The 288,358-nt window shown below is 37.0% G+C and overlaps 5 protein-coding genes, 1 long non-coding RNA gene and 4 pseudogenes across 23 annotated transcripts; 5 read left to right on the top strand and 5 right to left on the bottom strand.

The window, feature by feature from the left end:
- Nucleotides 1–19,574: 19,574 nt before the first annotated feature.
- LOC309612821 (glycerophosphodiester phosphodiesterase 1 pseudogene) lies at nt 19,575–22,475 on the bottom strand (annotated as a pseudogene). Its single transcript has one exon. The product of its transcript is annotated as a glycerophosphodiester phosphodiesterase 1 pseudogene (transcript).
- A 100-nt stretch (nt 22,476–22,575) lies between these two features.
- EFCAB7 (EF-hand calcium binding domain 7) lies at nt 22,576–81,376 on the bottom strand. 6 transcript variants are annotated; one of them, XM_082357401.1, is made up of 14 exons: nt 81,230–81,376; nt 78,967–79,154; nt 71,527–71,738; nt 70,804–70,890; nt 70,026–70,221; nt 69,484–69,605; nt 59,509–59,650; nt 55,644–55,753; nt 51,982–52,139; nt 50,974–51,107; nt 40,506–40,654; nt 25,242–25,451; nt 23,865–23,972; nt 22,576–22,842 (listed from the first exon to the last, which is right to left on the bottom strand). In XM_082357401.1, the coding sequence occupies exons 2-14, from the start codon at nt 79,151–79,153 to the stop codon at nt 22,768–22,770; spliced, it is 1,890 nt and encodes a 629-aa protein (XP_082213527.1). In that variant the 5' UTR covers nt 79,154; nt 81,230–81,376; the 3' UTR covers nt 22,576–22,767. The 6 variants fall into 6 exon arrangements, with proteins under 6 accessions (XP_082213527.1, XP_082213526.1, XP_082213528.1 ...); XM_082357400.1 differs by lacking the exon at nt 81,230–81,376 and adding an exon at nt 81,080–81,219; XM_082357402.1 differs by lacking the exon at nt 81,230–81,376 and adding an exon at nt 81,085–81,214.
- Nucleotides 81,377–81,448: 72 nt separating this feature from the next.
- ITGB3BP (integrin subunit beta 3 binding protein) lies at nt 81,449–169,366 on the top strand. 6 transcript variants are annotated; one of them, XM_082359438.1, is made up of 9 exons: nt 81,458–81,593; nt 102,721–102,763; nt 116,549–116,684; nt 133,164–133,233; nt 153,520–153,598; nt 154,006–154,099; nt 154,432–154,491; nt 166,466–168,497; nt 168,919–169,366. In XM_082359438.1, exons 1-8 carry the CDS (start codon nt 81,589–81,591, stop codon nt 166,471–166,473), a joined length of 495 nt encoding a protein of 164 aa, XP_082215564.1. In that variant the 5' UTR covers nt 81,458–81,588; the 3' UTR covers nt 166,474–168,497; nt 168,919–169,366. The 6 variants fall into 6 exon arrangements, with proteins under 6 accessions (XP_082215565.1, XP_082215563.1, XP_082215562.1 ...); XM_082359440.1 differs by lacking the exon at nt 166,466–168,497 and adding an exon at nt 114,211–114,356 and having other exon boundaries at nt 81,577–81,593; XM_082359437.1 differs by lacking the exon at nt 166,466–168,497 and having other exon boundaries at nt 81,452–81,593; nt 153,520–153,583.
- LOC309613005 (peroxiredoxin-1 pseudogene) lies at nt 117,375–118,270 on the top strand (annotated as a pseudogene). The gene has a single exon. The product of its transcript is annotated as a peroxiredoxin-1 pseudogene (transcript).
- Nucleotides 118,494–123,000, top strand: LOC309613308 (heat shock factor-binding protein 1 pseudogene; annotated as a pseudogene). The gene has a single exon. The product of its transcript is annotated as a heat shock factor-binding protein 1 pseudogene (transcript).
- Nucleotides 130,522–132,254, bottom strand: LOC309610506 (keratin, type II cytoskeletal 8 pseudogene; annotated as a pseudogene). The gene has a single exon. The product of its transcript is annotated as a keratin, type II cytoskeletal 8 pseudogene (transcript).
- Nucleotides 169,367–169,370: 4 nt separating the features above from the next.
- ALG6 (ALG6 alpha-1,3-glucosyltransferase) lies at nt 169,371–225,559 on the bottom strand. The gene is made up of 15 exons (XM_082360048.1): nt 225,420–225,559; nt 221,157–221,428; nt 208,135–208,219; nt 202,597–202,686; nt 201,337–201,425; nt 199,471–199,553; nt 198,020–198,084; nt 194,586–194,777; nt 193,879–194,014; nt 191,052–191,137; nt 189,552–189,636; nt 186,308–186,378; nt 177,158–177,226; nt 176,827–177,025; nt 169,371–170,550 (listed from the first exon to the last, which is right to left on the bottom strand). Exons 2-15 carry the CDS (start codon nt 221,236–221,238, stop codon nt 170,353–170,355), a joined length of 1,530 nt encoding a protein of 509 aa, XP_082216174.1. The 5' UTR covers nt 221,239–221,428; nt 225,420–225,559; the 3' UTR covers nt 169,371–170,352.
- Nucleotides 225,560–225,664: 105 nt separating this feature from the next.
- LOC309613532 lies at nt 225,665–230,235 on the top strand. Its single transcript, XR_014235776.1, has 2 exons — nt 225,665–226,071; nt 229,963–230,235. It is a non-coding gene; the product is annotated as an uncharacterized lncRNA (long non-coding RNA).
- Nucleotides 230,236–250,253: 20,018 nt separating this feature from the next.
- Nucleotides 250,254–257,295, bottom strand: FOXD3 (forkhead box D3). The gene has a single exon (XM_082358334.1). It carries the CDS (start codon nt 257,201–257,203, stop codon nt 255,758–255,760), a length of 1,446 nt encoding a protein of 481 aa, XP_082214460.1. The 5' UTR covers nt 257,204–257,295; the 3' UTR covers nt 250,254–255,757.
- A 375-nt stretch (nt 257,296–257,670) lies between these two features.
- Nucleotides 257,671–262,941, top strand: LOC309613168 (uncharacterized protein). Of its 4 annotated transcripts, none has more exons than XM_082359720.1 (3): nt 257,671–257,955; nt 258,808–258,927; nt 262,580–262,941. In XM_082359720.1, exons 1-3 carry the CDS (start codon nt 257,952–257,954, stop codon nt 262,918–262,920), a joined length of 465 nt encoding a protein of 154 aa, XP_082215846.1. In that variant the 5' UTR covers nt 257,671–257,951; the 3' UTR covers nt 262,921–262,941. The 4 variants fall into 4 exon arrangements, 2 of the variants coding, with proteins under 2 accessions (XP_082215846.1, XP_082215847.1); XM_082359721.1 differs by lacking the exon at nt 262,580–262,941 and adding an exon at nt 259,578–260,211 and having other exon boundaries at nt 257,675–257,955; XR_014235544.1 differs by lacking the exons at nt 257,671–257,955; nt 262,580–262,941 and adding exons at nt 257,980–258,603; nt 259,578–260,211.
- The last annotated feature ends 25,417 nt before the right edge of the window (nt 262,942–288,358 follow it).

Below are 288,358 nucleotides of genomic sequence, written 5' to 3' on the forward strand. Positions count from 1 at the left end.
GAATATAATGTTTATTGAGTATAATGTTTCTAAAGTACAGGTTTAATTTTTTCCCCTATTTCATGCTCACAAAACTGAGATTCAAAAAATAAAATGACTAGTCAAGGCCACAGAGATAAGTATATGCAGGAGGCCAACTCAGGTGGATGTGGCTCCCAAGCCAGGGCTCTTGCCATGATTTGCCTGCATGTCACCAGGTTTGAGAACTAGGAAATGTACGGGGAAGGCTTGATAAACGTACGTACAAATACACTGTAAAGCTGAGTGTTACTACCACCAGTTATTCATGTACTACAAAATTGGTGAAGAGATCAAAAAGAACTGAGGTGGCCACAAAGCGTTGGAGGATACAGAGTCAATGAAAGAGGCTCGATTGTTAAGTAAGAATCTTCTGTCTTTTAGGTTCAGCATCTCCCTTGATTTGGTGAGAGTGGTTGTCTCCTCTGCTTGAGAAATGTGTCATTTACAAGATGTGTTAACCAGGGAAAGCTAGTTAATATCTGTGGGCATATGTTTCTTTACTATAAAATGGACACAAACTTATCTTAGAGAATTTCTGCAAGAATTAATGGGGTTTTGTATGTCCCTAGTTCTCAATCATGCATACACAGTAGACTCACCTGAGAACCTTTAGAAACTAGCCATGTTCTGATCCAAACAGATTCAATCATAATCAGCTGATGTAAGTAAAGCAGAATGATGCTTATAGAGTAGTATCATCTTGTGAATTAAGTAGTATAATCAAACTCATTTTATAGACTAGAGGATTGAGAATAGAATGGTGAATGTAATCAAGGTTACCTGACTCCACAAAATGAAAATATAGCATAGAATCACTGAGTCTTAGAAATACGAACCTCTCAGAGTTGTATGGATTAAATGACATACTGAATATAGAGCTCCTCGCACAGTACTGATAGCTACTCAGTAAATGGTAACTCATTATTATAAAGTGGTGGGCTCAACTTCAGATCTCATGCTCTTTCTCTATTCTTCCCTATCTTTGGAACTAGGATGGGGCTTTTCATTTAAGAGGACTTGTTGCATACTTCTCTCACCTCAGAAGTTGTAACAATTAGCTTTAGCTATATAACGAACCACTCTTAAACTTAGACAATCACCATTTATTATAATTGCCCATGATTTTATGAGTTAACTGGGTGGATCTGCGGATCTTGACTGGGCTCCTGTAGATGGTGGTCCCCACGATCCTCTCCTCCTGGTAATCATGCCTTTATGTAATCCCCTTATATTATTTTTTTTGCTGTGTAACACATTACCAAAGAGTAAGCAACTTAACGCCCATTTATTATAACAGTTCTACAGGTCAGATGTCTGGGCGGGTTTGGCTGGGTTGAATGTTCATAGTACATATGCAACAAGGCTGAAATCGAGGTATTGGCTAGGCTGGGCTCTTACCTGGAGGCTCTGGGAAGAATCTGCTTCCAAGTTCATTCAAATTGTTGCAGGATCCATTCCCCTGCAGTTGTATGTCTGAGGTCCTTGTTTCTTTGGTGGCTGTCAGCCAGGCTCCACTCTCTGCTCCTAGAGGCCACCTACAGTGAGTCCTTCTCATGGCTGCAATCTCTGACTCCCTCTTCCACCGTCAGCCAGAGAAAACTACTGCTTTGTAAAGGGCTTGTGTGATTAGATCAGACATACCTGGATAACCTCCATTTTGCCACATAATGTAACAGTCATGGAAGTTATATCCCATCATATTCGAATATTCTACCTGCACTCAAAAACTGACTTACAGATTTCCAAGTTGTAGTATTGAGAAAAGCAGCAGAATTATTCCTGTTCCCTCCTGGGTGGCAAGTGAAGTGGAAGAAGAAGCCATTGGACATGAAGTGCCCATACAAATAGAAATGAGAATTCTTGGCAGTGTGGACCAATGGTCAAGAATTCCGGGGGCTTCCCTGGTGGCGCAGTGGTTGAGAATCTGCCTTCCAATGCAGAGGACACGGGTTCGAGCCCTGGTCTGGGAAGATCCCACATGCTGCGGAGCGACTAGGCCGGTGAGCCACAATTGCTGAGCCTGCGTGTCTGGAGCCTGTGCTCCGCAACAAGAGAGGCCGCGACAGTGAGAGGCCCGCGCACCGCGATGAAGAGTGGTCCCTGCTTGCCGCAACTGGAGAAAGCCCTCGCACAGAAACGAAGACCCAACACAGCCATAAATAAATAAATAAATAGATAGATAGATAGATAGATAAATAAATAAAATTTAAGAATTCGACAGGATGATGTGTGCCTCCAAAGACATTTGGTATCAGAGGCCAGGTATTCTTCCCCAATGTTTGGTGCTATATAAGCTAATTGTACCTAATGATAGTCCCAGATGGATTATCTCAGGCAAATGAAATAGAAATCAAGATGAATTCTAGAGAAGTAAATATTATTTCCTGAACACCTAACTCTGTGGACTGAGATTTGTATCTACTCATAGAAATCTAAGTCTCTGCCACCTGAGCAGAATGGAGTTTAGAAAACATTAAGTTGTTATAGAAAAAGTAAGTTGTCTTCCTTGCAGTTAGATTATAGTGAGATATGTGCCCCTTTCATCTTTTTTTCTGATTCATATTTTTTTCATGTTCATACAATATATCTACTTTCACTAATTAATCCTAATAAAAATCCAAGATGCTGTCAAAGATTTATCAAAAGATATTCTAACTCAGCATTACTTATATTATGGGCTTAAGTAAATAGTGTAACGTAAAAAACACAAAATTGTGTATATAGTATCATCCTACTTGAGTGTTTTAATTTCTTTCTTTTAGAAACACATACATGCAAAGGACTAAAAGGAAATAGATAAACATATATAACAATGATTACCTCTGGGTTGTGAGATAGGGTAATTCTTATATATTCCTTTATGCTTTATCTGGATCTTCCATGCTTTCTATAGAGAATTTGTATTGTTTTTATAATAATAAAAACACATTTTTTTCCTTTTATTACCTCTTTTAAGTGGTAATTCTCATGTTATTTCATTAATGAGTTATCCTTTATCTTTTAGATGGCATTCATTCATTCATGTATTGATTCATTCATTCTACAAATACGTTTTGAACTGCTACTAAGCACCAGCTCTTGAAAAGGTGTTAGGTGAACAAGTCAGAATGGTACCTGATCCCACAGAGTCTTCCATATGTTAGAGGAGACAAATACTGAATAACAAATCATACTTGTGATAAGTGCTACAAATACATAGTGGTGCTTTAAAATGTAAATAGGAGGATCTATCATTGGAGCGAGTCAGGGAAGATATCCTGGAGGAGCTGATGCACGAGCTGAGGACGGGAAGGATGAGCAGTCGTTGGCCAGGTGAAAAGGGAGGAAAGAGCATTTCATTCCATGAGAGGGAATGTTAAGGGGGCAGGTTGGAAGTAAGAAGGAAAATTTGTGCCATCGAGGATTTAAAGAGCAATCAGTGTCACTGTAGCATAGAAACTGAGGGGTAGAGGGCCTAATCATGTCAGGCCTTCTAGATGGTGTCAAACATTAGGATCTTTATCATAATAGCAATGAGCAACCAAAAGGTTTTTTTTTTAATTGTGGTAGAATATACATAATATAAAAATGACCACTTTAACCATTTTTAAGTACATTCAGTGGCATTAAATACATTCATTGTGCAACCATTACCACTATCTCCAGAACCTTTTCATCACCCCAAACTGAACCACTGTACCCATTAAATAATAGCCTCTCATTCCTCCCTCTCTCAGCACTTGGGAACCACCATTCTACTTTGTCTCTATGAATTTAACTATTCTATTCTCATATAAGTGGAATCACACAACACTTGCCCTTTTGTGTCTGGCTTATTTCACTTAGCATAATGTCTTCAAGGTTCATCCTGTTGTAGCATGCCAAAAGGGTTTTATGTAGAGGAATACTATGATCATAATAGCATTTTTAAGAGATCACTCTGGCTCCTGTGTGTATGAATGAAAGTGGATGAAGTGAAACCAAATAGGCAAGTGGAAAACTATAGTGGATTGTACTAGGTTGAAGTCAATGGAGATATATAGGAGTGAATAGACTCAAGATATTTTCAGGAAGTAGAGTCAACAGAACTTGCTGATAGACTGTATGCATAGGGTAAGTGAAAAGGAGTGGTATCTCCTGGCAACCTGGGACTGGGACCATTATGAGGAATGTGGGGTTGGAGGGTAGTGCAGTATAATCATGAATTCTGTTTTAGATATGTAAGGTCTGAGGTGACCGCCATGCATCCAAGAGGAGTTATAGAATAATGTGTTAGATATAGAGGTCTAGAGCTTAGAAAAGAGACTTGGCCGAGTGATATGAACTTATAACCCATTAGCATATAGATGGCATTTGAAAACATGAGAGTGAATGAGATCACCCAGGGAGAGAATATAGAGTACAGAAAAAAAAAAGAGAGTCCAATACCAAGCTCTGAGAAACCCCAACATTTAAAGGCCAAGAGCTGCAGTGTGAAAAAGTTAGGCATTTCTACCTTTGAAAAACAACTTCTTTAGGAACATCGACCTAGCAGGAAGATTTAGATGTGTTTCTTCTGTATGTTATCCAGCCTTCCATAAACCTGAGTTCAAACCTATTAGGTTACGTTCAAAGGCAAGGAAGATTTGCTTCTTAAGTAAGTTATTAATATGCCATTTAGGAGCCTTCCTATAAACCAAATTATCCAGAATTTTGTTAAGTTTGATCTAGGTCAAGGAACAAGCAGTTGGCGATTTTGTGAAAGAGTTGAATGATTTCTCTGTCTACATATACAAGTGTGTATAAATGGAAGGTAGGTTAAATCGTTGCTAGATAAGTATACAATACTTGGTCAAATCCCATTTCCAAATACAGTGCTCATTAAGGCAGCTTTACCTTCACCTTTCACAAATCATCATTTGCATTCCAACTATAATGATTTAAAGAAATGTGTTTACCATAGGATATCAATTTTTGATGACTTCAACAAATTGCAAATGGTACGCATTTTATAATGAAAAAGACATGTATGGAATTTATAGCGGAAACACTGGGTGGTGAAGTGGGTGATCTAGTGGCATTAGCCATTTAACACTGGTTATATGGCTTATACAGAAACTGATTATCAAAATAAAAAACACTGAAAAGTCATTAACAACATGTAGACAAGGCCTTAGAAAGACCCTATATGGCATACAATAAAAATGTGTATCATATTGTAGTTAAAAACAAAACACAACTCATTATTTGTGTACACTCAACTTCCTATCTGGTGGCGTCAAGTGATAGCAGAACAGTATATATTGAGGAATATCGGAATGGTCTCCAGTTTAGGCCTAGAATGGTCACCCAAATCTCTCTCCTACCCAAGTGTTCTACTAGGCCTGTAAGGAGGTCTCTCAATTATGAGAAATCTGATGGAATATGTAAGTAAGTTGTAGATAATCTTCTACAACTGAATTTTCAATTATTTGTAGCTGTCAAATAACTAATTGATGATTCCATATCCCCATACAAATTAATACTGAACAACACTGCAAATGTCATTTTTGTTCTTTTGTTAAACCTAAATCATAGGTTCTTTGTGGCTGTAGATTTAGTTCATTATGTTAAATTTTGACCTATTTATAATTTGCTGAAATGACTTGTTCCTACATGTGTAAGTAATATAAAACCATTCAATATCTATTCTATCTGCACCTGTAAGTTATTCAGGTGCTTAAAACTTATTTGAATAAAACTTAATGGATATCTGTAGTCAGCAATTCTGAAATTGCTTGTTCCTTGCTAAAATAATAATAGTTTCTGCGCTCATGTTTCAGTGTCAAATGGTTATTCATGAAGTTTTATGTGAAAAAGATGGATATATGATAAATTGGACTTTTCCCTTAGAATTCATTTTTGGAATCTACTATAAAGGATATCAGTCTGAATTAATTTATATTAATATTTGATACACAAATATTAATATAAATGACAAAAAGATAAGCTTTTTAAAATACAGATTATGAAAGACATTTTTTAAGAGATAATGAATGCCTTCTGTTATCCCATTTCATCAGTGTTCTTGATTAAGAAATCAAGATGCTATGGTAGGCTAAATAATGCCCCCCAAAAAGATACCCATGAATGTTATCTTTTTTGGCAAAAAAAGGACTTTGCAGATATAATTAAGAATCTTGAGATGGGAAATTATCTTGGATTAATCAGGTAGGCTTTAAATGCAATCACAAGTGTCCTTACAAGTGGGAGAAGGAGGGAGATTTTGACTACAGAAGAGGAGAAACAATATGACCATAAAGGCAGAACTTGGAGTGATGCAGCCACACACCAAGGAATGCCAGCAGCCACCAAAAGCTGGAAAAGGCAAGAAATGCTTTCTCCTCTAGAACCTCTGGAAAGAGCACAGCCTGATGATAACTTGATTTTGCTCAGTGTTACTGATTTTGGACTTCTGGCCTCCAAAACTGTGGGAAAAAATTTATGTTGTATTAAGCCACCAAATTTGTGGTAATTTGTTACAGCAACCATAGGAAACTAACACAAGATGCTTTAACTTTATGGAGAAGTCTAGACAAGAGACTCATGGCCTGATTCTCTAGAGGCCTAAAGTGTGACTTCAGGTGGTCAGCAAGAGACAGAATAAGAGGGGCTTCCCTGCTGGCACAGTGGTTGAGAATCTGCCTGCCACTGCAGGGGACACGGGTTCAAGCCCTGGTCTGGGAGGATCCCACATGCCGCGGAGCAGCTGGGCCCATGAGCCACAATTACTGAGCCTGCGCGTCTGGAGCCTGTGCTCCGCAACAAGAGAGGCCGCGATAATGAGAGGCCCGCGCACCGCGATAATGAGAGGCCCGCGCACCGCAATGAAGAGTGGCCCCCACTTGCCACAACTAGAGAAAGCCCTCACATAGAAACGAAGACCCAACACAGCCATAAATAAATAAATAAATAAATAAAATCCAAAGTTAAAAAAAAAAAAAAAAAAAAAGAGACAGAATAAGAAAAGAAGGCTATCCTGAGGTTCTACCAATGAATTAACAACAGAGGAAAGTATCTCAGGTATATCACAAATAAAAAAGGAATTGAGAAAATCATGGATGTAATTATTTCCAAATTATTGTTTTGCTTAAATTATCTAACAAATTAAAAATTTTTTGTTGAATTGTCTAGGAAACAGAGTCTCTGTTTCATCTACTATGTAGAATTGAACATAACGTACTGTGAGTGTTCTGTATACCACACTGAGATTCTGAATACTCCCTATCAGAAGTAGCTTAGATTGGCTTTAGCAATTTTTCCTCAGAGTGAATTGTTTTGTTTCCTTCCCTTGACACTCCTGACTCCTGTAGCTCCTGCTGTATATTTTCTTAATATCAAAGATATCTTTGAAATAATTTATATTCATTGTCTTCACTAACTCTCCTTTCATACATCCATCCTTCCATTCAAGCCTTCTATGAAATACTTACTAAACATATAGTACAAGATACTTAGGTAGACCCAGATTTGTCACATAAGATAAGATCCTTGTACTCAAGGAATTTAAAATAGGAGAGTACAGACATGTATACAAATTAATAAAATACAAGAAACAAGCATAAGCCACAAAAAAACAGTATTGATTTTTAAAGCTAGTATTAGAATAAAAAGGTCCCAAATCAATAACCTAAGCTTTTACCTTAACAAACTAGAAAAAGAACAAATAAACCCAAGGCAAGCAGAAAGAAGAAAATGATAAAGATAAGAGCAGATTTCAATGAAATTGAAAACATAAAAATAGGGAAAAATTAATGAAACTAAAAGTTGGCTCTTTGAAAAGATCAATAAAATCAATAAACCTGCAGCCAGTGGCAAAGAAAAGAAGACACATTTTACTAATATTAGGAATTAAAAAGAGGATATCACCACAGACCCCATAAACAATTTTTAAAAACTCTATGTGCATAAATTTGACAACTTAGATAAAATGGACCAATTCCTCAAAACCCACAAACTACCAACTACCCCCCACCCAAGATGAAATAGATAAACAGAATGGTCCCATAACTGTTAAAAAAAATTGAATTAATACTTAAAAACCTCCAAAAATCTCCACACCCAGATGGTTTTAATGGCAAATTCAAATATTTAAAGAAGAAATAACACCAGTTCCATACAATCTCTCCCAGAAAATAAGAGGAGTGAACATTCCAGACTCATTTTATGAAGCCAGCATAGCTCTGATACCCAAACCAGACAAAGACATTACAAATCGAGAAAACTACAGACCAATATCCCTTATATACATAGTCACAAAAATGCTCAATAATATACTAGTCAATTGAATCCACAATATATAAAAAGAATAATGTATCACAACCAAGTGGAGTTTATCCTGAGAATGAAAGGGTGATTCAATATTTGAAAATCAATCAATGTAATCCACTATATTAACAGTCTAAAGAAGAAAAACCATAGGATGATGAAGAAAAAATATTTCACAGAATTCAGGATCCTGATAAAAACTCTCAGCAAACTAGGAATAGAAGGAAACTTCCCAAACCTAATAAAGGGCTTCTACAAAAACATTTTCAGCTAACATCACATTAATGGTGAAGGAATAAATGCTTCATTCCCTAAGACTGGGAGCAAGGTAAGGATATCCACTTTCATCATACTTATTCAACATAATTATGGAAGTCTTAGCCAATGCAATAAAGAAAGAAAAAAGAAAAGGCATACAGATTGAAAAGAAAGAAATCAAACTGTCCTTATTGCAGATGACATGTTTTTCTATGTAGAAAATCCTAAGAAATCTACAAACAAAAAACTCCTAGGACTAATATATTAGTTTAGCAAGAGTCTCAGGATATAGGACCAACACACAAAAATCAATCATATTTTTATATACTAGCAATGTACAACTGTTTAGACTGAAATTTTAAAAAATAGATTTACAATAGCTCATAAAAATAAAATACTTAGATACAAATCTAATAAAGAATGTATAGGATTTGTATGCTAAAAACTATAAAATGCTTATGAAATAAATAAAAGAAAGCCTAAATAAATGAAGAGCTAAACCATGTTCATGGATTGGAAGCATCAACATAATAAACATGTCAATTGCCCCCAAATGATCAATACATTTAACACAATATCAATCAAAATTCCAGCAAAACTTTTTGTAGATATAAACAGACTAGTCCTAAAATTTCCTTAGAAAGGGAAAGAAACTAGATGACTTTGGAAAAGCACAATAAAATTGGAGGAATCACATTATCTGATTAAAAGGCTTACTATATATAAAGCTACAGTAACAAGACAGTGTAGTATTGGTTAGGGGAACTACAGACAGATCAATGGAACAGAACAGAGTCCAGAAATAAAAGAGCGATTTAACAGAGAAAGAATAATCTTTTCAGCAAATGGTGCCAGGATAATTGACATCCATATGGAAAAAATAATAATAATAAACCTCAACCTAAACCTCACAGCTCACACAAAAATTAATTCAAAATAGATCACAGTGTTAAAAAATACAAAATAAAGAGCTAAGTCAAATATTTAATTAAAATGGAAAAAAAATAGATCATAGATATAAATGTACAAAGTAAAACTATAATATTTTTAGAAGAAAACAGGAGGAAATCTTTTTGACCTGGGGTTAGGCAACAACTTCTTAGATTTGACACCAAATGCATGATCCATTAAAGGAAAAACTGATGAGTTGGAGTTCATCAAAGTTAAACACTTGCTCTCCTATGACACAATTGAGAGAATGAAAAGACAAACTATAGACTAGGAGACAATATTTGCAAGTCACATCTCCAACAAAGATGTACCAGAATTTATAAAGAATCCCAAAACTCGGCCTACCCGGGCTCCTTGGTAGGGCTAATGGCAGACCCTGGGAGGGCTCACACCAAGGAGTACTTCCCAGAACTTCTGCTGCCGGTGTCCTTGTCCTCACAGTGAGACACAGACACCCCCCGCCTCTGCAGGAGACCCTCCAACACTAGCAGACCATAGGGAAGACAGAAGAAACAAGAAGAACTACAATCCTGCAGCCTGTGGAACAAAAACCACATTCACAGAAAGATAGACAAGATGAAAAGGCAGGGGGCTATGTACCAGATGAAGGAACAAGATAAAACCCCAGAAAAACAACTAAATGAAGTGGAGATAGGCAACCTTCCAGAAAAAGATTTCAGAATAATGATAGTGAAGATGTTCCAGGACCTCAGAAAAAGAATGGAGGCAAAGATTGAGAAGATGCAAGAAATGTTTAAAAAAGATCTAGAAGAATTAAAGAACAAACAAACAGAGATGAACAACACAATAACTGAAATGAAAACTATACTAGAAGGAATCAATAGCAGAATAACTGAGGCAGAAGAACGGATAAGTGACCTGGAAGACAGAATGGTGGAATTCACTGCTGTGGAACAGAATAAAGAAAAAAGAATGAAAAGAAATGAAGACAGTCTAAGAGACCTCTGAGGCAACATTAAATGCAACAACATTCGCAATATAGGGGTCCCAGAAGGAGAAGAGAGAGAGAAAGGACCTGAGAAAATATTTGAACAGATTATAGTTGAAAACCTCCCTAACATGGGGAAGGGAATAGCAACACAAGTCCAGGAAGCGCAGAGAGTCCCATACGGGATAAACCCAAGGACAAACACACCGAGACACATAGTAATCAAATTGGCAAAAATTAGAGACAAAGAAAAATTATTGAAAGCAGCAAGGGAAAAACGACAAATAACATACAAGGGAACTCCCATAAGGTTAACAGCTGATTTCTCAGCAGAAACTCTACAAGCCAGAAGGGAGTGACATGGTATACTTAAAGTGATGAAAGGGAAGAACCTACAACCAAGATTACCCTACCTGGCAAGGATCTCATTCAGATTCGATGGAGAAATCAAAAGCTTTACAGACAAGCAAAAGTTAAGAGAATTCAGCACCACCAAACAAGCTCTACAACAAATGCTAAAGGAACTTCTCTAAGTGAGAAAAACAAGAGAAGAAAAGGACCTACAAAAACAAACCCAAAACAATTAAGAAAATGGTCATAGGAACATACATATCAATAATTACCTTAAACGTGAATGGATTAAATGCTCCAACCAAAAGACACAGGCTTGCTGAATGGATACAAAAACAAGACCCATATATATGCTGTCTACAAGAGACCCACTTCAGACCTAGGGGCACATACAGACTGAAAGTGAGGGAATGGAAAAAAATATTCCATGCAAATGGAAATCAAAAGAAAACTGGAGTAGCAATTCTCATATCAGACAAAATAGACTTTAAAATAAAGACTATTACCAGAGACAAAGAAGGACACTACATAATGATCAAGGGATCAATCCAAGAAGAAGATATAACAATTGTAAATATTTATGCACACAACATAGGAGCACCTCAAAACACAAGGCAAATGCTAACAGCCATAGAAGGGGAAATCGACAGTAACACAATAATAGTGGGAGACTTTAACACCTCACTTACACCAATGGACAGCTCATCCAAACAGAAAATTAATAAGGAACACAAACTTTAAATGACACAATAGACCAGATAGATTTCATTGATATTTATAGGGCATTCCATCCAAAAACAGCAGATTACACTTTCTTCTCAAGTGCACATGGAACATCCTCCAGGATAGATCACATCTTGGGTCACAAATCAAGCCCCAGTAAATTTAAGAAAACTGAAATCATATCACGCATCTTTTCTGACCACAACGCTATGAGATTAGAAATCAATTACAGGGAAAAAAGCGTAAAAAGCACAAACACATGGAGGCTAAACAATACGTTACTAAATAACCAAGAGATCACTGAAGAAATCAAAGAGGAAATCAAAAAATACCTAGAGACAAATGACAATGAAAACACGACGACCCAAAACCTATGGGATGCAGCAAAAGCAGTTCTAAGAGGGAAATTTATAGCTATACAAGCCTACCTCACGAAACAAGAAAAATCTCAAATAAACAATCTAACCTTACACCTAAAGGAACTAGAGAAAGAAGAACAAACAAAACCCAAAGAAGGAAAGAAATGATAAAGATCAGAGCTGAAATAAATGAAATAGAAACAAAGAAAACAATAGCAAAGATCAATAAAACTAAAAGCTGGTTCTTTGAGAAGATAAACAAAATTGATAAACCATTAGCCAGACTCATCAAGAAAAAGAGGGAGAAGACTCAAATCAATAAAATTAGAAATGAAAAAGGAGAAATCACAACTGACACTGCAGAAATACAAAGAATTATAAGAGATTACTACAAACAACTATATGCCAATAAAATGGACAACCTGGAAGAAATGGACAAATTCTTAGAAAGGTATATAACCTTCCAAGACTGAAACAGGAAAAAATAGAAAATATGAACAGACCAATCACAAGTAATGAAATTGAAACTGTGATTAAAAATCTTCCAACAAACAAAAGTCCAGGACCAAATGGCTTCACAGGTGAATTCTATCAAACATTTAGAGAAGAGCTAACACCCATCCTTCTCAAACTCTTCCAAAAAATTGCAGAGGAAGGAACACTCCCAAACTCATTCTTTGAGGCCACCATCACCCTGATACCAAAACCAAAGATACTACAAAAAAGAAAATTACAGACCAATATCACTGATGAATATAGATGTAAAAATCCTCAACAAAATACTAGCAAACAGAATCCAACAACACATTAAAAGGATCATACACCATGATCAAGTGGGATTTATCCCAGGGATGCAAGGATTCTTCAATATATGCAAATCAGTCAATGTGATACACCATATTAACAAATTGAAGAAGAAAAACCGTATGATCATCTCAATAGATGCAGAAAAAGCTTTTGACAAAATTCAACACCCATTTATGATAAAAACTCTCCAGAAAGTGGGCATAGAGGGAACCTACCTCAACATAATAAAGGCCATATACGACAAACATCATTCTCAATGGTGAAAAACTGAAAGCATTTCCTCTAAGATCAGGAACAAGACAAGGATGTCCATTCTCACCACTATTATTCAACATAGTTTTGGAAGTCCTAGCCACGGCAATCAGAGAAGAAAAAGAAATAAAAGGAATACAAATTGGAAAAGAAGAAGTAAAACTGTCACTGTTTGCAGATGACATGATACTATACATAGAGAATCCTAAAGATGCCACCAGAAAACTACTAGAGCTAATCAATGAATTTGGTAAAGTTGCAGGATACAAAATTAATGCACAGAAATCTCTTGCATGCCTATACACTAATGATGAAAAATCTGAAAGAGAAATTAAGGACACACTCCCATTTACCATTGCAACAAAAAGAATAAAATACCTAGGAATAAAGCTACCTAGGGAGACAAAAGACCTGTATGCAGAAAACTATAAGACACTGTTGAAAGAAATTAAAGATGATACCAACAGATGGAGAGATATTCCATGTTCTTGGACTGGAAGAATCAACATTGTGAAAATGACTATACTACCCAAAGCGATCTACAGATACAATGCAATCCCTTTCAAATTACTAATGGCATTTTTTACAGAACTAGAACAAAAAATCTTAAAATTTGTATGGAGACACAAAAGACCCTGAATAGCCAAAGCAGTCTTGAGGGAAAAAAACGGAGCTGGAGGAATCAGACTCCCTGACTTCAGACTATACTACAAAGCTACAGTAATCAAGACAATATGGTACTGGCACAAAAACAGAAATATAGATCAATGGAACAGGATAGAAAGCCCAGAGATAAACCCACGCACCTATGGTCAACTTATCTATGACAAAGGAGGCAAGGATATACAATGGAGAAAAGACAGTCTCTTCAATAAGTGGTGCTGGGAAAACTGGACAGCTACATGTAAAAGAATGAAATTAGAGCACTCCCTAACACCATACACAAAAATAAACTCAAAAATGGATTCAAGACCTAAATGTAAGACTGGACACTATAAAACTCTTAGAGGAAAACATAGGAAGAACACTCTTTGACCTAAATCACAGCAAGATCTTTTTTGATCCACCTCCTAGAGTAATGGAAATAAAAACAAAAATAAACAAATGGGACCTAATGAAACTTAAAAGCTTTTGCAAAGCAAAGGAAACTACAAACAAGACGAAAAGACAACCCTCAGAATGGGAAAAATTATCTGCAAAAGAATCAATGGACAAAGGATTAATCTCCAAAATATATAAACAGCTCATGCAGCTCAATATTAAAAAAACAAACAACCCAATCAAAAAATGGGCAGAAGACCTAAATAGACATTTCTCCAAAGAGGACATACAGATGGCCAAGAAGCACATGAAAACATCACAAATTATTAAAGAACTGCAAATCAAAACTACAATGAAGTATCACCTCACACCAGTTAGAATGGGCATCATCAGAAAATCTACAAACAACAAATGCTGGAGAGGGTATGGAGCAAAGGGAACCCTCTTGCACTGTTGGTGGGAATGTAAATTGATACAGCCACTATGGAGAACAGTATGGAGGTTCCTTAAAAAACTAAAATTAGAATTACCATATGACCCAGCAATCCCACTACTAGGCATATATCCAGAGAAAACCATAATTCAAAAAGACACATGCACCCCAATGTTCATTGCAGCACTATTTACAATAGCCAAGTCATGGAAGCAACCTAAATGCCCATCGACAGATGAATGGATTAAGAAGATGTGGTACATATATACCATGGAATATTACTCAGTCATAAAAAGGAACGAAATTGTGTCATTTGTAGAGACGTGAATGGATCTAGAGACTGTCATACAGAGTGAAGTAAGTCAGAAAGAGAAAAACAAATACCGTACATTAATGCATGTATGTGGAACCTAGAAAAATGGTGCAGATGAACCGGTTTTCAGGGCAGAAATTGAGACACAGATGTAGAGAACAAACGTATGGACATCAAGGGGGGAAAGCCGCGGGGCGGGTGGGGATGGTGGTGTGATGAATTGGGAGATTGGGATTGACATGTATACACTGATGTGCATAAAATTGATGACTAATAAGAACCTGCTGTATAAAAAAATAAATAAAATTCAAAAAAAGTTACATAATTAAAAAAAGAATCCCAAAACTCAACAGTAAGAAAACAACCCAATTTAAAATAGGCAAAAGACTTAAAGAGATACCTCACTGAAGAGAATGTATACAGATAGTAAAGAAGCATATGAAAAGTTGCTCAATATCATTGGCCATTAGGGGAATGCAAATTAAAACCACTCTGAGATAACACTTCATAGCTATTAGAATGACTAAAATAAAAAATACTGACAAACTAAGTGCTAACAAGGATGCAGAACAACTGGAACTCTCATATATTGCAGGTAGAAATGCAAACTGGTACAGCCACTCTGGAAAACACTGAAACAGTTTCTTAAAAAGTCAAACATACACTTAAACATATGATCCAGTAAGCTCACGTTCGGGTATCTACCCTACAGAAATGAAAACTTATGTTCATGTAGGAACCTATACTTGAATGTTTACAGCAGCTCTATTAATATTGCCAAAAACTGGAAACAACCTAGCAGATGAATGAATAAACAAATTGTGTAAATCTTTATGACGAGAAGCTACCCAGCAGTAAAAGGAACAAACTATTGATACACCAATTTGGATAATTCTCAAAGGCATTATGCTGAGTGAAAAAATTCAGTCTCAAAGGGTTAATACATGATCCCATTTATATGACATTCTCAAAAAGAGAAAACCATAGTGAGGGAAAACAGATCAGTGATTGCCAGGAGCTGGGAGTATGGAGCTAGGAGGAGAGGAGGATGTGACAAGGGAGTTTATTGGTGATGGAACTGCTCTGGATCCTGATTGCGGTGATGGTCAAATGAATCTATACATGTGTTAAGTTAATAGAAATACATAACCTCACTTCCTCCCCTCAAAAGGTCAAATTTATTGTATAATAATTATTTTAATATGGAATTAAAACCACACAGAGGGATTCCCTGGTGGCGCACTGGTTAAGAATCTGCCTGCCAATGCAGGGCACACGGGTTTGAGCCCTGGTCCGGGAAGATCCCACATGCCGCGGAGCTACTAAGCCCGTGCGCCACAACTACTGAGCCTGTGCTCTAGAGACCTCGAGCCACAACTACTGAAGCCTGCACGCCACAACTACTGAAGCCCGCGTGCCTAGAGCCTGTGCTCCGCAACAAGAGAAGCCACCGCAATGAGAAGCCCGCGCACTGCAATGAAGAGTAGCCCCTGCTTGCCGAAACTAGAGGAAGCCCGCGTGCAGCAATGAAGACCCGATGCAGCCAAAAATAAATAAATAAAATAAATTTATTAAAAAAAAAAAACTCACAGAAAAAAAGTATTAGATGTAAAATAGAAGCTCAAGAAGCAGAATAGTTTCTTCTGCATTGAGGAAAGGTTTAAAGGCTTCATGAAGAATGAAGCATTTAAAAAATATATGTTAAAGGCCCAGTGTGTAATACTTGTTCACAATCTATCTTCTCTGATAGACTATATATAATGAGAGCAGGAACAATGTCTAGTTTGATCACCTCTGTACATGCAGTAAATAAAGCAGTGCTCTATATGTATTAGGCAATCAATAAGTATATGATTATTGACTTATTGCCTATGATATTAATAGGCAGAGATATAATACAGGAAATTGTAGGAAAAGTGAAAAACATGAGAAAATGCCTGAAATTTCCTCCTCCCCCTTCTAAATCCCTTTTATCCCTTCAAGTTCAGTTAAAGTTCTAGCTCATCTCCCTGATTCTTCCAGCCACACTAATATTTCCAACTTGTCCAAACTGGTTCTACCAAACATGGTCTAATATTTTAGTGTAGTACTTCTCAATATTTCAAAGCCTATGACTCATTTCCTTAATAGTTATTAAAATGTGCCTTTTTCCATTATTTAAATTTTAAAATACATTGTATTGCATGACTAAAAACAAATCAAAGCACTTGTCGGCTTCAAACCACACTTCTTTCATTCCTTGAGTCCTCCAAGAGAATCTTATCACCCCTCTCTCCCCTCAAATTGGGCAAGTCTTCCCTTCCTCTTCGGTTCCCGTACCCTAACTCATCCCTAGTTTATGCTTAATGATCAGTGTTTACTACTGTAATTTAAGACTTAATATCATTCCTTAGAAGGATAACATGTAACTCATTTCCTCAGCTCTTTCTTCTCCTGAGGACAGAGATCATGTCTACTACTTCGGTCTTGTAACTAATGCCATGTGTGCTAGATACTTGCTAATTTTATGTCCTTGTATACCATTCACCAGTCTATTTGTCTTCCAAAATTGTTACTGCTCTGCAAGGAAGAAAACAAGTCTTTTTGAAGAAGCTAAATCCAAACAATTTTTACAACAGATGTTTAGAAATGGCACAGAGAAATGTACTTTTTAGTAATGCTGCATATTCATATCTATAATTGCCAGAAAAGTTACAATGCTGGTATTCTGTAACTGGCACTATTGCATTGATATTATATGTTGACATTAGCCTCAGACAGATGATTGAATGTAAGCTGGCCTTGAATTTAATTTAGATGATCTTGTGTTAAATTGTAGAGGAAAGAATAAAGTTAAGAATATGTATAAAATGTTGGATGTTTACCAACTGTATGTAAAAGAAATTTTAAAATATTGTTTTTAAATTTGGGGGGAATGGAACCATACTTCTAACCACTTTAATATGTTGGTCTTCTTTTTAACATTCGTGTATATCTTTAAATCAACTGTGGTCAAATATCGCAAATATATGCAGCTTGTGAATTATTCATAAGAATTGAGAATGCCTATTCTTCATCTTCCTTAGACAAGAATTAACCATAGCTAATAAGTACAGACGCTTCAATCAAAATCCTTTACCTCTTAGATTTTCAGCAACAATTCCTAGTCCCTGGCCCCTAAATTGTGTCTCCACATGAATTGCATCTACTTTCCCTAAATCAATTCCATTATTTGCCTTATTTTCCCTCAAATCTTTATGCAGTTCTTATTTTTTCCAGAAATTAAGCAAGGCTGAGTAGCAAAGATAGGCTTTATAATCCTATGTAAAGCTAGCAGGGCTATCTCTATATGTCCTTATATAATACTTGTAACTTCATGAATAAGTGAAGAGCCTTTTAAGAGCTGAAGATTTAGTATTCACTTTACACGTTAGAAATAATTTTTATATATTCTCTAATAAGAATGGGTGTATATGCCTGTATATGGATGTATCCACAATATACAATATATTTCCCCAAAGCAGTCTTAGAAGTCATAAAGGACTTAATCCACTGCTGAGAAATATTATCAGTCTCTCTCTCTCTGGGGCATATGTGTGCACTAATGAATAATGAAATAATATGCTCACCCTCTGGTGGTCAAAACCAGAAATACATTTCCATTTTCCTGGATTATATCCCAAATATGATCACTGTGGTATATTAAGTTTCTGCTTCCTATTTAACCTACACCAAAAATAGATCTAAAAGAAGGCCACTGGCTTAAAAAAAAAACCCACAGGTCTACTACAGTATGTAATGGAAAAATCAACAAAATTATTAAATATAGTAATTTAAGAATTACTTATGACAGCATTTGATAATTAACACTAATTTGGCTTTAAAATATCGGAACTGTAGAATTTTAGAGTAGGAAGGAATTACAGCGATCATTTAGCCATTTCCCCTCCCATTTAAAACTTAATGAAAAAAGATTTCATTTTGTTTTAGTTGTTTAATCTGTTTCATGTAATTAATTACATGAAAAACAAAGTCTGTATAAGTGGAATTGGATAGTAATGAGACCCTGTGTTTCTTTTCTTATGTTTCTATTTTTAACTTACAAATAGCCCAAGAACTAGGAAAAAAGTATACCACATGTAAGTTTAAATTTTCTGCCCACTTTATTCAATCATCCAAAAAATATTTATTGTATATTATGGTTCCAATGGTATATGCTGGAATTGTAACTATCCCTGCTTTCAGCCTAGTGAAGGGTACAGATAAAACAGTAATTCCAGTATAGGATGCTGAGTGTGACCACAAAGAGTGAGCACAAAGTAATAGGGCCATCAAAGTGGTCTTGGTGGGGGCAGTAATCAAGAAAGGATTCTTGGGAAAACTGGCATATTTGGTGAGACCTGAAGGAAGAAGAGGAAAAGGGGAAGGAAGACTTATTCTATGGGCAAGAAGGAAATATTACATCCAAAGGGCCTGAGGTGAGAGAGAATGAAGAAACTGAGAGAAGGTACAGAAGTATGGTTGGAAGAAGCCTGAAAAGGAATGGTCAGAGGTTGGAAGAAAATCTGGAGAATATGGTGTCAGAGAGATCAACAATATCTAACACTGGAGAGAAGACTTCAAAACATCCACTGTGTTTAATGATAAGGAAGTTATTGATGTCCTTGGAAAAACAACCACTAGTTGAATTAACTGGAAAGAATGAATGGGAGTCAAAAAAGTAGGTACAGCAAACAATTCTTTCATGTCTTTTTGGTGTGAAGGGGAGGACAGAATAATGATAGAGATAGATGGGGAATGAGAGGTTTCTTAAAGATGAAAAGTCTAGAACACATATAAATAATGATGAAAAAAAAGCCAATTTCAAGGAAGTGTTTGTAGATAAAATTTATTCATGGGGAGCTTTAATGTAGATACCATGAAGATAGGAAGGGCACAGGAGAGACTTGGGGCATTTAGATGTCTTTTTCGTAAGTTGACTCCTTGTGCTTTTAAAATTAAACAACATGAAAAGTTACCTTTGAAAATGTAATAGTCAATCTGCACAAAACTACCCTGAAAAAGGGTAGCACCTCCTGAATTTAAAGAAAACATTCTTACATGTTAATCAACTTTATTTTAGTTGAATAAAGAATCGTTATCAACCTATGAGTCTGGTATTTCAGGGCTTGAATTAATTTTTTCTGGATATTCTAGTACCACAGTACTGAAGTAATCCTTAGAAAATCATTTACTTAAAGGTCAAAAAATGGAACCCAGCTTATTATAATCATTAACTAGCTGATTCCCTTGGATTTTCATTTGCTTGGAAGAAAGTTTAACTTGAAACAAAATATCTTTCTTTTCTACTGAGTAATTGAAAATGGGACCATAAGATAGCTGGGTTTTTTTCCCCCTCTAATAAGTGAGTAATGGGAAGAAGAAAAAAGCCTTGGTATGTCTAAGTGGTGACAGTGGTGGAAGATTAGGCTTAAGTGCTCACTATTCTTTCTTGAGTCTCCATGTTCCAACGATACCACTTTATGTCACCTATCATCCTATTATAAAAAGCCTTTTTACAACTTGCTGCAAAGATAGCAACTTTGTCATAGGCTTTTGGTAACAGAGCCAGATAATTTATTTCCTGCAACTCAATACTTGGTGAAATAGAATATAGGGCCACATTTATTTGACTTACAAAGCATCTGGCAATTAATAAAATGCTTTCACATTGCATTTCTTTTTAAGACATCATCTGAAGAATTCAAACTGCTAGATAATGACAACCCATTTTACAGACATCTAATCAAGGGCCAAAAATCCAAGTGACATTTAAACTATGTGCTAGCGTGTGCTGGGTAAAAATAATATACTGCTATACTGGTATTCATATTTCAAAAGCTGACATTTACTAGCCAAGTATTCTGTTACTAATATGGTTACACAGTTCTAAATTGCTTAATATAATTTTTCATGCACTGTACTACTTCATTAATTGCTATTTGATTTAATTTCTATTATTTCAAAATACATTTAATTAAAAATACTCCACAAGTAAATCCATTAATCAATTCACTGTCAGAACAAAATATTCCTACTGTTGTGATTAGATTTTGGCTTCTTTAATACAAAAATTAATTTCTCCAAATTTTGCTTTAATTATATTTTCTCATGGGAAAACTAAATACAGTATATAATTAAATGGCTGTTTCTGCATTCACTTTTTTATTCCTTTTAATGATTTTTAGTGTGGTCACAAGTTTGACAGCCACAATACATTGATAACATAGCTGAATACAGTATTTGAAATAAATGTTACAGAAGCGTGGCAAGTTTTAAAATGTAAACTCTGAGTGATGGTGCATTTCCCATGTATTTGCATCTGTACCCCCAAATTTCACAACTCAGTCTGTGCTTATCCTCACCAGGTTAAGGTGTATGCCTCACTTAGGTCGTGGCAGGAGCTGTTGTGCCTTTTTGCAGACCCAGATTTTCAAGAGCAAGTGTTGAACTCAGGCATTCCATGGAGCATGTTGGCAACACCAGACTTTGCTTTGGTTCAGGTAAAAATGCAATTACTATTACTTGTGTGAGCTACCTGATCTCCCAGGGTTTGGGCTAGCACAAGGGGTATTTTGATATCCCTGCATGAGACCAGCAGGCAGATTCTGTACATGTTTCCTTGGGGAGGGGGTTGGGGGAGAGTCTAGAACTGATGTGCAGTCTTCCAACACACTGTCAGTGACAGAGCTGGAACCAAGATGGGATTCATAGTAACTTTTTTTCATCAAAGGTATTAACCGTCCAAGCAACAACCTGAATGCCTTTAGTTGACCACTTCTTCAAGTAGTTTGGGGATACAAAATCCTTTTGCATGAGGAAATCTGAAATTCCACACAGGTACCATAAGATATTACGTATGCTCCAAGCAAACGAAACATCTATTACCACAAACATGGATTGTATCCAGAGAGTATCATAGTCCCATCTGCTGTATGGCTAAGGTTCCAAGGTCTGTGAGTTAAAGCCATTACTACACTGTGATCTGTTTGTCTCATAGATAACTTCTGGCAAGAAAGAGCAAATAATACTACTATTGTATAGTTGAGGAAATTCCATACACATTTTCTTTAGAACATCAGTAGCCATATTTGCATGGCCTTTGACATCAAAGAAGACTGTGACATTATGTTTCAGGCACTCTGCTCCAGCTTCCCTCAGGGCAGGGATCTTCTCATCAGGGAAATTATTCCTGAATCTGTGATCTGCTGCAGGATTAAACTTTCTAATTTGTTCAAGTGTCAAATCACACATCGATCAGTCCCATCAGTTGTTGTATCTACTTGTGCTACTGTGCATTAAGATAGCAGTCTCATCAGAAGTAAACGCAACATCCAACTGTTCTCTGACTCATTGTGACTGCCACTGCCAATGGCAGAAACTCGGGCCTGGGGCTTGAGCACCAGCAGAGCCCTGTGGGAGGGCACATGCTCAAGGCTGAAGAGGCGCAGCAGGAGATCGAGGTTGCCGGTGAAGAAGCAAGCGGTGAAGGGGCTGCACGCCACCAGCCACAGCAGCAGCAGCAGGAAGGAGGACTCCTGGTCCTCTCACAGCCACATGCCTGTGACTATACCGGTGAGGACAGGAGTCCTGGATCCACTGGGCTCCTTGGACAGGCCAGAGTACAGGGATAAAGCACAAGGCACTCACTGCAGCTTGCCCATTTACATTTTATTCCAGGATTTTTTGATAAATAAATCAAAAGTGTATAGGATTTTATAGAATTCATTGAGTATTACTTTTTAAAAGCTTACCTGTACTTTGATTTCAATTTACTAGTCATAAATGAAATATGCCCAGATTTCCCATTAAATTAATAAGGCCACACGTTAAAAAAATTATTTCTATTTTAATAATAAAGTATATAATATGGACATGAAATGTAAATGCATACAAATGAAATAGATTATTATGTACATCAGTTAAATTCATTAGCATTTTGTTGATCAACAAATAACAGACTAAACTTGAAATAATTCTTCTTAGTTTGATAGTCTCAAGCAAAATTATTTCCTAAAAACAGTGTTTAAGATATAAGGGAATACACACAATAATATATCCATTCTTGTCGTTCATTCAGAGGCATTACATGTTGACAAACCTGCATATAAAAATAGAAAGCCTTTACCTTCCTTTTATATACTGTAATTTTGGGCTAATTTTTCAATAGGACAACATTTCTAGAACCTATGTAAAAAATATATCTGTGCAGATAAAATTCTTTAATATTTGTCCTTAGCAGGGACCTGCAATCTACGATCTGATGTCTAACAGGATAATCCAGCCTAAATTTTACGTAATGTAGTATTTGGTAGTTGGTATTTGTGAATGTGGGTAAAGAGGAGTGGTAGAAAGGGAAGTAAATATTCTTTCCTCTCTAAGCCTAGAACATATAAAAAAAACCATGATTGGGATAACAGAAAAGATAAACTCTTCTTATCCTGTTTTAGCATGTTTTAGGATTTCACTGACAGTATGGAGAAAAAAAGGGAAAGAATAGAAAGTTTTTTCCTTTTTCCCTTGACTAAACTAGTTTCAGGGTCTACTGATCTCTCCCTGCCTTTGAACTCCTGGCTAAATCAGAAACCCAGAGTTCTGCTAACACCAGAACTTCAGCTATTCCTAGCTCTTGACTTAGTTGGTTATATAAAACTCACAGGCATTTTCTCTTTTAGGTTACCTCAGAAAATCTTAATAATGTAGATAAAAATATTTTGAGTTGTCAAAAGTCCTACTACTATTAACACTACTTTGTATTTCTATATAATATTCAATAGTGCTTTCACATATATCATTTTATTTTTATCTTTACATTAATTTTGTGAAGTACCTAAAACTGGTGACATTACATTAAGTTTACACTTAAAGAGACTGAAACAAACAAAAAAGAGACTGAAACAGAGAAGTTAAGTGAATGTCCCATAATCACTGAACCAAATAGTGAGAACTGGATTAGAACCAGTCTCCTATCTCATAGTACAGGATGGTACTAATACAAATATCATACTTAAAATAATTTTCTACTTTATTTCATATCTACATATTTATCCATAACATTAATAGCAAAAATGTTTTTTTCAAATTGATAAAACAAAAGGCTTTAATAAGAAAACAATGCATTACCATTGTAGATTTTGGTGCCACTTCTACTGCAAATATGTCAAGTCCTCTGTTGTTTACACAGTTTTTACTCAGCTCGTTGTTGATGTGAATAATCACTTTATTATCTGACTATAAAAGAAAGATTTTATAAGTTGCTAGTCCTTTCTTTACTAAATACATACAAACAAAACGATAATTGCAAAACACTTTGCAAGTCTTGTGATAGAGATATTCACAGGGTTCTACAGAAACAAAGAAGACATCATAGAAACACAGAAACATTAGCTCAGACTAAATCTAAATCCTAGTTATCCTTCAAATCCTATACACATGTTTAAATCCCACATCACAGTTCCCTTCCCCCTAATCACAAACTCTTCCCCAACTTCTATAGTCCAAACTAACATCAAGTACAAGAGATGCAAATACAGTTGAATTCCTATTGCACACACAAACAGTACTATGTAATTTAACATTTAACTGTTGTTTCGAGAGTATTAATTTTGCCTTTACAACTAGCCCATAAACTCCTTGACAGCAGAGACCATGTTATACTTTCTAGTGGCCCCTATTGTGACTATGAGAGTTACATAATATATATTCACATTGACTCAATACTCAGTCAAATCTTAAGCACTTTAAGAAATTTATGGCAGGCATAAAAATAATGTAAATCTCACCCAGGAACTAAAAGAAATAAGCCAACAGTTCTAAAAACCTAGCCATCTTGAGTAAGATTTTATAAAAATTTATAATTTCTAGCAAACTCAGTATATCTGACTTTAAGAATTTATGTGTGTATTCTCTTGACCTGCAATATCAATAGTAGCAGAGAAGATGGCCAAAGTCAGAAATAATTGGCTTGATAAAAACAGGTCCTGGACAGTAGAATATATTTAATTGGATAAAATGATGATAATCTGTAGGATTTCTGATACTGCATAGTTTGTATAAAACAGTTGGGCTACATTCTTTTCTTTACTTTGTTTATATTTCTTTAAAACATGATGTCCATTGTTTAAAATAGCTATGTTATGTGTGAAGACTTTTAGTAACAAACTAAATAAAATATTTTGTACCCAGATTATGCTCTATCTTCATAGATCTCCAAATATTTAATTTTCATAATATTTTAAGAGAAAAACAATTGTCTCATAAAGAAACACAAAAAATAAATATCTAATAAATAAAGTAAATATTATATACCTTAAAAATATATAAAAATTATCATGCCCAGTTTGAGTTAGAAACTCAAAAAGAAAAAAGAATAAATTGACTATTATAGATATTATTAATGTAATGGGGTATTTAATTACTATGCAAGAATAGGGTGAGAAGGAAGATGGAACATAGTAGCAAACATTGCTGTTATGAGGAGAACCACCTCATAACTGATACCTTGTTTTCAATAACTGACGTTATCCAGGTGTCACACTTATAAGTATGTACAATTATATTTTCATAGCCATCCATTACTTTGGCATCGCCTTTGTTAAGAACAGATTTACAAATGGCCTTCTCAAGTTGCCCACTGCATGCCTCCATATGGACAGTTTTAATTCTTGGCTTGCATTTGTCTGCATAGATATCGATGACAAATGGGCATGCCTGAAATGAAAAATAAATCAAACCTTGTTTTAGCCTTTTGATAGAATTTAAATTATTTATTATTAATATGTTTATCATATGACTTAAGAAGATACTTTCTAGCTTGTCCTTCTGATACACATTTATGAGGAAAATTTTAGTACTATGAATTGATTAATAAAAAAGCATGAAATTCTGATTTTTTGGTTGCACATTAACTGATAATGTTCATAGAAAAGGAAAGAAACCTCCTTTACGCCAACCCCTCCATTTGCTCTAAAGCTAACTCATGTCATGTTAGTTACTTAATTTCCTTTCCTAACTACAGAAAGACTACAGAAAGAATTCAACAGGCTCTAAAGAAATTATGTGAAACTCAATACACGAATATACAGCACCAAAAATAACTAAGTGTAGAAAAATTAATTCACACAGTTTATAGTTGGTGTAAAAGCATCTTTAAAAATCTGAGATCTAAAGAGATTTTCTGCATTTGGAAATAGATTTTTCTAATGTCTACTCTTTAGTCTCTACCGTAGCCTACAAGATACTGCACACGGTAGCCTCTCTATACAGCCCAGTCTCCTGCCTTGCAGGAGATGTTCCAGTTACTCTGCTCTTTCATATCCTAGAACAAATAAAGCTCCTTCCTGTGTCAGGGATTTCGTATGTAGTATTCTCCCTGCTTAGAAGATTCATACCTTTTCACATATATGTCTCATCCTCCTCTTTCAGGTTTAAGCTTAAGTGTCACTTCTGCAGAGAGAGTGGCTCTGGTCCCCCAATCTCCTTCACTCCCCCACTGTTCTCTACTTTGGCCACTGGCTTGTTTCCTTTAAAACACTTTTGAAATGATTTTATTAATTTTGCATTTAATTAGTCATCCTCCTTCATGGAATGTCCATGAGGGCAGAATTTTTGACTATTTTATTCATCACTGTGCCTCTTTATTACAAGCTTACTTTATGTAGGCATTAAAGTGTATTTGTTGAGTAAATGAATGAATTCACACACATTGATGTTCAACTTTTTATTATGGGGACAAAAGATAAAAGTCTGAACTTAGTAGAACAATATACATTTTTTTTTAAAAAAGTTTAAAAATATTTAATGACTCCAACCTTTGGCAATAATAAAGTCACCTTTTTAAGAGATAGTAGACTGAAAAATCGTTGGAAAAGAAAGCAGAAGATCTGAGTTTGTAATTGGGTTTTGCCATTTACTAGCTTCGTGATCTGGGGAAGTTACTTCACTTCTATGAGGCTCGGTTTCTTCATTGAGAAGGTGGGGATAAACAGTATATATCCTGCCAAGAGTTGCTAGAAATATCTAATAGGTAATATGTGTCAAAATATTTCACAATATAGAATTCTAAAAAAAACTGTAATAATTATGATTATGGCATTTTAAAGGTTTAATTTATTTTTTCAGTACTGAATAGATTCTGGTATTATTTTACCATTTTTCAAGTCTTGCTTATTTGTTTTATTCAACGAAAGAGTATCAATATTACATTCAGATGTCACTGACCGCAAACATCTTAAAGTCTTTGTTAAAGACGTATTCCCTAAAATTTTTAAATAAAATCTTATCTACTCTAAAAATGGTGCCCTTTAACCGTATTATTTTTTTCTGTTCATGGACTTGATCTTTTATTTACTTATCTTTTTTATCCTACTAAGTTAATATAGGAAGCATACAATAAGGAAGAAAACAATTCATTGTAAATTGGTAATTGTAAAAATATTAACAATATATAATAAGGAAGACGGGGAAGACGGTAATAAAAAAACCTAGATTAAGGCATGCTACTAAAATTTTGCACAAAGTGTGGCTCTTAGCTACCTGTTAGCCAAGATAAAAGTGAAATAGAGTGTATTACATAGCTCTCAATATCTAAAAAAACGAAGGAAATTTTTCCCATTCCAGAAGGAATTTATACCATGAAATTCTTTTTTAAAAAAGAAGAGAAGGAGGGGCTTCCCTGGTGGCGCAGTGGTGGAGAATCCGCCTGCCAATGCAGGGGACACGGGTTCGAGCCGTGGTCTGGGAAGATCCCACGTGCCGCGGAGCAACTGGGCCCGTGAGCCACAACTACTGAGCCTGCGCGTCTGGAGCCTGTGCTCCGCAACAAGAGAGGCCGCGATAGTGAGAGGCCCGCGCACCGCGATGAAGAGTGGCCCCCGCTCGCCGCAACTGGAGAAAGCCCTCGCACAGAAACGAAGACCCAACACAGCCAAAAAATTAATTTTAAAAAAAATAAGTAAAAAGAAGAGAAGGAATAAAAGGAAAAAAACTAGGCATACGTTTTGCTTATCAACGTCCCATAAAGAACAAATCATTGTTATGGTGACATAGGGGCAATGCTCTTGCAGGAGGAACAATAAAGAAGTTATGCTGCTCTTTGAAAGAGGATCTGCCTTTATAAGTTGATAGAGAGAGTGGATAACCTATAATTCTAAAATTGAATTGGGGGTTTAATAAGAAAAAATAAAGTAAAAGTGACTGGCTGTACCTGATTGTAGAGGAAAAAAATAAGACAAACTGAGAGTATATAGTAACTTATAGAATGCTTAAAATAAACTAAACTTTGGTTTACTAAAACCAATTAATGAGATTTCAAACAAACCTAAGCCCTTTCCTAAATCCTAACCTGTAGCTGATACTTTGGTTAGTCTTTGTGACACAATACCTACTAATTTAATAGGTGGGATCAAAATATAGCTCATTTAGACATTAGATTACTTACATAATATATGACTCAAGAAATTGCCAAAAAAATAGCTATGGTTCCTGAATCCTTATGGGCAAAAGACTCTACAGACATATTCAAACCAATTAGAACACAGCTCATAAGATTTTAAATGGATTCTTCCTAAATTATCATAAAACTTTCTTCTTTTCTTTTTTTTTTTTTTTTACAAACATGAAAATGTTAGGTCATGCTCTAGGTATATTAACTCAGTAACATAGCACACATCAAAGAACCATTGCCTATCAAAGCCAATACCTTAATTGAACAAGCTCATTGTCTCAGAGCACTTACAGGTATCAGTCAAAACTAAATCAGTCCAAATACCTTCAGATTTTGTATGAATCCTTTAAATAATATGTTATCACATGTGTATATCCCTATCATTAATGGAAGCATTCAATATTTTTATACCAATTAATTAATTATGAATTATTACTTTCTCCCTATATTACCATCTGCTGATTAAATACTTTCAATCCAACAACTCTATAACCCTTACTGAATGAGGAGAATCTCCTCATTATGATTCTGTAAATCAAGAAGTATCCATGCCCAGAAAAAAATTTTGGATGCTTCAATACCAAATCCTGACTTAATATTGTTTGTTGATGGGGTTATATTAAAAAAATAAAAAGGACAATACCAGGCTTGACATACAATAAGTAGCTTAGTCTCTTTTGTAAAATCTATTTCCTTACCATGAAATAGCTTAGCTCAAATGATTAAATTATGGCTCTCTATAAGGCATACCAAATCACTAGAAGAAGAGAGTAAAATACATATAAGCTAACAGCTAGTATGCTTTTAGAATAATTGACTTTTAAAAAATGTTATAGAAAAAAACAAGGTTTTTTTTGTGCTTTCTCAAGTACTCTTTAAAAATGAACAACAAATACATTTTTTGATACCTAAAATAATTGCTATCATAAAGGAAGAGACAGTAAAAGAAGTTCTATAGAAGCTAATATCTATACTATAGATACCACAGAAATACTTTAGAAGTACTATACAAATACTTTTAACACACCATTATATTAAACAGACTACTCTGACTAAAGTCCTTATGTAAAAGCATTGTAAGAATAACAAAATAAAATCCATGGAAAAAAAAAATCCATGGAAAAGTTCAAGGATTCCATTGTAGATATACAAATTTTGGCCTCCCAAATTCTGAAAAGAAACAATGGGTACAATCAGGTTATAAGAACCACGAGGATTAAGATCTGACAAAACCAAAATAGCCACCTGGACTATAAAAATAAAGGATTAAATCCTCTGTGAAACAATTCATTCCAATAGGGACAAACTGGCTATAATATCAAACACTAAGGAAAAAACCTTCATAGGATGATGAAGGATAAAGTCAGTCCATGCTTTATTTGTAACTAAATTAACCTAGAAAAATTGAGGGACATGAACTGAGACTATGCTCTAAAAGACTCTGGGCATTTCCAAATTGAATTTCTACAGTTGCCTCTCCTGCTATGGTTTCTGAATATGTCGTACTAATAATAGCACATTTCTTTTCAGAATGGATCAAAATATTTCCCTGTTGAAAGGTCACAACCATCATGACTGCCTAGGACATTCCAATTTACTGATCCCATGACAAGGGACACATTTAACTGGAACAATTAGTCATAAATTTGGATTATGTAAGGCTTTGCTCCTTACTCAAAACATTTTTGTCTTTATCATTCCCAAATCTCTGGGAAAACGATAAGGGCCTTAACAGAATTAGAAAGATACATCCTTTAAAGATCCTAAAGTGAGGTTTTCCAGAGAACCTCCAGAAGCCAGCAGTACACAGAATTAACTGCTAACCCAAAAACCTTTCAATAAGCACATGACCATATGAAGTAAGAAGCTTCCTCTCGAGACCACTGGAGCAAGATTCTTCTATAGGTTACAGTCTTCTTTGAACACTCTTGTTTATTCATAGCTTTCCTCTTTACTGATTTAAGGGTATATATGTCTGACTTAGCCTATCATGTTCTCCTTATTAGTAATACTGACTTTCCTAAGTCTAGGCTTTAAGGAAAATATGTTTGAACTATGAGAAATAGAGATGCAATATTTATTATTTGTCACAGCGCCAAGAAACAATATACCTACAATCCCACAAAGGATGATTACATGACTTGTGCAGCTTCTGTGTGGAAATCAGACTATTTAATGCCAACCCAGAACCAAGGTAAATTATTTTGTACAGCTATTAGTTAGGCCATTCCAAGGGCATGACCCTCCAATACCCTCAGTGGGTTATATTTCCTTACATACACCCCAAAAGAATAAAACCCTTTCTGCAAAAGACTCCTGAAGATAGTAAGCCAATGCACAGCAGTTATGCCACTCCACATGATCACCAAAAAATTGCTCCTTCATTTTGGTTGACACAGTAATTAATATAGCCTAAGCCCTGGGGGCACAACAATCCAGTTGAGTTAAATTCTTTAACTCGAACAGGTATAGATAATAAAAAAGCCTGACTTTCTTTTGAACAATCAGGGAGGCGTCTGAACTAATGCTAATACTTCAGGTTGTACCTGGATTAACACTAGAAGTAAAACTAACTAAAACTACAAAAGGCTATAAAAAATAGACTTAGGGAGTCCTTGGGACTTTTCTCGGCCAAGTCTGGAAAATCTGGGGTCATGATTCTGGAGTGCCCTTCAGTCCTTTCTTATAATACTTCTAGTTGTACTTGTCTCAGAGTTTAATGTTGTCCAGAATCTTAAAATGCTTCAGTAACTTAAAAAGTTACTTTCCCAACAGATGACTTAAAGGCAAAAACAGGATGAAATCATGATACACGCACAAACTGAAAATCAGATCTCCACAGAGGAAACCTCTTCAAAGAGAATCAACATCAGTGGTTGAGTGAATCTTTGATGGTTTTTTCTGCAGCCTTAGCTGGATGAAAATCAAAAGGAAAGACTGGGAATAAAAAAGTGCCCATAAACTTATGAAAAAACTGATTATTCTGTTGTCATGGTAATGAGTAGTCATCAGAACTTGTTTTTTTCTTTAATATATATTTAATTTTTATAAGTAAAATAGTTAATTTACAATGTTGTGTTAGTTTCTGGTGTACAGCAAAGTGATTCAGTTATATACATATATATATCTATAAACACACAGATATGTACGTATATATTATATACATATATTTTTCATATTCTTTTCTGTTATAGTTTATTACAAGATATTGAATAGAGTTCTTTGTTCCATACAGTTGGATCTTGTTGTTTATCTATTTTATATGCAGTGGTTTATCTATTTTATATATATAGTAGTTTGCTAATCCCAAACTCCTAATAATTTACCCCTACCCCCCTTTCCCCTTTGGTAACCATAAGTTTTTGTTCTATGTCTGTGAGTCTGTTTCTGTTTTGTAAATAAGTTCATCTGCATCATATTTTAGATTCCACATATAAGTGATATCATATAATATTTGTCTTTCTCTGTCTGACTTACTACACTTACTATGATAATCTATAGGTCCATTCACGTTGCTGCAAATGGCATTATTTCATTCTTTTTTATGGCTGAGTAGTATTCCATTGTGTGTGTGTGTGTGTGTGTGTGTGTGTGTGTGTGTGTGTATACTCCATTGTGTGTATGTATTTATATACCACATCTTCTTCATTCATTCCTCTGTTGATGGATTTTTAGGTTTGCTTCCATGCCTTGGCTATTATAAACAGCACTGCTATGAACACTGGGGTGCATGTATCTTTTTGAATTAGAGTTTTCTCTGGATATGTGCCCAGGAGCAGGATTGCTGGATCATATGGTAACTCTATTTTTAGTTTTTTAAGGAACCTCCACACTGTTCTCCATAGTGTATGCACCAATTTACATTCCCATCAACAGTGTAGGAGGGTCCCTTTTCTCCACATGCTCTCCAGCATTTATTATTTGTAGACTTTTTGATGATGGCCATTCTGACCAGTGTGAGGTGGTACCTCATTGTAGTTTTGATTTGCATTTCTCTAGTAATTAGTGATGCATCCTTTCAGGTGCCTGTTGGCCATCTATATGTCTTCTTTGGAGAAATGTCTATTTAGGTCTCCTGACTGTTTTTTGATTGCATTGCTTGTTTTGGGGGTTTTTTTTTGATATTGAGCTATATGAGCTGTTTGATATTTTGGAGATTAATCCCTTGTTGGTCACATCATTTGCAAATGTTTTATCCCAGTCCATAGGTTGTCTTTTCACTTTGTTTATGGCTTCCTTTGCTGTGCAAAGCTTTTAAGTTTAATTATGTCTCATTTATTAATTTTTTAAAAATTTATTTATTTATTTTTGGCTGTGTTGGGTCTTCGTTTCTGTGCGCGGGCTTTCTCTAGTTGTGGCGAGCGGGGGCCACTCTTCATCGCGGTGTGCGGGCCTCTCACTGTCACGGCCTCTCTTGTTGCGGAGCACAGGCTCCAGACGCGCAAGCTCAGTAGTTGTGGCTCACGGGCCTAGTTGCTCCACGGCATGTGGGATCTTCCCAGACCACGGCTCGAACCCGTGTCCCCTGCATTGGCAGGCGGATTCTCAACCGCTGCACCACCAGGGAAGCCCCCCATTTATTAATTTTTGCTTTTGTCTCCATTACTCTAAGAGACAAATCAAAAAAAAATATTGCTGCAATTTATGTCAAAGACTGTTCTGCCTATGTTTTCCTCTAGGAGTTTTATGGTGTCATGTCTTATATTTAAGTCTTTAAGCCATTTTGAGTTTATTTTTGTGTATGGTATGAGGGAGTGTTCTAACTTCATTGATTTACATGCAGCTGTCCAGCTTTCCCAACACCACTTGCTGAAGAGACTGTCTTTTCTCCATTCTCCATTGTATATTCTTGCCTCCTTTGTCAAAGATTAATAGTCCGTAGGTGTGTTTGTTTATTTCTGGGCTTTCTATTCTGTTCCATTGATCCACATGTCTGTTTCTGTGCCAACACCATACTCTTTTGATTACTGTAGCTTTGTAGTATTGTCAGAAGTCTGGGAGGATTATGCCTCCAGCTTTGTTCTTTTTCCTCAGGATTGCTTTGGCAATTCTGGGTCTTTTGTGATTCCATATAAATTTTAGGGTTATTTGTTCTATTTCTGTGAAAAATGTCATGAAAGGGATCTCATTAAGTCTACAGATTGCTTTGGGAAGTATGGCCATTTAAACAATATTAATTCTTCCAATCCAAGAGCATGGAATATCTTTCCATTTCTTTGAATCATCTTCAGTTTCCTTTACCAATGTTTTATAGTTCTCAGCATATAAGTCTTTTACCTCCTTGGTCAGGTTTATTTCTAAGTATTTAATTTTTTGATGTGATTTTAAAAGAGATTTTTTTTTCACTTTCCTTTCTTATATTTCATTGTCAGTGTAAAGAAATGCAACAGATTTCTGTACATTAATCTTGTATCCTGATACCTTGCTGAATTTGTTTATCAGTTCTAGTAGTTTTTGCGTGGAGTCTTTAGGATTTTCTATGTATAGTATCATGTCATCTGCATATAATGACAATTTTACCTCTTCCCTTCCAATTTGGATACATTTTATTTCATTTTCTTGTCTGATTGCTGTGGCTAGGACTTCCAATACTATGCTGAAGAGAAGTGGTGAGAGTGGGCATCCTTGTCTTGTTCCAGATTTTAGTGGGAAGGTTTTCAGCTTTTATCATTGAATATTATGTTGGCTGTGGGTTTGTCATAAATAGCTTTTATTATGTTGAGATATGTTCCCTCTAACCACATTTTGGTAAGAGTGTTTATCATGAATGGATGTTGAATTTTATCAAATGCTTTTTCTGCATCTATTGTAATGATCATGTGCTTTGTCTTTGCTTTTGTTGATGTGGTGTACCACATTGATTGATTTGCGTATGTTGAACCATCCCTGTCACCTTGGGATGAATACATTTGATCACAGTATATGATCTTTTTTATGTGTTGTTAGAATTTTTGCCTCTATATTCATCAAAGATATTGGCCTGTAATTTTCTTTCTTGGTAGTGTCTTTGGTTTTGGTATCAGGGTGATGGTGGCTTCACAGAATGACTTTGGGAGTGTCCCCTCCTCTTCAACTCTTTGGAAGAGTTTGAGAAGGTTTGGTATAAGTTCTTCTTTGTATGTTTGGTAGAATTTCCCAGTGATGCCATTGATTCTGGACTTTCGTTTGCAGGGAGTTTTTTTTTTTTTTATATATAGATTCTATTTCACTTCTAGTGATTGGTCTGTTCAAATTACCTATTTCTTCTTGATTCAGTTTTGGTGGGCTTCATGCTTCTAAAAACTTGTCCATTTCTTCTTGGTTGTCCAATTTGTTGGCAAATAATTGTTCATAGTATACTCTTATGGTTTTTTGTATTTCTGCAGTATCAGCTGTTATTTCTCCGTTTTCATTTCTTATTTTGTTTATTTGGGTCCTCTCTCTTTTCTTCTTGGTTAGCCTGGCCAGAGGTTTGTTGATTTTGCTTACCCTTTCAAAAAGCCAGCTCTTTGTTTTATTGATTTTTCCTAATGTGTTTTATCTCTATTTTATTTATTTACTCTCTGATCTTTGTTATTTCCTTCCTTGTGCTGACCTTAATTTTTGTTTGTTCTTCTTTTTCTAAGAAGGTGGTGGGTGGTAGGTTAAGTTGTTGATTTAATTCATTGTTGACCCATTGGTTTTTTAGTAGCATGTTGTTTAGTCTCCATGTAATCATTTTTTTCTCATTTCTCTTTCTGTGGTTTATTTCTAGTTTCATGCCATTGTGGTCAGAATAGATGCTTGAAATAATTTCTGTCCTCTTAAATTTGTTGAGGCTTATTTTGTGTCCTAGTATGTGGTCTATCCTAAAGAATGTTCCATGTGCACTTGAAAAGAATGTGTATTCTGTTTTTTGGATGTAATGTCCTGAAAATAGCAATTAAGTCTAACTGGTCTGTTATATCATTTAGGATCTCTGTTGCCTTCTTGATTTTCTGTCTGGATGATCTGTCCATTGATGTCAGTGAGGTGTTAAAGTCTCCTACAATTATTGTATTCCCATCAATTTCTCCCTTTATGTCTGTTAGTATTTGTTTTATGTATTTAGGTGCTCCTATATTGGGTGCATATATGTTAATGGGTGTTATGTCCTCTTCTTGTATTGATCCTTTTATCATTATATAGTGTCCTTCTTTATCTTTCTTTATGGCCTTTATTTTACAGTCTATTTCATCTGAGTATTGCTATCTACCCCTGCTTTCTTGTCATTTCAGTTTGCATGAAATATCTTTTTCCATCCCCTCACTTTCAATCTGTGTGCGTACTTCACCCTTAAGTGGGTCTCTTGTAGGCAGCATATTGTAGGCTCTTGTTTTATTATCCACCTTGCCACTCTATGTCTTTTGACTGGTGCATTTAGTGCATTGACATTTAAGGTAATTATTGATAGATATGCATTTACTGCCATTTTAAACCTTGTTTTCCAGTAGATTTTCAATTTCTTCTTTGTTCCTTTCTTTCTCTTTTTGTTTTTCCTTTGGTGGTCTGATGGTTTTCTTTTGTGTTATGCTTGAGTTCTTTTGTTCTTGTTTTTTGTGAATCTATTATATGTTTTTTTGAGTTGTGGTTACCCTGTTTTTCAAGTATGTTAACCCATTAGTATATCTACTTGCTTTAGACTGGTAGTCATATAGGCTCAAACACATTCTTAAAAAAAACCCCTACATTTTCTTACTCCTCTCCTCCACATTTTATTTTGATGTCCTCTTTTACATCTTCATGTTTATGCTTTTGCTGTTCATTGTAGTTATCATTGCTTTCACAAAGAAATTGTTTTTCTGTGTAATGCCTGATTTGACTGTGATTTTCTCTTTCCTATAGATTCTTGTTTCTTTTCTATTTAATTTTTATTTATATATTTATTTATCTATTTATTTATTTATTTATGGCTGTGTTGGGTCTTCGTTTCTGTGTGAGGGCTTTCTCTAGTTGCGGCAAGTGGGGGCCACTCTTCATTGCGGTGCGTGGGCCTCTCACTATCGCGGCCTCTCTTGTTGCGGAGCACAGGCTCCAGATGCGCAGGCTCAGTAGTTGTGGCTTACAGGCCCAGCCGCTCCACGGCATGTGTGATCTTCCCAGACCAGGGCTCGAACCCATTTCCCCTGCATTGGCAGGCGGATTCTCAACCACTGCGCCACCAGGGAAGCCCTCTTTTCTCTTTAGAGAAGACCATTCAATATTTCTTTTAGGATAGGTTTAGTATTGCTGTATTCTTTTAGTTTTTGCTTATCTGAAAAATTCATTATCTTATCTCTCCTTCTATTCTAAATGATAATTTTTCTGGGTAGAGTATCCTAGGTTGCAGGTTTTTCCCTTTCAGAACTTGGAATATGTCTTGCCACTCCCTTCTGGCCTGCAATGTTTCTGTAGAGAAATCAGCCTTATGGGGCTTCCCTTGTAACTAACTCTTTGTTTTTATCTTGCTGTCTTTAGAATCCACTCTTTATCTTTGATGTTTGCCATTTTAATTATATAATATATCTTGATATAGTTCTGTTTGGGTTCATCCTGTTTGGGACCCTCTGTGCTTCCTGTACCTGGATATGTTGCTTTCTTTAGGTTTGGGAAGTTTTCAGCCAAAATTTCCTCAAATACATTTTCAATCTCTTTTTCTCTTTCTTTTTCTCCTGGGATCCCTATTATGCATAGATTGGCTTGCTTTATATTATCCTATAGGTCTCATATATTGCTTTCTTTTTTTTTTTTTTTTTGCTGTTTATCTTTCTATCTGCTGTTCTGATTGGGTGATTTCCATTATTCTATCTTCCAGATAACTTATTCATTTTTCTGCATTACTTAGTTTGCTATTTACTGCCTTTACCTTGGCTTTCATCTCAGCAAATAAGTTTTCTAATTTTAATTGGCTCCTCTTTTATAGTTTCTAGTTCCTTGTTACAGTTCCTTGATCTGCATTTCTATCAATAGGCTTTCTTAATTCCTTCAGTGTTCTGTTGTTGTTTTGTTCGTTTATTTTGGCTGCACCGTGAAGCTTGCAGGATCTCAGTTCCCCAACCAGGGATTGAACCCAGGCCGTGGCAGTGAAAGTGCCAAATCCTAACCGCTAGACCACCAGGGAACTCCTCCTTCAGTGCTGTTATTACCTCCTCTTTGAACTTGGGATCTAGCAGACTGGAGAGGTCCGTTTCATTGTTTGTCCTTTCAGGGACTTTCTCTTGTTCTTTTCATTGGGAGTGGTTCCTCTGATTCTTCATTCTACTTATATTTCTCTGACTCTGAATTTAGGAGAAACAGGTATCTACTGTGGTCATGAAGGGCTGTTTTTATGTGGGAGTATCCCTGTGTAGCCTGCATGAGTCTGATAGTTTTGGTGCGAGGGCTGTTTTTAGTATGGATGCCTGCCACATTTTTCCTCAGTGTGTGCTGGCTGTTATCCCCTTGATAGGGGGTGTGATTGGACTTGTGGTGACCAGAGCCTTCACTGGATGTTGAGCAGGGCCTCCTCTTTGCTCTGTGGCTGTCATAGCCTTGTCAGGGTCAAGGTCTGCTCTTCATTTGTTGAAGTAGAAGTCCCCAGATCCATTTCTGAGCTGTGGTGTGGGGTAGGTGGGGTTGAAGTACCTCTGCTGGGAGAGCCACTGAGTATTCCTCTGTGGGAGCTGTCCACAAGGTAGTGTGCTCCGGTGTCGCGTGTCACCCGTCGTGTGCTCACGAAGTACACTGTTGTTGGCACTGCCCTCCGCCCCACCTCAGCCATGGGATTGCAGGCAATCAACCCAGATGTCCCTCAGGCACTGTGTTCACAGGCACCAGGACCCACAGTAGTCACATATAGTTGTGCCTCTGAACCCGCTGTGGGCACTAGGGAATCAGCGCAGACCCTGGCCCTGCCTTCGCATGTACATGCCTGCAAAGCCCACAGCTGCTAACTCCAGGCCTGCCCCAGCCATGGGAGCACCAGTAATCCATGCAGATGTCCCACAGGTGCTGAGCTTACAAAGGTGCTGGCAGCATACATCCATCAAAGTTGCAAAGCCTCTGGACAAGGCTCAGATTTCAGCCCGGCTTCTGAAGTCAAGCGGCCCCTGGGGATTGGCTCAGATTTCAGCTCTGCCTCTGTATGTGGGCAACTGCAGCTTGGTGCTCCCAGAGCTCATGGAGGTGGAGCTGCGCCTGCTGTGAGGTCACTGGGAATGAGGCTGCTAGTGTAGGGCCCTGCCCCTCCCTTTGCATGCATTAACAACGGGGCTTCTATGGCAGACCTAGGCTTCATCCCGTGCACACCCCCATTTGTGGCCCAGGCCACACTCTAGCCCCTTTGGGCCGTCTCCATGCAGCCAACCCCAGTCCCCTCCCCAGGTCTGTCCGCTGAAACCCAAGTTTCAGCACCCAGCCACTGTGCACACCAACAGATGCGCATCTCAGGCTGAAGTGTGCAGCAAGTGGCCAGGACCATCTGTGCTGGTCTCTTTCTGCTCTGCCTGCTGCAAGCCTATGCTGCACTCTCCTCTGAGCCTCTGAATCTCCCTTTCTGTCCTGGCTGATCTCCCAGCTGGTGAGGGGGGTTCCCAGGGTGAGGGAACCTTTCCTCTTTCACAGCTCCCTCCCAGGGGTACAGGTCCCATCCTGATTCCTTTTTTTTTTTCTTTCGTCCTACCCAGTTACGTGGTGATCTTTCTTGTAGTTTTGGTTGTATGAGATCTGCCAGTGTCCAGTAAGTATTCTGTGAGAATTGTCCCACATGTAAATGTATTTTTGATGTATTTGTGGGAGGAGGTGAGATCCACATCCTTCTATTCTGCCATCTTGATCTCTCTCCCCAGAACTTGTTTTAAAACTGTTCAGTTGATCTGCAACAACTCACTTCAATAAACACACTTTTGTTTAAGTCAGCCAGTGTTGGCTCCTCACTTTTGAAAGTCAAGCAATCACAGACAGACTCATGTAAATAAATATACCACTGAGTGCCAACCAGTCAACAGTCTCACCTGAGTAACCATGCTTCCCCAAAACACTTTATAAATAAGATGAACATTCTGCTTTGCATAGAGAGACTACACCTGACCAGATAGCTCTCCCTTGTAGTAAGCAATCAATTCATTTTTGTCTTTTTATTTCAGCTACTGAGTGGTGGTCTCATCATCCTTTGACATTTTCACTGTATAATTTTTTTTTTTTTTACCTTTGGAACGTTCAATGATATGAATATATTACCTATTCAATAAAAAAATAAAATTTAAATAAAAAGATATTTGTCTCAGAAATCCTTCTTGCCTGTGACTTCAGAAGTCAATGACATCAGCAAATGTTATAAAATGTCTTAATTTGCTCTTAACTAATTCCTTTGTTAAGTGAAAGCATGTGTAGCAGACACAATATTATTCACAGATTAGATGCTGATTTTGCACCATGCTTAAAAATGTGAGATTCACTAAATGTTAGGTTAAAGTAGGATGTAAAAAGTTACTGGAACTATTCACCTCTTATTAATAAAAATGGCAAAAAAAATTATAGAGAACTTCTCAGAAAAAAAATTTATGAGGAATGTTAAATGATGTCAAAACTAGGAACTAAACCAAAGACTCAATACACCCAAAACTTAAAATTTGTTGGTGGTAGTGTTACCCTCTGAGGTTGATTTATTTATAGAAAGGACAGATACTATTTTTAATTTATAAACAAATGTATTGTTATCTAATTGTGTGGTCTAAAACTATTAAATCCTTTATTCTAAACTTTATTAAAGGACACAAAAATATAAAATTTAAGAAATAGGCCTAATTTTTATTATTCCTCTGGTTTATTGGGAGTCTTATTCAACTTTTATACCTTATCATGTTAATAAATAATAATAATGATAGCTAATACATACACAGTGCTTTCTATGAGCCAAGTGCTGTTCCAAGTGTTTTACAAATATTAACCCAAGGAGTACCTCTGTAAAAAGATCAGAATTCCAGTTCTCATCCAGACATATTCTCCTTATTATGAGAGCCTTTATTCTATTAGGACAAAGAGTCTCTGAATAGAAATGAAATTTTAGCAACTCAAATAGCCATCGCCAATTAAGAAAAATAATTTTTTATATTACCAATCTTTTCCCTGAATATCATATGCTCAAACTCCTTTTGTTCCTGAATTACTTAAATGTTGGCAGTAACTAAATTTCAGGTAAGAACTTGTATAAACTAGCAGAAACATACTGTTGTGCCCAGGATTCATTCACGTATTTAAGTTCAAGGATTTTAGAGCCCAATTCAAAAGTCCTGTGTCAGGAAAATGCTCATGGGGTAAAATATTATGTACATTAAACCCACTGCAAAAATTCAAGATTGTTTTACCTCTGTCAGTTCCAGAGCTTTATTGTAGCCCATTGAGTGTAGAGTTACCCAAAGGTCACGAGGATCTCCTTCTCCATCATTGGCTTCCATTAGATTCAGATCCATAAAGCCCTGTCTTGTTAGTTCATTCTTCTTTGTATCGAAATTCTCTGTCAAAACAACCAAAAGTTTCTTTCTTACATAATTTTAAAATTCATACACTTACTAAAATGTCTATTATTTATTAGTATTCACAAATGTTTATTTTAAAGGAGGCCTTAGGAATCTGTGAGCACTACAAAAGTGAAATAAGAATGACTCAAAACATGTTTGAGAGATACTGTTCTAATTTTCCACAACTCAGCATAAGCACTGTCACAGTGCATGATTTAGTTTTTCAACAAGATCTGAAGTCAAAAATAGTGCAAATATATTCCAAAATCAGAGGAAATTTTAATTTTTCTGGAGAAATTCCAACCTGCCTGCTTATCTAAAGTATATACTGACATATATTTCAAAAATTAGTATATGAGCTGCCAAAGCCAGTGCTGTATTTCAAAAATTAAAATGCTTCTTATATATTTGCCATTTAAACCCAAATGAATTTGATGTAATACCCCCCAAACTACTGGTGTTTCAAAAGGGAAATGTGGATGGTGCCAGGTTTAAGGAGACTGCTATATTCTTTTTTTTTTTTTAATTTTTATTTATTTATTTATTTATTTATTTATTTATTTATGGCTGTGTTGGGTCTTTGTTTCTGTGCGAGGGCTTTCTCTAGTTGTGGCAAGCGGGGGCCACTCCTCATCGCGCTGCACGGGCCTCCCACCACCGCGGCCTCTCTTGCCGCGGAGCACAGGCTCCAGACGTGCAAGCTCAGTAATTGTGGCTCACGGGCCCAGCCGCTCCACGGCATGTGGGATCTTCCCAGACCAGGGCTCGAACCCGCGTCCCCCGCATCAGCAGGCGGACTCTCAACCACTGCGCCACCAGGGAAGCCCGAGACTGCTATATTCTTTTTTTTTTTTTTTTTTTAAACTTCTTTATTGAAGTATAATTGCCTTACAATGGTGTGTTAGCTTCTGCTTTATAACAAAGTTAATCAGTTATACATATACAATATGTTCCCATATCTCTTCCCTCTTGCATCTCCCTCCCTCCCACCCTCCCCATCCCACCCCTCTAGGTGGTCACAAAGCACCGAGCTGATCTCCCTGTGCTATGCGGCTGCTTCCCACTAGCTATCTATTTTACATTTGGTAGTGTATATATGTCCATGACACTCTCTCACCCTGTCACATCTCACCCCACTCCCTCCCCATATCCTCAAGTCCATTCTCTAGTAGGTCTGTGTCTTTATTCCCGTCTTGCCACTAGGTTCTTCATGGCCTTTTTTTTTTTTTTTTTCCTTAGATTCCGTATATATGTGTTAGCATACTGTATTTGTTTTTCTCTTTCTGACTTACTTCACTCTGTATGACAGACTCTAACTCCATCCACCTCATTACAAATACCTCCATTTCATTTCTTTTTATGGCTGAATAATATTCCATTGTATATATGTGCCACATCTTCTTTATCCATTCATCTGTCGATGGACATTTAGGTTGCTTCCAGGTCCTGGCTATTGTAAATAGAGCTGCAATGAACATTTTGGTACATGACTCTTTTTGAACTATGGTTTTCTCAGGGTATATGCCCAGTAGTGGGATTGCTGGATCGTATGGTAGTTCTATTTGTAGTTTTTTAAGGAACCTCCATACTGTTCTCCATAGTGGCTGTATCAATTTACATTCCCACCAACAGTGCAAGAGAGTTCCCTTTCCTCCACACCCTCTCCAGCATTTATTGTTTCTAGATTTTTTGATGATGGCCATTCTGACCGGTGTGAGATGATACCTCATTGTAGTTTTGATTTGCATTTCTCTAATGATTAATGATGTTGAGCATTCTTTCATGTGTCTGTAGGCCATCTGTATATCTTCTTTGGAGAAATGTCTATTTAGGTCTTCTGCCCATTTTTGGATTGGGTTGTTCGTTTTTTTTTTATTGAGCTGCATGAGCTGCTTGTAAATCTTGGAGATTAATCCTTTGTCAGCTGCTTCATTTGCAAATATTTTCTCCCATTCTGATCGTTGTCTTTTGGTCTTGTTTATGGTTTCCTTTGCTGTGCAAAAGCTTTTAAGTTTCATTAGGTCCCATTTGTTTATTTGTGTTCTTATTTCCACTTCTCTGGGAGCTGGGTCAAAAAGAATCTTGCTGTGATGTATGTCATAGAGTGTTCTGCCTATGTTTTCCTCTAAGAGTTTGATAGTGTCTGGTCTTACACTTAGGTCTTTAATCCATTTTGAGTTTATTTTTGTGCATGGTGTCAGGGAGTGTTCTGATTTCATACTTTTACATGTACCTGTCCAATTTTCCCAGCACCACTTATTGAAGAGGCTGTCTTTTCTCCACTGTATATGCTTGCCTCCTTTATCAAAGATAAGGTGACCATATGTGCGTGGGTTTATCTCTGGGCTTTCTATCCTGTTCCATTGATCTATATTTCTGTTTTTGTGCCAGTACCATACTGTCTTGATTACTGTAGCTTTGTAATATAGTCTGAAGTCAGGGAGCCTGATTCCCCCAGCTCCATTTTTCGTTCTCAAGATTGCTTTGGCTATTCGGGGTCTTTTGTGTTTCCATACAAATTGTGAAATTTTTTGTTCTAGTTCTGTGAAAAATGCCAGTGGTAGTTTGATAGGGATTGCATTGAATCTGTAGATTGCTTTGGGTAGTAGAGTCATTTTCACAATGTTGATTCTTCCAATCCAGGAACATGGTATATCTTTCCATCTATTTGTATCATCTTTAATTTCTTTCATCAGTGTCTTATAATTTTCTGCATACAGGTCTTTTGTCTCCTTAGGTAGGTTTATTCCTAGATATTTTATTCTTTTTGTTGCAATGGTAAACGGGAGTGTTTTCTTAATTTCACTTTCAGATTTTTCGTCATTAGTGTATAGAAATGCAAGAGATTTCTGTGCATTAATTTTGTATCCTGCTACTTTACCAAATTCATTGATTAGCTCTAGGAGTTTTCTGGTAGCATCTTTAGGATTCTTTATGTATAGTATCATGTCATCTGCAAACAGTGACAGCTTTACTTCTTCTTTTCCGATTTGGATTCCTTTTATTTCTTTGTCTTCTCTGATTGCTGTGGCTAACACTTCCAAAACTATGTTGAATAATAGTGGTGAGAGTGGGCAACCTTCTCTTGTTCCTGATCTTAGTGGAAATGGTTTCAGTTTTTCACCATTGAGGACAATGTTGGCTGTGGGTTTGTCATATATGGCCTTTATTATGTTGAGGAAAGTTCCCTCTATGCCTACTTTCTGCAGGGCTTTTATCATAAATGGGTGTTGAATTTTGTCGAAAGCTTTCTCTGCATCTATTGAGATGATCATATGGTTTTTCTCCTTCAATTTGTTAATATGGTGTATCACATTGATTGATTTACGTATATTGAAGAATCCTTGCATTCCTGGGATAAACCCCACTTGATCATGGTGTATGATCCTTTTAATGTGCTGTTGGATTCTGTTTGCGAGTATTTTGTTGAGGATTTTTGCATCTATGTTCATCAGTGATATTGGCCTGTAGTTTTCTTTCTTTGTGACATCTTTGTCTGGTTTTGGTATCAGGGTGATGGTGGCCTCGTAGAATGAGTTTGGGAGTGTTCCTCCCTCTGCAATATTTTGGAAGAGTTTGAGAAGGATAGGTGTTAGCTCTTCTCTAAATGTTTGATAGAATTCACCTGTGAAGCCATCTGGTCCTGGGCTTTTGTTTGTTGGAAGGTTTTTAATCACAGTTTCAATTTCAGTGCTTGTGATTGGTCTGTTCATATTTTCTATTTCTTCCTGGTTCAGTCTCGGCAGTTTGTGCATTTCTAAGAATCTGTCCATTTCTTCCAGGTTGTCCATTTTATTGGCGTAGAGTTGCTTGTAGTAATCTCTCATGATCTTTTGTATTTCTGCAGTGTCAGTGGTTACTTCTCCTTTTTCATTTCTAATTCTATTGATTTGAGTCTTCTCCCTTTTTCTCTTGATGAGTCTGGCTAATGGTTTATCAATTTTGTTTATCTTCTCAAAGAACCAACTTTTAGTTTTATTGATTTTTGCTATTGTTTCCTTCATTTCTTTTTCATTTATTTCTGACCTGATCTTTATGATTTCTTTCCTTCTGCTAGCTTTGGGGTTTTTTTGTTCTTCTTTCTCTAATTGCTTTAGGTGCAAGGTTAGGTTGTTTATTCGAGATGTTTCCTGTTTCTTGAGGTAGGCTTGTATTGCTATAAACTTCCCTCTTAGCACTGCTTTTGCTGTGTCCCATAGGTTTTGGGTCGTCGTATCTCCATTGTCATTTGTTTCTAGGTATTTTTTGATTTCCCCTTTGATTTCTTCAGTGATCACTTTGTTATTAAGTAGTGTATTGTGTAGCCTCCATGTGTTTGTATTTTTTACACATCTTTTCCTGTAATTGATATCTAGTCTCATAGCGTTGTGGTCGGAAAAGATACTTGATACGATTTCAATTTTCTTAAATTTACCAAGGCTTGATTTGTGACCCAAGATATGATCTATCCTGGAGAATGTTCCATGCGCACTTGAGAAAAATGTGTATTCTGTTGTTTTTGGGTGGAATGTCCTATGAATATCAATTAAGTCCATCTTGTTTACTGTATCATTTAAAGCTTGTGTTTCCTTATTTATTTTCATTTTGGATGATCTGTCCATTGGTGAAAGTGGGGTGTTAAAGTCCCCTACTATGATTGTGTTGCTGTCAATTTCCCCTTTTATGGCTGTTAGTATTTGCCTTATGTATTGAGGTGCTCCTATGTTGGGTGCATAAATATTTACAATTGTTATACCTTCCTCTTGGATCGATCCCTTGATCATTATATAGTGTCCTTCTTTGTCTCTTATAATATTCTTTATTTTAAAGTCTATTTTGTCTGATATGAGAATTGCTACTCCAGCTTTCTTTTGATTTCCATTTGCATGGAATATCTTTTTCCATCCCCTCACTTTCAGTCTGTATGTGTCTCTAGGTCTGAAGTGGGTCTCTTGTAGACAGCATATATATGGGTCTTGTTTTTGTATCCATTCAGCCAGTTTGTGTCTTTTGGTGGGAGCATTTAATCCATTTACATTCAAGGTAATTATCGATATGTATGTTCCTATTCCCATTTTCTTAAATGTTTTGGGTTTGTTATTGTAGGTGTTTTCCTTCTCTTGTGTTTCTTGCCTAGAGAAGCTCCTTTAGCATTTGTTGTAAAGCTGGTTTGGTGGTGCTGAACTCTCTCAGCTTTTGCTTGTCTGTAAAGGTTTTAATTTCTCCATCACATCTGAATGAGATCCTTGCTGGGTAGAGTAATCTTGGTTGTAGGTTTTTCTCCTTCATCACTTTAAGTATATCCTGCCACTCCCTCTGGCTTGCAGAGTTTCTGCTGAAAGATCAGATGTTAACCTTATGGGGATTCCCTTGTGTGTTATTTGTTGTTTTTCCCTTGCTGCTTTTAATATGTTTTCTTTATATTTAATTTTTGACAGTTTGATTAATATGTGTCTTGGCGTGTTTCTCCTTGGGTTTATCCTGTATGGGACTCTCTGTGCTTCCTGGACTTGATTAACTATTTCCTTTCCCATATTAGGGCAGTTTTCAACTATAATCTCTTCAAATATTTTCTCAGTCCCTTTCTTTTTCTCTTCTTCTTCTGGGACCCCTATAATTCGAATGTTGGTGCGTTTAATGTTGTCCCAGAGGTCTCTGAGACTGTCCTCAGTTCTTTTCATTCTTTTTTCTTTATCCTGCTCTACAGTAGTTATTTCCACCATTTTATCTTCCAGGTCACTTATCCTTTCTTCTGCCTCAGTTATTCTGCTATTGATCCCATCTAGAGTATTTTTAATTTCATTTATTGTGTTTTTCATCGTTGCTTGGTTCCTCTTTAGTTCTTCTACGTCCTTGTTAAATGTTTCTTGCATTTTGTCTATTTTATTTCCAAGATTTTGGATCATCCTTACTATCATTATTCTGAATTCTTTTTCAGGTAGACTACCTATTTCCTCTTCATTTGTTAGGTCTGGTGTGTTTTGACCCTGCTCCTTCATCTGCTGTGTGTTTTTCTGTCGTCTCATTTTGCTTATCTTACTGTGTTTGGGGTCTCCTTTTCACAGGCTGCAGGTTCGTAGTTCCCGTTGTTTTTGGTATCTGTCCCCAGTGGGTAAGGTTGGTTCAGTGGGTTGTGTAGGCTTCCTGGTGGAGGGGACTATTGCCTGTGTTCTGGTGGATGAGGTTGAATCTTGTCTTTCTGGTGGGCACGTCCACGTCTGGTGGTGTGTTTTGGGGTGTCTGTGGCCTTATGATTTTAGGCAGCCTCTCTGCTAATGGATGGGGCTGTGTTCCTGTCTTGCTAGTTGTTTGGCATAGGGTGTCCAGCACTGTAGCTTGCTGGTCGTTGAGTGAAGCTGGGTCTTGATGTTGAGATGGAGATCTCTGAGAGATTTTTGCCGTTTGGTATTACGTGGAGCTGGTAGGTCTCTTGTGGACCAGTGTCCTGAAGTTGGCTCTCCCACCTCAGAGGCACAGCCCTGATACCTGGCTGGAGCACCAAGAGCCTTTCATCCACATGGCTCAGAATATAAGGGAGAAAAAAATAGAAAGAAAAAAAGAGGATAAAATAAAATAAAATAAAGCTATTATAATAAAAAATAAGAAAAAAATTATTAAGAGTAAATGTATTCAGAAAAATTTTTTTTTAATTTTTTAAAAATAGATTTATTAATTTTTTATAGTAAAAAATAAGAAAAAAATTTTTAAGAAAAAAATTTATTTAAAAAAATTTTTAATTTTTTAAAATAAAAAATATGAAAATACTTATTAAAAAATTTTTAAATTCTAAAAATAGAAAATACAGAAAAAATTATTAAGAAAACATATATTAGGAAAAAAAAATTTTTTTAAGTAAAAAAAAAAAAAAATGGACGGACCTAACCCTAGGACTGATGGTGAAAGCAAAGCTATACAGACAAAATCTCACCCAGAAGCATACACATATACACTCACAAAAAAAGGAAAAGGGGAAATTAATATATCCTGCTCCTAAAGTCCACCTTTTGAATTTGGGATGATTCGTTGTCTATTCAGGTATTCAACAGATGCAGGCACATCAAGTTGTTTGTGGAGCTTTAATCCGCTGCTTCTGAGGCTGCTGGGGGAGATTTCCCTTTCTCTTCTTTGTTCCTACAGCTCCCAGCGTTCAGCTTTGGATTTGGACCCGCCTCTGCATGTACGTCGCCTGAGGGCGTCCGTTCCCCGCCCAGACAGAACGGGGTTAAAGGAGCAGCTGCTTCGGGGGCTCTGACTCACTCAGGCTGGGGGAGGGAGCGGTACGGAGGAGGCGGGCGAGCCTGCGGCGTCAGAGGCTTTGTGACGTTGCAGCAGCCCGAGGTGTGCCGTGTGTTCTCCCGGGGAAGTTGTCCCCGGATCACGGGAGCCTGGCAGTGGTGAGCTGCACCGGCTCCCGTGAGGGGCAGTGTGGAGAGTGACCTGTGCTCGCACACAGGCTTCTTGGTGGCAGCAGCAGCAGCCTCAGCGTTTCCTACCAGTCTCTGGGGTCTGCGCTGATGGCCGTGGCTCGCACCCGTCTCTGGAGTTCGTTTAGGCGGCGCTCTGAATCCCCTCTCCTTGCGCGCCGCGAAACAAAGAGGCAAGAAAAAGTCTCTTGCCTCCTCGGCGGCTGCAGACCTCCTCTCCGGCTCCCTCCCGGCTTGCCGCGGCACGCCAACCCCTTCAGGCTGTGTTCACACTGCCAACCCCAGTCCTCTCCCTGCGATCCGACCGAAGCCCGCGCCTCAGCTCCCAGCCCCGCCCGCCCCAGCGGGTGAGCAGACAAGCCTCTCGGGCTGGTAAGCGCTGCTCGGCGCTGAGCCTCTGTGCGGGAATCTCTCCGTTTTTCCCTCTGCGCCCCTGTTGCTGTGGGATCCGCGCTGATAGCCGCAGCTCGCACCCGTCTCTGGATTTCGTTTAGGCAGCACTCTGAATCCCCTCTCCTTGCGCGCCGCGAAACAAAGAGGCAAGAAAAATTTCTTGCCTCTTCGGCAGCTGCAGACTTTTTCCCGGACTCCCTCCCGGCTAGCACCAAAGCCCGAGCCTCAGCTCCCAGCCCCCGCCCGCCCCGGCGGGTGAGCAGACAAGCCTCTCGGGCTGGTGAGTGCTGGTTGGCGCCGAGCCTCTGTGCGGGAGTCTCTCCGCTTTGCCCTCCGCACCCCTGTGGCTGCGCTCTCCTCCGCGGCTCCGAAGCTTCCCCCCTCTGCCACCCGCAGTCTCTGCCCAAAAAGGGGCTTCCTAGTGTCTGGAAACCTTTCCTCCTTCACGGCTCCCTCCCACTGGCGCAGGTCCCGTCCCTATTTTTTTGTCTCTGTTATTTCTTTTTTCTTTTACCCTACCCAAGTACGTGGGGATTTTCTTGCCTTTTGGGAGGTCTGACGTCTTCTGCCAGCGTTCAGTGGGTGTTCTGTAGGAGCAGTTCCACGTGTAGATGTATTTCTACTGTATCTGTGGGAAGGAAGGTGATCTCCGCGTCTTACTCTTCCGCCATCTTGCCCCTACTCCTGCTATATTCTTAATTGCTTTAATTTTAACTGAATTGTCCACTGGTCCCTAAAAAACTGTTAGATAATGGGGAACACTTTGGAGTCCATGAATGTCCCAGACAAATCTAAGTACATCCATTTTAACATTGTTTATAAGCATAAATTCATGAAGAAATATCTAGATATATATAATTCCTGAATGTTTCTATAATATAGGTAATAAACAGCTACTCATTTTGGATTACATTCTGTTAATTGTCCTACAAAAAAGAAAGATCTTATTTTCCAACTCCCATCTGTAATATACCAAAGGAAAATGGGTACTCTTATTTGAGATATCTCTTTTGTACACATTATTGTGAGAAAAGAGGCAGAGACATAACTGTTTAAAACTGGTTGACTGATGAATAGTTTAAAAAGTTTAGAGTTTGAAAAGTGACTCACAACTTTTGTAAGGAAAAAAAGTAAATGTAGATTAAATAGATCATAGAAAGACATGGTAGCCACTAAAATGGAAGCTGGAGCTACCAAGTAGAAAAGCAAGATGAAAAAAATTAATATTTGATACATAATAAAAAGAAATTATTACTTTCAAGAAAAATGTATCTAGATACTATGCTATAGAGACTATCAATAAATAATCTACTTTTAAAACTTAAAATGATCAATTCTCCATTAAGTTTTTAAAGTTTATTAATATCCAACTTCAAGACTTACTTTAAAGCTACAGTAATCAAGACAGTGTGGTACTGGTGACAGATGAGACAAACAGATCAGTGGAACAGAACAGAGAACTCAGAAAGTACTCATACAAATATATTCAACTGATATATGACAGGGGAACAAAGAGAATCAAAATATTATATCATTAAAGTTACAGGATGATTACATCCTCCTAAAAATAATACTCTATTATGTGTGTTATCAATCTTATTAATTGAAGTTTACTATTATAAATCAATATACATTTCTTCTTACTGATTACAGTATATAAACTTTCAGTTAAAAAGAGATGTATTTTTAAAAACCTTTATATTAATAATATTTCTACCTTACTTGCTGTTTAGATAAACAGACTTATCAGACTCCTCTCTGGCTCACTGACTGCCAAGCTTAGACCATTTCAAGAACCAGAGGATTAGGACACATTACTACCCCAGTGACAGCAACATGTGAGTTAATCTCTCTCCTGACTGCATTCTAACCTCCTCAACTTCTTGTTCTGTGATCTATAGTTGGCTATGGCTTTCTGGCTTTCCCCTTTGACCTTTCAGCCCTTGGCTTAAATATACAAGCTCTACCCTCTTCCCAGACTCCTCGCAAGTGACAACTGACTTTGCCTCGCTCTCAGTATTTTTCTTTGCCTATCTTAGCATTTTTGGCTTTTATACATCCATCGATGGACTTTCTTAATTCAACTCAAATACAAAAAACAAAGAATTCTTAACATATATAAACAACTTCCTGGAAACCTCTTAATTTTTAGTAAAACTCTAGCCTATTAGCTCTTTGCTGCCCTCTCCTGGGCGCAGTTTGGGTCTCTCAACCACTTCAGTCCCTTTGCTAAAAGAGCTAAGACAAAGTTTTTTACATTCTAAGCTCCAAAGAACATAGAAATTATGATTAAGTAATTCACATTTTCTTTTAACTTGAGTACTACACCAACTACCAATTTAAGGAAAATAAATGTTTAATCTTTTATGGTCTACAAACAATGCTACTACTTTTAAACTGTCCTAATTGCTATAATATTCCACGGAGAAATTTGACATTTCACTTCTTAAGGATGAAAGGGTGTGTGTATGTATATATATATATTTTACATATCCATTAAGAAAAAGAAAAGTGCTTACCTCTGCAGACAGCCCAAGCATCTTCATCACATTTCTCACCACTTGTTCTCAGTTCAAAAAAATTATATTCTTCAAGGCTAAGAAGACCATTTCCATCTAAATCAATTACTTCAAATATATCTGATAAAGTTGACCTAAAATTACAAAAAAATAGCTAATTATTTGTCTCTAAGGCAACTAGATTGAAAAAGGTTTCTATGAGGATAACTTTCAAAAGGAAGTAATATAAAGGCATTAAACAATATTTGTAATGATGTTATCTACGAAACAGAAACAGATTCACAGACACAGAGAACAGACTTATGGTTGTCAAGGGGGAGGGAGAGTGGGGGAGGGTTGGATTGGGAGTTTGGGACTAGCAGATGCAAACTATTATATACAAAATGGATAAACAACAAGGTCCTATTGTATAGCACAGGGAACTATATTCAATATCCTATAATAAACCATAATGGAAAAGAATAAAATAAAAAACAATATTTGTGAATAATAAAATTAATGTATCCAAATATATATTTTACTCAGTCTAGTATTACATGACATAAACAAGTTTCCAAAGCAACCACAGCATGTCAACATGTAGTAGGAACACAAAGAGAAGTTCCCTTCTTCTTTTCTCCTTTCTCCATCTACTTTCTTCTTCCTCTCTACCTGCAGCCAGATCTTACTGTGTACATGTAGGGTATGGGAGGACTACCCTATTTGGATTTCATATTTGATAGCTATCTAAGTCAATAGTGCAACTAGCAGGACCTGTTTCTAGTGGAGGAGAAATCAGTAGATACGCAACTAAAGTTGACTTGCCAAATGTATGGAACCCAGAAATGAATGGCAATCCCAGACCTATGAGCAGAAGGTCACTTTCAGATGCCTAGTGGATGAGTTGAGCTATTGATTAGAATCTGGGTTTGGGATTTGCAGCTAGCCAAAGGAAAGGATGGAAGACAGGCTACTGATATATATCCAGTCTAGATGTTATAGCTCTTAACTTTAATAAACAAAACTTACCTAAACTCCTTTGTGAGAAATAATTCCCCTGTTTCATCTCTATATACAAGCTGGGCTTCTTCTGTTATTGGTTTTCTTTCTTTCTTTAGCCTGCAGCCAGTTGTGGAAGGAATTAACCAGTAAATTCCAGGTCCTAGTTCACCAGTCCACCCAAACATCTTTTCTCAAAAGAATTTTAAAAACAAACAAACAAACAAACAACCACCATGAGTCTTAATGACTTTTAATCTTTCTTATGAAAGGGAAGCATTAGAAATAGTTTCTTTTTTTACCAATATTCACCAATTCTATTATGGTTCTATCAATGTTTTATAGGCTTCAAAATATTTTTGTTAATGGTAAGGCTAATAATATTAGATGTAGTTCTTTATATATTTTAAAAACAAATGCCTAAAACTGTAACAGGTTAGAAGTTATATAACTTCTAAATCTTCCCAATAATCTTCAAAAATGTTTGTTATGCAAATATTTCAACAGGAAGCAAAGAGAAAAATCTTAGAGTAATTTTTCTGGGTTATAGTTGCCTAATTTGATTCAAATATAAATATATGATTTGTAATTCAGACTTCTATGCCACAAAATAAAAATTAAATATATTTTAAAAGAGTTCCCTATTTGTATGAATTAGCCATATTTGTAAAAATACAATTATGTGGACAAAAGCACTGGAATTTTACTACTATTTATGTAATATGGACTATAAAACAAGAAGGCAGAGTCCCAGATAAACCTACCTTATACAAAATTCTTTTCCATCACAGCATATTTATAATGAGTGCCAAGACATTTGTATAGGAAAACATTTTATTCTCCTGTTCTATAAGAAAAAGCAAAATGGCATCCCTCTATGAACCTTCTAGGTGCTTTCTGGAGCCCAATGGCTTCCTATAAAACCTAGGGATTGTCTCTGTCAAATATATTAAACCTAAGCATTTCCTAGTCGTGTATAATATCTAAGCAAGTAGCCATTTGCCCTTCAGCACAGTATAACCCTAAGGAATTCTGTCTGGTATTGTGTCTAAAACTCCTTTCAAATCCCAGGTTTATTTTAGGTCATCCTGGGGACTCATATACAAAACAAAGTTGCTCATCCAAATTCTGGGTTCAGCCCTATTTCTACCCTCACAAGTCAGAGGAACCATAATCATCCTAAAGTGACCATGTCCTATTTTGATAAAAGAAGCAATCCAATAAAAGTGAGGGTCATTTTGAAAACTAAAGGTTGACCAAACCCATCTTTTGGAAATCATAATCTTTTAGATTGGCCAGATGTAGACTGATATCCAGGAGTGAACAGCAGTTCTTGCTGTTTCCTAATATATGTTATCCCTTGAATCTCCCTTATCTCTACATATAAACTTGAACTGCCACAGTGGTTGGCAAATAGAAAGTCTTTCATGGGCACAAAACTCTTCTTAAAGAAAATAATTATGAAACTAAAACTGAAATTCCTATTTTACTTGTCTTATTCTAGTGTATTATTCTAGCTTTTCCCTTTTTTCTCAGACTCACAGAGAGGGAGGAAAGATTTGCAAAAGAGAAAGTGCTGACTAGCACTTTTGATCCCAGACGATCCCAATCTTGAGGGATCGTCTGGGATGAACCCAGCAGAAGGAAACTAGACTGATTTGACTTTGGTAGGTTAAATGGAGCCAGAACAAATTAGGGTGAGCGGCTTTGGGCTCTGCTGCAGTTAGTAGGGGCTGGAGTGCTTCTGCGAGGCAGCTGTGGTGTGGCAGGGAGGCTCAACAGCCATCAGCTGGTGCTGAAATGACCGGGGGTGTGTAGCCACCCAATCGACTCATCAGCAACCTTCTCCTCCCCCAGGACTCCAAAGCCAGAGCGGGGATGACCTTAGGGTACCTTCCTGCCCCTCCCCCAAGTCAAAACTGCCTTGGACATTTCATTTTTACCTCATTTACTTGTATAACATTTTTAGTGAACGGGCATAGGATATTCACTTTTCTGATTTCTACACCCTCACAGGGGCAGCTTGGCTTTAAAACAAAACACCTGGGGTGAATGGGCCCCTTGATATTTTCTCTACTAGCCACTAGGGTATAAAAAACTAAAAAAAAAAGAAAATCGTGCTACTATATTAGTGAAATAAGTCAGACATAGAAGGCCAAATACTATACTATATGGATTCACTTATATTGATGCATCTAAAAAAGTCAAATCCATAGAAGCAGAGAGTGGAAAGGAGGTTGCCAGGGCCTGGAGAAGGGGAAACAGGGCGGTATTATTCCAAGGGTACAAAGTTGATGTTACGCAAGATGAGTAAGTCCTAGAGCTCTACTTACAGCACAGTGCCTATAGTTCACAATACTGCATTGTATACTTAAAACTTTGCTAAGAGGGCAGATCTTACGTCATAAGTGTTTATAATAATAATAACTAAGAGGGTGGGAGGGAACTTCTGGAGGTGATGGATGGTTTTATGGCATAGATTGCCATGATGGTTGCATGGTGTATATTTATCTTCAAACTCATCAAGTTGCATACATTAATTATTACAGCTTTTTGTATGTAACTTTTTTTTAAAAACTAAGAAAATCCAAACTACTGTATTTAGACATATTTAAAAGCAAATCTTAAGAAAAAAAAAAAAAAAAAACTAAAATTCCTTTGTAAATAAGACATATTACAGATAAACAGAGGCCTATAGTAAAGAGGTAAATAGAAATTCATTCAAATTTTATTATAGGCTTCCTATGTACTAACATTTTTATACATGTAATCTCGTAAGAAAGTAATTTTAACCAAAACAAAGTGGGAAAGCTATTGTTTTAGACAATGCTTTATCTTCAATTTAACTTTGTAGTCAGTTTTGAAGAAGAGTTTAATCAAAACATTAACTGCTGTCATTTTATTTGTTTCTTGCCTATAACTATTCTTGTCTGTTAGGAAGCCAACAATAAAGACTTCTATATAACATTCCATCAGGGAAATGTTTGTCTGTCGTTGGGCCTATATAAAGATTAAATATGATATTGCAGTAAGCCCTTGAATAGTATTATTCCTGTTGTTGTGTAGCAGATGTATTTTGTAGTCCTCATAAAACAAATAGCCACATTTATGTATCTGCCTCACATATTTGGCCTCTGAGTAAATGTATAATTAGAAAAGATCAGAACAACCCCATGGGCAACATATAAAATCATTTGAAAGCATTTTTTCAGATCAATCTATTTTTGGACCCTATGAGTCAAGCCTGAGGATAGTCATCTTGAAGTTTTTCTTTTTTGCAATAGTAGTACAAGTAAGACAAACATCTAGAGGAACATTTTCAAAGCCTTGAATTGCTTGTATTAGGGGGAAAAAATCCACTGGCATCAATCATTTTTATTGAGTATAACAAAAAAATGTTCACATGTGGGGTATCAGGGCATTAGAAAAGAGGAAAGTGAAGTACAATGTCACACAACTTATAAGTTATGAAGCCAAAATGGCCAATCAATCCTCAATTTTTAAATCTCAGCAAATAAGAAAAAGTCCTTCACAATTAATAAAACATATGTAATATGAATAGTGATTACTGTATATACCTTAACTGGAAGGGAAGATAAAAAGTTTTAAAATATATAGAAAAACTATTATTTTCCTCAAACTTGAGGTCATACTATATTTTTAACTAAACATTAGAAAATAAATATGTATACTTCTCTATTTCGTAGTTCAGTAAAACACATGAGCTGTAGATTTGCTTGACTCTCATTTTCCTTAAGAATATACAAGGCAGTATCAACTGATAACCAAGGGGATGGTTTTCCTATAAATAAAAAAAACCAAACATCTTAAAATAAGCAATCACTACTTACTCTTTCCTATTTAAAAAAGTAGTGGTTTCTTTCCCCTTTGGATTTTTTTTTTAGAAATACATATCCATTTTTATAAACATCATAGCATTTGCAATAAGGCATATACCTATACACAATGAAATTGTTAGAAACATTCTCTATATACACACTTTCTAAAAATCATAACTTTTCTTAAACTCATCAGAAAGCTAAGGTTGCCAGGCAACCAAGTAGGCTGAAATCCAAGGACAAACAAACCCTTTCAAGAAGACAGAAGATGCAAGCACTGGCTTACCTGTAAAGGAGCATAGGAGGAAGAGATGTTAGACATCATCTATGTGCTGTTAACTCCAAAATTTGTATCTCCTGCTAGGACCTTTCCTCTGAACATTAGACCCATATATCCAACTGCCTATTTGACATTTCCACTTGGATTTCTATGTCTAAAACTGGCTTTCCCAAACATCTGAAAAAAAAACCTGTCCATCTATACTCTTTTCTATCTCAGATAAGAGTAACTCATTCCTTCCAGTTGATAAAACCCAAAATCCTGGAATCATCTTTAACTTTTCCCTTCTCTCACGTATCATAACAAAGCCTCAGGAAATGCTATGGTTTGACCTTCAAAATATATCCAGAATCTCTACTTCTTATCCCCTCTACACCCCAGTTCAAAGCAACACCAGTCCCCTCTTAGAATTCTGCAATAGAGTCCTAGCTGGACCCCTTGCTTTCTGTACCTTCAATCTGTTTTCAATACAGCATCCTGACTGTTCTTGTTAAAATATGTCAGATTATGTTCCAACTCTACTTAAAAATCCTCTAATGCAGTTGAAAGTTGGAAGAATGTTGCTTCCACCCTAACAATGAGAAAAAATGCATGAAATACAAAATCATAGCATTTCTTGAACCTGTCAGAGCTGAGGTCACAGGACAACCAAGCAGCCTGAAATCCAAGGAAAGACAGACCTTTCCAAGGAGAGATGAGATGCAAGCACTGGCTTATCGGTGGTGGCGCACAGGAGAACAAGATGTCAGGTGTATAAGTGGAAGAAAAGAGAGAGCAGAAGAGATAAAGATGGAAAATGTTCTAAAAATAATGAGACAACAAGCCATAAATCTAAGAAACTCAGAGAGCCCTTAGTAGGATAAATACCAAAAAGATAAACACAAACAAACAACCAAAAAAAAAAAAACCTCCCCAAAACTCAAAAACAGCATCAACAACAACAAAAAAAACCCAGAAAACACCAAGACACATATTCAAACTATTGAAAATCAAAGATGAAGAGAAAATCTTGATGGCAGCCTCCTAAGGGTTCCTCTTTTCTCTCAGAGTAAAAGTCCAAGTTCTCATTATGGCAAAAAACAAAACAAAACTCTACCTGATTTTTGTCCTTGTTTCTCTCTGTCTTCATCCCCTACACTCTCTCCTTACTTACTTCAATATACCCACTCTAGCCACCTTGTTGTTCTTCTAACACCAAGCACACTCTCACCTCAGAGCCTCTGAACAGAGGATTCCCTCTACCTGTCACTTCCTCCACTCTTCACCCATCCCCTTCCACCAGCCCTACATCCACAGAGCTTACTCCCTTGCCTCCTGTGGAAGACAGCAAAAATGGCCATCCCTCTCTGAATCCACAACCCCTTGCAATGTGACTTCGTAGCTCTTCCATCAAGATGTCAAATCTATTTCTCCACCCTGTACCCTGTACTTGCCTTTTGACTTGCTGTGCACAACAGAATGTAACAGAAGTAATGTGCTGGTTCTGAGCCCAGGCCTATGGTGCTTCTGCTTTCTCTCTTAGATTCCTGTTATACCATAAGAAAAGTCCAGTCTAACTTACTAGAGGGTAAGAGACTATAAAAGGCTGAATCAAGTTGTCTCAGCTGAAACGCATACAAAGGAAAGAGCCCAGCCAAGATCAGTTAAAGCCAGCCACCAGCTAACCTGCAGCTGATCACAGATGCACGAGTAAGCCCTACAGAGAAAAGCCAAGCCCAGCTCAGACCAAAAGAACTGCTCATAAGCAAACAAACGTTTAATTGTTTTAAGCCACTGAGTTTTGGGGTAGTTTGTTACACAGCAGTTGATAATTAACACACCTCTTTCAAAGTCTGCTCAAATGTCAACCTCTAATGAAGCATACACTAATAATCCCTTTCAATGGCAACTCATATTCCTTTGTATTCACAATGCCCCTTTTCCTCTATGTTTTTCCCATAGCACTTATCACCTTCTAACACACCATGTCATTTACTATTTATTATGTTTATTATTTATTGTTTATTTCCTCCACTAGAATGTAAGTTCATAAGGGCAGGGATTTTGTATTTTTTGTACTCTGATGTATCTGTATCTTAAGCACCTAAAATGATACTTGGTTTATAAGGTCTTCAATAAATATTTGACAAATAAATGAAAAAAAAATCTTCTTCATAAGAATACAGAGAATAAACAACTACATTGAATTTGCAGACCTATCTTGATACTTTTATCTGAAAAATGACTATTGTAATTGTCATTTAAAAGTATCAATTACCAGGGCTTCCCTGGTGGAACAGTGGTTAAGAATCCGCCTGCCAATGCAGGGGACATGAGTTACAGCCCTGGTCTGGGAAGATCCCACATGCAGCAGAGCGATTAAGCCTGGGCGCCACAACTACTGAGCCTGCACTCTAGAGCCCATGAGCCACAACTACTGAGCCCATGTGCCACATCTACTGAAGCCCGCACGCCTAGAGCCCATGCTCTGCAACAAGAGAAGCCACCGCAATGAGAAGCCCACGCACCTCAACGAGGAGTAGCTCCCGCTCGCCACAACTAGAGAAAGCCCGCACGCAGCAACAAAGACCCAATGCAGCCAAAAATAAATAAATAAATAAATTTATTAAAAAAAAAAAATTAAAAGTATCATTTACCAAATGTTGTAAGTGTCCTACAAGATATACAGTGAAAACTTTCACAATCTGTACTTTAGGAGGGAAAAGTAATGTAAGTGGGGAAGAATCCTCTAGTAAGTAGATGTTTATATGTAAACATAATAAAAGAAAAATAAAGATTGATACTTAGAACAATAACATTAAAAGAATATCTAGGGAAAGCACCCATATAGCCATTTTTCACTAATTAAAAATTATGTAATAACCACTGTAGACACTAGGAAATTATTAATTTTTATCTAGCATTGGTGTATAGAAAAAGAATATTACCATGGATATGAAAATTATTAATAAGGATTGTCTAAGTCATATGACATAGCACTTTGAAGGTATTCAAAAATACTTGCAGTTCATATTTGTCCCAAATTATCCTCCTATAGAAGTTGTCTCATGCATATTAATTTAAAAAATTGATAAATGGAAAAAGCTAAGGATTAATTAGCAGATAAAAAGTTAATTCTATGTCAAAAGGAAACCAGGTAACATCTTATTCTCATTTTTAAATAAATTAAAAGAAAAATACTTTAAACATGTACAAAAACAATTTACTTTCTTTGCATAATATGACAACACAGTCAATGTGTTGTCAACGACTTGTTGTCAACGACTTTGTTGTCAAAGAAAGTCAATGACTTTCTTTAAGTGTATTGCAATATGTAACCACATGTTTCTTAGGCAGATCATTTTCTTCACTAACTAGAACCATCAAATACTTACATAAGTATTTTCAAAGTGGGCATAAATTGATATTTTTTTAAAAATACAGAAAATTTAAACTTGCCTTCAGCTTGACTCAGGTTTAATGGCTTAATTGTTAGATAAACCAGGGATCTCTGAGCTATTTGCATCCTATATTGATGACTAATGATTTCACCATCTTCTTCTAAGAAAAAGCAACCTTTTGATTGTACACATTGCCACTCCTGAAATGAAGGAAAAATATTTTCAAACAATATTTATTACAAGTTTCCAGCATGCAGAGCAATGAGAAGAAACCTAGGGAACATATAAAAGAAATGTCAACTAGAGCCAGTGCCCTCCAGGAATTTGCAACATCATTAAGAGGCAGCATTTAGATAACAAAAAGTTAGGAAAAGATATAATGGAGAGGAGAAATATGAAAAATATAGTCCATGAGAGCTGGAGAAGTACTGAAACAAAGTAATAAATGAACATGCTGCTGCAATAATCAGGGTGAGATTAGTGCTTAGAGCACACTAAGAAAGAAGTAAGGATTGTTAAAACTGATACGTTGAAAGAAAAAGTGAAAAGACTTTATATTTAAAAGATAAAGTATAATAAACCAAAAAAATTGTTTCAAGTCTAGGTAACTAAAAGACTGAATTCATTTCACAGCTATAGCAAAATGCTGATAAATACCAGTTTTGAGAAAGACCTCTCTATAAAATTAGCTCTACTATCTCTTGGTCTCAAATTCCTTCTCCTAGTTCCAAACCAACATGCTTATATGTGATCTCATAACTAGAACTTCCTAACAGGTTTTACTTGAAGATGGCACTTTATGCAGAAAGTAAAGGATTCTTTGTTGAAGGTATGAGAAATTGTTCCATTACCATAGATGTGAGCAAAAATGCTTTCCACTTTATCATTAGTAGGCTTGCCTACCTATAAGACATATTTCTGTTCCACTCCTAATGGCTTCCAAAAATAGAATATTAATGAGGTTTTGAAGTAACTTTATAAAGGATGATTTTGAAAAATTATCTGTTAGTATATTTAGATAATAAGCTCAAGGCTTTAATAATATTAAGATAACAACTGAAAAGGCATGCATTAGCTATGTAACAATAATATCAAAAATATTATTAATCCTGGGACTTCCCTGGTGGCTCAGTGATTAAGACTCCATGCTCCCAATGCAGGGCGCCTGGGTTCGATCCCTGGCCAGGGAACTGGATCCCACATGCATGCCGCAACTAAGAGTTCACATGCCACAGTGAAGGAGCCCACGTGCTGCAACTAAGGAGCCGGTGAGCTGCAACTAAAAGGAGCCCACCTGCTGCAACTAAGACCTGACACGACCAAATAAATAAATATTTAAAAAAATATATTATTAATCCATTTTAGAAGGATTTACTATGGCACTGAAGAGTCAAGAACAAACATTATTTACATTGATATTGATATCTTACATTTTTAAAGGCTAAACTATCTTAACATATACTTACACACCATTTTTCTATTATGTAAATTATAATTACATTTATATTTTATATTATTTCCTTGGTACCAAAATACATTTAAAATTAGAAATTTAAAAATAAGGAAAAATAGTCCCCATAGTTCTACCACCCTAGTTTGATTCTTATGTAATCATTCCTAATACTGACCTTACATAAAAACCTATTTTTTTACATTCTAATTAATATTATTTTATGTCCTGCCTTTTTCATTTAATGTTATATCTGAAACATTGTGCTATTGAAAAGGAACAAAGTTGAAGAACTCACATTTCCTGATTTTACTGCAAAGCTACATTAATCAACACAGTGTGATACTGGCATAAAGACAAACATATAGACCAATGGAACAGAAAAGATAAACCAGAAATAAACTCTCACAAATATGGTCAAATGATATTCAACAAGGGTGCCAAGACAATTCAAATTTCAACAAACGGGGCTGGGAAAACTGGATATCCCTGTGCAAAATAATCAATTTGAACCCTTACCTTATACCATATACTAAAATTAACACAAAATGGATCTAAGACTTAAATGTAAGTACTAAAATTACAAAACTCTGAGAAGAAAACATAGGGGGAAAGCTTCATGACATGAGATTTGGCAATGATTTCTTGGATATGACACTCCAAAAGCATAGGCAATAACAAAAAAATATAGATAAACTGAATTCATCAAAATTAAAAACCCTTTGTGCATCAAAGGACACTAACAACACAGTGAAAAGGCAACCCACATAGTGGGAGAAAATATCTGCAAATCATATATCTGAAATGGAGTATTATCCAGATTATACTAAAAACTCCTACAACTCAACAACAAAAAACCAAAAAAAAAAAAAAAAACCAATTAAAAAGTGGCCATAGGGCTTGAATAGATATTTCTCTGAAGAAGATACACAGATGGCCAATAAGCATATGAAAAGATGCTCAGCATTATCATTAGAGAAATGCAAATCAGAACCACAATGAGTTACCACCTCATACCCACTAGGATGGCTATTAAAAAAAAAAAACAGACAATAACAAGTGCTGACAAGGACGTGGAGAAATTGGAACACTTGTGCATTGCTCATAGGAACGTAAAGTGAAGAAGCCACTGTGGAAAAGGTTTGACAGTTCCTCCCCAAAAATTAAACATAGAATTACCATATGATCCAGCAATTCTACTTCTGGGTACATATCCAAAAGAACTGAAAGCAAAGACTCAAATATATAAAATGTCCATTGACAAATGAATGGATAAACAAAATATGGTATATACCTACAATGGGATATCATTCAGCTTTAAAAAGGAATGAAATTCTGACACATTGCTACACATGGATGAACATTGAGGACATATGCTAAGTGAAGTAAGCCAGAACAAAAGCAAAAGGACAAATATTGTATGCTTTCACTGATATGAGGTAGCTAGCTTGGTTAAATTCAGAGACAGAAAGTAGAACAGCAGTTGCCAGGAGCTGAGGGCAGGAGGAAATGAGGAGTTACTGTTTAATGGGTACAGAGTTTCAAGTGGAGATGATGAAAAAGTTCTGGAGATGGATGGTGGTAGTGGTCTTACAACAACACAAATGTATCTGAGGCCACAGACTCATACATTTAAAAATGGTTAAAATGGTAAATTTTATGTTATGTGTATTTTAGCACGACAAAAAAAAATTTTGCTAAGCAATATTCAAATTTTCAATTTAACTGGTTCTTTTATTACCCATTGAGTTTGTATACCATTACTTACTTAACTATTTCTAAAGTGTTGGACATGTAGGTTATCAGTATAGATAATGCTAAAATGAATACTATTTTGTCTAAATGTTTTTCTTCTGATGAATATCCTTTAGAAGAATTTCTAAGCAAAAAGTATGTGGGGACTTCCCTGGTGGTGCAGTGGTTGGGCATCCGCCTGCCAATGCAGGGGACATGGGTTCAAGCCCTGGTCCGGCAAGATCCCACATGCTGTGGAGCAACTAAGCCCATGCGCCACAACTACTGAGCCTGCGCTCTGGAGCCCATGAGCCACAGCTGCTGAGCCCATGTGCCACAACTACTGAGGCCCATATGCCTAGAGCCTGTGCTCCACAACGGGAGATACCACTGCAATGAGAGGCCTGCGTACTGCAGGGAAGAGTAGCCCCCACTCGCCACAACTAGAGAAAGTCCGTGTGCAGCAACGAAGACCCAATGCAGCCAAAAATAAATAAAGTAAAAAATAAACAAATTTTTAAAAAAAGTATGTGTATTTTTAAGGCTAATGACATATGTTCATAGCGCTTTATAAAACAGTGGTGCAACTTTACAGTACCACCAATGGTGTCTAATGTGATAATTTGTTATTACCATAACTTGATCAGTAGTGTTACCATTAAAAAATTGGTTAGTGGTTGGGGATACTTTCTTAAGCTAGGTGTGAGTACATAAAATATTCATTATAGTAGTCCATATATTTTTGTATATGGTATTGTTAATGATTTTTTACCATAATTTATATTAATGTAATAAAATATAATAAATTAAAATGGTATTGCAATGATTTTTGCATTAATTTCCCTAATTACTAGCAAGGTTGAACATTTCCCCATGTGTTTATAATTTTGTCTCCTTCTGTGTGAACTGCCTATTTATCCCCTATTGTCATAGATCTATTGTGGACTTGGTATTTTTCTTACATATTTTAATAAGTTATTTTGACTATTTTAGATATTAATCACCTTTGTAAACTTTGATGCATGTATTTTCTCTATTTCCTTTAATTTTAGTTTTGGTTATTTTTCAATTATGTAAGTTTTCCATTTTTATATTCATCTTTTCTTTGGAGATTTCTTCTTAAACTGAATTTTAAGAAATTATCATTATTTCTAAACTATTACTCAAGCTTTTAGTCAGTCATTAGTCACATGCACTGTCACACCTTTGGGGTATAAAAGATATGTGTACTTTTAATTCTGAGAAATTAAAATGTGACCTTAAATTACTGGAATTCATCTTCACAAGTATACTTGCCCATGACAGAAACAAGTCATTATACATGATATTTCAACAACATCCCTATAAGACAATATGGGGTAGATATAAATTAGTCATTTTAATAAACAGACAAATTGAGATACCCATAGATTATATGGGTTCAGAGTTACACAAGGAGTTTGTAGAAATATTAGGTGTAGAGTCTAAGACTTCTGGATCAAAGCTTTACCATTAAATCATGTTTCTAAAAGAAAATATACTCAGGGTACTAAATTCAAAATTTTTATAACACAATGAGGTTCAAAGCTGGGCTTGAGTCAAAAGTTCAAGTTCAACTGTTAATGATGAGTAAGAGTATGTACAGACTTTCATTTAGCCTCCCTGTAAATCTCTTGGATGGGAATATATTATTGACTAACAACAGATGCTGACGTTATTTCAAAGCCCATTGTCCTGAACATAATCAACATGACCTTGGACGATGATGACTGCCACAGATAAGAAAGGAAAGATATAATCATATAGAATTTTGAGACAGTTTGAACTAAGATTCTGACATCAAATGGAAAACACTTAAACTGTTTTCCTTTCAATCAATTTTTTAAAAATATTTATTTATTTGGTTGCACCAGGTCTCAGTTGTAGCAGGCGGGCTCCTTAGTTGCAGCACGCGTGGAATTTAATCTAATATAATTTATGAATATATTTTTTACATTTACCCAACTGGAATGGTAAAGGATACTAGTTTAGAATTACAGAATATTAAAGGTAGAGGTCTAAAAAGCAATTCAGTCAGACTTCTCTTTTGACTGATGAAACTCTGAAAAATAAAGTGATATGCTTAATTCACAATTCTCGTCGATTGCAGAACCAGACCTGAACCTAAGTATCCTTACTTTCTCTCCAAACTACCAGCTATATTCAAAATTCTTTTTTTCCCCACATTTAAATATCTGCCATGATTTTTCTAAAGCTAATATTTTTAAAACTTCATGTTTATGAAATTATCATAAGTATGATAACTTATTATCATTCAGAATTATACATATACTGAAGTGTTAAGATAAACATAATTATTTGGTTTTCTTACTAAAAAAATGTAGATTTTAGTAGCTAAAAAATTTCTTAAATTTGTATTGGAATCATGGGTATAGCAGCCTCTTACTCCCTGGTTAAAAAATGTTTAAATGAAACTAAAAAACAATGCACTTTGCCTGGTACACACAGTGAAAAGTACTTGTGGCATTTGGGAAACTCAAAAATGGAAGAGCTTCTCCATGTGCTTATGGTATCTCTGGCTGATAGGAGATGCTTTATAAAATTTAGCTGGGAAGCGAATTAAGTATTTTTATTAGACGTCTTTCCTAAGTTCCAATTTTAGAAAAGGTACAGGTAGAAGGGAATTTACAAGTTTCTTTGAAAGACGATCAATCTGAATACAACACATGGTTAATAAGGCTGGAAAATGGTAAGAAAACAGATATTATTAAATAGAAGAAAGCCTATATATTATATATATCAACCAAACTTCAAAGTGATAATCAGTTTACTTTGAATACTAAATAACACCACTAGGAGAATTTGTAGCTCTCTTGTTTGAAAGGAAGAATTCAAATTCTTAAGATCTGTCAGAGTTATTAAACACACAATGCTTATTCAACCCCGAATTTCCTTTAAAACAAATAGACTTTCAATCACACAGAGCTTTTTCTCTAGGACCTAGACTAAAATGTTATGAATTAAAAGGAAAAAAGTACTGACAAATTGGCTGGTTCATTCAAATAAATCAACTTGAAAGGATTATAGATTAAGTTGACAGTTTGAGTATTATGAGAAAAATGGAAGAAGGTTGAGTTTTTAAAAAATTCTTAGAATGATAGAGTAAGAAATTCCATGTATGATATAATTTTTGACAATATAAAGCAGAAATAAAATAGTAGCTTGTAATTCTTATATAGGGCATAAGGTGGTGCTATATTCTACCAATTCAAGTAAATTCATATAAAAGGAAAAAGAACTGTTAATTCATTTGTCATATACAAATATTATTTATTTTCATTCACAATGCATAAGGAAATGCTTAAAAGCATAAATTAAAAATAGTAAAGTTGAAAATTCTAGCTCTCAAAAACTTAAATATATCAGTAAAGTTACATTTTTCTTGGAACACTGTAGAGAACATGATTTGTTTTGACATACAATTCTGTATTATTAATTAAAGTTTTAAGTGAGATAGAATTATTAAGCAGTAGATCTGCCATAGACTTAGTCAAAGGAGGAACTTATATGTCATCATTACCATCATCATCATCACTGTTGCTTTCTATAAAGATACCCTATGTCACACTATTTGAAGGCTATTTACTTTTTGTTAAGTAGGTAAACAGACTGCTATTGAACTTTTTGTTATTAAAGAATTATAAACTGTACATACTTAAAAACTGTACATACTTAAAAACAAGAGGTTAAACAGATGATTTATAAGGGGAAAATTTGATATAGATTGCTCACCTAATTGACAAGTTGAATTGATTAACATTTTGAAAATGAGAGACTTTTATAAGAAAATTATTATTTGGAGCCTTCACAAAAATTAAGTTAGACAACCATTTCAAGTCTAAAATGTTTATATTTGTATTGTTTTACATATATAGACATATATAACCTACATGTTACACAACATATTCACATACAACACATATGTTGTATTATATATATGTTACACAACACATATATATGTAAAATATATGTAGACATAGTCTAACTAGGAATCTGGATATAGTATTGCATCTCTGGAGCTTACAACTCATGGCTTTCTCTAATTTTAGTCATGACTGGCAACTGAAGCTATACTTCTCTCAAAGAAAAATTTCTAACACTCCTTGTACATTATGAAACCTAAGTAAATGGATAGAATTCAGGATTAAAAAAAGAATAGTGATACAGTACCTACATATGGTATACAGAAAGTAACACATGTATAGACCCTGTGAAGGTGGTACTTTCCTCCCATAATTCAGGTCTTTTACCATTTGTGTAGATATATGATTTAAAATCTGGCTTACGTGTACCCCATTACAATAATTTTCTAATTTCTGAAAAGACCTTTCTTTTCTGTCCCAATTCCATACTTCTCCACTCCACATGAAACTGAGGTACCCAAACTTGTTTAAAATAGATTTAAAGTATTTGAAGAAAATTAATTTAATAATTCTTTTAGTAACTTATTCTATCACTCTCAATTAAAACAAATTATACAATAACTGTATTCCTAACCAAGTACTTCTTAGAGTTGTTGTGAAACTTAAGAAATATATAAAATTTAAGAAATTAAAAAAAATAACTTCAAGGTAAAATGCAAACAAAGAACTGAATCCTGCTGAATAGCAAAAGGATCACAGATTAAAAAAAAAAAATCATTTCAGCTCATCTAAGAAATATCAGAGAGTACAAACAGTGGGCAATATCAAAATCAGAAAAAGGACATAAAAAGTCAGGTAAGTAATATGAAAGCTATGAAGTATTTCTAAAAGACATTAAATTTTATATGGAAGTCACAGAATTTATGAGTTGACAGTACACCATCTTCTTTTAATCATTAAATTCTCCTACTATCTTTTACCTAATTCCTAATTATCATCAGTACCTTTCCTTGCTCTTGATGTCTTAGATGCAAAACTTTAGTCTTTTGTTATACAATCACTATGGCCTACAGATTAATTTTGGTGTTGTCTATTAGAGTTGTCCCTTCCTTACTATGTTCAGGTACTACCCTTGGCCTAGCTGTACTTACTCTATACCTGGATAACTCTATCAGCCTCTCTATAGTCTCCCTAATTTGAAGTCTCCATACACAATATACAACAGTATAATAACTTTTCTTAAACTATACTTTCATCATGTTATTCCCACATAAAGACCTACAGTAATTTCTTAGTTCCGTAATATTAATAACAATATTATTTATTAAAGTAAAACTATGTCCCTGGCATTGTGCTAAATTATTTATATATGTTAGATGATTTAAATCTTTCAAAAACACACTAAATATAATTATTCCCAATTTATAGATAAGGAAACTAAAACTCAGAGGGGCTGCTGACTAACTTACCAGAGGTCACACAGTTATTAAGTGACAAAGCTAAAAGTTAAACACAGGTCTGTCTATTCAAAGGTTTTAATCAGCACCTTAGAACAGTGCTTTGCACAAAGTAGTCATTCAATAAATATTTGTTGTTGTGGGAATTCCCTGTTGGTCCAGTGGTTAGGACTTCATGTTTTCACTGCTGAGGGCCCGAGTTCAATCCCTGGTCAGGGAACTAAGATCCCACAAGCCACGCTGCTTGGTGCAGCCTAAATAAATATTTGTTGAATAAATGAAATGCTATACTAACTTGGTATATTGTTAATAATGAAATGAAAATCTTTATTTTTTTAATTCAGGGCCCATTACACTAAGCAAAATAGCTCGCATACATTACCTTTTTAATGAATATTTGTTGAGCTGAACTAAATTAAAGGAACTGTATTGGTATGTACCCAAATAATAAGAGCATGAAAAAGAGAAAAAGTTTTATTATGGCTTTAATATAACCCATATTAATATTCATTTATATTTTATAAAATTATATTTATTTACACTTTTGAATCAGGTAAGCAACAATTATTTAAGTTGATTTTATTAGTTAGCATTTAATTTAGTTGCAAAATACAGAAAGTTCCCACTGGTGGAAAATAATATTGTTGGAACACTAAATATTGTGTGTGAACATGTTGGACATGCACACCAAATTGCTTAGGGTGTATAGATTCCTAAACAGTCTGAAAAAAGTTCCTTGGAGATAATGTTTTAAAATTTTAATATAGAACAAATGTCACTGTCTAGCAATTTAAAGATATAAGGGACTTCAGAGTTCAATAACAAATACAGAGTTGTTATTTGAAACAAAAATGTAGCTCTTGAGAACAATCAGTTCAGTTTTCTAACAGCAGTTATAGTATGTGGTCATAACCATTTTTCCCCCTTTTACAGAGGTCCCTAGGTACACATTTTTAATGTATCCTAGCAGTTTCCAGTTAATGTTTTATATTTCTGTAGCTATTATTTTCTGTTGAAAGAAAACTAGTAAAGGTTGAGTCTAGAAAGGGAAAGCAAAGGAAGAAGATCAATATTAACACTCTACAAATATTGACTTAGCGAAGTGACTTTGTTGTCTTTCTCTCAAAGGAACTGATATTGAATGAATGATTTATTTATAAGAAACACCTATGAAAAGTATTTGTTAAACAAAACCAAAAAATTGCTTGGCAAAGTATATAATTGCATAATCTATTCATCAAGTTCAAAAATTGAAGAGTCATCATTTTTAAACTGAAGACCATTTAATAATATTCTTGTCCATCATTTTCACTTTAAATTTATTAAAACTGGCTTATAGGTAGAAATGCTACAATCCACAAAAAACCTCAAAGAATTACTTCATAAACTTTACTTGTTCTCTGTAAACACCAAAAAGTTATTAATAAACTTAATGTCAAATTTGTTTTCAGAAAAAGTCATACCATACCTATTCATTTAAAATACTATACCTTTATTGAGTTTGGCTCAGTTAACCTTGAGTTTCGGTTACTATTAGCACCCATGGTAATTGTGAAAGAAACAGATGTTCTGAACTCTCTAGTTGTTGTCAGTAAAGAACTCCTGGTGTCTCCTGTAACAAGTAATAGTTATTCAGTGTCACATTATGAAAAGCTGTCAATAAGAAGTCTGTTTCTAAACACAGTGTAGTATGAAAGGACTATGTATTAATTTCATCTCTTTGTTCTTCCTATTGAAATAAACTCAAAAGTTTTATATTTATCAGACTTTAAAGGCTCCTAATTTCTGATCTACTAATAAGATTCTTTATTTCAATCTGTCATCTTTTAGCCTGAAATTTTAGTTTTAATAAAATATAATGAGCAAAGCCAAGTCAAGTTCCAAAATAAAATATTACTTCAATAGATTTTTATAGCTAAGTGAGTCTAGAAACAGTAGCTAACAAAAGTTTGTTTTATCACTGATAAGCTAAGATGGAAAGAAAAATTTATCTGAATATGATCCTTAATTCTTGAACAAGAAAAGTAAATACCTTTATTTGAGAATGACTCCTGATCAGTTTTTCTTATGATTCTGGGTGATGGTTTTGGTACTGGTGATGGGTCCCTTTCAGGGGACCCTTCCATGTGGCTTCCAAACTGTTGACGCCTCAGTTTACCGTCAACCTCCAATTTTTCTAGCGTAGTTTTGAGACATTGTTCATTGGTTGTCATATATAATTTACAAAACTACAGGAAGCAAGTACTCCAGTGAGTAAAACATTCAATCATACGTTTGGGAGGAGAAAGAAAATGCACATTAGTAGGCAAGGGATAGACTGATAGATGGAATATATTTCCTATTGAACTAGGTTACTCATTTTATTTTCTTGAATCAGATTGACCACCCTCAAGTGACCTAGTGAAATGCAGCCATGATTCAATAAGGAGGCCATAGCCTGAGTGAAAATAAAATGTTACACAAAGAAAGGTGATTTATTATTATTTTTTTATGACATGTGCAGACTTGCATTTGTTCTAAATAATTTTTATGATTCTTCCACTCCCAAAGAGGCATATTTCAAAGAAGAGTGTGTGTGTGTGTGTGTGTGTGTGTGTGTGTGTGTGTAAGCACATGCATGTATTTTAACTTCGTTACATTATTTTTAAGGTAGTCATCAGATTACAATTGTGGGACTGGAGAGATTAAATTTCAAGTACAATTAGTACATAATATATAAATATATCATTGTCAATATTTAAAAGATGTGTGCCTTTAAAAATACTTCTCCTATACAGTAAGCAAATTTACATCAGTATGAGCTTATGTACCTTGACGTAGTCAAATCTGCCATCAGCATTTACGTCAGCCAAATTTATTACGGCATTTACTTCTTCTCGAGTCATCTTCTCACCTCTCTGGGAAAAAAAGATTTATTTTAAAGCAACATGACTATCACTTTGTTATGCATGGGGAAAGTAAAAATTAATTTTAATCTTTTCTACAAGTAAATTTGAATATATGGTTTCATTAAAAATCTCAGAATGAGTATTATGTCAAGCAAAAATGAACCTATTATATGAAAGAAAATTTTACAATTTTATTAAATTGTGTAAAAGTTTGCTGAATTTCAGTTTACTAAATTTCAACAATATATATCATAGATTCAGTAATAACTACTATTAAATTCAGAGTAACAATACTTTCTCATGCTGTACCAAGAAACAGAATGGTTTCTGAATCTCATTTATACTTTAGTTCTCTTTTACTTATCACATATGAACCTATCACTGATTTACAAAGAGTTCTGGCAGGAAAGAATTGCAAAGGAGCACAAGAGGATTACAACACAGGCTCAATTTTATGCTTTATCTTTTATTTATAAAGCACCTTTCATCCAGAAGGATCTTTAAGTACTTTACAAACAACATATATGTGATTCATTTCACCTGCCAGTGAAATAGTTATTTCTGATGTGGACTTTGGTAGCCAAAGCTAGATTCCAAGTTGTTCTGCAAAACATGCATATTACAAAACTGTTTTACAGATCTTACCTTTGTTAGAAGTTTATAAAGATCAGTGTGTAAAATAGAGCCATCATCATTTACATCTAATTGCTTAAATGATTTTAGTAATTCTGCTTTTGAAGTAGGTTTTTCCTTTCTTAAAATCAAACAAAAATCATCAAAATTCAGTTTGGCAGTTTGAGGAGTCCAATACTTATTAATGGTCTTTTGGGATGGATTTCTTCCTGCATGCTGAAGAGCTGCCCAATAAAACAAGTATTATTTGTTACAGTAACATTTGGAATTGGTATTTAAGTACATTTTAAAAAAATCATTATATACTACAATATTATACAAAAGTACACACATACCAATACATTACCTTTGATGTTGATAATCTAGTGCTATCAATGTATGCCTGACTTTCAAAAATGACAATATACATATATGTTACCAGCTAAAGATTCTCAAATATATTAAAATGCCAGAATTAAATAGATTTTTCCTATTCTGATAGTTGGTTCTCATCTTACATAGTTTAATTAACTGACAATATCTGAGTTACCTCATAAGAGTGCCTGGAGAAAAGAAAAATATTTAAAAACAACCATTCACTTAATTGTTTTGAGGACATAGGAATAAAAAAAAGCATAAATTATTACTTTTTCTGGCTCAACAAATATTTTAATGAAATGAGTAAATCATTAGTTTGAGAATATCGCTGACAACAAGTCATTATATCTAAAATGTTCATCACTGCCAGCTATTAGTTTCAAGAACATGAATCACGTCCCAAATGTCAAATACATGCACAAAATGTATCCTACTTGCAGTTACAGCCCTGCTAAAAATCAAGAATGTCAACAAACTTTGAGAGAACTCTATTATAGAGATACAATGGTCAAATTACTTTTCATTTTAAACCAGAACATTTAAAAATAGTCCTATTACCAGTTATTCATAAGACATTCCTATTTTAAAAGCTATGCCCTTATAACTATGAGATGCAAAGAATTACAATGTGAGAAAGGCTTTGTATATTTGCATGTCATATCACACTAAAATATAATGGTTTTAAACAATTGTAGATATTTTGTACAGTTGAATAGGAGTAACTTGGTAATTTGCAAATAGACTAATCTCTTCATATTAAGACTTTAATATCTTAACACTATCTAAAATGATCCAATAGTAAGTTTCCTAAGCACCACAGACAAAATTAACAGAATTTTAAAAGGTGTAACTGTCCTGAATTATACTACAAACTTCTATCATAAAACCTTATATTGGATATTTCCCACTATCTTAGGTGAGATTTCACAAGATCTATGCATTGTCAATCACCATTAAAAATTGATAACCTAGATATTCTACAATTTAATGTAATAAGGAATAATATATAAAAAACAATTTAACTAAAGAAATATCCTCAAGGAAATAGAAACTAGATCAAGGCAATAAAATGCAGACATTTGTGAGTCCATTATATTGAACATTCATTGTACACAAGAATAATATGAGGTGATTTTTTATTTTTAAAGATATAAGCTTCTTGGTTCCTAAGAAGTTTTATAATCTAAATAGTAAGTCCACACCTTAAGTGTAAAGTTGCTACTTGTGGTCAAGATTTATGGTTAATAACATATTAGAAGTTAATGGACTAAGATAAATTTTCCCATCTTCCAGATTATGCCAGTGCATTGTACCTAGATAACATAAACTTTGGCAAAGAAACAGAAACAAGATCATCAACTAGAGGTGACTCTCAGAGTTACCAAAAATTACAGCCATAGCAATTGCCATCTTCCATTCACCTAGAAAGCCTTTGTGGAAATTTGTAACAGTGGAAATAACATGTTTTTTTAAATTTCCACAAGTTTATTTTGGAAGTAGACAAAAGCCCTAATTACCATGTTGCCCAGGAATAAAAGATAAGTAGTCTGCCTAGTGTATAAGTGGACAATTCCTTAATTCATCTATCAAGATAATCACAAAAAGGGCACATGTGTTTTAGGATTCCATCCCCAGTCAGCCTCCTCCCTTTAAAATCTGGGAATACAAGTAGGACCTAAATGAAGTTGTGATTTAAAGTCAAAAGTCCATGTGAAAAAAATGGTATTTTCTGTCCAGCTCTGGAAAAATAGATGTGTAACTCTTTCCCACAAGTGGCAGCTCAAATGCTTGTTGCTATCTTCAATAACAAAATATTTTTAAAATATTTTTAAAATTACTGTTGTCTAAAAGAACAACTTTCTCAGAATAAAATTATTTTTGCCAAAACATGTATTAACTAAACATTCCCATATCTAAGAAATAGGTACTATACTAACCTAACTTTAATCTTTAGTTTTAGAATTAGTTGGAGCTCATTATGAAGTCCAATAACAGTGAAAACACAATGTAATTGTAGATGTTTAAAGGTTTACACCAAAATACTGATCTTCTGCCAGGGTTTACTTTAAGCTTTGACATGAGTTTATAATACCTGTATTATTTGTAAGCTGGGGAAAAAAAGGAACTCTAAAGTTCTCTTTGACTTTCCATTTCCAAATAAGATAAAGTACTGCTTTATCCTATTTCAAAATGGAATGTCAAAGCACATGTATGTGCATAAGTGGCAGAAGGTTATAGACGAAAGGCATAAAAGTTTAAGAAAGAGACATCACTGGTTCACACAACCAGTTTTTTAAAATCTAGATTATCTGAAATCAATCATTACAATTTTACAAAGAATATTCCACCATAAAATCAAAAGTTGAAGAGATGAACACTACATTATTATCCTCCCAGATAATTCTATACGACTGATAACACCTTAGTAATACATACTCATTGATTTAAACTAAATGCCATAGTAGCAGAAAGCATGTTAAACTTTTAAACTTTGTAGATTCATGATCTCAGCCAATGTTCAAAAGAATAGAGAGAAAAAACTAAAATTATAGTTTATAATAAAATATAAATTTTAATCTTTTCAATTTTTATATTTCCCAAAATGGGTTTCCTCAAATAGATATCTTATTGCATATAAATCCAAGACACTGTTGCAAGAATATGTCAGATTTTTTATTTCAGGAAACTGTTTCTAAAGTTGGCAAAAAAACTCAGTTTTTCTACTCATAAAGTTATTAGCCTTGATGAAACCGACATGAGTATAGTATTATCTGGTATTGTTGTTTCCCACTTTCTTAAGACTAAAGACCTCCAAGTCATTTGACACACCTAGTAAGGACCAAATTCACTGGTTTGGGGGATATCTGCACCAGAAGATTTAAAATATAATGGAAAACACAACCATACAAAATCTATGGGATGCAGAAAAAGCAGTTATTAGAGGAAAGTTCATAGCAATACAAGTCTTCCTCAAAAAACAAGAAAAATCTCAAATAAACAACATAAACTACCACTTAAAATAATTAGAAAAAGAACAAACAAAACCTAAAGTCAGCAGAAGAAAGGAAGGAAGAAAGATCAGACAGGAAATAAATAAAACAGAGCTTAAAAAAAAAACAATAGGAAAAGTCAATAAAACCAAAAGCTGGTTCTTTGAAAGAATAAACAAGACTGACAAACCTCTGGCCAGGCTCACCAAGAAGAAGAGAGAACACAAATAAACAAAATAAGAAATGAAAAAGGAGACATAAGAACTGATACCGCAGAAATACAAAAAAACCACATGGGAATAGTATGAACAATCATATACCAACAAATTTGACAACCTAGAAGAAATTGACAAGTTTCTAGAAACATACAGCCCACCAAAATTAAATCAAGAAGAAATAGATAATTTGAACAGATGGATCACTAGAACTGAAATAGAATCTGTAATTTAAAAACTCCCTACAAACAAAAGTCCAGGAGCAGATGGCTTCACAGGCAAATTCTACCAAACATACAAAGAAGAACTTATACCGATCCTTCTCAAACTCTTTCAAAAAGTTGAAGAAGAGGGAACACTCCCAAGGTCATTCAATGAAGCCACCATCACCCTGATACCAAAACCAGACAAAGACACCACCAAAAAAGAAAATTGCAGGCCAATATCTTTGATGAATATAGATGCAAAAATTCTCAACAAAATATTAGCAAACCAAATCCAACAATGCATAAAAAAGATCATACACCACGACCAAGTGGGATTCATCCCAAGTTCACAAGGATGGCTCAACATATGCAAATCAATCAGTTTTGTTTATGATACACCACATAAACAAAAGAAAAGTCAAAAACCACATCATCATCTCAATAGATGCAAAAAAAGCACTTGACAAAATCCAACATCCATTCATGATAAAAACTCTTACCAAAGTGGGTATAGAGGGAACATATCTCAAAATAGTAAAAGCTATTTATGACAAACCCACAGCCAATATAATACTCAATGGTGAAAAATTAAAAGCCTTTCTGCTAAAATCTGGAACAAGACAAGGATGCCCACTCTCACCACTTCTCTTCAACATAGTATTGGGAGTCCTAGCCACAGCAATCACACAAGAAAAAGAAACAAAAGGTATCTAAGTTGGAAGGGAAGAGGTAAAATTGTCACTATACGCAGATGATATGATACTATAGACAGAAAACCCTAAAGACTCCACACAAAAACTACTAGAACTGATAAATTCAGCAAGATAGCAGGATACAAGTTTAACATACAGAAACTGGTTGCATTTCTTTACACCAACAATGAAATATCAGAAAGGGAATGTAAAAAACAATACCTTTTAAAATCACAACCCAAAAAATAAAATATTAGGAATAAACCTCACCAAGGAGGTGAAAGATTTATATGTTGATAACTATAAAGCATTAATGAAGGAAACTGAAGATGATTCAAAGAAATGGAAGATATCCCATGCTCTCGGACTGGAAGAATTAATATTGTTAAAATGGCTATACTACCCAAAGCAATCTACAGATTTAATGTGATCCCTATCAAATTCCCATGACCTTTTCCACAGATCTAGAACAAATAATCCTAAAATTCATATGGAACCATAAAAGACCCAGAATTGCCAAAGCAATGCTGAAGAAAAAAAACAAAGCAGGAGACATAGCCATCCCAGACCTCAGACAGTACTACAAAGCTACAGTAATCAAAACAGTGTGGTACTGGTACAGAAACAGACATATGGACCAATGGAACAGAATGGAGAGCCCAGAAATAAACCCACACACCTACGGTCAATGAATCTTCGACAAAGGAGGTAAGAATACACAATGGGAAAAAGACAGTCTCTTCAGCAAGTGGTGTTGGGAAAGTTGGACAGCTGCATGTAAATCAATGAAGTTAACACACCGTCTCACCATACACAAAAATAAACTCAAAATGGCTTAAAGACTTAAACATAAGACATGACTCCATAAAACTCCTAGAAGAGAACACAGGCAAAATATTCTCTGACATAAATTGTACCAATGTTTTTTTAGGTCAGTCTCCCAAGGCAATAGAAATAAAACCAAAAATAAACAAATGGGACCTAATCAAATTTACAAGCTTTTGCACAGCAAAGGAAACCACCAACAAAATGAAAAGACAACCCACAGAATAGGAGAAAATATTCGCAAATGATGCAACTGACAAGGGCTTAATTTCCAAAATATACAAACAGCTCATACAACTCAACAATGAAAAAACAAACCACCCAATTGAAAAACGGGAAGAAGACCTAAAGAGACATTTCTCCAAAGAAGAAATACAAATGGCCAATAGGCACATGAAAAGATGCTCCACATCGCTAATTATTAGAGAACTTCAAATCAAAACTACAATGAAGTACCACCTCACGCTGGTCAGAATGGCCAACATTAAACAAATAATAAATGCTGAAGAGGGTGTGGAGAAAAGGGAACCCTCCTACACTGTTGGTGGGAATGTAAAGTTTGTGCAGACACTGTGGAAAATAGTATGGAGGTTCCTCAGAGAACTAAAAATAGGGCTTCCCTGGTGGTGCAGTGGTTAAGAATCAACCTGCCAATGCAGGGGACATGGGTTCAAGCCCTGGTCCGGGAAGATCCCACATGGCGCAGAGCAACTAAGCCCGTGTGCCTAACTACTGGGCCTGCGCTCTAGAGCCTGCAAGCCACAACTACTGAGCACACGTGCCACAGCTACTGAAGCCTGTGCACCTAGAGCCCATACTCCGCAACAAGAGAAGCCACCACAATGAGATGCACGTACACTGCAACAAAGATTAGCACCCACTCACTGCAACCAGACAAAGCCTGTGCGCAGCAACAAAGACCCAATGCAGCCTAAAATAAATAAATTTATTTAAAAAAAAGAAAACTAAAAATGGAATTACCATATGATCCAGTAATCCCACTTCTGGGCATATATCTAGACAAAAACTATAATTCAAAAAGATACATGCACCCCTATGTTCATAGCAGCACTATTCACAGCAGCCAAGATATGAAACAATCTAAATGTCCATCGAAAGATGAATGGATAAAGAAAATGTGGTACATATAAACAATGGAATACTTAACCATAAAAAGAACAAAATAATGCCATTTGCAGCAACACGGATGCAACTAGAGATTATCATACTAAATGAGAAAGAGAAAGACAAATACCATATTATATTACTTATATGTGGAATCTAAAATATGATACAAATGAACCTACTTACGAAACAGAAACAGAATCACAGACATAGAGAATAGACTGGTGCTTGCTAAGGGGGAGGAGGGTGGGAGAGGGTTGGACTGGGAGTTTGAGATTAGCAGTTGCAAACTGGTATATATAGAATAGATAGACAACAAGGTCCTACTGTATAGGACAGGGAACTATATTCAATATCCTGTGATAAACCATAATGGAAAAGAATATGAAAAAGAATGTATATATATAGCTGAGTCACTTAGCTGTACAGCAGTAATGAACACAACATTGTAATTCAACTCTACTTCAATAAAAAATAAACTAAAAAAATATAATGGAAAGAAGCAAAAAAAGATCAACTCTGTCTAACTCTCACCCCTAAAGAGCAGGACAAAACCCAGAATTCTTAATTTTCTTTTAAAATTTCACTTATTTCTTAATACTACTCTTTCACAATCATTCAACCATATATATATATATATATATATATATATTCCCTTAACATTTTCCCCAGTGTAGGTCAAATTCAGACTAGTGATTCAGTTGCCAGAAGTGTTTTAATTCTATCATTATAAATCTTAAAGTACCAACATAAGAATTTATGAATCTTAAAGTATGAAGATAAGAATTTAAAAAATGTTTTTAAGCAAGTAATTAATGGAAGCTTTAAAAATACTAATCTAGTCTATTTGAACACTGAAAGTTTTATTTTGAACCTCTTAGATGATGTAGCTATATAAAATGGCACAATAGCATAAGGTAGTTCCATTGCTCAAGCTTAACTAAGAAACTGGAATGATTCAACAATGTAATTCTAATTGCAGTCTTTCTGATCTATTAGCTTTCAACAAATAAGGCAAGCTACTTAAGTTAAAAAAAATTACCTAAGCAAAGTTGATCTTTAGAAATAATGTTATCTAAGCTGCTTTTGAAAACAGTTAAGTAGGCAGCTCTACAATTCATATAAAATATCTCCTCTTCAGTTAGTGGAAATTTCTTTGATCGAGGACTCTCTGAAAGCGTTGATTTCTGACTGGAGAAAGCTGCATCACTTCCTGGACTGATGGCCATTCTATTAGAAAATAATTTAAAATTTTATTTTAGTCAATGTTAATCCTAAAATGCAAGTGTCACTTTGCCTTTCAAACTGGGGTGGGGGGGGAATCAAGACATCAAGGTTTTTATATGTGGAAAAAAGCTGTACATTATAATATGCATACAGTTATATTATCATATGTTAAGCTAGAATAAGCCTTTGGCAGTTGCTTTCTAAATATATATATATAAGAGAGCCAAAAGAACAAAGCCAAAACAAAGGTGTAACATAAATACAAAAGAAGAATCACAGGGCAAAGGAAAAGCATGCATCTATTCTCTCAAAATTAGAAGACAGTCAGTTGAGACTCTTCATAGGGTTGTAATGAGGATTAAGTAAATTAACACATGTGAAGCATATAGAACAGTGCCTGGCACATAATAAGTGCTAAATAAACTGTAGATAGAGTGAATCGCCACCATAATGAGAATTTGACTATAATGTGATTGGCAGTTGGCATCCATCTCCACAGCAGCATCAACCAGGTCATTTCACTAACATCTCAGTAATTCAGCCCCACATTTTAAATGACTGAATTTTAAAATCCAGTCATTTATAGCATTATCCTGGGGTTTTACTGTGTTCCACTACTACCAATAATAATGTTAATAATAATAATAATAATTTGGGGGGTTTATATAGCACCTCTGCTCATAAGAGCTTAAAGAACTGTCATACATCTTGATTTATACCTACTACAGTGGTCAGGTATTTTTTGCCCGTTTTACAGATAAGGAAATTGAGAGACAGAGATGTCATCCAGCTAATAGTAAGTAGCAAAAGGCAGTAAATTTCAATTAACAGTTTCTTCTTTTTTTAATGTGAACGAAGGCTTCTTGTACAACAGTTACTATGAGGCCCTAAATTGTGCTGGAGGTCTAACAGCTTGCAACATTATTTTACCCAGCTCTGACTTCTAAAAATACATTCCAACCTAATAAATTGAATATTTCAAGTTTAACAATAAGACGACACAGGTAGGGTCCCCTTCAGGACTCATTGGATTCTTACTCAGGAGGCCTAAATCACTTGCACCTTCTTGAATTATATAGGTCTTTTACACTTGGGAAAGAAAGATAATAATCGCTTATCATGGATGAAGTACCCTATTTATAATACACAGACCGCCTGCCTGACACTTTCATCTTACACCAGATTTAGAAGGACCCCACAGGGATGCGGTGTCACAGTCTGGTTACTGCAAATTGGTATCACTATAATTAAGCATCACAGTTCTAAACACATACGCATGCACGCATCTCCTCACAAATGTGAAAGAAAACTGTTCCAATAAGGAAGGGAGAATGAACGTTCGTTTTGCAGCCAGCAACTTAAAAATGTAAATATTTTTTTAAGATTGTCCTCAAATGCTCTTTCCAAATAAGGTGACTCCCTCACGTGGAAATTCCATGTGTGATATGTTCCAGAATGCTATTTTTTCCCTCTCTGTAACGAGAGACTAAACTGAAGCTTAAATATATAATTAAATATATAATTGCGCCCCTCAGGCTTGGAAACCTCCTGCATCTAAAACTCCAGCCCAAGACCAAGACAAGGGCCTAGAGAGTACTTTGCAGCGAACCGCTCCATAAATAAGCAGCCACACAATAGCAAGAAAAATAAACTGTGAACAAGCGCCTAAGGCTTCTAAAGGGCCAAGGGAAAACAGCCATCCAGTCGCCGTCCCTACACAGTAACATACGTTCACAGCTGATATCCGGCAACATCTCTCTATTTTTGTATTCCTCTGGGAATAAAACTGCATTTATATGTACATTTTTAAGTACAGACACGGAGCAAGTGTACTTATGACAGAGAGGTAAAAGATGCAGGTGGAGAAAGAGAAGCCGAACAGTGACGAACGGAGCGGGCGAAGAGACAGATAGCGAGCTGCTTGCTACCTAACTGCAGGTCACAAACGAGGAAGCGCAGCCAATTCTCCTTACGGATTCCGCAATCCTCTCACAGCGGCCGGAAGGTCCTTGGCCTTCTTTTAATTACCATGGCAACTGCACCTCTCCGCTACCGGAAACAAGATACGGAGTACCTACCCAAATGGTCCGGCTAGAAATCTAGGGATAGTTACTCCAGAGCCAACGGAGATGGCTCTGCCTCTCTTCTACCGGGGGCCTTCTGGTCAGAGTCGTGAGAGAGGGTCCTGCGTTGCCCTGGCAGTGACTGAAAGCTGTCCTAGGCGTAGACTCTCCTCCCCCCCTTCCCGGCATACACTGGGATCCCTTGTCGCTGGGGGAGTGTTTCCGGCGGGCCGCGTGGAGTGTGGCACAGCGTCGAGGCACCGTTCGCCCGCGCTTTTCAGGCTTCAGTGTTTCCCTCCGAAGGTTCTCTGTTTTCGTAAGAGGTTGCTCAGTGGTTTTTATCCAGCGACAGGGGTGCGTCCCTGAATGTCGAAATGCCGTAAGTATCTCCTCCCCGGGTGTAGCTGTGTTTGGGCCCCTCTGTGAGCAAGAAGAATAGATATTATGTAGCCCAATAACCTTTTCTGTTTTCCTACTTTTCCTACTTTTACTTTATCTTTTCCTCCGACAGTTCCTAGTGCTTGGTTCCCTCAACCTACGTCTGCTTCCCTTCCAACCTTACTTATCCGGTAGTATTTGTCCACTTTAATTCTGATTCCACAAGGCTTCTGACAGATTTTATAGGCTGTGGGTTATACTTAGTGATGTATTGCTTGAAATAATTTCAAATATGGTTAACATACCGAGAATAGGACAGGGTAGATTGCATCACGCCGTATAATTTGATTAAGCCATTTAATGCCTAGATTAGTGTCACGAGCTCATATAAACTTGTGGCAGAACTCATGGACCGGGTCCCAAGAGACCTGAACTCCAGCTCTCAAATGAGGAAGCATAGCCAATTCTGTAAAGAGCTGTCCAACGTTGAGCGAGTCACTTAATCACCTCCGGGCTTCAGTTTTCTTGCTTATCACTGCCCAATAGAGACTTTTTTTTTTAAGCTCCGTAAAGAACTTTTTTTGGGGGGTGGGGGTGGGGATAATATATAACACATGAAATTCTCTGGCTGCCTCTTGTCCCCAGGCTGATTTAGGTACCCTCTCTTGCGTGCTTCTAGAGTAACTTATTTCTCCGTCACATTCAGGTTTGAGCAAATGCAAAGTAACACAGGGTGGGAGGAGGGACATCTGTATCAAATAGGAATTGACATGAAAGTGGAAAGATTTGCAGAAATAATAACCTACATTTGTTGAATGTTTAATTATGATTTGGGTACTGTGTTTAGCAATTTCCCTACATTTTCTCATTGAATCTTAAAAAGGACCTTGGGAGGTAGGCGCTGCTGTTCTCTCTACTTTCCAGATTAGGGAACTCAGCACCTAATAAGGTGTCCTACACACAGGTATCAATAAATACATGTTTCACTTATACCCTTAAAAGGTATGGATTATTAAAGAGGTTTTCCTTTCCCCAAAATGAAGCAAAAAGACTTGCCTCACTACTCTTGCACTAGAAAAATAACCCAGTTAGCACTTATACAAAGCTGTGAGGAAAGTGTAACAAAGTCCCTGCCAAATAAGAATACCATGGAAACTCGTGTGTGTTTGCTTAACAAGTAGTGATACTTTCTGAACTATGCTCCTGTTCTGCTGTAGATAGTAGGGAACCCAAAAAAAACTGTTAAATGGGGACCTTTTGGACAACTGTTTTCTTAACATATTAACAGGTACATGTTATATTAGGAGTGTCTGCAGTAATTATATTTTGGAAATAAATACATAACCTTAAAGTTGAGGTTGACATCTTAAATATATAGCAACTTCACTGAGTTTATTTTGGCAAAGTGATTTAAGACCAAATTAATGGTTAAATAATGCAAAAGTATTTTAGTAGAGGATCTCCACAATTGTTAGTAAACTTTTATTTTTCAATGTGGTTAAACTGCAGGGTCACAAATGGTGGTGCCAAAAGTCATCTTGGCAAGTTACATGTGAAAGTGGTATGGTTTTTAAGTGATGTTGATATGTTGACTTTTTGGTACTTGGTATTTTGGGTATTGGATTGTGTGATCTGTCTCTTTTCTAATTTCTTTAAATCTTGACAGGAAAAAAATATAATGAGTAACTGTGGAAATATACATGGCCTAAATTAATCTAAAATGAATAATAAACAATAAATATCCAATAACAATAGAGTGGATGGATGAATCTTAAAAATATACTGAGTGAAAGAACCAATTTGTAGAAAACTACATATAGCATATTATCTTTATAAAGCTTAAGAACAAGCAAAAAAACTTTAATTTGGGATTCTATATGTATATGATAAGATTATTAAGGGAAGAAAAACAGGGAATTGATAAATACAAAATTTAGTTTAATGGTTGCCTTCTCGGGAAAGCAGACGTAATAGAGAAGGAGCATACAGGTGTACCCATCCATATTGGTAATGATCTAGTTCTTAAATTGTGTGGTGAGTTTATGGGTGTTTATTTTCTTATTATGCTTCGTAACTTGATCACTATACATGTATTCTTTAGTATGCATCAAACACTACTTAAAATGTTTTTAAAGGATTTAGAGATTACTTATCTTGAATTAAATTCTCAATAAGTATAGTTTTCTCTGCCTTCTCTTTGTTTCTATAAGACAGATGCTATCTTGGAACTGGGAAAACAAATGACTTGGATAAATGTCTTTCCTGGTTTCATTAGGCTAATCATCATCCCTTTCAAATTTGCTCCTCCTCTGTGTACATTATAAAATTAGTGGCATCATCATTTCTCTATCTAGGTTGAAACCTTAATTTAAAATTTTATTTTATTTTTATTTTTTGGATTTGAAGACTTTGAAATGAGACAAACCAGGGTTTGAATCTTGGTTCTGCTACTTTACCAGCTGTGTGACCCTTAGATTGTTACTCAGTGAGTTCATGGATTAGTATAGTTACTCATTAAATAGTAATTGAATTATAAAGTTGCTGCTTGTAAGAGATTTCATCTTTATAGACAAATTTCACACCATGTTTATATTTGCATAATACTAAAGTCAAACATACTTTTGTAATAGCTCTTTCTGTAAATAATCAAATCCCCTTCTAGTGCTTTTTCCCCCCTTATATTTTTTCCTTTATAAAGATTCCTAGTATCACTTGCTTAATCTTTCTAATTAGTGTGAATTATCATGCTAATTCAGCCAAAGACATTCCATCTATTCCTGTAAGAGTTAATTTTATTCTGTTCCAAGCTATAGACTGAATTAAGATTATAAAGTTGGAATAGCTTTAGTGTTGGAGGAAACGGTTAACAGTATTTCTAGGGGGTCCATTCTGATGATGTATTCATAAAAATCTGAGAGTTTTCTGAGAGAACTTTAAAATATGCTTTATTTTCCTTGATAAAAGAAAATGAATATAAGAATATTCTGGGTCTGATAAGCTATTTTATTGCACCTATTTGGGTTTGTAGTCATGCTGGTGATAGCGCCAAGTACAATGAATTTTATTGTTGTGGGGGGTGAAATGATGTGCCAGGTTAAGTAAAAGTTAACCATTTAATAAACACCCATTGAATCATAGTAGATATTCAAAGTTCTATTATTCTTTTACTTTAAAAGTATAGTACATTTTAAAAGAAGATTGAAGTTGTTAGTACTTGCTTTAAGTATGAAAAACATGAATTTTAAATACAATTCTTTCCTGCTTGTGAAAGTCAGCAAAAAAAGTAAGGACAGAAATGAGAAAGCTATAGTACAGCCTTGTAATAGTAACATGAGGGACTCCCCTCATATGGCAGACAAGAATCTCTCAGACTCTTATCAGTCAAAAGCAACTTGACCCTGCATAAATCATATTTTTTATTGCATCCTTGGACTTGGAGGAAGTTAAATCTCAAGGGGTGAAACAAAAATAGCCAAAACCAGATCTGTAATCAGTAAGCACAGATGAAAGGCAGATTGCCCTGAATATAAATACTGATATCCATGTTGTGCTTGATAGACTAAGCCTTGGGCTATAGGCAAGGTAAGGAAGTTAAACTTGAGACTACATTTAAGCTGGGAAGGGAGCTAAAATGATCCCTAGTTGGTATGGATCCCTTGGCTAGTAATGAAATTAAATGTACATCTTTGGAGGAAGCATCCTCAATTTAGGCCCCTACTTTTTTCACAGGTTAAGATCAACCAAATATCCAAAATCTAGATAAACAAACATAAAAGGAAACAAACTATCATGAGTGAAAGTTAAAACACATAGTAATCAACGGATTTAGATCCCAAAGACTTTACAAAATGGAATTATCGGAGATACAATATGAAATAATTGAACAGAATACTTAAATAAAAAGTTGAATCACAAAAATTAGCAAGTAATGAGACTACCCAAAATGACCAGGCAAATTTTAAACTAGGATGATTAAAATGTTTAGAAACAAAAAATATATAATTGTTGAAATAAAAGCTCAGTAGATGGACTTCAGTGTTACAGTAGATTGTGTTGAACTGAACCTTCCGTAGATAACAATTTTAAACTCTGGGCAAAATATTAAAAGTAACTTCTTGAAGGCACTGGAAAGCAACCATACTAGGTAGAAATTGGAGGGGAGTTGACCCTTGAAAGAAGGGAACTACAATGTGCAAAGTTTGCATTTATATTGTTTTATCCAAGGGCAGTCCATATGATGTAGTACAGCTAGAACTCAACGAGAAAGCTCCAGTTTTACTTGTTTGAAGAGTTGGGTTAAGAGCTTGGGATTACCAGAATTGCTGGCAAGTAAAGGGAAAATCCTAAAAAGAGGGTAGCCCCAAAATCTGGTTATAAACTGCCAGAATCCTTGATGGATCCCTTAACTGCACATGGATTAGGGATTCTCCATGAAGCCTGGCAGGAAGCAACAGCTGGGATGCTGAAAGAATTGAACAGTGATTTCAGCTGCTGTCCATCACTGGGGAGACAGATTTTATAGTTTGAGTTTATTCAAGTTAAATGCCTGCTAGAACAAAACAACACTGTTAAGAGTAAGAAAGCAGAATTCAGAGTCTCGATGTCATATCATCTACAGTGTACAAGATGCAATAAAATAATACCAGACAAGCAGAGAAACAAAATATGACTCGTTGAGAGTCAATTGAAATTGACCCCAAGATGACTTAGATTTTAGAATTAGCAGACAAAGACTTTAAAGCACCCACTATAAATATGTTCAAGAACTTAAAAGGAAAAAAATGGTCATAATGAAAGGACACATGGGGAATCTCAGAAGAGAAAAAGATGCAATGGAAATTCTGTATTTGGAAAGTACAATACCTAGAATGAAAATATTTACTGTGTGGGCTTTATAGCGCAAGAAAAGAACTTGAAGATAGAATAATAGAAATGATCTAATTGAAAAAATAAAATACAGAGCCTTAGTGACTTCTGGGACAATATCAAGTGGTCTAATATATGTAAGTAGAGTCCTAGAAACAGAAGAGAATGGGAATGAAATTAAAAATATATGTATTTTAAGAAATAATGGCTCCTAAATTTCTCACTTTTGCTGAAAAACATACAGTACAGATCCAAGAAGCTCAGCAAACTCCAGTTGAGATGAAAAATATGTATATGTTTGTCTATGCACATGTACATATACATGCCATAGTCAAACTGATAAAAATTAAAAATGAAGCAAAAATCTTCAAAGCAGCCAGAGAAAATTGATGCTTTACCTGTAGGGGAAACTATTCAAATGAAAGCTGACTTCTCATGAAAAAAACCATGGAGGTCAGAAGACAGTAGAATGACATTTTAAAGTGCTAAAAGGAAAAACACCTCAACCCAGAATTCTATATGTAGACACTATTCTTCAAAATGAAGGTAAAATAATGATATTATCAGATAAAAACAGAATATCTGTCACCAGCAGACCTGCATAGAAGAAATGCTAAAAAAAGTTATTTGAGCTGAAGGGAAATGATATCAAGTACAAATTTACATCTATTTGAAGAATACTGGGAATGGTATATATGTGATAAGATATAAAAGACTATAGTTGTCCATCAGTATCTGTGGAGGATTGGTTCCAGGAGGCCCCACTTATACTAAAATCACACAGATTTTATGCTCAAGTCCCTTATATAAAATGGTGTAGTACAATGAAAACAGTTGGCCCTCCGTATCCAAGGGTTTTCTCTCCACAGAGTCAACCAACCATGGATGGAAATCTTGATCCACAGATGTGAAACCCATGAATATGGAGGGTTGACTGTATATTTATTGAAAAAAAATCTGTGTATAAGTAGACCAGCACAGTTCAAACGCATGTTGTTCAAGGGTCAACTGTATATATTTTTTGCTTGTAACTTCTTGAATAGATGTGAGTGTTTAAAGCAAAAATTATAACACTTACTGTGGGTTTTATAACATGTGTATGTATATGTATAACAGTATAGCACAAAGGACAGAGGAAATGGACAGTAACATTGTAAGATTCTTACATTTATGTAAAGTAATATTGTATTAACTCTAAATGAACTGTGATGTGTTAAAAAGGCATATTGTAATGCCCCAGAGTGACTAATAAAAAATACAAAGAAAAATAATACATAACCCAAAAAATACATAAAAAACAACAGAGGAATTGAAGTGGTATACTGAAAAATGTTTAATCAAAAGAAGGCAGGAAAGGAAGATCAGAGGACTAAAAAACAAATGAGACAGATAGAAAACAAGTAGCAAAATGTAGACCCAACTGTATAATGATTACATTAAGTTTAAGTGCAATAAAGACACCAACGAAAAGGTACAGAATATCAGACTGGATTTAAATATATATAGATTGACGTATATATATGTTTATATGTATATATGTATATATCCCAACTCATTTAATCCTCATAACACTGATACCACCCTAACTGGATACCAAAATACAATAAAAGAATTATAAGAACATTGCTGACCAATGTATTTCATGAACACAGAATCAAAAATCCTCAGCATAAGATTAGCAAATCTAATTCAGCAGCTGTAAAAGAGACAATACATCATGTCCAAGTAGGATTTATCCCAAGAATGCAGTTTTTTCAATATTTGAAAATCAATTATTGTTTTTAAAAGGAGAATAAAGGATGGTCCTAATCGAAGATGCAGCTGCTTCTACATAACTGCTCTGGTCAAAAAGGAGTCCAAAGTGACAGTTTTCCTTGATGATCACTGTTCTGTTTGCTGTAACTGATCTACAGCATTTCAGGAAAAAGACAGTTCCCATTGTACCTGTCATTTCTCAGCTGTGCCAGCTGAGGGTTGAGCTTTCTGGTGAGTGAGGACTCTGGGGTCATGACAGTGATGGAACACAACAGCCTCAGGACCTGGTTGCCCCAAAGTTTTCCTGGCAGTGTCTGAACTGAAGAATCTTGAAGATACCAGCTTGTTGCTGGAGCTGTGCTTTAGAATAAGATTTGTCTTAAACTGTGATTGTGGCTCTACAGAGTTGGGAAAGAAACGCTATGGGAAGAGGCAAGCTAGGAGAGTACAGGCTCTGTTAGATGGAAACATTGACCTTTGTTGGATTTTTTTTTTTTTGCTAATATTGGTACTTGGCATATAAGTGACCAATAAAAGACTCCTGGTTGGATGAATTGATTGATAGATAGGTGAATACATAGATAGGTACATACTGTAGAAGATCATATTAATAGTTCTATGAAGAACATACCCATTTATGATAAAATAAAAACTTAGCAAACTAGGATAGAAGGGAACTCCTTCCTATGAAAAACCTACAAATATCATACTCAGTATTGAACGCTTTTTCTAAGATTAGGAACAAGGCAAGAATGTGCCCACTCACAACTTCTATTCAACAAAACACTAAAAAAAAAAGGAAATGCATAAATGTTGGAAAGGAGAAAGTAAAATTGATGATCCGCTGATGATATGATCATGAACATAGAAAATCCTAAGGAAGCTGCAAAACAATTATTAGAACTATTTAGCAAAGATGCAGAGCACAAAGTCAGTGTACAAAGATCAATTCTATTTCTACATGTTAGCAATAAACACCTGGAAAATGAAGCTTAAGTTTTTCCATTTATAATTATGTAAAAAAAATATAATAAGTTCAACAGAAGACATGGAAGATTTCTACTGTGAAAATTACAAAATGTTGCTTAGAGAACATAAAGATTTAAATAAATAGGGGCATGTATGGATTGGAAGACTATATTAAAATGTTGGTTCTCTCCAATTGATCTTTATTTATTTTTTTTAATACATTTATTTTATTTATTTATTTTTGGCTGCATTGGGTCTTTGTTGATGCTTGTGGGCTTTCTCTACTTGCTGCGAGTGGGGACTACTCTTCGTTGCGGTGCGCGGGCTCCTCATTGTAATGGCTTCTCTTGTTGCAGAGCATGGGCTCTAGGCACACGGGCTTCAGTTGTTGTGGCACATGGGCTCAGTAGTTGTGGCTCGCGGGCTCTAGAGTGCAGGCTCAGTAATTGTAACTCACGGGCTTAGTTGCTCTGCAGCATGTGGGATCTTTCTGGACCAGGGCTTGAACCTGTGTCCCCTGCAATGGCAGGCAGATCCTTAACCACTGAGCCACGAGGGAAGCCCTCCAATTGATCTTTAGATTCAATGCAATTCCTGTCAATCCTGGCAAACATTTTAAAGAAATAGAAAAACTGATTTCAAAAATTTTATAAAAAGGCTGAGGACTTACAGTAGTCCAAACAATCTTAAAAAAGAAGAATGAAGTTGGAGTACATAGACTAACTAGACTTAGTGTGTGTACAAAGTATGTACACTACCTAGACTTAACTATACTGTATAAAGTGGCAATGAAATCAATGTGGTTTGGGCATAATGGCAAATAGATAAAATGGAAAAGAATAAAAAGCCCAGAAGTAGAACCAAACCAAGTACCGAAGTAATTCAGTTGTGGAAAGAGAAATCTTTCCAACTGGTTCTGGAACACCATGTGGAAAAACAAACCAAACAACCTTGACTTCCACCTTATACCATATACAAAACTTAATTTGAGATGTAGCATAGTCTTAAATATAAACAGTAAAGTTTCTGGAAGGAAATACATGAGAATATTGTTACAACATGGGGTAGATAAAATTTTAGGCGAGGTACATAAAGCAACCGTAAAGGAATAAAATTGATAAATCAGACTACATCTAATTTATATACTGTAAATATACGTTTAGAACATATAAAGAACTCTTGGGACTTCCCTGGTGGTCCAGTGATTAAAACTCTGTGCTTCCACTGCAGGGGGCACGGGTTCGATCCCTGGTCAGGGAACTAAGATCCCACATGCCGCGCGGAGCAGCCAAAAAAAAAAAAAAAAAATATATATATATATATATATATATATATAAAGAACTCTTACAACTCAACAGTAAAAAGATAAAAACCTTATTAAAATAATGGTCCAAAGACTTGATCCAATACTTAATAAAAGAAGTTAAGTGAATGGCAAATAAGCATTTTGTTAGACATCAGGGAAGTACAAGTTAAAATTAAATTGAAACACTATATAACACCCAGTAAAATAGCTGTACAGTTGACCCTTGAAGAACATGGATTTGAACTGTGAAGGTTCACTTACATGCCCATTCTTTTCAATAAATGTGTACTACAGTACTGCATAATCTATGGTTGGTTGAATCTGTGGATGTGGAACCAAAGATATAGAAGACCGAGTATAAAGTTATACGTGGATTTTTTTTTTTTGATGTGGACCATTTTTGAAGTCTTTATTGAATTGGTTACAATATTGCTTCTGTTTTATGTTTTGGCCTTTTGGCCACGAGACATGTGGGATCCTAGCTTCCCAACTAGGGAATGAACCCGCCCCGCTGCCCTCCACCCCCCCCACCCCCAGCCCCACACCGGAAGGTGAAGTCCTAACCACTCGACTGCCAGGGAAGTCCCTATACGTGGATTTTTGACTGCAGGGGGTTCAGCACCCGTAACCCCCCACATTGTTCAAGAGTCAACTGTGTATTCATTTTACATTTTGAGAATACTAGGTGAATAATGAATCTTAGTAAATAGATTTGCTTTGCACAGAAGTATGGGTTAGCACTTCTTCAACTAGTTGCTGTGTGCTCTAGGCTTGAGAGAATAAGTTTATTGCAAATAATGTGAGCTAGGTTTTCACTGTAGGCTGAGGGATTTAAAATATGTTGCCTTTGCATTGGAGGTATCAGTATGAAATCATGGATTTTTAAATATATGTATAAAAATCCAGGTAGATAGAAAAGTATGTGTGTGTGTTTTCTGTTCTAGCTCTGTCCATTGCCTTTAAGCAATGACGTAAGTAGCAATGAACACACCTAGTGCCGAGATTTTGATTTATAAATGCCATTGTCCACTAAAAAGAACCAAGTTTCTTTAAAGCAAAAGCTAATTCCAATGCTGGAGCAGAGAACATTTTGTGTGAGTGAGTGTGCATGCGCAAATAAGGAAATATAATGAAGTGCTCAAAGAATTACAGGTACATGAGGTACATTGGAGGTAGTGTGAAAGGGGAATGATCCAATTGCCAAATCTGGGACAATTAAGCATCAACATAAATGGTAGGAATTGATTATAATCCATTGGATTAAATAAAATTCCATGATTCTGTAGTGATATAAATAAATGAATAAAGAGAAGAGAAAGGAAAGCTATTCCTTGGAGTGGAATGCTAATTAATAAATATAAATATGATAGGATTAAAAAATCCTCAATGGTTCTTTAAAAGTATTAAGACAAAGTTTGATAGGAAACAAGATATTTACATATAAGATTTCTTATGTATTACATTGGAGAAAACTGGCAGATAACATCTTAATCAATGATCAAAATACATATCTCACTGGTATTGTGCGAAACCAACATCATGTGCCTCAAGTTATCATGCTCTCAAAAGGATACAGCATCATTTTTGTAATACTTATGGCAAAAAACCCACATAGCCTCATCATGGGAAAATGTCAGATAAACCCAAATTGACAGATATTCTACAAAGATAACTAGACTGTGCTCTTGAAAAATGTCAAGGTCAAGCAAAAGAAAGGTTGAGGAGGAGCTGTTCTAGGTAAGGGGGACTAAAGAGATGGTACAATAAAATGCAATGAGTGATCCAGGATTGGATCCTAGACTTGGCGGTGGGGGAGGGAGGGGGGATTGGCTATAAGGGGCATTTTTGGAGCAAGTTGTAAAATTTGAATATGGACTCTTGATAATAGTATAGTATCAATGATAAATTTCCTGATTTCGATCAGTATGCAAAAATCAGTTGCATTTCTCTATACTAGTAACGAACTACCAGAAAAACAAATTAAGAAAACAATTCTGTTTACAACTGCATCAAAAAAGAATAACATTCCTAGGAATAAATTTAACCAAGGAGGTAAAAGACCTGTACACTGAAGACTATAAGACATTGATAAAAGAAAATGAAGACAGAAATAAACACATATATTCCATTCTCATGGATTGGAAGGATTAACATCGTTAAAATGTCCATACTACCCAAAGCAGTCTACAGATTCAATGCAGTCCTTATCAAAATTCCAATGGTATTTTTCACAGAAATAGAACAAACAATCCTAAAATTTGTATGGAACCACAAAAGACCCTGCATAGCCAAAGCAATCTTGAGAAAGAGCAAAGCAAAGTTTGAAAGCATCATGCTGATTTCAAACTATATTACAAAGTATAAAAATCAAAACAGTATGGTATTGGCATAAAAACAGGCACATAGATCAATGGAACAGAATAGTGACTCCAAAAATAAACTCACACATATATTGTCAATTAATTTACAACAAAGGAGCCAAGAATATACAATACAATATGAAGGACAGTCTCTTCAATAGTGTTGGGAAAACTGACAGGCCGATGTAAAAGAATGAAATTGGACCCCTATCTTACACCATACACAAAAAATCAACTCAAAATGGGTTAAAGGCTTGAAGGTAATACCTAAGATCATAAACCTCTTGAAGAAAACATAAGCCATAAGCTCCTTAACATTGGTCTTGGCAATGATTTTTTGGATCTGACACCAAAAGCAAAGGCAATAACAACAAAAATAAGTGGGACTACATCAAAGCAAAAAGCTTCTGCACAGCAAAGGAAATCAACAAAATGAAAAGGTAGTCTACAGAATGGGAGAAAGTAATTGCAAATCATGTACCTGATAAGGGATTAATATACAAAGAACTCATACAACTCAATAGCAAAAAAACCCCCAAGCAATCCGATTTAAAAACTGGGCAGAGCTAGCTGCTTGTAAATTTTGGAGATTAATCCTTTGTCAGTTTAATCTCCAAAATTTACAAGCAGCTCATGCAGCTCAATATCAAAAACAAACAAACAACCCAATCCAAAAATGGGCAGAAGACCTAAATAGACAGTTATCCAAAGAAGATATACAGATTGCCAACAAACACATGAAAAAATGCTCAACATCATTCATCATTAGAGAAATGCAAATCAAAACTACAATGAGATATCATCTCACACTGGTCAGAATGGCCATCATCAAAAAATCTACAAACAATAAATGCTGGAGAGGGTGTGGAAAGGGAACCCTCTTGCACTGTTGGTGGGAAGGTAAATTGATACAGCCACTATGGAGAACAGTATGGAGGTTCCTTAAAAAACTAAAAATAGAACTACCATACGACCCAGCAATCCCACTACTGGGCATATACCTGGAGAAAACCATAATTCAAAAAGAGTCATGTACCAGAATGTTCATTGCAGCTCTATTTACAATAGCCAGGACATGGAAGCAACCTAAGTGTCCATCGACAGATGAATGGATAAAGATGTGGCACATATATACAATGGAATATTACTCAGCCATAAAAAGAAATGAAATTGAGTTATTTGTAGTGAGGTGGATGGACCTAGAGTCTGTCATACCGTGTGAAGTAAGTCAGAAAGAGAAAAACAAATACCGTATGCTAACGCATATATATGGAATCTAAAAAAAACAAATACCGTATGCTAACGCATATATATGGAATCTAAAAAAAAAAAAAAAGGTCATGAAGAACCTAGGGGCAAGACGGGAATAAAGACGCAGACCTACTAGAGAATGGACCTGAGGACACAGGGAGGGGGAAGGGTAAGCTGGGACAAAGTGAGAGAGTGGCATGGGCATATATACACTACCAAATGTAAAATAGATAGCTAGTGGGAAGCAGCCGCATAGCACAGGGAGATCAGCTCGGTGCTTTGTAACCACCTAGAGGGGTGGGATAGGGAGGGTGGGAGGGAGGGAGATGCAAGAGGGAAGAGATATGGAGATATATGTATATGTATAGCTGATTCACTTTGTTATAAAGCAGAAACTAACACACCATTGTAAAGCAATTATACTCCAATAAAGATGTTAAAAAAAAAAAAAATGGGCAGAGGACCTGAATAGACATTTTTTCCAGAGAAGACATACAAATGGCTAACAGGTACGTGAAAAGGTGCTCAACGTCACTAATCAGCAAGGAAATGCAAATCAAAACCACAATGAGATGTCACCTCACACCTGTTAGAATGGCTTTTATCAAAAAGACAAGAGATAGCAAGTTCTGGTAAGGATGTGGAGAAAGGGGAACCCTGTGCACTGTTGGTGGGAATGTAAACGGATGCAGCCACTATGGAAAACAATAAGGAGGTTCCTCAAAATACAGAACTTCTATATGATCCAGCAACTCCACTTCTGGGTATTTATCTGAAGGAAATCAAAACATTAACTACAAAAGATACATGCACTCCCATGTTCATTACAGTATTATTTACAATAGCCAAATATCCACCAATGGATGAATGGATAAAGAAAATGTGATATATATATATATATATATATATATATATATATATATATATATATATATATATATATATATATATACATACAGTGGAATATTATTCAGCTATAACAAAGAAGAAAATCCTTCCATTTGCAATATGGGTGGACCTTGAGGGCATTATGCTAAATGAAATAAGTCGGAAAGTAAAAGGTGAATACCATATGATCTCGCTTACATTTGGAATCTTTAAAAAGAACAAACTCATAGAAAAGGAGATCAGACTGTGTTTACCAGAGGTGGGGGATAGGGAGGGAGGAATTGGAGGAAGGTGGTCAAAAGGTACAAACTTCTAGTTATGAAATAAATTAAGTCCTGGGGATGTAATGTACAGCAGGGTTACTATAGTTAATAATACTATATTGTATGTTTGAAAGTTGCTAAGAGATTAGATCTCAAAAGTTCTTATCACAAGAGAAAAAATCGTAACTATGTGTGGTGATGGATTTTAATTAGACTTACTATGATGATCATTTCACAATATATACATATATTGAATCATGTTGTACATCTGAAATTAATGTTATATTTCAATTATATTTCAGAAAATTTTCCTGATTTTGATGATTGTATTATGATTATGTAAGAGAATATCCTTGTTCTTAGAAAAACACACAGAAATATTTATGGATAAAGGTATACAGTGTCTCCAACTTATTTTCAGTGGATCATAAAAAAGATTTTGCATTGTATATATATGTGTGTGTGTATGTTTCTATAGAGAATGATAACGCAACTGGGACAAAATGTAAACAAGTATTAAGTCTGGGTAAAGGATATCAAAAACTGTTATTCCTAGGATATTTTTTAACTTTAAAAATATATAAAAATTAAAAGTTCCCAAAAATACCCATCAAATTGTTTTAAAAAATGCTAATGGATGGATTAAACAGTAAATTAGACAAAATTAAAGAAGGAATTACACAACTAAAGATAGACCTGAAGAAATTGCCTGACAGCATAGAGATCAATGATAAGAAATAGATGTTTAGAGATATGGAAAATGGAATAGAAAATCTAAAATTTCTTCTAGAGGGAGTCTCGGAAAGGTAGAATCAAGGAGAGCCAATATTTGGAGAAATTATGGCTTAGATTTTTCCAGAACTGATAAAACACAAATCCATATAAGAGACTGCCTTAGAGATAAGACAGTGTTGATATGACATCCTTTGGGAACCTGCATTTAAAGCACCTTAAATAGAATTGAAGGATTATAAAAAATGAAAGGAATTAAATATATTCTTGAATTTAAGACTGACGTTTTAAGTAAAAAAATAAAAAATTAAATATTAATTTATATAACACCTTTGTGCCAATCACTGTGTCAGGCTTTGGGGATTCAAATATGAACCGATGTTACACTCTCTAGTTTGCATTTTAGTGGGAGAGAGAGTTCAACAAGTATTTTTAGAACTCATAATTTACCAGTTAACAGACAAGATGCTAATGATATAAATACATTAGTCTAGGGAGGAAATAGACTATTTCAACTGGATAAGTTTAATGAGAAGGACATGCACAAGTATTATAGGTATGGAATGGAAAGATCCTTAGTGCAATCTGGACAGTGTCAGGGAAAAATTAAATATGACTGTGCTGGAATCTCAAAGAAAAGGTAGACATCAATGTTAGTTTATTATTGTTAACTTTCATGTTGTAAAATATTATACATACAAAAAGGTGTATAAAATATCACCAATCTACCACATTTAATTCTGATAAACCTGTTTAGCCCCTTTTAATAGAATCTTTTGAAAGACTTATTCATGTCCTTTATATATGTATGTGTGATGATACACATATGTATATGTTTCTTACAGAAGGGAATAGTAATGAATGTTTTATTAATGTTCATTTTTGAGAGTACCCATTTAAGAATGAAATGATCTTATGGCATTTCTCATTTTATTCAACCCAAAGAACATCTCACCTCCATCCATATATCTTCTGGGTTCAGTATTCCCAAATATATCCCTTTTATGTCTGTAAAAATTCTTTAGCTAATTCTTTATTAATCTTTTGATAAAGCAGCTTTTGACACCATAAACGTGTTGTCCAATAACTGGTTAAGGTTTTATCATGAAGAATAACAAGATTAATCATTTATTTAGTTGCTTTCACGTGGTGACTATATTTCTCCATGCAGTGGAGTGATAATCCCACTTACCCATGCTGTGATAACGAATTATTATGTGACCTCTGTCAGTGTTGAACACAAAAACGCATAGGCTTGAATGAAAGGGAGAATGCAAAAGGATATAGGAGATTCTTCTCCCTTCTTTGCTCATTCCCATACATGGAATGGAAAATGTATCATTTTAGATTTCTCAATTTGTACCTAAAGAGTCACATGGGATGTGAATTTGGCCATTGCCTTTCATCAAAGGATTTCTAAGCATCTCATAAGCATATTCCATAATCCTCTAAACACTGTTTGTGTAGTTGTAGCTGGCAATATTATTATCTCCATTATGGAGAGAAGTAAATGGAAGCACTGATATACTAAGTGATATTTTTATCTTCCATTCAGAAATTTACCACTGGTTTACAAGCCAGTATTATTTATCACCTTTATGAAGCTTAGTGAGATTATGTGATTTGCCCAACTTTAGGGGAAAAATTTGGCATAACATCAAGGCTCCTGAGTCTTATATGCCTTACTAATTTTATCTCCTCCCCACACACATACACTCTTACCCTCAGCTCTATTGAAAATCATATTTAATCCAATGTTTTAAAAGTCCTGTAAGGGACGAGGGATTACTATTATTCATGATTGTGGTTACTTATGTGGGAGAAAGGAGGGGTGAACAAGATGGGACAAATGGAAGGTTTTGGGGGATAGCTGGCAAACTTCTATTTCTTGATCCTGGGTGATGGTTACAAGGGTGGTTGCCTTATAATAATCCATTAAGCAATATACTTTTTAATGTAAAAAAAAAAAAAAGTCCTGTAAGGGAACCTCAAATCATGTTGTTTCATGAGTCTTTGAGGTGTCATTCCTGGTTCTTAATTAGGAATCAAATGATAGTTTATTTTTTCTAGAATAGTTTTTTTTTAATATTGTAATATTGTAACTGCTGTTAGTAATGTTACATACTAAAACTCAGGCACTTGTTCTGTTCTGATGAGTTAGAGAATCCTATTCAGGATACTACCATGTGGTAAACTAAATAAAATAGTGGAAGATGGTCTTAGAGAGTAATATGGCTAATTCTACATGGTTACTTTCTTTTCTTTTCCTGTTGATATAAAACTACATATCTTTATCTTTCTTAAATTCTCACCAGCAATAATGCTGGTAGCAACCAGAATTTTGATCCCAGTGAACCTAAACCTAGTACACCTAAGTGTACTAGGGGTACTGTAGTATTCAAATTGTGGGCATTGGTGTAAATTTGGGTTAAGTTGAAAGTGAGAAGTAACCTGTAGAGCAGCGGTCCCCAACCTCTTTGGCACCAGGAACTGGTTTCGTGGAAGACAATTTTTCCACGGACCAGGGTGGGGGTGTGGGGGGTGGATATGATGGTTCAGGCAGTAATGCGAGCGATGAGGAGTGGCAGATGAAGCTTCACTCACTCGCCCACCACTGCCCACTGTGCAGCCCAGTTCCTAACAGGCCGCAGACTGGTACTGGTCTGTGGCCTGGGGGTTGGAGACCCCTGCCATAGAGATTATAAGGTTACCCATAAGAGGGAGGTAATTAGGATATAATAGGTAGGTACCCATTTAAAATTTATTTATTTATTTTTAATTGTGAAATATACATAGCATAAAATTTACCATTTTAACCATTTTAAAGTATACAGTTCTGTGGCACTTAAGTCCAGGTAACCCTTGAGTAAATTGGGGATGTACTCTAGTCATAGTCCACCTATAACTGTACAGTCAGCATTCTGTAGCCCTGGTACCACATCCACAGATTCAACCAACTGCAGATGGTGTAGTACTGTAGTGTGTATTTCTTGAAAAAAAAAAAACCTCGAGAATAGGTGGACCCCTGCAGTTCAAATTCGTGTTGTTCAAGGGTCAGCTGTACATTCACATTGTTGTACAACTATCACCATCATCCAACTCCAAAGCTTTTTTCATCTTGCAAAACTGAAACTTCCTATCCATTGAACAGTAACTCCGTGTTCACCCCTCCTCCTAGCCCCTGGCAACTACCTTTCTATTTTCTTTTTCTTTTTTTTTTTCTATAATATATATGTACTTTTAATTTTTATTGGAGTATAGTTGCTTTACAATGTTGTGTTAGTTTCTACTGTACAGCAAAGTGAATCAGCTATACGTATACATATATCCCCCTTTTTTGGATTTCCTTCTCATTTAGGTCACCACAGAGCACTGAGTAGAGTTCCCTGTGCTATACAGTAGGTTCTCATTAGTTATCTATTTTATACATAGTATCACTAGTGTATATATGTCAATCCCAATCTCCCAATTCATCCCACCCCCCCCCCCCGCTTCCCCCTTGGTATCCATACATAAATGTCTGTGTCTCTGTTTCTGCTTTGTAAATAAGATCGTCTATACCAGTTTATTCAGATTCCACGTATACGTGTTAATATACGATATTTGTTTTTCCCTTTCTGACTTACTTCACTCTGTATGACAGTCCCTAGGTCCATCCATGTCTCTACAAATGACCCAATTTCGTTCCTTTTTATGGCTGAGTAATATTCCACTGTATATATGTACCACATCTTCTTTATCCATTCCTTTGTTGATGGACATTTAGGTTGCTTCCATGTCCTGGCTATTGTAAATAGTACTGCAATGAACACTTGGGTGCATGACTGCTTTAAGCACCTCATTTGAGTGGAATTATATAGTATTTGTCCTTTTTTGCTTGGCTTATTTCACTTAGCATAATGTCTTCAAGGTTTATGCATGTTGTAGCATGTGGACTTTCTTTCCTTTGAAGGCTGAGTAATATTCTCTTGTGTATGTATATACCAAATTTATTACTTATTCCTCTGTCCACAGACACTTGCATTGCTTTCACCTTTTGGCTATTGTGAATACTGCTGTTATGAACATGGGTGTACAAATATCTGTTTGTGTCCCTACTTTCAGTTCTTTTGGGTATATATTCATAAGTGGGATTACTGGATTATATGTTCATTCTAGGTTTAATTTTTTGAGGAACTGCCAAACTACTTCCATAGCAGCTGTACCATTTTACAGTCCCACCAGCACAAGAGTTCCAGTTTCTCTATCCTGGCCAACACTTATTTTCTGGTTTTTTTGGTAGTAGCCATCCTGATGGTTGTAAAGTGGTATCTTGTGGTTCTGATTTGTGTGTGTGTGGTTCTGATTTGCATTTCCCTAATATTAGCGATGTTGAGCATCGTTTCTTGTGTTTACCAGCCATTTGTATATCTTCTTTGGAGAACTGTCAATTTGAGTTCTTTGCCTATTTGGGGGTGTCCATTTTTTTAAAACCAAGGTAGTAACCACAAGAGCTGCTTTTTACTTTACAGAACTACCAGAGATATATCGCTTTTAATTGCTAACTAATACTGGTAGCAAATGAGTAAGAACTTTAGGAAAATATTTGTCCCACATATCTAATCATGTTTTGCCTGTCCTTCCTTTGTGTGTTTCATCCATCCCTTCCTCTCTGTTTCTGTTAAGATCATCCTAATCCACTTAGCATCATCTATGCTACAGTTGTTTGTTTTTTAAAAAGGGTAAAAGCATTTAGTAGGTGCTTAATTTAATAACTGATATCTTGACACTGGGCCCAGTTCTACCAGAATGGTAAAAATAGATGGTCATAAATTCCTCTAGTAGGTTTGTTCTTCTTTACCTCTTCTTTAGCTCCTCCCCCTCAATTCAACAAGGATTTATTATGAACAGGGTGTAAAATCTGAGTTTCTCTCCCTCAAACTGTGTGATAGGGGGCAAATCACACCAACTCTTCCCTATTGGATGACCTAAGTAATCTCTTAGGTTTCTCCTAGTCTTGTCTAGTAAATGTCTTTATGATTCTTGTAACTATTACCAGCTTTTGGATATTAGATGCCTGAATTATCTGAGAACCACATTACCCACAATAAGTCATGTTTTTAGATTCTCACTAAACTGTTAGAGTGAGAGATAACAGTCTAACTCAGATCACTTTCTTATTTACTTTTACATATCTCCTTGGGCTTCTTAGAACAACCTAGGACCTAAACTGGAAACCTTTTAAATACAAACATTTAGTTTCTCTAAGAATTAACCATCACTAATAAAGCAAGAATATTTTGAACAGTTAATATCGGGGGTGGGGGTTGTTTACTTCTATAAAGTATTATTTCATCTTAACAGCATTTAAAAACAAAGGCTGAACAATGCTGTACTGTGTACTTTTAGTTTTTGATTTCTACTTTTGAAGTTTTATGAATACAGAAACATCTCACACACCTGAATAGGGTAATATATATTCCAAAGCTAAATATGAGTACTTTTTTGGATTAGCTGCCATTTTTGTTTGTTCATAACCTCTGTTCTCTTCTTGCTTCATTGAGAATTCACATTAAATTGATTTCAAGTGGACTTTTAAAAGATATGAGTAATTCTTTAAACCAATTTAGTTAATTTTAAGAAATAATGTTATGTGATAGGCTAATGTAGATATAATAGCAAAATTAAGTGAACTATTTTAGATAGATTAAATTTTTGTATTTAATATTTATTGCTGAGTAATTTTTATAAATTGTCCATCTCTTCTATTCCTGCTTCTGTCACTTGCTTGAAAGTCAGTAGTCAGTTATTTATGAATAGTCATTTTCTAGGATCTATAAATTTTGTTTTCTGTAGTACAACCTTTATAATAAAATTTGTTTGCTTTATGCTCAAATTCTCTAATATTTTAAATAACTTAATTTCTTTTTCTCAGAGATCGAGAAAGTACTTTTAACGTCACATTTGTCACTGGGAAAACTAGTTTTAATTTATATTGACCTTTTTCTCCTTTGAGCATTTAGTCTGTGTTCAATAAAATGTTGATGACTGCTCTTTAGAAGACAGCTGTACAAAATAAAGTATTATAAATATTCAGCTTTCCTTTCTAAGCATTGTCACCAACAGCTGGGCATCCAGTTTAGCAGAACAGGTTTTGCACAGAGAGAGCCTGGCATGTTCCTGAATCAGTTTAGTGAAGGAGACAAAAAATAGTTTCTTATGGATTGGGGACTTATAAAGACATAGAGCATCTGTTCCTCAGTTAAGTCATAGTCTGGTAGCACTGAATCATGTTTAAAGCTAGAATAATGTGCAAAACTTTTTCACCTTGCTCATACTTTTATTTTAATGGCTAGTGTACTATTTCTGCAAATAATATACTTTCAACATCTCCATTGAAGGTATGTAAATTATTTTCCTTTTATGTATAATTTTTGTTAGTGGTATTTTAAAACACACAAATATATTAATTTTTAACTAAGATTATAGTATAATATAACTTTAGTGTTTGAATTGTATAATGGTGCATATATATAAAACTACATATATAAAAATCCATTTAAATATTTAATTATGATTTCATCTTGATATATGCTATCAAAAAAACAGTTTCATCATTGTGAAAAGTGCTTTCTTCATAGGTATTCTCCTTTAGTTGGTGAAAGTAACTTAGAATCTTTGTTTATACAGATTACTCTTAAATACTTGGCTACTTAAAGCATATTAAATCTAAGATATCTTTAACTATTTTGTTTGCAGTGTTAAAAGATCACTGAAATTGGATGATCTGTTAAAAGCAAATGTAAGTATTTACTTATGAGTTTGTAATTGTGTAATAAGATTGTGTTTTTAATTTTTTAACAGCTAATTTACCCTTATACTAAATGTAAAAAGTATCAAAAAAAAACCCACTGTGACATAATTGTTATTGGTACACCATTTTCTACATATAAAATTTGTAATCTAATATATGGAAATTCCTGGCCAGCTTGAGGTTTTTATTTAAAGAGCAAATTATTTGAAGCCTTAAAGAAATAATTTAGTAGAAATTAATTCACTATTTGTAGAAAAAAAATGCTCTGCCACTTAAATGCAGATAAATAAAGATGGAACAATGGCAGTGCTTTAATCTGCATTCTCTAATCTGCTAAATTGAAATAAAAGCATTAACAACATTTTTATGTCAAAAAGGTAATTACCCCCTCAGCTACGCTGGCATGAATAAACAATTAAATACTAACACTGTAATAAATTTCACTGTGGTTGTCACAATAAGAATAAAATTGTACTGTTGCTATTACTTTTTGTAAATCTCATCATAGCACATTACCAATACCAGCATATCATGACATATGCTAGTTTATTATCTTTTCATTACCAATATTGGATCTAGATACAAACACTAATACTGGGATACTTATGGCCTTAGTAATCTTAAATGAAAGTAAATTGGTGAGAAAGTAAATTAAAACAAATAGCTAGTCAGTAAATGGGCTCCTATGTGAGATTCCATATGAGAATGCCATTTCAAGAAATGGGTTTTATATGGAATTTCTCTTCAGAAGACTCACTGGTATTTAACAATTTACCATTTTTAAAACTTCCTAGATGCTTTTTAAAAAAATTTAAATAAAGGTGGCAAAATACTGCATTGCCACTAAAAAAATCATTAGCGGTGTAATTAGCAATTTAGAACACCATTATCCAACTTGTTCTGTACAGAATGCAGCTGTGACTGTAATTTTGCATCTGTTTCTTTGGTCAGAATGGTATTTTGGTAGATGAGTAGTCCAGCTTGAAATGAAATACTGTTCTTTCCTGCCCCAAAACTGTTCTTTGGGAGGTGGTAACATCATTTGAATGGAAGAGAATGGCCATTTAGGAATTCATCCTTTTCATAAAGTACAGTTGTCGTCATGGCAAGCTTTCTATCCATTTTTTCTCCAGATTAGGATGTGTCAAGGTAGCCAGTGACACAGCTAATATCCTGTATTAGAAAAATACATTGTTATGTTTGGCCCAATTCTGTACCTTTAAACCAGTTGACTTAGCTTGGTACCACATGGCCACCAACTGCTAAATGCAGGTTCCTAGCATCCTAGCCTGGGCCTTCAACAGTTCGGTTTTCTAACCTATTTCTAATATTTATTATTATTTCTGATATTTTCAGCTTTTGTATCTTGCCTCATAATTTGTTTGCAGCTCTATCTTAGATCTGACAGCTTTTGCTCTGGTGCTAAGTCTAGGCTTCTCTCTTTAGCTACATTTATGCTTCTATCCATTCCAGTAACAGCTAAGCCCTGAAGCAGCCTGGTTCCCAAGAATCTGCCTACATGCCAGTGATCCCACTGAGGCTGCCTTAGTCCGTGCGAAGGAAAATCAGACATTTACCTATAATTCTAAGAGCACCTAATTGCTGTGAAGCTACAGAGGAACTAGTAGTAACTTTGTGGTCATTTTGCCTTACCCATATGATGCTGAAGGAAGAAGACTCTGGTGTCCAAGGAAAGGAGATGGCTCTTACATGCCAGTTGGTTGAAGTGGAGCCCGTTCAGTCTAAACAACTGGTGTTTCCTCTCCCAGCAATAATTAGAACTATAAAATCCCAGTGCTCCCAATGTGGCTACAGACCTTCATGGAGATTAATGCTCCATGATGTTAGGGCAAGTCTGCAAAAGTAATTTTCCTTATGATTCCCCTAATAGGGAAAACAGAGGTATGGATCATTCCGTGTTATCTTCCTTTAATATATATAGAGTATATACTACGAGTACCACTACTTGCTGAACCTCTCAAATTGTTGGGGGGTAATGAGTGATGAAGGTTTTGATTTATCATTGCAGTATTGGGGTTGCTGAAGTTATTGCCCTCCAAGCACTGTTTCTAGATGAATTTTCAGCAACAAAGTGGAATTATTTATTACAAACTGTTGCCAATGGCAGTCCAGATGAATTTATAGGGACAGCTGGCTACCTGGTCATATACCTAGCCAGCTTGACCTAATCGCTTTCAGGCAACTTCAGAGAAGGAATGGGAGAAGCAGATGCTGCAGATTGGGAAGGGAAGGAGCACACTTCCTACCAAGGCCAACTCAATAGGCATGCTGCTAGAAGGAATGCAGTGCAGGTTTGGGGGAGGTTTGCTGATTTGGACATACATACCCAGTCGAAATTATTCCCTTACCGTTAGTAGGATACTTCTAAGTCTGATTATTCCCATGGCCTAACCTTATCTCATCTCTCTGAGATAAGGCTTTTACTGACTCCTGAAATTAGAAAGAACTTGGGACTTCAGGGCATTAGGAAATATTATAGCTCACATTCTGTAGGCTTACTTATTGATTTGGCTCATCTGCTCCTTTTTCTCCCCCTTCCTCCCTCTTCTTCCCTTCCTTCCTTACCTTTTTATTACGGAAATTTTCGAACATACACGAAAGTAGAGACAATAATACAGTGAACTACCGTGTAACCATCACCCAGCTTCAAAAATTATTAACATTTTGCTAATTTTGCTTCATCTATTTATATATATATGTACACATATATTAATGTATATATGTGTGTATGTATCTGTATATTTTTTCCTGGAATTTTACAAATCCCAGACATGTTATTTCATCAGAATATTCTTCAGTATACATTTCTAACAGATAATGACTTCTTTCATAACTATAGTGCCATTATCATACCTTACAAAATAAGAAGTAATTCCTTAATAATATCTTTTTAAAATTATTATTTATTTATTTGGTTGTGCCAGGTCTTAGCTGTGGCTCATGGGCTCCTTAGTTGCAGTGCATGGGCTCCTTAGTTGTGGCATGCAAACTCTTAGTTGCGACACGCGTGTGGGATCTAGTTCCCCGGCCAGGGATTGAACCCGGGCCCCCTACATTGGGAGCGCGGAGGCTTTACCACTGCACCACCAGGGAAGTCCCAATAATATCTTTCACCCAGTTTATATTCACATTTCTATAGTTGTTTCAAAATGTCCTTTTACAGTTGGCTTATTAAAATCAGGATCCAAACAAGGTTTACACATTGTAGTGGTTCTTATGAACCTTGATAATTTTTTTCCCCCCAACTTCTTTTAAATCTTTTAAAATCTCACTCTTTTTCTTGTAATTTATTTTTTGGAAAAAACTGAAATATTTTTTCCATATTTCACATTCTAGATTTGGTTGATTGTTTTCTTGTGGTGTCCTTTAAGTGATTTCTCTAATCTTCATATTTCCTATAAAACTTGTAGTTAAAACTAGAGGCTTGATTAGATTCTGGTTCATATTTTGATAAGAATGCCTCATAGGTAGTCTGTGTAGTTCCTGTCTCATCACCTCAGGAGGCACAAAATGGTCTTGGTTTCAGTTGTTACCAGCCTGATCCACCCATAATAAAATTCTCTGTCAATCTTTCTCCTAATGGTTTTTTTTTTTAATTCATTGATGATTATTTTATAGATTCCTTATTTCACTACAGTTACCAAATACTGATTCCTTTTTTTACCTTTTGATTTTGGAGAATTTTGATTATGGAGAATGCACTGCCCATTACCCAGCTTCAGTAATTATCAACACAAGGCTAATCTTGTTTCATTTATAGTCCTACTCATACTTCAGTATCCCGCATACTAGATGATTTGAAGCAAATCTCAAACATCATCCATATCATCCTAAATACTTCAGTAATTATTTCTAAAAGATAGACTTTAAAAAAACTATAATAGTATTATCATATCTCTCAAAATTAATTCCTTAATCATCAAATGAACATCTTTGTTCAAATTCTCCAATTATCTCATATACTTTTTGACAGTTCAGTTCTCTTTTTTTAATTTTAGCACTTTTTATTGAGATATAATTCATGTAATATAAAATTCATAATTTTAAAGTATACACCAGTGGTTTATTATATACTCATTACATTGTGCAGCCATCACCGCTATCTGATTTTAGAACATTTCCATCACCCCAAAAAGAAATCCATTACCTATTAGCAGTATCAATTTCCTCCTCCCCACCCCCCCAGTCCCTGGCAACTACTAATTTATTTGCTGTCTCTATGGATTTGCCTATTCTGGACATATTATATAAATGGAATCATACAATATGTGACTGACTTCTTTCATTTAGCATAACATTTTCAGGGTTTATCCATGTTGTCACATGTAACAGTACTTTATTCCTTTTTATGGCTGAATCATATTCTTTTGTATGGGTATATCACCTTTTATTTATCCATTCCTCAGCTGAAGGACATTTGGGTTGTCTCCACTTTTTGACTATTATGAATAATGTTGTATATAACATTCTTGTACAGTGTTTTGTATGAACGTGTTTTCAGTTTTCTTGATTACGTACCTAGGGGTGGAATTGGTGGGTCATACGGTAATTCTGTCTAACTTTTTGCGAAATTGCCAAACTCTTTTCTACAGCAGCTGCACCATTTTACATTCCCACTATCAGTGTACGAGGGTTCCATTTTCTCCACATCCTCATCAACACTTGTTATTTTCTGAATTTTTGATTCTAGCCACCCTACTGGGTGTGAAGCGCTATTTCATTATGGTTTTAATTTGCATTTCCCTGATGATGTTGAACATCTTTCCATGTACTTACTGGCCATCTGTATATTTTCTTTGGAGAAATATCTATTCAAATCTTTTGCCCATTTTTTAATTGGGTTGTCTTTTTACTGTTGAATTGTAAGAATTCTTTATGAGTTGTGAATACTGTTACCTTGTCAGATATATGATTTGCACATACTTTCATCAGTTCTGTGTGTTGTCTTTTCACTTTCTTGATAGTATACTTTGATACACAAAAGTTTTAAATTTTGATGAAGTCCAATTTATTTTTTCTTTGATTGCTTGTGCTTTTGGTGTCATATCTAAGAAACTGTTGTACAGTCTATGGTAATGCAAACTTTCACTGTGTTTCTTTCTAAGAGTTTTATGGTTTTAGCACTTACGTTACATTTAAGACCTTATTGACTTCATCTTTGTACATGGTATGAGGTTAGGGGCATGTGGATATTCATTTGTCCTAGCACTGTTTGTTGAAAGCTATTATTTCCCCCATTGAATGGCCTTAGAACCCTTGTTGAAGATCAGTTGACTATAAATTCATGGATTTATTTCTGGACTCTCGAATCTGTTCCATTTGGTTGTAGATCTGAACTTATGCCACTACCATGCTGTGTTGATTACTATAAGTTTTCAAAATAAAAAGTTTTTAATTACTATAAATTTGAAATTAGGAAGTGTGAGTCCTCCAACTTTGTTGTTCTTTTTCAAGATTGCTTCTGTTGTTCCATATGCCTTGCAATTCCCTGTGAATTTTAGGGTCACCTTGTCATTTCTGAAAAAGAAAAATTTGTACTTTTGATAGGAATTACACTGAATCTGCCATTTTAAAAATTAGTAATTCTTCTAAACCATGAACACAGGATCTATTTCTATTTATTTTGATTTTCTTTAATTTTTTTCAACAATGTTTTGTAGTTTTTAGTATACAAGTCTTATACTTTTGGGTTATATTTATTCCTCAGTGTTTTATTCTTTTTGGTGCTAATGTAAACGTTTTTATAATTTCACTTTAGATCGGTCATTGCTAGTGTATAGATACACAGCTAATTTTTGTATATTGATCATGTATTGTGTAACTTTGCTGAACTCGTGTATTAGCTCTAATACTTTCTTATAGATTATTTAGGATATTCTATATATCAGATCATGTCATTTTTCTTTCCCATCGGATGCCTTTTTTTCTCATTCTTGCTTATTGCCCTGGCTAGAACCTCCAGAACAATGTTGGGTAGAGTGGCCAGAACAGATATCATTGCCTTGTTCCTGATCTTAGGGGGAAAGCATTCAGTCTTTTACCATTAAATATGATGTTAGCTGTGAGTATTTCCTAAATGCCCTCTGTCAGATTGAGACACTTCCCTTCTATTCCTAGTTTGATGATTATTTTTTATCATGAAAGAATTGCATTTTTGTCAAATGCTTTTTTACATCTATTGAGATGATCGTGTGGGTTTTTTTCCTTTATTCTATTAATATGATGTATTATATTGATTGGTTTTTGTATATTGAACCAACCTTGCTTTCACAGGATAAATCCCACTTGGTCGTAATATATAATTCTTATTTTTCTCTGGTTTCAGTTTGCAGGAATGTTGAGGATTTTTGCATCTGTATTCATAAGGGAGATTAGTCTGTAGTTTTCTTTTTTTGTAAGGTATTTGTCTGGTTCTAGTATCAGAATAATGTGGTCTCATAGAATGCGTTAGGGAGTGTTCCCTGTTTTTTGATAGAGTTTGAGAAGAATTGGTGTCAATTCTTCTCTAAATGTTGGCAGGATTCACCAGTGAAGCTCTCCAGTCCCACGCTTTTCTTTTTGACAAGTTTTCTGAATTGATCTAATCTCTTTACTTGCTATTGATACGTTCCAATTTTCCATTTCTTCATGATTCAGTCTTGGTAGGCTGTATATTTTGGGGAATTTGTCCATTTCATCTAGATTATCTAATTTGTTAGCATACAGTTGTTCATAGTATCCCCTTATAATACCTTTTATTTCTCCAAGGTCAGTTGTAATGTCCACCCCCCATTCCTGATTTTAGTAATTTGATTCTCATTTCTTTCTTAGTCAGTCTTGATAAAGGTTTGTCAATTTTCTTTTCAAAGAACCAACTTTTAGATTCATTGATCTTCTCTATTTTCTTATTTTCCATTTCATTTGTTTTCTCTTTAATATTAGTATTTATTATTTCTTTCCTTCTGCTTCCTTTGGTTTTAGTTTGCTCTTTTTCTTGTTTCTTAAGGTGGAAGGATAAGTTATGATTTGAGAGCTTTCTTCTTTCTTAATGTAAGTGTTTAACTTTCTCTCTGAGTACTGCTTTCTCTTCATCCCGTAAGTTTTTACATGTGTTCTGTTTCATTTTCATTCTCCTCAATGTATTTTCTAATTTCCCTTTTGATTGGTTATCTAGGAGTTTGTTAATTTCCATGTATTTTTGTATTTTCCAAATGTCCTTCTTTCTTTAATTTCTGATTTTATTCCATTGTGATTAGAAAACATTCTTTACATGATCCAAATCTTTTTAAATTTACTGAGATTTGTTTTATGGCCTAACATATCTTCTATCCTGGCTAATGTTACATATGCACTTGAGAAGAATGTGTATTCTGCTTTCGTTGGGTGGAGGGTTCGATAGATGTCTGTTAGGTCTTATTGGTATATAGTGTTGTTCAAGTCTTCTGTTTCCTTGCTGATTTTCTGTCTAGTTGGTCTATCCATTGTTCAAAGTGGGACACTGAAGTTTCCAACTATTATGGTTGAATTTTCTATTTCTTCCCTCAATTCTGCCAGTTTTTGCTCCTTGTATTTTGGGGCTCTCTTGTTAGATGTGTATGTGTGTGTGTATTTATAATTATTATATCTTCTTTTTTTCAGTGTCAGTAAGTCTTTATTCATTGTGTTTTCTTGGAGAAAAGAAGAGGAAGGGGAAAGGATCAGCATATAGCAGAAGTATATAGCAAAAGTATAGCAGAAAGGAAAGGAAGTATCCATTAAAACCGTAAACACACACTGGTGATAGATTCACCAAAGCCCAAGGGAGCTCAGTCTTCTGTAGTTCAGGAATGAGAGGAAGGTATCAGGGAAAGAACAAACAGGTTCATGCTGTCCTTCCCTCCTTATAAATTCAACAATTAGCACAAAGCTTTGGTTTCTAGTAGTAAACATGGAGTTACATTTGTCCATCTCCTATTAAACATAAGTTTTGACTTAAGTTTTTTGCATCTGCATAAAAGTTCCCGAGTGACTTGGATATATACATTCATCTTCCCTCTCTTGGTTTCCCACCTCCTCTTTCTACATGAAAGCCCCCCATTGCTTCTCTCAATCCTGTAATAGGAGATTAAGTAGGTTTGGTCCATCCATATGCCAGTGTAAGTGTTTTGCATGAATCTTATCAAGGAATAGTCTTGACTCACAAGGTTTGGCACAAGGGATGACGTATTCCTAACTTCAGGTTTTTTTATACAAATCATTCAGGAGTTATGGAGACACTCAAGAATCTAATGAGTATGTCTGTGTAGCGTAGGAGTCAAGTTTTTAGGACAGAAGATCTGGTCTAAAATAGGGAATAGGGAAAGGAGAACAAAAAAAAGGATGATCTAAGGCTTTCCTTTTTTTTCAGCTTTATTGAGATATAATTGACCAAAATATAAGATATTTAAAATATACAATGTGATGATTTGATGTATATATTGTGAATATATATACACAGTGTGTGTGTGTGTGTATACACACACACACACACACACACACACACACACACACATACACATTGTGAAAGGATTCCTCCCATCAAATTAATTAATGCATCCATCACTTCAAATTTTTCTTTTTTTCTTTTTCTTTTTTGGTGAGAACGTTTAAGTTCTACCCTTTTAGCAAATTTCAGTTAGTGTATGATACAGTGTTATCAGTTATAGTCACCATGTTATACATTAGATTCTCAGACGTATTCATCTTATAACTGAAAGTTTGTACCCTTTATCAACCTCTTTCTATTTCCCCCATCCCCCAGCCACTAACAACCACTTTTTTACTCTCTGTTTCTGTGAGTTGGACTTTATTTTTTTCCCCTATTAAGTGATACCATGCAGTGTTTGTCTTTCTGTCTCTGTCTTATTTCACTCAGCATAATGTCCTCCAGGTTCATCCATGTTGTCACTAATAACAGGATTTCCCACTTTAAGAAGAGCGGCCCTAAGATGATATTCCAGATCCCTTTGGCTGGTACACTGTCCTCTGAAAGATACTTTGTCTTTTTTGCTTTCAATACAAAAAGAAATTTGTAAACAATTAAAAACCCAACAGAACATTTAGAAAGATCAATACATTATATTTACATAGTCTGAGTGACCTAACAATCACCAAATCAGCAACTGTCCAGCTTTATAAATCTAAGACAAATAAAATGTTTAAATGGAAAATTAGCACATGAAAAAATGTTCAACATCATTAGTCATTGGAAATACAAATTAAAACCACAAAGGAATACCATTCCCACTCACTTGAATAGCTAAATAACAACAACAAAACAGAATGGCTTTAAAAATCAACACTGGAATGTCTAAAACAACCTAAAGGTTGGTGAGGATGTGCAGCATTTGGAACTCTCGTTTATTGATGGTAATTTAAAATGATACAAACACTTTAGAGAACTATTTAGCCTTTATTTTATATATAGAAAATAAATCTATATCCATCCTATAGCCTGGCAATTCCATTCCTGGGCTTCCCAAATAAATAAAATCATATATCCACAAAAGACATATACAAAAATGTTCTTTAGCACCGTAATTCATAATAGCCCTAAGCTGGAAATAACCCAAATGTCCTTCGACAGGAGAGTAGAAAAACAAATTCTGGTACATTTATACAAAGGAATAGTAAAATTAAAAGGAACACAATCTTACCACTCACACCAACATAGATGATCTCAAAAACACATTGAAAAGAAGAAGCCAAACACAAGAGTTATGTATTTAATTTATATTAAGTTCAAGAATAGGCAAAAATAGCTATGGTTATAGGAATTAGAAAGTGGTTGCTTCTGGGCTGCAGAGTGGGAATTGAGTGGAAATGGGTACAAGGGAATCTTCTGGGATGACAGAAATGTTCTTCATCTTGGGTGGTGGCAGCATCAGTGTATACAGTTATCAGAACTCAGCAAGCCCGACAACTTAAGATCTGTGCATTTTATTGTAAGTAAATCATACTTCAATAAACAAAAATATATTTGAGGTAAGATTCACTTTCTCTTCTGAAAAAATAGGAGGACATGTGAAGGAATGATAATAGCCATGAAAATACATCTTTAAAAACTTATTGAAGACTACAGTGCAGGAGAGTAACAAAATGGTCATGTCTTTAATATTAAAATTAATATTTTAATGTCTTAAAATTGTGGAACAGTAGTGAGCACAAATAGAAACACCAGTGTATCAACTTTTTAGCCAATGTTTTATTTTTCCTGTTAAAATGTTTTTATCAAAGTAAAATTTATAGATTGTGAAATTCACAGATCTTGAGTGTACAGTTCAATGAGTTTTAACAAATGTGTATCCCTGGGTATCAAACACCCAATCAAGAAATAGAACATTGTCATCAGCACAGATCTAATATATTGGTTATATCCTTTCCCTGCTGTCCCTGTAAGATCACTGGGTAAGTGCAAAATGCTTTTGTTCTCCATAACTACCATTAGAAATAACAAAACCTAAACATTATTAGAGTCATTAAGGGTGATAATTGTGGCAACTGATAAAAAGTTAGTTGATATTTAGGATTCTTCTAGGAACCCTAGGCCCAAATCGTGAAAAATCCCTGAGACAGCTAGTATTTAAAATTTTCTAATGTAAATTCTATATTAAGTACTAGTGATTTATAATACTGCCTTAGGTGAAACATTCCAATAACCTAATTAACCAGTATAAGATTATAAAGAATTGTCTCCCTTTAGCTACCCTAATTTTTCTTTTGCTTCTGGTTGTCCAAATACCTACAGTACCTGTATTTTTAAATATTTCAGTGATAGCATAGTCTAGTAGTTCATAATAATAATAGCAGATCCATTATATCCCACATTTCATCCTGAAAGAACCCTTAGTTAGTACTTTCTAGACTGTTTATAATAGGTAAAAATCAATAAAATACAGGCACCTTTTTGGTAGAATATGCTTTAAACAAGGTGATGAAGCAAGCTACAATTTGTGAAAGATATTGAAGGAGAATGTCATATATATTTGAAATTATGGAGAGAACATTCATTTCTTTTTTTCTGGGCAGAAAAATCAATGCCCAAATTTTAGTTTTGCTAATGTACAAGGTTTGACCTTACAAAAAGTACAGTGGCATTTGGACTGATCCTAGACAGAATCTTTTTTTTTTTTTAGTGTGGTGTTAAATATCTTTGTCAATAAATATTACAAGCAGTTGTAAATTATTATAGAAAGTAGTTGTGACTTATCTGATTTCTATATCCTTATATTTTGTTTGCATCCTGAATTCTTTCCCTTCTCTAGCCAAATCTGTTCTTCTCACTTTTTCTTTCTCTATTTTTCTAAAGGACCTGGTAGGTAGCACTCATCATTGCTGAATGGAAAGAGTTCCAGACTTCTCAATTAGTAGCTCAGTCTTCTATCAAATCCCAGTCTTCTTAACTCTTCCTTTTGTAGGAGATTAATGAGAAGACCAAGTCCTTCAACGTTTGGGGGTTGGCAGAATGGAAATTCTTAGGATTCTAGGATCACTTTTAAGCATCTTCAGAGTTTAAAAATTAGAGGACCGTGGTTAAACTTCGAGAGAAAAATAACTTAAAGAAGTAAGACTATGCATTTGTGTATATCAGTAGGCAGACATATAAAAATGAATTATTTACTGAAGAATATTTAGTGGGATAGTAGGGAAAGGTAGATTTTCTTTTTCCCCTCTAAGTACATTACGATTGTAGACAGACATTTTAATCAACACAGATCACCAAAAAAAAAAAAAAAAGAAAGAAAGAAAGAAAGCAAAAGAGAAGACTTAGTATTTTTAAGGTGAGGGGGAAAATTTTATATATATATATACACACACGTGCACGCACACACACACAAAGACTTATTTTACGAAAGCTAGAAAATTGTTTTCAGGGAGAAATGTATGATCTACAGTTGCAATGTTTAGATATTTGGCAATTGGAAAAATAATTTTTGGTGAAAATAGGAAAACAGATTGATGTAAATGCACATTAGGGTAGTGACTTTCATTTCTTGTACATACACAGTGAAATATTTCTGGGCAATAAATTCTTAGAAAAGTGGGGTTGGATTGGATAAATGTCATAGTTTATGACTGAATACTTATAAACAACTGAAAACTCAAGATGGAGAGGTAATAACCACCTGTTAAAGAGACTTAAAACCCTTTCACCTTACAAAAAAGATTAATTTAGAGCTATAACTTGATATTATAGTTTGATTTTTTTTAAAATATTGGTTACATTTGTGGCTACTGTGGATACATAAAATAAAAAATGTAATGCCTTTTGTTCCCCCAATACAAAGAAGTATCTATCATTTAAAATCTTACCTGTAAAAAAAAAAATTGATGCTATAGATTCTGGAATTAATACCAAGATTATTGAAAAAGGTGACATAGCCACTATTTCTGCCATGGTGTCTTGAAAATAAAGAATAGATGACAATGGAGAATTATATAACTATTTCAAGTCAGCAACCAAGCTAAAGTTTAATTCTACAGTGTTGGCAACATATCATGAACCTTCAGACCTTTCCTTTATCCCTAAATCCACCCTGTGCTGTCTGTTTCACCTCTAGATTTCAGGTTTTTCATACCTTTTATTTGCACTTATCTAAGCCTCACCCTTCATCTTCACAAGAATCCTTCTGTGAGATTACTGCAGCCCACTTTGGTTTTCCCTCTTCTCTGAATTGCTGTAGCAAGCATACTACTTTTAGACCTGTCCTCTGCTGTTTATGAGGCCAGAACAATTTGTTCTCTTCCTATATACACATTAGTTAGCAAATGCTGGGTGATTAGTAAGCATTATAGAAAATATGTTTAAAAAGAATTCAGAAGAGCAAGAAATTAATAGTGTGATAATGGGTGTTTGGAGGAAGTGGATTATGAATGAGGCCCCAAACCAAAGGAAGACTAGCTGAGACCCAAATGTGCATAACCTAAGTGACTGGGACTACAGACGCCAGTTAATAATAGATGAATGAACCAGTGAAAAAATGAGTAGATTCTGAGTAGAGTGGCCTGGCTAAGTTTACTGGGCTGTTTCTTTTAAATCATTCATTCATCATACATTTTTGAGTTCTATAGTACAAGGATGAAATAATATTTATTTTCAGAAACTTAAATTCTAATGGGGTATACAGAAATGTAATAAATTATTAGAATTTACTAACTCCAGTAAGAGGTATGAACAAGGTCTATGGGAACACAGAGGAGGAAGCTGCAGAGAGGATTTGTGTAGAATAGATCAAATTCTCAAAGGCCTTAAATGCCATACTCAATTGTTTGAACATTATTTTTGTTTTATCATTAAGATACTGTGTCAGAGCAACTTTGTGAAGGTTAAGGACACCACTAATCCTTCCTAGAATTTCCTTGTGGGTCTTACTAAGAGACACTTCTGAGAGTTTCTCTGGTCTAGGCCCATAATTATACTTCACGTTCAGCTAACAACAAATGTCAGGATGTAATTGGGAGAGTCAGCCATCTCTACTTGTTTGGAAATACCATCTCAGAAGGTAGTAACCATTTAATGTTAAAATTTCATAAAATCAAATTGAGATGCCCTAATCAGTATGGAGACCAGAAAAATGTACATACCTTGAAATAACAGTGTTCACTTTGAAGATAATCATTGTGTATATTTAAAATCCAAAAAGAAACATCAAGGAAAAGAGTATTAGTTTGAATTTTGTGAGTTTTTCAAATGTATTTCCAAAGATCTGTAACTAAACATAAGTATTTTTGTCCCAAATTAATATTTATTTCTAGTCATTTGATTCTTCAAAAATCAGAAGGAAGATAAGTGTTACAGCCTATTCACCAACAACTGGAACCTGTCAAATGAGCCCATTTGCTTCTCCCACAAGCTCTAAAGAACAAGAGAACAAAAATGGACCATCAAATGGTTAGTTGAAAATTCTTTTCCACTTATTGTGAGATTTTTCTAGTTATTGGTTAAATCAGAATTTTGATTTAATAATATGTGGATCTTGCTGCAGCTGATTTTTCTCTTTTTTCTTAAAGAATTCAACATAGAAAAGACTAGAATATAGGTAACACTTTGGACATAAATGTAAACTTTCTAGGCAGTTATTTTAAAATGCTACTGCAGGCTTTGTTCCCTTACTATCCCATCCATTAAATAGAAATTATGGCCTGACTGCCTTCAGCCACTATCAATTATAATGGTATAACCCCTTAACAAGCTATCCATCATGTGCATAAATTAAAGGGCACATAATTCAGGTAATGCTACACTACAATTTAAGAGTGATACTTCTGAATGTTATTTTTATCCATGTTGTCCGTTTAGTTTTTTCCACATTTCCTGTGTCTTTATAGCTTGCTTTTATTTGTTATATTTCATCCTCTTCCTTTACTATTTTAAATGCATTTGCAAAAGGTTTTTAGAATTTTCCATTAGAGAGTAACCTAATTTTAATATGAAATTCTTTATTTTAAAATATTGTTAGTTTAATTTTGACCACACATATTTCTTGTTCTCTGGTAGTTTATTGCTAAAATATTCATTTAAAAGATATAGAAATCTAGGCGTGTCTCCTTCCTGACTGTCCTCTGTGGTTTGTCTGTGAGAACTGCTGATAGCAATATGTCTTCAGGAAATGCCAAAATTGGGCACCGTGCCCCACAGTTCAAAGCAACTGCTGTAATGCCAGTGGTCAGTTCAAAGATATCAGCCTGTCTGACTACAAAGGAAAATATGTTGTGTTCTTCTTTTACCCTCTTGACTTCACCTTTGTGTGCCCCACGGAGATCACTTTCAATGATAGGGCAGAAGAATTTAAGAAACTCAACTGCCAAGTGATTCGTGCTTCTGTGGATTCGCACTTCTGTCACCTGGCATGGATCAACACACCCAAGAAACAAGGAGGACTAGGACCCATGAACATTCCCTTGATACCAGACCCCAAGCGCACCATTGCTCAGGACTATGGGGTCTTAAAGGCCGATGAAGGCATCTCATTCAGGGGCCTTTTTATTATTGATGATAAAGGTATCCTTCGACAGATCACCATAAATGACCTTCCTGTTGGCTGTTCTGTGGATGAGACACTGAGACTAGTTCAGGCTTTCCAGTTTACTGACAAACATGGAAAAGTGTGCCCAGCTGGCTGGAAGCCTGGCAGTGATACCATCAAGCCTGATGTCCAGAAAAGCAAAGAATATTTCTCTAAGCAGAAGTGAGCACTGGGCCATTTTAGGGCCAGGCTGCAGTAGGTGGCCATGAGAACAAAACCTCTTTTGTACTATTGTCATGCTTAAAACACAAGACCTTACACTCAGCCCAGATGTGGTGTGGGACAGGACAGGCCTTTCCTGCAGGGGTTGGGGAGGCCAGCCTTTCTTCCTCTGGAGGGAATGGCCTGAGCTGTATTATGGGGCAGGCAAACTGATGTGTATAGTAGTAGGGTATCACTTTTGGTCTTCTGTAGTTTTATTAAACTTGAGCTGGGGAAAAAAAAAAAAAAAGATATAGAAATCTAGATTTCATAGGTTTAATTTTTAATATTATAAAAGGTCATGAATCAGTGACATGTCAAGTTTTTATAATATAAAATATTAAGTAGGTTTAAATTTAATAAAATATATTTTAGATATGCTGTGATTAGCCTGATTCATATTTACTATTTAACATTTGAGTGCTAAGCGTGTACTAGAAACTACAGAGAAACAAAGAAGTCTCCTCATTTTACCTAATTTGTTGTAATGAAACCTATAATGAGATCTTAAACTTTTGAATGACTTTTATTTTACTTTAATCAGGTGCTTTTTATCTTAAAGCTATCACTACTAGGTTTGCTTTCACAAAAATATATGAAGATGTATGTGTTTTCTTCAAGCTCTATATAGTTCTGGGGGTTTTTTCATTCACTTGATATATCTTTTGTTTAAAATTAAAAATTAGTGCCTTAGAGATAGAACATCTCTATCCTGAAATGTGAATAGATTTTAAGTGGATACATACTCAATTTCCATATTGAAATTAAATATGGACTTAAGGGAACATTTCTTTTGCCCATAAAAAGATTGGTCACATGATCTCGGTTGACATTTAAGTGGATAATTATCACAGATTATAGTACTAGGTAAGCTCTTTTTTAAAAAGTCATATAGCAAGGGTTCCTGCGGTGCTGGTAATATTCTATTTCTATGTGATGGTTATGCGAGTTCATGCTATAATTATTCATTAAACCGCACATATGTGTTTTATGTACTCTTTGATATATAGATCACACATACGGAAGTCTCAAAATAGGAGAACTCTGTCTAGAATCTTATATCGGATTATGTCATTTGTAATCATTACATTGCTTTTCCTAATATGTCATCTTATATGTGTTTTAGAAATAGGAAGGCCTGGGTCTTATAAAGTAATTTAAGTTCCGAATGAAGTCATAACTTCTGTTAACAATTCTCACTTTTTGAATATTGTACAAAACATAAGGTACAAATTTAAATAAGCACTTTTACTTAAATAGCATTTTCAAGGACATTTTAGGTGCTACTCACTTCCCATCACACTTAGGGTATATAAGTCAAAACTTTATCATGACTTTCAGGGCTATATGTCATCTAATACCTGACTACCTCACCTGCCTCATTTTCTGCTGCCCTTCTGATGTTTACAATGCTTTAGCCACTCTTACTTTCTGGCTATTCGTCAATCGTGCTGAGCCTGTTGCCTCCACAAGAACTGCACTTGCACTTTTCTCAATCTCGAATATTCTTCCTCCAGGTATTTATATGTACTTTCTATATTCATTTGAATCACATACTATGTGAACAGGTGACATTATTAACTTTAAATCTATTTATAGTTATAAAAGGAAGAAAAATGTGGTTCTAAGTCTTCCCTCTACTTAGACTCTGCATGGCCCACAAATGGGGTGAATGCTTCCAGTTTATACATTTAAGATACACACATACGGGGCATCTGCGCAGACAAATGGAAGTGTAGGTGACGGTCTGAGACAGCACCGCCAAGCTGGGAACCGGGGAAATGGCAGAGGCTGAACCCAAGACCGTGCAGGATCTCACCTCGGGGGTGCAGACACTCCTGCAACAGATGCAAGATAAATTTCAGACCATGTTTGACCAGATCATTGGAAGAATTGATGACATGAGCAGTCACATTGATGGCCTGGAGAAAAACATCGCAGACCTCATGACACAGGCCGGGGTGGAAGAGCTGGACGGGGAAAGCAAGATCCCTGCCACACAGAAGAGTTGAAGGTTGCTCATCTGCACTGGAATCTGGAACACCCTTTTTACAAGCCAAGAGAAGCCAGATGGCTTTTTGCAACTAACTACTCTGTGTAGACAGGTTTTATATTATAATAAAGTGTGCATTCTTCTTACCACATACTATAGAGTTAGTTTATAGAGTGATTTCCCTCCCCTGCCCCCCATGTTTCCTGAACATGGTAACTTCACGTCTTGGACCTTGGTCAGTTGTGCTATTAAACACTAAAACTTTGGCGGTTCCTGCATACAATAGTCAAATTTTTTAGTGTATTTTTGTGAAGTCATTTTTTTTTTCTATCATTCCCTTTGTAGTAGTTGCTGTTTGATAAAAGTTGCTGTGTAATTTTTTTATTAGACATAGGGTAGATCCTTGGTTATAATAAGATTTTGTGAAGTAAGGCATTGATAGTTAAGGTTCTTTGATCCTCAGAGTGACTGTTGAGTGAACACCAAATAGTGTGTTGGCGATACTTTCCAAGTGGTTAAAAACATTTAAAATTGTGTATTCAGAAATATCTGGCACTACTCTGTCGCCAGAACTCGGAATGGAACCACGATTTTATGTCTGAGTCCCTGAGGTCATATGCTACAGTAACAAAGAGTGACCACAAGCCACTTTACTGTTAGCATTTTTAAATACGGACAATGACAGAGTTGCCTGATGTGATGAGGCTTTCAGAAGTTAGAGTTTTGCCTGAGGTTTGAACCTTCAGTAGGACCCTACCTTGTCCATCTACAGCAGTTACCATAGGAAATCTGGCAGGACTTTACAACTAAGCTACTCCATCTTTTGAGCTACTGGCTGGGAAAAGAAACAGAAAAGGAAAACAGACCATGTTAAGTCCATGCCTACTAAATAACTAGCAGTAGGCTTGAGTTTTTAAGAAATACTGTTTCTTTAAACTGTTTCTTACCTAAATTCGAGGAGAGTATTGGCTTTATTATTGATGATGGAAGACAGGGAAAATAACTCCTGCGGCTCAGCCGTGCAGTGTCAGGAGTGCTGAGCCCAGAGGCAGTGTTGATGGGAAGGAGACCCATGCAACTGTCACAGCAGGATGATTTTGTATAGAGAATATGGAAGAAGTTGAGGAATGGAACAGTGCTTTAGAGAAGGAAACCCGTAGTCAACACAGCGTGATTTTTTTAAAGTTTCCTATGTCACTAGTCTTAATTGTTAGTATTGCAAATATATAATAATATTAAGGAATAACTTGTCCTATTTATAAATTATATGGGGAACACAGAGGAGTCGATTTCTTCTGGGATAAAATGAATTTCCCACTGTTCTCACCGAGCTGTAGAAACTCCCTCACTGGGCCGGTAGGTTGTGCTGCGAGGTGTGGCCCTGAAAGCCCAGAGCCAGCTGGACTCAGGGACTGGATGGAACCGCATGCAAGATGCTTCCAAGCCTGGGAAATGGCAAGTGGACCGTCAGGATGTAAGCAGTTGGCTTCCTTAAGTAACAGGAAGGTTTCAGAGGAAGCTCCCCTGACCAAAAATACCTGCCGTGAATAAAGGTGCCTGAAATCCTGCTTAAAAAAAAAAAAAAAAGATACACACACACACACACACACACTCTTATTTATTTATTTATCACCATATATATTGATTACATTTATGTATGTTTGTGTGTGTATATCATTATATTGCTATCCCCTCCCCTACCCCTTAGCAAATTTTTTCCAAACTAGTATCCTTTTCAGAGGAGAGGAAAGATGGTAAAATTTTCTGTTCCTTTACTCCCAAGATTGCATCAGACTTATTTTTTAATAGTTGGGGTAGAAGGATAAACAACAAATTTGCATAGTCAAAGAGAGTACTTGTAAATTAGACAATAGATCTGTAGAGATCACCCAGACTGTAGCAATGTAACAGCACAGAGAGATAAAGAGATGGAGTATATGATAAAACAGTAAAGAGAAATAATGGATAGAATAAGCTCCAACATATGTCAAATAGGAGTTCTACAAGGAGGAAATAGAATGGAGCAGAGGCAATATCTAAGATATATGGACTATCGGTTTTTCATAATTGAGGAAAGACAGGAATTTCCAGATCAGACTAGCATGCTTCATCTGAGCAGGGTGAAATAAAACAAATTAAAACAAATTCACACCTAATCTTATCATGGTAAAAATGCAGAACATCAAAGACAAAGAGAAAATTTTAATGACAGCTTGACAGTAGACTTCTCATCAGTATCTATAGGCTGCAGCAGGAAATGGAGTAATAATACCAACTGAAAATCACAGCTGAACTTTATTCAGGAAGTAAGAATGAAGTAAAGGTATTTTCAGACAGTCTGAGAGAATTTACCATTCACAGATATTCCCTGAAAGGATTACTAAAGAATGTACTTCTGTAAGTACGTGCTCATAATTGAGCCTCAAATAAAGGAATGAAATGCAAAGAGCAATGGTAAAAAAAAATAAATTAGCAAACATGTTGGTAGATCTATAAATCTAGTTATAAAACTGTGATTACAAATCTTGCTGACTATAAAGCAAAAGAAAAACAACTTGATAGGGGGTTGAAAACAAATACTAATAGACCATAATAGCATGGGAGATATATGAGGAAGCAGAAAGGAATTAAAAATTTTAAGGTCCTTGTAATTTTCAGGGAGCAGATGGAATATCTGTCACTTGACTTTTTAATTGTATTTTTGTTTACTTGCCTGTAAAATGGGGAAAATAATAATATCTACCTCAGGATTGTTGTGAGAATTAAAAGAATTAATGTACAAAAAGGACTTAGAACAGTGCCTGGCATATAGTAAGTGTTCAATACATATTTTAGCTATACTTTAAAATATTATTATTATACTTTAAGACGTCAGATGATTTAATGTAAAAGGAAAAAAAAACAGTGAATATTAGCTTTTTATAAAAGCTAAGAGTTGGTATAAGAATATTAATATTAACATAGACCAAAATAGACTTTAAGACAAAAAGGCTTTATTGAAGATAATACGAATTTTTACATAATGAGAGAAGGAAAGATTCACTACCAGAAAAAGGATGCTGACCTTTGTGCATCAAAAATAAAAACTCGGGCTTCCCTGGTGGCGCAGTGGTTGAGAATCTGCCTGCTAACGCAGGGGACACGGGTTCGAGCCCTGGTCTGGGAAGATCCCACATGCCGCAGAGCAGCTAGGCCCGTGAGCCATAATTACTGAGCCTGCGCGTCTGGAGCCTGTGCTCCGCAACAAGAGAGGCCGCGATAGTGAGAGGCCCGTGCACCACGATGAAGAGTGGCCCCCACTCGCCACAACTAGAGAAAGCCCTCGCACAGAAACGAAGACCCAACACAGCCAAAAATAAATTTAAAAATTAAAAAAAAAAAAAAAAAGCCTCAAAACATGACGAAATAGGACAGGATTACAAGGAGAAACTCACAAATCCCTAATCATGATAGGAGATTTTAAACTACCTCTTTCAGAAACTGATAAAATGGATAAAAATAAATTAGGAAAGATATAGACAGTTTGTTTGTTTTTATTGTCATTCAACCAATATTTTTTTCTTCCAGTTTTATTGAGCTATAATTGACATATAGCACTGTTTAAGTTTAAGGTGTGCAGCATAATGATTTGACTTACATACATCATGAAATGATTACCACAATAAGTTTAGTGAACATCCATCATTTCATATGGAAGCAAAATAAAAGAAAAAGGAAAAAAATTTTTTCCCTGTGATGGGAACTCTTAGGATTTCTCTCTTAACAACTTTCATATATAACATATCACAGTATTAATTATATTTATTGTGTTGTACATTACATCCCTAGTACTTATTTATCTTATAACTGAAGTTTGTACCTTTTGACTACCTTCATCTCATTCCTCCTCCCGCCACCCTGTGCCTCTAGTAACCACAAATCTGACCTCTTTTTCTATGTGTTTGTTTGGTTTGGAGGTATAATTGACATACAACACTATGTTAGTAGTGTACAACTGGTGTACAACATAGTGATTCGATATTTCTATACATCACATAATGATCACCACCATGAGTCTAGTTACGATCTATCACCATAAAAAAATACCACATTATTATTGATTATATTCCCCAAATGTACAATTCATGCCTGGGACTTACTTATTTTATAACTGGAAGTTTGTACTCTTAATCTCCCTCACCAATTTCTCTCATCCCTCCATTTCCCTCCCCTCTGGCAACCACCTGTTTGTTCTCTGTATCTATGACCGTTTCTGTTTTGTTACATTTGTTCATTTATTTGGTTTTTTAGATCCCACATATAAAAGAAATCATATGATACTTGTCTTTCTTTCTCTGACTTATTTCACTTAGCATAATACCCTCTAGGTCCATTAATGTTGTCACAAATGGCAGTTTCATTCTTTTTTAATGGCTGAGTAATATTCCCTTGTATATATATATATATATATATATATATACCACATTTTCTTTATCTGTTGATGAGCACTTACGTTGCTTTTAATATCTTGGCTATTGTAAATAATGCTGCAATGAACATAAGGATGCATATATCCTTTCTAATTAGTGTTTTTATTTTCTTTGGATAAATACCCAGGAGTGGAATTGCTGGGTCATATGGTAGTTCTATTTTTACATTTTGGAGGAACCTTCACACTGTATTCCATAGTGGCTGCACCAATTTACATTCCCACTAAACAGTGCACAAGTATTCTCTTTTCTCTACATCCTTGCCAACACTTGTTATTTCTTGTCTTTTTGATAATAGCCATTCTGACATGTATGAGGTGGTTTTGATTTGCATTTCCCTGATGATTAGTCATGTTGAGCATCTTTTCATGTGCCTGCTGGCCATCTGTATGTCTTCTTTAGAAAAATGTCTGTTGAGATACTCTGCCCATTTTTTAATCAGGTTGTTTGGTTTTTTGATGTTGAGTTGTATAAGTTCTTTGTATATTTTGGATATTAACTCCTTACCAGACATATCATTTGTAAATATCTTCTCCCATTCAGTAGGTGGCCTTTTTGTTTTGTTGATAGTTCGCTTCGCTATGCAAAACTTTTTTGGTTTGATGTAGTCCCGTTTATTTATTTTTGCTTTTGTTTCCCTTGCCTGAGGAGATAATATCAAAAAAAATATTACTGAGACCGATGTCAAAGAGCTTACTGCCTATGATTTCTTCTAGAAGTTTTATGGTTTCAGGTCTTACATTTAAGTCTTTAATCCATTTTGAGTTTATTTTTGTGCATGGTGTGAGACTGTAGTCCAGTCTGATTTTGCATGTAGCTGTCCAGTTTTCCCAGCATCATTTATTGAAGAGACTGTCTTTTCCCCATTGTATATTCTTTGTTGTAGATTAATTTCCCATATAAGTGTGGGTTGGGTTCACTTCTGGCCTCTCTCTTCTGTTCCTTTGATCTATGTGTCTGTTTTGGTGCCAGTACCATACTGTTTTGATTACTGTAGCTTTGTACAATAGTATAGTTTGAAATCAGAGAACACAAAACTCTACCTTTGTTCTTTCTCAAGATCGTTTTGGCCAGTTGGGTTTCTTTTTTGTTGGAAAGTATAAAATATTTAGAATTGAGTGATAATGAAAACATGTCGGCACTTAGAGGAAAAAATTTATACGTAAACGCTGCATGATACTAGAAGAGTTCTTGGGGACTTCTCTGGCAGTCCAGTGGTTAGGGCTTTGTGTTTCCATTGCAGGGGGTGCAGGTTCAATGCCTGGTTGGGCAACTAGGATCCCACATGCCACGTGGCACAGACAATAAATAAATAAGTAAATGAGTTCTTAGTGGAAAACTTATATTTATAAATGCATATATTGTAAAAGAAAGAATGACTGAAAACTAATGAGCTGAGCATTCAACTAAGAAAGATAGAAAAAGAACAGTAGGACAAACCCTAAAAAGTAGAAGGAAATAGTAAAAAATATAAACAGAAATTATTACATAGAAATGGTTAATTAAAAGAATAACAGCATCTCATTCACCTCTTAGCCTACAGGCTCCAACTTGATCTGGCAATAACTCTTTTAGAAAAAAATTAACTAGTATGTGACAACTTAGATAAGTAATTTGAACCTCTGGGTCAAGGTTTTCCTCAACTCTTTTTTGGTTTGGGACCAAATGATGCCTCAGATGTGTGCCAACTGTAAAGTATATGTATCTAGAAGCAGCATGATACTGGTCTCAATCTGTTTGAACTTTAGATTAATTTATTAATAAGCAATCATAGCATCAAGGTTAATAGCACAGTTTTTGCAGCCAAATGGCTGGATTTAGATCCTGACTCTGCCACTTACTAGCATTGGGGCTTTAGATAAATTTTATGACTATTCTGTGCCTTTGTTTCCTCAAAGGGAATAAGAGTGACTATCTCAGAGCTGTGCAGATTAACTAGTTAATATATATAACATTTAAAACAGTGCCTGGCCCTAAAGGCACTTTACAAGTGTTAGCCGTTATCGTCATCATCACTGATTATACTTCTAAATGTTATAGTCTATTGAAAGCTATCTTCATTAGTTAGAGAAAGGGCTTCTGGGAGCCTTACCAGAAAGTCCGAATACAATTTTGAAATTAGTCCAGATTCAGTGATGGTACATTTATCACCAGTGTTTTGTGAAACTGCATTTAAAGGGAGTCAAGTACACAATTATTAATCATACATAACCTAGCAAGAAAAAGACTATGTAGAATCCACAGTCCTTTAGCTATGTTAATTGCTACTAAAATGGAATGAAATAAGGAAAGTGATTATTAAGTAACTGGAAAACTCTTGGTGATATATTAGAGTCTACTCAACAAGTCTTTGATAACTGATCCAAATGTTATTCTTTGAGACATTAAAACTCCTCCTCTTTAACAAATGGAAAGAATATTAAAAACATAAGTCCTTCCATGAGAAGATTGAGATTAATGCTATTGATTATGTTTTATAGGATGTGATATCTGACTAATCCTCTTACTATAATCAAAATGTTTAGAAAGGCCTTAAACACCTGGTGAAAATTCAAATAAAGCATTCTTTTGCTATTTCTCACCTAGCGTTACTGACTGCTCGTGCTAAAATGTGAAAAATAATTACAAGTTAAAGGAACAAAGTAATTTTAATATTGTGGAGCTTTATTGAATGCAGATAGCATAATACAAAATTCAGGAAATTAGTATTAACCTTTAGGCAAAGATTTTATGAAATAAAGTTTTAATGTGCACTGTGGCTTTCATTAGTGTTTTTTTCTAAGAAATATATTTTTTAAGAGACAGATTTTTTTTTTTTTTTTTTGGCTGTGTTGGGTCTTCATTGCTGCGTGCAGGCTTTCTCTAGTTGCAGCGAGCGGGGGCTACTCTTCGTTGTGGTGCACGGGCTTCTCATTGCAGTGGCTTCTCCTGTTGCAGAGCACAGGCTCTAGGCGCATGGGCTTCAGCAGTTTCAGTGTGCAGGCTTCAGTAGTTGTGGCATGAGGGCTCAGTAGTTGTGGCTCCCAGGCTCTAGAGCACAGGCTCAGTAGTTGTGGCACACAGGCTTAGTTGCTCCACAGCATGTGGGATCTTCCTGGACCAGGGCTCAAACCCATGTCCCTTGCATTGGCAGGTGGATTCTTAACCACTGCACCACCAGAGAAGCCCAGAGAGACAGATTTTAATAGACTTATTTCCTGAAAGTTTTCTAAAATCATAAATAAAATATTATTACTCTTTTTCCCTTTCATCTTTTATTAAATAAACTCTTAACCATATTTATTTATTCTGTTTGGAATTTAAGGATACCAACAAATCAAATAATGAAAAGTTAATAAACAAGAGAGGTGACTAGTACTTTAGCAAAATTTCTAAACCACAAGTTTTTCTCTTTTTGGTATTAAAGACTATTTTGAGATAACAATTTAGTTATGACATAATTTTTTTGAGAGAAAGCATAATGTCCAAAGTAACAATGAGGGAAATTATCGTTAATCAGTTTCTGAACCAACTCCCTCAATGAAATTGTAAATGCCAGAGAATAGGAAATAATACTATAAATAATCTTTTCCTCTAGTAATAGGTGCAAATAAGAGTAATGGAATAAAAATTAAATGAAGGAAGAAATGTAAACCAGCATTGGATAGTCTGCTCCAGACAATATATCAATGTTTCTTAATGTGTTAATAAATTACATTTAAATTTTAAAGAAATTGCCTTCATGTTATCTGTGTATTTGGTTTCATCTGGAAGTATTGGATCCTCCTGCAGTATTATCTAGAACTATACTGTCCAATACATGTACATGTTGAGCATTTGGAATGTGACTCAGATGAATTGAAATGTGCTATAAGTGTAAAATACACACCAGATATTAAAAACTTGATGTGAAAAAAAGAATATGAATTACCTCATTAATAATTTATACTGATTATGTGTTAAAGTTAGAATATTTTGGGTATATTGGGTTAAATCAAATATTCAAGTTTATTTCACTGTTTTTCCTTTTTTTAAAAATTTTGCTAGTAGAAGATTTTAAATTACATAAGTGGCTCACATTACATTTCTTTTGGAGAGTATGAGCTAGTTTTTCATGGTACATTGTATCAAACAATTTTTTAGAAAAATAACAAGAATATTGAGTAAATAATAGTTCCTGTGCCAGTTGTTGACCAAACGGAACTACGTTAAAATGTGTAGTGCGAGGAGGGCGTCAATGTTTATACGTTATAAAAAGTGGTTTCTCCTGTTTTTCACTAGTAGTAAAGAGTTTGGATTATTAATTCATTTGCTTGTTTCAATAAACTTTTATCAAAGGCCAGTATATGTAAAACACTGATATTCTTTAACTATGCTAATGTGTCCTCAAATACTCATTCATCGAATATGTTTAACATATATTGTGCACATAGCACTATAAAGTACTGTAGAACAAAAATCTATAAATGGTTAGCTCATAAAACAGTTGTCCACTTGACTACTAATAAGTGCAAACATCATGTTCTACTATAAAATCGAATTTACATGTCAACCCAGCATACATTTGAGGGATTATAACTTAATTACATTTGTATTTCCATTTGTGCTTCTGTCAACTTGTTAAAGTTTAGCTAAGCGATGGCATTAGATAACTACATAGTATTTTAAATGGATAGAATTTGTTTATTTCTTTTATTAATATCTAAAATAAATACCTTAATGAATGAAATATTTTAGTAGGCACCGAAGATCTTAACAAGAATTTACTAAATCAATATGCATTTTTAACCTGAAGTATAGTTGATTTACAATACTGTGTTAGTTTCAAGTGCACAGCATAGTGATTCAGTATTTTTTCAGATTATATTCCATTATAGTTTATTAAAAGATAATGGGTATAATTCCCTGTGCTATATAGTATATCCTCATTGCTTGTCTATCTTATATATAATTGTCTGTATCTGTTAATCCTATACCCTAATTTGTCCCTCCCTTTTTCCCTTTCCCCTTTGATACCCACAAGTTTGTTTTCTGTATCTGTGCGTCTGTTTCTGTTTTGCATATACATTCATTTGTATTATTTTTTTTAGATTCGACTTATAAGTGATACCATACAGTATTTGAAATATTTTCATAGGCACTAAAGATCTTTCCAAGAATTTACTAAATCAATATGCATTTAAACAGTCAGGTACTTTTACCCCTAAAATCGTATTTATTTTACTGTGATATCCTGAGGAACTCACTATTTTCTAGATATTAGTATCAACAATCCCTTGTTGTTAACTCTGAGACAAAAAAAAATAGGGGTTAAATAATGCAAGCTGGAAACTTTAATATATTTTTGATTAAAAAAAATATATATATATTTTTAAGGAACCAGTTGGTTGCTCTCGTGAAATCCCTTTTTTCTTTTTAAACACCTTTATTGGAATATAATTGTTTTACATTGTTGTGTTAGTTTCTGCTGTATAACAAAGTGAATCAGCTATATGTATACATATATCCCTATATCCCTTCCCTCTTGCGTCTCCCTCCCACCCTCCCTATCCCACCCCTCTAGGTGGTCACGAAGCACCGAGCTGATCTCCCTGTGCTCTGCGGCTGCTTCCCACTAGCTGTCCATTTTACATTTGGTAGTGTATATATGTCCATGCCACTCTCTCACTTCATCCCAGCTTATCCTTCCCCCTCCCCATGTCCTCAAGTCCATTCTCTACAACTGTGTCTTTATTCCTGTCCTGCCCCTAGGTTCGTTAGAACCTTTTTTTTTTTTTAGATTCCATATATATGTATTAGCATACGATATTTGTTTTTCTCTTTCTGACTTACTTCACTGTATGACAGACTCTAGGTCCATCCACCTCACTACAAATAACTCAATTTTGTTTCTTTTTATGGCTGAGTAATATTCCATTGTGTATATGTGCCACATCTTCTTTATCCATTTATCTGTCGATGGACACTTAGCTTGCTTCCATGTCCTGGCTATTGTAAATAGTGCTGCAATATACATTGTGCTACATGACTCGTGTGTGTGTGTGTGTGTGTGTGTGTGTGTGTGTTGGCAGAGCCAGCTGAAGCTTTACTCTGAAAAAGACACTTGGATTGGCTTTTAGTTGGGGGCGTGAGCAAGAGAGGGAGCCCCAGGCAGTTGACTCCCCCCGGGGTGGGCTAAGGACGGGGCTGAGCCTCAGGTCTCTGGTTCCGACACTCCCCCGCACAACTCCTTCTTGCAGGAGCAAGTGAGTGGGGAGGCTGGGAGGGATCGCAGGAGTCTTTCACTTGGTCAGGACGTCAGAGGACTCAGATACCAGCTTCCCATCATGGGTCTCAATCTTCTTCACAACCACAGCCTTGGAACTGGTACGGCTGAAGGAGCTAGAGCCCCCTCCAGCGCCCAAGCTGGACTGGTAGGAGCTCAGGCCGTAGTTGAGGCCAGGGGTCCCGTAGGCTGAGGTCAGCCCACCTGAATACCCGCTGGTGGTCTTGGTGTGGATACTCACGTTCTGCATCCCAGACTCCAGCCGGCTCTCCTTGCCCTCCAGCAGCTTGCGGTAGGTGGCAATCTTCACGTCCAGGACCAGCTTGACGTTCATCAGCTCCTGGTACTCACGCAGCTGCTGTGCCATGTCCTGCGTGGCGGTTCTCAGAGCAGCCTCCAGCTCAGCCAGCTTGGCCTGAGCATCCTTGATGGCCGGCTCACCACGCTGCTCAGCATCAGCAATGGGGGCCTCCAGGGAAGCCCTCTGGCCTTTGAGGCCCTCAGTCTCAGCCTGAGTCAGTTGATGTTCCAGTTCATCTCAGAAATCTCTGTCTTCGTGTGACGGAGGTCATCCCCGTGCTTCCCAGCCAATGTCTGCAGCTCCTTGTACTTGATCTGGTACATGGTCTCAGCCTCGGCCCGGCTGTGGTTGGTGATCTCCTCATACTGGGTCTTGACCTCGGCGATGATGCCGTCCAGGTCCAGAGAGCGGCTGTTGTCCATGGACAGGACCACGGAGGTGTCAGAAATCTGCGACTGCATCTCACAGATCTCTTCTTCATACAGTTGCCTGTAGAAGTTGATCTATTCAATCAGCCCTTCCAGGTGGGACTCCAGCTCTACCTTGTTCATGTAAGCTTCATCCACATCCTTCTTGATGATGACAAATTCATTCTCCATGTCTGCGCTTTTGGATCTCTTCCTCATACTTGGTCTTGAAGTCCTCCACCAGCCCCTGCATGTTGCCAAGCTCCACCTCCAGCTTCAGCTTCTCCTGGACCACGGTTTCCAACTGATGCCAGAGGTTGTTGATGTAGCTTTCAAACATGTTGTCTGTGTTGCTCCAGGCTGGCTTCTGCTGCTGCAGGAGGTTCCATTTGGTCTCCAAAATCTTATTCTGCTGCTCCAGGTGTCGCACCTTGTCGACGAAGGAGGCAGATTTGTTGTTGAGGGTCTTGATCTGCTCCTTCTCCTGGGTGCGCACGGCCTAGATGTTGGGGTCCACCTCCAGCTTGAGGGGGCTCAGCAGGCTGTGGTTCACTGTGACAGCTGTGATGCCTCCCAAACCCAGGGCCCCACCATAACCTCGAGCCAGACTCATGCTGGTGCCCAGGCCACCCCGGAAGTTGCTGCTGCTGCCCACCCAGGAGAAGCCCGAGGAGCTGGTAGCTGAGGCTCGCGCCCATCTCTGGAGCTCGTTTAGGCTGTGCTCTGAATCCCCTCTCCTCGCACACCCCAAAACAATGGTCTCTTGCCTCAGGCAGGTCCAGACTTTTTCCCGGACTCCCTCCCGGCTAGCCGTTGCGCACTAGCCCCCTTCAGGCTGTGTTCACATAGCCAACCCCAGTCCTCTCCCTGGGATCTGACCTCCGAAGCCAAAGCCTCAGCTCCCAGCCCCCACCCGCCCTGGCGGGTGAGCAGACAAGCCTCTCGGGCTGGTGAGTGCTGGTCGGCACTGATCCTCTGTGCGGGAATCTCTCTGCTTTGCCCTCTGCACCCCTGTTGCTGTGCTCTCCTCCGTGGCTCCGAAGCTTACCCCCGCTACGCCCCGTCTCCGCCAGTGAAGGGGCTTCCTAGTGTGTGGAAACTTTTCCTCCTTCACAGCTCCCTCCCAGAGGTGCAGGTCCCGTCCCTATTGTTTTGTCTCTGTTTTTTCTTTTTTCTTTTGCCCTACCCAGGTACGTGGGGAATTTCTTGCCTTTTGGGAAGCTTGAGGTCTTCTGCCAGCATTCAGTAGGTGTTCTGTAGGAGTTGTTCCACATGTAGATGTATTTCTGATATATTTGTGGGTAGGAAGATGATCTCCATGTCTTACTCCTCCACCATCTTGAAGGTCCCTCCTCATTAAAATATTTGATAAAAAACTAATGTATTTTAAACTAATTATATTATCAAAGTGGATTTATCTAGTTTTTCTTTTTAATATACCAAGCCCCAATGGAAATTTTATTCAAAAGATTATTTCTTCTATATAATGTAATCATGAATAAAAAATTAGGTGACTGGTAAATTTAAAAAAAAACACTACCTATTGAAAGGTTATCCACAATAGTGAAAAAATTTTCCTGTAGCAAATTTCAGGATACTTTTTCTTTACCTACTCTTCTTTCATTTGTCTACCCTTTTATTTTCTATTGGAAAGTTGGTGATTTAAATTCTATTTAAAATTTGACAGTTTTTGCCTTAACTTTATGTTCTTTTTATTGCACACATATAGGAAAGAGGAAAAACTGGAATCACCTCAGTATAACCGAAAGAAAGGAATCTACTACACAAGACAATGATGAGTAAGTTTGTTGTTGCTGAAATAATATACTCGTGTGTCTTAAAAGAAAAAGGTCATATTTGTTAAAGTGATGATTTAAGATAAATCATTTCTTTGCAGAAATGAATAGTTTATACCTGAGTAGAAGTATTTTTTCTTAAAGAAGTAAAATACTTTATTTATGATGTGTTTTGCCATGTTCATATGATGGTGATATATGATACCTTTATTTTAATACCCATTTAGCCCAGTTTCCCCAGCCTATGCATAAGAGACTAGCTTAGGGTAAAACTGAGGGAAACACCCTCTTTGGATTTACATGGATGGACAAGTAATACACTGTCTTGGAACATAATTGCTGGTTCAAGAGCTAGGAACACAGTGAAGCCAGCAGAGTAAGGAATCTAGAGGAACCTAGAAGGCTTATCGGCCATCAGTCATTTTCATATTGGCCTGTCAGGGGTGCCTTGAATGAAGTCATTATGTGTAGGAAGCTACTGCCTATGTATTCTGGGAAGAATATTTATATCTATCCACTGAGGCTGGAAAAATTGAAATAAGCAGAACAGGGGGTTAAAGTTTTAAAGTACTTCATATGTTCAGCTCATTTACCTTTCCAGCTGTATCTTCTGTGTGCCATACAATATGATGGATGGGTAAAGATGAGGAAAATGAAACATCTACCCATTGGGAGCTTATGGTCTCATGTTGTAAGTTAATGTATCTACTCTAACTTAGAAATGGGTTATGGGTTATGTTTCAAAATGTTATTTATTTAAATTGAAGTATAGTTGATTTACAACGTTGTGTTAGTTTCAGGTGTACAGCAAAGCAATTTAGTTTTATATACATATATATATGTGTGTGTATATATATATATGTTATTACAACCTATAGATTATTACAAGATATTGAATATAGTTCCCTGTGCTATACAGTAGGTCCTTGTTGTTTATCTATTTTATATTGAGTAATGTGAATCTGTTAATCCCAAACTGCTAATTTATCCCTCCCTTCCCCCCACTTTTCCCTTGGTAACCATAAGTTTGTTTTCTATGTCTGTGAGTCTGTTTCTGTTTTGTAAGCAAGTTCATTTGTATCATGTTTTTTTAGATTCCACATATAAGTGATATCATATGATATTTGTATTTCTCTGTCTGACTTACTTTACTTAGTATCATCTCTAGGTCCTTTCATGTTGCTGCAAATGGCATTATTTCATTCTTTTTAATGGCTGAGTAATATCCCATTGTGTATATACAACACACCTTGTTTATCCATTCATCTGTCGATGGACATTTAGGTTGCTTCAATGTCTTGGCTATTGTAAATAGCACTGCAATGAACATTGGGGTGCATGTATCCTTTCAAACCATGTTTTTATCTGTATATATGCCCAGGAGTGGGATTGCTAGATCATATGGTAGCTCTATTTTTAGTTTTTTAAGGAACCTCCATACTGTTCTCCATAGCAGCTGTACGACTTTACATTCCCACCAACAGTGTAGGAGGGTTCCCTTTTCTCCACACCCTCTCCAGCATTTATTATTTGTAGACTTTCTGATGATGGCCATTCTGACTGGTGTGAGGTGATCTCTCATTGTAGTTTTGATGTGCATTTCTCTAGTAATTAGCGATGTTGAGCATCTTTTCATGTGCCTCTTCGTCATCTGTATGTCTTCTTTGGAGAAATGTCTATTTAGGTCTTCTGTCCATTTTTTGATTGGGTTGTTTGTTTTTTGGTTATTTAGCCACATGAGCTCTTTGCAAATTTTGGAGACTAATCCCTTGTTGGTTACATTGTTTGCAAATATTTTCTCCCATTCTGTGGGTTGTCTTTTCGTATTGTTTATGGTTTCCTTTGCTGTGCAAAAGCTTTTAGGTTTAATTAGGTCCGATTTGTTTATTTTAGTTTTTATTTCCATTACGCTATGAGTCAGCTCGAAAAAGATATGGCTGCGATTTATGTCAAAGAGTGTTCTGCCTGTGTTTTCTCTGTGAGTTTTATGGTGTCCAGTCTTACATTTAGATCTCTAATACATTTTATTTTTGTATATGGTGTTAGAGAATGTCCTAGTTTCATCTTTTTACATGTAGTTGTTCGGTTTTCTCATCACCACCCATTGAAGAGACTGTCTTTTCTCCATTGTATATTCTTGCCTCCTTTGTTGTAGATTAATTGATCATAAGTGCGTGGGTTTATTTCTGGTCTCTCCTGTTCCATTGATCTGTGTCTGTTTTTGTGCCAGTACTGTACTGTTTTGATGACTGTAGCTTTGCAGTATAGCCTGAAGTCAGGGAGCCTGATTCCTCCAGCTCCATTCTTTCTCAGGATTGTTTTGGCCTTCAGGGTCTTTTGTGTTTCCATACAAATTTTTAAATTACTTGTTCTAGTTCTGTGAAAAATGCTATTGGTAATTTGATAGGGATTGCACTGAATCTGTAGATTTCCTTGGGTAGTATGGTCATTTTAGCAATATTGAGTCTTCCATTCCAGGTGTACGGTATGTGTTTCTGTTTGTGTCATCTTCAGTTTCTTTTATCAGGGTCTTATTGTTTTTGGAGTACAGGTCTTTTTCCTCCTTTTGTAGGTTTATTCCTAGGTATTTTATTCTGTTGGATATGCTGGTAAATGGGATTGTTTAATTTCTCTTTCGTTGTTAGTGTATAGAAATGCAACAGATTTCTGTATATTAATTTTGTATCCTGCAACTTTACCAATTTATTGATGAGCTCTAGTAGTTTTATGGTGGCATCTTTAGGATTCTGTATGTCTAGTATCATGTCATCTGCAAACAGTGACAGTTTTACTTCTTTTACTTCATTTCCAATTTGGATTACTTTTATTTGTTTTTCTTCTTGATTGCTGTGGCTAGGACTTCCAAAACTATGTTGAATAAAAGTGGCAAGCGAGGGCATCCTTGTCTTGTTCCTGATCTTAGAGGAAATGCTTCCAGCTTTTCACTGTTGAGTATTATATTAGCTGTGGGTTTGTCATATGTGGCCTGTATTATGTTGAGGTATATTCCCTCTACACCCACTTTCTGGAGAGTTTTTATCATAAATGGATGTTGAATTTTATCAGAAGCTTTTTCTGCATCTATTGAGATGATCACATGCTTTTTATTATTCATTTGTTAATGTGGTGTTTCATGTTGATTGATTTGCTGATATTGAAAAATCCTTGCATCCCTGGGATAAATTCCACTTGATCATGATGTATGATCCTTTTAATGTATCGTTGGATTTGGTTTGCTCATATTTTGTTGAAGATTTTTACATGTGTGTATTGGCATGTAATATTCTTTTTTTGTGATATGTTTGTCTGGTTTTGGTATCAGAGTTACGTTGACTTCATAGAATGAGTTCAGAAGTGTTCCTTCTTCTACAATTTTTTGAATGGTTTCAAAAGGGTCAGTTTTAACTGTTGTCCAGATGTTTGGTAGAATTTGCCTGTGAAGCCATCTGATCCTGGACTTCTGTTTTTTGGTAGTTTTTAAATTACTGTTTCAATTTCAGTAGTTGTGATTGGTCTGTTCATATTTTCTGTTTCTTTCTGGTTCAATCTTGGGTCTGAGTGTTTTTTAAATCATTTGAGTGAACCCTAGAATGCATTTTCCATACAAATTGTGTTATTATTTGTGGTTATAACCTCAAGTCAGGGCTACAAGTCTATTTTTTTCATAATGTAGGTGAAGTATAGTATTAATCAGTAGTAGTCTAGATAAAAACATATGGAGAGTGCCACTTAGAGTACAATAGGGACAAAGGGAAGAGTTTTCTCAAAGAGGTCTCCTTCTTTGACAGCTTCATCTATCACCTGTACCCCTTTATCTGTTTTTATAGCTGCTTTCCCTAGCCATACTCCCCCCAGTTCCAAATATTTTCATGTGCCCTATCCCACAGATATTTTTGTTGTTAATTACCGTTCCTCCTTCCTCTAAGCAAAGTTCCAATTTCCTTGGTGAAACCAATCTCAACTAGATATTAAATGAGAAGCATTATTTTTTTGTTTAACTCATTTAATATATTTTAAAAGAGACAATAGATGTACATAATAAAAACTCAAACTGTACAAAGGGATATATAGAAAGCAAGTGGCAAGTAACAATTTTTGAGTCACATATAATCTTGTATTTGAAAGCAATTACCTGTTAAACCAAATTAATCTCTGATACAGTTGTATGAAATATAACAAACTTAGAAGTAAAAGTAGACAGGCAATGAGAAAATATTTTTGGACAGTAGTGATACCATGTAAGCAAACCAGACTTACCTGTTGCTTTCCCCTGAATCAGCTCCACTTAAGCTATCCTAACTTTTCATAGTGTTTTTCCTTTTTTCTTCTTCTGAACCCATCAATCTGCTTACAGCTTGACATTTTTTTTTAACTTTTTGTTTTATATTGGAGTATAGTTGATTAACAATGTTGTGTTATACAACAAAGTGATTCAGTTATACATATACATAGTAGCTCCCATAGCAGTGAGCTTTCAAGTAGCAAGGGAGGAGCAAGAACCTTTGTTATGGGTCACTTAGGAATTTGCCAATATTTATTTAATTTCCCTCAATATTTGTTTCTAAAGATCCCTGTTATTTATGTATATCACTCCATGACTTGGTGTTAGAATTAATGAATTTAAGTACAAGCCAAGATATCTTACAATGTATAAAAATTATGTGTTTCTGATTGTTTTTTTCCACTCATCATAAAATTACTCAGACCTAGTCAATAGAGCTGTTTTATTAGCTTTAGTAATAAGCTCTTTATTTATTCCATTTGTTTAGATTTGTTCTATTATTCTGTAAAACCATTCTAAAGACTTAGATTTTTTAAAACCTGAAATAAAACCAAACATTTTGTATTTTTAGATCAATTTTAAATGATTATAACATTTTATGTTTTGTTTTGGCAATTGTATTAGGTTGTGGTTTTCCAGAGAAGCAGAACCAATAGCAAATGTACATACATATAGTAATATAATAATGACAACAAAAATGTATTACTGATGTAATAATTATTAATTAATAATAGATTAATAATGAATTATATATACAATTACCTATATAGATAGACTTATTATGAGGAATTGACTCATGCAATTATGGAGGCTAAGTCCTACCATGTACCATCAGCAAGCTGGAGATCCAGGAAAGCCAGTGGAGTAATTTCAGTCCAAGACTAAAGGCCTGATGACCAGGGAAGCCAATGGTGTAAATCTCAGTTCAAGGGCAGAAGAACAATATCCCAGCTAAAGCAGGCAGGCAGGGAACCCATCCTCCCTTCCTCTGCTTTTTCTTCTATTCAGACCCTCAGTGCATTGGATGATGCCCACCCACATTGGGGAAGGCAATTTACTGAGCTAATATTACGAAGACGGTTGCATAACAGTGATTTTCTAACCCTATCATTCTTTCTGTTAGCTGGCCTTTTTGAAATTCATGAGTTCATAGTGATATAGTGTCTTTCCTTGCCTCCCCCTTTCCATATTTGCACTCCTTTTCAAACAGTAGATCTCTGGCTCCTATTAGCAGCAGTCCATTTGCACACTTGCTTATTCCTACAATATACACAAAATAGTTTCAGAATTCCTGCACTGCTAAAAACAAACCTGCAAAAGCATTTTTGTTTGTATTCTTTTTTGTCTTTAGTTTGAAGGTATATAGTCAAATTACTGTGTTCAGAACTACTTGGATTAGTTCTCCATATGAAGAATTAGTCAGTCATGTGAAGTAGTTAGGTTAGCTTGTTGATGTTTATATGCAATTTTGATTTTTTTTCTCATCCTTTTTTATTTTTGTTTTTTGACTATGTAAAACAACTGATATGGTTCCAAAAGTCAAAACTTTACAAAAAAGTATACATAGAGATGTGTTACTATTCCCTGCTGCATTCCTTGTGTGTAGTCCCTATAAGTAACCAAATTAATTAGTTTCTGGTTTACCTTTCATATGTTTATTTTTATAAAATTAAGCCATTTCATTTATTTTATCTCATTTCTCTTCTTATACAGAGATAGCATACAATTTATACTCTTTCATACTTCGCTCTTTCCACTTACGAATATGTCCTGAAATCACTGCCTGTTAATCGACTTGGCAAGTTTTAAATGTAAGAATTCTCCAGCAGGAAAATATAGTTCCGTGTTTTAGGTAAATTTTTTTTTCCCAGAAGACAGGCAATTAGTGACATGTCAATAAAGCTCAATATGTCGATAAAGTTTGTTTATAAATTAAACAAACACCTACACATTAATATTTTATGTGAACTTCCATATTCTTTATTCTCTAAAAGGAAAATATATAATTCACTGCCATTGGTTTTTCTTCCTCTTTGCAATTTCTTGCTGCTGCTGGCACTGCTACAAAAAATGCAGTAATGGTGACTGTCCTTCTATAAAGTTTATTTTCATATAATTGTAGGTTTGTCATTTTGAGAAGTAGAACATAGATCATGTGTACCCTATTCCCACTTTCCTGACATGATAACATCTTGCAAAGCTGTAGTACAATATCAGAACCAGGAAACTGATGTTGATACAATGCACCAATCTTTATTCAGGTTTCTAAATTTTACAATACATATTCATTCATATATGTGTGTATGTTCTATACAATTTTATCACATATGTAGTAGGTTCATGTATCCACCACCACAGTCAAGATACAGAATAGTCCTGTCACCACAAGGATCCCTCCTGCTGTATAAAGTGTATTTTCAATCACTGGTTTATTCTCTTATAAGCAGAAGAGTAACTTTTATTTCTATACTAATCCAAATAAGACCTATTTAAAAGTAATGTTATGCCGTAAATGGGTTTTGTTTTTTGTTTTTTATTTATACAATTTAATTGTGACAAGTAACCACATTTCAGAATTCTGATTTTCTCTTTACTGTATTTTAAGTATTTAATCAAAAAACAAGAATACTGACTTATGGGTCATTTTCTGCTTAAATGAAGGTCTCTGGGGGTAAGTTAGTTGAAAATGTTTATCAAAAGCTTACGATGAAGATATAGTTATGCCTATATCCTGTAGGTGATCAAAGACTAAGAGGCAAACCAGTATTTACTTCCATTTTCAACTGTTTAAAATTCTTGAAAGGAAAGAATGAAAACTTTCCTCCAAACATCAGTAACAAGACAAGCGTGCTCACTTTCACCACTGGTATTCAATATTTTACTGAAAATTCTAGCCAGAGCAATTAGATAAGAAAAAGAATGAAAAGGCATCCAACTGGAAAAGAAGAAATAAAACTATCTCTATTTGCAGATGATGTGATCCTATAGAGAGAGACTCCCAAAGAATGCACAAGAAACTGCTAGTACTAATAAACAAATTCAGCAAAATTACAGGGTATATGATCAATACACAAAAATCAGTTGTGTTTCTATACACCTGCAGTAAACAATTTGGAAAGGAAATGGAGGCAATTCTATTTACAGTAGCATTTAAAAGAATAAAATACCTAGGAATAAATTTAACCAAAGAGGTGAAAGACTTGTGCACTGGAAACTGCAAAGTATTGCTGAGAGAAATTAAAGAAGACCTAAATAAATGGAAAGACAGCCTGTGTTCATGGGCAGAAGATTTAATTTGTTAAGATGTCAATACCTCTACCCAAAGTGATCTACAGATTCAGTGTAGTGCCTATCAAAATTCTACACCATGTACAAAAATTATTCAGTCATAAAAAGGAACGAGGTTCTGATACATGCTACAAACACAATGAACCTTGAAAGCATATGGTAAGTGAAATAAGCCAAATGCAAAAGGACAAACATTATACAATTCCAATTATATGCAATATCTAGAATAGACAACTTCAAAGAGACAGAAAGTAGATCAGAGATTACCAGAGGCTAAGAGCTATTGCTAAATGTTACAGAGTTTCTGTTTGTGGTAATAGAATAGTTTTGAAAATAGATAGTAGTGATGGTTGTACGATGTTGTGAATGTAACTAGTACCACTGAATTGTACACTTTAAAATGGTGAAAATGGCAAATCTTATATATATTTTGCCACAATAAGAAAAAATTTTTTCAATTAAAAACTAGCTACAGGGACTACTTGAATATGCACTGTCTGGCAAGAAAGCAGAGTAGAAGGATGTGAACTCACCCCTTCTTACAGAAACATCAAAATCACAACTAACTGCTGAACAACCATCAACAAAAAATGCTGGAACCTACCAAAAAAGATACCGTACATCCAAAGACAAAGAATATGCCACAACAAGATGGTAGGAAGGGCACAATCACGATAAAATCAAATTCTACACCTTCCTGGTGGGTGACCCACAAACTGGACAATAATTATACCGCAGAAGTTCTCCCAGAGGAGTGGAAGTCCTGAGCCCCAGTCAGGCTTCCCAGCCTGGGGGTCTGGCAACGGGAGGAGAATCTGGCTTTGAAGACCAGTGGGGTTTGATCGCAGGAATTCCACAGGACTGGAGGAAACAGAAATTCCACTCTTGGAGGGCACACACAAGGTCTTATGCACCAGGAGCCAGGGAAAAAAGCAGTGACCTCATAAGAGACTGGGCCAGACCTACCTGCTAGTGTTGGAGTGTCTCCTGCCAAGGCGGGGGGTGGCTGTAGCTCAACTGCGGGGACAAAGACACTGGCAGCAGCAGTTCTGGCAAGTACTTATTAGCATGAGCCCTCCTGGAGATCGCCATTTCCTCCCCAAGACCTAGCCCCACCCAACAGCCCATAGGCTCTAGTGCTGGGACACATCAGGCCAAACAACGAACAGGCCAGGAACGTAGCCACACCCATCAGCAGTCAGGCTGCTTAAAGTCTTCCTGAGCATGGCCCTGCCCACAAGAGGGTAAGAACCAATTAACCTACCTAAGGAGACAAAAGACCTGTAGTCTGAAAGCTATAAGAAGCTGATGAAAGAAATCAAAGGTGACATAAACAGATGGAAATATATACCATGTACTTGGATTGGAAGAATCGATATTGTCAAAATGATTATACTACCCAAGGCAATCTGCAGATTCAGTGCAATCCCTCTCAAATTACCAATAACATTTTTCACAGAACTAGAACAAAAAATTCTTAAAATTTGTATGGAGACACAAAAGACCCTGAATAGCCAAAGCAATCTTGAAAAAGAAAAACAGAGCTGGAAGAATCAGTCTCCCTGACTTCAGCCTATACTACAAAGCTACAGTCATCAAAGCAGTGTAGTACTAGCACAAAAACAGAAATATAGGTCAATGGAACAGGATAGAAAGCCCAGAAACCCACACACCTATAGTCGTTTAATCTATGACAGAGGAGGCAAAACTATACAATGGAGGAAAGGTAGTCTCTTCAATAAATGGTGCTGGGAAAACTGGACAGCAACATATAAAAAAATGAAATTAGGACATTCTCCAACACCATATACAAAAATAAACTCAAAATGGATTAAAGACCTAAATGAAAGACTGGGTACTATAAAACTCTTCGAGGAAAACATAGGCAGAACACTCTTTGACATAAATCGCAGCAATATCTTTTTTGAGCTGACTCCTAGCATAATGGAAATAAAAACTAAAATAAACAAATCGGACCTAATTAAACCTAAAAGCTTTTGCACAGCAAAGGAAACCATAAACAATACGAAAAGACAACCCACAGAATGGGAGAAAATATTTGCAAACGATGCGACTGACAAAGGATTAGTCTCCAGAATTTACAAAGAGCTCATGTGGCTCAATAACAAAAAACCAAACAACCCAATCAAAAAATGGGCAGAAGACCTAAATAGACATTTCTTCAAAGAAGACATACAGATGACCAAGAGACACATGAAAAGATGCTCAACATCGCTAATTACTAGAGAAATGCACATCAAAACTACAATGAGAAATCACCTCACACCAGTCAGAATGGCCATCATCAGAAAGTCTACAAATAATAAATGCTGGAGAGGGTGTGGAGAAAAGGGAACCCTCCTACACTGTTGGTGGGAATGTAGAGTGGTACAGCTGCTATGGAGAACAGTATGGAGGTTCCTTAAAAAACTAAAAATAGAGCTACCATATGATCTAGCAATCCTACTCCTGGGCTATAGCCAGAGAAAAACATGGCTTGAAAGGATACATGCACCCCAATGTTCATTGCAGTGCTATTTACAATAGCCAAGACATGGAAGCAACCTAAATGTCCATTGACAGATGAATGGATAAAGTAGGTGTGGTACATATATACAATGGAATATTACTCAGCCATTAAAAAGAATGAAATAATGCCATTTGCAGCAACATGGATGGACCTGGAGATTATCATACTAAGTGAAGAAAGTCAGAGAAAGACAAGTATCATATGATATTGCTGATATGCAGAAACTAAAAAAAAAAATGATACAAATGAACTTATTTATAAAACAGAAACAGACTCACAGACCTAGAGAGAGAACTTATGGTTACCAGGGCGGAAGAGTAGGAAGGAGGGATAGATTGGGAATTTGGGATTGACATGTACACACTGCTATATTTAAAATAGATAACCTTGGTCAGCTAATCTATGACAAAGGAGGCAAGGATATACAATGAAAAGACAGTCTCCTCAGTAAGTGGTGCTGGGAAAACTGGACGGCTACATGTAAAAGAATGAAATTAGAACACTCCCTAACACCATACACAAAAATAAACTCAAAATAGATTAAAGAACTAAATGTAAGACCAAGACACTATAAAACTCTTAGAGGAAAACATAGGAAGAACACTCTTTGACATAAATCACAGCAAGATATTTTTGGATCCACCTCCTAGAGTAATGGAAATAAAAACAAAAATAAACAAATGGGACCTAATGAAACTTAAAAGCTTTTGCACAGCAAAGGAAACCATAAACAAGACGAAAAGACAGCCCTCAGAATGGGAGAAAATATTTGCAATCGAATCAACGGACAAAGGATTAATCTCCAAAATATATAAACAGCTCATGCAGCTCAGTATTAAAAAAACAAACAACCCAATCCAAAAATGGGCAGAAGATCTAAATAGACATTTCTCCAAAGAAGACATACAGATGGCCAAGAAGCACATGAAAAGCTGCTCAACATCACTAATTATTAGAGAAATGCAAATCAAAACTACAATGAGGTAGGCTTCCCTGGTGGCACGGTGGTTAAGAATCCGCCTGCCAATGCAGGGGACACGGGTTCGAGCCCTGGTCTGGGAAGATCCCACATGCCGCGGAGCAACTAAGCCCGGGCACCACAACTCCTGAGCCCGCACTCTAGAGCCCGCGAGCCACAACTGCTGAAGCCCACACGCCTAGAGCCTGTGCTCCGCAACAAGAGAAGCCACCGCAGTGAGAAGCCCATGCACCGAAGAGTAGCCCCCGCTCGCCGCAACTAGAGAAAGCCCACGCACAGCAACAAAGACCCAAAGCAGCCAAAAATAAATAAATAAATAAATAAATTTATAAAAAACAAACAAACAAAACTACAATGAGGTATCATCTCACACCAGTTAGAATGGGCATCATCAGAAAATCTACAAACAAGAAATGCTGGAGAGGGTGTGGAGAAAAGGGAACCATCTTGCACTGTTGGTGGGAATGTAAATTGATACAGCCACTATGGAGAACAGTATGGAGGTTCCTTAAAAAACTAAAAATAGAATTACCATATGATCCAGCAATCCCACTACTGGGCATATACCCAGAGAAAACCATAATTCAAAAAGACACATGCACCCCAATGTTCATTGCAGCACTGTTTACAATAGCCAGGTCATGGAAGCAACCTAGATGCCCATCGACAGACGAATGGATAAAGATGATGTGGTACATATGTACAATGGAATATTACTCAGCCATAAAAAGGAACGAAATTGGGTCATTTGTTGAGACGTGGATGGATCTAGAGACCGTCATACAGAGTGAAGGAAGTCAGAAAGAGAAAAACAAATATCGTATATTAACGCATATATGTGGAACCTAGATAAATGGTACAGATGAACCGGTTTGCAGGGCAGAAATTGAGACACAGATGAAGAGAACAAACATATGGACACCAAGAGGGGAAAGCGGCGGGGGGTGGGGTAGTGGTGGGATGAATTGGCCGATTGGGATTGACATGTATACACCGATGTGTATAAAATTGATGACTAATAAGAACCTGCTGTATAAAAAAATAAATAAAATAAAATTCAAAAATTCAAAAAAAAATAAAACAAAATAGATAACCAACCAGGACCTACTGTATAGCACAGGGAACTCTGCTCAGTATTATGTAATAACCTAAATGGGAAAAGAATTTGAAAAAGAATAGATACATGTGTATGTATAACTGAATCACTTTGCTGTAAACCTGAAACTAACACAACATTGTTAATCAACTATACTCCAAAATAAAATTAAAAAAGAGAAAAACAGCTACAGGAACAGCTAAAGAAAACCTCCTTGAGAAAGCTTTTGCGAATATAATGGAATAAATAGACCTAAATACAGAAAAAAAATTCTTTTGACAAGAAATGTCCAATTTTTTATATTGTTCAGATTTTTTATTTAACCAGTCTTTCTTCAGAGAAAATGCCATTAATTAATTTTGATGTGCATAAGAATCTCCTGGAAAAACGTATTTCTAGGCCCCATCTAGTGATATTCTTGATTAGTAGATCTTGAATGCAGCCTAGTTTTTAAAAAGTTGTATCTTTACCAGTCTCACCAAGGAATTTTGATGCCAGTGGTGAGTTACGCTTTGGGAAATATTATTATAAACATAGGTCAGAAACACCTCAGTTCAGCATCTTTTCATGTGCCAGTTGGGCATCTTTGTCTTCTTTGAAAAAATGTCTATTCAGCTTCTCTGCTCATTTTTTAATCAGGTTTTTGTTGTTGTTGAGTTATATGCATTCTTTATATATTTTGGATATTAACCCCTTATTGAATATATGATTTGCAAATATCTTCTCCCATTCAGTAGGTTGCATTTTCATTTTGTTGATGGTTTCCTTTGCTGTGCAGAAGCTTTTTAGTTTGATGTAGTCCCATTGATGTATTTTTGCTTTTGTTTCCCTTGCTGGAGAAGATATATCTAGAAAGATATTGCTAAGACTGATGTCAAAAGAGTATACTGTCTAATACACAGTTGGTGGGAATGTAAATTGGTGTAGCCACTTTGGAAAACAGTATGGAGATTCCTGAAAAAATTAAGAATAGGACTGCCATATGATCCAGTTATCCCATTTCTGAGTATTTATCCAAAGAATACAAAAATACTAATTCAAAAAGATATATGCACCCTTATGTTCATTACAGCATTATTTTACAGTAGCCAAGTTATAGAAGTAACTTAAGTGCCCATCAGTGGATGAATGGATAAAGAAGATGTGGCATAGCATATATATATACAATGGAATACTACTCAGCCATAAAATAAAAAGATGAAGTCTTGCCATTTGTGATAACATGGATGGACCTTGAGGGTATATGCTAAGTGAAATAAGTCAGAGAAAGACAAATACAATATGATTTCACTCATATGTGGAATATAAAAAACAGAGAAACAAAAAAACAGAATAAATGAACTAAACAAAACAAACATGTAGATACAGAGAACAGAGTGGTTACCAGAAGGGAGGGGACAGAGGGAGGGCAAAATGGATAAAGGGGATCAACTGTATGGTGACAGATGGAAACTAAATTTTTGGTGGTAAGCACACTGTAGTGTATGCAGAAGTGGAAATATAAGGTTGTACACATGAAACATATAATTTTATAAACCAATATTACCTCAAAATAAAGAGGAAAAAAAAACACCTGGGTTCAAGTCCTGACTGTGCTCCTTATTGTGTACCCTTGAATAATTAAATAATTTATTTATGCTTCAGTTTCCATACCAATAAAATGGAGATAATATTTACCACAGAGTTGTTTTTTTGTTGTTGTTGTTTTTGTTTTAATTTATTTACTTTTATTTATTTATTTTTGGCTTGTTGGGTCTTCGTTGCTACGCGTGGGCTTTCTCTAGTTACGGCGAGCAGGGGCTACTCTTCATTGCAGTGCGCGGGCTTCTCATTGTGGTGGCTTCTCTTGTTGCGGAGCACGGGTTCTAGGCGTGCCGGCTTCAGTAGTTGTGGCTTGTGGACTCTATAGTTGTGGCTCACAGGCTCTAGAGCACAGGCTCAGTAGTTGTGGTGCACGGGCTTAGTTGCTCCGCAGCATGTGGGATCTTCCCGGACCAGAGTTCGAACCCGTGTCCCCTGCACTGGCAGGCAGATTCTTAACCACTGCACCACCAGGGAAGTCCCCAGAGAGTTGTTTTAAAGATTAAACGGGATACAGCTTGTAAAGTAATAAATACTATGCTTTGTATTTCGAAAGAGCTCAAAAAATGTTAGCAATATATTTCATTTTTATAATCCAGCTATCATCAATCCAAAATAATTTAGATTAATAGAGTTAGGTAAATAGAGGTTCAGTGATGGATTAACCTTTTTCTGTATAAGACATTTTTTTTTAACATCTTTATTGGAGTATAATTGCTTTACAATGGTGTGTTAGTTTCTGCTTTATAACAAAGTGAATCAGCTATACATATACATATATCCCCATATCTCCTCCCTCTTGCGTCTCCCTCCCACCCTCCCTATCCCACCCCTCTAGGTGGTCACAAAGCACCCAGCTGATCTCCCTGTGCTGTGCGGCTGCTTCCCACTAGCTATCTGTTTTACATTTGGTAGTGTATACATAATATTGTGAGAATAAAGAAAAACTTGTTCATTAAACTTATTGTGGTAATCATTTCATGATGTAGGAAGGTCAAATCATTATGCTGTACACCTTAAACTTATATAGTGTTGCATGTCAATTATATCTCAATAAAACTGAAAGAAAAATTAAAATAAATTTAAAGAAAAGAAAATTTTGAGGATTTTATCCCTGTTATGTACATGCAGCTCTCAGGTTTCTTGAGATTTTATAATAATACAGTCTCTTATGGGTAGTGACTTTCAAATAAGTTTTTAGTAATGGAATTAATTAAGAGTTCACTTGTGGCCTATGAGAGTATAGTGTTAGTAGAGTAGTAAGGCAGAAATCTGAATATTTGAATTTAATTTCAGTATGGAGGAAGTGGAGATTGATCTAGACCATTACTTTGAGCAATGGTTTATAAAAGAGACAATATTCATTAAGTAAAAGGAGAGTTAAACAGCATCAGGGGCCCAGCAAAATCATATATGTACTTGTAATATTGACCATCAATAGTGCTGTAAGTTTTCTCTAGCACTCACAGCTTGGGCCAGGAATGAATAAAACAAATAGGTAGGAAATCCAGGATTACGTATTAGACACGCATGTGTGTGGCAGGTTAAGGGACTGAGAAAATTTTCTTTTTCTTCAAGTTTTTTCCAGCTTAATTGAAATATAATTGACAAATAAAAGATATATATTTAAAGTGTATAACGTGATGATTTGATATATGTATACATTGTGAAGTAATTATGACAGTATTGTTAATTAACATATTTATCATCTCACAGTTACCTTGTTTTCTTGGTGGTGAGAATGCTTAAGATCTACTCTCTTATCAATTTGAAGTATACAATATAGTATTTTTAACTATAGCTACCGTGCTGTGCATGAGATCCCCAGAACTTATTCATCTTATAAATGAAGCCTTGTACCCTTTGGCCAGCATCTCCCTGTTACCCCCACCCAGCTTTCTCAGTGATGTAACAAACTGATGAACTATGAAGTCTATGATCAGAAGGACGTAAAAGAAAGAAAAAAATAAAAGATGAGCATATTTCACTTGGATCTAGGAATGGATGTTCACTGGACTAGGTCTTTTTTATTTTATTCATTGATCCATCAAATAATATCTACCATACTACAGACACCATGCTAGGTAACTTGGTTTATAACGTAAACAAGTAGAGACTGTCCTTGCCTTCATGGAACTTACAATCTGGTGAGGAAGACAGATGCCAAACAATTGGAAGTTACAGAAAGGGGGAAATCAGGATCTTTAAAGACCGTTATGGCTTTTAGACGTTTCTCCTCTTCTCTCACTACACCCACAGTGCCTGCACAGTTAATACAGTAGGCACCATGGGTCGCATGCTAGGGAATCTTGAAGACATTAGTGGGCTCCTTTCCTATCTCCTTTGCCTCCCTTCTTCCATGTCTAGAATGGCACAGCAACAGCTGAGTTAATCACCTGTATCAGCAATTTTTAGTCAGACGCACCAATTTAATGATAGTTTCTCCTTATTCTTTTAGTTCTCCCCTCAGAATATATCTGAGGAACTTTATGGAGAAAAGGAAAATGATGAAGCTAAATTTGAAGGTAAGAATGGAAAATAATTGAAAGCAGTCAAGATGGGAAAAAAAACAATTGGAGCAGAATGATAGTTTTGAAAGTTACATTACATATGACTTGCTTGAAACTGTGGAAGAAATTTAAAGCATAATTAATGGATACATCCCTCCATGGATTTTATGTGGTCGAAGCATCTAATTTCAGTTGTTCTTCAGAATAATAAGACTTCCTCTTTGGGGAAAATGAGAGAACTCTGAACTTCACGTGAGACTTTTCTAGGCAAATTGGAAAAGGCACCGAAAACCCTGAATTTTTGGCATGTGGCTTTCTCAAGAGAAAAAGAGATATTAATAGTGAACATACCGTAAGAATTTGCCCTGACATAAGGCAGTCTGGCAAAAACATGTCAAAACGTGAACAGCTTTCTGTTGTGCCAGAGCAACTGGATCATAGTTTCTTTTTAAAAGTATCTTAGAGGACTAACCCAGACACTTTAAAAATACTAGTTGGTAAAAAAAAAGATGATGCTGGACTTTTACTCTACTGACAAACAAAAAAAGATTCATTCAAGGAGGACCAAGATTTCAGATTTCTCAAGTTGTACTACGGTGGTCTTTGGCCATAATATAGGATGTGATCAAATCTTATAAGGATGCCATGAAGCTGGCAGCAGTCACTGGATATCGGGATGCAGTACCCATCAACATCTGCGTAGCTTGCAATGGTCATTATAAGATGAAGGATTTGATCCAATTTAGTCCAGCCAGAGGCAAATCTGTTTACGAAAGGAGTAGTGTTCTATAAAATATGAATGGCACCTACTGATGACACTTTCACTCACCAACTTGAAAGAGGGAGCAACAGTAACTTGGAAATTTTGTAACAGAAATGTATTCTGCAGGCAGGAATAAGTAAATTAGTGAAGGGACATCGAGATGATATTAAAGCAAACAGTGATGCTGTCTTAAGGCAACAAAGTACAGTTTGAACCATCCATTGAAAATACAGAAAATGCTGTTAGCAGCAATAAAAATCTAGTCTCCAGCACAATGGGATTAAATATAAAAATTGCCATTTTCTCTAGGATGAAGACAGTGGCAACCATTCTTCTCCCAAAAGCTGCTCAGCAAGTAGTTTATCTCCAAAGATTATGAAGCCTGTCCACTGAGTCAGAAGATGTAGAAATGGAGAACACACTTCCTGAATTTCTCAAAATTTAACAGTTGGATGACAGTTTTAAAACCATTCTGTGAATTTGGTTGCCACCGAGATGGGAAAAGGAGTTGATTTCACCTAGGAAGAAGTAAAAGGAGGAGGAGGAGGAAAGGAAAGGAAATTAAAATAAAAATTACAAGAGTGATGGAGTGTCCCACTACTCTACTTGGTCCTGCAGTGGAGGCAAGTTTCCCTGCAAAAGTAGCTTAGGCATGTGAAGAATATCTTGATACTCAGTGAATTGATACTCAGTCCAAAAACTCCAAGGTTACAGTTTGCTTAGCTGCTGGATAACTATCTTAACTTGGGAGAGAGATTTACTAACAGGATTGTTGGGGATGCTACATAGCACAGCTCCTGGGGGCACCTTTCACATCTTACTCTATCTGAACAGAGCTCCTTTGAGTCATTCAAGATGGCAACCCTGCAGGACCCATCCCTTCCCACACAATTCCCTGAGGGTAGACAGGGAACAGCATCAGTTCCTTAAGGTGTGATAAGACAGTGTGGAGAGGCTCTGCCCCTCCAATCCTCCCAGGAAAGGGATGCAATGAAAAGAGCCCCTAGGACTCCTTCTCATAGCAGAGTAGCTTAATTGCCTCAGCTTTGCACTTCTGAAGCACTTAGTAGGCTTCCGTAGAATATAGGGGAAGCTGGAGGTTCCCAGCCCTGGGTGGGAGTCACTTAAGTCGTCTTGCTCCTTCAGGCTTTTGGAGCTCAATTGGAGGAGCTGGAATCCTTTTATGATACTGTCACAAACTGAGGTTCCAGTGGTGAGCAGTTGAGGCCTCAGACAGATAGATGACTTCTAATTTAAAATGCATAATAATAAAGGTAAATTTTTAAAGAAAGAATATGACCTGTAATTCCACTATCCTCACATAATTTTTAGCTTTTGCATAATGCTTTCTCTCCATTCCTTGTTGCATACTTAGATATATATTTTACTTAGTTGAAACATACTGTTCAGAGACTTCCCTGGTGGCACAGTGGTTAAGAATCCACCTGCCAATGCAGGCGACACGGGTTCGAGCCCTGGGCCCGGAAGATCCCACATGCCACTGAGCAACTAAGCCCGTGCACCACAACTACTGAGCCTGCGCTCTAGAGCCTGCGAGCCACAACTACTGGGCCCTCATGCCACAACTACTGAAGCCCACGCACCTGGAGCGCGTGCTCCGCAACAAGAGAAGCCACTGCAATGAGAAGCCCGCGCACCACGACGAAGAGCAGTCCCCGCTCGCCGCAACTAGAGAAAGCCCACGTGCAGCGACGAAGACCCAATGCAGCAAAAAATTAATTAATTAAAAAAAGAAAAACATACTGTTCATATTCATTGTGTATGTACATTTAACATCACATTTGTCTTATTTTTTAATAGCACACAAATGTTAATGGATAACACTGATGTGATTTTTTTTTTTTTTTAAAGATTTATTGATTGATTGATTGATTGTTATGTTGGGTCTTCATTTCTGTGCTAGGGCTTTCTCTGGTTGCGGCGAGCGGGGGCCACTCTTCATCGCGGTGCACAGGCCTCTCACTATCGTGGCCTCTCTTGTTGCAGAGCACAGGCTCCAGACGCGCAGGCTCAGTAGTTGTGGCTCACGGGCCTAGTTGCTCCGTGGCATGTGGGATCTTCCCAGACCAGGGCTCGAACCCGTGTCCCCTGCATTAGCAGGCAGATTCGCAACCACTGCGCCACCAGGGAAGCCCTGATGTGATTTTGAAAAGCATTTAAAGAGAATATCTAGTTTCTCTCATAAAATCGATAGTATAGATTTGTGCTCTCCGAAACAGTAGTCACTAGCCAGCCACACATGCCTAATGAGCATTTGAAATGTGACTATTCTGAAATGAGATGTGCTATGCGTGTAAAGTATACGCTGAATTTTGAAAAAAAAAGTAAGTATAAAATATCTCGAATAATTTTTATATTGATTATATGTTGAAATGGTAATACTTTGGATATATTGGGCTAAATATATCATTAAAATTAAGTTCACCTATTTCTTTTTACTTCTTTTAATGTGGCTACTAGAAAATTTTTAATTACATATGTAGCTTGCATTATATTTTTGTTAGACTGCACTGGTATAGATTATCATACACAGCTATGAGATCTTAAAATTGAAAAAGAAACTAAAATTGCAGCCATAAGGAAATGGTTAAATCATCTTTGGTGTATTCACTAGGTACAATATTGTGCAGCTTTTAAAATTATAGACACATGAATATGTGTGTGTTTGTGTGTGTGTAATGTTATATTAAGGCAAGAAAGTGTGATATAAAGTTATAAAAATATTTTAAAAACCTAAGATTTTTCCAGAATGCTAATATGCTAACTAGAGATATGTTTAGAAGGAAGGTAGAATTACAAAGTGAAGTTTTCTCTGTTTTCAAATTTAAAAGAGTGCCTTTGTGTCTTTGTCACACTGAAATATATTAAAGCTAAAAGACTTGGTTTTTTAGTAAAGAAGATCACTGGGTAACACTGATTCATAGGCTTAGATCTAGGTAAATAAGGAGATGGTGATGTATTAGTTTTCTCAAAGTGGTATGGGGGAGAAAGGACAAGCCAGCTACATCTTCTCTCCCACTGCTTAGTGGGAATGAGAAAGTGAAACACCAAAGGACAGGATGGGAGGTAAAATATACTGTTTGTAAAGGAATGAAAGCATGAAGGAGGAGCATTTACATCTTTTACCACTTTGAAAAATATAAAGAAAAGGATTAGAAAACTGAATCAAAGATGCTTTCAAAAGAATTAAAGCTCTGAAAGTGCCTGATCTTGCTGAATATTTTTTTCTTCATTCATAGATTCATGGTGTTGCTATCTAAAGTTGAGAAATCATCAGACGAATTCATGGAAATAATGCAAAATTTAAGTAATATACAGGTTTGCTTTTTTTGGCATATAATTTTTCATATTCTGTTACCCTATTTGAAAAAGAATAGGAGACTCCAATCCCAGAAAGAACTTACAGGGGATATGTTCAATTTACTTTTCATGGGAACTTCTTTTCATATATGAACATTAATTAACCATAATATTTTAGTAATATCTGGCTTCTTCACATTTAAAAGTAAATTTATTAATTATGTTTAGTCTTTTTAGTTAATAAATTGTTTTTATTCAGGTATTTTAAGGCTTGCAATAGTTAACCTAACAGAAAAAGTTAAATTTCATTATCATAGAGTTTAAGTTTTTCATATGAAGGAAGCAGTGTACTGTATTTTCACTAGACTTGTCAGTAGTATTATATTTGTAGAGAACTTAACTCATTTACGATGACTTTCTTTTAGGCTTTGGAGGACAGTAGAGAGCTTGAAAATCTCATTGGTATCTCCCATGCATCATGTGTCTTAAAGAGAGAAATGCAGAAAACAAAAGACCTAAGTAAGAGAAATTTATGAGTTTTTGATTGTGTCTCTCTATTACTTGTTTGCAAACTTAGAACAGGAAGCCACATATCTTTTGCCAGGATATGTTATTTCAGGGATTCTTCTTGAATGTGAAGGGAAAGAATGTACCTTGGTAACTGGTATTAGGCTTTTTTTTAAAGCAGTTCTCATTCTTTAAAAAAGATATAAGGTATTGCATTTTATACTTGATATTTATAAGTATGTATTGCTTGAAATTATTGTTTCTTATGAAGTTGTTTCTTCCAAAATGAGAAATTATTTAATATTCCGTATTAATTTTTAATGTGAGATTTTTTTTTCCTTTAGTGACAAAAGTAACAAAACAAAAACTATTTGAAAAGAAGAATTCAGGACTTCCCAACAAAGGTAAAGAATTGTGTTTTAATTTATTACATAAAGAGATCCTTTCATCTCATTTTATCATTTCAACCAATTATCATGGGCCCTTTTTTTTAAAAGACCACGAATCTCATTTGAAAAACATTATATTGCATTTAGCAAAAGACCGTGTCTGGTAAGATCAGCTTCCCTGATGATTGAACTTTTGAAATACAATTTTCGGTTCAAGAGTTAAATTTTGTCTTCTATCAAAAGTTCTTTTTGAGAATACAAAGTGGTGCAACAACGCATTAATATATGGCAGCTTTTAATGGTGAATTAGAAAGATCCACAAAACATGAAAAGTTACTTTGTAACCAGTGTTCTGAAAACTTTCAGATTATTAATGACATTTGATCTACTGTGAACTCTTATACCTTGGAGCATTTCACAGTATGGGAAACTAAATTAGCAGATTTTAAGTTCTCGTAACACATGCACATTCATACCTCAGTAAGCAAAATACTATAAAATATTAAAACCATTAGACCAACTTAAGAGGGATGATTTTAATATTACTGACATGAATGCCATTTGGCAATCTCTGCAGATGGAGGTAGGCCTTGAAGTGGATAGCCATGTTTTAGTCTACCATTTTTGAGTACCAATGACTGCCATTTGTTGAGGACTAGTAATTACTGTGTTCCCAATACTAGGATCAGCAGATCATTACAACAACCCTGCAAGATAGCTATTATTGTCATTATAGATAAGGAACAAAGACACAGAAAAATATTAAGTAACTTGCCCAAAGACGCTGCTACTTAAGTGTCAGAGCAGGGATTCCAACTAAAGACCAGTCTTACCTCAAAAAGTATGGTCTTTGCATTTTTCCATGTTGTCTCTTCCTAAAACAAATGAAATCATCCAGTCATCCCTGCTCTCAGATTCAAACACAAGGCGTAGCTGAAACTGGTTCAACCAATCTAGTATGTTAGTCTGTGTTTAGGATCTTTAACAAAGCCAGCGATGAGTTTGCCGTGGAAAGAGCTGGGATTCCCTGCTGGTCAGTTCCAAAGGCCAACTGGGTCATGGCAGGGCAGCAGCCATGGAAAAACTCCTCCAAAACTCATGTGGGAAGGGAACTGAGCAGGCTTCCTGAGCCATTCAGTTGGGCAGCTAACTCCCATTAGGATCCATAGAATTTAAGAGCATGAAAGCAGCTCTTTCCTAGAAAAGGCTTGAGATCTCTTCTAATGCTGTGTAACTTGATTATAATGTGTAACTGGTTTTCAGTGATTTTAATCTCTACTAACTTGACAAGTTTTAGAGGATCATAATGGGAAATTGGAATATTTATTATTTCCCAACTAGAGGAAATCTTTCTTCTATATATTCTGTGGCAATGGTGTAATTTTTTTTTTTAATCTGTAATTTCCTAGAACTAATTAGAATTAGGCTTTACATTAGGCCTGTGCCAAGTTTTGAGAAATGAGGAAAGGAAAATTGTAGAACAAATAGGTGAACTGTCACTGCTAATAATTAATGGGAAAAAATTTCCCAAAAGTATTGTTTCCTTCCCTAAACATTTATTAAGACATTAAAGTCATTTCCACATGTTAAAACAGTCATCTCCTTTCAGTTATCCAGTACATACTGATTCTTTGTGTGTGTCTGCATGATCAGCCTTAAAACTATTTTCTAGTATTTTAGGCATTAAAACTGACTTGCCCATTACCAGGTGTTCCCTAAGAACTGAGTGTTTGTTCATGCATAGAGGAGATTGTATCACTAAATCATGCTTTAAAGTTTCTAATAAGCATTGATTATTTGTTGTGGTTTAAATGAAAACTGAGCTAAGATATATTAAATATATAATATTTATATAAATTATATAGAAATATATATATGAAAATATATGTCATTTTCCATTTCTGTTTCTTGTCAAGAGCTACATTAACTCTTAATATTTACTTAGATATTCAAATCTTCATTAGTGTATCACTTATTTTTTAAAGTAATATTGCCTGAAAAATAGATTGAATTTTTTAATTTGAATTTGAGCTAAATATTTTTACAGAATACTTTTCCCTGTTTTTTTCTCTGGTTCCTAATATATGTATTTTTTAATATTAGTGGGATTTTTTTTTTTTTCGGTTATAGGTGATGGACACCAACACATGCACGTTATATGTAAATTTCTTTGCTAAGTTAACTTTCACCCCCTTCTATTCATACATTCATTTTAAGAGGGCTTTGTTAGTTTTTTTGACAGTTCAAACTAATTTGCTTTATATATTCCTTATTTGGGCATCTAGCCTTCAGCTTTTCATAAAAATTTCTAATTTACTCTTTTCTTTTACTATGCTGTTACCCAGAATTATTTAAATTTTAAAATGTTTTGAGAATCTCCATAATATTAGAAATTATATAGTCACAAATTACATAATATAAAAATCAGCCCTATAATATGTTTTGGATTTGGTTTATTAGGTAATTATGAAAATGAAAATAGATTACTTGTTTCACTATCAAAAGAATGTCCTTCAGATTTTTTTTTCATTCAGATTCTTATCAAATTTTCCCAGAATAGTTAAAATAAACAATAACAGAAGAATTCCAACATTTATGCTGTCATTGCACCTTTGAATTGGTCCTTTAGTTCTGTTTATTTTTTTTCATTTCAGTGCTAGTTTGTTTAGCATCAGTTGTAGTCTTTATTACAGGCAGAGAAGTATAATTGTAAAGATAAGACTCTAGTGTTTTAATTAAATAGACATCTGACACACATTCTAAGGCTTTATATAACCTATTCCAGGGAAATTTAAAACATACACAGTAACATGAAAAGGTACACTGAGATTTTCATAGTTTTCAGAACTGGACCTTGCACATTAGGGAATGCCTTGATAGAGCATATGAATAAAGAGGACCTCCTTTGCTAAATACAAATTTCTTAAACAAAGGAAGGCTTCTTTCTTTTTTCAGTTACTTAGGAAGTAAGCCTAACTTCACTTTCCTTAATAATATTGGCTTTATGACTATTAGAAAAATAATGAAATGAAAGGTTCTTTTTCTGTTATATTTGGATGCGAATTTTCAAAATTATTTTTAATTTGTTATGCTGAAGATTTAAAACATATGACCATTCAATGGGTTGATACAGATGGAATGTCACATTATCATCACATGGGAAGGCATGAAATTTATTTACTTTGCATAATCAACCCCTACATAAAACAACTTGATACAAATATTCCTGAGACAATAGATGGCATTATATTGTACTTGGTATTTTCATTTTTTCTGGAGATATTAGAAAATACCAGCATTGTTTGTCTGTGACTAGTACTTCCAGTAAACAAAATGTTTTTTAAAAGAATGTAAGCAAATTGTAGAGCAGTTGCCAAGATATGAAATCTAGACACTTAAGATATGAAATCTAGACACTTAGCTTCAGTCCAAAACATATTTTATCTGTTTTGAGAATAATTGTGTAGGTTGAAGTATGCATAATTTAAATGAAATGTAACCATCTGAACTTTACATTGTTCAAAAAAGTTGATTGTTTCAGCTGTTTATAATACAAAATATTTCAGAATTTCTAGCTCTGGCCTTAAAAAGAAAAAAGCACAAACTATCATGTTCTGGCTTTCTTTAGCTAACTTACTGTCTTCTTGCATTGTAAAATTCATCTTGGTTATAGCATTTTGAAGTTTTCAAATTCTTGGACCACAGGACAAATTTTAAACTCCTTCTGTTCTAAGACTATAAAATAGCTTGATATTGCCTTTTCATTCTAACCACCCACTGAAGTATTTTTTAGCTTAAAAATATGTTGTTCTTTCCCCCACTCAGTCTTGAAAAAGTATTCATCATATCAGCTAAATAATTTTACTCCTAGAAAACTACTACCCTTTTTTTTTCTGTTATGTCTTAACATTAAGCAATATCTTTTTTCAAACAAATACTCCAATATTAAAAGCACTGAGGTTTAGACATGATGAATTTTAGGAGAAACAACAAAAATTCCCCTATGCTTTAACATTCTTATGTTTATGTTAACATTCTTATGTTTATCTCCAGATAAACATTAGTTTATCTGGAGATAAAAAATAGAGATGTTAGTTTTGGTGACACAAATACACATTAATGTACAACTGTAGTCCTCAGCTCTTTATAAGGATTCAGTTGTCACATATGCTGTATGTGGGTCATACCTTTTCCTATTAATAAATGTTCACGCTTTTGCTTTACACTATTCATCACTTTTAGGGCTACATTTCGACTGCTTACTTGAGATTTGTCTAGGATTTAAGGAAAAACAAACTGGTTTATTACTTTTCAAAGCCTTTTAAATAATTTCTTCCAAGATTTATATTTTTTTATACTTTACTAGAAGTATGATGCTTTTATCTTTTAAATAATTAGGTAAAAAATTTTAAACCATAGATTTTAACTCATTTAACAGCAATTATGTGTTTAAGAGGTGTAAATAACTTGCTATCAGACATTACAAATATCCAGGTGCTCTGTATGTGCTGATGACAACAAAATTGAAACGAAAGACTGTAATAATTCTGACTGGTTTTCTCTGCAGAAGATATTGATTATTTGTGTGTGGTGAGAGATTTGGAAAATTCAATTAAAGGAGTTGTGCAAAGGTTTCATAAATTTTCCTTCTACAGCGTGTACACAGACATTGTTGCGTATTAAATCAATGCAGCACTTCACAATATATTTTCTTTGAAACATAAAAATAAATAACATTTAAACAGTTCTGCTTACTACAGAAACAAATTTTATTTTCTGTGAAGCATTTAGTCATGTGCTATCACTGACTCATACACATTTGCCAGCTGTAACAAATTTTATAGACATTTTCTCCAGAGACATATTTCATATACTATGAATTTTTAAATGAGCAAATGGTGAAGAAGGGATGTCAGCAATATAAAAATTGATCAGTTAAAAGATAAAAGCATAAGTAAAGAGATTTGTATGGTAGTCTTAATAGGTTTTATTAAATAAAAATACTATAAAAAGATAGTAATGAACAGACTGAAGACTAACTGTTCTTGAGGTGGAGAAAAATTATTCTGGCACATTTAGTAGGAATTGGTTTTATGTCACCTGACAGGTGAACATTTTTTTTCCATTTTAACTCTTAGAGTAGTCAGAAAAGCTCCTCAGAGTGTTAGATAAATTCTCTAAGTTGTTTTTGTATTTTTTTGTTTTTGTTTTTGTATTTTAAACACATCTATATAATAATAAAGCAGATATTTATAGTGTTATATAACTAATTATATAGTTAAAAGCAGGACTTGGGCAATCAGTACGTATTAGGTGTTTTTCTTCCTCCAGCTCAGACCTCACATAGGCAGAAAGTAGTCTTTTTCATTCACACTGTTCATACCATATGCTTCAGTCCTCTGGAATCTCTCTTTCTCAGGACGCCAGGCTTCTCTACTACTTCTCTCTCTGCTTGGATTGTGCTTGCTTCCTTCTTTGTCTAGCAAACTCCTGCTCATTCCTTAAGGTCAGCCTTCAGTGTCACATCATTTGAAACTCTCCCCAGCTCGCCTAGGTAAAAGGCTAAATTGCTTCATCTTCTAGGCTTCTACAACACTTGTCTGAATGTTTATAAATGTATCATATGGTAGCGTATTGTAATTGTCTGGTTACAGGGCTCTCTCTGGGCTTCTCCTTGGCAAACAAACAAAAGTCTTATCTCTATACTATAGTCCCAGAGTTTAGTATAGAACCTGGATAGAAGGTCCATAATGCATATTCAGTGAATGAATAAAAACAAATGGCCACTCTAAGAATTTTTTAAAGGAATTATTTAGATATTTTCAAATACTTATAAATTGCTATTTCCTTACATGCCCCATTCATTTAATATTTATTGAATGCCTACTAGGAGCCAGGCACTATTCTAACATTGGGGATACACTAATAAACAAGACAGACATAGTCCTGCCCTCAGGATTATAGAACCTAGCACAAAAGATGAGTAATTATAATAAAACATAAGCACACATTATAATAATAAGTTTCTTGTCAGTTTTCATCCTAAATTTTTAAATGTACGTTCTGAAACAGAATCAGGCAAATCTGTAGGCTGTTGAAACAAGAATTTATAGCCCCAAAGCTGTTACTTATAATGTAAAATAAAACTTTACGTGTAGGTTCTTTATTTTAATTTCATTTTGATTAAGCACTTATTCTGCATCATTACTATGACAACTTACTTTGCACTGTTTTCTGAAAAAAAAAGTTTTTTCTTTCATATAGAATTAATTATATGATCTTGATAGCTATGAATTCCTTAAAACCATTTTAAACCGAGGTACTGTTTCACCTTAATAATTAGGTTTAGCCATGTTAGATTTCACTGTTTATTTTTCAGGTGGAAACATTTTAATTATATTATCAAACTTGGTATTGTCTGTCTGTAAAGAAAATAGGGACATTAGTTGAAATTATATTTTATCTATTCTTATAAATAATAGGAAGGCAGTCTAACAAGATCTGTGAGTTAGAGGCTGTTGAAAGAGAACACTGTTGAGCTTACCAGGCCAGCTTTCAGAGAGGGCATATTTTTTAGTGAATATAAAGAGGGCCCTTAATTGAGTACCTTTGGTAAAAATAGCTAACTAAATAGTGAGAGGTAGGTTATAGTTTCTATAGGGCACATCTGACTGAACAAAGACATAACAAGTCGGTGAATTTGGAAATGTGCTGAATTAAGTAAATAATTACATATTAATTAGTTGTACCTTTCCTTCAAAACAATTCCTGTGGATTCAGCAATACAAGTAAAAATGATATATTTATAAATAGCTTACTATAATATATTAGCTAGAAGCATTATGAGTCATGATGTAACATTAGTGTTTAGTGTACCTGCAACTGAAGGTTCACAGTAAAAACTAGCATTATCCCAGACTTAGTGGCATCAATATTTAGATTCTTAGAAGCTAACCAGATGTTGCCTGTTTTCTCTCAGAAAAAAATTAATGCAAAAAAAGAATTCTATACTGAAAATACGTTGCTTTGGAAATGGTATCTCAAGTGATTAATATTATCTCCCTAACTAGCTGTTTTTAAAATATTTGCAAAGCATCTTCTACAGAAAATTGTATCACTTTCACTCCTTAAAATGTTCATTCTGTAGTATACAATAAATAATAGCTTATAATAATAGCTAACATTTATTGAGCACTTTCAATGTGCCAGACACTGTTATAAGCGCTTTATACGCATCCCATTTAACCTTCACAACAACTTATGTGAAGTAGATAGTTATTATCTTTATTTTACAGGTAAGGAAACTGAGGCACAAAGAGGTTAAGTACCTTGTACCAGAATCACTTAAGAGACAGAGCCAGTATACTAACCAGAGTAGTCTGGTGCCAGAGCCTGTGCTCTTGCCCACTACATGGTAGTAATCAGTGAATGTCAGGTTTCATGACTGCTCAAAGGTTTTAGATTCTATTAAGTTTTAAGTATACAATATATATACAAATACATACATTCATTCATTATAGGGTAAAATGTTTTATATAATTTCTGACCTATGGAAATCCAACAGCAAACTATTAGATGGTTGTCATAAATACACAGTTATATACACACATAGATACTCACAGTTATACATTTGGCAAAAGAATATACACATTTAATATATGACAGTCTCATTAATGAACTTTTGGGAAACTTAAGAGTACTGAGAATAGCTTTGTGTTCGTGGATTCTAGTAAACATCATCACATGTTAGGGATGTTTTTCTGAGTCTTTATTTTGAGTAGTACTTTCAAAAACCTTGAAAGAATTAAGGTTGACCTACTAGTCAACTTCCCTTTTAGTGGGAAGCAACAGAGAGAAATTACAGTGAAATGTACTTGACTACCTTTGAGACATTTCCCTGGGTTCTTTTGATCATGTTTTCTTCTCACCTTGGGTGCTTTCTTCATGATCTCATCCATTCCTTGACTTTAGTTCTCACCTTAGTGTATAAGTCACCCTCCTCCTGAGCTGTAAACAATCTCAGCTCCCATACATTATTCCCCTAATATGCTGATTTCATCCCCCCCTCATATTATCCCTCATTGTATCTTTCTAGGGATTACATTCATCCAGTGATAAGGCTGAAAACCTTACAATTCTGTCTCATCTAGTTGTTCCCACATCCAAACTGCTGCCAAGTCATACCACTTCCCAAAATGTTTACTTCTCCTTTCCATGTCCACTGCACTTCATTACCTCTCATCCAGATTATCTGCATCCTCATTGTAACCTGCCTCTCTGCTCTTTGATCTCGTTTCCCTACAGCCTGTCCTGCTACTGAACAAATTATGCTTTCGAAGGTATCACTCCACCATATTCATAGTGAAATCCAAATTTATACCATCATTCAGAACTCTTCCCTGATCTGACCCCAGCTTACCTTTCTAATTTGTCTTTGTGCCTCAGTCACTCCAGATTATTTGCCATTCATACCTAGATACATTCCTCAGAAAGCACCTGTCTCATTTCCTTATCTTTGTTCTTGTCTCCTCTACTTGGCATACCTTTTCCCCCATCATCAAAATTTTACCCATCTTTCAAAACCTGCTTATAACTTACCTTACACAAGGCTTCCTTAGATCCCTCTCTTCCATGTTCTTTTATGCATTTGTCACAGCTGCCTAACTGGTATGACTAAGGGAAGATATTAAACTCCCTGATCTTGTCCTATGCCCTAGAAAGCTCTGACAGTCACAATGCCCCTGACACCACTGTGGCCAGATTCCCTGTCTGCACATCAGCTTCTGCCCTCTGTCACACTTCAGTTATTATTCCTCCCGACCTATATTATTCAGTGGGGGTGAGCACCCCATATGCATTCGCTCCCAGAGCCTTTAGAAAGTGGAGCCTTTATAAAATAATGTTACAATAAGAGAGACTGTGCGTAAGGGAGACAGCAACCCATAGGCCACAGACAGTATGAAGACCAGCAAAAGAGGCGGAGAAAGCATGATTTGGGCTAATGTCAACAAGCGATGCTGAGATACATTTCCTAGAAACAGTGTAAATATATCACTTGGTTAACAAAAGTGTGAGGATTAGTATAAACAAAGCACTTTGCTTAATGCCAACCTAGTATTCAAGCTAAGGATATAAGATTCATATTATATACATGAAATAATAGTAATATAAGGCAAGCTATGATAAGTGATACAAGTTCAGACCCTTCTTCTTTCTAGGATTCTGGCCAATAGCAAGTACAAAAAAAGATTATGAATCCAACGAGGATCACAGTATCAACTTGATTAGTGGAGGAATTAACCTCCAACATGGCAGGCCCTCTGGTAGAAGGTTGGGGTAACTAATGTGGACTAAGGCAGAAGTGGAACCTCCCCTCTCCCATACTGAATCTAGATCTTGAATCCCATGTGCTCTCCTGAACCTGAGGAGAAAGCTGGATCCTTGAAACAGACCCAAGTCCACGTGTCTCTATAACAGTAAAGACCACAGACCTACCTTACATGCTTGGTTGCAGAAGAGAGAGAATGGGCCGGTCTCCTTACAACATGAAATTAAGAAGCATGAAGGCCAACTGGACTTGAGAGTAGACAGACGGTGAAAGGGAAACTGAATAGTGGGGAAGAAGAGTGTTGTGTAAGAATAGTGACCGAATATGACTAGTAAAATGTGGACTACTGTTCTGGACTTCAGTCAGTCAAATTTGTCACTTTTCCATGGGCTGTAGGGAGCAGAAGAGTTGACAGAAATTTCTTCCTCTTCAGACTGAGGAGAGTAAACATTCTTTTCTACTCTAAGTACGAAATGAAGAATAAGCAGTAGTATAGGAATACACAACATAGACCGCCTTTAGGATAGAGTGATTAGGTCATTATTTAAGGGTTCATGATTTTAAAATCAGTTTTAGTTATTCCACTGTACATAATCTCTAACAGAGGGCCATCCAAGACCCTAGTAATGGAAATGTTTGTATTTTACTAGGAAGCTGGAATTTGAAAAATGGGTAATGTTGATGGGCTGTGTAAACATACTAGGCAGAGATAACAACATGAACAAAAAAGGCAGAGAAGCAGAATGAACAGTAGATTCCAGATAACATCATTGACAGTTATGATCACCAGGCTAATAAATTAGCTCAGACTTTATTCATTAGGCAGAAATGGACCAGTGAAGATTATTAAGGAAGTAACAATCCAAAATATGTTTTAGAAAGAATATAATATAATTGCTATATAAAGGATGAATTCTGTCAAAATACCGCTCATGAACTGCATCACTGGATGTAAATTTCTTCTCATTTGTGTTCTGAGAGCTTCATCTCCAGAAGCAGAATGACAGTGTGGAGAAAACCACCATGCTGCTGCTCCTCACACGTGTGCTATGATATACGTCACATTGATCAAAGTAGTGATTTTTGCTGGATCCTAAATTTGGCCTCAGAATCTTTCTCAACACAACTGTCCTGGCAGCCATGATCAACTGATGAGACTTCTTTGCAGGGCCTGGCATTGTAACAGAGAATGGGATTTGGATTAGATGTCCAGCACCAGCTCTACTACCTACTTTAGCTAGTGGCCTTAAACAAGGCACTCGGTTCCCAAAACCTTAATTATAAAATGGGACTGATGCTATTTACCTTGTGGATTATATAAAATAGCCTAGGGAATTCCCTGGTGGTCCAGTGGTTAGGACTTGGCACATTCACTGCCAGGGCCCTGGTTCAATCCCTGGTCAGGGAACTAAGATCCCGCAAGCTGCGCGGTGTGGCCAAAAAAACAAAAATAAAAAGCAAATTAATTAATTTAATTAATTAGCTTAATTAGTACCTTCCCCACAGTAACTTTTTTTTTTAATTTTTATTTATTTATATTTATTTTTGGCTGTGTTGGGTCTTCGTTTCTGTGCGAGGGCTTTCTCTAGTTGCGGCGAGCGGGGGCCACTCTTCATCGCGGTGTGCGGGCCTCTCACTGTCGCGGCCTCTCTTGTTGTGGAGCACAAGCTCCAGACGCACAGGCTCGGTAATTGTGGCTCACGGGCCTAATTGCTCCGCAGTATGTGGGATCTTCCCAGACCAGGGATCGAACTCGTGTCCCCTGCATTGGCAGGCAGATTCTCAACCACTGCGCCACCAGGGAAGCCCTCCCACAGTAACTTTTTAATAAATGGCAGTCTTCCTTTCCTCCACAGTATTATCATTAGTTCTGTGTATCAATAACCTATAAGGATATTAAGTGAACCCTAGGATGCTTAAAATCTTCTACTAGTATTCAGATCAGACTCAGCTCATGAGTTGGTAAAAGTTGGTTGTCAAGTTGGCAACCTATCTACTTGTAGGACAAGAAGAATATAGGTGGACTGTCATGAATAGGGAAATATAGGGGCCCACCATGTATTACTTATTCATAGCTGCCAATATAAGCAAGGAAGGGATATTTCAGGAAGTAAAGGGTCCACATGCCCTATGGGTATATATGCCATCAGCTGCCATTGGGTGCTTTTTTCAAAGGCTTCCTCTCACACAAGTGTCCTAAGGCCAAATAGACAAGAACTTCTATCACCACTAGGAGTCCCCAGAGGGACATACTCTGAATAGGAATGTCAGTAAAGACTGTCTCTTTTTTGTGGGGGCAGCTGTTGGAGGAAACACCTGCTGAAAGGCCCTGAAGGCTTATAGACAAAAGGCATGTAAGATTTGGTGTTTTCATTAGGTCATGTTGGAGTTTTAGAACCCTCTCGAAGTATCTCAAATCCATCTTCACATAAAGTGAAGAGTGCTACGTCAGAGTAGTCATATTGACAATTATTTGTGAAGGTGAATCTTGCTTTGAAGACTCAAAAATAGCAAATGAGAGATGACCAGTACCTAACTAAACTAGGTACCAAATTACATAGTAAACGGGTGTTTAAATCATTTCTTAAATCATGTATGAGATGCATGTTAATTTGGAAACTAATTCTTGATGATTTAATAAGCATCTTTTTTATCCTGCAGGCATTTAGAAGAAATGCACTCGCTATGAAAATGCCAACTTCTGTGTCTGCCTGATCATATTTAAAGGAACAGAAGAAATGTTTGTAATTAATCTGCCCAGTAAATACCAGATCATAGCACAGGCAGGTGCATGTCTAGATAAAATTTCTTGCAGCTAATTTAAACTTTCTACACGCACCAGTAGATAATCTCAACGTAAATAATACATTTCTTCTTGACCCTTTAAAGTAAGCCAACATGTAGAAGAGGATCTTGACTTATATTTTGTATCTCATATGCTTCTATATACTTTTAGCATTTGTGGATAGACTTAATAAAGCATTAATAAAAATGGCACCTTTGGTAGAGCTATATATTTTAAAACTCATATTAAATCTAATAGTGAGTGGTATTAGGTACCAGTTTTCCCATTTAAAGCTCCAGATGTGTATTTATTAGATTCTTTTGAAAGCTTTTAAAATTTATAAGTTTATTTTAGCTACTATCTCAGGGATGAGTCTTTATTATATTCTAGTTATTCTTATGCTTGTAGAGAAAAAGTATTTTCAAGCTTTTAAAATTTCCACACCTCCTTTTATAAAATATTGGAATGTATTTTTCAGTATAGACTTTTAAATATGAAGTTGTTTTTAAACTGAACTACACAGACTCTACTGAATTTAAAGAAAAGACCTATCTCATGGAGCAATATGAGATCCCCTCCAAATTATTTTGAAGCATTATTTTAAATTTTTAATTTTCTAGTTTTTTTTGTATCATCATGTTTGTGCTGTCACAAAATAAAGGGGAAGAGAGAATCACAGAATTGATAGCACTTTTTTTAAACCTTATATACTTTTCTTTGACCATTTCCACAGGGAAAAAAATGCTATTCCCTTGTATAATATCTTATACAAATTGTCTTGACAAAATTTGTATATTACCATGTCATTTAATTCACTGTATCATGAAAATAAAAATACTATATGAAAAATTTGAAACAAAATTTAACAAATTAAGGTTGAAAATAACTAATTTTCCATTTACAGAAATTTCAGATTCACCTCTTAAAATGAAAATGAGTTATTTTTAAAAAACTATTCATTGAAATGATACTAAACAGTAACTCAATTAACAAAACTATTTGCCTTCACTAGTGATTTTATTGGTACTATTTAAATAAGGTTTTTAAGAGAATCTGCTAAATATTAAGGATACTTTGTGATACAGTGCTCATAACAGGACATTGCCTAAAATATACCAAAAAGGATAATTCCTTTGTGTTCTACCATTGAAAACTTACCTTAGAATGTAAGCCAAAACATAAAGAAACCTACATTAGTCAGGAAATGAAGGGTTAAGAAGTAGATTAGTTTCATATGTAATCCAAGTTATGTAGCTATGGGCTTAATGCTATTAAATCAGTTACTGTATGTTTGACCTCTTGATATACTAAGCTTTTGCCTTTCAGAACAGCTGGGTCGGCTAAGAATCCCTTCCCAGTTCTATTCATTGTAGATCAGATGACTCTCGCTTTATCACCCTTGGAGGCCACATGAAGGACAAAGCAGAAAGATCCACACACAAAACTAATGTTTATATGGGCGGGGCGGTGGGGGGGGGCAGAAGGGGGGGGATACACTTGGCCCTGATCTTCCAATGAACATAACAGAAGAGAGAGACCAATTGAGACTTGAAACCATTGTGTTACTCGAACCATTATTTAGTTACATCCTATCCATCTCTTACTCTCTTTCCCTTGAACAGAGAGGCTCCTTTGGCTGCCTTGACTTTTGTAAATGTTTCACTCACTTAGTTGTGGTTTATCATTTGGACAGAATGCTACATCGGGGATTTTTCTCCCCTCCCTAAGGCTTCAAGACAAAATGACTTCTGTTGCCTCATATTTGATACATGAACATATACCCTATTCTCTTCATTTTAAGACGCATACCTAAGTTTATTGACAACAAAGAAAACTGCATTTTTCAGAAACAGCCCTTCCCTCTAAAATGAACTGGAAAATAACTTGGAAGAGATCATTCTTTGACAGGTATATCAGTGATTAAAGTGAGAAGTCTTTAATTTTTTTGTATAAGCTAAATATCTTTATATTAAAATATCCCTGTAATCCTGAATATAGCTGAGAGAAATGCTTTGGAATTGCCTATTTCTGATCTTAATTCATCACTGGACATTTTTGTTATTTTGGTACTTAATCCCTCAAAGTTCAAAGTGGACTGTTCTTAAACTGGTTTCTAATAGATACGAGATACTTGACTTATAAAATTGCTACAAGTCTCCATTAAAGCTACAGTGTAACTAACTCCATATGACTAGATTAAATCATCTGGAAATGTATTTTTATTTAGAATTCACCTATAAGATACCTTGAATATGGGTGCATTCTATTTTACTAATGTTTAAATAATACTTTCATTTTCAAATAATGTTTCTCTATTCCAACTATTTAGAAGTTGTCAGAACTTCCTCATCATTGAATTAAATCAACATCCTGTATTAAATGCAAGTTTTCTATTACAAAAAATAAAAAATAAGACTACACCAGGCAGCCAAGATACTGACATTTGGGCACAGTGATTACAGATGGTGACCATGGACAGCGATGTTCCTGCTGATTCGGCAGCGATTCAAGGCTGCTTTTCTGTGCTGACCTGCCCTTTGAGTCTTTATGCACATTTGCTTTGAGAAAGAAATACTTCTTGATTTTTTGCTTTGTCTAAACCCACTTCCTTTATCAGACTTAAAAACATATACGTTGTTGCATCAGCCTGTAGGTGTCCGTGTCTAGAACCAAATTTTCTTTGTGTGTATGTGTTTGGCTTGCATTGTTTTAAAATATACCACCACTTAGTTATTATGCTTTAATGGCTTATTAAAGAAATATATTCATTAAAAACATAGGTTGATGGGGAAATGGTTATTTTTATTAGAGACTAAAGAAAACATATCTTTACATGAGACTCTACAACATGGCTACAATAAATTATTCTTACCAACTGAATATACTATAGTAAAGATGGGCTTCTTCTAATATAGAGTGATACAGTATTAACAGGGCTACTAAGTTAACATGAAGCATGATATGGATCAATGCACATGGCATTGCTAACCTTGAACCATGTCATAACAAAGAAGAACAGAAGGATGAACCCAGTATAAGGCCACTTAACTTAAAAAGAATGATCCTGAAAGTTTAGAACTAATGATCATAAGTAATTAAAAAGACTTCATTCAAACCACTTAGATTTAAATTTAGGAAAATTCATTGTTTAACTGCATTCAGGTAAATCAGACTTCTTGGAAATAAATAAGAACACAGTTTAATCTCTGCCTTGCTAAAAAAAATTCAAATTTGCACAAGTAATGAGGCATGTTCAAACTTTAAATAGTTTAAATTGCCTTCTCATAGTAATATAAAAGATTATCACAAATTTAATCCCTGAGATATAATTTCTAAAGCATTCTAAAATGTAAGGAAAACGAAATCTGAATACCAAAATTAGTGATTTCCTTCAAAAATAAGGGGTTAAATTCTCCCATTAAGCTCACTGTATTTGCAGATTTTTTTCAAGACAACAAATTACAGAGTACATTTCCTAAGTAAACACTGAGATTAAGGACATGTTTCTCTTATTTTCCCACTTGAATAACTGTGAATTTAATAAAACTACAATATTTCTTGGCCACTCAGTAGTTAGAAAATAAAAGCCTCCATTGCTTTGGTCCCCATATACATATATTTTGTGTAGACAACAATGACTTTTCACCATTTCCTTTCCTATAATTCCATGATTCTCAAAATGATCATTTCTTTTTATACACGGCAAAAATTTCACAAAAGCTTGTAGCACTATTAACATTTTCACATTTCTTTGGGGATATAGCTAGTTGATCTTCTTCTGATTTCTTCCGTTTTTAGAATCCCACATGATTATAATGTTGAAGTATACCAAGAAGAACAGGAAGTTTAAGCAGGATACAAAACACACCAATACAGAAAACAAGTCCGGTAGTTTCTGAGGAGGATCCAGTGTGACAGCCATCAGTGTCAGAAGGACCATAGTGATTACTGAGATAAGAAACTATAAGGAGGGAAAAAAAATGTTACTGCATAGGATAAAAGATAACATTTAAATGTACTGGTAACATTGATTTATAGTTGTAAATGAGCAGAATTGAAGGGGAGAGCTGGGGGTTCAATCTCTTCTACTAATGAATCTCAACCTCGGCTGTATGGAAGAGTCATCTGGGAGTTTTAAAAAAATCTCGGTCCTCAGACCACATCCCAGACCAATTAAATCAGAGTTTCTGGGGTAGGCGCTCCAAGTGATTCCCAAGTGTAGCCAAAGCCTGAGAGCCCCTATCTTATACTTCTTATCACCCAAGCACTGAAAAAAGGAATCTGAAACATAATATTGCTAGTCAGGGTTAAATTCATGGCATGCTCCAGGGCCCTACAGGATATAAAATTCTAAGTTAATCTAAGAATTCATCTATGAAAAAATTTTCTACAGCAAATGCAAAACTACATTTCATATTCACTGAACGCATTCAGTGAGCCAGTGCTGTAGTAAAGCATGGTGGGGCACATGAAAGAAAATGTCCTCTGGCCTCGAAGAGCTTCCAATTTAGGGGAATGAATGAACTAGTTAAATAAAATCACAAAGTCACAGTTTAGTAAATGCCAAGATGAGCAGTAGACATAATTACTGCATTTATTGTAATTGTGCAGCAGTCAGTTTCCTTCTCTAGACCAGTGCACCGCACCATAGAACTTTCTGCAATGATGGAAATGTTCTATATCTGTGTACTCCAAAAGAGTAGCTGCTAACCACATAACGGCTACTGAGCATTTGAAATACGCCTGCTGTAACTGAGGAGCTGAATTTTTAATTTTACTAAGCTTAAATCCACGTGTGTCTAGTGTCTACCATATTGGACAATATAGCTGTAGACTGTGAGACAAGGACCAGCCAGACAAGGACATGGAAGCTGCTTAAGTAAATGTAGAAAACAAGCAGTGAGAAACAGTAGTGACTTTCGTGAAGGAAGTGGGACATAAATGGAACCCTGAAAGATGCTTTAATGGCTAGATAATGACAGAATTGGTAAGACCTGTAAAGAGAGTAATGCAGTGATCATTCCAGACAGAAGAATGGGAAGGATGGAAGCCAAAAAAGGCTTACAAACAGGTATAAATAGGCTGCAAATATCCTCCAAAGGGAAAATATGAGTCAATCTTAGTAAGGAATGAAAATTTCTGAAGTGAAATCATCAAATCAAAAGTTTCAAACTTAAGAAATATGGGACTGAATGAAATGTCATGATACTATGATCTTGAATCAGTGTCAGACTCCAGCCATTACCCCATTTGTCTGCTCCTGTTTAGAAAAAAGTTTCCTAAAAGAGTTAACTATAACTTGCTGTGTCCAATTCTCCCTTTCATTAGTGAACCTGCACCAATTAGGCTTTCACTCCAATCACTCCAATGAAAGATCCATAATGACCTCCACTAAACTAAACCCAGTGGTCAATTCTTATTGCCTTATTTGATCTCTCAGCAGCATTTGAAATAATACATCACTGCCATCCTGAAACCCTTCCTTTGGCTTCCACGACATTATACTCTCCTGGTTTCCTCCTACCTCACTAGTTAATCTTTCTCAGACAACTTCACTGGTTCCTTCTCAATCTATAATCACACCTTTGATGAGCTCATCCAGTGATGTGACTTTAGTCACTGTCTATATACTGAAGACTCAAATTACTATCTCCAGCCTGGACCTCTCCCCTAAACTCCAGACTCATATATCCAAGTTCTCCTTAAAATCCCCACTTGGGTATCTAATAAGCACCTAAAACTAAGTATATATATATATATATAAACTATCCTCAATAAGATTAGCAATTGACTTATCAGAAAATATGGATGCCACAAGGCAGTGGGATGGACGATACTCAAATTGCTGAAAGAAACAGCAAAAATACCCTTCAAAACTGAAGGGGAAATTAACAAAACCAAGTCAATACATTTGAAAATACTGAAATAATACAAAGTATGTTCTCTAAATACAGTAGAATTAGAATAGAAAAACATGAAGTAGTCAAGGAAATCCCCAAATATTTGGAAACTGAAAACCAAATGCCTAAATAATTCATGAGCCAAAGAAGAAATCAGAAGAAATGGACTATATATTTAACTAAATTAAAAAACATATATTTCAAAGTTTATGGAATACTGCTTAAGAATGGCACAGGGGTTATATATGGGTTTGAATGACTATATAAAAATGGAAGAAAGGTCTAAAATCAACCACCTGAACTTGAACTTTAAGAAACTAGATAAAAAAGAGTAAACCAGGGACTTCCCTGGTGGTCCGGCGGTTGAGACTCCGCACTCCCAATGCAGGGGGCCCAGGTTCGACCCCTGGTCAGGGAACTAGATCCCACGTGCCACAACTAAGAGTCCACATGCTGCAACTAAAGATTCTGCATGCCACAACTAAAGATCCCACATACCCCGCACACTGCAACAAAGATCCCACGTGCCACAGCTAAGACCCAGCGCAGCCAAATACATAAATAAATACTTTTTAAAAAAAAGAGTAAACCAAACCCAAGCATGACAAAGGGTATATAAAATTAGAACCAAAATCAGTGACATAGAAAACAGAAAAACGAGAGAAAATCAATGACCAAAAGTTGGTTCTGCAAAAATATCAATGAAACTATCAAAATTTAGCTAGACTGACCAAGGCCAAGAGAGAAGGTACAAATTTCCCAAGTCAGGAATGAAAAAGGAACATCAGTCCTTACCATACATAAAAATAAAAAGGATTATAAGGGAATATTATGAACAACTGTATGCCAACAAATTAGATAACATAGATGAAATGGACAAATTCTTAGACACACCACTGAAATTGTGTCAAGAAATACAGAAAGTCTGAATAGACCTATAACAAGAGATTGAATTAATCATTTTTTAATTGAAGTACAGTTGATTTACAATATTGTTAGTTTCAGGTGTACAGCAAAGAGATTCAGTTATATATATATTTTTCAGATTCTTTTCCATTATAGGTTATTACAAGATATTGAATATAGCTCCCTATGCTATACAGTAAATCCTTGTTGCTTATCTATTTTATGTATGGTAGTTTGTATCTGTTAATGCCATACTCCTATTTTATCCCTCCCTCCTGAATTAAGTCATCTTTAAGATCCCACAAAGAAAGGTCCAGGAACAGGTGGATGGCTTCGCTGGTAAATTATACCAAATGTTTCTAGAAGAACTAATACCAGTCCTTCATAAACTCTTCCGAAAAGTAGAAAAGGAACACTTCCTAACTCATTCCATGAGGCAAGTATTAAGCCTGATTCCAAAACCATACAAAGACATCACAAAAAAGAAAACTACAGACCAATATCCCCTATGAATATAAGATGCAAAAGTCTTCTACAAAATACTAGCAAACCCGAGCAAGTGGCATATAAGTAAGGTTATATACCATGATCAAGTGGAACTTATCCCAAGAATGCAAGGTTAGTTCAATATACAAAAATCAATCAATGTAATATACCATATTGATAGAATAAAGGAAAAAAACATAATATCACTAGACACAGGAAAAGCATTTGACAAAATCCAACACCTTTTCATGAAAAAACATTCAATCTAGGAACAGAAGAGAACTCCCTAACCAAATAAAGGCCATCTATAAAAATCCCACAACTACATCATAGTTAATGTTGAAAGACTGGATGATTTCCCCCTAAAATCTGAAGAAACGAAGATATCCACTCTTGCCAGTTGTATTCAACACTGTACTGGAGCTGTCTAGCCAGGTAATTAGGCAAGGAAAAGAAATAAAAGGCATCCAGTTTTAAAGGGAAGACATAAAACTATCATGATTTACAGATGACATGATCTTGTATTTAGAAAATCATAAGGAATTCACTAAAAACTTATAGTACAGAATACAAGTTCAGAATTAAAAAATCAATTGTATTTTTATGCAGTAGCAATGAACATTATGAAAACAAAATTAAGAAAACAATTCCACTTACAAAAGCATCGTAAAGAATAAAATACTTAGAAATGAATTTAACAAAAGAAGTGCGAGACCTGTACATTGAAAACTACAGAACATTGTTGAAGGAAATTAAAGAATAAATTAATGGAAATACATCCTATGTTCATAGGTTTGGAAGACTAAATCTTGCTAAGATGGCAATACTCCACAAATTTAAATGCATATTCAAAGCAACCCCTATCAAAATCTCAGCTGGGTTTTCGGAGAAATTGATGAGCTGATCCTAAAAAGAATATGGAAATGCAAGGGACACAATAGCTAAAACAATCTTGAAAATGAATAACAAAGTTAGAGGACGCAATTTTCAATCTCAAAACTATAAAACCACAGTAATCAAGACAGTGTGGCAGCAGCATAAGGATAATATAGATCAGTGAAATAGAATTGAGAGTCCAGAAATAAACCCTTACGTTTAGGATCTGTTGATTTTCTACAAGGGTGCAAACACAATTCATTGGTGCTGGAACAACTGAATAAAGTTGGACTCCTACCTCATACCATACACAAAAATTAATTCAAAATGAATCAATGTCCTAAAGAGAATTAAAATTACAAAACTTTTAAAGAAAACATAAGAGTAAATCTTCATGACCTTTGGTTATATATAGATTCTGAGATATGACACCAAAAGCACAACAACAAAAGAAAAACTAGATATATTAAATTTCATAAAAATGAAAACTTTTGTGCTACAAACAATACCATCAAGAAAGTCAAAGAGCAACCCACAGAACGGGGGACAATATCTGCAATTTAGTAAGAGACCTGTATCAAGAATGTATAGAGAACTCTTACAATTCAAAAAAAAAAAAAGACAACTCAACTAAAAATGAACAAAGGATGGGAATTCCCTGGTGGCCCAGTGGTTAGGACTCCGTGCTCTCATGCCAAGGGCCTGGGTTCAATCCCTGGTTGGGGAGCTAAGATGCCACAAGCCATGCAGTGTGGCCAAAAAAAAAAAAAAAAAATGGGAGCAGGATTTGAATAGGCATTTCTGCAAAGAAATTACAAAAAGATACTCAACATCATTAGTCACTAGGGAAATGCAAAAACCACAATGAGATACCATTTCACACCCACTTTGTATGGCTATAATAATGGAGGGGTATAATAAAAAAAGCCAATAACCAGTGCTGTCAAGGATGCGGAGAAAGTGGAATCCTCATATATTGCTGGGGGGAATGTAGAATCATGCAGCACTTTGGAAGACAGGCAGTTTCTCAAAATGTTAAACACAGAATTACCACTCCTAGGTATATACTTGAAGGAAATGAAAACATATGTGCACTGGTAAACTTAATACACACATCTTCAGGGCAGCATTATTTATAACAGCCAAAAAGTGGAAGCAAGCATCTACTGAAGAATAGATAAACAAAATGTGGTATATCCATATAATGGAATTGGCAATAAAAAGGAATGAAGTATTGATACGTGCTACCACACAGATGAAAATCAAAAATGTGCTAAGTGAAAGAAGCCAGTCATCAAAGACAACATTTTGTATGATTCCATGTTATAGACTGAACTATGTCCCCACAAAATTCATATGTTGAAGCCCTAAGCCTCAATGTGACTGCATTTAGAGATGAGATTAAATTAAGGTTAAATGAAGTCCTAAGGCTGGGGCCCTAATCTGATAGGACTGATGTCCTTATAAGAAGATAAAAAGACACCAAAGAATTCTCTCTCTCTCCACACATACACACACACACACAGAAGAGGCCACATGAGGAGACAGCAAGGTCACCTACAAATCAGCAAGAGAGGCCTCACCAGAAACCAATGCTGATGTCACCTTGATCTTGGACTTCTAGCCTCCAGAATTGTGAGAAAATAAATTTCTGTTGTTTAAGCTACCTGATGTGGTATTTTGCTATATCAGCCCTAAGGGACTAATACATTCCATTTATATGAAATGTCCAGATAGGCAAATCTATCGAGACTGAAAGTAACTGGGTGGCTGTCCAAGGCTGAGGTTAGAGGTGAGGGTGGAATGGGGAATGACTGCTAAAGGGCACAGGGTTTCTTTTTGGGGTGATGGAAAATAATCTAAAACTAGGTTAGGGCGATGGTTGTAAAACTCTGTGTACATACTTAAAACACTGAGTTGCATGGTTTTTTTTTTTTTTTTTTTTTTGAGTTGCATGCTTTAAATGGGTGGATTTTATGAGAATTATATCTCAAAAATGCTATAAAAGAAAAAAGATATTATAATAACTTTTTTTTTTTAAATAGTACCTTAAAAACTAAACAACTTACCAAATGTTGTATAATTCTGGGAAGAAATGTAAAACATGGAAAATATTTCCTAACAGAAATGGAAAAGGATTTCAACTGCAGGTCTTCTTCAGAAGTCTTTTCAAATATTGAAAAGGAGGTTGCACAAGCTATGAAAAATGCCATCACTGTCACAACTGAGGGCATTAGGAGTTCATCCTTCAATAGAAGAGGCAGCATACTATATGGGAAAACAGAAAAAACGTTAAAAAGAGAATTGTCAATTCAAACCATAATCACTTTGTAAAAAAGTTGTAAATGAGTTTATAAGTACTATACTGAAAATATTATACTGGAAATTGGTTTGACTCACCTAAATGTTGACACAAGTAAAAACCAAGTAGACATAAAAGGAATTTCCCTTAAAACTAAGCAGACTGGTCTAAAATGACAAAGAAAAATATGTTAATCTTAGAGAATATAATTTCAATGCTTACATGTAAAAATATGAATACATTTTACCTGTCTGATTTTTGAGGTAGTTAAAAAACACACACACAAAATACTCCATAGGGACTACTGATTCATTTTTTTATAACTATCAATGCAAACTAAATGAATCTAGACACAGAGAAGGTGTCAACTCCTCATAATAAATGGAAAACTGCTTCTTCCAGTATCCATTAATGAAACATATTTTCCCTATCATACAAACAGTAGCTTAAAGAAAGGATCAAACAGAACTGAACATTCAGAGAAAAAGAGCTTTTTCACATATTTCATCCTACTTGATAAACATGAATATCCTACTTGGTACAGTGGTTTTCAAAGTTCTTTTTTATGATCTTCCATGTGACATAATGCTCAGCTAAGTTAAAAACTAAAAGACAGGATTGTCATCTGCCACTGCAGAGAGGACAACAGAGGCAAGGAAGAATTATAAAGGGTTGATGATGGTAGAATAAAAGAAAAAAGGACGAAATGAGTAGGAAGAGGCTACATGAAAAGAGCAATAGTATAGGAAGAGGAAGCGTAACACCAGTAGATGGAACCACTGGCTTTATCAGAAAGCTGTGTAGGGTCATAGGTCCAAGCTCTGTGACCTCCTTAGCACCGCCCCTGGTTGCATTACCTTCTGGATTCAACTGTGGCAATGCTCCAAAAGAAGGGTCTAGTCAGAAGACTTAAGTCCTACCTAGTCCCATCCCTGCCACTTACTTACTGTTTGACTTTGAACAAGTGATTAATTTAACCTTTTTCTTATCTGTAAATGGAAATAATAACAATACCTTGGATTGTCAAGTAGTTGAAAGAACTCTTCTGCAAGTATTATCTAGTGTTTATTTTTTAGTAAAACAAAAATAAAATAACTTTTTACTAATGGTGGTAGTTGTTGAATAATTATTTTTGTTGTTATTATTATTGGTCTCCTTATTTTAAAAGGTTTAAGTATTCTCCTTTCTTAGAAGGATGACTCTTCCTCATGTCAGCTAGAATATGAGATGGGAGGCCTGGGTTTATAAACTGATTGAAAACTACTACACTAAAAGAAAATACTAGAGGACTTTCAATTTCATTGCTTTATGCTTTTATAATTGGAATGTATTTTTGTTCATTACAAGCACACAGTAGGTGTTCAATAAACATTATTTTCTCTTTCTAGGTCTTAATTCTTTCCCACTTAATCATTCGGTATTCATTTACTGAACATAAGCATTTATTGAAAATGTAGTATGTAAAAGCACTGCTCTGAAAGGAATGCAGTGATGAATGTAACTCAGCCCTTAACTTCTAGGTACTTAATATTTATAATCAAGCTGCAAAATCGCCTACAACCTCAACCTCTTCTCTGAACCCTTCCTTTCACCACCTTGTTCAAAACAAATCCTGGTTCTCTCCCGCTAAGGAAAGTGCTGCCCCTCTGCCCTGTCAATTGTGCCTGTTTTGTTATTGTTGTTGTTTCCACAGGCTTCAAACAATTTAAAGGCCCTGAGAAGGGAGATAACCTCTTTGCTCTTCATCACTACTTCCACACTACTCTCCCTCTCCCCACCTTAACAGTTTCCAGCTTTGAATCTCCTGTCGTCTGGCTGTGTATCCCCTATTATTCCTCAACTTTATCATCCGCCAGCCTCAAGGATCACTTCACTCATTACTCAATAATTTCAACTTCTTACACACTGTCACTGTCTACAACCCTACTCATCTCAATTCTTGGCAATTTTAACATACACATAGATGATCTTCCAACACCCAGACCTCTCATTTGCTGGAACTCTTCTCTTCTAGTGATCTCATCTTCAGTCCTACACTTAGGGTCATATGCTAGACTGTCAGCCCTCCGTAATCACAACTCATCAGTTGCATTCTGACTACTATCTCCTACCTTTTCAGTACTCCAACAATCTCCACCAAGACCTTCGATCCATTGTTCCTAGCACATTTTCACTTTGCCTCACTATTTTAATGGCCTTTTCCCTTCTTACCCAGGTTAAGTTCTAAGATCAATCATTATAATCACTCCCATGTATTCAATCTCAAACCCCAAGCAAGTGAGTTATCCTCACTAGACAAAACCATAAACCTGGAAATACCCAACTCTCCACCTGCACTTACTCTGGCCTTAACTGAGCAACTGCTCTGGAGGAAAACATTTACCCACACTAACTATTCTCACTTTAAATACATGATCATGATATTCAAGTGTCCAGCAATTAGTATATATTTCCCTAGTCTGTTCATACTCTGTGTCTCCTTAGAAAGATAATTCCACCTTCTCCTCTCTTCTCATATTCCCAACAGCTCTAACCCACTCTTCCCTAATGACTTTGCCTTCCATTTCAATAAGAAAACTAAAGCAATTAAAAGAGAACTTTCAGAGATGTCACCATCACATCTACTCTCTTCCCAGCATCTGTACTGATACAGTGTGTTCCCTCTTTTTATTAAGATGAACGATTCATGCATCTGTCCACAGCCAATCCTTCCATTTGTGCTCTAGATCCTACTCCCACCTCTGTCTCTGAAGGACACTGCTCCAGCAACTCTTACCTCTCCTGTATCAACAATGTTCCCTCTTACTGACCATTCCCATGCCATTATCTCTCCTATCTTAAAACAAATAACAAACCTCTTTTGACCCCACTTTCTCTACCAGTTATTGCTTAATTTCTCTGCTCTCCTTTTTGGCAAAACTCATCTAAAGAACTGCCTACCTATCTCACACCATATACAAAAATGAACTCAAAATGGATCAAAGACCTAAATATAAGAGCTAAATCCATAAGTTCTTAGAAGAAATATGAGGGTAAATATTACCTTGGATTTGGCAATGGTTTGTTAGATACAACATCAAAAGCACAAGCAACAAAAGAAAGAATAGATAAATTGGATTTCATCAAATTAAAAATTCTGTGCATCAAAGAACACTATCAAGAAAATCCAAAGAATGGAAGAAAGTATTTGTTAATCATATATCTGATAAAGGTTTAATATCCAGAATATATAAAGAACTTCTAAAACTCAACAAGAAAGAGAAACAACCACTTAAAAATTGGACCAAGGATTTAAGTAGTAGGCATTTCTCTGAAGAAGATATACATATTGCCAACAAGGACATAAAAAGATGCTCAACATCATTAGTCTTTAGAGAAACGCAAATGAGAACCAGAGTGAGATACCACTTCATACCTACTAGGATGGCAAAAACAATAACAGACAATAACAAGTGCTGACAAGGATGTAGAGAAATTGGAACACTTATAATTACTGGTGGCAATGTAAAATGGTACAGCTACTGTGGAAATTAGTTTGGTGGTTCCACAGTAAGTTTACAGAATTATTATATGACCCAGAAATTCCACTCCTGGAGACCCAAGAGAACTGAAAACAAGTGTTCAAACAAAAACTTATACATGAATGTTCATAGTGGCACTATTCCCAATAGCCAAAAGGTGAAAACAACTCAAAATGTCCATCAACTGATGCATGCACAAACAAAATGTAGTATATCCATATGATGCAATATTATTCAGGCATAAAAATGAAGTACCAATACATGGTACAACATGGATGAACTTTGAAAATATTATGCTAAGTGAAACAGGTCAGAAACAAAAGGCCACGTATTTTATGATTCTATTTATATGAAATATCCAAAACAGGCAAATCCATGGAGACAAAGTAGATTAGTGGTTACAAGGATTAGGGGAAGGGGAGAATGGGGAATGACTGCTTACTGGGTATGGGGTTTCCTTCTAGGGTGATGAAAATATTCTGTAAGTAGACAGTGGTGGTGGTTATACAACATTGTGAATGTACTAATAGTGTATTTCACCATTTTATATATATATATATATATATATATATATATATATATATATATATATAAAATATATACTTAAATATATATATATATATTTTAAAAAGAATCATCTATACTTATCCTCAATTCTTCTCTTCTCATTATGTCTTAAATCCACCCCAGTCAGGCTCTTCCCTGCATCACTCTACCAACACTAGCCTTTTCTAAGTGACTTAGAAAAGTCACTTTTCATCAGTGACTTCCATTTCACTATGGCAAATAGTCTATTCTTAACCCTCATCTTATTTGACCTATTAACAGCATCTGATACAACTGATCACATCATGTCCTTTCTTCCCCAGTTTTATTGAGATGTAACTGACGTATAACATTGCACAATGTGAACAAAGTGTACAATGTGATGATATAGGTATATGTTGCAAAATGATTACCACAGTAAGGTTCATTAACACATCCATCAACTTAAAGTTACCTTTTGTGTGTGTGTGTGCCCTTGTGTGTGTCTGTGGTGACAACTTTTAAGATCTACTCTCCTGGCAACTTTCAAGTATACAAAACAGTAAGTCCCCTACATACGAACAAGTTCCATAGTGAGAGCACGTTTGTAGTCCGATCTGTTTGTAAGTCCAACAAAGTTAGCCTAGGTACCCAACTAACACAATCGGCTATATAGTACCGTACTGTAATAGGTTTATAATACTTTTCACACAAATAATACATTAAAAAAACAAACACAAAAAATAAAGAAAACATTTTTAATCTTATAGTACAGTACCTTGAAAAGTACAGTAGTACAGTACAACAGCCGGCATCCAGGGGCTGGCATCGAGTGAACAGGCAAGAAGAGTTATTGACTGGAGGAGGGAGAAAAGGTGGGAGATGGCAGAGCTGAAGGATTGTCAGCAACAGGAGACAGAGGGCAAGCTGCAATGTCACTCACACGTGACGCTGAAGGAACGCACATTCGCATCCTTGAAAGTTCGCAACTTGAAGGTTCGTATGTAGGGGACTTGTTAACTTTTGCTAACTACAGCCAGCTACAGTGTATGCTGTACATTAGATCCCCAGAACTTATTCATCTCATAACTGTAAGTTTGTACTCTTTAACCACCTGCACCCATTTCCCCCCCACCCCAACACAGGCAACCACCAACTTACTCTGTTTCTGTGAGTTTAGTTTCGATGCTTCTATGTCTTAACATTCCTCATTTAAGTGAGCTCATACAGTATTTGTCTTTCTCTGTCTGACTTACTTCATTTAGCATAATGCCCTCAAGGTTCATCCATGTTGTTGCAAATGTCCTTCCATTTTTTTTTCTTTGGCCGCACCATGGCATGGCAGTAGGATCTTGGTTCCCCAACAAGGGATCGAAACTGTGCCCCCTGCAGTGGAAACGTGGAGTCTTAACCACTGGAGGAAGGAAGTCCCCAGGATTTCCTTCCTTTTCTATGGCTGAATAATATTCCTCTGTGTGTGTTGGAGGGGGGAGTAATACGCCACTTTCTGTATTTATTCATCTGTTGACAGGCACTTCCATGTTTCCATGTCTCGGCTGTTGCAAGTAATGCTGCAAAGAACTCGGGGGTAAAGATGCCTCTTCAAGACAGTAATTTCATTTACTTCAGAAATATTCCTGGGTCATATGGTAGCTCTATTTTTAATTTTCTGAAAAACCTCCATACTGTTTTCCATAGTGGCTGCACCAATTTACATTCCCACCAGTAGTGCACAGGGTTCTCTTTTCTCCACATCCTCATCAGCATTTGCTACCTCTTGTCTTTTTGATAAGAGCCATTCTAACAGGTGTGAGGTGGTATCTCACTGTGGTTTTGATTTGCATTTCCCCGATGATTAGTGATGTTGAGCACCTTCTCATGTACCTGTTGGCCATCTGTATGTCTTCTTTAGAAAAATATCTATTCAGGTCCTTTGGGTTATTTGTTTTTTCTACTACTGAGTTGTATAAGTTCATTATATATTTTGGATAATTAACCCTTTATCAGATACATGATTTACAAATATTTTCTGCCATTCCACAGGTTGCCTTTTCATTTTGATATTTCCTTTGCTGTGCCGAAACTTTTTAGTGTGATGCTGTCCCAATTATTTATTTTTGCTTTTGTTCCTTCTGCTTTTGGTGTCATATCCAAAAAATCATTGCCAAGAACAATGTCAAGGAGCTTCTCCCTTATGTTTTCTTCTACAAGTTTTACAGTTTCAGGCCTTACATTTAAGTCTAAGCCATTTCAAGTTAATTTTTGTGAGTGGTGTAAGACAGGGGACCTTGTATCCTTAAAATACCTTCTTCACTCAGCTTCCAGGACACCAACTCTTGTGGTTTGCATCCTAGATGGCCATTCCCATTTGCCTCTTCTCCCAGACCTCTTAATATTGTGTGGCCCAGGACTCAGTCTCTGGCATTCTTCTCTGTCTATACTCACTTCCTTGGTTATCTCATCCAGTCTCATGACTTTAAATGTCATCTCTACTGAGAAATTACTAAATTTATGTCTCTGGCTCAGTCTCTCTCTGGACTCCACTCATATATCCAACCCAGACTTCTATTTAAATACTAACTCAACACCTCCACTTGATGTCCAAAGACATGTCCAACACTGGTCTTGGGAACCTCCCACCTTGTTCACATCTAGTGTAATCCTGCTCCACTTGCAATCTTCCCCATTTCAGTCAATGGCCACTCCATCCTTCCCGTTCCAGGCCAAAAACCATGAACACACCTTTGATTTTTCTCTTTCTCTCACATGCTACATCCAAATCATCGGGAAACCTTCAGGCTCTACTGACCACTTCTCACCTCTTCCACTATTACGATCTTGGTCCCAATCACCACCATCTCTCAATCTGGATAATGGTGATTGCCTTCTAAATGGTCTCTGTGTTTTCTACCCTTGCTCTGTACAATCTGTTCTTGACTTGCCACCAGAATGATCATTTTATTTTTTAACAACTTTATTGAGGTATACTGATATACAATTAACTGTACATATTTAACATGTATAATTTGATAAGCAAAGTGATCCTTTTAAAACATCAAGTCAGGGGACTTCCCTGGTGGCGCAGTGGTTCAGAATCCGCCTGCCAATGCAGGGGACATGGGTTTCGATCCCTGGTCCAGGAAGATCCCACATGCTGCGGAGCTACTAAGCCCACGCGCCACAACTACTGAGCCCGCGTGACACAACTACTGAAGCCCACGCACCCTGGAGCCTGTGCTCTACAACAAAGAGAAGCCACCGCAATGAGAAGCCCATGCACCACAACGAAGAGTAGCCCCTGCTCGCTGCAACTAGAGAGAAAGCCCATGTGCAGCAACAAAGACCCAACGCAGCCAAAAATAAAAAATAAATAAATAAACAAAACAAAACAAAAAAAACACATCAAGTCAGATCATGCGTCTTCCTCAAAATCCTTCCATGGCTCCCCGTTTCCTTCAGAATAAAAGCCAAAGTTCCCAATATGGCCTACAAGATCCTATATAATTTACCTTAAAGTTACCTCTTTAACTTCACCTCCTATTACTTCCTACATTGACCACTGCACTCTGGCCACACTGGCCATTCTGTTGTTCCCTAAACATATCAGGCATACTCCCATCTTAGGGCCTTGGCACTGGCTGTCTAGAATGTTATTCTCCCAGATGTCCACTTGGCTAACCCTCACCTCCTCCAGTCCACTCAAGTATCTCCTTGACAAGGCCTACCTTGACATCCTTGTTTAAAACTGCAACCTGCACTTACTCCTGTACCCCCAGCTCCAGTACTCCCAACTTCCCTTATCCTCTTTTATGTATCCTTCGTGACTTTTATTACCTGCTAACACGTTATTTAATTTCTTATTTTTATTTAATTATTAGTGTCTGTCCTTGAGAATGAAAGCTAAGAAAGTAGGGATTTTTGTCTGTTTTGTTCACAGATATATCCCAGGTGCACAGAACAGTATCTGGCAAATAGTAGGCCCTCAATAAATATTTATTGGGTGAAATATTTGTTTAATGATAGCTTAGCTGGAACCAGGTCAAGAGGAACTTTAAATATTTGATCAAAATTATATTAAAGTCATGCACTGTTATGAATAATCTAGGTACAGTTGTAGAGTATGAACTTCCAGAAATTCAGGGCCCAAGAGCTAATCTGAATGGTCAGATTATAGGTCACTCACTGATCAAGCTCCTTTCTCTGGAGTAGGAATCCTGGGGAAAATTATACATGTTTGAAAGCAATACCTCTCCAGAGTTCCATCCCCTGGCACTAGGGATTTGCATAGGGTCAGCCTAGCCTCACATAACAGTGGTCAGATCTAACTCAAGTTTAGCCTTGAGGGGATGAAATTAAGCTGCCCTCCCAGTCTGCAATGGTACGAGACTATTTTTTTCGGAGGAAAGAAGGCTTCCGCATAGGCCAGCCCCCCCTACTATAAAGCTCTGCACTAAGGTTTTAATTCAAAGCTTCACCTAATAAAAGCAATACACCCTTCCATTTGTCATTAGTCATTTCATACATGCATCTTCCACAGGAACCTAGCAAACACAGGGTGAGGGGTGCGGCAGGCATGGGTGGGATTGATCTTGGGCAGAATTCAAGTATTCCAATGTGTTCTGGGCAAATACTATTTTAATATTGGGATAATATACCCCCAACTGCCACTCAATTTCTATGAAGAACAGGAAAAAATTTTAATGCTCCTAAAAAAAAGGAGTCTGGTTAGGGATTGCCAATAGGGTCTAAACAAAGGTTTTGACAGAAGAACTAGAAAGAAGGCAACATATAAAAGCCTCTAAAGAGGTTGATGGAGAGAACAGGCTATTGAATAGATGTGGAAATGAATGAAATGAAAAAGGCAAAGAAGACAAACAGGCTCCAACCTAAGTAAAGCCTCTTTGGAAGACAGTTTTTATTAGCATATAGAAAATATAAATGAAAAAAATAGGAAGAAATAAGATGTCAGAAATTCTATAAAATTTTATCAGTTTAAAATATATCATAAAGAAGTAAAATTGTAAGAGATCATCATTCTGGAAAAAATGTGATTTTATGAAATAATTTTATGCAATTATGTAACACTTGCATAGTTTTGATTTGCACTTAGGTGATTAAATGTAAGTAATAAATTTATTTATATATTATAAACACATCATAATAAATAAACAAATAAAACATACTTGAAACATTTTTACTTACAATGACACCAAAAGAATGGACTTTTCATGTACTTGGAAAGAAAATAGAAAGAATGACAGTGCACAGCTAACCTTAAGGAAAAAGGGGACAAAATCAGATATAACAACTTATAAAATATAATATCAATTTAATTATGAATCTGACTAAAAATCATTTCAAGTAAAATTTTAAAGTTTAATATAGCTTGTAGCTAGAAGGAAAATATATACACAACTCTAATGTGCATAATATTTTACTCAAATTTAATAATCAAAATATTTTGAAAAATAATTATTATAAAGCTATACCTAACCATCTACAACAAGTTCATTGAGTCTCAGTTATTAATAACAAAACTACTAAATAATCCAGACACAACAATCATACCTTCATCCTCCCTTGGAATCTCTGACAATTTAAATTAAAAAGCATGAAGGACAAGAAAGTCAAAATCTAAAACTGGCAAAGTAAATCCATTTTAGTGTTTTTAAAACGTGCACTTCAATAAAATATATTCAGTGTTCTATAAAGTAATCATTTGCTTTTTGGGATTTTAAATTAATAATTACTTAGATCTATTTTCAGGAGTTTATATTCTGCATATTAGACATTTATCTATATACATCCAATCTAGTTGCTCAAGCAAAAAACCTGGATCACTATCTTGTACATGCTATACATCCAATCCATCAGCAAATCCTACCTACACCATCTCCCAAATACAATATCCACTGACTTCTCTCCACTCGCCTCTGCTGATGGTGGCAGAGGAGTGGTCTAAGCCATGCCCATCTTCCTGTTGGACCACCGCAATAACCTCCCAATTGGTAATGCTCCTGCCCCCGACAATCCATTCTCCATTTAGCCCCCATATCAGATCATGTAATTTCCCTGTTTAAAATCCTCCAACAGCTTCCCATTACACTTAGAATAAAATGCAAACTCCTACATAATCTGGGTCCTGCCTTCCTCTTACTGTCTCCCTCACTCATTTCACACCAGCCACTTCATATTTGTCCCTTTAATGCTTCGAACATGCCAAATGTGTTCCTGCCTTGAGAAGAAACTTGCTTTTGTCAAGTCAGAGCCCAGATCTTCTTGTAATTGGTTCCTTCTGATCAATCAATCATTCAGTTCCAGGATGAAATGTCACTTCCCTAGAGAGGCCTTCCCTTACTCAATCTGAAGTAGTACCCCCGTAACCAAACTCCACCAGCCCTCTTTTCACATAATACTATTTTCTTCATAGTCCTCATCACTCCCAGATATTTTCCTGTTAACTGATTTATTTTGTTTATTGTTCTTCTCCTGCCACTAGCATGAATGTCCCCCAATTAAGAGAGGAGGGATATTAGCTGTCATTCATTTATATGCCAATTCCTAGAAGAGGACCTGACACATTAGAGGGCACTTAACAAATACTACTTGAAAAGATACAGATAAAAGTAACTTTGTTGCTATAGGTATATTAGTATTCATACTATCAATTACCTTAATTATAGACTTATATTAAGAAATAATTCAATCTAAATTGAAAGGAAAAAACACTTTAAAATAATTATAATGGGAAATGTTTTAAAGCTCTCAGAAGTATTCAATAAGAATTTAAAACATTATCAACAAAAATAAGTCATTAATATGTCTTTTTTATTTTTTAAACACAATGTCTGGTATTAAAACACAACAAACAAAATAAAATTAGGAAATTAAGAGAAAGAAAATGCTTTTTCTGCTTTATAATCCTAAAAGTAATCATCTCTAACACTGCTAGTTACCGAACTCTGAAATTCCATTCCATCATCTTTGAAATATACCTTTATTTAGCATGATAAATAACCATTTTACATAAGCTTGCAAATATTTCAAGTTAGGGCTACTGAAGACATCAGAATATTACTAACCATATCTCTCCTATTCTAAACATTCTATAGAATATTAACTATAGATGACTTACTATGATCAGAGTTCATTCACAGAATGAAACAACAGACATCGTCAATAAAATAGTAACTTTAAAAAAGAGGAACATGAATCTTTTTGCACTGTGGAACCAATAAGCACTTTTGAAATATTTGACTGACATGCTCTGTTCTGGCTTGTTTTTAGAATGCAATATAAATAAGTGGCAGTCCCAGAATTGAAACCCCAATTTCTAAAATGTTGTCCCTTTAGGGAATTTCCTGGCAGTCCAGTGGTTAGGACTCCGTACTTTCACTGCCGAGGGCCTGGGTTCAATCCCTGGTCAGGGACCTAAGATCTCACAAGCTGCGTGGCATGGCCAAAAATTTTTTAAAAATAATAAAAAATAAAAGGTTGTCCCCTTTATAAGTCCACTAAGACTGACTGTTTTCATAAACTAACTCTTCTTGATATTTTAAAAGGATATTCTTTAAATGTCATTTTATAGACCAAGGTACACAGGAACAAATTCTAAATACCACAGAAACACAACCAGGAGGAATCTGTAAACCCACGCAGAGAAACGCTAAAATATAAAATATATACCCAATCCATGTTCCAACGGATACAAGTCATGCTCCTAAAACAGAGGTCTGTTCCCTCTCCTTCTCCAAAATCTTTTTTGCTCCTCTTGCACACAAATCAGACTCCAAATTTTTCAGCCCAGCATTCAAGCTCTTACATAATTTGATTCTTTCTGACTCTTCTCTCTCACTATATCCTCTCCTAACCTCAACACACACATACCCACATAAAAGTTACACAAATTTCATTGGTTAATAGCTGTTCCCAGATCATTCCCTATCCTTTCCCACATCTGTACCTTCAAGCGCTTCCTCCTGTCTCAAACTCTCCTGTTATATAACCACCTATTCCAAATCTTGCCCAGCTTTCAAAATTCGGCTCTGATTCCACTTGCTTTAAGAAATAGTCTAAAATCTGCCCTCAAAGTAATATCTCCTTTTCCCATACTATCACAGCACTCCACTGTACCTGACAGAACTTAATACCATCTGCTTTATAGCATAATAATTTAAACATGTCTATCACCACTGTTTTCTTCTTTGTATTCCCTCACTGACCACCACAAATAAATTAAATAGTTGTTGAATTAAACTGAAAGATTCTGATTGCTCAGCCTAGTGCAAAACAGTACCTGTCAGACACTCAGTAAGTGTTTGCCAAATAAATGAATGTCTTATGTCTCAATCCAATAAATCCTGTTCAAAGCAGGAAAATAATTATCTGTATTTTTAAAAGATCAATTGCAGCAAGAATTAAGTATCTAAAGTAATGAGAAACTTACCAGAGTAAATTTGAATCCTTTGGGAGAGGGGTGAAGTGTCAATTTTATACATGCTGGAAGCAGGCTCAAAAATGTAAAACAAAAGCTAAAAAATTAATAAAAATTAAACATTTGTTTTCTCTATAAAGGTATATAGCTAAAACAAAGAAACAATTTTTTAATGTAAGGATCACATTACTTATCAACTTAAGTTGATTTCAAATTAAAGTTTTTTATGTATTAATAATAAATTCAAGACCAAATAACATTTTAATAAAATCCATACACTGAAATATGTACACACTTTAATATATACATGATTATATAAAATAGAACAAAATATTATAGAACTAAATATTGTTTATTTTTTTTAGTATTTAGTATCAATTATGGAAAAGATACAAAGATAGCTAAAAGTCAATTATCAAACACTCAAACAAGAAAACATAACCAGGTATAAAGAGACAATGCTATATTTGTAACACAAACATTCATAAAAGTTACTCACAAGAGAACCTCTTTGGCCCTCAATTTCACAAAAGTTGATTATCTGATTTTCAAGCCCATAGTAAATCAGAAAGAACAAGCTAGAAAGGGAGTGGGAAGCTGCTAGAGCTTCTCCTTGTGATGGTTGATGGGCAAGGAGGAAAAAAGAACTCAACAAGCAGAGCAGTCTGGAGCCACTTAGTACCAAGGCAAACAGTCTTTGAAAGCCCTGAAAACAAGTATTATAATGCAAAACAATAACTAATTTTCCCACTTGCGGTGGCTTTGTGGCTTCAGCTTGACTAGTCTGCTTCCTGCTACGGTGGGCTACAAAGGATACTCTCCAACCAAAAGAACTGGAGGAAAGAGAAAGGCAGCACACACACACACACACACCTCCCAGTTATTCAAACACTAATGTTGGTGCTGCTGTGAAGAGATCTGCAGATGTAATTAAAGTCCCTATTCGATTGATTTTAAGTTATTCAAAAGGGTTTGGCCTTGGGTGGGGCCTGAATCACTTGGAAGCCCTTTAAAAGAAGGCTTAGGCCTTCCCTGAGATCAGACTCCAAACAGCAGTGGGGTCACTACAGCTCTTCCTTCCCTCTAGATAGCCCCTCCTGAATGTCTGTCTTGTGGACTGGCATTCAGTTTGCTTAGCCAGCCCCCCACAACTGTATAAGCCAATTCCTCATAATAAATTCACACACACATACACACACACAGTGATCTCCTACTCATTCTCCTTCTCTGGTCGCCCCTGACTGATACACCTCTGAAAATTATGACTCTTCAAGGTTATGTTAAATCATGTTTAATATATTGTTTAAGGAAGACGGAAGTAGGTAACAATAACTTTCACATAAAATGTTTCAAATAAAAGAGTTCTGTTATACAGAGCAATGAGTTTACATTATGTGGAATATTCACTAATGAAGACCACCTTACTCTCTATGATGCCAGATAAATGAGGTATTGCCATGACACTTTTAGAGTAGCTTATAAAACACTATATACAAACTTGGTGTCTCTTACCTGATCATTATCTGGATGTGATGTGGCAAAATATCCCTGATCTTCAGAAAGACACTGAAGGTGCACCAAATATTGGCTACTTTATCCTTAAAAGAAATTTGTTAGTTTTACATTCTAGTATAATTAAAAGAAATATTAAACTCCATGAAGTACAGCCCATAATCTCTAAATAGATAAACTTTTGGGTCATGAGAAGCGCTTGTTCACAATTTCATAACTAAGTTGATTAAACTCTCTAAGGAACACATACACACACACATTTTTCGCAATAGGAGGTGATCTAGCCAACCATAATTTAGATGCGCCCAAGAAATACTTAATATTTTTCAAAGAGCAGCACATTATTCCTAAATACTGAAGTTATTCATCTTTGGAAATTTTTCTAAGAAATCTTTACTTCCTCTAATGTAGAACACATATTGTTTGACCCATTTTACCACACACCTGAAATCAGAGTAATCTATTAGCTAATCTCCAAAATATACAAACAGCTCATGGAGCTCAATATCAAAAAAACAAACACCCCAATTAAAAAATGGGCGGAAGACCTAAATAGACATTTCACCAAAGAAGACATACAGATGGCCAAGAGGCACATGAAAAGATGCTCAACATCACTAATTATTACAGAAATGCAAATCAAAACTACAATGAGGTATCACCTCACACCAGTCAGAATGGCCATCATCAAAAAACCTACAAACAGTAAATGCTAGAGAGGGTGTGGAGAAAAGCGACACCTGTTGCACTGTTGGTGGGAATGTAAATTGATACAGCCACTGTGGAGAACAGTATGGAGGTTCCTTAAAAAACTAAAAGTAGAACTACCATATGACCCATCAATCCCACTACCGGTCATATACCCAGAGAAGACCATAATTCAAAAGAACACATGTACCCCAATGTTCATTGCAACACTATTTACAGTAGCCAAGACATGGAAACACCCTAAATATCCAACGACAGATGAATGGATAAAGAAGATACATATATACAATGGAATATTACTCAGCTATAAAAAGGAATGAAATTGGGTCATTTGTAAAGTTGTGGATGGACCTAGAGTCTGTCATACAGAGTGAAGTAAGCCAGAAAGAGAAAAACAAATACTGTATATTAACACATATATGTGGAATCTAGAAAAATGGTACAGATGAACCTATTTGCAGGGCAGGAATAGAGACATAGACATAGAGAACGGACATGTGGACACAGGGGGGGGAAGGGGAGGGTGGGACGAATTGGGAGATTAGGATTGACATATATACACTACCATGTGTAAAACAGATGGCTAGTGGGAATATGCTATAAAGCACAGGAAGCTCAGCTCAGTGCTCTGTGATGACCTAGATGGGTGGGATTGTGGGAAAGAGGTACAAGGGGGAGGGGATATAGGTATACATATAGCTGATTCACTTCACTGTACAACAGAAACTAACACAACATTGTAAAGCAATTATACTCCAATTAAAAATAAATAAATAAATAAAAAGAAAGTAACTATCACCGGCAACTGTACCATCCTACCTCCCTCTGTCGGGCCAATGAAACTGCTCTTCAGATTTTGAGGGCAACAAGTGAATGTAGGTAACCAACAGCACCATCAAAAGTGTATGACACTCATTTTTATAATTATCATGATAAATACCATTTCTGAAATATTGGGTTAGCCAAAAAGTTCATTTAGGTTTTCTGTAAAATATTATGGAAAACCCCGAATAAACTTTTTGGCCAACCCAATAGAAGGCAAGGCAAATAACCAGGCAGCTTACATGGAGAACTAAACTTTTCTTTATATAGGTATTAAGGTTAGAGGATATATAAAGAAGTTAGGAGCACAATCCTCAAAGTACAAATTACAGCTCTGCCATGCAAAAGCTATATGAATCTGACCTCAGTTTTCTGATCTGTAAAGTGGGTATAACAGCTACTTCAGCACTATGGTTAAGGATCAAATAAAATTACATGTGAAGTGCCTGGTACCTAGTAAGAAAGTGGTGGTGATATCAATAGTGATTATTTATGATTATCAGTACTATCACTATCATCATCCCCATTGACATACAGGGCACACATTTCTGTTCCTTCACAACACCAAATTCTTTCTTAGTCTCTTTCAAAATGCTGGTTCCATCCTCCCACAGAGCCACTGAAAGATACTCTATAGCATTTCATATACTCAAAAAGATATATATGCTTTTCTAATTCTTTTTAAAAGAAATGTTTATTCAAAAGCAAATTATCTATAAATATGTTGTCTCTGTCTAACTTTATTAAAAGACCGTTTTGTTTCCGAAAAATGGTTTGTTTAATTTAATTACTAACTCTAAATCAAATTATCCATGCAATAAAAATTTAACAAGAGTGATTAAGCTGGCATTAAATGAAATGAAATGAATGATTCTCATTAAAAATTACTATGGATGAAAGCTATATACCTCATAAGGAATTATGAGATCTTTCTGAAGCAAACATGATTATTAGTTTAATAAATAATTTCCTAGGACTAAAAAGAGAATATAAACCAAAAAAACCACAAAGCTGTTACCTTTGTAGCTGCAACTTCTCATGCTGTCTTTCATCATGAACCCTATTTCATTAGAAAAATGTATAACTGAATTATGGACCTCATGATGGCATAAATATTACCTATTTGTACAATGTACTGGAAAATGCCAGATAAGCTATAGCTTATGTGCCGGATTAAATAACTGGCAAGGAATGACTGCAGGAGGAGAGCAGCTGAAGTGCTTCTACATGAAATCCCCAAAGGTCACAGGGAAGGTACTGTAACAGAAAGGAGCGAGAGAAAAGTTTTTAAACATGCCTCAAATAATCCACGATCAACTGGAAAGAGTCTTCTTAGAACTTGCAGGGTTTGTTCCCTTTCTGTAAAGAATGGCAGCCAGCAGAGAATGAAGGAAGCCACAACAGTACAAGCCAGTTTAATCAACAACACAAGCCTAGAACAAAAACAAAGGGAACCGGTAAGATAGGGAGAGGTTAGTAATTCTGAGAAATTAATCTGCGTCTCATTACTATAAATATAATAAATGCAAATGTATAGTAATGATAAATCTATGCCACCAGTACAGGTTTAAGATGAGAGTCTACTTAAATCAGAGTTAAGACATTCACAACTATTAAGATGTGCAATTCCCCAACAAGAAGACTATCACCATCCTTCTTAACATTTAACTTAGATGCCATTCCTATGCAGCTATGAAGAAAAATGTCAAATTGGGATGTATTTCTAATAAGTATATAATGTAATATGCTCTAAAGGGATGAAATCCTATAGCAATGTTCTAACAAGCTAATTCACATTACCTCCAGTAAATATACATCGATCAAAATATTTCTCTAGTTAGGAAGATTTAAAATACAATAATATAGAACATGACTTGATCTCTCTTTCCATTTACTCCATAGCCACCAACACATTAATAAGAAATCACCAAAAGGCAAAGGTAAGTATGCCAAATAAATTATCTGAAGTAATTTTTTGAATACTGTTGTTTAAAAGCCACTCACCCCTTTCCTTTGAGGCCTTTCTTAAAACACTTGCCAAGTAAAAAACAAAAAAATGGCAAGGAGTGGTAAAGTTCCATCTGCTTATAATTTATAGCTAAGCAAAATGCCAGGGACCCCAGCAGGTCCCAGTCGTAAGATACTCCAAGAACACCCCACAAGGCAAAGCCGAGACTCACAGAATTATATATGTTCCTGTGTCAAGGAATTAGCTCAATAATTAAAAGAGATAGATTTTGCATTTTATAGAACATTTTTCTTATGTGATTTTGTAATAATATATTATAACGAAAATGATTTCTAAATAAAAGCTGAAAGTATTGAGTTGTTAAACAAATTTCAAATTATATATAGTGGCTTCAAATATATTAAATCTACTACTAAACAGAGCAACTGATTTGTTTAGGTTTAAAAGAGCTCTAAATAGTTAACACATAGCTTTGTTTTCTGCTACGCTATTTCACAATATTACTATAACACATACCAAAATCAATGCTCCAAAAGTTAAAAACAAACACCAAACTTACTGATATCACTATTTTTCCTCTATAATATGCATCAATAATATAAATTAATATATGTGCTTGATTAGAAACTAATAACACTGTTATATGAAAACAATATCACAACTAGATTTTCAGTTGAAAAAGGTGAGCTGAGTACTCATGTTTACCTCCTCTCCTTCCTGAGACCCCCTTAAAATGATAGGGAATTTTTTAAAGTATAAATTCACAGCCATAAAGAGAACAGGAAGATGCATTACAAGAGATGAAGATTTCAACACATTTCTAGAAGATGGAAAGAGGACACTGAAGTGGCAACAAATAAAATAAACTAGAAGGAGCCACAGCTTAGTGAATGCACAGAGGAAGCTCCGGCTGGCAAGGAGCCAATCCACCCTGCAGGCCCCCAGAGAATTCTGGAAACAAGCAGGTTGGAGTGCTTGAGTATGTTGAAGAGAAAACAAGAGGATTCACTGAAAATTCCTAGATGGAGATGTCAAATCCCACCTCACTCCTTTGCAAAGATTATCTGGCAGCCAAAACATTTACTACCAGGCAACAAAAGAAGGAATATTTCTCCAAAGAAATGGAATAAACTATCTGGGCAACTAATGTAGAAGTCAACACTATAGTGCAAATTCCTCCACATTGTGACATTTAAGGATCCCAGAGTACTGGCCAGAATCCTGCCATGTACCCTATAGTGGACCAAATGTATAGAAAGCTCACATGCAGCTTTCTCTTCTGCCTTATTCTTAGAATAAATACACCAGGATCAAATAGACATATAAGGAACACCTATGACAGAAAAAGGACCAAAGTGAAGAGGAGAAAAGACTGACCCTAGGAGAATGGAAATAATTCAGGGAACAGTGGGGGAAAAAAAAGAGTAAACTGAAATTTAAGATATTAAATGCTTAACAGAACAAATGAAATTTAATAGAAGTGTTACTCATAAAGCAAGACAGTCTTCAAAACTGTAAAACAAAATGACAAAGAGATGCTCAAGATGGAGCTGAAAGATCTAATATCTGTCTAATAAGCTCAAGAAAGAAGGGAGAGAATTAAAAAAAATAATTTATGAGAATTTCCCAGAACTGAAGAACATGAGTCTTCAAAATGAATGACCCATAGTGTCCAAAACAACTGTCAAAAATACCTTTGCCCAAACAAATCATTATAAAATTTCAGAGCCCGAAAAGTAACAAACAGGAACAACAAAAGCAGCAGCAGCAGTAACACATAATAATAGCAATAAATATTTATGTAGTGCTTAGTACCTCCCAAGTACTGCTTTAAATGCTTTACAAATATGAATTCATTTAATTCTCAAAAAGCTTAAAAAGTAAGGGTTATTATCATCCCCATTTTACAAATGAGGAAAGTAAATAGCGGTTAAAAAAAGGTGTCCCTACAAAATGACATAATCCCCAAAGCTTCAAGAGTTTGATTCAAATCACAGAGAAGATACCACTACGAATTTACCAGAATGGTTAAAAGGAAAATAACTGACAACTGGTGAAGGTGAGCACCTGGAACTCCTACACCATTGTTAACGGGAGTATTAACTGGTAGACCATGCTTAAAAACCATATGGGAATATCTAAAATTAAGCAAGTGCACATCCTATAATTCAGCAATTCCACTCATAAGAAATATATTTACATGTGTACAGAGAGATATTTACAAGAAAGGTCAAAGCAACATAGTCATCATAGCCAAAACCTGGAAACACTCCAATGTCTATCAGTAATAAAATCATGTGTATTCATGCAATGGAATATTATAAAGCAATGAAAGAGAACGAACTACAGCTACATAAAACTACACGAATAACTCTCACAAACAGAATGTTGAACCAAAAACACCAAGCACAAAGGAATACCTACTGTGTTGTCTTTTTTATAGAAAGTTCAAAAAAGGGGGAGAACCAAACTATAGTACTAGCAGTCAGTAAGTGGCTATCTTTGAGAAAGGAGATGGGAGAACTACTTGGGATGCGCACAGGTGTGGTTTTGGATACTGGCAATGTTCTATTTCTCGACATGGATAATAGCCAGTTCATTTACGTTTTGTGTACTTCTCTGTATGAGTGTTAATGTTTCAAAGTAAATATAGTATTAAAAAATCTTGTAAACAACTTTTTTTCTTTTCTTTATTATCAGTGTTCTTGATATTATCAAACTATCTAAAAGCCATGATCCTATAATGCCAAAAAAAAGGGCTCAATTAGGAAAGAGGACTGAATAAAAAATATGATGGAAGTAACTACCTATTTGAATATCTTTTGCAAGTCCTTTGACAGATACACATTTTAATTTTATAAATAAAACAGATTGGCACCAAAAGGAAAAAATATTAATCAAGCAATCATGGTGTGGATTATTTTTTTTCCTTTGGGACAGATAGTAATATTTAATACATTAGAAGACAAACTGGAGAGCCATGTACAGATTTTATCAACTTTCCTCTATAATTTGTTTATTTGAATGTTCCTTATTTTAGGTATCAAAAATTACACACATAAAATCCACATAGATTTATTCAATTTTAGTTTCCTGAAGCTCCCAGCTACCACTATCTGTTAGAGAAACATTTTGTTTTAAAACTCAAAAACTGGAAGATTGTTTTTGTCAGTGTCAGATAACATTTACAAAAGATAGAAAATGTTTCACCTTTTCAGAATCAGCTCCAACAGCTAATCAGTTACCAACATCCTGTTCCCAATCCAAATAGTTGTGAAAAAAATTGCTACTTTTAATTTGTACTTTACCCTTCAACTAAACACTTGCTGAAGAGATTCTTTTACCATTTTAAAAATAGTTTAAGCAAGAACCCTAGTAAATAAGACATTACTAGATGACAACATTATACAAACTGAGCCTAGATTTCATGATATGCATCTGACTTCATTTCTAAATTAGTAAAGGATACTGAAAATGTCCATAGTCGATAAGAATAAGGCCTGGATACAGCAATATGCATAATGCATTAGCAATCTGTAAAGAAAATTATTGTGAAATAAGAAAGTAATCTGTTACTTGAATCAAACTGCGTAAAAGTGTAGTTTTATTTAACACAGTAGCAAATGTTCCCCTCTTACCTTCTATTTATCGAAATACTCCATTTTTATAAAGCAACTCTTTAAACACTAAAGTCTTCATGGAGGTAACATAGTATACTTCAGTAAAAAGGAAAAAAATCCCTAAAAGCGGGCTTCCCTGGTGGCGCAGTGGTTGAGAATCTGCCTGCCAATGCAGGGGACACGGGTTAGAGCCCTGGTCTGGGAGGATCCCACATGCCGCAGAGCGACTAGGCCCATGAGCCACAATTGCTGAGCCTGTGCGTCTGGAGCCTGTGCTCCGCAACAAGAGAGGCCGTGACAGTGAGAGGCCCGCGCACCACGATGAAGAGTGGCCCCCACTTGCCACAACTAGAGAAAGCCCTCGCACAGAAACGAAGACCCAACACAGCCATAAATAAATAAATAAATAAATAAAAATTAAAAAAAAAAAAAAAATCCCTAAAAGGTGTTTGTCTGAGAAAGCACTTTTAGATATATAAATCAGATAAATTAATCTAATGATTAATCTATATAAAAAGACCAAAGAGAATAGTCATGGGACTTCCGTGGTGGCACAGTGTTTAAGAATCGGCCTGCCAATGCAGGGGACACGGGTTCGAGCCCTGGTCTGGGAAGATCCCACATGCTGCGGAGCAACTAAGCCCATGCGCCACAACTCCTAAGGTTATGCTCTAGAGCCCACAAGCCACAACTACTGAGCCCGTGAGCCACAACTACTGAGCCTGTGCTCTAGAGCCCACGAGCCACAACTACTGAGCCTGCACACCTAGAGCCCGTGCTCTGCAACAAAGTGAAGCCACCACAATGAGAAGCCCGCACACTGCAACGAAGAGTAGCCCCAGCTCGCTGCAACTAGAGAAAGCCTGCACGCAGCAACGAAGACCCAACGCAGCCAATAAATAAATAAATAAAATTCTAACACAAACCATTTGATTTTTTTTAAAAAAAGAGCATATTCGTTAACTGTGAATATGAGAATATATAGCAACTTTTCAAAATGATTTTCAGTTGTCATTCTCACAAGCCAACTCAAAATTCAGATTTACCAGTTAAGCAATAAATTTAGCATGCTGTGCAATTCAGCAGTATATAACTTCTAAAATTCAGTGCATCTTATTACTATATTTGGACATTAAAATAATTACTCTAAGTTAATGTTTCTAAATGAAAATTAATTGACAGAAGATATACTGTTCCCTATTATCTATTCCCAAAAGCATGACTTCCTTAAGCTCTGTATTTAATAGTTAAGGTAATAAAACATTTCAGAGATGAAATGTCAGGTTACTTCAAAACTTACCTTTTTCTTAGTTGAGATTTCTTTTAAACAACAACAGTACAAAACCACTGCAGGTATGTAAATCAGCAAATCAGCAATTAACACTGAAAAAACAAGCAAATGATTTTAAGCGTTGAGTCCATCAGGATCTACTATAACCTATTAACAGCCTTCCTCCAACCCCGAGTGGGAATTCTATTAACACGAGGTTCCTACCCACTCTGGACAAGTCCTTTCCACGTTGAGCCCTTTCCATTCCCTTCACCTGTGCCTAATTTCAACTGATACAGTACTACAGAGTCTCTTAATTTTCTCCAACAAATTCACACATTAAATCAATCAGCTGTATCTAAAACCAGGTCTCTCTTTGCTCTGACTTGGACTTAAAAATTAAGAATACTCAAAGCAAGGGAAGGAAACTTTTATTTTCCCCTCAATATCTGCATACTCCAAATTTTCTGATGTGAATACCTCAAATGTGGAGATGCATAGGAGAATCTTTGTTAATGTGAATATTTATAAAAATTCATAAATTTTTGCTAATTAATGCCTACAAAGAGCTTGAGAGGCCCAGGTGAGGAGGAAACTGAAAAAAAAGTGGGAAAAAAAATAAAGCAATTCATAATTCTGAATGTTCAGTCCTTTTAGAACAAAGAAAAACTAATATATTAAGTTCTTCAACAGTACAACATAGCTATCCAAAAAGCCTATTTTTTTCTTGTACCACACATATATTTGTGTCCAGAATAAGATAAATGATAGTAAACTGTCAGTGGTAGATGCATGCAATCCTATTTTCAGCTCCAGATGCCACATTTTAGATGACACTGACAAACTGGAACATATTTGAAGGAGCACAACCAGAGGCTTCGAAACCATAATCACATTCAAGAAACTGGTCATCTAAGAAACAGCTAAAGTATTTATGAATGTTTAGCCTCGAGAGGAGATGACTTCAAATGTCTGAAGGGTGTTAGGTATATAAAGGATCGGACTTGTTCTATGTACCCCAAGGAAACAGAACCTAAAATGACAAGTGAAGGTTCAATATAAGAAGGAAATTTCTAATGATTGGGGCTCTCTGAAAATAGAATAGAGTCTCTAAAAGTTGTAAGTTCCCTGCAGATACAGGTATTGGCTCAGAAGCTAAATATCACGTGGTGAGTATGCGGTTCAAAAAGGATTAAAGCATTAAAGCGTTTGGGAAGAGGGAGTGGTGTGGGAGAGGGAAAGACAGGCAATACAGGTTATCTCTTGGGCCTGATATTCCATGACTGGATGAATAGTAAAGAGAACAAACCCTGACTAGATTTAGACTAATTAAGGAAAAGACACAGGTTAGCATTAAAGCCTAAGTCTTGTAAAGCTTTTAAAGAAACTTAAGCTTATTACTTTCAACTTTTAAACAGCACACAATAAATGCTCAATAAACATTTGTTGTAAAGATTAATTCAGCAACACTGCACAGTAATACAATATATGACATACAGCTGTAAGTCACCGTAAAAGTGAAAGGGATTTATTAAAGCAACAGCCTAAACGAATAAAACTTCAATTTAGAGCTAACCAACTTCAGGTGAGCTATTAATATTAGCCTCACTTTACTAGGCCTCAGTTTCCTCAGCTTAAAATAAGGATAACAACAGTATTTACCTCATTTGGGTGTCCAAATTATTAAGGGAGATAATAGTAAATGTAAAGCAGCCAGAATCATTAGTTTCTACTCTTTTGTGTTTTAGCTTACATATACATTTGCTCACATATTATACATATATATGCATATTTATAGTTACACAACTATAAAAGTAAGGACAATAATAGAACCTGTCATCAGTTCAAAAAAAATTTTTAATCAAATTTTACACTCAATGCCTATTGCTCTTTCACCTGTTGCACGCATGAAGAGCTTATGTGCCTGACTCTCATATCCTCGTGATGTATGGAGAGCAATCCAGTCTGGATTTATAAACTTTGCCCTGCAAATCAAACATATATACATGCACTTTATTCCCCATTACTTTTAGCAATAAGGACATCTGAGGACATATGAATCTATTTTGAGAAGTGGCCATTGCTCCTATAAAGCAATGGAGTTAAGGCTTAAGCTTTACTCTTTGTATTTAACCATGTGAAACTGACTAATGCTATCAGAATCTGCCATGCTTATCTTCCAACAAACCCATGTAGCATGTTAACTAAAAGCCCTACCTTCATGATTCGTCCAGTGTGAAAACAATCTGATGTCACATTTCATTTATTAAACATATACTTTGTAAAGAGCAATACACTAATATTGACAAGAGGATCACAGTTTTATAATTTATAATCTTTTCAGTTATCATAATAGGCTACAATAAATAGCTATTAATCGTAAATCACTGCATAAAACTGAACATAATTATTAAAGATAAATTAAGTTTTCAATCATATTACATTCTCCAGAACACTGCAAAGTATATTTGATTATCCTGAAGTTTGGAAACTTATTTTTTTTTTTTTTTGGAAACTTATTTTTAATCCAGGAAGCTAATTTTTACAAAATATGAAATAGAACAAATAAAATGAGGTCAGAAGATAATGTGAAGAAGTTCCTCAAATTTCTGCTGATACACTTCAAATCTGAAACGGAATACCAGGACAGAGTAGAACTGGTTCTCCACTAAATAGAAGCACCTAATCTTCTATAAACCATTCCATTTCTGTAAAAGAAAAAGGAATTCCAATCCTGATCTTAAATCATAAGTGAAACACTATGGTACTTCTAGTTTCTTACTTGACAAGTTAGTCAGAAAACCATTTAGACCTTTATTTCTCATTTACTTTGGGCCATTCCAGGAAAAAAGCTTTTCTATGCACAACTAACCGTATTAGATATATTTCTCAGTAATCCATGCGTAATTGGTAACATCTCTACTTCAAAACAAAGCTAGATTTTTGCATCTCTTTCTAGACTTTCCTCCAAAAAAATTATGAAAATAGTCAAACTCTGATAAACTTTCCTACAATCCAATTATAAAGATATGGTGCTCTACAAACCATAATACAATAGTAGCTACAAACGAGCTCTCCTCTATTCAATAAACTCTTCCTTACTACATCTGCTAAGGGCATAAATATTTAAAGTTATGTCAAGGAAGAAAAACTTACACATATGCACATAAAAGACTATGGTAAGCTGTAAGAGGTGGATAGTCCAATCCCCAATACTGTAAGTTGTTATCACTGCCGTTAAAATACCTGAAGAAAAAGGAAAAAGAAAGCGCCATTCCAACAATCAATATTCAAGAAATACTTATATTTAACGTCTCACTTCATTTAACTTAATTAACATGAAAAAATGTTATACAAGGTTAAAAAAAAATTCATCTAAACTTTTCTCCCCCCTCCTAAAAATTTTTGTGAACTCACAATTAAAAGTTGTTATTGAGTAGTGTGACTAAATAATTTATTGTCTAAACCAAGGTACTCTTAAGAGTGAAAGAAGCTATAAATAATTAAGCCATAACAATAGAGGCAAACCAAGATTCTCACAGGCAAACCGAATTTGTTATCACTCTACTATTAGTAAACTTAATGACCAACACTTATACAAAAGAAAATATGCAACAAAAAGAGAATTTGCTTCTGACAGTCTAAAAAATTAAAGAAACAATACGAAATCACAATTTAAATAAATAAAAAATGAATGTCAAAGACTACATAAAGATTTGGTTTACAAAGAAAGAAATATTGCATGAAACAGGTATACTTTTATTAATAACACTTTGAACACAATTCAACCAACATGTAATGAGAGCCTATTACATGCAAAATTCTGTGAATTAAGGAAGAAAACTAGATCTAATGTTCATAACTTAACAGGCTCCTCTAACTGGTCAGAATGGGAAGGAACGAAATTATATTCAAGAGTGTTATCATTAACTTCAAAATGTAATTTTTTCTAACATATCATGGGTATTTTTGCTTTTTACAAAAAAATACTATAATTTAAAATAGTTCCAGGACTTCCCTGGTGACACAGTGGTTAAGAATCCGCCTGCCAATGCAGGGGACACGGGTTCGAGCCCTGGTCCAGGAAGATCCCACATGCCACAGAGCAACTAAGCCCGTGCGCCACAACTACTGAGCCTGCGCTCTAGAGCCCACGAGCCACAACTACTGAGCCTGCGTGCCACAACTACTGAAGCCTGCATGCCTAGAGACCGTGCTCCACAACAAGAGAAGCCACTGCAATCAGAAGCCCACACACTGCAACGAAGAGAAGCCCTCGCCCGCTACAACTAGAGAAAGCCCGTGCACAGCAACGAAGACCCAACACAGCCAAACAAAAAATTTTTTAATAATAAATAAATAAAATTTAAAAATAAATAAATAAAATAGTTCCAAACTTAAAAGTTTCAAGAACAGTTCAAAGAGCTTCTGTACATCAAATGTAAAAATTTAACAAAAGACACCATAAGAAAAATTCAAAGACAAGAACAAACAGGAAGAAGATATTTATACATATATAATATACACACACATATATATATATACATATATACATATACACACACCAAAAACTGATTAAAATATAGAATACTATTGTATACCGTTGAATACTGTGGCAGACAGACTTTAAGGTCATCCCCATGAACCCATCTCCTGGTGTTCCTGCCTTAAGTGTGTACAATCAATCCCCACCCCTCAAGTGTGGGCAAGACCTGTGACTTGCTTGTAAACAACAAAATACGACAAAGGTGATAGGATGGTCACGCCTGTGCTTATGTTTTATATATATGTAAGATTCCATCTTGCTGGCTAAGCTACAGAGACTCCCTTTCACTGACTTGGAAGAATCAAGCTGTCACGTTTTAGTAAGTGGGCATACTGGAGAAGCCACATGGCAAGAAACTGCAAGTAGACCCTAGGAAATAAGGGTAGCTACCAACAAGAAACCAAAGCCCTTAGTCTTGTAAATGCAAGGAAATTAATTCTGCCAATAACTTGAGGGAACTTGGAAACGGTTCCTTCCCCAGTTGAGCCTCTGATTAGACTGCAGCCTCAGATGACAACTGGATTGCAACCTCCTGAGACCCTCCCTGATCATAATATTGAACTAAGCTGTGCCCAGACTTCTAACCTAAAGAAACTACAATAATAAATGTGTGTTTAAGTAAGTACCATTTATGGTCACTTGTTAACACAGCATAGAAAATTAATGTAATTGTTTATTTTAAAATCATATAACTCATTACAAAAAAGATCAGCAATCCATCAGAAACATGGGGGAAATATATAAATATGCAAATTTGAGAAAAAATATGATGGTCAGTAAATATATTAAAAGATACTCAACAACACAAGTACTCAAGGAAATGGAAATTTTAGAAGTCTGGTGTTAGTTTTTATTATTAAATATTGGTAAGGGTATATGGAAAGAGATATTCTTGTGTTGGTATCCATTAAAACTGGCTACTTTAGAGATTCCACTTCTAGGAATCTACCTAGGAAAAACATGTACACAGGAGAAATGTACTTTATTTAATCATTCACCTACTAAAAGATATTTAGAGTGTTTCAGGCTTCTCATAATTATAAACAATGCTGAAATAAAGTCATTCCCACAATTCCTGACTTATAAACCTGTGATTTTTTTTTAAAAAGCAACATGCTCAGGGTAGGTGGACTCTTCTCCTAGCCCTGGTATAAACCATGCCTGCACTGAGCCAGGCGTTTCTTTCTATTAATGATTGCTTTAAGGGTAGGACTTGTTGCTCCTGAACAAAAAGAGAGGTAAAAAATAAGGTATTCCTATTATTCCTGCCTTGAATATGGTTGTACAAAGTCACACTGCTGGTAGCCCTGGCAGTCATCTATTGATCATGGGGTGAAAAGCCTCAGGATGAAAAGCCAACATGCCAAGAAGAATGAATGAAAGAGAAGAAAAATGGAAAAGCCTGAGTCCTTGATTGCTATTATTATTTTTTTTAATATTTATTTATTTATTTGGCTGTGCTGGGTCTTAGTTGCGGCATACAGGATCTTCGTTGAGGCATGTGGCCTCTAGTTCCCTGACCAGGGATCGAACCCAGGCCCCCTGCATTGGGAGTGCGGAGTCTTGACCGCTGGACCACCAGGGAAGTCCCTTGATTGCTATCATTGAGCCAGTTTACCAGCCCTGCAAAGACCTACTTATTGAGACAATTATTCTATTGCTTAAACTACTATTACTTAGGTTTTCTACTACTTGATGCCAAAAGTACTCCTGACTTCACACATAAGGAATTGTCATTATAAAATTAAAGAAAAAAAGTTCAATTTTCCTCTATTACTTACAACTATGTATATTGAAATGGAATAAATAAGTGTTTAAATTTAGAATTATAAAACTGACTTTTGGGCTTCCCTGGTGGCTCAGTGGTTGAGAATCTGCCTGCCAATGCAGGGGACACGGGTTCGAGCCCTGGTCTGGGAAGATCCCACATGCCGCGGAGCAACTAGGCCTGTGCGCCACAACTACCGAGCCTGTGCTCTAGAGCCTGTGCTCCGCAACGGGAGAGGCCGCGACAGTGAGAGGCCCGCGCACCGCGATGAAGAGTGGCCCCCACTTGCCGCAACTGGAGAAAGCCCTTGCACAGAAACGAAGACCCAACACAGCCATAAATAAATAAATAAAAATTTTTTAAAAAAATAAAACTGACTTTTTTTTTTACAAATTTATTTATTTATTTATTTTTGGCTGCATTGGGTCTTCGTTGCGGTGCGCGGGCTTCTCACTGCAGTGGCTTCTCTTGTTGTGGAGCACAGGCTCTAGCCACGTGGGCTTCAGTAGTTGTGGCACGCGGGCTCAGTAGTTGTGGCTCTCAGGCTCTAGAGTGCAGGCTCAATAGTTGTGGTGCGTGGGCTTAGTTGCTCCGCAGCATGTGGGATCTTCCCAGACCAGGGCTCGAACCTGTGTCCCCTGCGTTGGCAGGCGGATTCTTAACCACTGCACCGCCAGGGAAGTCCCAAAACTGACATTTTTAAAGTTTACCTCACAGATCCTGATTTCACATTTTAGACAACTTTGTCACTTGAAAGTTTTGACTACACTACAGCTAACTTTCTAGATGAAGACAGAAAGATTTCACTCTTGGAAAAAAAATTTTTTTTAATATTTATTTATTTATTTATTTATTTGGCTGCGCGGCATTTTAAGTTGCCGCGTGCGGTATCTTTAGTTGTGGCATGCAGGATTTTTAGTTGCGGCATGTGGGCTCTTAGTTGCATCACGTGGGATCTAGTTCCCTGACCAGGGATTGAACCAGGGGCCCCCCGCACTGGGAGCGCAGAGTCTTAACCACTGGACCACCAGGGAAGTCCCCACTCTTGGAAAACTGAAGTTAAAAAATGAGAAACCATTCCTCAGCCACATTGCTAGGTAACAATAGTGGCAAACTAATCAAATTTGACAAAATTAGCCAAAAAATTCAGACTATTAGAAATGTTATTTCCAATATAGATTTATATCCACTGTTGATAATAGTGAACCTGTCCCAAGGATATATTTTCTCTTTTATAAAATGTGCCATTGAGATATATCTTTTTCAATGATAGTTATTATGAATCATATAGCAATGAACTTCAAACTAGGGGAAAAAAAAGAAATCACACCATTTAAACATTAGAACTCGGCACTTTCACTGCCATGGCCTAGGTTCAGTCCCGGGTCAGGGAACTAAGACCCCACAAGCTGCGCAGTGAGGTCAAATAAATAAATAAACAAACATGCACACACCTATTAAAAAAAAAGAACAGTATCAAATATTTAGGTGACCTCTATTTTAAATACTCCAAACTTGGACTAGGGTACAGCCAACCTATTAATAGAGAGTTCAATATGAAGTTCTTGTATGTAACTCTCTCAGAAAGGAGTTATATAAAAGCAGTGACCAAAGCAATCAACAGAACAATATAAACAGTTTGCATAGCCAGGTTTAATCAAGTAATCTACCAGGCATCTAATAAGTAAAATAATACTGTCATCAATTGTTATCAGAAAGTGTTCAACAAAAATGACAGTGCATGGATTTCTGTGAGATATAACTACAGCTAACATTTATTGAGAACTCATTACACTTCAGGCACTGGTCTAAAGTGCTTTAAATGAATCATTTTATTCAATCCTCACAATAACCCAGTGAAATATGTATTCTATTATTTCCATTCTATGAGTGATAAAACTGTGGCAGAGATAGTTAAATAACTTGCAAAAGCTCCCACTGCTAGTAAAGAGTACAAGCCTTGATCTGAAGTCTGGCAGTTTGACTCTAGCCCTACACTCTTCACAACTAAGCTACTGCTTTTTTTTCACCTCATATGTTCCCTACAGGAGAAACTTTGCGAAACCTCCACAAGAAATACTCTTAGTCCATAAACTTCCACAGTTTATGTCCTGAGGAGCTTCCATGGCATACAGTGTCCTATCCTCAAAGTTCTAGTTCAGTACCATATTCCAGCTGGTAACTAAATATATGGGTAACTTTCAGGAGGATGAAAGTTCAAAATGAGCCAACAATATGCAGGGTAATATATGTGACATCAGTATACAGGAAGATGAGGATTCTGAAGATGAAGAAATAGCATATTTTCCTTTTAAGTGTCTTCAAATAATCTACATTAACTGACCGATAAACAATAAAATCAAGTTAAAATTATCCATACCATTGTTTGATCGGTAAATTAATAGTAATCTCTTGCCAGTGTCTCTGAGCTTCATAATCACCAAACATAGGGGGCTTTCCAGCACCTAAGATGAAAGGTAAAAAAAGCAAAATAAAAATACACTTTAGTATATCAGTGATTTTATTTCCTTATGAAATAAAATCCTTATGAAAATTTCCTTATGAAAATTTTCTAAATTATAGAGATAGTATAGGAGGAGGAAAAGAACACAGAAGTTACCCAAAAAGTCAGAGAGATGAGGTCTGAATGCTGGCACTGCTAGCACACTGAGTGACTGTGTAACCCTGAGCAAATGACTTAACCTCCCTAAGCCTCAGTACATTAAAAACAGAATCAATACTGTCACCTCAAGGACTGCTGGAATAAGGAAAATAATGAACATAAAATAACCTGTATAGTACCTGGCACACATAAACATTCAATAAATATTGTTAACATTAATTAGTTATTAACATTAGTTTTTTGTTTTTTTTTTTTTGGCCATGCCGCGCGGCATGTGGGATCTTAGTTCCCCAACCAGGGATCAGACCTGCACCCCCTGCATTGGAAGCACAGAGTCTTAACCACTGGACCACCAGGGAAGTCCCTTAATTAGTTTTTAATTAATTAGTTGATAATACTAATCATAAGATATCCAAGTTTATTTTTACTTCATGAGAAAGACTGTCAACTATACTGTCCAATAAGTATCATAAAACAATAATAACAAATGTCTATATTTTACCAAGGGCTTTTACAAACTAAATATAAATAACTTAAGGTCAAGTATAGAACCAAAAACAGACTATATATTGCAAAGACATTGGTTAGGTCAGGCTTTGATGTCAAATGAGTTATATAAAAACTGCCACTTTATAGTTTTTTTTTTACTTCAAAATTGCAAATAAGGGATAATGGATCTTTAATAACTAACAATTGACAGTGTCTACTACATGCCAAATACAACAATGGAGCAGGTATTATTATCATCCCCACTTGACAGCTAGCAAAACAGAGGCAATGGTCACCCAGGTAATGAATAGCAGAGTCTGGACTGGAACCCAGGCAGACTGGATCCATAATCCATGTTCTTGGCTCCTACTGTGTATTGCCTCACAACTCGGTTAAGGTAGGTTGTTAACCTTAAATCATTTTAAATGATATAAGGGTAATTCCATTTAGTAAATAGTAAACAACCACTATTTAGCTAACAGTTGACTACAAAACTGTGAGAGGGCCCAAATAGGTACAGTACAGACACAGGTTTCTTAATCAGCAAGTGAAAATCACATACAGTCAAATATATTCATTAATCCATTGGGAAGGTGTGCCACATTGGTGAATGATATGTTATCAATCACTGAACTCTAACCCAGATGTTCTCCAGCTTTGGAACACTACATTAAGTAGATTTTCTGCATTTAACAGCTGTATTATACCACTATTCTTTAAATGCTAGCATCTCCACCCAAGGAGATACTCCCAGTATGAGATAATCATGGGAAAAGCAGATTAACATCTCCAAAGCATATACACGTTGAGTGACTGCCGTAAAAAAATTACCCACAGTACAGGCACATGTATACACACACACAAACCTACCCCTGTCTCTCTCTTGGAAAGTACCATATCTTATTCATTTTTGCATTCTCAGGATGTAATTGCACCTAGCAGATTCTCAGTGAATGATGATGTAGGAAGGATGTCAATATTATCAGTATGATATAGCAAGGATTTTAAGTTCAAAAAGATTTGAATTTTTGAGTCCCTTATTTTCCACTTACTGAATGTGCAACACTAAGCAGTTTGTGATGGCAGACCAATTAATTATGCGAAGGCTACTTTAACACAATGCCCATATACTGGTTCTTGTCTCAAAACATCTTTAAGTTACTATCTGGCATTTTGAAATTCCAAGCCTCTGCTCATGCTGCTTACTTCCTCTCCCTATTCATACACCTCTTTTATCAACTCGTATCCAACCTTTAAGAACCATCCCAACTACCAAATTCTCCACAAAACCTTCCCTTATAAATTAAAAACATACTGATCATTAATTATTGACTTCTTAGAACTAATATTTATTAAGGGCAAACTATAGACATCATACTTATATATATTATTTTATTATTCATTACAGTAAGTCTAACAAGCAAGTGTTGAAATAGTGTTATTTTCTTCATATTAGGCTAGGGATTGTCAGAGTGATTAAGGAAAAAGAATTATTAGCAACTGCAGTAGTGAAAACTTCATTAAGTACTTAAGAGCAAAATAAAATGCCAAGAGCTTTAGATGTAACTCATTTGATCTGCAACCTATGATTTTACCAACATTTTACTGATGAGGAGACTGAGACTGAAATTTTAAAATAACTTGCCCAGTGTCACACAGCCAATAAGACACAGCTAGTAACATTCAAACCCACTGGCGTTTAATCTCAATACCTGTGACCTTGTCAGAGAGTAAACAGTAGAGGCACGATTTGAATAGGAAATAGAAGACAATAGCCATAACAAAAAATAAATACCAAACTTGAAGTATATCAATTGTTTAGTGAATTGAAAACCCATTACCACAGTATCTCAGAGCTATATCTCCTCCTTCTGTTTAATAAACAGCATATGAAAAAACGTGGAAATCAAAATAGGTAAGTCAAGTAGATTTTAAAAAGGAAAAAAAAAAGTATTGACTTCTCATAATACTTATATTTTCAGTCTCATGTATTTTGTCACATGATTATACTATTTTCTAATAGCTACCCAAATAAGAATTTTAATTCCAGTGGACATAGAATGTGATTTTTCCAGAGTTCACAGGAAACATATTGCTAGGCATATAGTACACACTTTCAGTTAAAACTTGCTCAGAAAAAAAAAAAAAAAAAAAAAAAACTTGCTCAGTTAACTGAACAGGAGGGGGAGATTAACTTACAATTTTTTTAAAGAAGGAAAATAATTTCCCACTGAATTAACTGCATCTTTACGTGTGCACTTTATAGATGTGTGTGTGCTGTGGGGGCAGTTTCTCTTTTTGGTGATACAGCTGCTGTCTACAGGGAGAAAGGAATTGATTTTTATTTTTTTTTCTTTTGCTTTTGTTTGCTTGTTTTTGGCCCAGTGGGATAATACCTATACAGTGGGCATAGGAAACTACTTAAGTCATAGAGGATCTTAAGTAGTTTCCTACACCTGAAAAAATCCGGCTATCTAGATTTTCTGAAATTGCTCTAGACTTGGGGTCAGTGTGGAAGAATTTATTACCATTCTCTAACAAACAGAAGAATGGATAATGACTCTCTTCAGGGTTGAGAAACAAGTTTCTATCCAGAGTCTGACCTACTTCAATAAATTCAGCTGACACTGGCTATGAAATTAGTACTTAAGTTTTTAAAACTGCTAAAGTGCCCTTAAAGCAACCCAGAAGAGCAACCCAACTGTACCTGTGGGAGCTTCACTTGGGAAGGGCAAAATGGATTCTTTCTACTGTGATTAATTCTACAAATTCATTTACATGAGATTCAGAATTACGTAAAGAAAACGTATTAATGTACATTTACAAAGCTTCAATTTTGTCTCATTCTTAGGAAAATGGGCTTAAGCACCACTTAAATGTTCATTTTATTAATTGCTGAACTATTCAGAATTATGTTAGAATTTAAAAAACAAGTAGTTTCTTTGATAACAATACATACTAATCGCCTTTACATTGAAACTTTAAACATTCTAAGGGAAGAGAATTTGGTTAAAATTTTCCATAATAATCCCCCTTTTATATATCCTTAGTGAGTGAGAAGAAACATTACAAATAACAATGGGTCAGCTGAGAGAAACTATACAGTATGTGCATTTCCAAAGAAGAAATAACGGACTAATACTAAGCAAGCTCACCTGAGCTTCCTCACTCCAGTGCTTCCTAATTACAATCTTAAAACAAGAAAAACAAAAAGCAAACTAAAATAAGCATGTTAAAAACAAATTATAACCAAAATAAGTATTTTAATTAATAGAAGGAAAAAAATCTCAACAGAATCACAGATGTTACACTCATTCAGTAATCCTCCCAGCCTCCTATGATACAGAAGTTCATCACACGTGAACACTAAATGTCACACTGTTTACGATGGAGTTGAGAACTCTGACAGAATCACCATTTTTCTTAGTATTTAGCATTTTTATTTTTCTCATCTGAAAAATGACAAAAATATATAACAACCACCTACAAAAGATGCTACAAATATTTTAATATGCAATAACAATACTCTTCTTACATAGTAATCCAAAAATACTCTTGTTCTGTTGACTTTCTTAGAAGACAATTTAAGAGTAAGGTTTAACTTTTTTGTTTTTGAAGTATAGTTGATCTACAATGCGGTGTTAGTTTCAGGTATACAGCAAAGTGATCCAGTTATACATACATATATATCTATTCTTTTTAAAATTCTTTTCCCTTATAGATTATTACAAGATATTTAGTATAGTTCCCTGTGCTATACAGTAGGTCCTTGTCGGTTATCTATTTTATATATATATAGTAGTGTGTATATGTTAATCCCAAACTCCTAATTTATCCCTCCTCTTCCTTTCCCCTTTGGTAACCATAAATTTGTTTTCTATGTCTGTGAGTCTATTTCTGTTTTAGAAGTAAGTTCATTTGTACCATTTTTTTTAGATTCCACATACAAGTGATATCATGATATTTGCCTGTCAGGCTTACTTCACTTAGTACGATAATCTCTAGGTCCATCCATATTGCTGTAAACAGCATTATTTCATTCTTTTTTATGACTGAGTAATAGTCTATTGTACATATTCTTTAACCATTCATCTGTCAATGGACATTTAGGTTCCTTCCATTGTATATACTGCTGCAATGAACACTGGGGTGCATGCATCTTTTCAAATTATAGTTTTCACCAGATCTACGCCCAGGAGTGGGATCGCTGGATCATACAGTAACTCTATTTTTAGTTTTTTAAGTTAACTCCATACTGTTAAGAGTAAGGTCTAAAATAAGTAAGAGGACTTTCCTGGTGGCGCAGTGGTTAAGAATCCGCCTGCCAATGCAGGGGACACAGGTTTGAGCCCTGCTCCGGGAAGATCTCACATGCCATGGAGCAACTAAGCCCGTGTGCCACAACTACTGAGCCTGCGCTCTAGAGTCCGTGAGCCACAAATACTGAGCCTGCGTGTCACAACTACTGAAGCCCGTGCACCTAGAGCCCACGCTCTGCAACAAGAGAAGCCACCACAAGGAGAAGCCCGCGCACCACAACGAAGAGTAGCCCCTGCTCGCTGCAACTAGAGAAAGCCTGCAGCAGCAACGAAGACCCAACACAGCCAAAAATAAATAAATAAATAAATACTTTTTAAAAATAAATAAATAAAATAAGTAACAGGAGTCCTGTTTTCAGATGAGGGAAGTAACTGAGTAAACTCAGACTTTAGGAGAGAAATGTTAGAATAAGTAATGTATGTAAGCCACAGGGATAGGAAAGTATTATATATGCGTGTTGTCCTCTACTTGATTCCCATTAAGCATTTGGTTATGTACACTAGTAATACTGAAATGGTGTGGGTTTTTTAAAAATTATTTAACCCTATACCCTGATATTAATTTAACGTTCTCTTGAGATAAAGAGTGCAAAGAAAATAATATATCTGTCAAAATTAGAAGACTAAAGGAAAATTAGAAGACATAGGATTGCAAACTAAATAATGATCAGGAGTAATACAGCCTGAAGTAAGAAAAGGGAATGACTATCCAAAGGACCAGTTACGGATTGAAAGCAAAGGTAACACAAATTACATATTTCATATGACAACTTTTAACTGGGCTTTTCCTCAGCCCTCCTTTATCCCATTCCAGCTACCAATTAACTCCCTCCTTCCATTCACTAACAAACTTCCTAAAAGTTGCTATGTCCACTTATTAACTCCCATTTAGTCCATTATGTTCTGGTAGTTAGGAAGCTCACAATGGCCTCCTAGTGATCCTTTGTCTATTTTAAATTTTCATTCTACTTGACATGTCTAGAACTTGACACTGTTGGCCAGTCCTTATTTCTTAAAATTCTCTAATTCCCTGGCTTCCAGGATAATAACTGCTCCAGGCTCTAATCTTACATGATTTCTTCGCAGTCTCCTTTAATCATTACCCCTTCTCTGTGAAGATGATCAGTGGTTAAATCCGTTTTCTTCTGTACTACAGATACTCCCAACTCTGTGGCTTCAACCATCATCTCTATCAACCTTTTGTAAAAATCAGAATAACCTGTGGAGCTTTAAAAAATACAGATGAAACTAGTTTCCAGCAACATGGCAGACTCAGAAGGTCAGAAAAACACCTCCAATACAGGAAAAGTATATATTTTTTAATTATTTATTTTATATATTATACATGTACAATTTTAATATATGGCTGAATCAGCAGCAAAATAAGAGAATTCCTTAGAGGCCAGAAACAACAAAAAAAGCATAGACCCAGAAGAGTAAGCATTTGTCCTGAGGGAATCCAATGATCTTCGGTGGCCTATACCCTAGGTACTGAAAAGCTCTATGCCATAAGTAAGGAGGCAAAGCCTTAGTACTTGAACAAGTAGGAATTCAACGTAAGAAAAATCTCTACTAGGATTAAAAATACAAAGCCTTTGAGGAGATGGTGAAGATAGTATTTATCTCTGCCTTGGCTCTTGGTAGTACAGGAAAAAAGAAGTCTCCCAAAAATTCCTAACCATAAGTCTGCACTCACCCAGTTTGGGGCCTGAATTCACATCAAGTATTTGCCAAAGGAATCTTAAGATGAGAATTTAGTTTGACTTTTGTTAAAAGTGCCCCAGGTGCCTGGGAGGAGGCAACCCAAACCCTCTGTGGAGAAATACACAGTAAACTGAGGCCTCAAAGAATTCCCACAGATAAAAGTTCTAAGTAACATGAGCTCACAATTTTAAAAAAATCACTAAACTCATGAAGAAACAAAATAACATAAGCAAGAGTCAACAACAAACAATTAACTATGAAATCAGACTGCAGGTATTAGAATTTTCTGATAGGTAATATAAAATAAGCATGTTTAGTATGTTTAAATATATAAGAGAAGACATTAAGAGTATGTTGAAGAACAAGAGATCATCAGAAATGATCAAAAAGATCTGAAAAGGAAACAAGTAGAAGTTCTGGAAATTAAAAATGTAATAGTTGAAATTTGAAAACTCAATAGATGGGTAAAAAAAACAGATTAAACACAGCTAAAGAGAAAAGTAATGAACAGGAAGACAGATCTGATGATTATAAAGAAAGCAGTATGAAGAAACTATGAGAAGGGAAATACAAGCAATTATGAGGTATAGAGAGAATGAAAAGACCCAACACAGTTTGCACAAGGAGAATAGAAATGAGAGAGATGCAATATTTGAAGAGATAACAAAATTTTGAAGTCAATGAGGTGAAGAAACTGTTGTCTATTTTATTCTCTGCTATATCACCTACCCTTGGCATAACTGTCAATACAGAATTCCATACCCAGAAAAACTTTACAACAAAGAGCAAAATAAAGGTATTTTCAGACAAAAATGGAGTTTGCCAGCAACAGACTCTCACTAAAAAAAAAAAAAAAAAACCCTCCCAAAGATATACTTCAGGAAGAAAGAAAATGATCTCAAAGGAAGATGTACTATGTAAGAAGGAAGGGTAAACAAAGAAAATGAGGGTAAAACTGGATAACTATAAATTGTATAAAATAACAGTGACTAACATCTAAAATCATGAAAGAACTGAAATCCTAGGCAATAATACCATTTTAATTTGGGGCAGGAGGTGAAGATTTGTAACTAGAGTTAAAACGTTCTAAGGTCCTAGTGTTGTTCAAAAAGAGGATAAATTGTAAAGGAAAAAGATTGATAAATTTCATTATTTTAAAGTCAAAAACTCTTGTTCACCAAAAGACACCTTAAAGTGTGAAAAGATAAGCCATTACCTGGGAGAAGATATCTGCAACTTGTACAAAGGTTAGCTTCCAGAATACAAAACACACAGGAAAAAAACAAAAGCCAAAATATAGAATACATAAGAAAAAAACTAATATAAATGTACAAATGATATAAGCAAATATCACAGAGAAGGAAATGCAAATGATTAATAAACACAAAAGTATGCTCAATCTTTTAGAAATGAAATTCAAAATAAATAAATGAATTCAGCAATGAAGGAAATTAAAATTAAAATCACAATAAAATATCATTTCACACACTCCATCCTGGCAAAAATTCAGAAGTTTAACACTACCAAATGCTGTGAAGAATGTGGAGTAATAGGAACCCTCCCACTTGGGAAGTGCCTCAATACTAGAAAGGCTCAGAATGGACCACCTACATAAAATTGGCTCTAGGAATTGGCACAAATGATTTCTGGTTCACCTCTTGCACTTGCTTTGTTCTAGCTCTGAGGTTAGGCATGAGCTTAAAGAGAAATTGGACAAAATAGGATCTGCCTACTTTGATTCTAGCCAAGAAAAAAGAAGTCCTGCTATTGGCCCTGCCAAGGTCACCACCAGGCTGCACTGGAGTATGAAGCTAGAAACTAACTCTAATAACAAAGTGTTCTCTGTGACCAGCTGAAGATGGATTTATGTGTTCCTGTGCCCCCAGCCAAGTTGCATCTCCCAAAATTCCCGCTTTTTTATATGACTAAAATGCACCCAAATCTTAACATAACCAAAAGAGAATTCATTACCTTCCCCCACTGAATCTGCCCTACCTCTCAGTTTTCAGTCTCAGTATCTCTAAACTTAGAAACCAGACTCATTCTCAAACTCTTCCTTCTTATTTATCCTTGCATACAATTAGTCATTAAATTTTGCTGATTTTTACCTAATGTGGCTCTCAAATTTAGTCACATTTTTACCTAATATGGCTCTCAAATTTAGTCACTTAGTCCAGGCCCTTACCATCCCTTTCCAAGACCACTGAAACCAGCTATGCATAACAACTTCAAATAAGCATTATAAACATATATGAGGCCACTACACATAGATGCTACCATCAGTCTCTACACGTTCTACTCCAAACGCCATGCTGCCTCTAAAGCTGTCTTCTTAAAAAACAAATCTGATTATGTGAATTCCGGCTTAAAAACCTCTATTGCCCAAAAGATAAATCCCTCACACATTACTTTGGCTCACAGTCTGCCTCAAATTTATTTCTGCCACCCCATCTCTTACTGTTCCACTTACCATGCACCCTGTATTCCAGTCACACTTACATCCTCACCAAACCTCAAAGAACTCTCATCCCTTGGTCATGCTATTTCCTCTCACTGGAATACTCTCCTCACCTCCTTTTCTGCCTAGTAAAATTCTTCCCTCCCTTTTAGAACAAACTTTAATGTTACACAGCAAATCCCCTACACACTAAAGAGTACCGTTCCGAGAGCACATTCGTTAAGTCCAACAAAGTTAGCCTAGGTACCCAAATAACACAATCAGCTATATAGTACTGTACTGTAATAGGTATAATACTCTTCACACAAATAATACATAAAAAGCAAACGGACACAAAAAATAAAGAAAACATTTTTAATCTTACAGTACAGTACCTTGAAAAGTACAGTAGTACAGTACAACAGCCGGCATACAGGGGCAGGCATCAAGTGAACAGGCAAGAAGAGTTACTGACTGGAGGACAGAGAGGAGGTGAGAGATGGTAGAGCTGAAGGATCGTCAGCAATAGCAGACAGAGGGCAAGCTGCAATTTCACTCAGGCCTGACGCTGACGGCACAGGTTCTGGTTCCTTGCTGGATTCAATTCTACCTACCCTCTTGAAAAAACAATCCAGTGATGTCTGGGCAGTAGCTCTGTTTTTCTCGTCATAGATGACACGGTAGCACTGAACTGCATTCTGAACGGCTGCTGCAACCTTCGTGTACCATTCTACGTTTGGGTCCTGTGCCTCAAAACTAACAGTGCCTCCTCAAATAAAGAAAATCCCCTTGCCATTTCCTGCGTCTTCAGTTACTTCTTCTTCCTCTTGTCTCTCTTCATCCTTTCTCTGGGCCTCCAATTCCTGGCACTTCTTAGCAGTACCAGCTATGTCACTGCTGCTTTTACGCTTGCTTCTGGACATCCTGGGCTTGAAATAAAGATACTGTACTACTGTACTCTATACAGTACTGTACAGTAAAGTACACAAAAGCACAACCACTTGTAGAGGATGCACACACATGACAAGGTACGCCAGTCACGTGAACTAATTCACGTGATTGGACAGGCGAACACACGTCCACATCTTTGAAAGTTCGCAATTTGAAGGTTCGTATGTAGGGAACTTACTGCATTCTAAGCTTTTCTCATCTGAATTAGAAGTCCCTTATGCTCCCAGTCTACTTTGTTTATACCACACTATATTTTAATGTAATATATATCTACATGTCTGCCCTTCCCACTAGACTGTGAACTTCTCTAGGGAAGTAAAAGTGTGATTCTAAGACCCAATTACAACATTTGGGGGGGGGTTTCCCACACACATCCAGCAAGCAATTCTCTGAACACCACCTGGGTATCCTATATCTCAACTAAATTCTGACACTATCTACCTGGAGATAGCATTAGATCCCATAAGTTATGGGTTCAGTCCTACAAGACTGCATCCCACACCCCACCCCCACTTCAGACACCAGTGTCAAGACCTACTGCCTACAGGTTGCAGGTTGCCCCCTCCAACTCAGGGTGTCAATGGCAAATCCAGGTTATCACACGTACTTCTGACAGGCTATAGATCAGAGGTACCCACAATCTCCTCTTTAGGTTCGATCAATTTGCTAGAGTGGCTCACAGAACTCAGAGAAACATTTTTCTTAACTAGATTACTGGTTTATTATAAAAGGATGTAAGTTGGGAACAGCCAGATGGAAGAGATGCATAGGGCAAGGTGTGGGGAAAGGAGTGCAGAGCTTCCATGCCCTCTCCAGGCATGCCACTCTACCAGCATCTCCAAGTGTTCACCAACCCAGAAGCTCTCCAAATCCAGTCCTTTTGGGTTTTAATAGAGGTTTCATTACATAGGCATGACTAATTAAATCACTGGCCATAGGCAATGATTCAATCTCTAACTCTTCCCCTCCCCTCCCCAGAAATCAGGGGGTGGGATTGAAAGTTGCCACCCTCTAAGCATAAGGTTGGTTCGCCTGGCAACCAGGCTCCATCCTTAAGTGGGGGAACCAAAGCCACCTCATTAACATAACAAAAGACAATTTTATCATCTCACTTAGAAAATTCCAGCGGTTTTAGGAGCTCTGTGCCAAAACCACAGATGAGGACCAAATATATATGTCTTATTATGAATCACAATATCACAGGTACATACCATGTATTATTCTTGGCCACCCTAAAGACCAGACCTAAAGATATGATCACCAGCAAGACCTATTTTTGCTGCACAGCAGACACTCGATAAATATTTTGGAGTTAAATGATCTGATGTCAGGATCAAATGAGAAAACAGTTATGAACCATTAATGTGCTGATTATATTCCTACATTACTAAAAATAAAGCACAATCCATATATATTATCTCAATCCTCACAACAACTCTGTTAAAGTACATATTAATATTCATACTTTGTAGAAGAGGTACACAAGGTTCATGAAGATTAAGAACCTTCTCCAAGATCAGGCAGCCAACAGGTGAAAGAACTAAGATTTGAACCCAAGTCTATGGCTGCATTCAAGTGATTTTACTTCCTCAATATTCCTTAAATTCATTTCTCCATCTTTCAACTAACTGACTTAGCTCAAGACTTCTTTCTCAGAGGCCACAGAGCAGAGTTAAAGCACTGACTCTGGAATAAAATATAACTATATTTGAGTCCCAGTTGTCATTTATTGGTTGTCTCATTTTCCACTTGTAAATTAGAGATAATACCTATCTTCACTGGTGTGGTATTAAGGAAAATGCTCAGTGTCTAGCATTTGGTAAATACTTAAAAAAGAGTAGCTCTTAATTCCATTACTAAGATTGTCTAATTTGTCTCTTTACACCCAACCTTCTCACTACAATAATTTTTTATTAAAATGAAAGTTATTTTTCTAAGACACAAATAATTTCCTGAGCTAACTGTATAGCCAAACCTCTAGCCATCCCTCCCCATCCTTTTCGTTCCTTCTTTTTATGCTATCCAATACCAAACACTTCTAACCATGCTCTCATGCCATCTACCATGTCTTCGCACATGTTCTGCTGTCTAGAGTATCTTCCCCATTTCATTTGCCTAGCAAATTCCAACTCATCCTTCAAACCTTGAACTCAAAAATCATCTTCTCTGAAAAGTTTTCTCCAATGCACCCTGATCACTCATTTCTCTATGTTACCTTTGAACCTCACACATACTTCAACATTATAATTATCACCTTGTATTGTGACTACTTATCTACTAAAATGTGGACACTTTAAGTACTGGAGCCATTAAGTATTTAAGGATTCACCTGGAATTTCTAGCACTTAGCATAATGCCTGGAACATGAGAAGTATTAAATAAATACTCACAAGGTTAAATTTAATCCCATCCCCAGCCTCCAGGACCACACTCCATCAATTCCTCCTCCCTTTCTCTCACATCGTCCCCAATCTTATTCTCCACTGGTCTCTTCCTTTCAATGTAGTAACATGCCTTCTCTACCCTAAACAAACAAAAAAGCCTCTTTTGATTCTGCTCCCCCTTTGAAGTACTAGCTCATTTCTCTCTTCAATGCCTAATAGATCATTGTTTCTCAACCTGTCATCTTCCCATTTAAAACACATCTTTGTTTTATCATTATCACAAAGCCCATGCTTCTATTTAGCTCTTATACAAATTCTACTTATTAGAATTAGATGCTTAAGTGTACTTTCTTGACTACACCAATAAAACCTATAATTCTTCTCTGTCCCAGTCAGAAGACTATAAACTATTACCAAAAACTAAAAACCTCAAAAAACAAACAAGAAAACTGATTCAAAAAATTATTTACCTATCTTAAACGAAAAATGCATTACCTGAGTAAGAATTAAGAGAAACTGTCCACCGTACTGTTAGTCCTAGTAAGACAACAGCTGTCATCAAGTAGCATTTCTCCATATTTCTTCTCAAATTTAGGGAGAGGAAAAATAACAGGACCAATGCCGGAATACTTTTAACACGCAGTCAATCACTTCTTTTCTTGATCAGAGAAATGTTATCAATTCTTTGGAATTAGGAATTTGAGAGGATTTTAAGTGATGCTTCGTTTCCAGTTAAATACTGATTTTTAAGTCTATGAAGAAGTAGCCTGCAGGAAAAAAGAAAAAAGATACCAAGATTTAGCTGAGCATAGTACCTACAACAACAAACCCATTAAACCAAGTAGAAAGATGGAGAAGTGGGGGAAGCGGAGGCAGGGAATCGAGGAAAGGGGATAATTTTAAGTTCCTTATCCCCTAGTCCTCTAGTTGGGAAATGTACCTCAAAAGGTAGCTCTCCCTATTAAATGTGACTCAATATATCTAAAGATATAGTAAGGATCTGCTCTCACAAGGAAATATGTCTGAGTGAAGAAAAACAGCAGAGATATGTAGATAGTAGGTCAGTTCTAAACAGAGAATTTTCACCTACAGGTAAAAACAAGACCACAAAGATAAACAAAGGGGTGATTTTACCTTTGGTGTAGACAGAAAGAGGACTTTTATCTTTCTATTCAGCTTGAGAAAATCTTCCACTAAAGTAATTTATGTAGTTTGATTTTTCTTTTCTTCCAAAATATACTTGAACTAACTACACCAACTTTCCGTTCTAAAGAATGAACCTTTGTAAGAATCAATAAGAATAGCCCCAACTCTTAAGAGAAAATACAAAAGCAGTAAAATACAATTAACCACTTACATGCTTCATTTTTTTAACTTTTTCCCTATTGGGTCGGGGTTCTAAAAGTTCAAAGATTTGAAAAATCATGGGCCATTTTAACCACAGGATATAATTTAATTTACATATATTCAGAAAAATGCAATTAATATATAAATGAAAATTTTAGGGAAAAATTGGCATATTCTACCTACAGGTCAAAAATTATTTTCTTACTTAAAAATAGCAAGGGACAACTCTAGAACTAATAAGTCTAGCATCTCAATCAGGTAGAATGACTCAAAGCATTTAATAAGGCTATGTGAATATATTATTCAAATTTGGTTTATATAAATTCCCTTTTTCTTTCCTCCCTCCTACTGTATCCACCTTTGATCATTCCACTGTTCATTAGAAATTTTACCACAGAGGCAAGGTAGGAGGAGAAATTAAAATTAAATCACTTTCTGATGTTGATTTCAGGTTTGACACAGTTTATAGGCCATTATAAACTTTTCAAATCCTTTTTTAGTCTAACTCGAAAAGCCCCTTTTAACAATGCATTGCACTATATATTTCAGAATTGCAATACAACACTCTATTTTCTGCTGAGATATCAAGTTTAAAATTGACTTTACAAATGCTAATTCCTGGATTTAAAAATACAGCTTAACTAATATTCCATCTTGGAAATTTAAATCACTAATACAAACAAGTTAAATCAATAATCCACAGTTCCACATAATCATATTTAAGTACTTCCCCAGGAACCTTAAGTAACAAAAATAATACAACCAATGACATTTAATAATCATAATAAACTTTAAAAGAACATAATGCTTAACTAATAATATGCTGATCAAGTTTTTTTGTTTTTTGGCTGCACCGCGTGGCTTGCGGGATCTCAGTTCCTCAACCAGGGATTGAAACCAGGCCCCCGGCAGTGAAAGCAAGGAATCCTAACCACTAGGCCACCAGGTAACTTTTCTGATCAAGTCTGTTAAAAGCACAAAGGTGGGGCTTCCCTGGTGGCGCAGTGGTTAGGAGTCCACCTACCAATGCAGGGGACATGGGTTCGAGCCCTGGTCCAGGAAGATCCCACATGGCGCAGAGCGGCTGAGCCCGTGCGCCACAACTACTGAGCCTGCGTTCTAGAGCCCGCGAACCACAACGACTGAAGCCTGTGTGCCTAGAGCCCATGCTCCGCAACAAGAGAAGCCACCTCAGTGAGAAGCCCGCGCACCACAACAACAAAGAGTAGCCCCAAGTAGAGGAAGCCCGCGCACAGCAACAAAGACCCAACGCAGCCAAAAGTAAACAAATAAATTTAAAAATTTAAAAAATTTAAAAAGTAAAAAAAAAGAAGCACAAAGGTGGAACAGCTGACAGATGAAAGAATCATATCCAAAAAGATTTGGACAACATCTATGATGGACCAAATCTAACTCCAGAAATCATTACAGGGATAAATTCAAATAAATTCAAAGTTCTGCACTTAAATGTGAAAAAACCAACAAAAATCAACTGCTTGAGTATTTAAAGGGAAGCAACAGATAAGAGATGATAATTACAGTTCTGTATGGACACAGAACTGATGATCAATATTAGATTAAATATTAGAAAAACTTTTCTAACAACTAGAGCTGTCCAAAAATTAAATAAGCTTCTTCTTGAGAAAGGAGTTCCTCTTTGAAAGGTTCAAGCAGAAGCTAAGCAACAACTTGAAAAGAATAGTTTTGGAGTGGAGAACAAATAACTAATTTCTAAACTGTGTTTTAAATCTGATTTTGGATGCATATTATGTGTCTAAATTAATATAAATCCTGACAATACAAAAGATGATTTCGTCTCCCAACATGTCCTAATCCCCAGTAAGTGACAAGTATTGCCACTTTTGTAGGGTTTCTTTAATGAGTAAAATGAGTAGGCCTTCGCATCCTCCACAAGTGGTTCATGTTAGAAACTGAAGGACATCAAAAACATCTCTTCCTGGCATCTATTACGCTTAGAATAAAATCCAAATACCTCAGCCATAAGATCCTGCCTACCTCTCCAATTTCATCTCCTCCCACTTTCCCACAAGGTCTTCCTTCTTTCTAGAACCTGCCCATTTCATTCATACCTCAGTTCCTTTCCAATTCTATTCCCTTTGCTTGGAATGCTCTTAAGCCAGCTCACTGGCCAATCTTTTGTCATTCATCTTATACCTCAAGTCATCCCCTCAGAAAGTTCATCCCTGACCACCCTTACTAAGGTTTCCACTTCTTACTGTCTGTGCCGTTACCTTCTTTTATTTTCTTCCTAATTCTTTTCACTATCAGAAATTATATTTTCACACAACATGAAACAATCTCACAAACATAATCTTGAGTTTAAAAAGCTAGACACCAAAGAATACACACCATATGGTTCCATTTACAAAAGGCTCATAAATAGGCAAAACTAATCAGTGGTGTTAGAAATCAGGAAAGAGGTTACCTTTGGGGAGGAAAGGGGATGGCGATTGGGAGAGGTCTCCAGGAAGGTCTCCTGAGAAGATGCTGTGAATGTTGCTTCCTGATTTGAGTGGTGGTTAAAAGATGTGTTTACTTAATGATAAATCAACTAGTTACAATTTATGATTTGTGTACAGTATTTTCTTGTACATGTTATATTCCAATTAAAAAGTATAAAGGAAATTACATTTATTTGCCAGCTAGAATATAAGCTCCAGGCGAGTAGGGATCCTCCTACCTTAGTCGTGGCTCGGTTCCCTGCGCTTAGAGCAATGTTGGCAGAAAGCAGGTACTCATATAAAGTATTATATTTGCTGAACGGAGATCTTCGTGTGTGAAAGAAGGTACCTAATTTTACTGAGTCCTTTATGGTTAAAGATATTATGTGAGACTTTTAACCGATCTCTTCTCCTTGAGCAGTAAAAAGGGTTATTACTTTTCCCATCTGTAAAGCAAAGCACAATAACTTCCTAACCCATCCTCGCGCCACGAAGTTGCCACGCGGGCAGCAGAGGAGTTTTCCGTCCTACTTTGCCCCGAGGGTGCGTCTGGACAGAAAAAAAAGTCTGCCGTCCACGTCCCAGGGCCGAACTTGCTCCTTTCGAAGTCTGAAAGGTCCCTCCCCCAGGTGGACACCACAGCCAGGGAGTACTGCTATCCCAGGTGAGCACGTCTCGCCAAAGGGACCCCTCCTGATGTGTCTCTCCCTTTCTCCGGCGGGCCAGACCCTCAGGACCGCAGGAACAAGGGTGCCAAGCCGCTCCAGCCCAGGGTCCCCCCACCGTCACCGCGTCCCCCAGCCGACTCCCAAGCGAGCCTGCGGGCTGGTCTGCGGAGGCCTCGCGTGCCGGTCCTCTGAGCGAAGCGGTGCCGGGAGCCGGGCCGCCAGCCCCAGTCTCTCCCCACCCCGGCCACGCGCCCCAGAACAGCAGGGAGCCGACCCCTTACCCCGCCGCCCGCGGAACGCGGGGATTCGCGCCGCAGCCGGTCCCAGGAAGGCGCCTGCGCGCTCGCCCCCGCGGCGGAGTGCCCCGCCGGCCTTCCTTCCGCGTCCGCGTGCTCGCGGTCCGCCCGCGTGCCCTGCGCGGGAGCGAGCCCGTCGAGCGTGAGGGGTGGGGCGGGGAAAAGGCGCGGAGAGGAGGTGGCCGGCTTCGGAGGCGGAGCACCAGCGGCTGGAACCCGAGAGGCCCGGCGTCCGGGTGAGGCTTGGGGCAGGTGGAAAGCCCCTTGCTCTTCTTTCCTGGGATCGTGGCCAAGGCTTGAGCGGCTGCTTAGTCCACGGATTCCTGTCAGGGGCGCGTCCTGGCTCGCTTCCCACAGTGGACAGCCCCATGGCTAGTCCTCACCAGCGAGCAGGAGATCTTCCTCTGGACCTGTGCCCTCGAGGAGCCAGAAAGCCAACCTGCTTTACTTTCTTCAAGCTACATGTCTGCGAAGAAGAAGGTATGAAGGCTGGGAAGTCACTTCATGGAAGAAAGAGTACTGAACGTCCAGCCATTTTTGAGAGACTGTTGGTGATGCAGAAGAGCAGCCCTGCCCTCCAGTAGCCACCACACAATCTCCATCAGTCAGCTTGGATCACCTACGCCCAAACTTGCAAGTAATAACCACATTCCCTTCCTTTAGTCAAAGAATGCCCTCATATCCCCCTTCTGAATCTTGCCATTCTGTAAAAACCAACCCCTCTGTAATCCGTAACTACCAGCAAATATTTGGCTTTGGCTATGGCTTTATACTAAGTGGATCTGAACAGCTCTCTGGATCTCGGTTTCTTCATCTCTGAAATGAGTGAGTGGGCTAGGTAAACTTCCAAAAGTAAAATTTCATCCTACTGTATTTAAAAGACCATCAGCCCTGAAAATATAAAGAAATATGGCCAAGTCCCTGACCTCAAGAGATTTAATTCTCATTGGAAAGTCATTTTCATGCATAAAAGGATAGAACAGATGCTAAAGGTCAGATTACTGGTATATGCATTAAGTACTGTAGGAGTTCAGAGAAGAGGGTCCACTGTAAACTAAGAACTATCAGGAAATGCTTTCCCTGGAGAAGTCAGCTGAGCTTTGAAGGAAAGCCTGGGCCTTCATAAGCCAGGAGGATGGGAGTAGGACTCTAGACAAAGGAAATGGTTCAAGCCAAAGTTGTGGCAGTTGAAAAGTGCAGAACATTTCCTCCAGTTGAGATGGTGGGTGATGAAGCTGGAAAGGACTAATTGTGGAGAGTTTTGAATACCAGGCTGTGGTGTTCAGAATTTATTCAGTGATCAGTAAGGGGACCATTGAATGACTTAGCATGTAATGACTTTTAGCAAGTGTACAGTAAAGTGTTAGAGAAAATTTAAAGTAGTAATAAGGGATAAGATAAATCAGAGGGAGAAGTAGAAATCTTTTTAGTAGTCCATGCATGATTAGACAAGAGCCAGGACTGAGATGGCAATAGTGGAACTGGAAAGGAAGAGATCAATGCCAGAGGAGGAATATACAGATCTTGGTAACACAGTAGATATGTAGAAGTGAAACAAAGGAGAGGGGAAAGTCAAGCATGGCTCCCATGGTGTCAAGTCTGAATTACCAGAACTGAAAGATCTAGAGAAGCCTGAAGGAGAAACTGGCTTGGAGGGAAATATGGTGGATTGTATTAAGTTCGAGGTGACATCAAGACAACAAAGTAGTAATATTCAAGTACCAGTTTTGAATCAGAGCCCAGGAAAGAAGTTGGGGCGGAAGACAGAGATATGAACATCTTTCATTTGGCTGAAGAAACATGGAGACAGTACAAAAAGAAAATAGACAACCATACTTGAGTACACACATATTTAAGGCCAAGAGGAAAAAGGCAAGCTGATGAAGGATATTATGTGGGTAGGAGGAAATCCAGTACATCACAGGATCATAAATATTAAGCATCTTGTGAATAAGAAATGTGTTTGGCAGACCAAAAATCATGTTTTATTAAATCTAATTGGCTCTGTCAGTTATAAGAAGCACCACTATTTTATGCACCACTGAGAGAGAAACAAAAGTTACCATCTAAACTTACTATGATTGTAAAACACATATAATTTCAGAAATATCAATACGTGTTAAAAGATATATCTTCAAAAAATATATATATATATATCTTCAAATGATGACAGTTGGTATCAGTCTCTCCTTTCTGCCTCCCAACCCAATAGCTTCTGACACAGTATTTAGAACAAAGTTGATGCTTAAAATGTTCATTGAATAAATAGTGGAAGGAACGTCAAAGCCTCTAATTCATACCTGAACTGCCCCACCACTACATCTATATACCTCCTCCTGCTCTTTCCCTCCACTAGGTACTATCACCTCTGAATGTCCAGTGCCTATATATAACAGATGCTCAGTAAATGCATTTTGAATGAGGTCATTAGGGTAGAACCGAATTCATTATGACTGGTATCCTTATAAGATGAGGAAATTTGGCAACGGACATGCCGACGCGCAGAGGACAATGTGAAGACCTGGAGAAGATGGCAGTCTACAAGCCAAGGAGAGAAGTCTCAGAAGAAACCAACCCCACTGACACCTTGATCTCGGACTTCTAGCCTCCAGAAGTATGAGAGTATACATTTCTGTTGTTTAAGCCACCCGGTCTCTGGTTTTCTGTATGGCAGCCCTAACAAACTAGTACATACCTTATCAAAGGTACTCTGAATACTCAATGTACTAGGCAAACTTCCTCACACAAATCATACTTTTATAGTAGTTTCTAGTCCCGTCTCTAGATCACTTCCACTTATTAAGAAAACAAGCCCTTTTCTATATCAAGCCCAGGACTTCCCTGATTCTAGGTGAAAACCATTCATCTGATCATAGCTGTTCTTTGAAATAATTTTTTCCTCTCTGTACATCTTCCTCAGTTGACCCTTATATGTCATTTGCCATTCTTCTGAAATCTCCAGGTTTCATCATACCTTTGCCTCCTCCGGGGAATAAGTCCACGTAAGCAGCATAGAGTTAGAGCGAACCTCCAAATTTCCATATAGCCATTGGCAAAATAGTGTTCTCTTTTATATGCTAAAAGTTGTTCATATCCAATTCACTTGATCCTCACAATAACCCTGAGAATGGTAGAACAGGTATTATTATCCTCTTTGGACATACAGGAAAACTTGAGATCAACATTTCCCAAAGTATGTTCCACAGACCTGTCATTCAGTGTGATACCTATTGTCAAAGAAAAAAAAAAAAGGTAAAAGAAAAATATGGGGACGATCTCTTGATATAGAGATAAGTTTGAAAACAATGGGTTACACAAATCTAAAAAAGGATTCTTTACTCCAGGTTTTCTCAGAGGCTTTTGTGTGTTATTATAAGTCATGACTCTCCAAGAGAATACAGAATTTTCAGCCATTAACCATGAAATCCTATCCCCACACCCCAACCCAACTCTGACATCCCACCCTACAGAGTGGTTCATGAAACACACTTGTTGGAAATGCTGGTTTGAGACATTGTGTAATTTCCCTAAGAAATACAGCAAATAGATGTCAGGACTATAATTAAACATGAATCTTAGTTACTTTCATTCATTTTCAAGTCATTTTCATTTTTTGCACCCCTAAAAAAAAGACAAAATATTGATGAAGACTGTCCTTAGTATGATTATGAACTTTGAAAATTAAGTTAATTATAAAACAAAATTAAGTGGAAAAAAATAAATCCCCCAAAACCAGAAATAGAATGAAACAAAAGAAATTTGGATACAATGTGTATCCAATTGGTGCCTCAACTACACAGAGAATAAATGTTCCAAGTGACTTTATTATTTCTTTTTTGGCCATGCTGCGTGGCTTGAGGGATCTTAGTTTCCCGACCAGAGATCAAACACGGGCCCCCAGCTGTGGAAGTGTGGAGTCCTAACCACTGGACCACTGGGGAATTCCCCCAAGTGACTTTAAAACACTGTAATTTAATGATGTATCCCAAGTGCAATATACCCTAAGAAAAAGAAGATCTGTTAAAAAAAATTAAATGATTGTTGTTAGAACTCATGCTGTTGGCATTAGGATTAGTGTTATTATTCTAAGACTACTGTATGTGTAAAGTGGGGTAAAGAAAATGAAGATTTATGTGATATTCAGATTCTACCATCCCGGTATTTTGATATCAGGATTCTTGGTGTGGGAAAGGAGTAAAAGGTGTAAGATAGAAGTTAAGTATCAATATGAACTTATGATTTATTTTACCTAATTACTGAAGAGAAAAAATGGAGGGAGAGAGAAGGGGAGGGAAGGAGGGAAGGAAAGGGAGGGAGGGAGAGAGGGAGGAAATATTTCCTAGCTCTTTTTACTGAAAGGACTAAAAACAAAGACCAATTCAATAACAATGAGCATCCTTAGCATACAGACTGTAGTCTTGAAACACCACTTCTACTAAAAAGGAAAGGGAGATCACAGGAGAAGTAGCTAATTACAGGTTTGGAAAAGAAATCCATAAAAATAAATCTGGAAACTTTTGTTCACCAGGTATCAAGGAAACTATCAAAGACTACTAGGGTCAATGTCAGAAAGACTCCAGAGCCATCTTGAAGAGACTCCCGAGGGCCACGGATGGGACACATTGAGCATCAGTAAGCATAATAACTACAATGGATTGAAACACATCAAACGTGAATTGTCTGTCACATTGTCCATGCACTCGTAAAGATACTTTAAAAAAAAGAAAAGGTCACCAATGGAGGAAGCTAGCAAACCACTCATTATTTTGAAAACTGGTAAATAAAGAAAAAGAATCAAGTAGTTATTCTGTCTTTGTTATATAAATTATTCCAGTGGGTAGCCAAGTAGTTGATATGGGAAAGATTCTCTTTATAGAGTATTCAACTTACCTTTCTCTTCCCTCTCCCCCTCTTCCTTCCTCTCCCTTCCCTTCCCTCTCCCTTTTTACACACACACACACACACACAGAATCACCCTTGTTTCAAACCACGAAATAGCCTTATAGATGAGATGAACTGTTTTGGGAACTTCAGACACTAAGCCCCTATTTGAAAGAGACCAAAGTGGAATCAACATAAAACTGCATTATCTACTGTGAAAGTATAATTATTTAAATTTCTTTACTGCTTAAATGAAGCTAATCAAGTTCATTTATAATTACTTATGGATATATTCATTTATTCAACAAATAGTTTTTGAATAAATAACCTGCCCTTAAGGTGTTTATAGACCAGTATTGTGTACAGCCCAGGAGAATATAAATTATTGTTATTTTTGCTGTCACTTTCAGATGCCACTTGGAATTACTCTCATACAAATACAGATTTTTCAACTGTATATATGTACATAATCATACATATAATTTTGTCAATTTGGGCCATAAAAGAAATAATACATGTTCCTGCCATATAGTTGGAATGGTGTTATTGTCACAGAATCTAGGAACAATTCTAAGAACATCATTTTTATATCTTTATTTTTATCCAGATGTTATTCAAATAAGCCAGAAGAAATATAAATGTATAAAGGTCCACAGATATAATTTGGTATGGAAGTCTAAGCTTTATAAACTCATAAGATTTTAAAATTCTGTTTTTAAAAGTTATTAAAATATAGGATGGTGCTTATATCTTTACAGATAAAAAGAGATCTTTAATGTGGCAATGCAATATACTCATTGGTTCATGGACCCCCAAACCTCCAAGGAGTGTCACAAATCTACATCTCTCTCAGTCCAGGACTTTGAATTTAAATTTAAATATATGATATAACTTAGCCCAACATATTTTGGAGAATTATAAACATCTATAATTTCCAATAATGAGAAACACTGATGGGCCAATGTTTAAGTAGATTTGTAAAGCCAATGTGATAACACAAATGCAACTTTATTACTTTATCTTCGTGTCTTTCACAACTGAGTGGATTGTCACACTCTGTTATGTGGCCCACAGATCCATTGGCTAGAGTTATCATGGTACTTGTCTAAAATGGCCTTTGAAAATGAAAATTTGGGCTAAATATAAAGGAGGCAACCTGCCAGTAAGAACTATTCAAACCAAAAAGTCTCCCCAAGGGAAATGATAAGAACTCTGTTTTAAAATCATATAAATCAAGATGGTAGGAGGTTCCAACTTGTAAATTTTACAGTAAATACATCAAGAATTAAAGTCAGATTTTAAGTAAATTTTTATTTATAGTAAAGAAAGAAAGTCCGTACCAGAAAAACAGGTAAGTCACAAAATAAAGCCTTTGCTTCCTAGCTTTTGCTCACCAATTTTTTTAAAAGATTACCAAACTAAAAAAGAGCACTGAGGAGAGGGCCAGGACACAAAATATGTAGGGTGTGATTTTTTTTTTAATCACCATTTTGTTTTACAGTGGGTTTTGGGTTTGGTTTTAATGAGAAAGGAGATGGCAGATATTGTCAGTAGTAGCACTCTGCCTCTAGGAACTTGGATTTAAAAATCTAAATGAGATACCACATGTGCCCAATAATAGTAGCTACTACATATCACCTGAATGATTCTCATAAAATGAAGGGAAGAACCTAGGTGCTTTGATGGCATGAAGGAAAATAATCCTTTCTGGATATGCAGTGAAGGCAGGTTTGGAAAAAACTATCTATAAAAAGTTATTTTCTATAATTGATGGAGTTAGTTTTCTGGAATAAGAGCTGAACTGAACAGAACTAATATTGAATCCACAGTAGTCACTGAATCCACAGTAGTCAGTTCATAACCTCTGGGTGCCCTTTCTCCTCTAGAATTTCTTTCAGGATCTGGAGAACAGGGCTAGGAAATGGAAAACATCCTCTCCCTTCAGTTGACACCTGCAACCCAAGAACATATGATAAGAAAAATTAAAAACAAACAAACAGAAAACAGCCGCAAGTTTTTCCCAAAACCCCTATACAAAGCTGTAGTAGAGTATCATTGTGTTTACTATCCAAATAATGGAGCTCTTGTTCTTTATAATTGTTCTTGGGAAAGATTGGAACTATTGCATTATCCTAGGTATGCATTTGGGCTGATTGTGAGGGTGGGGCCAGAGAGTACTAAATCCTATTCAAATAAATGAGGAGGCTGGAGAAGAAAAGTGTGAACAGTCATTCTCCAAAATAGACCCCAGTGAAGTGCAATTACGATTTATCAGATACCCTGCATTTTCCTCTGCATAGACTTTTACAGAACACTGTGGTTTAAATGAAATGCACCAAGGCTGGTATCTAGTTACATTAAGCCCTAATTTGACTCCTTGGTTTGTTCTCTGCTGGAAGCTTTCTTGTCTGTGTATACTTCTCTTCCCAAATGAATTTTCCCTAGAGGCATCAGGGAAGTGGAAAGGCTTTCTCTGGAGGCTCCTTTTTAAATTTTCGCCTCTTACTTTTTGTAAAATACTCAGTTCCTTTAAGCCATTTCACAGTGTAAGATTTAATTACTTTCTGCTTTGCTTTTTTCCTGGTCTCTCCTTGGTGTTACCGATTTGATCAAAACCACCAAGTAGGGATTTTTATTGAGTCCTAAAACCTAAGACATCCAGATCAAATTTTGGAAAACCTTGTGTTCTTAATAAACTTCTCTACTTTCTCAGCACGCTTATCTTACATTGAATTAATAAAGTTTTGGTAGTTGTTTAAATAGATTAAATGTCACACTTTAAATAGAAAGAGAAGGCTCTGCCTAACTGACCTATTTTTCATCTGTGATTTAGAAAAAGGTGAGATTAGCATGGATATTGCATTTTCAAGGACCTCACCACTATTAAATAGACTGTTAAGTGCATTTTATGGCTGAAGAGTCTGTTCCCAGTTCAGTCTACAAGACGTGCTAAGTTCATCTCTACCTGCTACATTGAACATTCACTGACTAAAATACTTTCTGTGGATGTAATACCTATGCTCTGTATCTTTTAAGTATATAACTCTAAATATTTTAGGACTAGTAAAACATAACTCAATAAAAGTCCCAAGAATATGTGTTGTCCCTCAAGAAAAATAGTGTTCTTATTTATCCAATGATATACATCCTGTGCTCCATTAGCTGCTGCATATCATAAGGTGACCAGATGTTGAAAAAATAACATAGGCACTCATAAAATGAGACTCCAAGTCTTATTTAAACCAAAAAAGCAACAATAACTGGTTAAAACTGCACCCTCACATCAACTCAACTTATTCTCAGGATTTCAAGGCTCTGAAAGGAGTAGTTTATGGGCTTCTAATGAACAGAAATATTTTACCACTCATTCTTACGGCAACTTGGGCCAACTTGAGCATTTTTCTCTTGTTGTTGTCTTTTAAGGAACTTCTGCCTGGCTGTTTACCTTTTTATTTAGGTGATCTTTGAACACAAAAGAAAATGTCCATGAATGAACATAAGATAAACCTTTAATATAAAAATTAAAAATACATAAATTAGGAAGTTATCTTCCTGTGTCTCCCCTCTTTCATCAAAGTTTACAATCTATTGTACTGTGTTAGCAAACCCAAAAAGAAGTAAGTCTGTTAATGGAGAATTCTGTTAGAAAGGCTACTTACCTGCTTTTGCTTCCTCGGCATGCCAGAACTTTGATTTTAATTGTTCGGTAGACTCCATCTAATCCAGATATCCATACGTAATAATGATTACAGGGATTCTTCAATTCAGAACTTTATGTACCCCAAAAATTCCCTTTTAGGGAAAAAATGACTATCTGTTCTGAGGGTTCCCAATAACCCAGACATGCATCTTAATCATTTAAACCTTTTAAATTCCCCAACTTCCACTTCCTGTGAAGAAATTCTATTAACCACTCTATACATAGAAAAAGTTTCTTTTGGTTCTTCTTCCTTTCTGCCACAAATGATATAGCCTTTACCACTCTGCCCAGCTGGCATTACTACAATTGTTCTGCTATATTCTTATTCCACTTTGCTAATATCTCCCTTACAGCACCTAATTCATTCCTCTGTGTTATAGTTAACTATATACATGTTTGCCCCCAACAAGAAGTTAAGCTTCTTAAGATGAGAGTAAATACCTTATTCTATTTTATATTCTTTACAATTGTCAGCACAATATTTTGAATTAGTGGGTTCACAATAAACATTTTGCTGAATTAATTAAAAACTTCGTTAACCAACCAATTAATAATAAAGATTATGTTAATTAAAGACTAAGCAGAGCTGCTGGAGAATGCTTGAATTCCCAGTGGAATCAACAAGAATAACTTGAATATACTTGACAGTACATTTGTTTTTTTGTTTGTTTTAAAATTAATTAATTAATTTATTTATTTATTTATTTTTGGCTGCGTTGGGTCTTCGTTGCTGCACGTGGGCTTTCTCTAGTTGTGGTGAGCGGGGGCTACTCTTCCTTGCGGTGCATGGGCTTCTCATTGTGGTGGCTTTTCTTTGTTGCAGAGCATGGGCTCTAGGCACACGGGCTTCAGTAGTTGTGGCACATGGGCTCAGTAGTTATGGCTCACGGGCTCTAGAGCGCAGGCTCAGTAGTGGTGGCGCTGGGACTTAGTAGCTCCGCGGCATGTGGGATCTTCCTGGACCAGGGCTCGAACCCGTGTCCCCTGCATTGGCAGGTGGATTCTTAACCACTGTGCCACCAGGGAAGTCCCAGTACATTTGTTTTTAAAAATATCCCAAGATGAAAAATCATTTAGACCCATTTGAACATTTCATAAAGCAATTTTAACCAAGTTATTTATGATTGGTGAATTATTTATTCTACAGATACACTAAGGTTATGTTTCTTTAAAAAAAAAAAAAAAGGAGCAATGAGACTAGATAACCTAGATAATTCAAATTCCCATTTTACTTTTCTCAGAATTGTTTCTTGGATTCTTTCTTTAGTCTTTTCCTTTGCTTTGTTGAGCTATAACCTTTAAAGTTCTTAAGTATAAAAGCAGTAGAGCTATGTTGTCAGGTTCTCTAGAGCAAAGATCACTAATAAGCTTTGTTTGCAAAAAGAAATCCTATTGTGGGATTAAGAGTACACGGCTGGAAGTCAGAGACCTGGTTCTAATCCTGATGCTGTTACTATGTTATCTTATCCAAAATACTTTACCTTTCTGACCAGTTTCCTTTTTTATACAATTAGACGGTTTTTATACTAATCTCCAAAGTTCCACCAAATTATTAAAATACCATAAATTTACTACAAATAGCATTGATACTTATTTTTTTATTGAAGTATAGTTGATTTACAATATTGTGTTAGTTTCAGGTTGTACAGCAAAGTGACTATATATATATAGTCCCCTGTGTTATATAGTAAATCCTTGTTGTCTATTTCATATACGGTAGTGTGTATCTGTTAACCCTATACTCTCAATTTATCCCTTTCCCTCGCTTCCCCTGTGGTAACCATAAGTTTGTTTTCTATGTCTATGAGTCTCTTTCTGTTTTGCAGAAAAATTCATTCATACTATGTTTTTAGATTCCATATGTAAGTGATATCATATGATATTTGTCTTTCTCTTTCTGACTTCACTTAGTATGATAACCTCTAGGTCTATCCATATTGCTACAAATGGCATTATTTCATTCTTTTTATGGCTGAGTAATATTCCATTATATATATGTACCACATCTTCTTTATCCATTCATCTGTTGATGGACACTTAGGCTTCTTCCATGTCTTGGCTATTGTAAGTAGTGCTGCTATGAACATTGGGGTCCATGTATCTTTCTGAATTAGAGTTTTCTCTGGATATATGCCCAGGAGTGGGATTGCTAGATCATATGGTAACTCTATTTTTAGTTTTTTAAGGAACCTCCATACTGTTTTCCATAGTGACTGCACCAATTTACATTCTCACCAACAGTGTAGGAGGGCTCCCTTTTCTCCACATGCTCTCCAGCATTTACTATTTGTAGACTTTTTGATGGTGGCCATTCTGCGTGGTGTGAGGTGCTTTCTCATTGTAGTTTTGATTTGCATTTCTCTAACAATTAGTGATGTTGAGCATCTTTTCATGTATTTGTTAGCCATCTGTGTGTCTTCTTTGGAGAAATGTCTATTTAGGTCTTCTGCCCATTTTTTTGATTGGGTTGTTTGTTTTTTTGATATTGAGTTGCATGAGCTGTTTGTATATTTTGGAAATTAATCCCTTGTCAGTCACATCGTTTGCAATTATTTTCTTCCAGTCTGTAGGTTGTCTTTTCATTTTGTTTATGGTTTCCTTTGCTGGGCAAAATCTTATACATTTGATTAGGTCCCACTTGTTTACATACTTATTTTTTTAATTAAGTAGCCTTTTATTGGAAAGAGTAATATGTGTGTGTGGTAGATTAAAATTGGCCACAAATTCTTTGATGCTCCTCCCTGTAAGAGATAGAGTCTATTTCCTCAGTCCTTGAAGCTGGGCTGGCCATGTGACTTTCTTTGACTAACAGAATATGGCAGAAGTGTTGTGTGAGTTCCTGTGAGTCTAGGCCTCAAGAGGCCTTGCAACTTCAGCTCTTGCTCTCCTTGAACACAGGCATCATATCAAGAAGCTGAGGCTGACCTGCTAGAGGCAGATGGCACACATGACAGCCAGCATCCACAGCCAGACACCTAAATGAGTCCACGTTAAATGACCCAGCTCTTGTCCAGTCACCAGACGCCTGCAGCCACATGACCAAGAGAAGACCATGAGAACTACCTGGTGAGCCCAGCCCTAACTGCTCACCCTTAGAATTGTTACCAAAGAAAATGGTTGTTTAGTCACTAAGTTTTGAAGTGATTTGTTATATATAGCAATAGATAACTGGTATAATACCTCTAGTTAAAAAAAAAATCAGAACAAGCAAAAATATGTCTTCCTTCCTCCCAAAAGCGTGAGTCCCCATCCCCAGAGACAAAGTCCCCACAATGGGAGCATATTCTGCACACTGCTCTGCATCTTGCTTGATTCCTTTACTATAATATGGAATTTATATCAGCCATATAAATAGCATTGGAGCATTCCATTATATGGATAATATAGCATAATTCATTTAACCAGTCCCCTTCAGATGGACATTTAGGCAGTTTCTGCTTTTTTGTTATTTACAAACATTGATACAATGATCATCTTTGTACATATACATCTATGCATACAGGTATACCTATATTTCTTTAGGAGGTGGGGATGGGGATCGAGGATGGTACTCCCTCACTCAGATACATGGAAAGTCCACACCAACAAACAAACTTCTATCCAACAGGCAGGACTAGTAAGGAAATCCTACTGTCCAGTCAATGCCAATGAGGGTGATCCCTACTAAAGCCAACTTAATTTGTTTTTTAGCTTTTATCTCCCTGTCAAAGTCACTCTGTTGTTCTCAGTGCTGTGTGTTTCTTCTGGTATACCACAGCAGGCTTCTGAACTTTTGTCAAAAGCTGCAGTTGCCATATCCTTTGCCCAGACATCCATTGTATGCCAGGGAGTCTATCTAAGCTTCTGACTATGATGACCAATCTCATCACTGCCTCTCACTGAGGAAAGCCTGTCCCCACAAGAGAACTATCAAGCAGGTAAACACTGATGAAAATCATACCTAGATTTCTCTACATTATATCCCTAATAGGATACTTGATTTTACCTCTCTTTCCCCTCTCCACTCCAGCTCTCACCTTCTTTTCTGCTTTCTAGGGCCCTTCTTCTGACTATAAGTTTTCAGCTTTCACTCTTTCTTACAGTTTTGGAGCAGGCTTGACCCTCTCCACAAATGCCTGATGGGAAGAATCCACTTATGAAGAACACAGGCTTCCCGTGCTCTGGTTCAAGGCACACACCAGTACTCCCCAGCCAAAGGCTCTCAAATGCTCTCCATTATCATTTTCCAAAAATACTTGAACCCCGGATTATGAGAAGCCCAGTTTCTGAGACACTCCATCACTGTGCCTCAGGCTGCTGTCGGTGAATGACACACAGCACATAGGACCAAGATGTTCCCATGGCCCTTGCTCCCAGATGAAAGGCACCTTCAATCATATACTCCCAGGTTCTACACCCCAACATAACCTCTTATGCTTTCATTAATAATGAACTGAACCCATCTACAAAACAAATGAAGCTGGAAAGTGAGATACTTTCCTACCCTCCCTTGCAGGTACAAGTAGCCATTGTGTCCAAGTTCTGGTCAGTGATGTGTATGGGGAAATCAGCTGGTAGGGCGTCTGTGAATGTTTTTTCCTTTTCTAGCAAAAGGGATAAATGCAGTGTGTTCTGCCCTTCTAGCTCCTATCTCTTCTTCCTGCATTAAATACAAAAATACCTGGAGCTCTGACAGCCATTTTGCAACCATGGGTGATGTATTAACTTTCTATTGCCAAATTACCACAAACTTAGTAGCTTAAAAAAAAGACAAATTTATTATATTACAGTTCTGGAAGTTAGATCTTTGCCACCTTTTAAAAGCTGCCTGCATTCCTTGGCTCACGGCCCCTTCCTCCATCTTCAAAATCAGCAGCATAATATCTTCAAATCTCTCTGTTTCTCTGACCTCTGCTTCTTTCAACACACTTCCTTCTCTTACTCTGACTCTCTTGCCTCCCTCTTATAAGGACCATTGTTTACATTAGACCTACCTGGATAAACCAGATTACTCTTCCCATCTCAAGATTCTTAACTAAATCACATCTACAAAGTCCCTTTGGCCATTAAAAGTTATACATTCATAGGTTTTGAGTATATGGATGTGGACATCTTTGGGGAGTTTTTATTCTCTCTACCAAAAGTAATATGCATAATGACCAAAAGCTGAGGATGATAAAACAGAAAGATAGAAGAGCCCACATGCTTGATGACATTACAGAATCACAGTACCAGTCCTGGGCTGTATACCTCTACGTAGTAAAATGTCTTCATTGCTTAAGTCACCATTAATTGGGTTTTCATTTTCTTGCAACTGAACACATTCTAACTGGTACATTGTTTTCATTGTGCAAGATTTAACATGATTCCTGGGCAGATTCTTCCACATAGAACAAGATGGCCACCAGCAGCTTCAAGACTACCTTTTACCAACTTCGCAGCCTAGATGGAAAGAGAGAATCTCTCTCACATTAGGTCTAGAAAAAGATCTGGCCTGACTCTCACTGTCCTAAATTGGGCCAGGCCTGGGCCACATACCAACTCGTGGAGCAGAGATATGGGGTCAGCCCCACCAGAACCTCAAGAACTGAGAATAAGGGAGGGGAAGTTTCACAAAGGAGAACTGGGGCTTTGCTACTAGAAAATCAGCAAATAGATGCTGGGCAGCAAAAGCAACTGAAGATTACTAGAGAAGGTAATACATAAAGCGTTCTTTTCTTGAGCACTTACTATGTTCCAGACACCAGGCTAAGCCATTTTTATTCATTCAAAAAACAGTTACTGAGCGCCCACTATATGCTAGGCAGGAGAAAAAGAAAGATACGGTTCCTGTTCCCAAGGCAGTTAATATTTGAAGAGTTTACAAGTATTATCTCATTTAATCCTTTCAACCACGATATGACATAGGTATTTTATTTATCCCTACCTAATAGATTAAAACATAAAATGCCATATAGCATAGAGTGCTTAAGTGACTTGCTCATGGTAGTGAGTGGCAGAGCTGGAATTCAAGGTTTATCTGGGAAGTCTAGCCCTAATCTAATATACACGCTGCAAGTATAGATGAGAAGTGAGGTGAAAGGGGATAGCACTGCCCCTAGTGACCTACAGGACCAGGGCTGTTCCAGGGAATGCCGAGGACCCAGACAAGACACTTCAGTCAAGTTAAAAATGGACATCAAGGGCTGGTAGAGAAAAACATATGTGAAAGAAGGAAGACAGACCCCCGTAGCCTGCAGGAGTGAAAGGGAACTTGGGGACCAATTATATATTTCATTTCATTTTTTACATAAAAGAGACCTCATCCTCACGCCTTGCTCCATTTTCACCCCCTATAGTCATTAACTAATAGAACCCAAGTGTTGAAAGACGAGTTATAGAGCTTCTAGTCAAAAGCTCTTCATAACCCAGATGGCAGCCAAAGTCTCCCTGCCTCTTAAGACCAAGCAAAATTGACTCAAACTTCCACTCCACCTGCTATGGAATATCCAATGCCCTTTCCAACATCACTGAAAAAACCTATGTACTTGTCCTCATGGAAGCTGCCTCTAGCTCTAATTACTTTGTCTTCCAAGTTGTTGGTCTCTATATTGTTGCTTCTCCATCATCACAGCCTTGTCATCAATTCAGATGTGTAATTCAACCCAATTAATACACTAATCTCCTGCACCTCATTTTATATTAAGGAAAAAACTGAGACATGAAGAGGTTAAAAGACTTGCACCAAATCACTCAGTTGATGAGGGGCAGGCCTGGGCCAAGATGTCAGGCCTTCTTTCTACTTCATCATTCTGCTCCATCAGGCACCTTTGTGTAGGGCAGAATGGGGAAAGGAAACTTGGGTGACTGTTGCCTCGCCCTTATGATCTCATGTAACTTTATCTCCCAGAGACCCTGTCTCCAAATACAGTCATTTTGAGGTTACAACTTAACACATGAATTTTGAATGGGACACAGTGCAGTCCACAGCACAACCTCATTAAAAGTTAGGAAAAAAACAATGTGTCAGCCATAAAAAGGAACGAAATTGGTCATTTGTAGAGACGTGGATAGATCTAGAGACTATCATACAGAGTGAAGTCAGAAAAACAAATATTGTATATTAACATGTATATGTGGAACCTAGAAAAATGGTACAGATGAACTGGTTTGCAGGGCAGAAATAGAGACACAGATGTAGAGAACAAACGTATGGACACCAAGGGGGGAAAGTGGTGGGGGGGTGGTGGTGATGGTGGGATGAATTGGGAGATTGGGATTGACATGTATACACTAATATGTATAAAATAGATAACTAATAAGAACCTGCTGTATAAAAAATAAATAAAATAAAATTCAAAAATTCCAAAAAAAACCCAAAAAACAATCTGTCATCTCAGAAAAACAATTTCACCTGCCTTCTCCACTCTTAGTGAGGTCTTAATTATGAAAATAATTAGCGATAAATAAACTCTTAAGTTTTCATAATAGGGCAAAAGAACTTGCAAATCACCTAACAATCCTTGAGTGCCTAGTATGTGCCAGGCACTGTTACAAACACCTTACATGTATTAACTAAATTCATCCTCACACCACCTTATTAGGTAGATACTATTTCAATTCCCATTTTGCAGATGAAGAAATGGAACCTGCCCAATATCACACAGCTAGTAAGAGGCAAGGCTACGATTCAAACTCAAATAGTCTGGCTCTAAGCCTGTGCTCTTAATTCTAACTCGACATAGCTTATACTTATTATAGTCATTTCCAATTTATTTATGTTGTAAATAAACATGGTTATACAAAAACAATTGGAAAATAATATGTATGAATTATATTTGTATACCTTATTCACGTAAAGTGCTTAGAACTAATTCTCAATTAAAAAGGAAAAATAGGAGTAATTGAAAATTATAGCCAACTCAAGTCAGTAATGCATGAATAAAGCATCCCTCCCAAAAATTTGGGGAGTTCCGGCTATCTACTTATGTCAAATATAATGGAAACACTGAAATATTGCCAAGTCTTGCCTTTATTAGTAGAATACTAAATTAGAGTCCTCAATGTACCCTAACAACACTTAATTTTTTTTGTAAATATCAAGTATAATTGGAAACAGAAGACCACCCCCAACTAGGATGACCAACTGTCCCAGTTTGCCTAGGACTGTTCCTCTCTTCTAGTCCAGGAAATTTGTAATTCATTATTTAAATATCAAGTATAATTGAAAATAGAAGATTCACTCCCCCCCCCAACTAGAATGACCAACTGTCCCAGTTTGCCTGGGGCTGTCCTTGAGTTCTCTTCTAGTCCAGAAAATTTGCATCTCCTCTGGAACCAGAAACAACTGTACTCATCCAAACATGTTTTTCATTTTTTTTGTTTTGCCACATCTTTGGGTTTTGGTGCTCAAAAGCTAAATATTTAACATTTTGTTTCTTATGGTTTCCTTTTCCTGTGGCAGTGGATGATATCCTTGTTTGAACTGGAGAGAGGGATGGGATTTAAAAATAAAAGATTACATCTCAGGAGTCCAAAAAATATTAACAGGAAGCAAAATTCTCTGCTATCAAATCCCCAAATTCATCCACAGGGACATTTATCCCAACTCTGGAATCAGCCTGGCTTGGGGAAGGTCCCATTTACCCCCATCAGCTTCTCCCTGGTTGCTTCTCCTCTCTCCTCTCCAAGGCTAAGAAAGTTTATACAATTTGGCCAGCTGTGAGTCTTTACCTATTGTTCCAAAATCAACTGTTAATGATGTAAACTTCCCCTGACCCCCAGTACTTTGGTTTTTGACAGGCAAGGAGCCCAGTTTCTTTCCAAAAGCCTTCCTTCCTTTCTGCCATCAACTTCAAAATGTCTGTTTTAAAACTCAAAACTAAGCAGACACTTTTTCCCTCTGAATTTTTTTCTGCTATAACAAATAATAACAGCTAATATACCATATATTTAATAATAATGGTACTACCCCATGGACTTCAGGTGGTACCAAAATGGAAGAGAATTAAATGCAGACATTGCCTAACAGGAGTTAGTGCTCTACAAGTGTTTGCTGGCCAAGCACTGTTGTAAGCACTTGACATGTATTCTCACAACAACTTCATGGGGTAGGTACTATTATTATCCTCTTACTCCAGATGGAGACACTAAGTAACAGTAAGGTTACACAGTCACATGACTAGTAAGTGGCAGGGATGTATTTCAAGCAGTCAGGCTTCAGATCCATTCTCTATGCCACACTGCTTCTGCCTCTGAGAGGAAATAGAGGAGTTGCAGGAAATTTCAAGGAAAGAATCAATGGTTAGCATTTCAGAATATTGCTGCAACACTCTCCTTGAAATGCATCAGAAAAGTAAAATGGAATGATGGATGGATCAAGAATGAATGGCTGGATCAACTACATGATAGAGCAAGTGTATTAAAATGTTAATGGTAAAATGATGAGTACACAGGTGTTTATTGCAAAAGTCTTCCAACTTTTCTGTATGTTTGAAATTTTCCATGACAAAATGTTGAACATCTCCCCCAAATAACTGCAGCACATTTGTACCTTAAGAAGGGCAACTCAGGTGCTTCTGTCTTTTTTAAAAATTCTACTCTATCCAGCACCCCATTACATATGACAGCACATATTTTATTGCTAAATTGTATAGGATAGGCAAAGTGACTCTGAAATAAGAGCAAGCACAGCAGGCTAGCCTGAAGACCTCAAGGAAGAAGTCTAAAAGTGTCCCTAAGGAATGTCGCTGTGAGTCACATTGCTACAGATTGTGACAAGTAGAGATAAAAGACTAAATTATTATGTTTAGCATAGAGAATTAAGCAGTAGAAAGCCCCTGTGAAGACCATCAGTAAATCAACATCTTTAGGGAGGGAAGTTAGAAGCTGAATGCAAATTATTTGCAAATTTTAGATTGTATCTTTGGGTTACTAGTATTAATATAATAAGAAGAAAAGCTAACATTTGTTGAATGCTTATTGTATACCAAGGACTATTCTAAACATTTTACATGTATTAACTTATTTAATCCTCTCACCAACTCTATGAAGGTAGGTACTATTATTGTCTCCGATTTACAGATAAGATAACTAAGGCACAGAGAGTTTAAGTAACCTGCACAAGGTAACACAGCTGAAAAGTAATGCAGCCAGAATTTGAAATTAGGCAATCTCATTTCCACACTTGTGGCCTTAACCACTCACTCCCTTATACGCTCTCTTGTTAGGGTTTTAAGCAGTTAATTCATAACCCTTCTCTTTCCTACCTAAATTTAAAACCAACTGAGAAGTAGACACAGGAATCAGAGATAAGAAGTATTAGCTTTATTTCTAATGAAATCTAAATTAAATGATGTGCAACCAAATGGACTTGCTTATAGTTGCTGAACTAGTCAGACTTTCCTACCCAGTCATAGGAAGTGCTAAACAGTTGCAGACCTCAATCACAAGTACAGAGCATGTTCCATGTTCTGCTAAGGTCATGGCATGGCAGACGCTGAAAGCCAGAAGGCATCCTCTCTGTAAGCAGGCAAGTCCAAAATGTGCAGGAGTGGCTGATCCACAAATGCCTGGCTCATTCTTCTAAACTCGCCAAAGAGATAAGTCATCCTCCCTCCCTCAGGAGAGGAGGGAGTAAGAGGCACACATGTCCTCTAGTAAAAAGTCCTTCCCATGGAAACATATTGAATAGGAAATAAGTATTTTCTCACCTAGCACTTCTTAGTTATTAAATTCAGCAATATAAGAAGGAAAAAAAACTGGTTATACACACACACACACAAGTAATGTGGAGGCGTCCCAGAAAGTGTACAAAATATTTGAAATTGCAGAGCCTTAGGAGAGCCTAGAAGGATAGAAATCTAAGAGGAAAAACTCCTCCCAAAGCAGTATCTAATTGAGATAATCTTCTTGAAGAAGGAAACACATTTCCTGGCAGGTGGTAAGTGGTCAACTCATCTTCTTAGCTCCTATCCTTATTATTATTATTATTGTGCTTATTGTTCTGTACTCAACCACAATTCACTTCCTGTATGCAACACAGAATAAAACCATTTAAGTGGATTCCAGGCCAAGTCTTGTCCAGAGGACAGAAATATTTTACATTTTATAGCACTGTGAATTTTGCAAAGCACTTTAACACATATTATCTCATTTGATTCCCAGAACAACCCTGGTAAGGCAGGTATTACAATGGAAATTGCATTTTGTCCAGGAACTAAAGTAACATGTAAGGTAAAAAAAAAAATCAAATATAATAAAAATTAGTCACAAACTCCCTTAAATTTGCCCTTACAGTATAGAAGCATACCATCGCTCTCTTAATCTAATTGCCAGCTTTTCCACTGTTGGAACAGGTTGATACCTCTTTGGTTGAACTCTAGATGTAAGAGCTGGCTTGCGTTTAGAGTCCATATTGTAGAAAAATATAAGGGCAGTATATTTAACCATCGAGATGTCATCCCATTTTCTGTAGCAAGATGCTTACATTGTAAAATGCATAAGGGAATGGAGACTAACTGCATCTAGCAACTTCAGGCCACTCTTTCTTCATTTCCCTCTGTCCATGCCCATTGAATGGAATTCATGGCAACTTCACATTTAAATGATTTTTCATTCTCTCTTTTGTCTTTTTTCTCTCTGTCTGTTTCTTTCTCATACTTTTAAAGTGATGTTTGGTTTAACTTAAGCTAAATAGACATAGAATGTCCCCACTAGATTATCATAATCTGAGGTTTACAGTTTCAAGTAACTTAGCCAAAATCATCAGGCAGCAAAAGTCAATCGGCTGACTTCTACCCCATCTTCTTTTAACTATACAACATCACATCCTCCCATTAACCAGATAGTATAACTGAGGTAGTCTTTACAAGCTGAAAATTAGGTATTTGCCTGATCAGATACAATCTAGGCCGATAGTAACTTCTTTTAGTATAATCTTAGTGTAGATCTAGAAAAATGTTAAAATTAGTCTACCTAGACCAGAGCTCAGCAAAGACATAAGGCACATGTCCTTGTTCTTGTGAAAGTGCTATCATATCTTTAATGACTATTGTCAAGACCTCTCATCCACAAGACTGAAAAATACCCTGAAAGTGAAAAAGTGATTTACCAAGTGGCACTACAGAGTAAATTGTTTCACATTTGTTAAGTTGTGAGAACACAAAAATGATACCTAGCTCAAACAGATGGAAGGGACAGTGGTATCAGCAATGTCATTTTAAAATATGAAATGTGACAACCATGGGTATATAATATCAGAGAAAAAAAAAGCTAGCCTCATGAAAATATGACTGCTATTAAATCAGCAAAACTGTAAAGTAATAATAGCCACCATTTTTGAGCACTCCAAATACATTATCGTAGTAAATCTTCATATTATGTTTCCCATTTCATAGATAAGAAAATTGAGATTCAGAGAGACCAAATACCTTTGATCAAAATCACATTTCAGAAATGACAGAGCCAGGATTTGATTGACTGTAGGACTATCAGATCCAAAGCCCATGCTCCTTCCAGATAATCATTCTGCGTCTCAAACCCTCCCTAGAATTTTGAAAATACAGTATAGCTATCTCTTACACAGTAAGTTTTTAGCTCTTATAATTTAATATTTTTTTTCTCACACTTCATCTCATTTATGTAAGAATATTTAAAAGCAATAGATAAATAAATGTAACCCATTAAGACTTCCCTGGTGGTCCAGTACTTAAGACTCTGCACTTCCACTGCAGGGGGCACGGGTTCGATCCCTGGTTGGGAAAATAAGATCCCAAGTGACACACTGTGTGGCCAAAAAAAAAAAAAGTAGCCCATTAAGTATATGTATTGAATATTCTGTACTAGAAGGATGGTTCCCAAAGTAGAGAGCAGATTCGCTCAGTCTCCTGTGGGGCTTCTTCACTTTATTCATGGGGCTCCATGGGTGGTGGTGGTAGAGGAGGGTGATTCAGTCTCCTCACCTGAACTACAATATACACTATCAATATCAGAGGGAAGGAGTCATCAAACTGCCAGAGGCTTGAACGACAGATATCTTGGAATATCAGCTATCTTAAATCAAGACAAAAGTGAAATTAAGGTTTAAAAAAAATCTCTAAATGTTTAAATAGGTACTCAAAAAGATCTGTTACCAGAAATGTTGAAATGATAGTTATAATAGTATAATTCTTCCGTTTCCTTTCTTTCTCTCAGCTAAATTTTCAATAGTGGTCTTTACAGAGAAAGACAAATACTGTATTATATCATTTATATGTGGAATCTAAAAAATACAACAAACTAGTGAATATAACAAAAAAGAAACAGATTCACAGATAAAGAGAACAAATTAGTGGTTACCAGTGGGGAGAGGGAAGGGGGGGAAATACAGGAGTACAGGATTAAGTACAAACTATTATGTATAAAATAATCTACAAGGAGGGACTTCCCTGGTGGTCCAGTGGTTAAGACTTCCCTTTCCAATGCGGGGGGTGTGGGTTTGAACCCTGGTCAGGGAGCTAAGATCCCACATGTCTCGAGGCCAAAAAACCAAAACACATAAAACAGAAGCAAAATAGTAACAAAGTCAATAAAGACTTTAAAAATGGTCCACATCAAAAAAATCTTTAAAAAAAAACCCAAAGGGACTTCCCTGGTAGTCCAGTGGCTAAGACTCCTTGCTCCCAATACAGGGGGCCCGGGTTCCATCCCTAGTCAGGGAACTAGATCCCACATGCCGCAGCAAAGACACAGCTCAGCCAAATTAAAAAAAAAGAAAAGAAAAGAAAAGAAAAAGCTACAAGGATATATTGTATAACACAGGAAATATAGCCAATATTCTATAATAAAAAAAAAATAGTGGTCTTTATGTGGGCAGACTCCATCAGATACTTCCAAGTTCAATGTCTTGCCTAGGACTAAGAACTAGTATTGTCCTTTAATCCAATCTGTTAAGTCTTATACTCGATTCCCTCCAGCAGCAAGAGCAACTTTTATCATAAAATCATAATTCCTGATGTATGTGGAAAGGTGATGCTGTTGAAGTACCATCAATAAAGCAGATGTTTCACAGTGGTTGTGATTAATTTGTGCTGATCTTGATACCACCTTGCTCTTGTAACCAACATTTACATTTGTAAAATGGTAGAATTTGAGAGATGGTTTACTGATATAATCTGTAACAATGGCAAAGAAAGAAGCTAACTGAGCTATATAAAAACTAAATCAGTAAATCAACTATACTTCAGTAATAAAAAAAAAAACACCTAAATCAATAGGGACCACACAAACTAGATATAAATTTGCAAAAAAAAAAAATGCATTAAGTGTATAACACTAAAGAGAATATTATCTTGATCCCAATTGGAGGGCAATGACCAAATAATCTGGGATTTTCTTTCTTCTTCTCTATATTAAATACTAGAATCTGTATGAATATCTTTCAGGGAAGCCATCTAAGGTCCTAGTTTTGTATGGTGAATGGTTTGGATAACTGACAGGTGAGAGATTAACGTTTATGCCAATGTTCACAGCAATGAAGGATAAATTATATAACTGTTTAAGCTTTTAAAAATGCTTTTTTTTTTCTGGTTAAAAAAAAGAATGAGATTCTGACAACTATCCCACAAAAATTTTTACCACCAGTATAGTCTGAACCCAATCCTGGGAGAGGTGGTAAATAACTAGGGATCTCCAAATAGATCTCAGAGCAGGCCCCGTAGACAGCCCTGGAACATGTATACTGAATACAGAATCCTGATAGTTTCTCAAAGCTATAGCTTTTGCTCAGTTTTCTCCACAAACAGTAGTCTTAACATAGAGGCCAAACCACGTTGAATTCCTTGTGTGTCAAGATAAAGAAACCCAACACACGACAATATAACATCTTTAGTATTGAAATCTAAGCAAATGACTCTCAAATTCTCTATATTTTACTAAGGAAATAAAAGTTCTATAAAAGAAAGACACTCTAACAAATAAAGCTGCCCCTGTGTGCAATGGATGTTTTGTGAGGTAGCGATTCCTTTTCTACTGGGAGAACTGAAGCAGAGGCTGGCTGAAAACCCCGAGGTACTCTAGAGGAGTTTTCCTCATTAGGCTGGAGGTGGAACTGTCTGCTGGTACTTTTGGCTAGGCCAAGGAGTTTTCAACTAATTTCACAGTGGCAGAAAAAATATCGCAGAAAATCCAAGTATATTATGAACGTTGAAATGTGTTATACTTTTAAAATCTCTAATAAATGCTTTTTAAATTCTTTCATTAAAAAAATTAACATGGTGTTTATAAAAGCATTTATTATAAAAAGGGGGGACTGAAGGAAAGGAATGGGAAGGAAACAGTCCCCCAAACTCGAGAAAAACCTCATTCGATCAATAAGCACCCTTCAAGATTCCTCATCCCCACTCCCATGGTCCTAGTCTGTCTTTTATTAGACAAATACTTTTGATCGTCCCCTTTGTGCTCAGCAATGTTAGACGGTAAGGAGCTTACAGGGCATCGCAGACAACCGTTCACTAGTTGGCACCGTGGGCTCCAAGAAGGCGCAAGCGACCTGAGCTGGGAGGCTCAGGAAGGCTTCCCGGAGAAGGCGGTGCCTCCCAGGTGGAGCTTGAAAGCAAAGAGAAAATTAAGGTTTGGGGTTGCTAGGTCGCTGCGATCCCCGGCATGCGCCTCTTGCAAGGGTAACGGCGAAAATGTGTTGTTGGTCTTTTGGAGAAAACTGTCTCGCTTACCATCTGTCGAGAGGAGAGAGTGGAAGGAATGGAGGGAGGAAAAGAACCAAAGCTCCCCTCTTCGATAAGACGTGCACTGCAGCTCCTATTGCCGGATCCCGGGAAGGAGCGTTCCAAATGCCCACTCCGCTGAAGCGGGAGCAGCTGGGCGGTGATGGCGGAGAGGAGACTTCTTGCCACGCGCTGGCGGCCGGGCGAACAGGCCCAAGTCGAGGGGCACTCCCGTCCCAAGACCCTGGCCTAGTCGCCCGAGTTCTCACGACCCTCCTCAAGGCTGTGGCTTAACTAGAACCTAGTAGCGCTGTCCCTGGTTCCCCAGAGATCCTGGGTTGGGGCGTCTCGGCCGCCCTGGTTCATACAGCGGAGATTTGTTCCAGTCGCGGGCTTACCCAGCGCGGGCCAGCAGGGCGCCGCGGGGGCGGGTGTCGTTTTACGGATGGGTTTCCTCCCTAATCAATTCAAATTCTCTCTCCCCCCACCCTGGCCCCCTCCCTCACCCCCAGGCAGAGGGAGCTGGAGTCCCGCAGGCCGAGCCCTAGTGGCTGGCGCAAAGGTGGACCTGGCATGGGAGGGGGTGGGGACGCCCATGGAGGCCGACTCCCGACACTCGGGCGATGAGGCTGGACCTCTGACCCTCGGGGTGAGCGGAGTTTCGGGCCTGGAGTTCCCGCCTTCGTTCTTCCCCTCCCAAATCCCGAGGCAAGAAGGAGATCTAGCCGTCGGTCCCCGGAGAACCGCTCAGCCCTGGGCGAGCAGAGCGGCGAGGCCCGAGCGGGTTGGGTCGGATCGGGCGCCCAGGGCCGCGGGGCCACCCAGGGTCTAGGTCTTGGTCTTCCGCGAGCTGAGTCCCGCTCGGCCCAGTGATTCTCTGCGTTTGTCTTTTTTTTTTCCTCTCCACTCTTCCCAACCTTCTTTGCCTCACTGTTCGCTTTTTTCCTTTCCTCAAGGGGGGCATCCTTCCTGGGTAGAGAACAATTTCTCCTCCGCTGAGTATTTCCATGGCTTACCCTTGGGCCGCTGAGTGACCTTGGGGAAGTCACTGAACTTTCAGGAACTGTGTGAAAAGAGGGAAGGGTGCTCTCTAGGGCTGTTTTTCTGAAGATGCTTCCGAAATTTAGCCCCAGAGGACTCAAGGGAATGAAGGTCTTCCCTCTCCCTCCCCACCTCACCACTGATAGGACGGAGCTGTGTGCATAAGCACAAAATCATCTGAAAAAGGAGGGCTTTTGGTACGAGTGTTTATATTAAAATAAGGGAGGTAACTAAATTCTTATTTTGAAAAATTCGGATGTAAGACACCCCATCGGGAAATAAAAATAAGATGATGCTTTCTACGACTCCTTCGCTGATTTTGCAACATTTCTTTTCAAATTTTGTTCTGCGTACTCGCCCCCCTTGGCTGGTGCTGCCCTCGGGGAGCAAAGAATGGCTGGTACATTCCTGAGAGGGCAAGGGGAGGGTGTAGCGATGGTTAACAGAGAAGTTGGCTCTGGGTGTAACTATGCCAACTGTGAGGGAGGCAAAGGGAGGGTGGTCTTTTACGCGGGTCTGAGATCTGGTTGCCTTTAATTCGCCCCGAGACTGCGTGTTGCGTTAATGGGCGTCTGTCAGCGGAGGGCTCAGGTTTCCCCACTTGCCTCGGACAGTGGAAGCAAAGGGGCAAAAAGCAAAGGAGACCGCTCAACCAGAAAGAAATATGCCAGGCCTCTGGAGCAGGGGGTGCAGACTGAGAGTGAGTGGGCACCGCGGGCTTCTCCTCAGGCCCAGGGCGGGGCCGAAGGACTCAAGACCAGGGGGAGACCCCACCTTTGAAAAGCCCCTTCTGACTTGCCTCTCTTTTGCTTCATCCTTTCAGATAGCAAGGGACTGGAATAGGTTATGCAACCCCTCATAGAAAAACCCATTTTTTTACACCTAAAATCTAGTTGTTCAAAAACAAGCCAAACACTGCAAGTGTTTGTAATGGAGTTGTTTGTCTTTCTAGAGGCCATTAACAAACAGATAAACTCCTTACATCCCCTTAGGTCTTTACAGTTTATAAAACATTTTTCACTGACACCAACTCACCTAATCCTGCAAGCCCAAGCGACAAATAGACTCCTCATTCTCATTGTAGAGGCAAGGGAATGGAGAGAAAGAAACCAAGCAGTTTGTCCAAGGTCACAGTCAGGAAGTACCTATTCCCTGATTGGGACGCCCTCCCCCTCTGGAAGGCATGTCTCATTCCACTGCTTCCTGTCATTCCCTCCCATGAAATAGACACACACACACAACCGCCCCCACCACCACGCGACCTGGGCATTCTGAGAACACCTTCCAAGCTCTCCATCCACCTCCCAGAGAGGCGTTCATTTACTAATTATGCTGCAGTTTGCAGCATGTGTCTAATAGACACATGGCTCTGGAACTGGCTTTCCTTCAGATTATAGTCTCTTCAGTACAGTTCTTCAAGGAACCCACGTTAAAACGTGCACACACACACACACACACACACACACACACCAGCCTTTCATAGTCCCCTCACTGCCAAGACTCTTCCTATAAACCATATAAAATAAATAACCTCAAATATAACTCTTAATTGCTTCCAAGTCCATGTTTCCTCATCACTAAACTTTATTACTTCCCAATCTTTAGGGCAAACTTCCCTCGGGACTTTGTCCCTTCCAGGAGAGAGGCCGAGAAAAACAGTTTTTCAGAGATTCGACCTGGGTGTCCCAGGCCGGGAGGATGAGCACGGGAAGGGTGTCAGTGTGCTCAGAGCTTGGGAGGGAAGCAGAGGTCTCTCAGGGTTGAGAGTGGACCCTCGGAGACAAAACGCGGAACTTTTCCATCTGCTCGTCGCCCCCTACAGGCCACGTCCGCCATCGCAGCAAGAGCCCTGCAGAGCCCGGGCATGTATTCTAGCCTTCGTTCGCATTTCCCTGGACCTCCGAATCCACCCTCCATTCCCAGAGGGACTGAGAACCGGGACCCCACTCAGGGACTTTGTCCAGGGGATACTCTAAGAGCCACAGGCCTTGGAACTGGATGGACTTTCTAGAAATGAGTGCCGGAAGAAGTGGAAACCAGTTTAAATTCGTGTGTAGCCGAAAGCTAAAATCCTCCCCATAAAAAAAAACCCGCTTCTTCTTTTTATTACAAATAAATCTGCCTAAGTGAAATAAAAAGCCGATATCAGTCGTGTTGCCTTTAAATCTCAGTGTAAAAGGAGATTCTAGTGCCTTTCCTCGCTGCTGCTCGCGTCCGCTCATATCAAATGTGGGTTTCCAGCCCTCCCTTCCCCAAGTGCTTGCGTTCATTATATACGATATTTGCATTTTTCCCTTCTGGTCTAAGCCTTCGTGGTTTAGCAAGCTTAAACCAAAAAGAGCTTTTCAGCTGAGGTATGGCCAGGCCTATCTCCTTGACATCTGCCGGGACTTTAAACAGCCGCTGGTCGGTTTGGGGTCTACGTCTAAGAGTCTCCTACCCTCCAAGAAATAAAGGGGACCATCTTCAGGCTCTAGTTCAAGGTTGATAAGTGTCTGGAAGGAAAGTTGCCGGGGGATCTCTCCTCTACACTCCAACGCCTAATGCATCGGGGGAGGGGGGTGGGAAGCCCTGCGAATCTCAAGCGGCAGCTTGTGGCCGAGTGTCACGCTGCGGGCGCAGGCTCGGCCGGTATTGCTGCTATGCGCGGAAATATGAGCGAGTAATTTTATAAGTAACAAAGGATCAGGGATGGAATGAGGCCCCTGTTATCCAATGTCATTTAGAAGCCTTGGATCAGCAGCTTCTTGAGGCTAAAAGTGAATTCAAGAAGCCCTGCCTTTCCCTTTTCCCAGGGGTGTCAGCTAAATTTAGAAATAACCTCTATGTGTTTGCACAAATCATGTACCATTTGCTGTTTGTGTAAAAACCGATTAGCCAGACACAACTGTGAAACAACTTGTTACTTTTATAGCTGCAACACACAAACAAATTTAGATCCGTTTATTTTTCCTTGTAAAAAGAGATTAGAAGGGACCCGCCCGGAGACTGTGTGGTCCATAATCTCTTCTCCATGAAGGTAACTGTTGCTCCTCTCGGTGGCGGTTGATTATCAAGTTCTTGTTTATCAAGTTAAACGATCTCACCCCCGGCAGCTTGTTTTATTTTAGGACTCTGATCCAGAAGGAATGTTTACTCAGGACACAATAATGTTTACTGTTTACCAGGAAGACCGATTCGGTTTTTGCGAGGAAGGGTCTTTTAAAGCGACTCCCTTAGCCCACGCCGACAGCAGGGAAATAAGGCTCGGATCAGCAGCCGGGAGGCGTCTCCGCGACCAGGGAGGCGAGGTGGACGCCAGCGCCAGAGACTGGCGGTGTTTTGCAAACAGCACGCGCATAGGGCCGAGCTGACAGTACTGCTACCCGCTCCAGTTTTAAAAAGCGATTTCGCATACGTAATTGTAACAGCTAAATTAATTACGAAATAATTAGAATTGATGCCATTTGAGGATATGTTATTGGTGATGGGAACCGGCTTCTCGCGTCTAGATGTTTCATTTCTACCTTAATACTTAAGGTTGCAACAGCTGAAATGCACATTAAAAATAATCCGCAAGGACATCTCCCCATTCCTGCTCTGTGATCTCGCATTTCACACTAAACTAGCCTAAGGTATTTTTAAAAAGGTTAAAAAACGGGGTGATGTGCATCTGTTTTTAAAAGGATATTAAGGCCACTATTTCTTGGCCTTCGGAAAAGCTGCGGGTTGGAGGAGGCATCTACAGGAATCCTTCAGAAATCGAAATTATGTTGTGGATTACTGCCATAGAAAAGAAGTATCCTATTTGAAAATATTATGAAAGAATAAAACAACTGTGTATCACCTATCAGGTTAATATAGGTAATACAACTCCACTGCAAAATTTAAAATGCCATACATATATTTAAAAAGTTAACTGGGTTTATTACCACTTCCACTTAGGGGATGAAAATAAACAGTTTGAAAAATCAAGGCTTTAAATGCTAAAATGAGGGAGATGTTTGGAATTAACATTCTTTTGAAAGGATAATTGAAACGACTAAGAACTCTCATTTGGGAAGTTTTCATTGTGAAAGATAAAGTCTTGTATTTAAAAAATATTAAAATTGTGCTGATGTTTAGAATTAGGTTGGTTTTTTTAATGGCAGCTTACTTAATCTTCAGAAATATCTAGTCATTTAGATTTAATGAATTGATAGGAAGGAGATCACCACCAACATCCCGATTTTATATGAAAACTAAAAGAAAATATTAATACAATTTAAATTAGGCATATTCTTTCTCTAATTAAACTTCTTACACTCAAATTATAAATTAGCAAAATTTGAAAAGATCATTCCTTGAAACTCCTCTAATATCTGGGAAAAATAAAACGCAAATACTATTTTAAAATCTTGTCATTTATCTCAGACACCTAAATAAAACACTAGGCTGAGCCTTTAAAAATTTTATTTACAAAGTTGTGTACAACACGATGGAATAACATTTAGAATACCATATATATTCATTCATATATAAACAGACTTTTATAATAGAATGACACTATTCGCCTTGTGAAAATCTTTTAATATTTAAAATCTCCCAACATCTCTATACATTTTTTTCTCACATAAAACTGCGGAGAGTGAACCTTCAGAAAAAATGAAAGTTCAGAGCTCTAAATCTACTGAATTTGTTTTTTTCTTAAAAAAATAAAAACCCCAAAAGGAAAGTCAATAATTTTTATACAAATATATACAAAGAATTTCCCTCCCATCCCCAAGGTACTGAGAGCAGGCGCCGTCGGGGTACATTTTCGGAAATTCGGTTTTCGGTTTTACCTGTACGGAAAGCTATTCCCCGCGGGTGCGCGGTGAGAGTTTGCTCCGCCAGCCTAGGTGTGCAGGACCGGGTGGAGGCCGCCGAAGGTCGGTGTCGACGGGTTGGAGGGAGGAAATGGAAGAGAGGCAAAGTCCAGGATTGGGCAGGGGGGCCAGGAGCGGGGCGGGGCGCGCAGCTTGCAAATGCAGCCGACGCTCGAGGCCGCCGCCGGGCCCTGCATCCCGGCCACCGGCACGTCCCTATTGAGCGGGCCACTTGGCCTGCGCTGCGGCGGCGGCAGCGGCGGCGGCCGAGGCTGCAGGCTGCAGAAACTGTCCAGAGAGCGGCACGCTCAGGATGGGCGCGATGGTCGCCGTCGTTCGACTCAGCGAGAGAGGCTGGTGCGTGGCCATGAGCGCTGCCGACTGCACGGTCCCGGGCGGCCGCAGGAAGGACTGCGCCGCCCCGCCGCCCCCGCTACCCCCGGTGCCCCCAGTTACCCCGGCGCCCCCAGCGCCCGCCGCCGAGCCCCCGGGCGCCGCGGGGCCCCCACCGATGATGTTCTCGATGCTGAACGACGGTCGCGCACTCGGCTCGGACTTAATGAGCGACGCCGTGGTGCCCGCGGCGCCCGCCGTGCCCGCGGCGGCCGCGGCGGCGCCCAAGCTGTTGAGCTGCAGCTGCAGGCCCGGGCCGAGCTGCGAGCCGAAGGCGGCCGCTTTGCGGCCCAACTCGCCCGAGGGCAGCAGCGGCACGGCGGGCGGCAGCACGGGTGCCACCGGCGGCAGAGCGTACGGGTACTGGAGCGCCGCGGCCGCCGCCGCGGCTGCCGCGGCAGCAGGGTGCGAGTACGCGCCGGCTGCGGCCGCAGGGTGCAGACCGTAGGGGCGGCCGTAGGGCCCCGCGGCGCCGGCCGCCGCCGCCAGGCTGTAGGCGCCGAAGCTCTGCATCATGAGCGCCGTCTGCTCACGCAGGTGCTCCTGCTGGTGGCGCTTGAAGCGTTTCCGGCGCCGCAGGAAGCTGCCGTTGTCGAACATGTCCTCGGACTGCGGGTCCAGGGTCCAGTAGTTGCCCTTGCCCGGGTTGCCCGGTTCACGGGGGATCTTGACGAAGCAGTCGTTGAGCGAGAGATTGTGGCGGATGCTGTTCTGCCAGGCGGGGAACTTCTCCCGGTAGTAGGGGAAGCGGTTGCTGATGAACTCGCAGATGCCACTCAGGGTCAGCTTCTTCTGCGGGCTCTGCAGGATAGCCATAGTGATGAGCGCGATGTACGAGTAGGGCGGCTTCACCAGGCTGTTCTTGGGCTTGTTCGGAGCCAGGCCTCCCGCCGCACCGCTGCCCGAGCCAGGCCCGCCACCGCTCCCGCCACTCTCCTCGCCGCCAACGCCGCCCTTGCAGCCGTCGGCCTCGGACGCGCCCGCCTCGCCCCCTGGCCCGGCCCCGGCTCCAGCGGCCTCCTTGGGCAGTGCCAGGGGCTGCTGGTGCGGCGGCTGAGGCTGCCCATGGTGGGGGGCCGCCAGCGTCACCTCGTCCGCCTCGTCCAGGCGCAGCTCGGGCGGCCCCGCGGGGCTATCGCAGCCCGCGTCGCTGTCCTTCTCCTCCAGCCCGTCATCGCCCTCGCCCACCACATCGATGTCCACGTCCTCGGCCGTCAGCACCGTCTGGCCGGACATGTCGCTGGCGCTGCCGCCGCCGGAGAGGGTCATCCCTCCTCGGGGTTGGTGGCGGCGGCGGGGAAGGAGCGGTGCGCGATGGGCGTCTTCAGGGGCTGCCGCCAACCTCAGGAAAGGGGTTTTGGGCGCCCCCGAAAGATGGGGGATTGGGAGAGGGGAGGGGGGCGTAGGTGGTTCGGGGCCCTCCGGGCTTGGCTCACACTCGGCGGCCCGGCATCGCGCGGAGAGGGCTCTGCCGTCCGCCCCCAGTGGCAGCGCTCCGCAAACTCCGGCTGTCCCTGGCGCTCGGTACTAGGCGCTCGCTGCCGCTGCCGGCCCCGGCGGCTTCTCCACGCCGCGCCCCCTCACTTCGCCCGCCTTCCTCGGCCTCTGGCCCGGGCGTGGGGAGCAGGAGCAGTGCTGGCGGGCGCGGGACGCCGGGCGCCGAGCAGCTCGGGAGGGCGCGGGCAGGGGCAACGGGGGGAGGGGGTGTCAGGGACGCTGAAGCCCCCGTAGTCGAAAGTCGCGTTTTAAGGACTGGCCTGATAGATTACTTTCTACTTAAAGATCCAGCGGGAGGCGGGGCCACGTGACCGTGCGTGACGTCAGGGCCGCCGCTGAGCCGGCCAAACTCAAGTTGGTTGAGAGAATTGTCAACAAAGGGACGAGGGACGCGCAACTCTGCGCCGCACCGTGCGCCAGCATCCCGCGGGTCCCGAGGGCGCCCCGGTCCGCCCCGAGACCCCACCTTGGGCTGGAGCCCGGCGCGGGGGGTCGAGGGAGCCTGTGGGTGTGAGTGCGGATGGGTGCGTGTGAACGAGTGAGGGTGTGGGCCTGTGAGCGTCCGCCGAACCCCGAGGCTCCGCTGCCCTGCCCTCCCCGCCCCCTCTCCCTTCTCCCCCTTTTGCCAACGCTCCCTAGGCAAGGACTGGGCGTAGAACGTAGGACAAGATTCCCATCCCGTTGTTATTTTTATTTTTTTTTAAAGAAAAACTTAGTAGTCTCTGTTTTGTTTTTTGTTTGATTCTTTTTAGCTCTAAAGAGTAAGGGCTGCGCCCCGGCTCTGTCTTGCTAATTAGACTTAAGAGCCCCTCCTGCCTCAGTGCTTAGACGGCGGAGACACCTACTGAGGGGAGGCGCTCCTCCTCCCCCTAAAGTCAAACCACCCGGTCCTGCCTTCGCTTTCCTGGCTCGATGTGGGCGTGTTTATATGTATATACATATTTTTTTCCCGCTCGGCCACAGCAGCATCAGTTGGGGTTCCCGAAGGTCAGAAAATGGCTATTGATTAATCTATTAGAATAGTTGCCGAGAGAAATAAAAAAGACGTAAAATAACAGGGAACCTATAAATAAAGAAGCCTAACTAGCTGCTCGGAGTTGTTAAACGACTTAGCATGTGAAAAAGTCGGAAATGAGGCGCTGGGGAAGGAGCCGGGATTGTCAGCGGCCTGGGTAAGTCGAGTGGGGCCGGGAAGAGGCTTCGGGCCTCTAGGTTAGACGCCGCGCCCAGGCTGCGATGGCAGACAACGCGGGGAGCGGGCGGTGTGACTTCGCAGGCGCCCAGGCCCAGCCTCCTGGGAGCGGGACCGGCCCCGAGCTTGCCAGCGGGCTAGGCTCTCACTGCTGCTAACTAACGTGGATTCTTTTTCCTCTTAGGGCATAGACAAACCCTCCAAGATTTAACTTCCTCAGAAACCAGCAACAGAGGAGGTGGAGGAGGAGGCGAGGATGCGGCCAGTGAGCACCGAGTTTCTTTGGCAAGGAAAGTCAGTGATGGTAGGAAAGACTGTGGGCATTTAACTGGGATGTGGCGGGGGCGCAAACCTATCCGGGTGCGTTGCATTGCTGGGGCGCGTGGACCTCGCACTTCAGAATAGTGCTTCTGACCGGGTGAATCCGCGATGCGCCGCCTCTCCCCCTCCCTCATTTTAAGGCAGCCTCCTTGCGAGCCGCGAGTGCCTACCGGGTGTGGCGGGCTCTTGGAACCCAAGCCCAGTCTGGCCGCTGAGGCCTGCGAGGGGAGTGCGGGCCTTACCAGAAGAAGGAGCACAAGGGCGGATGGTCCGAGAGAAAATAGTGAAATATTTACAGAAGACACTAAGAAATGGATACATTTCCTGGCGGACAGTAGTACTTCTGATTCCCTGTGTCTCTCACCTACGATCCCCCTCTTTCCTTAGACTAGACACACACGTAAACTCGCTTCATTATAGGCAGTGCGACACACAGATTGACTTTAATTTTCATTAGATAATTTCCCGGTTAAAACACTAGCACGTTGGATCCTCACTTCTCAGGATGTTCCTGGTTGAAGCTGGGGCAGTTACTCCAACTTGAGACGCCCACGAAACTCCAAGGTTTTTCTGTATCTAAATGAAACCCCGATTGCACCTGACCCTAAAATGCATCTGGGTTCATTTCCGCAGCTGCACCGCTTTGTGGCCCGCAGACTCCGAACCGTTTACAATACCACCTAGACAGCTTCCAGCGAAACCGACCGGAGCGGCGAGCTGGCCGCCCACCGACCCCCCCCCCCCGCCCCCGGCAGCGGAGGTCCCGGCTGCAACTGTCCCAGTAAACCAATAATTACAAAAGGAAGGTCGGAAGGACACGAAAAAGAAACCGAAATTCGCAAATTCACAAATCCCTTTTGCTCAGCTTCGGTTGTACAGCCCCAGAGGCAGGCGCGGGCCGCAGCAGGAGCCCTACCGCAGCCTACGAGGCTGGGCCCGCGTGGACGCGTGCGCGCGCGCGTGTGTGTGTGTGTGTGCGTGCGGGAGGGTGGCGGCTCCGTGGGCTGCCCTCCGCAGTGTTCTTGAAGTATCCTCCAAATGAGCCTAATTTCGATTTCTCTGCCCGCCAGGGCTGGCTCTCAGGACTCCCTCGGCGCCGCTGTCTCTGCCTCTCAGCCTCCCTCGGCCAAGACCTGGCTCAATCCGTCCATTCCCCGGTGTCTCTGGAACCTCCCTGGGGGAAGGGGTGGGAGGTGAACAACTCCCAGCCGCCAGTTCCATTTGTTGCGCTTTTATCCTTCGACACAATAAAAGTCAAATTAATTGATTCATACCATTAATTACGGGGCGTAGCGTGAAAAGCAACGCTTCCCCTCGGTTAGCGATCTATTGTGCTAATCTCTTGTTCAATCAGTGTTACCATCTGATGCCGGGTCTGGCCCTTACAGAAACTTTTCGACTCGATTAGCTAAATGATGAGACGTGCGGGACCTACTGGCTGTGGCCCCGACGTCCTGCACCCGTGCGGGCCCAACGGCTGAATATCGATTTCCAGCGGAGGCGGCGGATTTTCCCGCGACCTCTCTAGGCTAGGAAGCCGGCCGCCCTTTCCTCCTTCCGGGCGGACAGCAGCGCCGCGCAACCTCCCGAGGTTGGAAGGAGGCTAAGCGGCAGCCCAGGTGGGAGGCAGGAAGGTTCCCGCTGCCATCGCCGCGGGACGCCGCCAGGGCGGAAGGGCCCGAGCCCGACGAGGTGCAGGGTCCTGTCCTAGGCCGACTAGATTCCGGGCTAAGTAAATCCTGTTTGCCGCGTAATCTCAGCTTGCAGCTAAAAGCCCACAGGTTGTCAGTTACCGCCAAACTTTAGAACAGACAGAGATGGGAGATGTGAGACGGATACAGAAAGACAGGGACACATTTGTGGGGGGAAGAAAGATGTGATAGAGGGAACGGAAATATTAGTGGGGGGGGAAGGAAAGAGAAATGTGGATAAACATTTTCTGAGTCTCAGAGGGTTACTGGGGAGGTAGAAAGAGGGAGAATGAAAACACACACACGCACAAACAATTACTATGAGTGAGAGTGACTACTTGGGTCACAACAAGCAAACTTCCCCGGAGGGATTTAAAGAAGATGGCAGCCAGCTGTCTCACCTGTTCAAATGTTTGAAACGTTTCAGCCAAAGAGAATGTAATGAGGCTCCCTCCGTTTCTCCTGGGGCGGGCAGAGTCCGTGGTACCCAGCTGCGGAAGCCGCCGGGACCGGGGCCGTTGGGGGCGGGGGTTGGTAGTAGTGGTGGAGCGGACCGAGGTTCTAGCAACAGGAAACAGGAAAAGTGGAGTTCGGATCGATTGGAAGGAAATTGAGACGTCTCGGGGGAGGGGAGATTTAGAGTGTGTGTCCTGGGGGGTGAGATGGGGGTGGGGGAGACAGAGTGGATGGAACAGTTTATGACGGAGAAAGGGAAATTAATTACAACTCAATTTGGGTTCTTAAGTGGTCAACACAGGACGAGGGGCACGGTCAGAGTGTGCGTGCGGAAGGCTGGAATGGCCCACCTACCCCTCGCCAGGCCCAAGCGAACCCAGGTGCCCTCTTCCTCCTCCTTTAAGTCAGAGACTATGCCAATGGTTTGAATAAATCGTTGGCCCGAGGTAAGATAAATCTTTACGCCCGGGCGCGTGTGCGCTTTTCTTGCAATACGGGGAGAAAGGAGCACGTTCAGCGCAGTGAGGGGCGCGACTCCCACAGAGAGCAGTCACCCTCCCTTTGCTGCAGGGGAAACAAAACGTGGGTGGAGCCCATCTGGAATATACCCCTCTCTCCACCCCGCAAAAACCAAAGTCGGCTCTTTCTGGACAATCTTCACAGATGTGTTAAACTATTATCAGCCTCTGCCTGGATGGCCGCCACCAAGGGAGGTGGGAAGGGCTGAGATGATATCCGGGTCCCCAACGCATCCAAGTTATTTCTATTTCCACCCTTGTATACCTTTCCAGATCTCTTTGGGATGGGGGGAAAAGATTAATTTAATGTACATGTTTGGATTTGCATCTCAAAACTTCATTTATTTACAAGGTGTCCGCCACTCAAGGCCCATGCCAAGAAGTGCCTTGTAATGGCGAGAGAGACCAAAGGGAAAGGAACAGAGAGAGGGAGAGAGAGAGGACGGCTTCGAATTTATTTATATTGGAAATGTATAAACATCCATTCTGTAAAAGGCAACACGTTTAATTAACGATGAGAGAGCAGTTAGGGGCAGAAAGCTAGTAAAATTGTGTGATAAATTTATGGCATTGTTAGCGTGCTTTTAATTATGGCTATTATGTTAATTATTTCACATTAGCATGGAGTTATCAGCAGCATGTCAGATTTAATCAAAACGAGCCTTTCTCTCGAAAATTGTTCTTTTCATCCGCGAGGAGAAAGGTCCTGGGCAGGATTGGGGTTTAAAAATGACTTGGCATTGAAAGCTCGAGTCTTCTCGACGCGGTTTGGTGCGATGCGGCCGGGCCCGGCTGTCCGCTGGGTCCCTCCAGGCTACCGGCAGCTCGCGGAGGAGCCGAGGGCTGGGTTTTTAGGAATTCACCATTTTCACCCCCTTCGGAGCCGACACTTCATCATATGGGATCATTCTGTCAAACAATATGATGCCGCTCATTTTTATCTGTCCCGCTTTACAAAACCCCCATTCAGCCCAACGAGGAGCAACAAAAGCCTTGGAGCGGCGAGGCGGCTGCTGGCGAACACAGCCTCCCGGGCGCGCGGGGGAGAAAGGCGAGAGGGGCCGAGGAGAGCGGTCAGCGGGCGCGCGCCCTTCGCCGCCCGAGGGAACGCGGCTTGGCAGGGCCCGCGCACCCAGGTGGCGGGTCCTCGGGTGTGGCCCGGGCGGGACCTCTCCCGGGCCGGCACCCGCCCTCGGCCTCCCCGCGGGCGCCGGGCGGAAGCGCCTTTCCCTCCCCGAGAGCGACTCGCCCACCCAGGCCACATCGATTTCTCAATCACTGCGGATCGATTTATTGAGAGCAAATAAATAGCCCATTTTGGAAACGTTTCAATTGTTGCCTTGATGGTTGGGGCGCTGACGCGGGAGGGCGCGCAGGGCCGAGGGGCGCGCGCGGGAAGGTCCTTCTGGGAACGTGGGGGGCGCGAAGGCCGAGCGCCACTCGCCGCGGGAGCCTCGTGTGTGCGCGCGCGGCCGCCGCCGCACGTCCCCCACACTTGGATCTCCGGCGACGCCCCGGCCTCCTCGAGGGTTCGGCTTCCTCCGCTCGCGCTCAGCTCCCCCTGGCGGCGGGGCGAGCGGGAGTTCAGCGCCCAGCCTTTACACCTCGTCACGTCCAGGCAAGTTCGCCGGGGTTCTGAGTCCTTCAAAAGTTCCCCCTCAGGCCACCGAGCGACCCTGAGTCCAGTCCCCGGGGCCCGCGCCGGGTGGAGGTTCTCAGGCCCCGGGCAGCTCGCGCCCACCCCGCTGGCCTTCCGGCCCGGGCCCGCGGACGCTGCTGCCTCCTCGCCCCGGCCCCGCAGCGGCCTTCCTGCGCAAGACCACTCAGGCCCCCGCCCTTCCCGGGACTGGGCTGTGGACTGGCCAGCTGTTGCCTTATTTTTAGAGCCATTCCATTCGCGCGGTTATATTTAACTCGATCCACTCCTCCGAGGAGGTCGCCAGGACATCGAATTCTCTACATCGCAGCTTGGGCCCGCCTGCCTAGCCTCAGTGGCAGGTTGGAAAACCCCTGCTTAAGAATCTTTGACATCTCTGGAGCTTGGCTAGGAGAGGGAGGTTGAGAGGGCTGGTTCTAGAAGCAGTCGCCACCGCGCCTGCACACACACTGCGAAGAGGGTCAGTCTTGGGTGGGGGAGGGGAGTGTGGAGGAGGATTCGGTCCCAAGGGAAGGATTCTCTGCGGGGAGTATTGGGTCCATTTCCTACTTATGCATGAGCCAGAGCACCCAGGTGACCTGGAAGACGCCTTACAACTCTGCCCTTCAGAAAGGTTATGATTTTTGTATTCATGCAGAAATCCTCTCTCCTCTCTACTCCTGAACAAGGGCAACAGGATACTTAAATTTAAACTGGCTCCTCAGTTTCAGCCCAGTCTTCCCTCGGCAAAATCTCAAGAAGACTATGCCACTGGCCCAGTCACATCCCAGGGAAGGGACCCATTTGGATAACATATAGAAACACCATCATAATACATACTTTTTCTCTCAGAAGGGCAAACTGAATTTACAAGAAAAAAAAAAAAAAGTAAAAGTCACATACTAAAGGTACACATACAGATGTGACAAGACCTGGGATATTAAATGCACTTTTAAAATTTAAATTCTTCTCCTTCTAACACTTTTAAAGAAAGGACTTTCTTAACCTTGGGTCCAAAGCAGATATTTCTGGCTGCCTCTTTTTGTAGATCTCCCTACAATGCACCGGAGAAGGATGGAAGTCATACAGCTGAATTTAGCCGGAGAGGATGCTCTAGCCAAGCACTCTCTGTCTGGCGTGGGGGGGGGTGGGGGTGGGGGGTTGGCGGGGGGCGAGGGGGGGCGCGTGCTGGCAGCACTCAATAAATATTGGTTCAGTAACTGAAATCAGTAAGACACAGCCTCACTCTGATGAGTGACTTATTAAAGAAAGTTTATAGCTAAAATGTGGTATAATTAATTGTATAAATATTTATCATAGAATGTTACAGGAGTTCAGAGTAGACACACCTAACTCTGCCTGGAAAAGAGGGGTGTGTAGGAAGGTTTCCCAAAGGAAATAAAGCCTGAGCTGTCTTGAATGATGAGTTAACTGCTGTTCCGTGGATGAAGGGAGGAACCGAGTTCTTGGCAGAGAACCCAGCGAGCCAAGACACAGGGGTATGCAATACAAGAGGAGGAGCTAATCGTTTAATAATTGGAGGGGGCGGGTAGCTGGAGTTGACGCTGTAGAGGCAGACAAGAGTGAAATCATGAAGATTCCTGAATATCGTGCTAAAGAGCCTGAAGTTGATAAGGAGCCACTGAAGGGTTTTAACGTTATGATTGGCACGATCAGAGTAAAATTTTGCAACAATCTTTTGGGGCCATGTGAAGGATAAACTAGAGGGAGTAAGACTGGAGGTAGTAAAGAGGCTATTTCAGTTATCTCAGTAAGAGGTGATGAAGATGTGACTTAAAGGCAGTGGGACGAGAGAAGAGGGGATGAATTGGAGAAAAATTTAGAAAGTAAGCTTGATAGTACTAAGTGTCTGATTAATAAGGGAGAAGGAGTTCACAGTAACTCTCACATAGGAAATTTGGGCGTCTGGAGGAAATGTTGGTACGGAGAGGGAGAATACAGATGGAGGAACACTCTAGTCTCTTGCTCCTCAGCCATCCACATGATTACCCACGTTACCTCCTTAAATATCAGTCAGAGCATGCCAATCACTTCCCAGGTCAAAAACCTCATTGTTTATAGAAGAAAATTCAAAGTCTTTAGGAAAGCATTTCAGGCGTGCCATGATCTGACTCCAACTTAGCTTCTAGTTTCATTTGCACTCCATGCTGTAGCCCCATGGGACTGTATTCCATTCCCAGGACACACTATGAACTCCATTATATACCAGTTGTGTGACCTTAAGCATATCCCTTAAACTTCTTTGTGCCTTATTTCTTCATCTGTAAAATGGAGATTATATACCTTCTTTATGGGATTGTTGTAAGGATTAAGTATACCCAAAACACTTAGAACTGGGTTTGACCCATAGTTTTAAGAATCACTCCAAAAAAATTTTTTTAAATGAATTTTGTCTTTGTGATGCATTTTCCTGTTTTCTTTTTCTTTTTTTTTTTAAATTAATTTATTTTTGGCTTCGTTGGGTCTTCTTTGTGGTGCGCAGGCTTCTTGTTGTGGAGCACAGGCTCTAGGCATGCGGGTTTCAGTAGTTGTGGCACACGGGTTCAGTAGCTGTGGCTCGCGGGCTCTAGAGCGTAGGCTCAGTAGTTGTGGTGCACAGGCTTAGTTGCTCCACAGGATGTGGGATCTTCCCGCTAGGGACTGAACCCGTGTTCCCTGCATTGGCAGGTGGATTCTTAACCGCTGCGCCACCAGGGAAGTCTGCCTTTTCCTGTTTTCTGATTGAGAGACATAGTCCCAGCCTTCTTGGAGCTTTCAGTTTAGTTGTGAAGAGAAAGGGAGGAGACATTGTAAGCCCTTGAAGGTAGAGATTGAGAGGCTTAGATTATTATTATTTTTTGATCTTGAAAGTGACTATTGTAGAACTTTGAGCAAGGAAGTGATGTGACTGGATATGTGTTTTAGCAATATCACTCTATCATTGATGTGGAGAATGGACTGAACACAGAAGTTGACGAGTTCAGTTTTGCACATACTGAATTTTAGGTACTGGTGGAATTTCAGAGTTGAGATAATTAATAGGAGATAGGAATCTAGAGCAGTGCTGTCTAATGGAAATATAATGTGAGCTACAAATGTGAGTTATGTATGTACTCTTATATATGTTAGTTAGGTATGTCTAACAGCTACATTTAAAAAAGTAAACAGAAACAGGTAAGTTGATTTTAATGATACATTTTGTTTAACCCAGTATACCTGAAAATATTGTCATTTAAGCATACAATGTATATAAAAGTTATGAGATATTTTCTATTCATTTTTTTCTAAGTCTTTCAAGTATGATGTGTATTTTATCCTTACAGCCATCTCAATTTGAACTAGCCACATTTCAAGTGCTCCATGGCCACAAGTAGTTAATGGCTATCATACTGGATAGCTCAGGTCTAGAGTTTAAGAGAGAAGTTGGGATTACAAATAAAGGCTTAGGAGTCATCAGCGTTCACGTGTGATAGTTCAGGCAATGAGAGTGTGTAAGCTCAGCAAATGGGAGTGTGTGCAATGAGAAAAAGGCCAAGGGAATATCAGAGAGGGGAGAAGGAAGAAGAGCCCATAAAAGAAAGTGAGAAAATAAATAGAGCTTAAATTGGGAGCAAGTATGATCATGGGAAGCAAGGAAGAGGGACTTTTGAGAAGATAAAAGTTGTCAACAAGGTCAAGTGTTTCTGAGATGTATTTTTATTATGTGTAATTGTTATATGGATATTATTATAAGTGTTTGGCCTTCTCTGAAAGGAATTATTCAAATTCCGGCAAGGCAGTTATTGAAAGTAGATACCATTTCTTCATTCTGTGCATAGTTGCAAAATGTTATTGTTTGATTTCATTAAAACATGCATATTGCCTCTTTCTATGAACTTGTGCCACAGTCACAATGACCAAAATGTTCATTGCTCCTTGCCTGGAACGGTTCCAGTTTAAGCCTACTTTTCACATATAATTATATCTAGGGCCTATTTTATTCTCAGAAGTGTCCCAGTTTGGATAATAAAGTATTTGGTCACCCCATACATGGTAGACATAACTTTCAACACTTAAGAGTATACTCAAGCTGTCCAGGAGGTTTTCTACTGATGGATAGAGAGGTGCTTAAAACAAATATAGGTGCCACTAACTATAGTTTTAATTGCCTCCCAGTTAGATCAGGGCTTCTCTTTGCACTCTCCTGAGGTTTTCTGAAAGGAAACTAAAGCAGCATAACCTGCCAAGTAAGACTGTGACTGAATTTTCTTTGTGACCCAAAATAAATCTATACATTCCCATCCCATCCACACCTCCAGGATGATGTAAGTGATTTTATTAAGTACTTGCTGTGTGCTAGGTGCTCTCTTATTTACTTTACATGTATTTATTTAATCCTTATAACAATCTTGTGAGGACGAACAGTAATTATTCCCATTTTACAAATGAGGAAGGCCACTCAGACAGGATTTGAAGGCAGTTTGGCTCTTAACCACTACACTGCACTGCCCTCTAATAGCATCTTTCTTTTCATTTGCCCCTTCTTTCCTTTCCTCATCCCCAATGGCTTTCTTACTGTCACACACAACTGAATTAAACCTTTCAATGGGGGCATATCGATTAAATGCCTCTATAATATTATTATTAATCATTTGAATTATGGAAGACGATGCACAAAGAACAGAGATCTTTATTGTCTAGTCGTTACTGCAGAGTTTGATATTTTGCTCTTTTCTGGGATGTAGATATGTATCAACCATTTTGTGCTATTTTCTTTTAAAAGGGACCCTAATACTTTCTTGGTAACTGGTTTTGAGAATGTCTCAGAACAGGCAGTCTTTAAGAAAAAAATATTATAGCACTTTTAATAACAACACCATGAATTATTATCTATCATTACATTATCCCCAAATTTAGAAGTTTAAAATAGTAAATACTTATTTTCTCATAGTTTCTGTGGGTCAGGAATTCAGAAGGGGCATAGCTAGGTGATTTGTGTTCTGTATCTGCCGTGAGGCTGCAGATAAGCTGTTGACTGGGCTGCATTCATATGAAGACTTGACTGGGGCTTACTCACATGGCTGTTTGCAGGAGGCCTCAGTTCCTTGCCATGGAAACCTCTTCATAGGACTGCTTATGTCATGGCAGGTGGGTCACCAGAGCAAGTGATGTAAGAGAAAAAGAAAGGCAGAAGCCACAAGGTCTTTTATGATCTAGCCTCATCACATGCTATCACTTCTGCTGAGTCTATTGGTCACACAGAGCAACGCTGATTCAGCGTAGGAGTGCACTATATAAGGAGTGAATACCAGAATGTGGGGATCGTTGGGGACCATCTCGGAGGTCTGCTACCACAATTCACTCTCTGCTCCCTGATTCATGTTGCTCCCATATGTAAAATGTACTTTCTTCCTCCCAAAGTTCCTAAAAGTCTCATTCCGTTACAGCATCACCACAGAATTCAGAATCTCATCATATAAGTCAGGTGTAGATGACTTCTCAGATGTAGTTCCATAAGCTCCTTGAGTACAGTTCCTCTTTCTCAGAACACTTGTGAACCAAGGAGACAAATTATCTTCCTCCACATACACTCAATGTAGGATAGGCATAGGATAACTGCTATGCACACATTCTTCTTCAAAAAGGGGGAATAGGGAGTCACACAAGAGTCACTGGTCTAGAGCAATTCTGATATACAGTTATGCACAGGTTGACGTTTCCTAGATTAGGGCTCAATGTCTGAAAATAATCCTTTGTGGCTCTTGGCTCCACCTTCTGGGTTCTTATTTCCACCCTCCAAGTTATCTTTCCTTTCTCATGAAGGATAGCACACGTTTGCAGCTGAAGTAGTTTTCTTAACCTGCTTGCTGCTTGTAGAATTTGGGGGGATCCAAAGACCTCTTTTCGTTTTGTACTGTTTGCTTCGTCCAATCTAGTGATGTTTCTGACAATATATTTCTCTTCTGATGAGATTGGGCACGATCAGGGTGGTATGGCCATAGACTCTTCTGCTAATATAATCCTCCAGGTATCTCTATCATCCTCCCGGCCATGTATATTGATAAAAATGAACCCCATTCCAGGGGGTGAAACTTGATTGACTTAATCCAGCTATGATGGTTTCATCCACCTTGCCAAAGACTGATGAAGACATGGTAAAGTGATACCATTCTGTCCAATGAAAAAGAAGGGGAAGATTGTTTAGGGGCTTCCAGGAAAGGTTTTCTTTGCTGACAAAACGATCTCTAAGGAAGGAAATGTTCCTCTTCTACTAGGTGTATGTCTGCATGATACTTGCAGTTGTCGTCTTTTACTCTTGAGTTTGGCAGAAGAAAACAATGGGGAGCACTTAGATTCTTCATTATATAATTGAGCAACTGAATTAATCAAGGACAGAAAAACAAATTTTCTTTATTTTTAAACCAGTTGCTACTTGTGGTCATGAATTTAAAGTGAAACCCAATCAGCATGGCTGTGTGGTTGTTTATTTTATTTTTTTTTTATTTTTTAATTTTTTTTATTTTTTATTGACGTATAGTAGAATTACAGTGTTGTGTTAATTACTGCTGTACAGGAAAGTGACTCAGTTATACATTTATATACATTCTTTTTCATATTCTTTTCCATTACGGTTTATCACAGGATATTGAATATAGTTCCCTGTGCTATACAGTAGGACCTTTTTGGTTTTTTAAAAATACATCCACTTTTTAAAAAAATAAATGTATTTATTTATTTTTTTATTTTTGGTTGCGTTGGGTCTTCATTGCTACACACGGGCTTTGTTGGTTTTGTTTTTTGGACCAATTGCTCAGGTGAAGGCTGGAGAAAAGGTTTTGGTGATTATGTGTTTGCTAAGTACAGTGTGTGTACTCTTCAAAGGAGTAACTGTATAATTATGGCTTTCTCTCTTTCCCTTTTACTCCCTTTACCCTTTTACTAGCCCCCATACTCTCTCCTATCTTTTTCCTTTTCCTCTTCCTATTTTCCCTCCTCCTTTCTCCTCCTCTTCCTCCTGCATAGGTAGCTTCCTGATTCTCAGTCTTCTTTGAGCTACCATTTACATGTATGAATTGTCTTACTCAATCCTCGTAACAACCCTGTCTAGCAGGTACTGATTAATATTCCCATTTTCTAATCGAGGGATTAGATTAAGCAACTTGTTCATGGCCATATAGCTGGCGTCCAGCTCAAGCCTATATGATTCCAAAGTCTGTGTTTTAACCAGTATGCAGGAGTAAAAGGAACTCTTCTAAAGAAAGACCATTCACTAGCTCTCAGTGTTAAACTAGTTGAGTTCATATATCTACCCAGGGGATATAGATAAACAGAAAACGGTGGTCAAGACCTCTAATTCTTGTGGGAGCCAATATTGTAAGTTTAATCAAAATTTCAGTGTTTATTTTCCTTTAAAACAAAGGAGGTTAAGCCTCAAAGTTTAAAACAAGATCAAGATTCTAATTTCTCTAACTAGTTCCAGCCTACGAAATGAGCTGGTCCCCCAGATGCCTGATTACTTTGCCACTTTTAGGTAGCTAGACAGGAGGAAAATGTCAGTCCAGAGCCTCTCACCCACCCTTACCTATAATGAGCTGCTAAAAGGGTGGCAACTACTTCTGATATTTATCTTTTTTTCCAGAGTATTTTATACCATACCATGGCCAAGAGATCATTCTATGAGGCCTAAGGAAATGAATCTTTGTGTATTCGCTTAGATAACTTTACGTTTTTATTTTTAAGAATTCACATTCTTTTTTTTTTTTTTTAAATTGAGGGCAATTGCTTTTTAAAAATTAATTAATTAATGGCAGCGTTTGGTATTTGTTGCTGCACGCAGGCTTTCTCTAATTCCGTCTAGCGGGGGTTTCTCTTGTTGCGAAGCACGGGCTACAGGTGCGTGGTCTTCAGTAGTTGTGGCACACAGGCTTAGTTGTTCCGCGGCATGTGGGATCTTCCCCAACCAGTGATCGAACCCATGTCCTCTGCTTTGGCAGGCGGATTCTTAACCACTGCACCACCAGGGAAGTCCCTAGATAGCTTTACTTTTAGTGTCTTGATTTTACAGTTGTTTAAAGGGAGTCATATTTAGTTTTGACATGTCTCTTTCTTTTTCAGGAATAGGAAATTGGTCTCAGAAAAGCCCTAAAATTTGTCTCTGGTAGTCTTATCAGTCTGTAACTCCTTGGGACTTCTTAGGAATTCAAAAATTTTTGAACACAGTACCTTAAAGAGAAAACAGTTTTCTTTGAGCTGTGATTTGGGTGTTGTATAGAGAAAGTGATCTTTAGTTTGGAGATGGGCGGTCCTCTTGTCCTCCTATAGATCTGTGGTGATAACTCACAAAGAGCCCTGATGCCCCCAGGGCATTTACAGTTTTTGAATATTCACTCCTATGTATTTAAAAGACTTAGAGAAAAACAGCCATACTTACTCTTTTATTATGTTAATCTAATTTACATACTGACTGGAATTGTTTATGTAGGGGATTTTGACTGTGGTATTGTTTGCCTAAGGAAGAAAACTTGGTAGCAATTTTGTCATGCAGTATTTACAGTCTGCATTGCTGTATATATTGGGGGAATCTTGCTAAAATATTGCATGGCAGGAAATTTCAATAAGCATGTTTAAATGAATTTTAAGAAACCAGACAGAAAGGAAATATGCCTCTGTGGTTCTGAAACATTTATCTCCCTGGGTGGAAAAGGGTAGGGGTAAGCCTTTGAATGATAGATTGTCCAAGAGAAAAATGTACGTTAATCTGTGGTTTAATGTGTTCCCTAAATGTCTTAATTGCTATTAAAGCCATGTAAATAAATAACATTCAAAGGATGTGAATTAATATCCTAAGAAATGACTTTCCTGATATAGGGGCTCCTATTTCAAATAATATTTATAAGGCATTACAAATAATTTTTCAGTCCAGAATTAAGAAGCCTGAGGTTGGGAAACCTGAATTTACCAACTGTTAAGGTAGGAACATTTGTTTGTTTTGTTTTACAATGAGGTTAATCCTTGCCCTAGGTATTCACTTGTTATTTTATAAAGGAAGGAAGGATCAACTCTCCCTGGGAGGGGACAAAGGATCTTGGATTGCTAAATCTTCATGGTTATTACAGTACTTTAAAGCTAGGAATTGAACCTGAAGATAAACTCAGCATGCCTTTAGTTTTATTTCTGAACAGAACATTTTAGGTCTAAGAGAGAGAAGTTAAGGTTTGTTTTAAATGAGCACCAATTTTCTGAATTAAAAGTGAGTGCATTCTCATCATAGTGCTTCTCACTCTCCCCTTAAATGATTAAAACAAAAATCTATAAGCTGATTACCATTTTGGAGAAGTTTTAGTATTGAACTTTCTTTGATTTATAAATTTCAGCTTATTCTCTCACTTTTGCACCTACAAGTGACACCTCCCCTTACTCCTCCCCAACATATGAAGATTCCTTGGTATTTTTATCTTTGACTCATGGTAAGAAATACATGTCCTCGTATATAAATACATGTAACTAGATTCATATACATACATGAAACACACGTTTCATAGAATAAAATTCACACTATATGTATTGTACTATGATTTTTTTTTTCCTATTCTGGGAAAAAAGATGCTTGATATAACCCACAAAATCGATTTCATGGCCCACTAATAAGTTGCAACCAGGAGTTTGATAAAACACTATCTAGACTCTAGAGAAGTAATTGAATTGAAGAAGCACATTCTTTTTTTTTTTTTTTTTTTACTTTTCTTGGTGTCCATACATTTGTTCTCTACATCTGTGTCTCTTTTTCTGCCTTGCAAACAGGTTCATCTGTACCATTTTTCTAGATTCCACATATATGAGTTAATAGACGATATTTGTTTTTCTCTTTCTGACTTACTTCACTCTGTATGACAGTCTCTAGGTCCATCCACGTCTCTACAAATGACCCAATTTCGTTCCTTTTTATGGCTGAGTAATATTCCATTGTATACATACGTACCATATCTTCTTTATCCATTTGTCTGTCAGTGGGCATTCAGGTTGCTTCCATGACCTGGCTACCGTATATAGTGCTTCAATGAACATTGGGGTGCATTTGTCTTTTTGAATTATGGTTTTCTCTGGGTATATGCCCAGTAGTGCAATTGCTGGGTCATATGGTAATTCTATTTTTAGTTTTTAAAGGAACCTCCATACTGTTCTCCATAGTGGCTGTATCAACTTACATTCCCACCAACAGTGCAAGAGGGTTCCCTTTTCTCCACACTCTCTCCAGCATTTGTTGTTTGTAGATTTTCTGATGATGCCCATTCTAATTGGTGTAGTTTTGATTTGCATTTCTCTAATAATTAGTGATGTTGAGCAGCTTTTCATGTGCCTCTTTGGAGAAATGTCTATTTAGGTCTTCTCCCCATTTTTGGATTGGGTTGTTTTTTTTTTAATATTGAGCTGCATGAGCTGTTTATATATTTTGGAGATTAATCCTTTGTCCGATGATTCATTTGCAAATATTTTTCCCCATTCTGAGGGTTGTCTTTTCATCTTGTTTATGGTTTCCTTTGCTGTGCAAAAGCTTTGAAGATTCATTAGGTCCCATTTGTTTATTTTTGTTTTTATTTCCATTACTCTAGGAGGTGGATCAAAAAAATATCTTGCTGTGATGTATGTCAAAGAGTGTTCTTCCTGTGTTTTCCTCTAAGAGTTTTATAGTGTCCGGTCTTACATTTAGGTCTTTAATCCATTTTGAGTTTATTTTTGTGTATGGTGTTAGGAGTGTTCTAATTTCATTCTTTTACATGTAGCTGTCCAGTTTTCCCAGCACCCCTTATTGAAGAGGCTGTCTTTTCTCCATTGTATATCCTTGCCTCCTTTGTCATAGATTAGTTGACCATAGGTGACCATTAGTTGACCATAGGTAAAACATGGGTTTACCTCTGGACTTTCTATCCTGTTCCATTGATCTGTATTTCTGTTTTTGTGCCAGTATGATATTGTCTTGATTACTGTAGCTTTGCAGTATAGTCTGAAGTCTGGGAGCCTGATTCCTCCAGCTCCATTTTTTTCCCTCAAGATTTCTTTGGCTGTTCGGGGTCTTTTGTGTTTCCATACAAATTATAAGATTTTTTGTTCTAGTTCTGTAAAAAATGCCATTGGTAATTTGATAGGGATTGCATCAAATCTGTAGATTGCTTTGGGTAGTATAGTCATTTTCACAGTATTGATTCTTCCAATCCAAGAGCATGGTATATCTCTCTATCTGTTTGTGTGATCTTTGATTTCTTTCATCAGTGTCATATAGATTTCTGAGTACAGGTCTTTTACCTCCTTAGGTAGGTTTATTCCTAGGTATTTTATTCTTTTTGTTGCAATGCTGAATGGTATTGGTTCCTTAATTTTTCTTTCAGATTTTTCATCGTTAGTGTATAGGAATGCAAGAGATTTCTGTGCATTAACTTTGTATCCTGCAACTTTACCAAATTCATTGATTAGCTCTAATAATTTTCTGGTGGCATCTTTAGGATAATCTATGTATAGTATCCTGTCATCTGCAAACAGTGACAGTTTTACTTCTTCTTTTCCAATGTGTATTCCTTTTATTTCTTTTTCTTCTCTGATTGCCGTGGCTAGGACTTCCAAAACTATGTGGAATAATAGTGGTGAGAGTGGACATCCTTGTCTTGTTCCTGATCTTAGAGGAAATGCTTTCAGTTTTTCACTGTTGACAATGATGTTTGCTGTGGGTTTGTCATATATGGCCTTTATTATGTTGAGGTAGGTTCCCTCTATGCCCACTTTCTGGAGAGTTTTTATCATAAATGGGTGTTGAATTTTGTCAAAAGCTTTTTCTGTATCTATTGAGATGATCATATGGTTTGTCTCCTTCAATTTGTTAATATGGTGTATCACATTGATTGATTTGCATATATTGAAGAATCCTTGCATCCTTGGGATAAATCCCACTTGATCATGGTGTATGATCCTTTTAATGTGTTGTTGGATTCTGTTTGCTAGTATTTTGTTGAGGATTTTTGCATCTCTATTCATCAGTGATATTGGTCTGTAGTTTTCTTTTTTTGTAGTATCTTTGTCTGGTTTTGGTATCAGGGTGATGGTGGCCTCATAGAATGAGTTGGGGAGTGTTCTTCTTATGCAATTTTTTGGAAGAGTTTCAGAAGGATGGGTGTTAACTCTTCTTTAAATGTTTGGTAGAATTCACCTGTGAAGCCATCTGGTCCTGGACTTTTGTTTGGTGGAAGATTTTTAATCACAGTTTCAATTTCATTACTTGTGATTGGTCTGTTCATATTTTCTGTTTCTTCCTGGTTCAGTCTTTGAAGGTTATACCTTTCTAAGAATTTGTCCATTTCTTCCAGGTTGTCCATTTTATTGGCATAGAGTTGCTTGTAGCAGTCTCTCATGATGCTTTGTATTTCTGCAGTGCCCAGTATAACTTCTTTTTCATTTCTAATTTTATTTGAGTCCTCTCCCTCTCATGTTTTCCTTCATATTATAGCATTTATTTCTTCCTTACATTGTATTCAGACCTGGGATTTTTACAGGTTGGAAGATGGAAAGACCGTTTTTATCACTGCTAGCTTCAGGAGTGGAGGAAGTTGTAGCTAGGAAGTATCTCATAGAATAACCTGTTAACAGAATGAAACAGCTGTAACTTGGGTTATGACTATTGGATCCTTGCTGGGTACACTTTAAGCCTATTGTAGAGTTGGTCTTTTATTATAGATGTACTCACTTCATGTGACAGATGGATCTACAGATTTGCTTTTTTAAGCATAGTGTATGGCTATTTAAAAGAATTCCTTTGAAAAAATTTACAAATTTTCTAATATCCTTTTGCATTACAGCAAATAATATTGGAATGTCGACTCCAGGAAGGCAGGGATTTTTGTCCATTTTATTCATGGATATATCCCTGACTCCTAGCACGCTGCCTGGCACAAGTTGGTGCCCAGTAAATATTTGTTTAATGAATCTCAACATGGTGTTTCCTAAAGATTTCTCCAGCCGGGACATACCTATCTTCATATAGCGTGGAAAGTTATACACAACATTGTTGGTTAGCATTCCTTATCATGTGTTTTATAGAAGACACTTTGCGCCAAGATCACATTTAAAAAATAACTTCAGTGCAGTTTATGGCATGCCAATTGTACATTAATAAAGCTGTTTACAAAACAAAACAAAAAACTCAAAAACTCAAAAAATAACCTCTTTGCTGTAAAATTGTTTCTAGAAGACCCTTGAGCCAAGATCACATTTTAAAAATAACCTCATTAATGTAAAATTGTTGTTTTAAGTGAAACAAATGAGAAACAAACAACCAATGGGAGAAAAAAGAAATTCTAATATAAATAATATCAACCATTTATTGAGTATTTAATAGCTAAGTAGGGAGGGAGGAATTTTGTCATTCAATTCTCACAACTCAGAGAAGTAAATACTATTTTTAGTCCCTTTTTTGAAGAAATTGAGGTTTAGAGGGCCTAAGGAAATTACTCAAGGTGACACAGCTAGTAAGCAGTTAAAAATGGAATTTGAACCCAGGTCTAGTGTTTTAATCATTATAGTATTTGAGCTTGAAGGTTATTCAGACACTGAAGTCACCTTATACAATTCCGTTTGAAATTCATGTATTTGGTATTTTATTCGTTCGTTCATTCATTCCTTCATTCATTCAAGCAAACGAATTGAGAACCTACTTTATAACAGGTATTACGTATACAGTGGTAACCATACTAGATACAGTTGGTTCCTGCTCTCATGACCATAGGATCTGAGAGAGCAGACAGATAATACAGACAAGTTCAGAAACAAATAAAAAAGTATAAATTGTGATGAAGGAGGAAACAGAGTGTTATGATAGAAAATAATAGCTGGGAAACCCTATGGTGACATTTTAAGATAGAGTTGCCTGGTTGGTCTTTGAAGCTAAGATCTGAAGGATGAGGAACCAGTCTATGTAAGAGTTTTGGGGTAGCTGGTGGGTGGTGAGGAGGGAAGGGGGGTGAGCACTGTGTTCCAGGTGGCAGAATGACACAAATGGCCAAAGCCCTGAGGCAAAAAAAAGTTTGGCTATTTAGACAGGAGCTTTTTGTGGAAGAGGGACAGGAAACGCAGCTGGAGATGTTGGCCAGGGCCAGATCATATAGGGTCTTATAGGCCATGGAAAGGAGTTTGGATTTTGTTACACATATAAAAAGGGATAGCCATTCTCAGATCAGTCCTGTTAACAGTAACATAATGAGAGGTTCTTAATTGGAATACTTGGATTGCATCAAATGCAATTTCAAGATCTAATTAATTAGCATGTATTACCTTAACTACTGTGTATCCCTTTACTATTATCCAGCCTTCTAACACCCTTTTCAAGAGTGCATGTGTCTTCTTTGGTAATTTTCCATTTGGAAATGCCCAGCGTTTTATTTTAATTTCTCTACTATCTATCCCATAATACACTGATTGGCTTTTAGAAAGCATGTGTTGAAATCGTACTAAGTGACTCAGATATGGATCCTAACCTAATGAACTAGCAGAGTAGCAGCAGAGTTAAGATACATAAAATATTATAAAGGAGAATGTGTTAAGTGGGCGAAAAGATACCAATAAAGTACTCCTGGGAGTTCAGAAAAGAGATTTCTTTTAGTTCTGGGGGATTCAGGGGGAGGAGGGGGGGGATTAAGAGAGAGACTTCCTGAAGGAGGTAGCATTTGCTCCCTGTTTTGAAAGGATAAGTGAGATTTAAACATTAGGAAGTTAAGGGCAAAAAATCCTGTTAAAAGTTCCAAGTATAAATGAGTGCCTGTGTGTTTAGCGTGATTCTTGCTACATTTCGGATCCTCAATTTGATATGATTGTCACCAGACCCTTGGGAGACAGCCAGGACTAAAATAGTTAGAAAGTGTTATGCAGTAGGATTGAAGTTCATAGCCCTCTGCAGGAAATTATCTGTAGATCCAGCCAGGGCTCGTTTGTCTTGACTTTCTCAGCGGCTTAAATTTATTAACAAATTATATGGAGGCCTAAAGAATTAGACAGGCAGTTTTAAAAGAGCATTGGATGGGGAGACGAAGAATCCAATCTTGCTCTATTGCTATCTTGATGTGGGATCTGTTTCTTTGTCTGTAAAATGGAAAATGATGATTCTGTCCCTTCAACCCCCTTCCTATGAAGGCAGAGATGACTATGAACGGTGATGAAAAAGCTCAGAAGAAAGATACTGCATAAATTGCATCAATAAAAACAACAATTAAGAAAGCACTATGATGCAAAATGACATTGTTTAAACTCTTTTAGGCAGAAGGCTTTGTGTAGAACCATGGGGTAATTTGAAATTCTCTCTTCTTTATTTTGAAAAAGATATCTTAGTTAGGAAGTTAAAAGAAGACTAGAGATATTCAAATTTGTGGCTAAGTGTGGTCAATTCAGAAGGCATTTTATACGGCTGTCTGTCCTGACTAACTGGGTGGGGAGGGTGCGGTGGTGTCCTTTGATAAAATGTGGAAGTGAAACACTAAACCCAGCACCAGTTTAAAAAGCAGCATTCACAGTAACTTCAGGATGCACTTGTATCAGTTACAGTCAAAGCATAAAAAATATTTGGAATAAGGCTGAAGATGTTGTACAGAAGGATTTCTTAAAAAAGAGGGGTTTCTTGAAAACTAAGGTGCAACCTTATTATATTTTATTCTGAATGCCGTCACTGTATAATATATGTTGAAAAAAAATCTAAGATTGAAGAATGGTAAAATACATTGTGGTGAAACATTTATTATATCTATCAACCTCCCAATTCTCTCCAGCTTAATATATTTAAATAATTATGATTACTACTTGAAGGAGATTATTCTTTCTGATCTTAATTTGAAGCAATTCTGATTTTAAATACTAAGAAGACAAAAGGAAACTAAGACTTTTAGTTAATTAATAAGGCTATTTCCTAGAGAATTAAAAAAACTCTCAATACATTTTAACCTTTCAAAATCAGAGCAATACCATCAACTATATATTTGTCTTATATATTATTTAATGATTTATAATATCTTTTTCAAAGAAAATATTTTTAATGAAACCTTAATTTTTACATGTTAATTTATAAGTAAACCCTAATCCCAAACCAGGGTTTCTAGAGGTTATGTTCTAGTATGTAAAATATTTAGAAAGGTTTAAAAAAATGTATATTGAAAATACCTCTCTTTTGTCTTTTATACCAAAGTTTTAATATTAAACCAGGTTGAAAGTGGACTGGTTATGGGAATGAGAAAATAGGCTTTCTTGGAAATGGCATATCAAGAAGTGGGTTAGCTTTGTATGGTACATAATTTTACTTAAGTACTTAAGGCCAGCTTTAAGATACAACATTAACGATACCAATTATATAAATGTTTTCACACCTTTAAACATATTTCTCTACGTTATAACAAAACTTTCATTATCCTATATATATGTGTATGTATGAGTCTGCGTATATACATATTTTAAATCTTGCTTATTATTTTGGACCAAATAAATCCTTAAAACAGGTACAACAGCTGATAATTAAGAGCTATTGGTAATGGTTTTTGATCATTGTAAATAATGAATATTGTAATTTAAATGCTTTTTTTTTTTCTTCCCCCTCTATGTTTTCTTTGTGGTACCATGTACCATTTCCAAGTTCTCTTCTGTAAAGTACTCCAAAATAATTATGAAGTATTGTTACAAAATTAATAAGTTATAGTTAACCGTCAGAAGAAAATCAGTCCCATCATTTTACACTCACATATAACTTTTGACCCCTAATTAGTATTGGCTTGATTATCCACTTTTCTACAACTTACTCTTGGAGGCTATTGTCTAACATAAGAGCCAGCTTCAAATAATGACAGCTTCTTACCCTTAAGGACGATCAAAAGAATGTGCTTTAGTCTGCCTTTTCACACAGGATTCTAAAAACGTTTTGAGCATTTGAAAATAAACATATAACCTCCCAATGTGAACTCTCAGAGAGACGACACTCATCTGGAAAGAGAGCAGCTTTAAGTAACGCTGCTTTTCTCTGTGTCTGAAATATTTTCCATATGAATATAATGCATCTTACTGGAATTTAAGTAGAACTCCTCACCCCGAAGTTCTGTGAGCTGTTAAACACTCTTGGCGTTTGAACTCTAGGGATATCTGAACTCTGGTCATCTATTCTCAGAGCTCTTTATCCTGCTGTCCTGAGTCGAGTGTGTTTTGAAACGGGTGTACTCCGCTGAGGTCTCCCTCTGCTGCTTATCCTGTGTTCTGGCAAATCTGTCTTGGCTGACAAAAGATATACATGAATAGTATTTTGTTACAAAGTCGCAAAGGAAGGGTATCATACTGGGTATTAAAATGCATTTTTAAGGCAGCTTGAGGTTGTCTTCAAGTGAAGGGTGGAGGTAAGACAGTAAGGAACAGCCAGAGGACTTTAAGGATTGGTGGAGCTCTTTGACGTTATGAAGGGCATTATAAACATCACTGAGGTCTCCCAGGATTGATAGATAGTTGTAGGAGAGGTAGCAGAGGATACCTGTTACCTAAGGGATGTAGTGACTTCAGGGGATTTGAAGAGAACAATTGTTGACTTACAAAGCATCTCCACAGGGGCTATGCTAAAACAACTACATATAGGCCGATTTAGTTTGCACACCTATCTCAAGAATGCACCTCCCCCCCCCCCGCCCCCACCCAGCCTGCCACCAGGACTAAACAGGATATTCATGCAATTAACCTTTACTTTGGCATAAAAATCTATAATATTCTGTGATGTAGGGTGTGGTAGGTACCCAGATTTGCTATTTTTCTCAACATTAAGGACAATACATAATTTATTCTTTCTTTTGCTTTGGTTATTTAAAATAGTAGTCTCCTAAGTGGAGGAAGGTGTAACCAAGGGAGATTCTGAGAGATGAGAGTAGGAATTGTACAATACAGAGGGTTTCTGGGGACTTTGTTTTTTTGTTTGCTTCCAGTTTACTGTGAGGTTATTGCAGTTAGCATTTTTTGGGTTAAGTTAATTTATAGATTATATTATGTAGTTAAATTAAAATAACCTGACAAATTGTACATATAATTTAAGCATGAAAAGATTCCTGCAAAGAAACTTTGAAGATATTACTAATGATAAAATTGTAGTACCAACTTTTCTTCCCTCCTAGTAGTGGTCCTTCTCAGCCACATTACAAGATAAAAATAATTATGATCTAATTAGAGCTCTTCTCCAACACATTACAAAATAAAAGCAATACATTGGTAGTCTAATTGGAGCTGACAAGAAATTGGCCAAAGAACTTTTTATCAAGAAAGAGTTTTTGAAATATGGATTTATATTCACTATTGTTAATGATAAACTTCATCTTAAATGTGTATTATGCTTTGAGAGTAATAATTCAAAAAATCTTTAAAGAGCACTTGTCATAGGGCAGGCACTGTTCTACGGGCTGAAGGTACGTCAGTGAAGCAGATACAAATGCTTGTTCTAGTGGAGCTTAACTTTCTATCAAGATAATAAAAGATAACACCATTGATATATTACCTTAGAAAGAAATAAGTGTTAAGGAGAAGAGGAAAAGGGTAAAGGAATTAGGAGTGCTAGGGGTAGGGCACTGGTGCAACTTTAAACAGGGTTGTCATGGTAGACCTTAAAGTGACATTTGAACGGAGACTTGAAGAAGATGTATACTTGTTATATTATGCTCCTAAGACATCTGCATGCCATGAATTCTTTATTTTATTTATTTATTTAATTTATTTGGTTGCGTTACATCTTAGTTGTGGCAGGTGGGCTCTTTAGTTGTGGCCCGCTGGCTCCTTAGTTGTGGCCCACCGGCTCCTTAGTTTTGGCACGCAAACTCTTAGTTGTGGCATGCATGTGGGATCTAGTTCCCGGACCAGGGATCGAACCCGGGCCCCTGCATTGGGAGTGCGGAATCTTAACCACTGTGCCACCAGGGAAGTCCCGCCATGAGTTCTTTAAATTGGGGTTTATTTATAGTTATTGAAGATAATATTATGAATACGCTGGGCCCATACTGTGTACTAGCTTCAATAGCAATATGGAAAAAAGAAAGACTAACATTTATTAAATGACTATTTGGGCTAGGTACTGATTACATTATTTTATATAATCCTGTAAGGCAAATATCATCAGTCCCATTTTATAACCGAGGCTTAGGGGTACCAAGTACCTTATTTATGATCACACAGCTAAGTAGGTGATAGAGCTGGTGCTGGACATTAATTCCTAATCTTGTTCTCTGTTACAGTACCAGGCCCTGGAAAAAGTTTCATCAGTTGATCACAGCTGGTAGGAGAATTATGTTGAGAAAGATTCTGAGGCCAAATCTAAGAGCCAACAAAAAGAAATACTTTGACCAATGTTTACATATATATATGTATTTATCTCTACACTGCCATGCTAGTTCTTGAGATAAATATCTCAAAAACAAATGAAAGTCAATTTAAATACAATGATGTAATTTACAAGTAGTATTTTGAAAGGATCTTTATTTCTTATATGAATCATATTTTTTTTCTAAAACATGACACTTCCCTAATAACCTTTTATACTCTATCTCTGTCTAGTGAATAAACTGTTATCAATATGGCCCCAATATACCTTCCCATAATTCTACTTCTCTGACTTGTTTGTTGGTGTGGTTTTTTCTGTCTAGCATGCTTACACAACCCATTAAAATTACCCATATTTCAAATTACAGCTTCCTAGTAAAATAGAATACTTCTATTATTAGGAATGCCTACACAGAGACAAGTGTGTCAGAGATAATGTAGAAAAAAATAAATGTACTATATTATAGGGCATAAAATTTTTTAATTTTTAGTTAAACATTTAATAGAGATGGTATAATATAGTGGTTATTGTTAGAGACCATGGAGTCAACCATGCACTACCTAACTAAGTGTATGTTCTGGAGAAAATTACTTAAACTCTGTGAAATTTCAGTTTCTTCATCTCAGTAGCATCAGATTCTTGGGTATTTATTAGAATTTGCTTTGCAATCTAGTATCTGGTATTTATTTATTTTTAAATGTTCCGTATGTGCTTGAAAAGAAAGTGTTTTCTGTAACAACTGAATTCAGAGTTCTATCATTAGCTCAAGCATATAAATTGTGTTGTTCAGAATGTCTATAGCTACACACATCTGTATCATTGCTGGGAGAAGTGAGTTAAAATTTAATATCATAATGGTAGGGTTGGCAGTACTTCTCTGCATTTTTACTTTCTGTATTTTAAGGCCATGTTTTTAGGTGCGTATAAATTCAGAATTGTTAGAGCTACCTGGTGAATTTATCTTTTTGTTGTTATGTAGAGATTCTCTTTTGTGCCTATGCATATTTGCTTTAAAGTCTATCTTAACTGATATTAATAGTCTACATCAACTTTCTTTTGGTAACAATTGGAGTGGAATAACTTTTCACTCCTTTACTTTAAACCTTTCTATGATATTTTATTATGTTTTAGGTGTTTCTCTTATAAATATACATGCAAAGTTTTGTTTTATTAATTCAATATGAATTTCTGTTTTTTTACTGACAAATTTAGTTGATTTATATTAATTGCAGTTTTTGATATTTATTGTCATCATCTCATTTCCTGCTTTATAGTTACCTAAGCTTTTCTTTGTTCCTTCTCCTTGCCTCAATCTTTTTCTGCTCTCTATTGCTTTGCTTAAGTTTTCTGTATTCTTTTTCTTCCCTTGCTGTTGCTTTGGAAGTTATATATTAAGTTCTCCTTTACTGGTTACCTATACATTTTATTGAAATTTTTATTGTGAAATATTTTATATATACAAAAGAATATATGTAATGTACATATACATCATAAAAAACAATAAAGTGAACAACTGTATAACCAACACACAGGTTAAAAAAAAATGTCAACAACTCAATTGAAGCATTCAATGAACCATCTCCTACGATCTTTGCCAGAGATAATTACAATCCTGAGTTTTTAAAACCGTATTTACATTGCTCTTTTAAAAATACTTTTATTGTGTATATTACACACACAACACCCACGAACACACACGCATTTTACATGTTTATGAACTTAAGCAGAATCATACTGTATGTATTCTTTTGCAACTTGCTCTTTCAGAAGTTTAGTCTCCCAGTGGTTGCAGATTTTCTACATGTCCTTTTGTTACTGATTTCTAATTTAATTCCATTGTGGTTACTTTGTATGACTTGAATATTTTTAAATATATGAAGACATTTATTGCTGAGAATATGGTCTCTATCATAGTAAATGTTCTATGTACACTTGAAAACAATGTGTATTCTGCTGTTGTTGGGTGGAGCATTCTATAAATGTTAATTAGATCAGATAGGTTGATAGTGTTTTTCAAGTCTTCTGTATATTTGCTGATTTTCTTTCTAGTTATTCTATCAATTTTGATAGAAGGATATTGAAATCTCTGATAAAAATTGTAGATTTATTTACTTCTTGCAGTTCAATCAGGTTTTTCTTCATATATTCTGATGCTTAGTTACTAGTTAGGATTTCTAACTTCTTAATGAATTGACCCCTTTATCTTTATAAGATAATTTTCTTTACCCCTGGTAATAGTTTTGTTCTGAAATCTACTTTGATATTAATATAGGCCCTCCAGCTTTTTTTTTTTTTAATGGCCATGCCGTGTGGCATGCAGGATCTTAGTTCCCCAACCAGAGGTTGAACCCGTGCCTCCTGCAGTGGAAGCGTGGAGTCTTAACCACTGGACAGCCAGGGAAGTCCCAGCCCCTCCAGCTTTTCACTAGTATTAGGATAGAATAACTTTTCCTATTCTTGTACTTTTAACCTATTTATATCTTTATATTCAAAGTGGGTTTTTTGTAGGCAGCATATTGTTAGGTTTGCTTTTTTACCCAATTTGGTAACCTACACCTTTTAACTGGGAGTTTTTATACCATTTACATTTAATGTGATTATTTATAATGATTAAGTTTAAATCTACCTGCTTGCTACTTGTTTGATCTTTCTTTGTTCTCCTTTTCCCCCTTTGCTGCCTTCTTTTGGATTGGTGTTTTTTATGATTAAATCTTTTTTATTACCTTATTAGTTATAATTTCCTCTTTATTTTAGTGTTTGATTTAGAATGTATAGTGTTCATCTTTAATTTATAACAGTTTATATTTAAGTTACACTCATATTTAGTATAAGCACCTTATATTAGTATATTTCCATTGCTCCCCTCCCAGCCTTTGTGCTGATGTCATACATTTCACTTTTACATGTTATACATCCCATACCACATTGTTACTATTTTTATTTATATTTTAATGGGATTTAAATAAGAAAAAAAGTATATTTACTCACATAGCTATCATTTCTGATGCTCTTTATTTATCTGTTGAGTAGGTCCATATTCCTATCTAGTATGATTTTCCTTTTCCCTAAAGGACATTTCTTTAACATTTCTTGTGGTGCAAGTCTGCTCGTGATGAATTCTTTCAGATTTTCTATGTTTGAAATAGTCCTTATTTCACCTTCATTTTTAAAAAACAGCTTTTTTGAGGTATAATTCACATACATAATTCACGCATTTAAAGTGTAAATTCAGGACTTCCCTGGTAGCACAGTGATTAAGAATCTGCCTGCCAATGCAGGGGACATGTGTTCGATCCCTGGTCCGGGAAGATCCCACCTGCTGTGGAGCAACTAAGCCTGTGTGCCACAACTACTGAGCCTGTGCGCCACAACTACTGAGCCTGTGCTCTAGGGCCCGCGAGCCACAACTACTGAGCCCACGTGCTGCAACTACTGAAGCCCATACACCTAGAGCCTGTGCGCCACAGCAAGAGAAGCGACTGCAATGAGAAGCCTGTGCACCACAATGAAGAATAGCCCCTGCTCCCCGCAACTAGAGAAAAACCTGCACGCAGCAATGAAGACCCAATGCAGCCGAAAATAAATAAAATTAAATCTTGAAAAAAAAAAAAGTGTACAGTTCAACCGTTTTTAGTATCTTCACAATTATGTGCAACTATTACCACAGTCAATTTTATAGTATTTTCATCACCTGAAGAAGAACCCTGATATTCTTTTTTTTTTTTTCCTTTTTTGGCTGCACTGCACAGCTTGTGGAATCTCAGTTCCCTGACCAGGGACTGAACCTGGGCCATGGCAGTGAAAGCCCAGAAGCCTAACCACTAGACCACCAGGGACTCACCAAACCTGGTATTCTTTAGCTGTCACTCCCCAGCCCTCTGTTTCCCCCTCCCCAAGCCTTAAGTAACCACAACACTTTTCTGTCTCTATAGATTTCCTTATTCTAGACTTTAATATGAATGGGATCATGTAGTATGTAGTCTTTTGTAACTGGCTTTTTTCACTTAGCATAGTATTTTCAAGGTTCATCTATAATGCAGCATGTATTAGTACATTATTTCTTTTCATGGCAGAGTAATAGTCCATTGTATGGATACACTATATCTTGTTTATTCATCCATTGGTGGACATTTGGATTGTTTCCACCTTTTGGCTATTATGAATGTTCACCTTCAGTTCTGAAAGATATTTTCCCTGTTTATAGAATAGTAGTTTGATAGTTTTTTCTTTCAGTACTTTATAGATGTTTTTCTGCCGGCTTCTTGATTACATTTGCTCTGATGAGAAAATCTGCAGTTATTTTTATCTTCATCCTCTAAGTAATGTGACTTTTTTCTCTAGCTGCTTTTAAGATTGTCTCTTTATCACTGATTTTGAGTAATTTATTATAATCTGCCTCGGTGTAGTTTATATTTATATGCTTAGGGTTTGTTGAAGTTCTTGGATTTGTGGGTTTATAGTTTTCATCAAATCTGGAAATTTTTTAGCCAGTATTTCTTCAAATATTTTTTCTATCTCTCCCTTTTTTAGAAATTCCAGTTACAAATATACTAGGTCACTTGAAGTTGTTACACAACTTATTGATATTATTTCCTTCCTTCTTTCCTTCCTGACCACTCTCTCACTCTCTCTCTTTCTTTCAAGTATTTTTTCTGTTTACTGTTGGATAATTTCTATTGCTGTGTCTTCAAGTTCACTGATGATTTCTTCAGTAATGCCTAATCTGATATTAATCTCATCCAATACAATTTTCATTTCAAATATTGCAGTTTTTAATCTCTAGAAGTTTGATTTGGTTTTTTTTTTTAGTACCTTTAATGTCTCTACTTAACACGTTTAACATTTTCTCTAGCCTTTTGAATATATGAAATGCAGTTATAATAACTCTTTTAAAGTTCTTATCTAATAATTCTAACATCTATGTTAGTTCTGGGTTGGTTTTGGTTGATTGATTTTTCCTCATTCTGACACACATGTAAACTTTAAACATGCATATTTGACTTAATAATGTCAAAATTAATCAGTATCTCTAACTCCCTTTCAAATAATAAAGGGACCATAGACCACTTTTAGTCATTCTCTTCCATTGCACATGTGATTGTCATGTATTTTTTGTTCCATTTTAATTGTAAATTAGTATTATTTTTGTTTTGTATCATCAGTTCCTCTTCACTGTTACCCACATATTTACCAGTTTCTTTGTCCCTCATTGTTTTTTTGAATTTCTCTTAAAGTTTTGGGTTTGATTTTTCTTCTTTTTTGTAATATGTATTAAATAATTCTTTAAATGAGGATTTATTTGAAATATATTGTCAAAGTCTTTGTCTAATGATAATATCTCTACTATGTTCTCATTTAAAAATCATAATTTAGCTGATTATAGAATTCTGCATTCACAGATACTTTTCCTTGATCTTTTGAATATATTATTCAATTTCTTCTGGCTTCTCTTTATGCTGTCGAGAAGTCTGTTTTCAGCTTAGTTATTTTTCCTTTGTGAATAATTTATGTTTCTTTCTGGCTATTCTGAAGATATTTCTGTTTATCTTTGGTGTTCTGTGGTTTCTTACACTGTGCTAATTGTGTCTTTAATTTCATTTTTCCTGTTTGAGACTCATTGTGTCTTGAGTGCATCAATTCTGAAAAATTCTTGTCTACTGTATTTTTAAAGTTATTAAAAAATTGAGATATAATTCTCATACCATGAAATTCACCCTTTTAAAATGTATATACAATTCGGTGATTTTTAGTATGTTCACAAAGTTGTGCAACCATCACCACTT

Source organism: Balaenoptera borealis, assembly GCF_965194805.1.
Source record: "Balaenoptera borealis genome assembly, chromosome: 1".
NCBI classification, from domain to species: domain Eukaryota; kingdom Metazoa; phylum Chordata; class Mammalia; order Artiodactyla; family Balaenopteridae; genus Balaenoptera; species Balaenoptera borealis.

Excerpts from the sequence above, each read along its gene's own strand:
- EFCAB7 (XM_082357405.1), bottom strand. The coding sequence starts at position 79,153 with ATGGCCATCAGTCCAGGAAGTGATGCAGCTTTCTCCAGTCAGAAATCA. Across the intron at positions 52,140-55,643 it reads CTGAACTACGAAATAGAGAA|ATGTTTGGGTGGACTGGTGA; the intron begins GTATACATATTT and ends TTTTGAGAAAAG. Across the intron at positions 40,655-50,973 it reads TGCTTGGGCTGTCTGCAGAG|AGAATTTCGATACAAAGAAG; the intron begins GTAAGCACTTTT and ends TTGTTTTGACAG.
- ITGB3BP (XM_082359436.1), top strand. Across the intron at positions 116,685-133,163 it reads CAAAAATGGACCATCAAATG|GAAAGAGGAAAAACTGGAAT; the intron begins GTTAGTTGAAAA and ends GCACACATATAG. Across the intron at positions 154,492-168,918 it reads TTCAGGACTTCCCAACAAAG|AAGTTGTCAGAACTTCCTCA; the intron begins GTAAAGAATTGT and ends CCAACTATTTAG.
- ALG6 (XM_082360048.1), bottom strand. The coding sequence starts at position 221,238 with ATGGAGAAATGCTACTTGATGACAGCTGTTGTCTTACTAGGACTAACA. Across the intron at positions 194,015-194,585 it reads AAAGGCCTCAAAGGAAAGGG|GCTTGTGTTGTTGATTAAAC; the intron begins GTGAGTGGCTTT and ends TTTTTGTTCTAG. Across the intron at positions 177,026-177,157 it reads TTACTTGTGTCAACATTTAG|TATGCTGCCTCTTCTATTGA; the intron begins GTGAGTCAAACC and ends TTTCCCATATAG.
- LOC309613168 (XM_082359720.1), top strand. Across the intron at positions 258,928-262,579 it reads GGCAAGGAAAGTCAGTGATG|CCCAACGAGGAGCAACAAAA; the intron begins GTAGGAAAGACT and ends ACCCCCATTCAG.
- FOXD3 (XM_082358334.1), bottom strand. The coding sequence starts at position 257,203 with ATGACCCTCTCCGGCGGCGGCAGCGCCAGCGACATGTCCGGCCAGACG.